Source organism: Oryctolagus cuniculus, chromosome 1 (genome assembly GCF_964237555.1).
Source record: "Oryctolagus cuniculus chromosome 1, mOryCun1.1, whole genome shotgun sequence".
Taxonomy (NCBI): domain Eukaryota; kingdom Metazoa; phylum Chordata; class Mammalia; order Lagomorpha; family Leporidae; genus Oryctolagus; species Oryctolagus cuniculus.
Window position 1 is genome coordinate 57984661 of NC_091432.1, and position 287428 is coordinate 58272088.

Consider the following 287428-nt stretch of genomic DNA (forward strand, 5'->3'; position numbering starts at 1 on the left):
GGTTAGCTCAGGCCATAACCTACATGTGAGCAATTAACTTCTAAAGCTTTCCAGATACCACAGACATTCCTTTCTTTCTTCCACATATGCTCACACATTTGACTTGAACTTCATGGGGCTCCTTGATCCCTTGCTGAGAACTTGGGTTTGGCCCTTCTCATTGAATCTTGGAACTAGAGGCCAAAGCTTCTCTCATCTAGGCTAACCTCCTGCCCTTTGGGGAGTGAATGTGTGATCCTTAGCTGTGGGTACTGCCCTGTGCAAGCCCAAACAAGAGTATGATAGCCCAGTCTTCCTTTCCCAGGTCAAATCTATTCTGGCTTCTGTTTGCTGGCCCCAGGAGAGTCTCCCAAAGACTGCTGTTTGTGGGCAAGAAGGAGAGGCAGCAATGGAACACAGCCAGTGTGCAAGGGAGACACCAGGGGACTTGGAGACAGGCTTAGGATAGAAGCAGAGAAAGACTTCAAGAGAACTGGTTGGCTTGTGTGAGAGTGAGAGAGATCCAGTCACAGGCTCACTGATCTGGGCCTCTCCTTTGGCTGTCACAGGGACTTCTTATGTCTACCATGACCATTTCCAGGATGTCAGTGGAGGCTGGCTGATCCCCTGCTGATTTTTCAGACTGAATCTCACTTCTGTCCCTGGTACCCTGTGATTCCAAAGTGAGATCATCCTTGAGCAGGGAGAGTGCTGAGCTTGCGCTCAGTTCCCTTTGCCAGTTATCCTCCGAACCCTCAGGCCAGTGTCTGCCCCAGTCTTATAGATGGGGAGACTGAGGCTGGGGGTGCAATGACTGCCCAAGTTCACACTGTGCACCTTGAGTCCGGAGCTGTGCTCCTCTCTCTCTTCCTCATCACTCTCTGCTGACTGCCCAGCCCCTTACTCCCCTCACCAAACTGTCTGCATCGTGGGGGCATCCAGCCCTACCACCAGGGGAGAGAAAGTTTCTGCTAACCTGAAAACAATCCATGGGAGCAGGCGGGCCCGAGTGCGCCTGCGGAGTTTGGAGCTCCTTCAACTTCACGACTAATTGCAGAGAGGCAGTGGGCGGGCTCTTGGCAAGCGATTAGCTGTCCCACTGCATGAATAATTTGCATAGAAAATGCTTTATTTTGGCAATCTATTAAAGGGCCCACAGTGCTGTGGCTTATCTCGGTCTCACAGCAAGGAGAAGGCTTGGCTATCTCGTTAAGTTCTGTTGATGCATAACAATTTGAAATGGGCACAAGCTAGTATGACATTTAAAGATGCCTTCACTTAATTATATTACACAAACATGGGGTTGTTTATCCTTGGGAATAAAGTCTTTTTGAAGTCAAAGTTGGCATGTGCATAAAGGAGGGCATTTTAACTGATTTTTCAAGAGGGGGCTTGCTCACTTCACACTTGGGGGGCTGCACTCCCCCCCGGGCCTTGTGACATAGAGGGTTCTACAGCTCAGACGCAGACACTGAGATTGGGTCTTTAGTTCTTCTTCTTTGGGGGTGGCCTACAGTTTGGCACTTAATACAATATTGTGGAAAGCAAAGCTTATTAGAGCAAGGAAAAGAGACTTGCTGTGTGACCTTGGGTGATCCCCTCCCTTCCTCTGGGCCTGCACTGCCTCCTGTGCAACACGTGGTGTGGGGCCATCTTGCTCTAAAGCAATGACTGGCAAACCAGTGTGTTTTTGCTTTCTCTTTGCCACTCCCTGCATCAACTCTATCATGAGAAAAACAGCTCCTTTGTTAAAAGGCAGAGAGAGACCCCATCACACTCTGAGGACTGGAAACCTGCTGGAGGGGAGAGGTGGGGAAAACTAGGTGGAGGCTGGCAGCTGCAGCAGGTGTTGGTGCATTTTTGCTCTGCCAAGCCAGAAGGCCCCTGGAGACGACCGAGCCAGCAGCTTTGCCTTCTTTCCTCAAAAACTAGGAGCTGGGTCCCGACTAGAGGAAATGCAAGGGGAGCCCCAGGCCCCCGAGGAGGCCTTGCTTACAGGTGCGTGTGGAAAGGCTGGCTCCTCGGGGCGTGGGAGTAGAGACCAGTGCTGCCAGGGAGGAGCTGCCATGGGAGGAGGCATAGGCTCAGGTGGGCTGGCTTCTGGCAGGGCACAGCTCGTGCTCCCTCCTGTGAGGGTGGTGCCCAAGGAGACCCTGCAACAGAAGCTACAGCGTGAAGGAGGGCTTTGTCCAGCTCTCTGTCTTTCAGTCTCTGTGCCTCTCCTGAGTTCAGGCTTTCTGGAAAACAGAGTTTCATCCCAATTGCCACTCCCTTCCTGTTCCTCCAGGACTGAGGACTGCACGCTCCTTTACTTGAAGGCAACACACCCCATGCCTGCCTCTTCCTGCCACCTAAACATGTATCTATATATTGGGGATTAATGGACATATTATCTCTTATTAAGAACAGACACAATTCCCGTCCCATTATGATTTCCTATAAATAAAACTCTCCATTAAAATCATTGAAAGAATATGAATTAGCATTAATAGTTAACTTTATATTTAAATGATATGAATGAGACCCCTTTGATTAAGGCCTAAAATGATGTGAACTCCTAGACACAATGAAGTAGCAGTTAGTTCCTCACAGGCGCTGTGCTAAGTATTTGACATTGATGCCTTTGTGGCTCAAACATGGCAAAGTCCAAATGGTGGCAATTTCCTATGGCTCATCCCATACCTCATTTAATCCCTACCATACCCTTACCATTCTTATTACTGTCTCCATGTTACAAACTATGGAGGAATAAAATAAATTCCCCAAATTACAGAGCAAGTAAGTGGAGCCAGGGTGCCATCCTTTGTAGACCAAGCTCTCTGATTTAATAGGCACCCAACCCTGACACTTTACCTTTTACCAAAATGCACCCTTAAGCACATCACATGTTTTGTGTATATGGTTAAATTGAACCTGCTACATATTATGTGCTCAATTAATGTCTGGTAAATAAATGGATGCATGAAAGATTGACTTCGGGTGCCTGAGGCTTTGAATGTTGTACAGAACAGGCTGACTGGATACTGCTGAGCCGGGGCCTGAGGCACCTCATATTCACTCCTTCCAGCATGACCTCCTCACACTAGCTGTGTTTCCAGAGACCAATATGGGGCCAGGAATGGCTGGAGGAGTGGAGGGAGGGAGCAAGATAGATCCAGGGGCTGCATGGCTGTCGAAGCAGAGCACTAGGAAGGATGGCCATTTGGAGGAGCAGAGGAAGGGAGAACAAGAAGAATTGTCCTGCCATGAGCCACTATGTCCCGCCCACCCCCCACCCTCCCAGCCCCGTATGGGGCCACAATGTCACTCGTGATTAAAAGGGCAGCCCATGAGCTGCGGGTGGCCCCAGCTATGTGTGAACTCATGCTCTGGTGCTGCAGCCTGACTCCTGGTGTCATGCGCAGGTGTGACGGGGGTTCAAAGGCAGCACATCTAGCCACTGTGGCCTGTTGTTAGGCTGGGAGAGGGAGCACCTTCCTGCAACCGGATTGCCCCTCCTCCATGCATTCCAGCTGCAAACAGGCTAGAAATGTCCACTAACATCAGGTAGTCCTTGTTGATGAGCACTTGGAGTCTTCTGAGCCCCACGTCTGTTCTCTGTGCTGAGATCAAATTTGCCTTCTCATAGCCACCTAAAGCTATAGATTCTTCTCTTACCCTCACAGTGCCTTGTGGTGGTACCTACGGAACTGAGATTGGGCACTCTCAAAAATATTTATTTATTTGAAGGGCCAAGTTATGGAGTAAGAGAGCCAGGGAGAGACAGAGGAAAGAGATCTTCCATTTGCTGGTTCACGCCCCCAAATGACTGCAATGGTTGGGGCTGGGCTGGCCTGAAGCCAGGAGCTAAGAACTCTGTCCAAGTCTTTCACGTGGGTGGTTGGGGTCCAAATACTTGGGCCATCATTTTCTGCTCTCCCAGACACATTAGCAGGGAGCTGGATCAGAAGCAGAATAGCTGGGACTCTAACCAGTGCTGGGATATGGGATGCCAGTGCTGCAGGTAGTGGCTTGACCTACTGTAGCACAATGCCAGCCCTGGTTGGGCATTCTTAGTGTCTGGCCGTAGAAGGAAGGAAAGGCACATAGGCATTCATGGCAATTCCAGAGGGGGGGAACCCCATGATCCCATTCATGATATGAAGTCAGTGGGTGGACTGTCATTGATAGGATTATTAATTTTTGACCAAACATATCTAAGAAATTGAAAACTATAAAATGACACACAGATGCACAATAATGGAATCATTTCTGATAATAGGAAATGAATGTCAGTAGCATAATTGTTGCCTTCAGTCTTTCAGTCTTGAGTGCTATTTCCAAAAAGGAGTGACTGATTAGCAGAGGCGGCCCTGAACCTCTGCCATACTGCACACAGCAGTGCTAACCGTCTGTGTTGATGGGGGTCCTGGGGAGGCACTTGGTGAAACTGGAAACCTGGGATTCCAGAGGCTGAGCAGATGGGTACAAAACAAGGAACTGCTGGTCCCTGGAAAACAGCAGGTAAGGGAGAGCTGTACTTCCCTTGGGCCTGAAACCTCCAGATCTGGGTCGCTTCTGAAGATCTTCTGGAGAAGGAAATGCAGTGCCAGTCAATGACTTACTCAGCATCCCTGTGACGCCTTGCTGGACCTGTTGAGAAGAATCTCCCACGTGCTTGATCCTTGAAGCGCTTGGACATGTTCTTGGTTAAAATCTTTTTTTTAAGATTTATTTATTTATTCGGAAGCCAGAGTTACAGAGAAGCAGAGCCAGAGAGAGATAGAGATAGAGATAGAGATAGAGAGAGAGAGAGAGAGAGATCTTCCATCCACTGGTTCACTCCTCAGATGGCTGCAATGACTGGAGCTAGGCCTATCTGAAGCCAGGAGCCAGGAGCCTCTTCTGGGTCTCCTATGCATCCCAGGCCATAGCAAATATCTGGATCAGAAGTGGAGTAACCAGGACTCAAACCCATGCCCATATGGGATGCTGGCACTGCAGGTGGAGGCTTTACCTGCTACGCCACAGTGCCAGCCCCTGGTTAAAATCTTTTTTTTATAAAGATTTATTTTTTATTTGAAAGGCAGAGTTACACAGAGGAAAACAGAGGGAGACACACAAACACAGCACAACACACACACACACACACAGAATCTTCCATCTTCTGGTTCACTCTCCAAATTGCCACAACAACCAGGGTGGGTCAGAAGGAAGCCAGGAGACTCTTCTGGTTTCACACATGGGTGCAGGGGCCCCAGCACTTGAGCCATCTTCTGCTGCTTTCCCAGGTGCATTAGCAGGGAGCTGGATCTGAAGTGGAGCAGCTGGGACTCAAACCAGCACCTGTATGGAGTACCAGCATAGCTGTGGTGCTTTTCCCATTATGCCTCAATGCCGGCCCCTGTTAAAATCTTATCTCTGATGTCACACTTGGTATCATCTCACAGTCCAACCCCCCATGCACCATGTGTGATGATCTCTTTCAATTCATCAGCCCATTTGATCTTGCAGTAACTTACAAGGACAGAGATAATTATCCCCAGAGGAAACTGAAGTTAAGTGACATTCTTAAGCTCACCCAACAAGTCAGTGCTGATGAAGGAACCGGCATACCAATGTTTAATTTCTACCTCAGAATTCTTCCAATAAAAGCACACCCCTGCCAGGGATGGGGTAGGAGGAAAGGAGAGCTCTGTCTGTACCATGATTGATCCAGTTTGATAGCAAGAGGTAAACTCAGCTGACCTTTGGGACCTGCTCAGAGAGCATGATTTTCTTGAAGCCTAGGTATAAAACAGACTGATCTGGATATAAGAAAGCAACAAAAGGGCAGTTCGTCTTCCAGACATGCCCAGAGTTATTTATCATTCATTCATTCAGTATTAACTGAGATCCTACTGTGCTGTCACAGTCCCCGCATTTGCCCTTTTCTTCCTCCCACCCTCAGTATAGCCCCTGCAACCCGGGAAGCAAAGGCAGGACTGGGGAACCATGCACGGCTCAGTGCAAGTGTCAAGGAGAGGGATGGGCCAAAGGAAAGGGGGAGCCCCATCTACTTCCTCCGTTCCTGGGAACATCCTCACTTCCTTTAGGAGAATGCAGGAAAGCCTGGTCTCAACTTATCCATGCAGAGAGTTGGTGGCCCCCATTAGACCCATATGGCATTCAAAGGCCTGGCGGGATCAGCTGGACATCCTAGTGCTGCTTAAAGAAGTCTCCTAGGTCTGCTCTTCCCTTTGCCGTCCTCATTCTTTCCTGCAATCTCGTTTCCTATGATCAACTCTCGCTCCATGCCTCAAACTCTGATAGTACCTTTACCCTTTTGGATGTCAAATTCTGGGTGTTCCTAGTGCATGAAATTTGACTTTTCCTCAAATGGGATCAAATTTGGGTTACCCCTGTTTTGCCTTAGATAGGAGCCCACACATGGCCCAGACCTTCATGTCAGCCATGTGGCTGTGTCTCTGTAGGCCAGACCTAGGCAGACAGTGGGTGTGGGTGTAACTTCTAAGGGGCTCACCTGGGAGGGGAAGGGAAAGCTGCAGTTTGAGGACTATTCAGTCAGTCCAACAGTGCAGGCGAGGTCGCAGTTTGTTATTGATAGAGAAGAACATCAAAGGTGGTTCCACGTGAAGGTTTCTATTCCTTGAACTTTTTCTTTAATATTTTATTTATCTGTTTGGAAGGTAGAGTTATAGAAGAGAGAAGGAGAGACAGAGAGGAAGGTCTTCCATCTGCTGGCTCACTCCCCAAATGGCCACAACAGCTAGGGATAGGCTGTGCTGAAACCAGGAGTCAGGAGCTTCATCAGGGCCTCCCACATGGGTGCAGGGGCCCAAGCACGTGGGCTGTCTTCCATTGCTTTCCCAGGCCATTAGCAGAGAGCTGGGTTGGAAGAGGGGCTGCTGAGACATGAACCACGCCCATGTGAGATGCTAGCGCTGCAGGTGGAGGCTTTACCCACTATACCACAATGCTGGACCCTCGAGTGTTTCTTATAACTTTAATAATAATAATAATAATACAAAAGTTACATTGTGCTAATTCTGATGCTGTGATGCTGGCCAAAATAGGTCTTTATGTTTCCCACATGCTTTTGTGGAGCCTTAAGCTAGCATGTGAACAGGTCCAGGCTAGCTTCCTGATGAGAGACAGGTACACTGTTGCCCCCCTGCTGTCAACTGATAACCAGCCAAGTTCCTGAAGCAGAACTGTGAACTCATGGATGACGCCATCCTGGATCATCCTGCCCCCAGCTGAGCTTCCAGGTGAAGGCAGACACATGAAGAAGCTTAGCTTAAATCAACCAAACCAGACTCAAAATAACAGAACCACCCAGCCGGTCTGTGGACTCATAAATGCCGTTCTAAGCTACTGATTTGGGGGAGGGTTTGCTTGGCAGCAAGATCTAGCAGATACAGGGTGAAATGAAGAGATGGGAGATGTGTTGTCTTAGGCAATGAGAAGATTGCATGCTAACTGTAGTGTCTGACATGTCGCAGGCCCCTTCTGTCAAAGGCACCCCATTACCCCTCCCTCTAGGTTGATGCAGCCCCACACAGAGGTGCTTGACTTTCCAGGGAGCACCGATGAGACACAGTCCCTGCCTTCCGCCTCAGTAGAGCCCCCTCGTGCAGGCATAAATTGTTCAACTGCAAGCAGCTTGCTTGCACCCAGAAAAGAGTCCTTTTAAGCCAGTAAGTGCTGTACTATGCTGCTTCCCACCACTGCTAATTGAATGAGAACTTGGTATCTGACCAGGAGAAGGCAAATCATACCCTTTTATTTGGTAATTGGTATTATAAAATGTGGCGAGTAGCACTGAATTGCAAAACAAGGTAAAAAAATAACCTAGAAAGGTCTTGCAGTAGAATATGGGGTCATGGATCTTGAGGGCTGTGGTGAGCTGGCATTGAGAGAAAGTGAGTAAAGCGCCCTGGACACAGCATGTGGAGGGTTGAGGGAAGGCAGTGGAAGCTGCGGGGGTGGCCGACACAAGGGGCGTGGCTGTTGTTTTAATGACAGATAATTGCAGAAGGAGTGTGAGCACCTGCCCGGAGGCCTTCTGGCCACCAGGGGTCTGTTAGCAGCTCCTTGGCTCTCAAGAGCCCATGTGAACGCAGTGGAGGATGGCCCAAGTTCTTGGGCCCTGCACCCATGTAGGAGACCCAAGAGAAGCTCCTTGCTCCTGGCTCCTGGCTTCAGATCAGCCCAACTCCAGTCACTGTGGCCATTTGGGGAGTGAACCAGCAGATAGAAAACGTCTGGCTCTGTCTCTCCCTCTCTCTCTGTCTGTAATTCTGCCTCTCAAATAAATAAATCTAAAAAAAAAAAAGACCCCGTATAATTTGGATCTTTTCCTTGGGTTACTGAAAAACTGGGACTTCCTGCGTCTCTGCCTCCCTTCCCTGGGTTGACCGGACACTAGCGACCCCTTGGTAAACCAGAGCTTATTGCCAAGACCCAAGGCCTCGAATCTTGTCCTCCACAGTTCCCACTCCTTACCCAGGTCTTGGTAGGATGGACACAGGAAGAATGGTTACCAGGGTCATCGTGTTGCAAGGCTACAGGGCAAAGGGAAATATGCCATCAGGAGGCAGCCGGAACACAACTCCAAACTCCACTGTCCCTACTGGTCCTGCTCACAGTGTCCCACATCCCAACCCTGGAACATACTCTTCCATCTCCCAGTGTAGACTCATCTTGGAAGCCGCTGTCAACTCCAAAGGTCTCTGTCTCATCTCAGGAAGGAGTCTCTACCTTACCAGTCCCCTGCTGACTTCATTCCGCAGGGCCCAGAGGTCCCAGGGCTGGAGGACCCTTTAGAGGCCATGTTGTCCCACTTGTAAATGAGGAAAGAGGCTCAGAAAGCAAGGTGCCCGGAGTCATGGAGGCTGACCCAAGAGGGAGACAGGAACAATGAGAACTGGAACCCTATCTCTTGTCTTCTTCCTATTTGAAAAGGTCCCTAACCGGAGGAGAGGCTCCACTGGGAGAGCCTAGTCAGTGCAGTATAGGGTGTATTTGTTAAATCATTTATTCGTTCAACTTTTTTTTTTTATCACTCATTGTATGCCAAGCCCTGTACTTAACAGATCTTCACTGTGATCCACTCGAATAATGTAATCTTCAACCTTTTCTCTGGATCAACACAGCCTAAGCCTAGGGCCTGGAGCCCAGAGACCAGCTCAGAGCCAAGCCAGATACCACAAGATGCCAGTGTCCCTAGATGATGACTTCTACAGGACGTTCTTCTTCCTGCCCTGGCTGTGCAGGTGGAAGGCTGTCCTTCATGCTCAGCTGTATGCTAAAGGCTTGGCCTCAGCAGGCCTCAGACCTGCGCTGGAATAAGGGATCTGAGCCCAGCCTCGCCTTGACCTCCATCCCCTAGTGTGCCACCTTTCCTGTCCCTTCCTCTGAGAAAATTTATCAGGCAATGTCCACCAAGAGTGGAGCAGCTTCCACCTGCTGGGGCTCATTCCATGCTGCCACTGCTTTATGAGGCAGGTGCTACTAAAATCTCATTTTAGAGCAGAGAGAACTGAGCTCACAGAAGAAATCATTTTGCTCCACTGCACACAGACGGTCACTGGCGGGCTGGAGACTAGAAGCTGTGCCTGACTGCACGGCCCAGACTCTGCACTGCTGCTAAAGGGGGAGGGGTGTATGTGTTTGGGGTAGGGCAGAGGAGCAGTGGCTGGGCACAGTGCTGAGGCAAGCAGATGTTCAGGTGTCTCTGCTTGGGCCAGGCTGGCCATGGTGTCTGGGGTCCTGCCTGGGGCTTCTCCCTGTGTTAAGTAGTATCAGAGATTCCACCCAGCTCGGCTTCCTGAGCCCCAGAGCAGGAGGGGGCTGCTGTGTGTCCGTGAGAGCTCGCAGTTCGGGCCTTGGGGCAGTGAGTGGACAGCAAGCACTGGGCTGTCTGCTGCTTTGGGCTCCGTTCTCCAGGGCACTGTGGCAGACACAGGGAGTTGTGCCTTGGGAAAGGGAACAAGTCGGTGAGGCTGAGCACTAGTGGCTCCAGCACGAGGCTCAGGGCTCACAGCACCCACCCTGGCTGCAGGCCCCAGCACATGGAAGGGATGTAGGAGAGCTACCCAGACACAGTTTGCCCTGAGATTTGGGGACAACACTGTAGGCACAGAGCTGGCCACCTAGGAGAGGGCTTCCCCAGCATGTGTGTTGAGGTTGGGGGGAGAAGTTTCTTTCATTCTCAACACACTTACCAACCCCACAGCCAGTGCTGGGTGGGCCAGGATGCAAGGGAGAGAGGACTTGCCACCCTCGGCCTTAGCACCCCTGGACAAGCCGATGCGGCGGCAGGTGATTTTTCAGCAGGATACAGAGTGGGCCACCTCTTTGACAAGGACAGTAGTTCCCTTCCTGTTTAGCCTGGGAAATCCTCTGCTGGTGATCCTGGCATCTGTCAACCTTGGTTCCCATACGCACACTGCCATCTGCTGGGAGGATGGAGGAGCCAGCCAGAGGCTGCCCTGAGTTAGGGCCAAAGGCAGAAGTCAGGCTCCTGGGAAAACCTCTCTCCTGCTAGTCCCAAACAGAAGAGGCCCCAGCCTCACTCCTTCCCTGCTTTCCTGCTTGCCCTCTCCTACTCCCATCTTCAGTGTTTGTTCGCAGACGGCAGATTCGGTCCCCAAGAAGAGGCACAGGCACACAGCAAGGCTTACCACACAGTTGCTGAGGGCTGCAGCAGGCAGGCTTAGGGTGTGTGGCCCTCGGAGCAGATGATGGTTGTACTGTCTGTTATGCGTGGGCCAGAGGAGAGGGGACCACATGCCTAACCGGGTTGGAGGCCTGGAGGGGAGGCCACATGACTGTGTTGCCCCCAGTCTGCCCAAGAGTTGCGCGTCTAGAAAACCAGGCCCCATGCAGAGCTTCACTGACGCTAGTGGGAGTGGAAGGTGAAGGAGTTGCTCCTGCTGGCACACTGGGAGTAACTCAGAGCAGAGCATCAGAAGACAGAGAGTCCCCTGAGATCTCCCAGTGGCGCTCCCACTTTATGGATGAGAAAACTGAGGCACAGAGCTGGGGTACATTACAGTGACTCTCCTGCTAAGAGGTACTGTGAAAGCACATTCCCAAGGACTAAGAGTCTAGTCCTTTCCCGTGTAGATGGAGTCTGCAACCAAGGCCTGGAGGGTGATGAGAGGTGGGGGTGGGGTGGGGGGTGATGCTGGACTCCTTGGGGCTCCAATGCTAGTATCTGTCCTGTGCTTTCCCTGTGCCCCAGACTGCCCAGCATGAAGAGGCTGGCTCCTAATGTACAACGTGCTGAAGACAGGGGCCGCAGAGGTGGTGGGTGGGCGGGAGGATACTCAGCCTCTGGTGAGGGGGAGCTGAGGCTGGCTGCCGTGCCACTTCTCCTGCTGCGCAGAGCAGGGCCAAGGTAGGAGGCTTATGTATCCTGTGCTTTTATTTTCTCGTCTTTTATTCATTCACAGCCTGTCAGTGTATATTGTTTACATTATAAATCATATGTATTCCCACACTCCCTCTTAAGGAAAAGGCCCGAGAATACAGATTGTTCTGCAGCTGGGAAAACAACGGTGGCAGCAGTAGCGCTATGTCTCCATCCTCCCTTTGGCTCCCTGGTGGGCTGCAGGAGGGCTCTCACGGTGCCAAGTTGAGGGCTGAGACCACCTAGAACCGCCCCAACCAACCAACATCCACTCAGAGCAGCATATGCAGCTGACCTGCGTGAGCAGGGAAACCCGAGGGTGATATGTTTCCTTCATTCCCTTCCTGAGCTGGCCGGGTAGGGCTGGATTGGGGCCCCAGCTGTCTGAAACCACCTGAATCCAAACTAGCCTATTGCAAATCCTCCAATCAGGAGCCAGGGAGATGGAATGCAAATGCGGCCAGAGGAGAGGCAGATTTGTGAAGGAAATTGAGCTGGTTGGGACGTGGCATTTGAGCAGAACCAAGTCAGGAACAAATACAGCAGACCTAAAAGGGGCCTCGCAGGCAGTCACAGTTTACAATTGTAGATTGATTTCAGTGGGTGGAGTGGGAGGACCTGGGGTTCTGGCCAGTTTGGGATTTCAGGAGCTAGGCTGAGCAGATGTATCCTGCAGCTATGAGAATGAACAAAGGGGAGCTAGTGTACGTACCTGCAAGGAGGGAAAGAAAGCCCAAAATACTATTTTAATTACATATCAACCTTGTCTAAAGCTATACTCCAAGGAAAAGTCATAGCCTTAAACATTGTTAGACAAGATAAGTAACTAATAGCTGGCCCCACAGGCAAACTCCAGAATCACAGTGGCTCAACACAATTAAGATTGTTTGTTGTTCATGTTTTATACCTATTTCAGTCACTAGAAAGGAAGACTGGTGGAGAATCTTCTTCCTTGTAGCTGTGCCATCTAGAACACATAGCCCGAAAGACTGTGGTTGAAGCGGAAGGAAGAGGAGGGTGAAAACTTAACTGGTTCTTGGCTGGCTCAGACCAGACAAAAAAATTCATCGCTTTTGCTCATAGCACTTTGGTGAGAACCCATCACGTGAGTGAAATCAAACCTCAAAGGATGCTATGATGTTTTGGAGAACAGCATGTAGTGAGCCTTGTCTGAGATGCACATCAAATATTAGACAAGGAGCAATTAAAATAATTGACTCGCATATCCAACTAAAGAAGCTAGAAAAAATTACCATCACTCTAAAAAAAAGCTGTAAGAATTAATAATAGAAATTAATTCATTGAGAATAATTTAATGGGGCTGGCTGTGGCACAATGAATTAAGCCACCCTCTGCAGTGCTGGTATTCCATTTGGGTGCTGGTTTGAGTCCTGGCTGCTCCACTTCTGATCCTGCTGATGCACCTGGGAAAGCAGTGAACGACGGCCCAAGTGCTTGGGCCCCTGCACCCATGCGGGAGACTCATAAGAAACTCCTGGCCACAATACCTGGGTCGGTCTGGGCCAGACTGAAGCCAGGAGGTAAGAACTGCATCTTGGTTCACTTGGGTGACAGGGGCCCAAGTATTTGGGCCATCTTCTGCCGCCTTCCCAGGAACATGAGCAGGAAGCTAGATGTGAAGTGGAGTAGCTGGGACTCCAGCCAGCTCTCTTAGATTGTATGCCAACATCACGAGCAGAAATTTTACCCACTGCACCACAAGGCCAGCGCATACACATAGTTTTACATGTAAAATTTTTCAGACTTCTGAGGAACAGTTAATTCTGCAGTTGAACTATTCCAGCATGTAAAAAGGAACAGAAAATCTCAAAAATATTTGTAATAAGCAAGTAAATCATTGGTAGGCAGACTTGACAAGGCATAAAAACTACCACAGATTAATCACAGTTTTGAAAGCAAAGTAAAAATTTTAAATAAAATATCAAATGGAAATTAGCAGCACTTTTTTTTTTTTTTTGACAGGCAGAGTGGACAGTGAGAGAGAGAGACAGAGAGAAAGGTCTTCCTTTACCGTTGGTTCACCCTCCATTGGCCACCGCGGCCGGCATGCTGCGGCTGGCCCACCACGCTGATCCGAAGGCAGGAGCCAGGTGCTTCTCCTGGTCTCCCATGGGGTGCAGGGCCCAAGCACTTGGGCCATCCTCCACTGCACTCCCGGGCCACAGCAGAGAGCTGGCCTGGAAGAGGGACAACTGGGACAGAATCCGGCGCCCCGACCGGGACTAGAACCCGGTGTGCCGGCACCACTAGGCAGAGAATTAGCCTATTGAGCTGTGGCGCCGGCTTAGCAGCACTTTTTTTAAAGATTTATTTTGTTTATTTGAAAGACAGAGTTACATAGAAAGGTAGAGACAGAGAGAGAGGTCTTCCATCCGCTGGTTCACTCCCCAGATGGGCGCAATGGCTGGAGCTGCACCAATCCAAGGCCAGGAGCCAGGAGCTTCTTCCAGGTCTCCCACATGGGTGCAGGGGCCCAAGGACTTGCACCATCTTCTACTGCTACCCCAGGCCATAGCAGAGAGCTGGATCAGAAGAGGAGCAGCTGGGACTAGAACTGGCACCCATATGGGATGCCGGCACTTCAGGCCAGGGCTTTAACCTGCTGTGCCACAAGCACCGACCCCGCACATTTCTATATAGTATGTAATTACCAAGTGAAATTCATGCCAAAAATGTGATTTACCATATCAATACATTGAGACAGATGTTATCAGTCTAAAAGTTAGTATCATGCTTAATGTGGAAGCTTTGGAATAATTTTTACCAGTATCAGAAAAAAATTCAAGATACAATTTACTATTACTTAACACTGTTATATAGTTATTGACCATTATAAAGAGCCAAGGGAAATAAATACAAGATATGAAATTGGAAATTATAATTATTTGTAAATAATATGAAGAATACAATCAGTGGAAACAACAAATGATAAATGACAGTTAGAAAACTTAGAAGTAAAATCATCTTTTTCTTGTAAGAAAAATGACAGGTTAAAAAATAATATATAGCAAAATGTTCACTCTCACAGTAGCAACAACAAAAAAGAGATAGTGAAAAATAATTTGAGAAAGAATATTCAGAACCTATAAACATCCCCCCTGAGTAACCAGAAGAGTAGAATAATTGAAGATACAATTGCTGTTTGACTATAAGCAAAATAAACTCAATTTTATACAAATGGCAATTAACAGTAAATTGATGCATATATTAATCATGATACCAATCCTATTAATTCTACCAGTCAATTTAGAAAGGGATTCTAAAGTTAATTTGGAAAATATATTAGTAAGAATAGGCAAGAACTCTCTGAATAAGATAAATGATAATGAATTAGCTATGTAAGATAAAAATAATGCTATAGTAAATAAAATAGTTCACGACTGACACAACAGACTTATCATTGGCACAGAATGGAAACTCTAGAGAGAAATTAAAATGTCCATGTGAATTTACTTTATGGGGAGCAGTTTAAATCAATAGCTAGAAGATTGGTTATTCCATAAGTGAAACCAACTCATCAGCCAGTCTTTTTCTTTGGAGGAAATAGGAGGAAGAAGACACAACATTCCTCTCCACTCACTTAGCAAAATAAATTCTGGGTGTATCCAAAATGTTATAAATGTGGAGAACAAAATCACAAAAGTACAAAAAGAAGATACTGATGGATGCTTTTCAAAATCTTAAGGTAGAGAAAAACTTCCTAAGGATAAAACAAAATCCCAAATCCTTAAAGTGAAAACTAATAAATTAGGCTACAGACAAGAAAAAAAAATCCTTCCTTGGGTAAAATCCATTATAATTGAAGGCAAAAGAGATAATCACAAAAAAATATTTGGCACACGTTTGACTGTCATGGAAGGTCCTACCCTCAGTTCGTGGAGGGAGGGTGAATTGGTTTCAATAGCATCTGATTCCCCCAACTCTTGCAGATGTTTAAACCCCAAAGTTTTATGTTAACAGCTAATGGATCAAGGTTGATGGATTAGGGTGGAGGCTGGGTCCAATTATGTGTCTGAAAGTGGGACCTGTGGGAAGCTATCTTGGTGGAGCCTCACATTTGGGTGATGATGGCATTGTCAGGAGACAAGATAAAGGTTAGATGAAGAGTGTGCTTCGTGCGTCTCTCTGCTCCCTGGTACGCCAACAATCATTCTTCCACCTTCTTCTCAGCTCACCACTTGACTACCTGGTCTTGGACAGTGAACCCCCAAATCGTGAGCCAAAAGAAATCTTTTTTTTTTTTTTTAATTTTTGACAGAGTGGACAGTGAGAAAGAGAGAGACAGAGAGAAAGGTCTTCCTTTTGGCGTTGGTTCACCCTCCAATGGCCGCCGCGGCCAGCGCACTGTGGCCGGCGCATCGTGCTGATCCGAAGCCAGGAGCCAGGTACTTCTTCTGGTCTCCCATGGGGTGCAGGGCCCAAGCACTTGGGCCATCCTCTACTGCACTCCCGGGCCATAGCAGAGAGCTGGCCTGGAAGAGGGGCAACCGGGACAGAATCCGGCGCCCCGACCAGGACTAGAACCTGGTGTGCCAGTGCCGCAAGGTGGAGGATTAGCCTATTGAGCCATGGCACCAGCCAATAAATCTTTTTTCTCTCTTAAGTTGCTCCTCTCCTGTATTTTTTGTTAAAGTGATGAAAATCTGAAACAGAGAGGAACATGAAGAAGGATGCAAGGAGAAAGAGCAACTTGGAAGAGCAAAAGGAAGGGAAGAGGATGGGAATAATCAAGAAAGAGGAAGGGAAAACCAGAAGAAAAAACCCATCTCCTTTGTTGGGCGGTTGCTCCCTTGCGGTGGAAACCCCTCTTCCCAGTCAACTCCTAGGAGCCGCTGTGGGTGACTCTTCCCTACACACTTTCTAAAACTTGGTGTTTCATCTCTTTATGGCAGCAACATAAAGACTGGTTGAACAACTCAAGAAAGCCTGCTGCCTAGTGAGGTGAGCTTAGACAGATATCCCAGGGCCAGGAAGTACACAGACTTCAAATAGCAGACATGAATGTCTTTCAGCAAATTAGTGTTACCTCACAGGTTCTGAATGGCCCTAGACTGTACCTTAGAGGTAACCTAGCTAGTGTTTTTTTGAAGTTTTTCATAGCAGAATCCTTTGGCTTTTTAAGTGAGATCTATGAAAAAGCCCAATATAGGGGCTGGTGCTGTGGCTCACCTGGTTAATCCTCCACCTGTGGCGCCGGCACCCCATATGGGCACCAGGTTCTAGTCCTGGTTGCTCCTCTTCCAGTCCAGCTCTCTGCTGTGGCCCGGGAGGGCAGTGGAGGATGGCCCAAGTGCTTGGGTTCCTGTACCCGCACGGGAGACCAAGAAGAAGCACCTGGCTCCTGGCTTCAGATCGGCACAGCGCCGGCCGTAGTGGCCATTTGGGGGGTGAACCAACGGAAGGAAGACCTTTCTCTCTGTCTCTCTCTCTCACTGTCTAACTCTATCAAAAACAATTAAAAAAAAAAAGAAAAAGCCCAAAATATAAGAAGATTGCAGTAATATAAGTAGTATACTTGTATAAGTACATTTACCTTCAAGTTTAAAACATTAGCTTCTTTTAGTTAGGGCCTGCACAGTGGCATAGCGGGTTAAGCCACTGGCTGCAACACCAGCATCCCACATGGACGCTTGTTCAAGTCTCAGCTGCTCTACTACCAATCCAGCTCCCTGCTAATGTGCCTGAGAAAGCAGTAGAGAATGGCCCAAGTCCTTGGGCCCCTGTACCCATGTGGGAGACTCAGAAAAAGTTCCTGGCTCCTGGCTTCGGCCTGGCCATTGCTGCCATTTGGGGGAGTGAACCAGTGGATGGAAGATACCTCTCTCTCTTTTTCCCTCTTTCTCTCTCTCTTTCTGTGTGTGTGTGTGTGTGTGTAAATCTGCCTTTCAAATAATAAAAATAAACCTTTTTAAAAGAATTTAGTTAAAGTTGGTAATATTAAGGCATTTTACTTCTCTTGTTCAAAGCACACCACAAATAAGAAACAATGGGAAATACAGAGGAGAAACACTATCTCATTAAAACAAACAGCCACCATCCCAATCTATCAACTATGAAGCATGCCTGCCAAACACTATGAAAAATCTGGAACAAAAAGAGAGGACTCTAAAACAAAACACACATCTAAACTTCCATGGTATCCACCATTTTCTGATATTGAAAGCTGTTATCAATCTCTTACATGTCCAGCCCAACACTCCTTTGATTGGCAATGCACTCGAATATGACCACACATTAGAATTCCTTAGGGGATATATTAATCCCAATATTCAAGTCTCATTGTACCAAGCCAGTTGATCCAGAATTCCAGGAAAGTGGGGGTACAAGTTGCAGCATTTTTTTTTTTGACAGGCAGAGTGGACAGTGAGAGAGAGACAGAGAGAAAGGTCTTCCTTTGCCGTTGGTTCACCCTCCGATGGCCGCCGCGGCCGGCGCACCGCGCTGATCCGATGGCAGGAGCCAGGAGCCAGGTGCTTTTCCTGGTCTCCCATGGGGTGCAGGGCCCAAGCACCTGGGCCATCCTCCACTGCACTCCCTGGCCACAGCAGAGAGCTGGCCTGGAAGAGGGGCAACCGGGACAGAATCCGGCGCCCCAACCGGGACTAGAACCCAGTGTGCCGGCGCCGCTAGGCGGAGGATTAGCCTAGTGAGCTGCGGCGCCGGCCCCAAGTTGCAGCATTTTTTAAAGCTCTCAGATGATTCGAGTGTCCAGCCAAGGTATGAGAGGAATAATATCTCAGGGCATAGTCAGGTTGGACATGGAAAAAGAGCAAGGTAGGTGAGTTTGCTGGAAGGACAAAGCCAACGCATCATTATTACTGTCTATTTCCAAGGCCCCTAGCCAGAGAAGTGGGGATGGAGGAGGAGCATCAGTAGGGATCACGACTTCATAATATAGAGAATCTATGATTTTAGGATTCTTGCTGTGAGCCTTATTGAGCTGTTGAAAGAAGAAAGATGTATATCTTGGGAAGATGAAATAGCAGACTTTTCTCTGTTTGCACTGGCTTGAATTGAAGCTGTGAACTATCTTGGCTTGCTCTTCTTTCTCTGCTCCCCACAGTGTTCAGCAAATGACCACTCCACTTAAAGATGAGCCTTAATCACCTGGAATTCACAGACCTTAGTAAAGGGGTGGGGTTGTAGGAAGCATCAGAAAAGGAACATGAACAAAAGAGCAGATGAAGAACACATTTTGTTACTGAAAATCCAGTCTTTGCCAATGGTACTGAATTGGAAAAACAAGAACAAAGTTTGATGATAAAGAGAAAGTTTAATCTACTGGCAGATGAGGACAATAGCAGACTAGGGGTCTGAAGAACTACCGTCCAGCTTAGTGAACACAGACTCGGGCTTTCGAATAGTGCAAGATGGAGCTTGGGCTGCTGAGGCCATGACTAATGGCCAGTCGGGAGTAGACAGTCAGGTGCTGCAGCTGGTTGTTCGTCTGATAACAGGGTATCTTAGACAGCAACATAGTTCCTTGAGAAACTTGCTTGATGTCTTGACTTAATCATGAGGAGGGAATTGCAGGACATCCTCTACAACTAAGTAGCTATAAAAGGTTATTTAGATCTGTAAGAGGAAAAGGATTGTGTTAACAGATTTCCAGCATTTCATTAATCAGAATGAGGCCCCCTCAGCCTAGAGCCTGTGCTTGTCATGCCCTTAGTTACTCAGACCCCTTCATATTCTGTTACAATAAATTTAAACTCCGGTCATGCTGACCAGGGAAGACCATATTACTTTGCAAGTTTAGCTGGCTTTCTCAAGGCCAGTTTCTGGAATTCATGAGTATTATTTATCTGTTTGGACAATTTAATTAAAAGCTCAGTAGTTAGTTTTTGTTCATCAGAATATGTAAAGGAAAAGAAAGATGTATTTGGTATGGTTATAAATTCAAAAAGGATTACCCAGGTAAATGAAGGAAGGATTCAAACAATTTTCCACAGCCTTTGTCATGTGATCTCTCTTTATGAAGAAAAATGTCAGAATAGACACAAAAGTATAGAGAAGAGCTTATAACAAAATTAAATAAATAATCTGGCAAGAGTCAAGAGACTAGGTGGAAGCAAAAAATGAATATAATAGAGATGACTTCATATTAGAAGCAGCAAATAGGAGAAAAATGAGTGAAAATACAGCCAGCATCCTCATGGTCAGAATGAAAGAAAACACCTAAGATAAACTAGCTACCTATCGCTCTCCCCATGCTAATTTGTTTTTTTCTTAGCTCTGTCTACATATGTATACAGAGATTTCTGAAATCATGTCCATTGAGAGTTAGAGATGGTTGTTGCTAAGTGATAGAGTTTACAAGTGAGGATTAGCCTTCTTCCTTGTATTGTGTATTATTTTAAAAAATATTTTATTTATTTATTTGAGAGGTAGAGTTACAAACAATGAGACGGAGAGACAGAGAGAAAGGTCTTCGATCTGCTGGTTCACTCTCCAAATTGCTGCAATGGCCTGAGCTGTAGCCAGGAGCCTCTTCCAGGTTTCCTACATGGGAACAGGGGCCCAAGTGCTTGGGCCATCTTCTGCTGTTTTCCTAGGCCTTAGCAGAGAGATGGATTGGAAGAGGAGCAGCCAGGACTAGAACCGGCGGCCGTAAGGGATGCTGGTGCTGCAGGCGGTGGATTAACCAACTGCATCACAGCACCAGCCTCCCAAAACAAATAATCTTAATAAAGTTAAAGAAACCAATAGTTTGAAAAAGTCAAGAATTAAAATCAAATGTCTACAAAAACTAAGAATGGATAATGTATTTAAGTGTAAAATGTGAAAGTATAAAATTCAGAGGAGAAACTATAGGGGAAAAAAAAATCTTCTTAACTTTGGCTTAGGAAAAAAGTTCTAGATGTTACCTGAAGCACAATCCATAAAAGAGAATATTGATAAATTTGACCTCACAAAAATTATAAACTTCTATTCTATGAAGGATACTGTTAAGAGAATAAAAGATCAGCAATAAATTGGGAGAAAATATCAGCCAATCATATACTAAATGACTTGCATCTAGAACATAAAGAACTCTCAAAATTAAACAATTAAAAAAATCAATTTTTTAAATGGCAAAAAGTTTAAAGGTTTAAAGTACACAAAGGTGTACTGATAACAATGAACCATACAAAAAAATGTTCAATATCATTCATTAGTCATTAGATAAATTAAAGCCACAATGATATGCCAGTATACATGCATTAGAATGACTAAAACTTAAAAAACAAGACAAAAGAACAACAAAGAAAAAACCTGACCATGCCAAGTACTAATGTGCTTTTGGAATACCTGAAACTCATATATTCCTGATAGAAATAAAAAATTATCCAAGTATTCTGAAAAAAATTAGCATTTTCTTTAAAAGAGAAACATGCACTTACCTATGTTCCAGCAATCTCACTTCTTTGTATGATCCTAGAGACAGAAACTTATGTTCATACAAAAGCCTGTACTCAAATGTTTATAGCAATATTAGTGGTTGCCAAACCTGAAAACAACCCAAATGTCCTTCAAAAGGTGAATAAACTGTGTTACATCCTCACAATAAAATACTACTCAGAACTAAAAAGCAATGAACTATTGATACATGTATCTTGAATGAACCTCAAATGCATCATGCTAGCTCAAAGAACCCAATATCAAAAACTTGCATACCAGCTGATTACACTTATAAGACATTCTTTTTTTTTTTTTTTTTTGACAGAGTGGACAGTGAGAGAGAGAGAGACAGAGAGAAAGGTCTTCCTTTGCCGTTGGTTCACCCTCCAGTGGCCGCCACGGCCGGCGTGCTGTGGCCTGTGCACCGCGCTGATCTGATGGCAGGAGCCAGGTACTTATCCTGGTCTCCCATGGGGTGCAGGGCCCAAGCACTTGGGCCATCCTCCACTACACTCCCTGGCCACAGCAGAGAGCTGGCCCGGAAGAGGGGCAACCGGGACAGAATCTGGCACCCCGACAGGGACTAGAACCCGGTGTGCTGGCGCTGCAAGGCGGAGGATTAGCCTAGTGAGCCGCGGCGCCGGCACTTATAAGACATTCTGAAAAAGGCAAAAATGAAAAGAAAACAGATCAGTGGTTGCCAGGGCAGGTAGGAATACAAAGACACAAAGGATTCTTTGGGCTGTTGGAATTTCTATGTATCTTGTGTGTGGCAGTGGCTGCAAAAATCTACATATGTGTAAAAACCCATGGGAAAAAATGAATTAGCTTGTAAATTTAAAAACTCCAATCCTTTCCCCACCTCCTACCACAGTGTATGTTTAGCTTTCCACATTCAAAACCTTCTTAGTGAAAATTTAAACCTATATTACTACCCAGAACATGGGGTAGGGGAAGGTTGTAGAACCATACTTGGATCTGCAGGTTATCAAAACATTATAAAGACATTAGATTGTACCCTTGTGGTGCCACTAATGCATCATTCCCATAGCTACCTTGGTTTCATAAGAAAAGGAAACAAAAATTAAGGCCACCCAAAGAATAACAAATCAAAATAATAATACTGAAAATAAAAATACTGAAAGCAAGGCTATTGAGGGGAACTTCTGATGCTTATTAGTTTGATATCCAGTTTTTCTTTGCTTTTTGTTTTGGTCCCATAGTATTGAGAAAATCCTGATATATAGAGAAATATTGAAAATATCAAAATTTTGTGTTCATCTGCAGCTCCAAGATAATCTTCAATTAGCCTTGAATCTTGAAAGAGAATAATAATATAAACTGTTTTTCTTCCAATATAAATATCACCACAATTATCTAACTGCTTACATTTCTTATCACAAATAAAGGGTTACAAATGAGGGACTCCAAAGTTACCTTTTATGTCCGCATTTATAGAAATCCAAAGTTAGTCATGGAAATGGAAGAATAGTCTTTATGCCCACACTCTATTTTAAAAAAATGAGTTAACTCAACATACTCATTAATACGTCAGTACTTTCCAGTGTACTCAAATTTAATATATATGACATTGAAGCATGTGTTCTCAAAATATCTAAAACGTATTTGAAAATAAAGTTAAGAACAAACATTGAAGGAAGCCCTGTATTACCCTAGTTTCTATAAAACACAATGTAAAAACACCAAGCTAACATTTAATGATCACCATGGGAACCAAACATGAGCGTGTGGATAGTTAGTTATTCAATGCCAACCTGTTCCCACTTCATTTATCCAGTTATGCTTTTCAGTTGCTGTATCATGTACATATGGACTTATTTCTAGTCAGTTTGGGAGCTTCTTCAAGGATTTTGTCTGTAGGATACATGGTTCACATACTGGGAAGGATTTGGAGCAGCTCAGGGGATCAAGATGAGCAGGACAAGGAGAGTATTGGGGGTAGAGCCCCGACCCAGCACCCCTAATCTCACTCTACATCCTCCTCATTTCTGCTGTATACTGACCCCAATCTAGACAGGCTTACTCTGAATGATGGGGAGAAGAGTTGCCCAGAAACCCCAACTTTGTATCTTAATTTGGGGTTACCCACTTCCCACACAGCAAAGCAGATTCCAATGCAAAAATCTGGGTGCCCTACCTTATTTGGAAGGTGATCCCAAAATGCATGATGAGGAAATAGGCAGGTGAGACAAAGGAGAAAAGGTTCTAGAGATTTATCAGTGAGTGATTTATACCTGGAGCAACTCGAATGCAACCCTACTGGGGTGCCTTAGAAAGATTTGTGGGGCACCCCTCAGAATTGACCCTCTGAAGACCAAGGAAGCAGGGATATTTGTGTACCATCTCCTCTCAACTATTTGAGCATTGCTGTGGAGGTGATAAATCTCCAACAGGTTGGCTTGCTCTCTAGGCAAAATAATGGCCTTGGGCAGAGAGACACAGAATGCCCACTTGTGTACAGGAACTAGATGCAGGGGACCTGAAGGGTGAGCCAACAGGATGTGGGTGGGGCACCTGTAACTCCTGGTGGAACTCCTTCCAGCACCACGATCTGCAAAGCAGCATGGAGTTGTTTGTCCTGCAGCTCCTGTCCCGAGCAAGCCCAGCCAGGGACCCTTCTCTAGCACACTCGAGTCAAACGCCCCGTGTGAACCCATCGCAGGTCCAGGGGAGCAGAGGGCTGCTGTCTAGGAAGAGAGGCAGCTTCATCTGTTGGAATAGAAGAGATTCCCCTCATCCTTTCTTCCACCCTTCTCACTAACTGAAACCCATATTCACCACTTAAAGGCTGAGTCATAAGAAGGAGAAAGGTTGGCCTTGCTCTGCCCAGCACCCAGAGAACTGGTAGACCCAACTTGCCTGGTTCTTCAGTTTTCACCAACTTGATCCCTCTACAGAAAGAAAACAGTCATTATCAAAAAGCCAATTGTCCTTCTTCCTCTTTACAGAACTTTCCACTAAAGATAAAGCAAATTTTAATTAGATTAAGTATCCAATTACTGTAATTACATTTTTTAAAAATTCACATCATGAAGATGACCCTTTTTAAAAGGGTTACAGGAATAATTAGTGTATTCATATTAACCAAAATGTACTGGATAATATTTATACCCAGAAGACAAAGTACATTACACACATTTACCTTTGGGGAAAGCTTGCAAATGTTTTGGCAGTGGCATGAATATTTATAGGCAAAAATGTGCTTTAGCAAGATTATGTGAGGAAGCATTTAAATGCTTACCAATTTTTACCCAGGGGTAAAGTATACAGAAAATGTAGTGCAAAGATTATGGATATGCAAAATGTGACTTAAGCAGGGAATTTCTATCAGTTTGCTTAATTAATTGGCGCCAAAGACTATTTCTCCTTATTCAAAGCAAAAAGGCCCAAGGTATCCAACTGTGACTTCTCACTACTCTGTCCTCCAGGGGCAAAGGCCATGAGGAGGGTAGGTAGGAAAAGCAATAAGGACATTCTCACCTCGGCCACGAGGAAGCCACTTCCTCATGCCCCTCACCTTTATCCACCGTGCCCCAGTGCACAGAGCTTGGGGATGAAGAAGAAAGGCTTCCTTCAAACCAAAGCTTTTCCTCCAAAACTGTCTTCCCTTTTCTGATTCCAATTTTCCTTCCTTGAAACTGCCTTTGAGCCACAGCCTCTGCTGCACACACAATTGCCTTCCAGGCTCCATCACATTTGCTAGCTCAGTGGGAAGAAGGCAGCACACTCTCCATTTCACAGATGAGAACACTGGGGCTCCAGAGCATGGAACAGGCCCCAGAACCACACCACAGAACTGGCCCCTCCACTGCCACTGAACTCAGGCCTGTGTGACCTCTGCTCTGCCTGTCAGGAAGCTACATGTGGTCACCAAATCCTACAGGAACACCTCACCTCTGCTGCCACCTACACCCATCTCAGGCTGCCCTGTCTTGGCTATGTCCTCTCATGGATAACTCCCAAACCATAGTCAACAGGGGTGTGTCTGCTTGGGGAAACATTTACGTATGTGCACGTAAGTGTAGCCAGCTCACGTATGTGAGGCCAGGAAATAGTGCTCGTTGGCCTCTACATTGAGAACGTGAGATTCCCAAAGTAAATAACATGGAATGGAGAAGGGGTGCTCAAAGGACATCCACAGCTATCTGATGCTCATCACGTTCCCCTTACTCCTGATGGAAATGCTACCCCTCTTCTTAGCCAGGTCCATCTCCTGCTTTCCTTCTGTGTCCTCTTCATTTGGGGCTTTGGTGTTACAGGCCTTGCTTCCATCCAATTGCCTTCGGGGAACTCGGGTCTCATTTCCCTGCTAACCACCCCAGTTTCCTGCCCACACTAAAGGCTATGACTCTCCATAATGCGGTTACTGTCCTTCCTATGGACACATTTGAAAGTTGTTTTCAGAGTGCAAGGTAAATCCTTGTAATCGTCTCTGAGATGGAAAAGCCTCTGGCATAGGAGAAATTAAATTTTAGTTATAGGCAAGGTCACTGTATTAGTTCGGTCTCTCCAGAAGAACAGAACCAACAGGATGTGACAGACTGCTGCAGAATTCCCTCTTGCTTAAGGGAATGCCAGTTTTTTGTTATATTTAGGCCTTCAACTGGTTTGATGGGCCCACCCACATTATGGAGAGTAATCTGCTTTACTCAAATTCCACTGATTCACATGTTCATCTCACACAAAAACATCCAGAATAACGTTTGACCACATATCTACGAAACACAGCCCAGCCAAGTCAATGCATGCATTAACCATCATAAATCACTTCTGGGGTGGAATTGGCAAATAGGGTAGAGTTGCCAATGCTGGACAGAAGTGCCGTTTTGAAATGAGACTCTCGGGGGTGACTCTTTAAGGAAACTCTGAGTGTTGACGTCCAGAGAGATGCTGGAGCAGTGGCAGAGTGTGTGTTTGTGAAACCAGCTGCCTCGTGCTTTAATAGACAGCTGCTGTGAAGCACATCTGAGCTCAGCTGAGCTAAGGGAGAAGACAGCTCTGTCCTCCCAGGGCGCCCATCCAGGCGAAAAGATCTGACAAAGCCATGAGGAACAAGCATCTAGTGAGAAGACAGTCTCCGTGGGTTGCAGTCCAGGTGAGCTTCCTGCTCGTCTGATCCCTATATTTTAGAGATCATCAGTAGAAGGGGACGAGGGAAGGAAACGAGCTCAATAAATGCTCCTCCTGAGGAGGAATCAAAGCTCATACTGGTCCAGAGAGGAGAGAATGACCTGGGGCAGGAGGGCGACTTATCCAGGTCCTAAGAAGGCAGGCTGCTGAAGTGGGACTGAATATGGCAGCCAGAAGGCAGCGGTCAGGGTCCAGCTGGATAGGACCTGGGAGCCCATGGGCAGGGAGGTTGTGAGCTGGCTACTGTCTCCTCTGCTTCCTTCCTCCGTGGCCTTCTCCCTTTCCTCTCTATTTTCTCCTCACCGCCTTCTCTTCTGTTTCATTTTTAATTTCTCATTTTGACTCAGTCTTCCAGAATGTGTCCCTTGGAGGCTTTCCAGTCCTAGGGGATGCTTTGGGAGATGTCCTGTCTGTCCCAGAATGTGCTGCTTGGACGATGCTGTTAGTCTGCAGGGAGAGAACAGGTTATCCCCAGCTGTTTTTTTTTTTTTTTTTTTAATTTTTTGACAGGCAGAGTGGACAGTGAGAGAGAGAGACAGAGAGAAAGGTCTTCCTTTGCCGTTGGTTCACCCTCCAATGGCTGCCGCAGCCGGCGCACTGCGGCCGGCGCACCGCGCTGATCCAGTGGCAGGAGCCAGGAGCCAGGTGCTTTTCCTGGTCTCCCATGGGGTGCAGGGCCCAAGCACTTGGGCCATCCTCCACTGCACTCCCTGGCCACAGCAGAGAGCTGGCCTGGAAGAGGGGCAACCGGGACAGAATCCAGCACCCCGACCGGGACTAGAACCCAGTGTGCTGGCACCGCAAGGCGGAGGATTAGCCTAGTGAGCTGCGGCGCCGGCCCCCCAGCTGTTTTTAAGATATAAAAAAGCTAGAGCGATTTCTCATGTCTCTTCACATTTCTAAACCTCCACCACATTCAGAGTCCTCTTTTACCCCATTTGTTCTCAGATGATAGCCTATGCAATATTTTTATTTTTATTTTTTACTTATTTGACAGGTAGAGTTAGTGTGAGAGAGAGAGACAGAGAGAAAGGTCTTCCTTCTGTTGGTTCACCCCCCAAATGGCCACCACGGCCGGCGCTGTGCTGATTCAAAGCCAGGGGTCAGGTGCTTCCTCCTGGTCTCCCATGCGGGCGCAGGACCCAAGCACTTGGGCATCCTCCACTGCCTTCCTGGGCCACAGCAGAGAGCTGGACTGGAAGAGGAGCAGCCGGGACTAGAACCTGACACCCATATGGGATGCCAGCGCCGCAGGCGGAGGATTAGCCAAGTGAGCCACGGCACCAGCCCCAGCCTATGCAATTCTTTAGCAAGATTGAGGCTATGAGAAATGGATCCTTTTAGTTTGTTGTTGCTACACCTTTTAGGGTGCCCCTGAACTCATGCCAGCTTATTTGCACCAAGCTCATCTCTGCTACTGAGTTCTCAAGGCTGGCCCGAGAGTCTGGGCTTTTCTCCAACACTGGTCTATCTCCCTTGTTTCTTTTTTCTTTCTTTCTTTTTTTTTTTTTTTTTTTTTTGGATAGGCAGAGTGGACAGTGAGAGAGAGAGACAGAGAGAAAGGTCTTCCTTTTGCGTTGGTTCACCCCACAATGACTGCTGCAGCCGGTGCACCACGCTGATCAGAAGCCAGGAGCCAGGTACTTCCTCCTGGTCTCCCATGTGGGTGCAGGGCCCAAGGACTTGGGCCATACTCCACTGCACTCCCGGGCCACAGCAGAGAGCTGGACTGGAAGAGGAGCACCCGGGACAGAATCCGGCACCCCGACCGGGACTGGAACCCGGTGTGCCAGCGCCGCAGGCAGAGGATTAGCCTAGTGAGCCGTGGCGCTGGCCAATTTCCCTTGCTTCTATATTTTTCCATCTGCCATAGTCTGATGTTTCTCCCCTCCATGTATAACTCCATTCCCTTAGAAAAGTATAGTCCTCTCTCAACCCTCAAGTTATCATTATCCCTTTAGTCTTTTTTTAATTTATTATTTATTTATATTTATTTATTTTAAAGGCAGAGTTACAGAGAAGCAGAGAGAGAGAGAGAATCTTCCATCTGCTGGTTCACTCCCCGGATAGCCACAACGGCCTGAGCTGTGCTGATCCAAAGGCAGGAGCTTCTTCCGGGTCTCCCATGTGGGTGCAAGGGCCCAAGGACTTGGGCCATTTTCCACTGCTTTCCCAGGCCATAGCAGAGAGCTGGGTCGGAAATGGAGCAGCCGGGACTTGAACCCATGCTCATATGGCCACAGCGTTGGCCCTCTGTTGACTCTTCTTTTCATTCTAGCTCCACACCTGGTGGGGATGGGGCTGCACTTGCCATGCTTCCTTCCTCTTGGTTTGCTCCTTCTTTAGCCTATAGCCATCAGACTTCCCATGTCAGTTCTCCACAGGAGATTTTATTGGGAAAACCAGGCCTCATTTCAAGGATGAGACTCGAGTTTTTTCAAGAAGTCTTGAATGTTAGGACACTCCGGCTCGGTCCCACCAGCCACTAGAGAGAACAGCAATCACAGATTCTACCCCAGCTCCATGAGCTGCCTTGCAGCTCTGTCCTGATGAGGAAGTTCCTGCCTCTCCCAGGCCCACACACTACCTGGCTACAGATAAATAGTTTGTACTATACCTTTGTGTTTCCACCTGTCTCTAGGCCACTCCAGGATGAAAGTAATCATCATCTGTGCCCATTCATCTTGGCCTTGGCCAAGCCCCAAGATCACCCATTTTCATAGGGCCACTCACCTCCATACTGGTTGGCATGTATCTCACTCTGACTCCATCTTCCACCTCCCTCCAACTTCTCAAACCTTCCCCTCTCTGGACTCAAGTTCTCTCGTTAGAAAAAGTCCTACATCCTCTACTTATTTGTTGTTTCTCTTAACTTTCCTGTTCTAAAGGAAACTAGGCTATTGCCTCTACTCTGGTTCCCTTGTATCTCTCCCCAAGTAAGATAATTTTATTCTCACAACACAAGAAATCTGGGGATGGAGTAATGTCCAACCTTTCCCCCCTTGCTACATCCAATTCATTTCTTCCTTTAAATTAATTAATTTATAAAGGCAGAGGCAGAGAGAGAGAGAGAGAGAGAGAGCAAGAGAGAGAGCTAGAAATATCTCCCATTTGGGACTCCAAGGAACTGGGGCAATAAATATCTGAGAAGCTACTTATGAAGGAAGGAGGTTTATTCTGGCTCACACATTGGGGAGTCACTTGGTTTACTCCCCAAATTCCTGTAACAGATGGGGCTGGGCTAGGCCAAAGCCAGCAGCCAGGAATTCAATTCAGGTCTTCACGTAGGTGGCAGGGAGCCAACTACCTCAGTTATCACCTGCTGCCTTCCTTGCAGGAAGCTGGAATTGGGACTGGAGCCAAGGCTCAGACCTAGCACTCTGATATGAGATGTGGGTATCGCAAGTGATGTCTTATCTGCTTCACAAATGCCTGCCACTCTTCCCTGTCCCCCTCCACCTTCTTCATTTAAAAATACATCTTCTTAGAAGGGCATGTCCTCTGGGTATGCATTGCATCCTGTGCTCCTATCACCTTCCAACCGTCCAGTTAACTCCTCATCCTTGCATGATTTAATACTGGAATCCCTATCTTTATTTCCACCCCATTTCTGTCTTCTGATGTGGGGATTGAACATAATGTTGTAAACTAGGTTCTTACTGTAGCCTTTTATTACTTTACATGAACGCACTTTAATGTCATCTTATCTCAGACTTCATTTACTAGTAATAGACTGGTCACTTCCACATCTGTTTCTGAGCCTCACACCTACAAAGCCAGCTGAACCCACTTGGATGTTTCATGGAACTGAAAAAATTTACCCACTCAGAATCTGAACTCATCTTTATCATAGACTGATTCTTTTCCTGTTCTCAAAATCTTGTTATACAGTACTTCATACTTTGTGTGTCTGTGTGGGTGCAAACTGTTGAAATCTTTACTTAGTATATATTAAGTTGATCTTCTATATATAAAGATAATTAAAAATGAATCTTAATGAAGAATGGGATGGGAGAGGGAGTAGTAGATGGGATGGTTTGTGGGTGGGAGGGTGGTTATGGGGGGAAAAACCGCTATGATCCAAAAGTTGTACTTTCAAAATTTATATTTATTAAATAAAAGGTTTTTTTTTTTTTTGACAGGTAGAGTTATAGACAGTGAGAGAGAGAGACAGAGAGAAAGGTCTTCTTTCTGTTGGTTCAATCCCCAAATGGCCGCTACAGCTGGCACTGCGCTGATCTGAAGCCAGGAGCCAGGTACTTCTTCCTGGTCTCCCATGCGGGTGCAGGGGCCCAAGCACTTGGGCCATCCTCCACTGCCCTCCCAGGCCAAAGCAGAGAGCTGGACTGAAAGAGGAGCAGCTGGGACTAGAATCTGATGCCCGTATGGGATGCCGGCACCACAGGCGGAGGATTAACCAAGTGAACCACGGCAGCAGCCCCTAAATAAAAGTTTTCTAAAAAAAATCTTGTTATACATCTTGTTATATAGAGTCAATGTCTATCCAGCCTCCCAGGTCAGAATTCTGGGAGTCATTCCAGATTTCTATATACTCTTGGAGGCCACATTTCATCAGTGACTTCCTCCCTAAGCTGCACCCATTGTCCATGACTCTAAAGCTTATGATTCATCCTCTCCAAAGAATAAAACAGAATTAAGAAGGCAACTTTGATAGTAAGCATGCTTGGATTCAAATCATCACTTCCAATATATACTGTGAAATTGTTAGCAAATTACTTAAGCTTTCTGTTCCTGTTTTTTTCAACTGTAAAAGGGCATACAATAAAACAGATAAATTGAGTAATGATGTGTGAAATGTCTAGAACATGGTATCTTTTAGTTATGTTATGATATTAATGATAATGATGGCTGAGTGAAACCAGGAGGGGCAACCACTTTAACTACATTAATTAAGGAAAATAATTTGAAGGATATGAGTTGTTTCTTAACCAGATTTTCAACCACCCTTTATTCAGCCCCACTCTGTACCGCTGCCTAAAGGAACCCTGCTGTGGTTTGAACAGGATTTGACTCTGGAACTCATGCAGATGTTTACATCCCAAAGTTAGGGGTTTGTGGTGCTAGGAAGTTGGAAGATAATCCAATCTCCTAATTATCTAGGAGATGGGCTGAGTGGGAAGTCCATAGGTCACTGGGGGTGTGCATGGGAGGTTGGGTGTCTGGGCCTGAGTTGGGCCCAGCTGCCCTCGTTGCTGCCTGGCTCACCATCTGATCCTTCCTCTGCACATTGCCATCCTCTGGCTGAATCAGTGGGGTCTGCCTGATTTTGGAATGTGAACCCCCAACGTGAGCCAGAATAAACCTCCTTCCTTCATAAGTAGCTCCTCTCAGGTATTTATTGCCCCAGTTCCTTGGAGCCCCAAGATTTCATAGGTTTTATTTGCTTCTTATGGGCTTTCCCTTTGGGGTTGTTCAACTCTTTATGCTCTACACCTGCACTCCCCCATACAGGAGGCAACTAGCTACACCGGGCTAACAAGCTGTTGAAATGTGGCTGGCGGTGCTACACATTTTGAAATCACGGTGTTTTGGTTCACTTACCAACTGAAATTAATTTTACACATTTATCTGTACTTTTTAATAAAATGTGGCTACTGGAAAAATTTTAATTACACATGTAGCCTGCATGTTCCTATCCAATAGTGTTGCTCTGCACCTTACAGAATCTTGACATTTCTCATCTGCTTTCAGTTTTCTACCATTCTCTTTCCTCTTTCTTCATTTTCGTTTTAGGAGCTGTCTGGGAAAGCAGATAAAGGCATGAATTACAACTGCCATGTTTACCTGGAAGTTCCATCAAAGCTTTTCGCAAGTAGCTGCTGCTTGTATTTGTAGTCTGATTCATTTGTGTCCTATCAACAACTCTAGCCCAGCCAAAATGAATCACTGACAATTTTCTGAACACACCAGGAAGCGTCCAGCTTTCTGTTCTTCTCTGGGATACCCTTCTAACCCTTCCTCCTTGTCTGCCTGGTACCTTATTGTGCTTCAAAAACGAACTCCGACCGCCTTTTCTAAGGCGCTTTTCCCGACGCCTGTATTGTCTTGTTTAGATAGCTACTTGTTGCCCTACAGGGGAACCCATCAGTCAGTCATCAGGAAGTTTTAAGAGGTGGAGATGGCATCAGCAATTTTCCAGGCAGTGGTAACAGGATGATCTCCTGAAGACAAGGTTTATGCTAGGGCAACAGCAAACCACCCAGTTTGGATGGAGTGCTGCAAAGACCAGAAGGCGCCGGGGCTCGAAGTCGCAGAATGGAGTCGATTGTTCTGAAGATAACAAAGTTATAGAACGGGAGTTAGTGAAAGGTCTTAAGTTGTGGAGAGAAAATTGGTCTCGTGATTTAGTATTATCACTTGTGGCTGCCGACAGAGACCAGATTCGAGGGGGCAGGAGCGGAAGCTGGAAGAAGGCGAGGTCATTGCGATAAAGAAGGAAATGGGTGGGGTGGGTGGTGAGCAGAGGCGGTCAGTACGGATGGAGAGAAGGGTGCAGCCACTGGAGTGAGGGGGAGCGGAATGCATGGGACTCGGTGGCGGGCGGCTGAGGGGAGTGAGAGGCAAGGCGGAGCTTCTACTTAGTGACAACGCGAGGGCGAGGGTTCCAGTTCCAAGGATTCGTCACCCCGCCGGGGGAGCGGGTCAGCTCGCTCGGCGGAGGCAGAGGCGCGGGCGCCTCGCGCACCTTGTCCCTCGCGCGACTCCGTCCGCGCAGCCCGCGGTTTGGTCGCGAGCGGCCGCCGCGCTAAGGTTCCGGTTCCGGCTCCGGCTGGAGTCTGCACCGTCGGCGACGGTGAGCAGCCATGGCGTACTCCACAGTGCAGAGAGTGGCCCTGGCCTCGGGTCTCGTCTTGGCTCTGTCGCTGTTGCTGCCCAAGGCGTTCCTGTCCCGTGGCAAGCGGCAGGAGCCGCCGCCGGCTCCCGAAGGTAAGAGCGGGCCTGCAGCTCTCGCTGTAGACGGATACCGAGAACGCTGGTTGAGGGAGGGCAGACTCTGGGCGTCCCTGATCCCCACCAAGGTACCCGGCAGACCGGCCGAGGAGGCGGCCGAGGCGGCGGGTGGGAGGACCCGAGCCCCACGGTTCTCGTGGCATCCGCGGGCGGCGGTTCAGCTCCTCCCGGGACGGGGTCGCTCCGGGGGTTCTGCGGCAGGAAGGGTCAGGAATGCACACCTGCCTGGGCACCCTTTAGGTAGTCGCGCGCCCGCCCACCCTGCAGGCTGGCAGCCCCGTTCTTCCTCCCCTCACTGGCGTCACTCATCTTGTCAACCGTCTGTTCACGTGCCTCGAGCCAGTAGACCTCCAGCGGGCTTTCCCTCGTTAGGGTTTGCCAGTGCTTTCTGTTAATTTGGAGAAATGACGTCAGTTGGAAGTGATGGTGTTAGCTCGTGTACTTTCAGCTGGGTTTGGGGCGCTCAATGCTTTAGGCTCTTTTTCATGCCTTTAGAAACATTACCTGAAGACTTTAATAAGCCAAGTTTCAGTGACTGAGCTGACAACGAACAAATTACTGCGTACCTCTTAATTAAGCAAGTATTTGTCTTGGAGGTTGACCACCTGTCAATCCTTTGTTACTGGTGTGGTGCTGTTTAAAAGCCCAGCCCCTTGTCTGCATTCCTGGGCTTTTACAGAATGAAGGTAGAGGTATGGGTGCTGAAGGCTGGGAGAAGGAGCAGAACTAGTCTCTGTAGGTCGGAAGTTTTACTGGTAACTTTCTCTTCTGAGTTGTTCCATTAACATCCTTGAGTCACGATTTTATGGGCTCTGAACGCTTCCACCATTGCTGAACCTGTTGACTGCTGGACAGCTCCCTGTGGACTGTGTAATCCATTGCCCTCTGATCTCTGCTCTGTAGTTCCATCCTCCCGAGCATCCTAGATTACATACACTATAAACGTGGAGCACCAGGCTTTAGGAGTGGAGAGCAGACTGGACACACAATTCTCGTTACAGAATTGCTTTGTAATCTTTATGCTTGTTAACACTATCCACCTGGAAGAGACTTTGAAAACATCTTTGCACATTTGTCATTTCTGTCTTATTGAAAAAATCTAAAGGCTTTCTTTTGTCTGCCTTGGAAGGAATAAATTCATGATGCTCTTGTACAGTGAAGATTCTTCTAAAACAGGTTTTTTTTTTTTTTTTTTTTTTTTTTTTTACTGAGTTGAATTCCCCTTATAGTGAATTATCTTAAACAAGCACTATTGAATGTGAGTGTGAGGTGCTCCTATCAGTGTTGAGGAGGGTATAGAGAGGAGAATAGATGTGGCTTCTCCCCTGAGAACTCAGATGCTGGTATTTAATGTTCTCAACTTTTAGGATCTTTGTCCTTTCTGATCTTTATTCCTGAAGTATTCTTACATTAGCTTCTTTCTTTCTATTCAAGTTTCAGCATAAGTGTAACCTATTCAGAGAGACTTTCCCTAATGACCCTAGCTAAAATAACTTTCCATTCTGTCACTCCCATTCCATCTTGTTTTCTTCACTGAATCCCTGTATAGTACAAAAGATCTTCAAAATCTCCATGGAAATGTGTATTGTGCAACCATCTTGTTTTATTTTCTTCATTGAATCACTGTGTAATACAGGATATCTTCAAAAATTCATGGAAAATGTGCATCATGCAAAAACTATGCACGAATTGCAATTTTTTTGCCTCAAAGTAAACTTATTTAATACCATTTTCCATGAGTTTTTGAGGTACTCTAGTGTGAAATCTTCTTTTTTTTGGTCTTCATCGTTAAGAATGCAAGCTGCATCAGGATAGGAACCTTTGTCTTTTTTTGTAACCAGTATTTTTTAGTGCCTGACATAATAATATATACTTTTACATGAATAAATTTAACTTATGAAGCTACAATATTGTGAATTCTCTTTCCATATTACAAATTACTGAAGTAGTATAATCTAGGCAAAATCTTTCTTTTTAATGTTTATTTGTTTTCATCTACTCGAAAGGCAAAGTGACACACAAACACAGAGGACTTCCATCTGCTAGTTCACTCTTCCAAAAGCTCACAAGTAGGGCTGGGCCAGGCAAAAGCCAAGAGCCTAGAAACCCATTTGGGTCTCCTGTGTGGGTGTCAGGAGCCTAAGTACTTGAGCCATCCTGTGCTGCATCTCAGAGTGTGCATTAGCAGGAAGCTGGATCTGAGGCACAGTATCTGGGACTCAAACCAGCACTCCTGTATGGAATGTGGGCATACCAGGTAGTGGCTTAAACCCCGCTGTGCTGCAATGCCTGTCCCCAAATCCCACCTGAATGATATATATCAGGAACCAAACTTTGCTAACATTTTAAAAGTAGTGAATTTTAGTAATTTTTGGGTTACATGCCCCTTTCCGAATCTGATGAAAGCTTTATATTTTTCTCTGTAGAAAAATGTACATGCTATTTGTACATACATCCAAAATTTGAATTTCAATTTGGAGAATTCACAGAACCTAGAAATTCTGCTTTAAAAAAGGGACAGCCTGATTATTTGAAAAATTCTTAAAATTTAATCACTATAGCATCCAGTTTTATCCACTGAGGTATGTGAAGTGAGCACAGTCCCCTTTCCACATGATAGCATTTAAAAATGTTTTTCAATTGTATGAGTTCATGAGGTACAGCGAGATACTTCAGTAAACACATACGTTGTGTACAGATCAAACCAGGGTAATTAACATTTCCTTCTTGTCACTTTGGAGCCTTCAAGTTCCTCTGTCTGTTCATAAAAATGATCATAGGTTATTTTTTTATTTTATTTATTTATTTTGGACGGGCAGAGTTAGAGACAGAGAGAAAGACCTTCTGTTGGTTTACTCCCCAAATAGCCGCCATGGCTGGCATGCTGCACTGATCCAAAGCCAGGAGCCAGGTGCTTCCTCCTGGTCTCCCATACAGGTGTAGGGCCCAACCACTTGGACCATCCTCCACTGCCCTCCTGGGCCACAGCAGAGAGCTGGACTGAAAGAGGAGCAACCGGGCAGAATCTGGCACCCCAACTGGGACTAGAACCCAGGGTGCCGGCGCCGCAGGTGGAGGATTAGCCTAGTGAGCCACGGCGCTGGCCTCATAGGTTATTTTGAACCATAGTTACCCCACTGTGCTGTAGAACACTAGAAATTATTCTGTCTTACTTTTTTTTTTTAAGATTTATTTATTTATTTGAAAGAGATACAGAGATGCAGAGGGAGAGAGGGAGGGAAGAAGAGAGGGAGAGAGGGAGGGAGGAAGAGAGGGAGAGAGGGGGAGAGGGGGAGAGGAGAGAGGGGGAGAGGGGGAGAGAGAGAAATATGTCAATCTACCATCTGCTGGTTCATTCCCCAGATGGCTGCAATGGCTAGAGCTGAGCCAGTCCGAAAACAGGAGCCAGGAGCTTCTTCCAGGTGTCCCATGTGGGTACAGGGGCCTAAGGACTGGGTCCATCTTCTGCTTTCCCAGGCCATAGCAGAGTGCTGTATTAAAAGCAGAGCAGCCGGGACTCAAACTGGCACCCATATGGGATGCTGGCACTGCAGGCGGAGGCTCTACCCGCTACACCACAGCACCAGCCCCTGTCTTACTCTTTTGGTACCTGTTACCCAATCTCCCTTTGCCTTTGTCCCTTCCCAACCTCTAGGAATCACTATTTTATATCCAGATTGACTTTTTTTTTTTTTAAAACTTTATCTATACTTTATTTTTAAGATTTTATTTATTTTATTTGAGAGAATTACAGACAGTGAGAGGGAGAGACAGAGAGAAAGGTCTTTGTTCTGTTGGTTCACTCTCCAAATGGCCGGAGCTGCACCGATCTGAAAACTGGAGCCAGGTGCTTCTTCCGGGTCTCCCACGAGGGTGCAGGGACCCAAGCACTTGGGTCATCTTCCACTGCTTTCCCAGGCCATAGCAGAGAGCTGGACTGGAAGTGGAGCAGCCAGGACTAGAACCGGCACCCATATGGGATGCCAGCGCTGCAAGTGGAGGATTAACCTCCTGTATCACAGTGCCAGCCCCCAGATTGACTTTGTTTTAACCTCTATGTATGAGACAGAACATGTAATAATTGTTTGTTTTCTAAGTCTGACTTGCTTCACTTAACATAATGTACTCTAGTTCCATCTATTTTGTTGTGATACCTTTCTTTTTATGGGTTAATACTCTGTTATGCATATATATATATATATATATATACACCACATTTTTGTTATCCAGTCATTCGTTGATGGGCATCTATATTGATTTTGTAGCTTATAGTGGATAGTGTATCAGTAAACATGGGAGTGCAGGTTCCTGTTTGATATGCTGATTTCATTTTCTTTGAATATATACTCAGAAGGGGGATAGCTAGATCATGTGGTAGACCTATTTTTATTTTTTTGAAAAATTTCATACTGTTTTCCATACTGGCTGTTATTAATTTGCATTCTACCAACAGTATATAAGAGTTCTCTCCTCTCCACACTTCAATTTCTTTCTTCAATGCTTTATAATTTTCTTTGTAGAGCTCTTATTATATGCTTAGTTAAATTTATTCCTAGATATTTTATTACTCTTGGTAGCTGTGTGAATAGGGCAGATTTTGATGTTTTTTTTTTTTTTTTACTGAATTTGTTATTAATGTATACAAATGCTATGGAATTTTGTGTGTTGATTTTGTGTCCTACAACTTTACTGAACTTGTTTATCAGTTCTAGTAATCTTTTGGTGGAGACTTGAGATTTGTCTGCATATTGAATCTTCTATATTATGGGATAATTTGACTTCCTATTTTTTAAAAAAATATATTTATTTGAAAGGCAGAGTTAGAGAGGGGGGGAGAGAGAGCAAGTGAGAGATCAATCCTCCATCTACTGGTTCATTCCACAATTGTCCTCAGAAGCCTGGGCTGGACCAGGCTGAAGCCAGGAGCCTGGAACTTCATCTGGATTTCCCACGTGGATGGCAGGAACCCAAATATTTTGGCCATCTTCTGCTTCTTTTCCCAGACACATTAGAAGGAAGCTGCATTGGAAATGGAGCAGCCAGAACTTATACTGGGGCCTGTATGGGATGCCAGCATTGCAAATGGACGCTTAACCTGCTGTACCAGAATTTCAGCCTTGATTTCCTCTTTTTTATTTATTTATTTATTTATTTAGTATTTATTTATTTATTTTGGACAGGCAGAATGGACAGTGAGAGAGAGAAAGAGAAAGGTCTTCCTTTTCCGTTGGTTCACCCCCCAGTGGCTGCTGGGGCTGGCGTGCTGTAGCCGGTGCACCGTGCTGATCCGAAGCCAGGAGCCAGGTGCTTCTCCTGGTCTGCCATGTGGGTGCAGGGCCTAAGCACTTGGGCCATCCTCCTCTGCACTCCCAGGCCACAGCAGAGAGCTGGACTGGAAGAGGAGCACCCGGGACAGAATCTGGCACCCCGACAGGGACTAGAACCTGGGGTGCCGGCGCCACAGGCGGAGGATTAACCTATTGAGCTGCGGCGCCGGTCGATTTCCTCTTTTTTAAAAAAAATATTTATTTATTCAAAAGGCAGAATGATAGAGAGTGGGGGAGAGAAAGATCTTCCATCTACTTGTTCTCTCCCCAAGTGATCATTACAGCTAGGCTAGGCCAGGCTAGGCTGAAGCCAAGAACTCCATCCATTCTCCCACATGAGTGGCATAGATCCAAGTACTTGGGCTGTCATCCTATTGCTTTTGGTGTAGCTGGGACTTGAACCAGTACTCTGGTATGGGATGCTGGATCACAAATGGCTAGATCACAAATGGCAGCTTAGTCCACTGTGCCACAATGCCAGCCCCTCCTCTTGCCTTTATCTGTGTGACTTTTATTTCTTTATCCTGTCTAATTGCTGTAGCTAAGACTTGCAGTATAAGGTTGAGAGGGAAGAGTAAGCGTACTAGCTCCAGCTCCTAGAGGAAATGCTTTCTGAATTTCCCCATTGAGAGTGATGTTTGCTGCAGGTTTATCATATGAAGCCTTTATTGTGTTGAAGCATTATGTTTCTTTTTTCTTTTTTTGCTTTCAAACTTTTATTTAATGAATATAAATTTCCAAAGTACAGCTTATGGATTACAATGGCTTCCCCCCCATAACGTCCCTCTCACCCGCAACCCTCCCCTTTCCCACTCCCTCTCCCTTTCTATTCACATCAAGATTCATTTTCGATTCTCTTTATATACAGAAGATCAGTTTAGCATACATTAAGTAAAGATTTCAACAGTTTGCTCCCACACAGAAACATAAAGTGAAAAATACTGTTTGAGTACTAGTTATAGCATTAAATCCCAATGTACAGCACACTAAGGACAGAGATCCTACATGAGGAGTAAGTGCACAGTGACTCCTGTTGTTGACTTAACAAATTGACACTCTTGTTTATGGCCTCAGTAATCAACCTAGGCTCTTGTCATGAGCTGCCAAGGCTATGGAAGCCCCCTGAGTTCACTGACTCTGATCATATTTAGACAAGGCCATGGTCAAAGTGAAAGTTCTCTCCTCCCTTCAGAGGAAGGTACCTCCTTCTTTGATGACCCATTCTTTCCACTGGGATCTCACTCGCAGAGATCTTGCATTTAGGTGTTTTTTTTTTTTTTCCCCAGAGTGTCTTGGCTTTCCATGCCTGAAATACTCTCATGGGCTTTTCAGCCATATCCAAATGCCTTAAGGGCTGATTCTGAGGCCAGAGTGCTGTTTAGGACATCTGCCATTCTATGGGTCTGCTGTGTATCTCACTTCCCATGTTGGATCATTCTCTCCCTTTTTGATTCTATCAGCTAGTATTTGCAGACACTATTTTTGTTTATGTGATCCCTTTGGTTCTTAGTCCTATCATTATGATCAATTGTGAACAGAAATTGATCACTGGGACTAGTGAGATGGCATTGATACATGCCACCTTGATGGGATTGAATTCGAATCCCCTGGTATGTTTCTAACTCTACCGTTTGAGGTAAGTCAGCTTGAGCATGTCCTGAATTGCACATCTCTTCCCTCTCTTATTCCCACTCATATTTAACAGTGATCACTTTTCAGTTAAGTTTCAGCACTTAAGAAGAATTGTGTATTGATTATAGTATTCAACCAAAGGTATTAAGTAGAACAAACAAAAAAAATACTAAGAGGGATAACATATTAAGTTGCTCATCAACAGTCAGGGTGAGGGCTGATCAAGTCACCGTTTCTCATAGTGTTCATTTCACTTTAACAGGTTTCCTTTTTGGTGCTCAGTTAGTTGTCACCTATCAAGGAGAACAAGTGGTATTTGTCCCTTTGGGATTGGCTTATTACACTCAGCATGATGTTTTCCAAATTCCTAACAGGGATCACTTTTCAGTTAAAATTTAAACACCTAAGAATAATTGTGTGTTAATTACAGAGTTCAACCAATGGTACTAGAACAAAAATTACTAAAATGGATAAAGTATTACATTGTACATCAACTGTCAGGACAAGAGCTGATCAAGTCACTGCATTATGTTTCTACACTTAGTTTGTTCAGAGTTTTAATCATGAGTAAATAGCGGATTTTATTGTGTGCTTTTTCTGAGTCTATTTAGATGATCATGTGATTTTTATCATTCATTTTGTTGACATGATATGTGTTTGTATTGCATATGTTGAACCATCTCTGCATTGCTGGGATAAATCCCGTAACTCACAGTGAATTAATTTTTGACATAATGTTGGGATTTGATTTATTAGTATTTTGTTGAATTTTTCCAATTGTGTTCATTATGGAGATTAGTTTGTAGGTTTCTGATGTTCTTTTTTGGTTTTGTTATCAGAGTGATAGTGATCTTCTAGAATGAGTTTGGAAGGATTCCTTCCTTTTCATTATTTCGAAATAGTTTGAGAAGAATTGGTGTGTGTTCTTTGTTAAAAGTTTAGTAGAGCTCATCTGTGAAGTCATCCAATCCTGGGGTTTTCTTTGTTGGGAAACTTTCTTACTTCTTAAGTCTCTTTCATCATTATTGGTTTATTCAGATTTTCTATGTCTTTATGGTTCAGCTTTGGTAGATCATATGTACCCATTTAATCTACATTTTCCAGTTTGTTGGCATATAGTTCATATTAGTCCAAGGATCCTTTGTATTTTGTGCTATCAGTTGTAATATCTGCATTTTCATCTCTGATTTTGAGTCTTTTCTTTCTTTTTTTTTTAATTAGGCTAGCTAAGTCTTTCAGGTTTGTTATCCTTTCAAAAAATCAACTCATTTATTTCATTTTATTTATTTCTACTTTGATCTTTGTTATTTCTTCTGCTAATTTGAGTTTTTTGTTTGTTTGTTTGTTTTTTTTTTTTGTTTTTTTTTTTTTTTTGCTTTTCTAATTCCTTGAGATGTATCAGGTCCTTTGCCTATTTCTTGACTAGGTTATTTTATGGTTGTTCAGTTTCTTGAGTTCTTTATAGATCCTGAAAGTTAATCCTTTATCAGTTGCATAATTTGCTAATATTTTCTCCCATTCTGTCAGTTGCCTCTTCACTTTGCTGAGAGTGTTTCTTTTGCAGCATAGAAGTCTGTCAGTTTGATGTAATCCCACTTGTTAATTTTGGGTTTGAATATCTGTGCTTCTGGGGTCCTTTCCAAGAAGTCTTTCCCTTTGCTAATGTGTTGTAGGATTTCCCCAATGTTCTCTGGTAATTTGATGGTATCACGTTGTAGAATTAGGTCTCTGATTCATTTTGAGTGGATTTCTATATAAGGTGTATGGTAGAGGTCATGTTTTATACTTCTGTATGTGGAGATCCGGTTTTCCCAGCAGCATTTGTTGAAGGGACTGTCTTGGCTCCAGGGGTCAATTTTTCCTCCTTTTCCAAAGATAAATTGGTGGTAGATGCCTGGATTAATTTCTGGGGTTTCTGTTCTGCTCCATTGATTTACATGTCTGTTTTTATGCCAGTACCAGTCTGTTTTGATTATAACTGCCTTGTAGTGTATCTTGAAATCTGGTATTGTGATGCCTTCAGCTTTGTTTTTATTAAGATTGCTTTAGCTATTCAGGATCTCTTGTGTTTCCATATGAATTGTAGCATCATTTTTTCTAATCTGAGAGAATGTTGTTGGAGTTTTGATTGGGATCACATTGACTATATAAATTGCTTTTGGTAGTGTGGACATTTTGATGATGTTGATTCTTCCAATCCATGAACATGGAAGATTTTTCCATTTTTTTAATGTCATCGTCTTTTTTTTTTTTTTTAATGTTTTGTAGTTCTCATTGTAGAGATCTTTGACATCCTTGGTTAAATTTATTTCAAGGTACTTGAAGTTTTTTGTAGCTATTGTGAATGGGATTGGTCTAAGAAGTTCTTTCTCAGCTATAGCATTGTCTGTGTATACAAAGGCTATTGATTTTTGTGTGTTGGTTTTATATCCTGCCACTTTACCAAATTTTTCTATGAGTTCCAATAGTCTTTTGGTGGAGTCTTTTGGATCCCCTATATATAGAATTATGTCATCTGCAAATAGGGATAGTTGTACTTTTTCCTTCCCAATTTGTATCCCTTTGATTTCCTTTTTTTTTTTTTTAAACCTAATAGCTCTGGCTAAACCTTCAAGAACTAAATTGAATAGTAGTGATGAGAGTGGGCATCCTTGTCTAGTTCTGGATCTTAGTGAGAATGCCTCCAGTTTTTTCCCCATTCAGTAGGATGCTGACTGTGGGTTTGTCATAAATTGCTTTGATTATGTTGAGGAGGGTTCCTTCTATACCCAGTTTGCATAAGGTTTTCATCATAAGAGGGTGTTGAATTGTGTCAAATGCTTTCTCTGCATTGATTGAGATAACCATATGGTTTTTGGTCTTCAGTTTGTTAATGTGGTATATTTATTGATTTTCAAATGTTGAGTAATCCTTGCATACCGGTGATAAATCCCACTTGGTCCAGGTAAATTATCTTTCTAATGTTTTGTTGGATTCGGTTGGCTAGTATTTTGAGGATTTTTGCATCTATGGTTTTCATGATGTTGGCCTATAGTTCACTTTTTCTGTTGTATGTTTTTCTGGTTTAGGAATTAAGATGATGCAGGCTTTATAGGAGTTTGGGAGGATTCCTCCCTTTCAATTGTTTTGAATGGCTTGAGGAGAATTGGAATTAGTTCTTTAAATGTCTGGTAGAATTCAGCAGTGAAGCCATCAGGACCTGGGTTTTTCTTTGTTGGAAGGGTCTTTGTTACTAATTCAGTCTCCATCTTGGTTATTGGTCTGTTTAGGTGTTCTATGTCTTTGTGACTCAATTTAGGATTATTGTATGTGTCCAGGAATCTATCCATTTCTTCTAGGTTTGCCAATTTATTTGCTTTTTTTGTTGTTGTAATTCCTGATGATTCTTTTTATGTCTGTGGTGTCTCTTGTTACATTTCCTTTTTCATCTCTGATTTTATTGATTTGGGTCTTCTCCCTGTTTTTCTTGGTTAGTTGGGACAATGGTATGTCAATTTGATTTTTTTTTCCAAAAAATCAGCTCTCATTTCATTGATTTTTTTTGTATATTTTTGGTTTCAATTTTGGTTTCTTCCTTAACTTTAATTATTTATTTCCTCCTACTAATTTGGGGTTTGGTTTGTTTTTTTTTTTTTTCCTAGGTCCTTGAGATGCATTGATAGTTCATTTATTTGGTGACTTTCTAGTTTCTTGATGTAGGCACTAATTGCTATATACTTCCCACTTTTTTTTTTAAAGACTTATTTATTTGTTTGAGAGGCAGAGTTATAGACAGAGAGAAAGAGACAGAGAGATATTCCATATACTGGTTCACTCCCCAAATGGGCACAATGGCTGGAGCAGAGCTGGTCTGAAGCCAGGAGCTTCCTCTGGGTCTCCCACATGGGTGCAGGGCCCCAAGCACTTGGGCCATCTTCCACTGCTTTCCCAAGCCATGACAGAGAGCTGCATCAAAAAAGGAGCAGCTGGGACTCAAACTAGTGCCCAAAAGGTAGAGACTTAACCTACTACGCCACAGCGCCCGCCCCTAAACTTCCCTCTTAACTTTGCTTTCACTGTATCCTATAAGTTTTTTTTTAAAGATTTATTTATTTATTTGAAAGAGTTACACAGAGAGGGGAGAGGGAAAAGGAGGGCAGAAGGTAGGGGGTTGGAGGGAGGTCTTCATCTGCTGGTTCACTCCGCAGTTGGCCACAGTGGCCGGAGCTGCACCGATCTGAAGCCAGGATCTCCCACGCAGGTGCAGGGGCCCATGGACTTGGGCCATCTTCTACTGCTTTTCTAGGCCATAGCGGAGCTGGACTGGAAGTGGAGCAGCTGGGACTTGAACTGGTGCCCACATGGTATGCTGGCACTATAGGTGGTGGCTTTACCTTCTGTGCCACAGCAGCAGCCCCCATTCCATAAGTTTTGATGTGGTGGATTGTCAACTTCATTTGATTCCAGAAAGTTTTTGTTTTCTCTTTTGATTTCTTCTACGACTCACTGTTCATTTAGGAGCATGTTGTTCAGTCTCCACGTGTTTGTGTATGTTCTTGAGATTCTTGAGTTGTTGGTTTCAAGCTTCATTCCATTGTGGTCAGAGAAGGTGCATGGTATGATCTTTATTTTTTTGAATTTGCTGAGACTTACTTTATGGCCTAGTGTATAGTCTATCTTAGAGAAGGTTCCGTGCACTGCTTAGAAGAATGTGTATTCTGCGGCCGGCGCCGCGGCTCACTAGGCTAATCCTCCGCCTAGCGGCGCTGGCACACCGGGTTCTAGTCCCGGTCAGGGCGCCGGATTCTGTCCCGGTTGCCCCTCTTCCAGGCCAGCCCTCTGCTGTGGCCAGGGAGTGCAGTGGAGGATTGGCCCAGGTGCTTGGGCCCTGCACCCCATGGGAGACCAGGAAAAGCACCTGGCTCCTGGCTCCTGCCATCGGATCAGCGCGGTGTGCCGGCTGCGGCGGCCATTGGAGGGTGAACCAACGGCAAAGGAAGACCTTTCTCTCTGTCTCTCTCTCACTGTCCACTCTGCCTGTCAAAAAAAAAAAAAATAAATAAAAAAGAAGTAGAATGTGTATTCTGCAACTGTGGGGTGAAAAGTTCTGTAAATATCAGTTAGGTACATTATGGACCATAATGTTGATTAGCTCTGTTGTTTCTTTGTTGATTTTCTGTCTGCTTGATCTATACATTGATGAATGTGGGGTGTTGAAGTCCCCCCTTACTCTTGAATTGTAATCTATGTCTCTCTTTAGATCCTTTAACATTTTTTAATAGCCAGGTACCCTGTAATTGGATGCATATGCATTTATTTTAGTCATGTTTTCCTGTTACATTGATCCCTTAATCATTACATAGTGCCCTTCTTTGTCTTTTTTATCAATTTTTGTGTTAGTCTATTTTGTCTGATATTAGGATGGCTACCACTTCCCTTTTTTCTTTCCATTAGTATGGAATAACTTTTCCCATCCTTTTACTTTCAGTCTGCATGTATCTTTGTTGGTGAAGTGTATTTCTTATAGGCAGCAAATACATGGGTCTTGTTTTTTTAATCCATTCTGCCAGTCTGTATCTTTTAACTGGAGAGTTTAAGCCATTTACATTTGAGGTAACTATTGGTAAATAACTACTTGGCCCTACCATTTTTCTATTAATATTCCTGTTGTTTATTTTGGGTTTCTTTTGTACTTTACTGGGGGATTTTCTGTCTTCACATTCTTTCATGATGATATCTGTCTTTGTGTTTCTGTGTGTATCACATCTTTCAGCATCTTTTGTAAGGCTGGATGAGTGGTGACAAATTCTTTCAATTTTTGTTATGGAAGGTCTTTATTTCACCTTCATTCATAAATGAGAGCTTTGCAGGGTACAGTATTCTTGGTTGACAGTTTTTTTTTTCTCTTAAGATTTGTATTATATCTTGCCATTGTCTTCTAGCCTGTAGGTTTCTGAAGAGAAAGTCAGCTGTGAATCTAATTGGAGGTCCTCTGAAAGTAATCTGGTATTTCTCTCATACACATTTTAGAATATTTTCTTTATGTTTTACTGTGGAGAGTTTGACTTCAGTGTGTCACGTGAAGATCTTTTCTGGTTGTGTCTATTGGGAGTTCTATGTACTTCCTGTACTTGGATGTTCCTTTCTTTCTCCAGTTTAGGGAAGTTTTCTGTAATTATTTCACTAAGTAGACCTTCTAGTCTCTTTTGTCTTGCCACAGCTTTTGACACTCCTAAGATCTGTATGTTGGGTCATTTGATAGTATCCCATAGATCTCCAACACTATTTTTAAGGTTTCTATTTTTTTTTTTTTTTTTGGTCTGACTGTAAAATTTCCAGAGATTTTTCTTTTAGCTTGGGTGTTATTTATTCTGCCTCACCAACTCTGTTGTTAAGGCTTTCCACTGCATTTTTTATTTGATCTGAATTATTCATTTCTAGTATTTTATTTTGATTTCTCTTTAAAATCTTAATTTAATGGGGAAAATCTTCATATCATATGGTTTTCTTTAATTCATGCATTTGCTTCTTATTACTTTTTAGTAATCTTATGATTAATTTTTTAAAAAGATTTATTTTATTTATTTGAAAGAGTTAGAGACAGAGAGAGGTCTTCCATCTGCTGGTTCACTTCCCAGATGGCTGCAGTGGCTAGGGCTGCGCTGATCCAAAGCCAGGAGCCAGGAGCTTCTTCCAGGTCTCCCACGTGGGTGCAGGGGCCCAAGAATTTGGGCCATCTTCTGCTGCCTTCCCATACCATAGCAGAGAGCTGGATCGGAAGAGGAGCAGCTGGGACTAGAACCGGTGCCCACATGGGATGCCGGCACTTCAGGCCAGGGCTTTAACCTGCTGTGCCACAGCGCCAGCTCCACGATTAATTTTTTGAATTCCATTTCCAGCGTTTCCTCAATCTCTTCCTCTTCACATTCTAATATTGAAATGCTGTGTTCCTTTGTTGGGGGGGGGGTGTCATAATGTCTTCCTTATTTTTGTTTCTCGAATTTCTGTATTTATTTTTAGGCATTTGTGAATTTTTTTTTCCTCTGATGGTTTTTATCTGTGAGCTTTTCCTCTGTGGCTTAGTGGAATTCACTCAGTGAATACCAAGAGGTGTGTGGGGTATGTGGCCAGAGAGCTCCGGCAGTGCTCCAGCATGGGGCAAGTATCCAGGATAATACCCAAACTGGGCATGGTAGCTCTCCTCCAGTAACTGGATGGAGAGAAATGGTCATCTCTGTTGGTGTGACCACCCCTTCTCCTCCAACCTGAGGAATGCCAAGGCATTAGTCCCCAGTATGTTCACCCTCATCCATACCACCATATGAACCAAACATATGATTTGTGCAGTCCTTCTTGTGAGCACAGTTCCTTCTGCTGTGAGCTGCTCTAGGCAACCAAGGAGCTCAGTGGTTGCTCAAAACCCAGCTATACCCTGCCTCCTTTAATGCAGTCACAGTGTTATCTCAGTCTCAACTCCCAGGGCTCTGCAGGTCAAGGAGTGCAAGTGGGGCCACTCTGCCTCGCGAGCCCATACTGTCCGAAGGGAGACTGAGGTGTGTGTTCCATCCTGCTGAATCGAGTCTGGTTCTCCCAAACAGATTCAAAGTCTGTAGGGGAACAAGAGTTTTTTTCCTCTGGTAAGATCTCTGGATCACAGGCATGTACAGTACCCACCAGCCACAGCCCCGCTTGCTTCACAATTGTGTTGGGCATGTAGGAGAGTCCCATGGGTGGCACTTCCCTTCTGCAAGGATGGCTCCCCCTCCCCACCCATTGCCAGATGGGTGCAGCTAGTGCAGTGGAGACTCTTGAACTGCTGCGGTTGCCCCTGCTGAGTGGGTGGAGGGTGGCCCCAGTAGTTGCTGGGTGCGTGCACAAGAGCTGGAGCAGCTGCTACCTGCTTCTGTCCAAAAATGGTGCCAGCCTTCCCACCACTGGCTGCAGATCACTATTGTAGGGGGAAGAAGGAGAGAGAGAGTGAGAGATACACTACTTTTTTTCCCCCACTCTGGATGAGCAGTTGCGCAGCTGCCCTGAGAGGTCTGGGCCGGATTCAGAAATGGTACAGTTCACTAAGCTCTCCCTCCAGCTCTATCAACAGCAGCATGGGCCCATGCAGTCCTAGCTCAGCTGGTTTGCCACAGTGGGTGCTTTTTCCCCCTGGTTTCAAGCTGCTGGGTTCTTTGTTTTGTTGCTCCTTTCTGCATCTTCCATGTCCGGGCTGTTTGTGCTGCTTTCGCGGGACCTCCCACTGCAGTTTCCCATGCATCTTTACCCTGAGAGTGCACTTTCTCCACTTTTTAAAAAAAATTTTATTCTTTATTTAGCTTATTCTAAATCAGACCACCCTGTCGCTATTCCGTCATCTTGGAACCCCCGACTTGGATGTTTTTAAAATTTGTTGCAGCCTACTATGTGGTATATCCCCAAGGTTGTTCCATATGCTGATGAAAAAAATATGTATTTTGCAGCTATTGGATGAAATTCTCTGTAAATGTATGTTAAATCTAGTTTACATTATAGTTTAATTCTGAGGGTTATTTTTTAAAAAAATATTTATTTATTTGAAATGCAAAGTTATAGAGAGAGGAGATACAAATGGCTGCAGTGACCAGGGCTGGGCTAGGCTGAAGCCAGGAGACTCCTTTGGGTCTCCCGTGTGGGTGCAGGGACCCAAGCACTCAGGCCATCTTTCACTGCTTTCCCAGGTACATAAGCAGGGAGCTAGACCAGAAGAGGAGCAACTGGGACACAAGTCGGCACCCATATGGGTTGCTGGCATTGAGGGGATGGCTTCACCCTCTGCACCACAGTGCTGTCCCCCTGAGGTTTCTTTGTCAATTTTTTTGTTTAGAGCATGTGTCTGCTGATGAAAATGAGGTGTTCAAGTATACCACTGTTATGGCATTGGAGTCTATTTCTCCCTTTGGGTATAATTATTTTTTTCCTACAAAATTGAATGTGTTCCAGCATATTAAGTGCAGATACATTTAAAAGCATTGTGTTGAATCAATCCGCTTGGTCATTATATAGTTACTTTTTAAACAGGTTTTGTTACTTTTTAAACAGGTTTTATCAGATTTTTTAAAAAAAATTTTAGCTTTTTTAAAGTTTTATGTATTTATTTGAGAGGTAGAGTTAAAGATAGAGAGAGGGAAAGACAGGGAGAGAGATCTTCCATCTGCTGATTGACTCACCAAATGACCACAATGACCAGGGCTAGGCCAGGCTGAAGCCCTGATTCAGGAGCTTCTTCCAGGTCTCCCTTGTGGATGCAGAGGCTCAAGTGCTTGGGCCATCTTCTACTGCTTTCTCAGGCCACAGCAGAGAGTGGGACAAGAACCGTTGCCCACATGGTATGCTGGCACCCCAGGTGGAGGCTTAACCTGTGCCACAGTGCCAGCCCCATAAAGTTTATTTTGTGTGATATAAATTTAGCTACTCTTGCTTGCTTGTGGTTTCCCGTTGTATAGAGTAACTTCTTCCATCATTTCATTTTTAATTTGTGTGATTTCACTTGTAAAGTGAATTTCTTATAGGCAGCGTTTTGGTTGGATCTTGTTTACTTTGATCCATTCAACTAGTTTATAAGATTCATTTTTTTTTCTCTGAAAAGCAGAGTTGCAGAGAGAGGTGGGAAGATAGAGAGGAGAGAGTTTTTGATCCACTGGTCCACTCCCTGAATGGCTGCAACAGCCAGGATTTGGCCAAGCTGAAGCCAGGAGTCAGGAGTTTCCTCCGAGTCTACCTTGGCTGCCATCTTCTGCCTTCCCAGGCACCCCAGCAGGGAGCCAGATCAGAAGTGGAGCATCTAGGACTTGACCTGGAGCCATAGGGGATGCCGGCATTTCAGGCAGTAGCTTAACCCATTACACCATAATGCCAGCTCCAAGTTTATATCTTTTATAAATAGGAATCTAGTCTATTTATATTTAAGGTTATTATTGATAAGCAGTGAATTAATCCTATCATTTAGAATATTTCTGTTTATTTTGAATATTCTCTGTTTATCTGTTATTGTTCATTTTTGTGGTTTGGTAATTTATTTTAAAGGTTTATTTGTTTATTTGAAAGAGTTACAGAGAAAGAAGGAGCAACAGAGAGAGAGATCTTCCATGTGCTGGTTCACTCCCCAAATGCCCACAATGACTGGGGCTAAGCGAGGCTGAAGCCAGGAGCTTCTTCCAGATCTCCCATGTGGGTACAGGGGCTCAGGATCCTGGACCATCTTCCACTGCTTTCCCAGGTGTATTAGCAGGGAACTGGATCAGAAGTGGAGAAGCCTGGACTCAAACTGGTGCCCATATAGGATACTGGTGCTGTAGGCCAAGGCTTAACCCACTGTGCCACAGCTCTGGCCCCTTGGTAATTGATTGATAAGAGTTGATTCTTTTTTGTTTGCCTTTTGTATATCTGCTGTTGTAGTGGGCTCTATACTTTCATATGTTTTCATGATGATAGTTATTTTTCTTCCACTTTTGTATGTAGGAAACCCCTAAATATCTTTTGTAAGGCTGGTCAAGTAATTTGCTTGTGTTGGAACCTCTTTATTTCTCCCTCATTTATTAAGGCTGGCTTTGCTGGGAATAGTATTTTTGGTTGATGTTTCTTTTTCTCTCAGAACTTGGAATATTTCATTCTGTTCCCTATTGGCCTGTAAAGTTTCTATTGAAAAATTTCTGCTTGTCTATTGGGGTTTTTAATACATGTGAATTGGTGCTTTTCTCTTACAGATTTTGGAATTCTCTCTTTGGATTATACTTTTGAGAGTTTTTGTTACAGTAAAGCTCTTTTCTGGTCTTTTCTGTCTGGGATCCTGTAGACTTTTTGTATTTGGATGTATCTATCTTAAGATTGGGGAGTTTTCAGCTATTAATTTCAGTTACTAATTGATTAAGGTGTTTTTTTTTTTTTTTTTTGACAGGCAGAGTGGACAGTGAGAGAGACAGAGAGAAAGGTCTTCCTTTGCCGTTGGTTCACCCTCCAATGGCCGCCGCGGCCGGCGCGCTGCGGCCAGCGCACCGCGCTGATCCGATGGCAGGAGCCAGGAGCCAGGTGCTTTTCCTGGTCTCCCATGGGGTGCAGGGCCCAAGCACCTGGGCCAATCCTCCACTGCACTCCCTGGCCACAGCAGAGAGCTGGCCTGGAAGAGGGGCAACCGGGACAGAATCCGGCGCCCCAACCGGGACTAGAACCCGGTGTGCTGGCGCCGCTAGGCGGAGGATTAGCCTAGTGAGCCGCGGCGCCAGCCCTGATTAAGTTTTTTGTACTTTTTTAGGAATTATCAGAATTCTGATATTTGATCATTTAATGGTGTGTTACAGATCTTGGAAGCTGTCCTCTAATTTTTTATTTTCTTTCTTTCCTCTGCCTTTTCTTGGTGACTTGGATAGCTGATAAACTCTGTCTTCAAGTTCAGATGTTCTTTCTTCTTCATTTAGTCTGTTGGGGCTTTTTTGATATATTGAGTTCTTCATTTCCAAGATTATTTTTGTTTTTTTTAATCTCTGCAGAATTTTTCATTCATTATGCGTTGTTTTCCTGAATTCATTAAACTATTCTCTTGTATCTTGAATATCTTTATAATCATTCTTTTGGATTCTTTAATAGGCATTTCCTGAATCTTTTTTAAAAAAGATCTTTATATTAATTGAAAGGCAGAGAGATATTGAAAGACTTTCCATCTGCTGGTTCACTCCCCAAGTGGCCACAACAGCCAGGGCTGGGCCAGGCCAAAGCCAGGAGCCAGGAGCTGTACCTGGGTCCCTCACATGGGTGCAGGAGCCCCAGCACTTGGACTGCTGCTTTCCCAGGCACATTAGCAGGGACTGTACCAGAAGTGAAGTAACCAGGACTTGGACCAGTGCCATATGGGATGCTGGCACTGCAGGTAGCAGCTTATGTGCTGCACCACAGTGCCGGCCCCCCTCAATCTCTTTAATTGGTCTGTTACTAAAACATCATTGTGTTCATTTGGAGATGTCATATAACCTTGCTTTTACATATTTATTGTGTCCCTGCATTGATATTGGTACATCTGGTGGATTAGTTGTATTATTATTATTTTTTTTTGACAGGCAGAGTGGACAGTGAGAGAGAGACAGAGAGAAAGGTCTTCCTTTGCCGTTGGTTCACCCTCCAATGGCCGCTGCGGCTGGCGCGCTGCGACCGGCGCACCGCGCTGATCCGATGGCAGGAGCCAGGAGCCAGGTGCTTTTCCTGGTCTCCCATGGGGTGCAGGGCCCAAGCACCTGGGCCAATCCTCCACTGCACTCCCTGGCCACAGCAGAGGGCTGGCCTGGAAGAGGGGCAACCGGGACAGAATCCAGCGCCCCGACCGGGACTAGAACCCGGTGTGCCAGCGCCGCTAGGTGGAGGATTAGCCTAGTGAGCCGCGGCGCCGGCCCTAGTTGTATTATTTTTAAAGGGTGGCTTTCATGGTGAAGACTTTTTCCTAAAGATGTGTCTTTGGGTGTTAGCTTGGTATCCTATTTTGGCTTTAGTTCCAGTTGGGTGCTGTAATTGATGGCAGTGATGATGGAGATCTGGGATGTTTTCAGTCTCAGAGGGGATGTGTGGATCTGGCAGTGGCTCCAAGGGCAGGGGTGCAGGAGCACTGGTCTGTAGTACTGGTACAGTACTAGGTGCAAACAGTGACCTGAAGTAGCAAGAGCAGAGTTGTGGGAGGTCCAGACCACGTACTGGCCGGTACTAGGTCCTGGAAGCAGCTTGAGGCTGCAGGGATGGATCTGTAACCCCTTCAGCAACCTAGTGACCTAGCCTAGGGTCACAAGAGTGCTGCTGGCAGGCATTTTGTGTGAAGGTTCCATGGTCTCAGTGGTGGCCCATGGCCAGAATTGCATGAGCAGTGGCACATGGTCCCAATGGGGGCGATGTGGGTCAGAGTAAAAGTCCATGGCAACAGGGGTTAGTGCTGGAGTTGTAGAAGCATGGTCAGGAGTCCTGGCAAGGTCCCACAGGGCCCACAGTGGTGGAGCCAGGGCCATAAGAGCTTTTGCCAGATGGAAAGCCACGACACTGTGGCAAAAAATATCCTACATGAAGGATCTTGGTGGGTGAGACCCCAGTGGAAAGAAGTGTTCATCAAAGAAGGAGGTATTTTTCTCTGAAGGGAAGAGAGAACTTCCACTTTGTTTATGACCTTATCTAAATACTGATGGAATTTGTGGCTTCAAAAGGTTTCCATAGCCTAGGCAGCTCATGTCAAGAGCCTTGGGTGGTCACTGACATCATACATAAGAGTGTTAATTATTAAATTAACAATAAGGGTCACTGTGCACTAACTTCCCATGCAGGACCTCTGTCCTCAAAGAGTTGTATTATAATTATGTCTAAGTGCTCCCAAAAGATGTATCATTCTTGAGTGCTTCTTTAAAGGTAATTAAGTTGCTCAAAAAAAGTGAAATTAAATTCAAGATGCAATGACTTTCAACAGCCTTTGTCTCTACTGTTGAGGAACAGTTTTGTTTTGTGCAAGTTGTTGAACTCTTTAGTTAGTATAGAACCGGTCTTCTGTGTATAAAGTTAATTGAAAATGGATCTTAGTGGAGAATGGCATTGGGAATGGGAGAGGGAGGAGGAGGAGGGGTGGGCACCAGTGCGTGGGAGGGCAGGTATGGTGGGAAGAATCACTATATTCCTAAAGAACCACTATATTCCTAAAGTTATACTTATGAAATGCATGAAGTCTGTATTCCTTCAATAAAAGGTTTCTTTGGGGAGAAGAATTAAAAAGTTTTACCAGTGGATTTGTGTGGGTCCTAGAAGTGGCAGACAGTACCCCCAATGCTTTGAGCCTCAAGTCAGAAGGGGCAAGCACCTCTGCTTCTAGGGCCAATGGGGCAGGATCCCTCTGCCCTTCTAAACGCCTGCCTTGTGCCTTGTGGAGCAGAGTGCTGCATAATCTAGGGTGCTGAAGTTACAGTTGGTCTGCTGGGTCCAGTTGTGTTTGTGAGGCTGCAGTCTTTTTCTTGTGAGTGTAATGGAATGTTTGGTGATATGCAGACAGTTCTGTTCTTAGGGTAGTTAGTAAGGATTTTGACCATGACTCCTTTCTCATCATAGTGGTACATTGCTACAGCCTGTGCTCTGTGGATTATGGCAGGGGTCTGGGTGGAAGGGAGATCGTAGAGCAAAGCTACTATGGGCACTGCAGATAACTCATCCCAGGCCTGTGATGACTGGATCCCTCCTGCGGCTAGGATTGCCATTGTAAGGTGTCTGTGGTGATGGGCTTTGCTGAGGCTCTCCCACTGACCCTTCCCCCTGCAGTGGGGTGGGGATTGCAGTTGTTCCTGTCTGAATGCTGCCAGCCTGGCTGTCCATGTCCTACATGGTCCCCACGTCTCCCTTTCTGAGTTCAGTGTTCCCCCTTGGGAACTCATCTTGCAGTGCAGCTCTTTATTTGTGGTTTTGGTTATTTTATGTGTAAGAGTCAAACACTGGGCACCTCTATATGACCATCTTGTGTGACAGCTTTGAGATAGCGTTTTTTCCCCAGATGTTACTTATTTGAAAGGCCGAATTTTGTGTGAGTGAGTGAGTGAGAAAAAGCTTCAATCTTCTGTTTTATTCTCCAAATGGCTACAAAGTCCAGGGCTGGGCCTGGCATAAGTCAGGAGCCTAAAACTCCATCCGTGTCTTCCATGTGGATGGCAGGGGTCCAAGCACTTGAAGTCTGCAGCCGCTTTCCCAGGTGCATTAGCAGGGAGCTGGATCCAATGAAGTGTATCTGGGACTTGAACTGATACTCATATGGAATGCTGGCGTTATAGGTAGCAGCTTAGCACACTGAGCCATAATGCGAGCCCAATGTCACAATTTTCTCGATCTAATTCACATCCCATAAAGTTTTCCCAATTATAGTGTATAATTCAGCAGTTTTTAATGTAGTTAGAGTTGTGCAACTGCCATCACAGTTTTAGTTATTTCATCACCCTTTAAAGAAATCCCTGTATCATTACTGCCTAAATTGCCCCCTCTAGCCCTAGGCAACAATGTACTTTGTGTTTCTTTAGATTTGCCTATTTCGGACATTTTATATAAATGGAGTCATACAGTATGTGATATTTTATGACCAACTTATTTCACTTACTATAATGTTTTTAAAGTTCATCTGAATTGTAATATGTATCAGTAGTTCATTCCTTTCTGTGGATGAATAATATTCCATTGTGTAGATATATATGCATTTTATTTATCCATTCATCAGTTGATGGGCATTTGGATAGTTTTATCTGTTAGCTACTATGAATAAGAATGCTATTAAATTTTGTATACAAATTATTGTGTGAACTTACGTTTTCATTTTTCTTGGGTGCGTATGCTTGGATAATGTGTATATTCCATTGGAACAATGTTAGAATATCTGGATTGTGTGGTCACTCTGGGTTTATCCTTGTGTGGCACTGTCAGACTGTTTTTCAAAGCAGCTGTACCATTTTACATTCTCTTGGGCGATGCATGTAAACTCTAGTTTCTCCATGTCTATCCGACACTTATTATCTGTCTTCTTTTTAAAATATTTACTCATCATAATAGCAGAGAGAGAAATAGAGAGAGTAAGAGAGAATGAGAATGAATATCTTCCATCTGCTGGTTCACTCTCCAGATGCCTGCAGCAGTCAGAGCTAAGCCAGGCCAAAGCTAGCATCCAGGAACTCCATGCGGGTCTCCCTCTTACAGGACAGGAATCTAAGTACTTAGACCATGATTCCATGCCTCCCAGGCACATTAGCAGAAAACTGGACCTGAAGCATAAAGTAGCCAGAACTCAACCTGCACTGTGATGTGGGAAGAGAACAGCTTAACCTGCTGCTCCACAATACTCACACCCTTCTGAGATTTTACTTGCATTTCCTTGATGGCTAATAACATTGAGCATCCTTTCATGAGTTTCTGTGTTTTGTATGCTTCTTGGGAGAAATGTCTAATCAGGTCCTTTACCCAATTTTAATTTTTAAAAGTCCATTATCAGATTATGATATGCAAATACTTTGTTCTGTTCAGTGGGTTGTCATCATTTTCTTGATATCCTTTGAAGAAGGAAAGTTTTAAATTTTAATGAAGTTTAATTTTTCTTTTGTTTCTCCTTTTAATGTCATATCTCAGATAAACCATTGCCAAATCCAAGATCATGAAGCTATATGCCTATATTTTCAAGTTTACAGTTTTTGTTTCTGAAATTCTTTTATCCTTTTGCATTAATTTTTGCATATAATGTGAGGTAGGAATCGGTTTCATATGGATACACAGATGCCTCAGCATCGTTTGTTGAAAAGACTATTTTCCTGATGCGTTGTTTTGGTCCTCTTGACTATAAATGTAAGACTTTAATTCTGGGCTTTCATTTCTATTTCCTTGATCTACACACTTACACCAGAACCACACTGTCTTGATTACTGTAGCTTTGTAGTGAGCTTTGAAATCATCATGTATAAGTGTTCCCACTTTATTCTTGTTTTTTCAAAATTGTTTTGGCTGTTCTGGGTGCTGTGACCCAGCATTTCAAAATGAGTTTTAGGATCATCTTGTGAGTTGTTACAAAGACAATAACAAAACAGTCAACTGGGATTTTTGATAAGTTTTATGTTGAATCAGTCTGAGAAGTATTATCCTCTTATCAGTATTGCACCTTTTGAATCTATGAATTGAAGATTTCTTTTATGTCTTTACTTGCTTTTAAAGAAGTTTGTCATTTTTGGTATGCAAGTCTTACTTTGTCAAATATATTCTCTAAGTATTATATTCTTTTGATACTGTTTTAAATTGAATTATTTTCATGTTATTCCTTGCTAGTAAAAGTACAATTGATTTTTGTATATTTATATTGTATCTTGCCACCTTTCTGAACTTGTTTATTCATTCTGACACATGATTGTGTTGCCTGCAGACAGAGATAGTCTCACTTCTCTTTCTCTCTCTTTGAATCCACATGCCTTCTATTTGTAACTGCTCTGCTGGACCCTCCAGTACAATGTTGACTAGAAGTGGTTGTTGGGGACCGGTGCCGTGGCTCACTTGGTTAATCCTCTGCCTGTGGTGCCAGCATCCCATGTGGGCGCAGGGTTTGAGTCCCAGTTGCTCCTCTTCCAGTCCAGCTCTCTGCTGTGGCCCAGGAGGGCAGTGGAGGATGGCCCAAGTGGTTGGGCCCTGCACCTGCATGGGAGACCAGGAAGAAGCACCTGGCTCCTGGCTTCGAATCAGTGCAGCGCTGGCTGTAGCAGCCATTTGGGGAGTGAACCAACGGAAGGAAGACCTTTGTCTCTCTCTCTCTCTCACTGTCTATATCTCTTACCTGTCAAATAAAAAAAAAATTTCAGTTATAGAAGTGGTTCTTGATCTTAAAAGGAAAACTTTCTTTTTTTAAGGAAATAATTGAGATGTAAAGATTTATTTATTTATTTGAAAGGCAGAATTACAGGCAGAAAATGAGACAGGCAGACACAGACAGACAGACACACCCATTTTCTACCTGCTGGTTCACTCCCCAGATGATGGTAGTGGCAGGGTTGAGGCAGGCCAAAGCCAGAGGCTGGAACTCCATCTGGGTCTTTCACATAGGAGGCAGGGGCCCAAGTACTTGGGCCATCTTCCACTTCCTTCCCAGGCACATTAGCAGGGAGCTGCTCAGAAGTGGAGCAGCTGAGATTTGCCTGGACACTCATATGGGATGCTGGCATTGCAGACAGTGGCTTAACCTTTACCACAATGCTAGCCCTGGAGGAGGACTTTCATACCATTAAGTATAATGTTATGGGAGGGTGGGGGTTATATAATTTATCAGACTGATTCCTTTCTTTTCACAGTTTGTTGAGTACTTGTTTTTTTATCATTAGGGGGTTTTGAATTTTGTCAGAAAGCTTTTCTGCATCTGTTGAGAAGTCATTGTGGTTTTTGTCTTTGATTCTATTGATATGTCATATTACATTAATTGATTTTTAGGTATTAAGCCAACTTTATATTCCTTGGCTAAATTGAAGAGGCAGGCAACTCTTAAGTGTTTTCCCCCTGAATTATCCGTATAAAGAAGGGCTTTCTAGATATGGGAAACACTGAACAACCAAAAAACAAAACAAAACAAAAAAAACAAAAAAACAAAACAAAACTCTAGAACCTTGAAATAGCCTTACAGTATTGAGAGATGAGACCAGAGAGGTTGTCAGCGGACAAATTGTAAAGACTTTCTTGGGCATAGTTATGAGTTAGATTTTATTCTCAAGGCAGAGGAGGCCATCATACTTTGCAAGTAAAAAATTCCAGTGCAATTTTAGAAAGGAAACCCTAGTGGCAGTGTAGAAAGCTGCACTGTGCTTTATTTTTTATTTTCTTAAAAATTTTTTATTGAAGTAGAGTGAACATACTTCATATCTTTTGTATATATGATTTAGGAGCATAGTGATACTTCCCACCCACCCTTCCCTCCTGCCCATGCTCCCACCCTCACTCACTCCTTCCTTTCTTATTCTTTTTACAATGACATGCTTTCAGGTTATTTAACCCTCTACTAAGGAAAGAATTCAACAAATAGACAAAAATACTGCTCCTCAACAGTAGAGACAAGAGCCGTGAATGATAATAAATTTTCCAAATGTCAATTTTGCTCATATACATGACATTTTTTGTATTCCATTAGTTACCACAGATCAGAGAAAACATATGGTATTTGTCTTTTGGGGACTGGCTTATTTCACTAAATATAATGGTTTCCAATTGCATCCTTTTTTTTTTTTTGCAGAAGACAGGGTTTCTTCTTTTTTATGGCTGAGTAGTTGAGTAGTATTCCATAGTGTTTATCTACCACTTTAGTCATCAGTTGATGGATATCTGAGTTGGTTGTATATCTTAGCTATTGTTAATTGAGCTGAAATAAACATGGGTATACAGATATGGCTTTCATTTGCTGATTTCATTTCATTGGGATAAATTGCCAGGAGTGTGATGGCTGGGTCATATGCTAGATCTATTTTCAGACTTCTGAGGAATCTCCATACTGTCTTCCACAATGGCTGTATTAGTTTGTATTTCTACCAACAGTGGATTAGTGTACCTTTTCCCCACATCCTCACTGGCATTTGTTATTCTTTAATTTTTGTGTGATAGCCATTCTGAGTGAGGTGACACGTCATTATCATTTTTATTTGCATTTCCCTGATACCTAGTGATCCTGAACATTTCTTCATGTATCTGAGGGCGTTTGGATTTCTTCTTTTGAAATGCCTGTTCAGTTTCTTTGCTTATTTCTTTTTTTTTTTATTTTTTATTTATTTATTTATTTATTTTGACAGGCAGAGTGGACAGTGAGAGAGAGAGACAGAGAGAAAGGTCTTCCTTTTGCTGTTGGTTCACCCTCCAATGGCCGCCGCGGCTGGCGCACTGCGGCCGGTGCACCACGCTGATCTGATGGCAGGAGCCAGGTACTATCCTGGTCTCCCATGGGGTGCAGGGCCCAAGCACTTGGGCCATCCTCCACTGCACTCCCTGGCCACAGCAGAGAGCTGGCCTGGAAGAGGGGCAACTGGAACAGAATCCGGCGGCCTGACCGGGACTAGAACCCGGTGTGCTGGTGCCGCAAGGTGGAGGATTAGCCTAGTGAGCCACGGCGCTGGCCTTTGCTTATTTCTTAACTGGATTGTTTGTTGTTGTTGTTGTTGTTGTTGAGTTTCTTTAGCTCATTATAGACCCAGAATATTAATCCTTTTTCAGTTGCATAGGCTGCAGATATTTCCTCCCATTTTGTCAGTTGCCTCTTCACATTGTTGAAGAGGCATTTCAGTGCAGAAGCTTCTTAGATTGATGGAATCCCATTTGTCCATTATTGCTTTTGTTGCCTGTGCTTCTGGGGTCTTTTCCAAGAAGTCTTGGCCTATGCCACTGTCTTGCAGAGTTTCTCCAATGTTCTCCTGTAGTAATTTGATGGTATCAGGTCATAGATTTAGATCCTAGATCCATTTTGTGTTGATTTTTGTTTAAGGTGTAAGGTAGAGGTCTTATTTCATACTTGTGCATGCAGAGATCTGGTTTTCCCAGCACCATTTGTTAAAGAACTGTTTTCTCTAGAGATTGATTTTTTTTTAGCTCCTTTGTCAATGATTAGTTGGTTGTAGATGCATGGAGTGATTTCTGGGGTTTCTGTTTTGCTCCGTTGACCTACATACCTACTTTTGTGCCAGTATCAGGCAGTTTGGATTTTAACTTCCCTGTATTATGTCTTGAAATCTGGTATTTCTATGCCCCTGGGTTTGTTTTTGTTGTTTAAGATCACTTTAGCTATTTGAGGTCTCTTGTATTTCTGAAAGAATTTTAGCATCATTTCTTCTAGATCTCAGAAGAATGTCATTGGTATTTTGATTGGGATCACATTGAATCTATAAATTGTTTTCAGTAGTATGGACAGTTTGATAATATTAATTCTTATAATCCATGGACATGGAAGATTTTTCCATTTTTTTTGTGTCTTCTATTTCTTTAATGTTTTGTTATTTTCATTGTAGAGATCCTTCACCTCCTTGGTTAAATTTATTCCAGGGTATTTAAGATTTTTGCAGCTATTGTGAATGGGATTGATCTTAAAAGTTCCTTCTCAGCCATGGCGTTGTTATGTATAAAAAGGCTACTGATTTTTGTTTGTTGATTTTATATCCTATGACTTTACCAAGCTCTTCTATGAGTTCCAGTAGTCTTTTAGTGGAGTCTTTTGGTTCCCCTATATATAGACTCATGTCATCTACAAACAAGGATAATTTGACTTCCTCCTTGCCAATTTGTATTCCTTTGATTTCTTTTTCTTGCCTAATGGCTCTGGCTAAAACTTCCAGGACTATATTGAATAGAAATGGTGAAAGTGGGCATCCTTGTCTGGTTCCGGATCTTAGTGGAAATGCTCCCAACTTTTCCCCATTCAATATGTTACTGGCTATGGGTTTGCCATATATTGGCTTGATTGTGTTGAGGAATGTTCCTTGTATACCCAATTTGCTTAATGTTTTTATCGTAAAAGGATGTTGTATTTTATCAGATGCTTTCTCTGCATCTATTGAGATAATCATATAGTTTTTATTCAGTTTGTTAATGTGATGTATCACATTTATTGATTTGCATATGTTGAACCGTCCCTGCAAACCAGGGATAAATCTCACTTGGTCCTGGTGAATGATCTTTCTGATGTGTTGTTGGATTCAATTAGCTAGTATTTTGTTGAGGATTTTTGTGTCTGTGTTCATCAGGGATATTGGTCTATAGTTCTTTCTGGTTTTGGAGTTAAGGTGATACTGGCCTCATAGAGCGTGGGAGTCTTCTCTCTCTCTATCAGTTGTTTTGAATAGTTTGAGAATACCCACCTGCCTATCCTCCATCTTGGTGTTTTCACTCAAGTGACATCTCCTGATACCTTCTCTGGTCATTCCACTAAAATCTTAACTCTTCCCCAACATACCCTATACTCTTTCCCTGCTTTATCCTTTCTCCTTAGTATTTATCACTATCTTGTTTATTTTTTCTTTTCCCTCTTAGAAATGAGGCCTTTTGAGGGCAGGGAATTATTTGCTTTGTTCAGAGTTGTATGTCTAGTTTTAGACCAAGCATGTAAATAGTAGACAGTAACAGTTTATTGAGGGGTTGGCTGGCTTTATGACAGAGTGGGTAAAGCCACTGTGTGTGAGTTCCAGCTGCTCCAATTCCGATCCCGTTCCCTGCTAATGCAGTGAGTAAAGGAGCAGAAGATGGCCTAAGTGCTTGGGCCCCTGCTTGCACATGGGAGACATGGAAGAAGCTCCTGGCTTGGATCTGTCCTGTCCTGGCCATTGCAGCCATTTGAGGAGGGAACCAGTGGATGGAAGATTCTTTCTTTCTCTGTCTTTCCTTCTCACTATATAACTATTCCTTTCAAATAAATAAAATAAATCTTTTTGAAAAAGTTTTTTGAACAAATGAATAAGTGAAATAATAAATACTGGATTACTGGATTCTAAGAATCATGGCTTTCTCCGTTGGCATATATATAGGCCACTACATCATCATCATCACATTCCTTGAGATTTTATAAATTATTACACATCCAAGTGGTAAACTATTTTGAGTTCAGTAAATTATATTCATGAAAAGTTTTGTGATAAATAGTGTGTGACACAGTGAAATATAAAGATATATATTCACTAGAAAGAAATGAGTCAATATTATAACAGTGATTATTTCTGGATCATGGTGGTTATTTAAATTTTTCTGTCCTTTCTCAGCTTTCCATGGGTATACTTTTTTTTTACAATAAGAAAAAAAATTCTTTTTTCTCTCCTACATTCACTCTAAAAAAAAAAAAGAATTTTTAGTATCTACCCCGAGAGCTTCAACATATTTTGTAGTATGTAGAGTCTACCATCCACTGTGTACTTGCTGCAAACTGGAACAGCAGTTGTATCTACAATATTTCACAACTTTTCTTTTTACTAATATAACTAGAAAAGTTTTTCTTTAGTTACTTTACTTGAATGTTTTCCCAATCCTCTTGGTAGAAATTATTTAGTGAACAGACTTGTTCTCCTTGGGAATTTTTTTTTTTCTTAAAATTGTGAATTCTTCATCCAACCCCAAATTCATCCCCCTTTGATGTACAGTGTAGAAACAAAGTAGAGGCTGAGAAGTTCTGTTTTCTCAGAATTGTGTTTTATCATCAGGCAAATTGCCTTTTTGCTGCAAACATCTCTTTGCTAGTCTTTTTGCAAATCTTAATTTATCTTTGACCTTGACCTCAGGTAGCTCTTTCATGTCTTGCCACTATTTTTTACTGACTGTATTTTTCATCATCATTTCTGTCCTTTTAGTAGTGCTACCTGTACTCCCCCCTACCCCTTTTCCTACCTGCTGCAGTATTTTTCAAATGCCCAAGCAGAAATATATTTTCAGAGCTTTAGGAATGGATTTTGACACTGCAGTTCCGGTTGCGTTTTGGGACACTCACATCACACTTCAGAGTGCCTTGGTGTCAGTCTGCTTTCCTCTGTTTCCCCTCTAGCTTCCTGCTAATGTGCAGACAATGACTGAAGTACTTGGATACCTGCATCCCAAGTCAGAGACCTGGATTGAGTTATGGGCTCCTGGCTTCAACCTCGCCCAATCCTGGCTGCTACAGGCTTTTGGAGAGTGAACCAGTAGATGTCTCTCAAAAAAAAAAAAGGGGGGGGGGCAAAAAACAAAAAACTTCCCTCTTAGAGTCTCATGCCATGAAATTGTATGTCTTGGTTTTTAAAACTTCACCTTCCTGGGCCCTATGCCACACAACTCCTACTTCGTTGCCGCAAACACTAAGATGGCATGGTGTCCTTCTAAAGTTTTCCTTTTATTTCACCAATTAGTTCTTTTGTTCATGTCTGGTACCTGTGGAACATAAAAATGTCAATACCTTAGGGGCCAGCACTGTGGCGTGGTAGGCCCATATGAGCACCAGTTTGTGTCCTGGCTGCTCCTATTCCAATCTGGTTCTCTGCTATGGCCTGGGAAAGCAACACAAGATGGCCCAAGTGCTGGACCCCTGCACTGCATGAGAGACATGGAAAAAGCTCCTGGCTCCTGGCTCTGGCTTTGGATTGGCCCAACTCTGGCTGTTGCAGACATTTGGGGAGTGAACCAATGGATGGAAGACTTCTCTCTCTGTCTCTCCCTCTCTCTGTCTGTAACTCTGCCTCTCAAATAAATAAGTAAAATCTTAAAAGTCGGCACTTTAGATAAAAAACTTATGATCTGTTCCAGCATTAGTTTAATAACTTAAAAAAAATTTGGAGGGTCAGCATTGTGGCATAGCAGGCTAAACCACTGCCTGTAACACTGGCATCCCATCTGAGCGTCTGCTCAAGACACAGCTGCTCTACTTCCAATCTAGCTTCCTACTAATGTGCCTGGGAAAGCAGTGGAAGATGGTTCAAGTCGTTGGGCCCCTCCATTCACGTGGGAGATTGGGAGGAAGCTCCTGAATCCTGGCTTTTTTCTGGTCTAGCCCTGGCCATTGCAGCCATTTGGGGAGTGAACCAGTGGGTGGAAGATCTCTCTCTATCTCTTCCTCTTTCTGTGTAACTCTGACTTTCAAATAAATAAATAAATATTTTAAAAACTGGTAGAGATCTTTTTCAAAAAAATAATTTTCATGTTATTTGAAAAAGAGGAGAAAGAATGAGACTCTTCCATCTGTTGGTTTACTCCCCAAATGCCCACAACAAGAAACCAAGAGCTAGAAACTAAATTTGGGTCTCCCAAAAGCTGTCAGGGACCCAAATACTTAAGCTATAATCTGCTACCTCCCAGGGTGCACATTAGCAGGAAGCCAGAATTGGAAGTGGAGCTGGGACTGGAACCTAAGCACTCAGATTTAGGATGTGTGTCCCACATGGTGTCTCAACTGCTGTACCAAATGCTTGGCCCTGAATGTGACTCTCAATAGGTTCTGGGGTCGTCGAGGTCCTCCAAGACAATAGTGTGCTGCTCTGTGCAGGAATTGGCATCAGGAGAGTCCTGTGAACCACCTCTACTTGGCTGGGAACCCTTGATGCTCCCATAGTAATAATATAATCAGACATCTCTCCTACTGACCCTACCTACCCATGTTTTTCAGTGAACATCTCACTTTTTTTTTTTTTTTTTTTAGCATGTCACTTTTGAATACTTATAAATAGGATTCCTTGCTAGCCTCTTCCTAATGGCCTCATGCCTCTGGAGTAGCTCAGATTGTTGTCACCATGGGCTCTCCAAAGGAGTCTTGTCCCAGTGCAGCTCAGTTTCTCTGAGGAATGAAGATACATGTGCATCGACATAAGACACATGCATATATAATTATCCTTTGTTATCTTAAATTAACTTCTTATATATGTTTGTATTAAGTACTCGAGTACAGTTGCATTGTTTTAGTTTCTTACCATTTCTTGTAAAAAATCAGATATTTATTCTGAAGGTTTGTTCAAATGAGAGGGAGATTAGCAGATTATTTTGATTTTAAAGATTCACTTTCCTGTTCAGATATTATGGAAATAAGCAGAAAATAATAGGGATTGACAGTTTAAGAGCCTATACATTAGGTAGTTTTTCAAGTTCAGGAACTTGTTGATGTGTGGCTCAGTCTTCCTGATTGCCATTTCCCATTTTAACCTTGCTGGTGACTGTGCTGGTCTTCAGATTCCAACGAAGGCTAACAGAATGTAATCCATCCAGACTGGATGATCAAAGAGAACAGCATGCAAGACCAGAACATGCCCTGTAGGGGATTCAAACAAATAAAGCACCAGGCCTTTATTCAAAAAGTTCTTAGTTTGTCGTCCAGCCCAAGACTACCAGACACAGCATACGTAGTTGAACAAATTGGATTTATTATTCATTGCAGCAAGAGAGTGTATACCATGGGGAACCTTGGGGCATTTTAGTAAGCCAGTGGTTTAAAAAAAATACCTTAAAGGTTTTGGGTCATTTGGTGATTTTGAGGGCGTTTTTAGGTTGTGCGGTTTTGCTCTAGATTGGATGCTGTCAAGAAGTGGAGCAAATTCTGACTGTGTCTCTCAATAGAGTTTACATAAAGTGAGGGCAGACTAGAGAAAGGCTCAGGCTGTAGTTGATGAGAAAACAGCAGTTACTTATGTTAATCCAGCACTGGGGGATATCTGGTGTTTTGTGGCTTGGACAGGGTTCATGTTTATCTGTGTTAGGACAGATTAAAAAGTGGTCTTGTTTTTGTCTTCATGCATAATGTTCATGGAATGGGTTAACCGGTGTTGGTGTTCTGGTGTTGCTTATGCTTCTGCAGGAGAACATCCAGATTGGACTGTCAATGCCAAGTCACTTCATAGCAGGATCAGTGCCTAGCTGATGGTGGTTTTCCTTGTTCTTAGATATAATTTATAAGTTTTAGCACCAAATAAAACTGAGCAGTGGAAGATGTTACCTGTTTTGTTTTCCTGTCTGTTCAAGTAGAGGCTGTAAGATCTATAAATACCACTCTAAGGCCATGTATGGTAAGTGTACCTAAAGAGAATCAAGCAGTATGTTTTAAGGACTTGGAGGTGGTATGAGAAAATACTGAGAGAGGTCAGGGCACTGTTGGCCTGGGCTTTGAAGAGGATGGGCTGATTGGATATGTGGAGTTGGAAAGAAAAGCAAAACCACTGGGATATAAGCACAGGCCTAGAGGCAAGAAGGCACAAGGCAGGTTCAGAACATGGAGAGAGGCCTACTTTGGCTGTCAGTGGTATATGGTGGAAATGTATGAGAAGAGATACTTTCAGTTTAGATTATGTCATTCACTTGTTTAGTGATTCAGTTTGAATAGAGGGAATATCAGAATTTGTTAAACATCTGCTTTATGTGCTGGGTTCTGTGTATATTTAATCTTATCTAATATGTAATTCTTGTTACAACTCTAAGAAGTAGATATCATTATACCCATTTTACAGATGATAAAAATGCACGCTAGAAGTGTTAATTTAATAGTTGGAGGCACAGCAAGAATCTTAATTACAAATGGACTGAAAACATGATTCTCTGGGGCCGGTGCTGTGCTGTAGCTGGTTAAGCTGCAGCCTGCAGTGCCAGCATCCCATATGAGTGCCAGTTTGAGTCCTGGCTGCTCTGCTTCTGATCTAGCTCCCTGCTAATGTGCGTGGGAAATCAACAGAGGATGGCCCAAGTGCTTGCACCCCTGCACCCATGTGGGAGATGGGATGAAGCTCCTGGTTTTGGCCTGGCCCAGCCCTGGCTATTGGGGCCATTTATGGAGTAAACCAACAGATGGAAGACTCATTCTTTTTCTAGCGCGTGCGCTCTCTCTCTCTCCCTCCTGCCTTTCAAATAAATAAAAAACAAATCTTAAAAAAATGATGATTTGCATTCTGTTTCACTCTGCTGCCTCCATTCTGTTATAACATAGCCTCCTGTCATCAGTGAGAAGCTTTTGACCAGAAAAATAACAACACCATTTAGAATTGTTCTTTAGGAAGATTACTCTGATAACAGTAGGCCACAAAGTGGATTTGGGAAGATGGGGCTCTTGGAGAAGGCTGGTACAGGAAAGGCAGAGCTGTTATGTGGGCTTCCACCTTCAGTAATGCTGAAGTAAATATGACCTCTTCAGAGTGCTCAGTGCATAGGGAGAAGCTTACACACTCGAATCTCAAGGAACTGGCCCTTTAAGGCCTTTCCTGAACTGCAGTAATCAGAAATACAAACACATCCAGTTCTTTATTGATTTACTTGCCCCATTAAGACCTTTCTTGAACTGAAGTAGTAAGAAATAAACACATGCAGTTCTTTGCTGATTTATTTGCCTGAAGAATGAAATGCTGGGGATAGTTTAATGTTGCTTTCAGAAAGCTCTTTTGGGGGTTGGCACTGTGCTTTATTGGATAAAGCCACTGCCTGCAGCTCCAGCATCCCATATGGGCATTGGTTCAAATTCTGGCTGCTGCACTTCTAATCCAGCTCCCTGCTGTGCCTGGGAAAGCAGCGGAGGATGGCTGCACCCACGTGGGAGATCAGATAAAGCTCCTGGGTCTGGCCTGGCTCAGCCCTGGCCGTTGTGGCCATTTGGGGAGTGACCCAGCATATGGAAGATTAGTCTGTCTGTCTGTCTCTCTCTCTTTCTGCCTTTTAAAAACACAAAAATTAAAAAAAGAAAGCTCTTGATAACAGTGCTAGAGTTTTTGTTTTAGCAGTAAGGATGATTAACCAGGGAAAGTAGCACTTAATGGTAGAATTCCTTCAGTTTTTAGTCAAGCTCAAACAGTATGCTAAGTGGAATTTTAATAGTTAACTAAACATAAATATGGTGAAAGCTTTTCTACATTGGAAAACCTACCGTGTTAATATTCTGATATCTTGATTCTGACCTTTATAGGTCCTGTTTATAATGCCGCTCTCAGGAAAAACCTTTGTGATAATGAAAAACTAACTGTAATCTAAATGTTAATCATTTGAAGAATGTGTGAGGAAATTTGATATGTCATGCAGCCAGATGTGATCTAAATGTTTGAGTAAACTAGAGCTGCACATAATAATGTGGATACATTTCTGGGCCAAAGTACTGATCCTTACCCCAAGACAAGGCAAAAAAGCGACATTGAAGAAGCATGCATACTGTATGCTACCATAATACACAGTTTTTTTTTTTTTTAAATTGTGGTAACATAACAAAATTTACTTCTTAAACCATTTTTAGGTATGCAATTCAGTGGCATTAAGTACATTTACATGGTTATGCACTTATCACCACCATTCATTCATAATAAAAAGTTCTAAAACATTCAAGATCCCTGTATGTGCTGGCACTGCGGCTCAATAGGCTAATCCTCCACCTGCGGCGCTGGCACACCAGGTTCTAGTCCCGGTCGGGGTGCCGGATTTTGTCCTGGTCGCTCCTCTTCCTGTCCAGCTCTCTGCTGTGGCCCAGGAAGGCAGTGGAGGATGGCCCAAGTCTTTGGGCCCTGCACTTGCATGGGAGACCAGGAGAAGCACCTGGCTCCTGGCTTCGGGTCAGCGCGGTGCGCCGGCCGCAGCACGCCAACCTCAGCGGCCATTAGGGGGTGAACCAATGGAAAAGGAAGACCTTTCTCTCTGTCTCTCTCTCTCTCACTGTCCACTCTGCCTGTCAAAAAAAAATCCCTGTATGTTGTTTATTTATGCATACTTATGCAGTAAAGTGTAAATGCATACATTCTAATAACAAATTAAGAGTTGTATCTATCTCAGGGTAGGAAGAGGGAAGAGTACAGAAAGAGCTTTGGTTATATCTGGGTGGTAGGTATACAAATTTTCATGTATTATCTGTATTTTTGTATACATGGCATACTTCATAACTTAAAAATTTTCTGTTAACAATCATTTTAACTAGAATTTTCCAAACACCTTATAGTCATTGACTTTTAAATTTAACTTTTAATTTATTTTAATTTTCTTTGAAAGATATAGACACACACACAGAGATTTTCCATATGTTTGTTTACTTCCCAAATGACTGCAGTGGCAAGGGCTGGGCCAAGCTGAAGCCAGGAGCCTGGTCCTCCATTCAGTTCTTCATGGGAGGAAAGCACCCAAGCACTTGAGCCATCACCTGCTGCCTCCCAGCACTTGCACATTAGCATGAAGCTGGATCTGAAGCAGAGTAGACAGAACTCAAGCCAGACATTCTGGTATGGGATGTGGGCCAGCAGAGACCCAACCAGTGTGCCAGACGCACACTCTAATCATTGACTATTTAAGCGTTCTGGGGTATTCAGTTATGAGAAGTACAGTAGTATCAAAACCTAAGAGATGAGGTTGCTCCCTGTTGAAGACAGTTAATGTTATTAAGAAAAAAATCCCTTCTGAATTTAGCATTTTGACCCCAGCCTACCATCTCAACTGTGTACTTGGTCACAGATGGCAGAAGTTGTAGATCTGAAGCATAAAGTTGTGAGAGAATGAATGTACAAGGAAAAGAAATATAGAAGAAGATCAACTTTTAAAATGTGAAAATTTCATTTTAGGTTTCAAGTAATAAACATATAAAAAGGCATATATACTAATGGGATTTGGATATAAGAGACAAAATCTCAGGTGAAAAGTCAAAGCTGGAGCTATACACTTTGAAAATGGTAATAAATTCTTTGAGAATGAATGAGTATATCAAAAGAAAAAGGATAAAGAACAAGGGGTTGTGGGAGGAGTTCCAAGATGGCGGAATAGGGAGGGAGCACACCGATGGTCTGGGAAGGGAAGGTTCAAAGAGGGGTGAGAATTTGTAGTTTCAGGGAAAGGGAAGCTCTTCCGAAATGGGGGAGACAGGGTGGACCTGCGAGGAGGACGCGGACGCCTGAGGAGCAGGACACTACCAGGAGTGTGTACGCACCAGCGCTGGAAGCTGAGGTGAGACAGGGCACTTGCCCAGCACCACTGTAGCAGCCGCCACTGCCTCTCCCCCAACCCACCCTGGATGGACACTGAGACATGCATAACTGAGTTGGGGAGGAAATAGAAAATGGAACAGAGTGAGTAGCACCTGCGGAAAGAGTGAGCGATTCAGGGGGTCTGACTGAGGGACTGAACAATCCAGGATCCCTCCCCCAAGTCGGAGCTGCAGCGGGTGGGAAGCAGCCATCTTGTTTGTTTACATTCGGGCTTAAAGGAGAACTGCCTCTGCCTCCGCACTAACCTTCAGAGGCGGAGCCCAAAGGTGGAGTGGAGAGACACGACACTCCTTGTGCAGGGGCGGGCGGCGAGGGAGGGCAGCTCAAAGCCCTGACACCAGTCTACTCAAGTTACCAGAAAAAAAAAATTGAATAGCGCCCGCAGGAAGAGGGCAGGATCCAGGGGGATGAACTGAGGGATCATTAACGCCAGGATCCTTAGGACCGCCCAACCCACAATCAGAGCTGCAGCGGGCAGAGTGCAGCCATCTTGTTTGTTTACATTCTGGCAGGAGGTGCAGTGAAAGAGAGTGGCTGACCAATGAACCTCAGGCACAGACACGTAAGGGCGAACATAGGAACAAGGAAACCAGCCCCCCAAGGGGCGGAGATTGGCACCTCAAAGCCCTGACACCAGCCCACTCAAGTTACAAAAACTAAGTAAATAAATAAATAAATAAATAAACTCTAGAAGGCAGAGCAGCCTGCTTACACTGGATATTGGTACAGACTCACAGCAGCCCATAGCAGAGGGAAATCAACCTGAAAAACCACCCAGATGGAATGCCAAAAAACAAAACAAAAACCCACAATAATATAGAAGAACATATAAACTCGCCAGTGGAGCAGGCTAAACCAACCATAACAGAGGCTGAAGAAGAAGAATTTCAAACTATGCCAGAAAAAGAATTCAGAAAATTAATAATCAGAATACTTAGAAATAATGAGAAACAGTGTTGAGAGCTGAATGAAAAACAAGTCCAAGGAGTAGAGATCCTAAAGAGAAGCCAGAATGAAATACTGGAAATGAAAAACTCAATTGACCATATAAAGACCACTGTGGAATCCCTCGGAAATCGAACAGATGAAATAGAAGACTGAATATCAGAATTCGAAGACAAACTTCCAGAAATAATAGTCAGTTCAAACGCAGGAAGAAAAAATTAAAAAATTAAAAAATATGGTCGGAGACCTACAAGATTCAATCAAACGGTGTAATGTTCGGATAATAGGAGTCCCTGAGGGGGTGGAAAGAGAGAATGGATTGGAAGGTGTTTTCAATGAAATAATATCAGAAAACTTCAAACAAAGGCAGCTGGATAACAACAGGCAAATTCAGCAGATAGCCAGGACTCCCGAACAGGGTAGACCAGAAGAGAAATTCACTGCGACACATTGTGGCAACACTCAGCTCAGTGACACACAAAGAACAAATCCTAAAATGTGCCAGAGAAAAACGACAAATCACATTCAGGGTTAAGTTAATCAGACTCACCCCAGACTTCTCATCACAAACACTACAGGCAAGGAGACAATGGCATGATATATTTCAAGTTTTAAAAGACAAACAATGACAACCTAGAAAAGCTATCATTTATGAATGAAGGGGAAATAAAGAACTTCCACGACAAACAGAAACTGAAAGAATTTGTATCCACGTGTCCAACCCTACAACACTTGCTCAAAGACGTGCTGCACACAGAAATACAAAAACAAGAACTTCACTGTAAAAAAAAAAGCAAATGTAGAGTAACCTACAAAGTTCAAAATACATAAACAGCTCATTTCAGGAAACATGAATGGGAAAAGACAGTACTTAACAGTAATCACACTGAATGTGAATGGTCTTAATTCTACTTCCAAAAGACATAGACTAGCTGATTGGATCAAGAAAGAGAATCCATCTATATGTTGCCTTCAGGAGACACACCTTATCAGCAAAGATGCACGCAGACTGAAAGTGAAATGATGGAAAAAGATACTCCAAGCTAACAGAAATCAAAAAAGAGCTGGTATCAGACAAAATAGACTGATACCAGACAAAATAGACTTTAACATAAAAACTATTAAAAGAGACAGAGAAGGGCACTATATAATGATTAAAGGATCTGTCCAACAGGAAGACATTACTATTATAAATGTATACGCACCTAATTACAGGGCGCCTGGCTACCTGAAAGAATTACTAAAGGATTTAAAGGGAGATATAGATTCAAATACAATAGTAACATGGGACTTCAACACCCCACTCTCACCAATGGACAGATCAACCAGTCAGAAATTCAACAAGGAAACAACAGTTAATTGACGCTGTAGACCAAATAGACCTAATAGATATCTTCAGAACCTTCCACCCCACAGCCAGAGAGTTCACGTATTTCTCCCCTGTACATGGAATGTTCTCTAGGATTGACCATATGCTAGGCCATAAAGGGAGCCTCAACAAATTCAAAAAAAATTGAAACTATACCATGCATCTTCTCAGACCATCGCACAGTGAGACTTGAAATCAACAACCCAAGAATCTCTACACCATATGAAAATATATGGAGAATGGACAACATGATCCTAAACGAACAGTGGGTCATCGAAGAAATTAAAAGAGAAATCAAAAGATTTCTAGAAACAAATGAAAATGATAACACAACCTATCAAAACCTGTGGGACACAGCAAAAGCAGTGCTAAGAGGAAAGTTTATAGCAATTGGTGCCTACATCAAGAAGCTGGAAAGGAACCAAACAAATGAACTCTCCATGCACCTCAAGGATTTAGAAAAACAGCAGCAAATCAAGCCCAAATCCAGAAGGAGGAAAGAAATACTAAAGATCAGAGAAGAAATGAACAGAATTGAAACCAAAAAAACAATACAAAAGATCAACAGAACCAGGAGCTGGTTCTTTGAAAAAATAAACAAAATTGACACACCATTGGCCCAACTAACCAAAAAAAGGAGAGAGAAGACCCAAATCTGTAAAATCAAAGATAGTAATGGAAATGTAATAACAGACACAACAGAAATAAAAAGAATCATCAGAAACCACTACAAAGAGATGTATGCTAACAAATTGGGGAACCTGGAAGAAATGGATAGATTCCTGGACACATACAACCTTCCTAAACTGAGCCGGGAAGATATAGAAAATCTAAACAGACCCATAACCATGGAAGAAATTGAATCAGTAATAAACGTACTACCGAAAAAGAAGAGCCCAGGACTGGATGGCTTCACCGCCGAATTTTACCAGACATTTAGAGAACAACTAACCCCCGTTCTTCTCAAGTTATTCAAAACATTTGGAAGGGAGGAATCCTCCCAATTCTTTCTATGAAGCCAATATCACCTTAATTCCTAAGCCTGGAGAAGACACAACAGAGAAAGAAAACAACAGACCTATCTCCCTGATGAACATAGATGCAAAAATACTCAACAAAATTCTGGCAAACCGAATCCAACAGCACATCAGAAAGATATTCACCCAGACGAAGTGGAATTTATCCCTGGTATGCAGGGATGGTTCAATATTCGAAAGTCAATCAGTGTAATACATCACATTAATAAATTGAGCAACAAAAATCATATGATTATCTCAATAGATGCAGAGAAAGCATGTGACAAAATACAACACCCTTTCATGATGAAAACCCTAAGCAAATTGGGGTTAGAAGGAACATTCCTCAACACAATTAAGGCAGTCTATGATAAACCAATGACCAGCATCATATTGAATGGGGAAAAGTTGGAGGCATTTCCATTGAAAACTGGCACCAGACAGGGATGCCCACTCTCACCATTGCTATTAAATATAGTCCTAGAAGTGTTAGCCAGGACCATCAGGCAAGAAAAAGAAATTAAAGGGATACAAATGGGAAAGGAGGAAGTTAAACTATCCCTATTTGCAGATGACATGATACTATATATAGGGGACCCGATAAACTCCTATAAGAGACTATTGGAACTCATAGAAGAGTTTGGTAAAGTAGCAGGATACAAAATCAATGCTCAGAAATCAACAGCCTTTGTATACACAGATAATGCCAGGGCCAAGAAAGAACTTCTAAGATCAATTCCATTCACGATAGCCACAAAAACAATAAAGTACCTTGGAATAAATTTAACCAAGGAGGTCAAAGACCTCTATGATGAAAATTACAAAACACTAAAGAAAGAAATAGAAGACGACACAAAAAAATGGAAAAACCTGCCATGCTCATGGAATGGAAGAATCAATATTATCAAAATGTCCATTCTCCCAAAAGCAATTTACAAGTTCAATGCAATACCAATCAAAATACCAAAGTCATTCTTCAAAGACCTAGAAAAAACGATGCTGAAATTCATATGGAAAAACAGGAGACCGAGAATAGCTAAAGCAATCCTTTACCATAAAAACAAGGCCGGAGGCATCACAATTCCAGACTTCAAGACATACTACAGGGCAGTTATAATCAAAACAGCCTGGTACTGGTACAAAAACAGATGGATAGACCAATGGAACAGAGTAGAAACACCGGAGATCAATCCAAACATCTATAACCAACTCATATTCGACAAAGGACCTAAAACCAACCCCTGGAACAAGGACAGCCTCTTCAACAAATGGTGCTGGGAAAACTGGATGTCCACATGTCGCAGTATGAAGCAAGACCCCTACCTTACTCCTTATACAAAAATCCACTCAACATGGATCAAAGAACTAGAGATGTGCCACGACACCATGGAACTAATTGAGAGCATAGGGGAAACCCTTCAAGATATTGGAACAGGTGAAGAATTCCTGAAGACCCCAGAGGCATGAGTAATCAAAGATAAAATAAACAAATGGGATTACCTCAAATTGAAGAGTTTCTTTACAGCAAAGGAAACAGGAAAGTGAAGAGGCAACCAACAGAATGGGAGACGTTATTCGCAAACTACACAACAGATAAAGGATTAACTAGAATCTATAAAATGATCAAAAAACACCACAAAATCAAAACAAACAACCCAATAAAAAAAATGGGCCAAGGACCTTAACAGACATTTTTCAAAAGAGGAAATCCAAATGGCCAACAGACACATGAAAAAATGCTCAGGATCCCTAGCCATCAGGGAAATGCGGATCAAAACCACAATGAGGTTTCACCTCAGTCCTGTTAGATTGGCTTACATACAGAAATCAACCAACAACAGATGCTGGCGAGGATGTGGGGAAAAAGGGACACTAATCCACTGTTGGTGGGAATGCAAACTGGTAAAGCCACTATGGAAGACAGTTTGGAGAGTCCTCAGAAACCTGAATATAGCACTACCACAGGATCCAGCCATCCCACTCCTTGGAATATACCCAAATGGAATTAAAGGGGAGAAAAAAAGAGCCATTTGCACCTCAATATTTGTTGCAGCTCAATTCACAATAGCTAAGACATGGAATCAACCTAAATGTCCATCAACGGATGACTGGATAAAGAAACTATGGGATATGTACTCTATGGAACACTATACAGCAGTAAAAATGAAATCCGGGCATTTACAACAAAATGGAGGAAGCTGGAAAACATCATGCTGAGTGAAATAAGCCAGTCCAAAAGGGACAAATATCACATGTTCTCCCTGATCAATGGCAACTAAACGAGCACCTAAAATGATACCCATTGAAGTCAAATGGACACTATGAGAGATCATGACATGAGCAGCCCTTGTCTAGACTGTTGAGGAACAACTTACTATTTTATTCCTTTTAGTATTTTTTTGTTGTTGTTGTTGTTGCTCTGTTTGTTCTACATAAGACCACTGGTTGAACTCTGTAATCAATGCACAATCATTCTTAGGCGTTTAAAATTAACAGAAAAGTGATCTCTGTTAAACATAGGAGTGGGAATAAGAGAGGGAGGAGATATATAGGTTGGAACATGCTCACTCGGACTTACCTCCAATGGTGGAACTAGAAATGTGCCAGGGGATTTCAACTCAGTCTTACCAAGGAGGCAGGTACCAATGTCAGCGCACTTGGTAAAGTGATAAGTATAAATATACAACTGATCAAAAAGATAGGGTATGTGTTGATGAGATTTCACAAATAAGACCAGTGTAAGCAACTAATGAAGGATAGAATTAAAAGGGAGAGAATGATCCTGCGGGGGAAACAGGACACACAGCAGACTCATAGAATGGCAGCACTCCTGCCTCAGAATCAACCCTTGGGACATTTGGATCTGGCTAAAAGGTCCATGAGAGTCTCACAGGCATGGAAAGCCATGACACGGTGGCAAAAAAACAATCTAAATGAAAGATCCTGGTGAACAAGACCCCAGCAGAAGGAACAGGCCATCAAGGAGAGAGGCGCCTTTCTCGGAAGGGAGGAAGGAACCTCCACTGTGATATGGCCTTGATGAAACAAGTTCAGAGTCGGTGAACTCAAGGGGCTTCCATAGCCTAGACAGCTCATAGCAAGAGTCTCGGGTGATTGCTGACATCATAAATAAGAGTGCCAATTGTTAAATCAACAACGGGAGTCACTGGGTACATGCTCCCCATGTAGGATCTCTGTCCTTAATGTGTTCTACTATGAAACTTAAAAACAACACTACTAGTCGAACAATACCCTATATCTTGTGCGGTTGTGTGAGTGCAGCCTGTTGAAATCCTTGCTTAATATATACTAAGTTGATCTTCAGTATATGAAGGTAATTGAAAATGAAACTCGATGAAGGGCGGGATGGGAGAGGGAGAGGGAGTGGGAGAGGGGAGGGCCACAGGAGGGAGGGAGGTTGTGGGGGGAAGCCACAACAATACAAAAGTTGCACTTTGTAAATTCACATTTATTAAATAAAAATAACTATATAACAAACAAACAAAAAGAACTTAATACTTTACCCTTTTAGTATTTTTTATGTTCTACTTAACACTATTGGTTGAACTCTAATTAATACACAATTACTCTTAGGTGTTTAATTAATGCTATAACTAGTACTCAAATAGTATTTTACACTTTGTGTTTCTGTGTGGGTGCAAACTGTTGAAATCTTTACTTAATATATGCTAAATTGATCTTTTGTATATAAAGATAATTGAAAATTAATCTTGATGTGAATGGAAGGGGAGAGGGAGTGGGAGACGGGAGTGTTGTGGGTGGGAGGGAAGTTATGGGGGGGAAGCTATTGTAATCCATAAGCTGTACTTTGGAAATTTATGTTCATTATATAAAATAAAATATAAATATAAAAAAAACAAGGGGTTGAGATAAAATCTTGGGGAAAGGAATTAAAGAAGAACCAAGGAAGAGACTGTTGAATGCTGAGTCAGTGGAAAAAAGAGCTCAGGAGAATGATGTGCCAGAGAGACCAGGGCTGGCAAGTCTGACAAGGATTTATTCAGATTAATCCAGTATTTATTGAAGGACCAGTATGTGTTAATCACTTTCTTGTGTTGCAAAGAAGAGTGAAGAGTGATAAGAGAAAAGGTTTTGATGGTCAAAGTGGGGTTACCATGTTGTAGTAACAGCACTCTTGTCTGTTACTCTTTTTTTTTTTTTTTTTTGACAGGCAGAGTGGACAGTGAGAGAGAGAGACAGAGAGAAAGGTCTTCCTTTTGCCGTTGGTTCACCCTCCAATGGCCGCCGCTGCAGCCGGCGCACCGCGCTGATCCTGGCAGGAGCCAGGAGCCAGGTGCTTTTCCTGGTCTCCCATGGGGTGCAGGGCCCAAGCACCTGGGCCATCCTCCACTGCACTCCCTGGCCATAGCAGAGAGCTGGCCTGGAAGAGGGGCAACCGGGACAGAATCCGGCGCCCCAACCGGGACTAGAACCCGGTGTGCCGGCGCCGCAAGGTGGAGGATTAGCCTATTGAGCCACGGCGCCGGCTTCTGTTACTCTTTAAAGAGGATTTTGTTTTATTTTTTATTGTAATCTCAGTGTCTTACATAGTACCTGGCATGTTTTTTTATTAAGCATTCATTAGTAATTAGGTAAAATATTATACTATATATAAAATGCTAAGACTCATCCTAGGATATAAAACATTTTTACCATCTATCCTATATATTCCATTTTTTTTTTACAAATCCCCCCTATCTTTGAAAATGGTATTTCCTGCCTTGTTAATACCTCTTTGATTTTATGGCACCTGTATGATTTTATAAAACATTTAACCCTTTTAGGCTTCTGGGCCTTCTTCATTAAGATAATAATCATGTCTGGTAACAAAAGATCATTAGACTTTTTAGCTTTTGGACATTCGTATCAGTCACATTTTACATTATCATAACAAAATTTAGCACTGCTTCACATCTTGACAGTATAATCCAAATAGCTTTATTAGTTGATATCTCTACAAGATGAGAGATAAATATCCTTTGATATTTTCAGGGACCCAATTGGAACTATCAAAGTCTACGAATTTGCAACTCTTTGATTTTTTTTTTTTTTTTTTTTTTTTGGACAGGGCACTCACTTGACTTGCATCCTCTTAAAGGTTTCCTCTGGTCTGTTTTAACGAAAACCAGGGGGAAGAGGAAGCTAGGTGGCAGAAGTGATGTAAAGGTAGCTGGCAGGCCAATTGATGGCTGCTTTACACAGTTATCTGCCATCAAAGAGACCCAACAGGCCAGTCCACTGCATTGGTTTTCGATGTGGAAAGCCAGGGCTTCAGCAGAATTCAGCTTATGAAGGGCCCTGGCAGCCATACCAGCCAAGAGTTGGGTCACTGAAATGGACCTGCCCTGGAGTTGAAGGGCTCCAGGTCAGAGCCACAGACCTTGTTCACTCTAAGCTGAAAAGCCCTTCACTTGGCCCAGCTTCCAAAGTGATCACTGCTGTCAAGGGGATGGCCAAGTAGGGTCAGCAGCATTGCAGGCAGAATGTATATTAACTAAAAATGTTTTCCTTTTAAAAATGCCACCTATGTTCTCTTCAAGCCAGCTCTCCTTCCCAGGCCAGCTAGGTAATGGAAGCCAACAGTGTATCTCCCTTGTGATGTACCCCATGTAAAGAGATTGATAGGTCTGAGTCTCGTAACGGGCAAGGCCTTAAAGCCCATCTGATTATTTTAAAGCCCCTTGTGTCAGTTTATGTTTGCCTCTCAATGAGAAAACTTGCTATTGGTTTAATAATGACTGTGTCCTTGGTTTTGTTACCGGAGAAGCAAAGGGTCCTTGTCTTCCCACAAGAAAGAATTCAGGTGTGAGACAGAGAGCAGTGGAAAGCAGATTAGCAAGGTTTATTAGGGTAGGGACATCCGTAAGAACGGATGGGCACCTCTTCAGACAGAATCAGAGAGAGTGCATGGTTCAAATTTAGGCTGGGGCTTTTAAGGGGATGGGTCTTGCCTTCCCGCCTTTTCTCTCCCCCTCTTGTTCTTCTCCTCCCTCTCATTATTCTCCTCCTGAACAAAGGACTTGTTGGGTATAAATACAAAAAATTCCTTTCTGAGTTTTTCCTACTGAAGTTATTAGACAACAAAAGCCTGGCTGGCCCGCCTTAGAGGAAGGATATTTATCAGGCCTGGTAGAAGGGTCAGGACTCCCTGGAAGGTCATCAGGATCTGGGTGGGACTTTGAAGTGCAGATGCTAGGCTGCACCTGGAAGGTTATCAGGATGACTTTGAGATGCAGATGCTGGACCCCTGTAGATGTCAATTCCTTAGGCCCCTGTCACACATACACAAGCTCATTTCTGACTTCCTACCTAACAGTTTTAGATTTTGTGAGTTTAAACTGCTTGTTAGATTTGTTTTTCTCCAGACTTGAAAAAGTAAAATTCTAAGTAGCCATGCATGTGACACCTCCAATGGAAGCAGTTTCTATAAGCTGGCACTGCATCCTCCTGGAGAAGCCACCTCCTGCTGGAACCTTGTCTTGACCCCCTTCCCAAAGTCGCCCCTTTTCAGCATGAAGCAGCCAGAGTGATCATCATCCAGTCCTCCACTAACAGATGCTAGGGTACATTCTTTTTAAGATGGGTTAATAGGTAGGGTGGTCCCAGTGGGATTCTGGATGTAGAATATTTGCTCCCCCCTTACCCCCAAAAGATTATCTTTGGCAAAAAAAAAAAAAAAAAAAAAGGAACAGGCTGTCCTTCTTCCTTGGAATCTCCAAATTTACTAGCAAGGGAGTGGTGGTCACAGTTTACCTATCCCACTGAGCAAGCCAGATAGGATAAAGGATTGTAAATCAGGTCTTTTGAAAGGTTTTGTCCCCACCTGGTAACTGAATGCCAATCTGATTGGCATTTATTTATCTGGGGGGGGGGGGCCCTTTGGATTTTTCCTCTCTTGGAAGCCCCCCTCCATGCCGCTCTGGCTGGAGGTCTTTGACTCTAAAGAATCTTTTCAAATCTCAAAAAAAAAAAGAAAAAGAAAAAGAAAATAGGGTTACATTGCAAGAATTCCAGCTCACCTAACCAGCTGCCTTGCTATACTGTATCAATACCAGTGGGAAGAAATCCAGGATCAAATGGTTACTCTGGGCTTAATCTTCTAAGGATCTGCAAGCTGTTTTCCCAAAGTGACTGCGCCTTTTTTTTTTTTTTTTTTTTTTACATCCTACCAGCAGTATGTGAGAATTCATGTGCTTATTGAACATCTGTAAGTCTTCCTGAGAAAAATGTCTATTCAGATTCTTTGCTCATTTTTAATTGTCTAATATCGAATGTAAAAATTATTTTGGATACTAACCTTTATCAAGAATATGATTTAAAAATATTTTCTTTGATTCAGTGGGTTGTAGTCACTTTTTAAAAAAATCCATTTATTTGAAAGTCAAAGTCAAAGATCTTCCATCAGCAGGTTCACTCCCCAGTTGGCTGCAATGGCCAGGCTGAAGCCAAGAGCTCCATTTGGGTCTCCCATGTGGGTAGCAGGGACCCAAATGCTTGAGCCATTTCTGTTACTTTTACCAGGCCATTGGCAGGAAGCAGAATCAGAAGTAGAGAAGAAGCTAAAACATGAACTAGCACCCAGAAGGGATGCCAGCATTGCAGGCAATGGCCTCAATCACTGCACCACAGTATTGGCCTCACTTTCCTTTTTTCCAAGATTTATTTTATTTGTTTGAAAAGCAGAGTTAGGTAGAGGGAGACTTGAGAGAGAGAGCTTCCATCTGTTGGTTCACTTCCCAAATGGCCACAAAGGCCAAGGCTGGACCATACCTAGCTCGGCAGTCTAGAACTCCATACAGGTCTCTTATGTGAGTGACAGGGGCCCAAGCACTCAGGCTGTCTTCTGCCTTCCCATGTGTACCATTAGGGAGTTGGATAAGAAGTGGAGCAGTTAGGACTAAAACTGGCACTCATTTGGGATGCAGGTGGCTTAACTTGCTGTGGCATAATGCCAGACCCTCTGTTTACTTTCTTGGTGGTGCCTTTTGCAGCAAAAACAATTGTTGAATTTTGATAATATAAAATTTACCTACTTTTTGTTAGTGTTTTTGGTGTTATATGTAAGAAATTACCCAATCCAAGGTTATAAAGATTTATATCTGTATTTCTCATAAGATTTTAAAGTTTAGCCCTTTACATTTAGGCCTTTACTCATTTTAAGTTGATTTTTGTATACGGTGTGAGATAGAAGTCCAGTTTCATTTTTCTTCACCTGAGTATCTAGTTGTCCCCACACCATTTGTTGAAAGACGATGACTTTTAAAGCTTCTTTTAACTCTGAAGTTACTACTTTGCAGTACAATGCCCCCTATCCATAAGGGACACATTTCAAGACCCCAATGAATACCTGAAATTGTGGATAGTACTGACCTGTAATCTATTAACTTCTCCTATACATACATAGCTATGATAACATTTATTTTTTAAAGTACCACAGCAAAAAATTAACTACTATAACTGATAACAACACAGAACAATTTTAACAACATACTGTTATAAAATTGCCAGCATCACTATTCTTGTGTTTTAGGGCCATTGCTAAGGAAATAATGCTTATTTGGACCAAGCATTGTGATTTTGCCAGAATTAATCAGTTAACTGAGAGGCTTAGGTGACTAGTGGACTGGTAGTTTTTGTTGTGTGGATACTTTGGGCCACAGTGAGGGTAGGTGAGTGGGAGATCTCATCATGATGCTTAGAATTATGTGTAATTTAAAACTTTGGTGGCTGGCGCTGTGGCTCACTAGGCTAATCCTCTGCCTGTGGCGCTGGCACCCTGGATTCTAGTCCCAGTCAGGACGCTGGATTCTGTCCCGGTTGCTCCTCTTCCAGTCCAGCTCTCTGCTGTGGCCCAGGAAGGCAGTGGAGGATGGCCCAAGTGTTTGGGCCCTGTACCCGCATGGGAGACCAGGAGGGAGCACCTGGCTCCTGGCATAGGATCAGCGCAGTGCGCCGGCCGTAGCAGCCATTTGGGGGGGTGAACCAACGGCAAAGGAAGACCTTTCTCTCTGTCTCTCTCTCTCTAACTCTGCCTGTAAAAAAAAAAAAGAAAAAAAAAACTTTTGTACTATTTCTGGAATTTTCCATTTAATATATTTGGACTGCAGTCCAAATATAGGTAATGGAAATATATTTAATATATTCGGACTGCAGTCCAAATATAGGTAATGGAAATCACAGAAAGAAATACTATAGATAAGGAAGGGCTACAGTATGTTGGTTTTTGTTGTTGTCTAAACAAGTAGACATTCAGAATTTTTCTTGACAGCCCTCTATTGAGAGTATTTGTGTCTAAACAGGGAATGCCATCACTCAGTTGCTTTAAATTCTTCCTCCTCTGACTTTTATGATACTGGCTTACTTCTGGTTGACTTTAGCCAACTCATTTTTCTTTTCTTCCTCTTTTTGCATTGAAGTACATTTATTCATCCAGCTTTTTTGGTATTGGAAATAATTCACTCAACTTTATTTTGTCTCTTAGGTAGCTTAGAGTTTGTTTTCTTCCCAACCCTAACTGCAGCATGATAAAAATTTTCTCTGTCTTCTACCCATAGAGTATTAAGAGAAATAGAATATAGTGTGCGGATACTGTGACCTCTGTCTTCTCTTACTCTAAGCTCTTCCAGTTCATTCATCATATCTGTTAGTACTTCTAATACTTCCTCTTAGAATTTCCTGACTGCTCCCCCATCAGCTCTATATTCTGTCATCTATTAAATGCTGCTGCCAATTACATGGTAACAACCCTTGAACTTACCCTTTTTTTATAGCTATAGCTATCACCCCTTGCATTTCAAAGCTCAATTACTGTTTAGTCTTTTGGCTGGTTCTCCAGGCCCAGTTTCTCTCTCTACTAGGTACTATACTCAAATGCTAGATTAATTCCCCTCAAGCATTCTTCTCTTAAAATATCCCTCTGATCCAAGCTTTACAATATCAAGTATGTATACCACACAAGTGAACATTAAACTCCTCCCCATTTCTGCTTCCCCCTCCTATGTCTTGTTACTTCCCTAAATGAAGCCAAACTAATTTTGTAGTCACCCTGTTTAATGGTTTTTTGTTCTCCATCTGTTGAGTGCATGTGTTCATCTTTTTTTCTGGTACCACTTTGCCTCTCTGCTCTTCTGGGTCTCTTATTCCCCTCAATGACTGACCCTATTTGACTCCTGTCTTGTCTCTCTCTCTCTCTTTTTTTTTTTTTCACACTTCAGTATGTAAACATTTCTTTTGTCAAGTAATCAAATCCCTGATACCCTGCTGTTATTTGTCTTTGTTTTGATGTATTTCTTTTTAAAAGCATTGTGCCATGTGGGAACTACTGTGTCTACTTCATTTATGGTTCCTTTCTCACCTATGGCACAGACTTGAACGTAATAGGTATCCAGTAAGTCTTCCAGGCTGATATGCACATAAATTATGGAGAGAGATGTACAATGTGTAACTTCATCATTTTTCGGTTTTAGAAATGAAAAATTAAGCATTTTATGTCATCTGGTTTTCTTTTTCCATTTTGTTTAATGCCAGGTTTTGAAGACAGTATTCTCAGCTTAGTATATAATTCAGCTTATTACTCCAAATATTAAATCTTATTACTCCACAATTGAATTAGTTTACTGAATGAACACTAGTCACTGAATATATCAGATCTCTCAGGAGAGAGGTTAGCTTCATAGAGGGTGGCTATACACTTGTTTTTGAAGGTGCATAATAGCCTTAAGGCCACAGTTAACATTTGGTATGCTAAGATCCTTGTTGATTTAAAAAAGACACCCAGAAAAAGCATCATGTGACTTACATCTTCCCTGTCTGACTTTCCAAAGTCTGTTTCTATTGCTGACCCACTCTTTGTTCACTTAATTTCCATGTCATCCAAAGTCAGTATTGGGAAGGAAATGAGGATTGTTGGAGTGGAGCTTGGCTGAGAAAGGATACAAGGTAGAAGGCAGCTTCCCAGCCCAGCAGCTCGCTGTTTGCCTGCCTGTCCTGTCTGCCCACCCTTCTGCCTGCCTTTTTACCCCCGGAGCAGAGTTGACGGAAAGACAGTCCTTAATTCATAACACCATTAACTTTGTCAGTGAAAGGTTTCTTTGTTTTGTTGTTTCTTTCATGTTTAGTATTTTCCCCTCAATCCACCTGCTCACTCTCTTCCCTGCTCATAGGTACCCATTCCTTTTTTTTTAAATGTCTATATGCCTACATATTTGCTTGAAAGGTATGTAATGTAGTTACATGTATGTCTTCAACTTACATAATGGTATCTGCTTATGATTTACTCAATGCTGTGTTTTTAAATGTGTATGCATGTTGCTCTAGGGACATATAAAGTGTGGGTTAATGCTATGTAAAATTCCATGTTTGTATCCCACCATTTTGATTTGCCATTCTTTCATTATAGAAATCAAAGTTACAGCAAACTGTCAGCTACAACATGATTACAATGAACATTCTTATTAGTGAATACCCCAAAAATGGTTGCAGGAGTTGCTGTAGAACCCCCAGACTAGGCCTGCTCACCCACACAGCAAGCCAATCACTGACACTGGGGTGGTAGAAAAAGTTGGTATTCATTGCTAAGCAAAGAGTAAGGAGTCAGGTAGCTAATGTTCAATTCCCAGACTCCCTGAAGGATTAAAGGTATTGAATTAAAGTTGGGGATGAGCAGTGTGTGAGCCTGTGGTTGGTTTGCAGTAAATGTGGCCTGCCTTTGGTCAGTGGTGGGGCCATCATGTTTCCTTTGGACTGGCAAATATGAGCTCCAATATGTATAGGTCTAATGGTAGCTAGGGTATTACTTTGATCAGGGCTCATGATTTCTTGCAAAGCTTTCACAGTAGAGGCCGAAACTGAAATGTTAACTACAGGGCCAATGAGAGTTTCATAATTCAGGTTTTAGGTTTTGGCTTTAATTATTGCAGAGGAACTGCAAGTTAAGGAACAAAATAAAGGTATTAGGGATGAAGGCTTGGTGTCATTATCACACAAGACTGTAAAGTGTGTGTGTGTGGCGGGGGGGGATCATCAGATCACAGGGCCTGTTCATAACGTAATGTCACTAGATACAGGCAGATCGCTTAGCAGAATGGCTGTATCATTTGCATGCTTACCTCTGGTGCATGAAAAGTCTATCTCCCCCATATCATTGCCAGCCCGTACCATTATTTTTGCCTTTCTGATGGGAATAATGTGATGTCTTGTGATTTTCATTTGTATTTTGCTCATTGGTTTTACTTGAATTTTAATAATCTCTTTATATAGTTTGCCGTTTAGATTTCTCTTTCTCCAAGTTCCCTACTCATTCACCCATTTTCTGATGGATTCTCTAGGATGCTTATACTGAATTATAGACTCCCCTTCTACGTTACAGATACTTAATCCCTTGTCACTTTCAGATATTGCAAATATTTCCCTTACCTGTCATCTCTCTTAATTCTCTTCTTGGTATTTATTGAACATAAATCCCTGATTTTACTAAAGTCTAGCAATGATGTACTTTATAGTTTATCCTTTTAGTATCTTTTTTCAAAGACTTATTCATTTATTTGAAAGAAGGAGTTAGAGAAGGAGAGGCAGAAAGAGATCTTCCATCTGCTGGTTTATCCCCCAAATCAGCCGGAGCAGGGCTGATCCATAGCCAGGAGCTAGGAGCCTTTTCTGGGTCTCCCACATGGGTGCATGGGCCCAAACACTTGGTCCATCTTCTGCTGCTCTCCCAGGCACACTAGCAGGAAGCTGGATCGGATGTGGAGCAGCTTGGACTAGACCTGGTGCCCACATGAAATGCTAGTGACTATGGTGGCAGCTTTACCCGCTATACCACAGCACCACAGTGATGGTCTACCTTTTAGTGTCTTATGACGTCTTTCTATTCTTTATACTGTTATCTCTGAGTGAGTTTTCCCCACAAGCCTATTGACATGACCTTTGAAAGAGATATTTTTCCTTTCTGTCTCACTTTGGCCCTCAGGAGGCTTGAGGTGTTAATTTTCAGTTCCTCTTAATGGAGGGAAAACAATCCAAGAAAATGAATTTTTCTCTAAGCCCTGCCCTTTTGCTTAAAAGCTTGGGTCCTTTGACCCTGTTTTCTTTATGTAGCCACTCTGCTCAGCTGTAGCTGATTGGAAAGGGATGAATACTTACCAACACTAAATACTCAGTCTTCCTCTAAGGAATTTGGAATAAAGACCTGTCTCAGCTTACAAATTAGGAGCTTTGGGAGTGACCATCTTCTGTGTGCACAAAGAAGCTAGAGAAACGATCCACAGAGGAGAATGAAGAAGATATGCACGGAGGAACAAAGAAAAAAGTCTAATGGCCCCATGGAGAGAGATTGAGCTAGGATGTGAAACTCGCAGTCCTGGGTCTTCATGGCTTTCCAGTTTCTGGTTCTATTCTCTCCTGAGACCACATTGCATTTCCTTATCTGTACTATTTAGGGGTGGCTAACAGCTTTAGCATATAGACTCTGATGTGTATAATGGCCCTACCACAATGGAAGTTTATTTCTCATTCATAGAAACAGGTCCAGATGGCTCTGAGTCAGTGGGTGGCAGCAGTGGAGGGCTCTGTGCCGCATGGTTATCCAGGAACTCAGGTTCACAGAGGCTCTGCCATTTTCCACACGTTGCCTCCAAGGTCTCCCTGGATATCAGCATTCGTCCTGCAGAAAGGTAGTAACCGTGGACTGAACACATGGGAGATTTTATAGGCCAGACCTTGAACTAGCACAGTCATTCACATTGCTTTGGCTGGAATTCAGTCATATGACCAAGTTTAACTCTGTGAGGGACTGAAAAATGTGATTTAGCTGTGGACCCAGAAGGAAGAGGAAATGGGTTTGGTGAGTAGCTAGTTACCACATTATATTTAGTAAATGTGTGATACTTCTGTACCTTTTTAATGAAATTCCCGTTTTTTCTTAAACCTGTTTGAGTTGGCTTCTGTTGTTTGTACTCCAAAGCATGAGCTGTTTTCATGATAAGATAATGGAAGGATAAAGACAGAATCATTTATTTTCTCAGGAAAGTTGGGCCGATTTCCTCCTATGATGCATCATCACCAGGCACCTTCAGATGGCCAAACCCCTGGGGCTCGTTTCCAGAGGTCTCACCTTGCGGAGGCATTTGCAAAGGCCAAAGGATCCGGAGGCACTGGAGGAGGAGGTAGTGGAAGAGGCCTCATGGGGCAGATTATTCCAATCTATGGTTTTGGAATTTTTTTATATATACTGTACATTCTGTTTAAGGTAAGTGGAATCATTTTAATCATATTATATCAGTGGAAATCTAAAATGATCACAATAAAAATCATTGTCTACATTAAAACCCTTTACAGTTCATAAAGCACTTTTAAATCTGTCACCTCTTTAAAGCTTGGCTCCTCTTTGTGAGGCATTTAGGATAGCCATTATTTTCAGTTTTACAAATGAGAAATCTGGGCTCAGAATTTAAGTGATTTGCACCAGAATTCACAACTGAAAAGGCAGAACCTGGACTTGAACCTGGATTTTCCAGTTCCTATAAGAAATGTAATTCAAAGTTAAAAAAAATTTTTTTTTAACAGAGTATCCTTGCAAGCTGAAAAGCATAAAGATGTCCTAAGAAGAAGTTTATTATTAGGATTTACACAGTGACTTCTAAGTAGCCACTCTGAGTCCATATACCAATGCCCTTACCAACACTGCTTCATCCTTTATTCCCCGTAGGAATATGAGATGCTGTCTTTAATATCTCCATTAATTCTCCTGAGACAGAACTGTCTGAAACTAAGCCTGTTGTTTCCTAGCTCTAGGGAGATGTGTTGGGGTCCTTTCAAAGCAGACTCCCAGTTAAGTTCCATCACCATGAGATCAGTTGTAGGCTGTGGGCCTATGCACTATAAAGTAGAGGCAGAAACGTCACTTTGCACTCCTGACTTGTGTAAGGTTAGGTAAGATGTTCCTTCTTGCCTGGGAATTCTGCAGCCTACAAAAATACTATACATCCTTTTGGATGAGCATGGACAAGGCAGATGATCCAAGGGAGATATTTTATTCCTTGTACCTTGATATATATATGTATATATATATGCATGTATATGTATATGTATGTATATATGTATATGTGTATATATATACTTTTTAACTTGGAAGACTTCTCATCTTTCAGTGGCTTTGTTTATTTTTTGAGACATTTCTCTGATGTTGCTATTTGCTTTGGTTTCTGACTTAATTGTCTCCCAACTTTTTCCCCCCATTTAATATGAGGGTTCCATGACTTTGAGGTTCTGAGCTGCTGTTGATGTGCTGTACCTCCTTCAATTCTCAGCTCTCTAAGGGAAAAACTACTGCAGAGGATCGTAAATGTTCTCCTGCCTCAGCTGGAAACAGCCACAGGAAAATTAGTAAGTGTCGCTTCTCACTGCTTTCACAAGTGTTACTGAGTCAGATAGTTGTAATACAGCCAGAGGTTCCATCTCTTGGTATGTCCCAAGAGCATTGCTCAAAAGTTGCTACAGACTAATCTGATGGCATTATTAACCTTAGCTCTGGGATTCTCAAAAGTTCCCAGATTATCTTGAACTTTTAAGGGAACAATAGCTACACAAAGGGTAAAATAGCTACAAAAAGTAGTTCGCTTTTGGAATGAGCCCCATTTCTAGACTCTAAAATGTAGCAAGTATCTTTGTTTGACAGAGAGGAAAACTGAGGGAGAGGTATCTGTCTATTGCCAAGTCAGTTATTAGATCTAGTACAAAAATTTAATACTTTGGGCTCGCTCTTCTTTTTCTTTTTTTTTAAACTTTTATTTTGTAAATATAATTTTCCAAAGTACAGTTTATGGATTATAATGGCTATTCCCCCCCATAACTTCCCTTCTACCCCCACCCCTCCCATCTCCCGCTCCCTCTCCCATTCCATTCACATCAAGATTCATTTTCAATTATCTTTATATACAGAAGATCTATTTAGTATTTATTAAGATTTCATCAGTTTGCACCTACACAGAACATAAAGTGTAAAATACTATTTGAGTACTAGTTATAGCATTAATTCACATTGGACAACACATTAAGGACAGAGATCCCACATGAGGAGTAAGTACACAGTGACTCCTGTTGTTGACTTAACAATTTGACACTCTTGGTTATGGCATCAGAAATCTCCCTAGGCTCTAGTCATGAGTTGCCAAGGCTATGGAAGCCTCTTGAGTTCACTGACTTTGATCTTATTTAGACAAGGTCATAGTCAAAGTGGAAGTTCTCTCCTCCCTTCAGAGAAAGATACCTCCTTCTTTGATGGCCCATTCTTTCTGCTGGGATCTCACTCATAGAGATCTTTCATTTAGGGTTTTTGTTGTTGTTGTTGTTGTTGTTGTTGTTGTTTTTTTTTTTTTTCCAGAGTGTCTTGGCTTTCCATGCCTAAAATACTCTCATGGGTTCTTCAGCCAGATCCGAATGCCTTCAGGGCTGATTCTGAGGCCAGAGCGCTGTTTAGGACATCTGCCATTCTATGAGTCTGCTGTGTATCCAGCTTCCCATGTTGGATCGTTCTCTCCCTTTTTTATTCTATTAGTATTAGCAGACACTAGTCTTGTTTGTGTGATCTCTTTGACTCTTAGATCTATCAGTGAGATCAATTGTGAACTGAAATTGATCACTTGGACTAGTGAGATGGCATTGGTACATGCAATCTTGATGGGATTGAGCTCGTCTTAAGATTTTTTATAGATTTATTTGAGAGGTAGAGTTACAGAGAGAGGCAGAGGCAGTCTTCCATCCACTGGTTCACTCCCCAGAGGGCCTCAATGGCCACAGCTGAGCTGATCCAAAGCCAGGAGCCAGGTGCTTCTTCCTGGTCTCCCATGTGGGTGCAGGGGCCCAAGGACTTGGGCCATCTTCCACTGCTTTTGCAGGCCACAGCAGAGAGCTGGAAAAGAAGTGGAGCAGCCGGGACATGAACTGGTACCACCATATGGGATTCCAGCACCACAGGTGGAGGCCTAACCCACTACACCACAGAGCTGGCCTTTTTTTTTTTTTTTTAAAGATTTATTTATTTTTATTTGAAGGAGTCATGGAGAGACTAAGAGAGAAGGATCTTCCATTCACTGGTTCACTCCCTAGATGTCTGCAACAGCCAGGGCTGGGCCCAGCCGAAACCAGGAGCCAAGAATCTCCTCTGGGTTTCCCATGTGAGTGGCAGGGACCCAAGCACATGGGACATCCTCTGCCACTTTACCCACTTTTCTTTAAACATGGTCATCAAATATTTATTGCCCAACTAGAATGTTCCGTGCTCTCTGGGGAAATGAAATACAGTATGACTTTTTTTTTCCCCTCTAAGAATATGTAGACTAGAATGGATGTCAGGAAAAAGAACTGAAAAGTCGATTGCCTAGAAAGAAGGATTATGCAAAAGAATTATGGGAAATCACATCTGTCTGCGTGGCCATGGAGGAAGGCCTAGAAGATAGGACAGCTGTGGAAAGTGGAATTCACAAATAAGTTCATTTTGGTTCAAAATTTTTGAAAGATATGCCAAGGAGTCTTCAAAAATTTCATAGAAATGCACATCATGAAAAAACTAGGCATGAATTTCAAAGGTTTATATCAAAATAAACTCATATTTTAATTCCATTTTCCATGAGGTAGCTTGAATAAGACACGGACAAGCAAGAGGTCTTGAGCTTGTGGAGGTCTTAGGGTGTTCATTTAGAGCAGCTGTGGGAAAGAAGGGACGAATAGGTTAAGGCTGGATTGCTGCTTTGTGTTGCGGATAATGAAGCCTAACCAGAGGATGTTAAAGAGAAGTGAGGCCGAGCTACCAAAGTGTCTGCCCCAGGCCATAGCTGCTTTTTTGGATTTACTCCTGGATTCTCTATGGAAATAAATATCCTAGTCATGTTCTGCGTCCTTTCTGGAAATCTTAAATATTCAAGAAATCTTCTAAGAAAGTGATGGGAAGTATATCAGTAAAATAATTTTTAAAAATTTTATTGACTCTTTAAAGAACAGCAAATTCTGTTATGTAATGTGTTTGAAACAAAAGAAGTAAATAAAATTTTGAGAGCAGCTGTTTCATAGTAATGGTAAGAACAATTTTATCAGCCTCTTCTTCAGTCTTAACGCATGTGGAAGATAAAAATAACCTAACACTTATGTAGCACAATCCCCCAGACACTTTGCAGATGTCAACTGCATGTGTGAGAGTTTGTCCTAGAAGTACTGAAAGGCATTTGAAATATTACATTTTATGGTGACCCTCTAACTGTATCATCTGAGTGGAAGAGTACTTGGGTATGAAATAGAAAAACTTCATTGTCTACATAATGGACAGCAGTTTATTTCCTACTATCCTAAAACTCATGTCATTTATTGATTTTTTTTTCTGTTCTACTTTTAGAGTTTTAGTATCACTTTAATCTGTGTCATCTCTAGTGACCCCAGTTGAGGAACCCTCTGGGAGACAGATTCTGACATGGCCTCCTCTTTAAACTCAGACAGTCAAGGTAGAAAACTTTTGGCAGGGAGCTCCAAGCCCCAGTGCAAGACTTCCTCTATTGAAGAAGTTTTTTAAAAAGATTTTTATTTATTTGAGAGGTAGAGTTACAGACAGAGAGAGGGAGAGACAGAGAGAAAGGTCTTCAATTGCTGGCTCACTCTCCAAGTGGCCACAATGACCAGAGCTGAGCCAGTCTGAATCCAGGGACAAGGGAGCTTCTTCTGGGTCTCTTATGTGGGTACAGGGGCCCAAGAAGTTGGGCCACCTTCCACTGCTTTCCCAGGCCATAAACAGGAAGCTAGATTGGAAGAGGAGCAGTTGGGACATGAACTGGAGCCCATTTGGGATGCTGGCATCACTGGTGAAGGCTTAGCCATTACGCCACAGTGCCAGCCTCACAGTATAACTTTTTTTTTTTTTTAAAGATTTATATTTATTTGAAAGGCAGAGTAATAGAGAGGAGAGGCAGAGAGAGAGAGAGAGAGAGAGAGAGAGAGAGAGAAGGAGAAGTCAGTCTTCCATCCACTGGTTCAATCCCCAATTGACCGCAGAGAGAGAGAGAGAGAGAGAGAAGGAGAAGTCAGTCTTCCATCCACTGGTTCAATCCCCAATTGACCGCAATGGCTAGAGCTGCACCGATCTGAAGCCAGGGGCCAGAAGCTTCTTCCGGGTCTCCCATGCAGGTGTAGGGGCCCAAGGACTTGGGCCATCTTCTACTGCTTTCCCAGGCCATAGCAGAGAGCTGGATTGGAAGTGGAGCAGTCGGGACTCGAACCAGTGCCCATATAGGACGCCAGCACTGCAGGCAGCGGCTTTACCCGCTACGCCACAGCACCGGCCACAGTATAACTTTTAAGCTTTTAACTTGCAGATGCGTTTGCAAACCTTAGGTGCAGATAAAATATTGCTTATTTCAGGGTCTTAACTTCTGTTATAAACAGTACCTTATAGATTTGATGTTTTACTCTGAAGTGTAATTTTGGTTTACCCTCTGCTTGTCTTCTTGGGTGGCTGTGCAGGGGTATGTTTTCACTCCTGTTTTCTTTAGTTTGTCCTGCTGTATTTCTGTATGTAAAAGGGGCTGATTTATGCATCAGTCATTATCCTGTAGATACTGGTGCCCAGATTCTGTACTCTTTTTGTCCCAACTGGGTAAACTGGAGAGATTCATTCTTTTCCCTTGAGTCTCAGGCCCAGTCTGGATTATTTTAGAGTCGTAGCCAGATCTGTTTCATTAAAGGGACTAGGAGTTGTGTATAATGGTTTCTTACAGTGATGCTTTGTATTTTTTTTTTCAGCCAATTTTGAGCTTGTTCAACTGCAAGAAAAATTGAAGGAGACAGAGGAAGCCATGGAAAAATTAATCAACAGGGTGGGACCTAATGGTGAGAGGTAGGTTTCTTCTAACCAAAATCAAGACTGTTTCTCATTTAGAGAATTAATTCAAAATGTTATTTTTATTTGATGCATACACTACTTGTTTTAATTTTATGTAATTGTCTACTTGTCATTTACATGTTTTTTTTCTCATTTAACATTTTTTAAAAAAGATTTATTTCTTTGAAAGACAGAGTTAGAGAGGGAGAGACAGAGAAATCTTCCATCTGCTGGTTCATTCCCCAAATGGCTGCAACGGCCAGAGCTGGGCTGTTCTGAAGCCAGGACCAGGAGCTTCTTCTAGGTCTCTCACATGTGTTCAGGGATCCATCTTCTGCTGCTTTCCCAGGCACAGTAGGAGTTAGCTGGATCGAAAGTGGAGCAGCTGGGACTCCAAAGAGTGCCCAGATGGAATGTGGCACTACAGGTAATGGCTTTACCCACTATGCCACAGTGCTGGCCCCTCACATATTTTCAATCTATCCAACAACCTGAATATTCAAGAATTTAGTGTGGTACAAATTATTGTGAGGGAGTAAATCAATGAGTAAACCATCAGAGTGAAGTAACTGATGGTTTTAAACCATCAGAGTGAAGTAATTGGATTTTAAGGAAGATAATTTCCTAGCTATCTAAAAGGCCTGTTTTAAATTGTTTTGCCTTTAATTAACACATATTAATTGTATATATTTAGGGGATATAATATGGTATTCAGTACATGTATACTCATGTAATATTCAGGTCAGGAAAATTGTCATGTCTAGTACCTCAAATATTTATTATTTCTTTGTGTTGGGAGCATCCAAAATTTTTCTCTGCCAGCTCTTTTGAACTAATCAATAAATTGTTATTAACCATAGTTACCCTACTGTGCTACATGAGTCATGAGAGGTTATTCCTCCTGTCCAGCTGTGCCCTTGTACCTGTTTATTCTCTCTCCCTCCTCCCTTCATCTCTTCCCAGCCTCTGGTAACCATGATTCTCCCTACTTTTGAGAGAGAAACTTTTTTAGCTTCTACATTATAAGTGAGAACATGCAATCTTTGTCTTTCTGTGCCTGCCTTCACTTATCCTCCAGGTTTATCCATGTTGCTACAAATGACAAGATTTTCTTCTTGGTTTTTGGGGTGTGTGTGTGTGTGTGTGTGTGTATCACATTTCTCTTTATCCATTCATGTTTGAACATTTAGGTTAATTTCATATCTTGGTTATTCTGAATAGTGCTGAGTAAAACATGGGAATACAAAATATCTTTGTCATCCTGATTTGCTTTGGATATATACCCAGTAATGTGGTTGCCGGATCATATGGCTACTCTTTTTAAAGATTTACTTAATTTATTTGGAAGTCTGAGTGACACAGACAGGGACAGAGACAGACACATTGAGATCTTCCCACCCACTAGTTCACTCTCCAAATAGCCGTGATGACCAGAGCTGGTCCAGGCTGAAGTCAGGAGCCAGGAACTCCTTCCAGATCTCATCCATGTGGGTGGCAGGGCTCCAAGTACTTGGTTCATCGTCTCTCCCAGGCATATTAGCAGGAAGCTGAATTGGAAGTGGGCAGCCAGGAGTCAAATTGGCACTCTAACATTACAGGCATTAACCTACTGTGCCACAATGCCGGAAACCTCCATATTGTTTTTCATAATAGCTGTGCTAATTTGTATTCCCAGCAATGGTGTAAAATATGTGGAATTTTTCCTGGGTTCTCTGTTATGTCTTATTGGTCTGTGTGTCAGTTCTTATGCTGGTACCATGCTGTTTTGATTACTTTAACTTTGTAGTACGTTTTGAAGTCAGATATTGTAAGTTCCAGCTTTTTTATTTTTGCTCAGGATAACTTTGGCTGTCCTAGTTATTTCATGGTTCTGTATGGACTTTAGGAATATTTTTATATTTCTGTGATGAATGTCACTGTTTTTTGGATAGGAGTTATTTTGAATCTGTGGATCACTTTGGATAGTAGGAGTATTTTAATAGTATTAATTCTTCTAATCTGTGAACACAGAATTTCTTTGCATTTTTCTGTGTGTGTTCCCTTCAGTTTCTTTCATCAGTATTTTATAATTTTCATTATAGGCTTCTCTTACCTCGTTGGTTAAATTTACTCCTTGATTTTTTTGTAGCTGTTATAAATGGGATGGCTTTCTTGATTTCTTTTTCAGTTTGTTGCTATTGCAGAGAAATGCTACTGCTTTTTCTATGTTGATCTGTGTCCTATAATTTTATTGTAGCTATTGATCAGTTTAACAATTTTCTTTGTGGAATCTTCAGATTTTTCTATATATTAGACCATGCCATGTGCAGACATGAATGGTTTGGCTTCCATTTGCTTGCCCTTTATTTCCCTCTCTTGTCTGATTCTCTGGCTAGGATTTCCACAACTTTTTGAATAAGAGTGGTAAAAGTGGGCACCTTCATTTTGTTCCAGATCTTAGAGGAAATGCTTTCAGCTTTATTCCATTCAGTATATTAACCATGGTTTTATCATTTATGGCTTTAATTTCCCTGCTTAATTTATTATTAAAAAAATATATATATATATTTGAAAAGAGACAGATATCAGTTGATCTTTCATCTGCTGGTTCACTCCTCAAATGGCCACAACAGCTAGGGCTGGACCATGCTGAAGTCAGAAGCCAGAAACTCCATTCTGGTCTCCCACATGGGTGGCCCAGGCTCAAGTACTTGAGCTGCCTGTGTCTTCCCACGTACATTAGCAGAAAGCTTTAACCCACTGCGCCACAACACCGGCCCCTCAGATGCCATCTTAAGGTTGGGAAATGAAATACTTTTTTTCTTTCTCCCTGTTAGTGATTAAGGATAACATTTGTTAAGCTGAGTACAAAAAGTAATGCAGGTGCAGAACTGGCCAATTACAAAAATAGAAGGCACTTCCATGAGGGTGGTTTTCCTTCAGGAATGTTAAGCTTATATCAACCAGAACACTCTGGGTATTGCAAAGAAACTAAGTAGCTCCTAGATAAAAACTTGTTTCAAAGCAGATAGTTCAGTCGTCTAAGTAGGGTCTTGTCTGTTTATCATGTGGTGCATTGCTTCCCTCTCACAGAAACTTTACATACTACTTGAGCCTCATGTTATTATTTTTTTTTTGCAGGCATTCTCCCAGAGCAGCATAGTTAAGTTGGGACTCATAGCAGGTTTTGTAAACTGTGAAACTTGAGCTCTGTGCTTCAAGAGTAGCACAGAATGCTATCAGAAGTCAGGGACCTTAGCTTTGGTAATAGTGCTGCCAGTAATGATAACATGAATGCATTTGTAATTTCTCTTCTGTGAACTTCAGTTTTCCCAGTTTCCCTGGTATAGGTGATGGAACTTGAATAATTATCTAGCCCTGAAATTTTAGAACATATCCCCATTCCTGAGTGGTAGATTCACCATGGTGATTCTAGTAACTTATCTTTCTGTGGTTGAGGATAATGGCCCAGAACATTTTCCTTTGAGGATCTGGTTTCAGAGAAAAGTGGTTTGTAGTAAAATGGAATGACTAGAGTAATGAGAGTGAAATTGCTCAGAGATAAGAGAATCATGGCAGAGAAGGATACTAAAAGACACTGAACTGAAAGCTGAGAAATGTAGGATCTGATCCCAGTATTGATAGGAAGTCATTGTGGGACATTGGGCAATCACTTGATCTATTCTGGGTCTCAGTTTTCTCATATGTAAAATCAAAACATCAAACTAGCATGTCCAGTTCCAAGTGTGTAGAGCCAGGATTGATTTCTAGAATAAGTATCTGCTGGTTTTGGACTGCTATTCTAGGATCCAGACAGATCATAGGGATGTTTCTGCCTATAGCCTAGGAGTAGTTACTGCTAAATAGCTGGACTGTCTGATATTTCTAAGCAGAGCACAGACTGTGACTTCTGACCAAGAGAAACGATTGCTACATCAGCTCCGAGAAATCACCAGGGTCATGAAAGAAGGAAAATTCATTGACAGACCCACTCCAGAAAAAGAAGCAGAGGAGGCCCCATACATGGAGGACTGGGAAGGTAAAGAATGTCTTTTCATTTCTGTAGTAGCTGTAGTTCCAGAAAAGAAAAGTCAGCTTTATTACTGAGGCAAAATGTGTAATATTCACCAATTTTAAAGGTATAGTTGGATGACTGTTGACAAATCTGTGTGGTTGTGTAATCACACTACCATCTTGATAAAGAATATTTCTACTGCTCCAGAAGGTTTTTCTTCTCTGTAGTTAATCGCACCTCCCACCCCAGACAGCAGCTAAATTGCTGTATTGTCCCTGTGGTATTTCTGTGTACTGTATATGCTGTGTAGTTTCTGGCTTCTTTTATTTGGCATAATGCTTTTGAGAATTGTGTGTGTTGTTGAATGTATCACTATTCTTTTTTTATTATTATTATTGATGAGTAAGTACTATATGGACATACCGTGATTTGTTTATTCATTCACCAGTTGAGGAATACTTGGATTATTTCTAGTTTTGAGCCATTATGAATCAAGCTGCTATGAACTTTGGCATACAGGTCTTTGTTTGGATAATGTTTCTTTTAGGGATATACCCGTAAGAGAGATTTCTGGGTTTTATAGTAAGTGTATATTAACCTCTAATAAGAAAATGATGTATATCTCTACACTTATACCAGTACTACATAGTCTTTATTACTGTGTCTTTCTAATATATCTGGATGTCAGGTAGTGCATATTCTTTTAAAACTTTTTTATTTTTATTTATTTAAGAGATCTCCCATCTGCAGACACTTGGGGAATGAATGAGCAATAGCCAGGCTGGAGCTGGCCAAAGCCAGGAGCCCAGAACTCAATCTGGGTTTCTCACTTGGGTGGCAGGCACCTAAATCCTTGAACCATTGCCTCCTGCCTCTCAGGGTGTGCATTAGCATGAAGCTGAAATGGAGGCCAGAGCTAGGACTTGAACTTAAGCACTCTGATATGGGACATGACCATCCTAAGGGACAGCTTAACCACTGTGCCAAATGCCTACCCCTCATATATGTTTCTTTTTCTTTTTTCAAAGATTTTATTTATTTATTTGACAGAGTTACAGACTGTAAGAGAGAGAGAGAGAGACAGAGAGAAAGGTCTTCCTTCCGTTGGTTCACTCCCCAAATGGCCACAACGGCTGGAGCTATGCTGATCCAAACCCAGGAGCCAGGTGCTTCTTCCTGGTCTCCCATACAGGTGCAGGGGCCCAAGCACTTGGGCCATCCTTCACTGCCTTCCCAGGCCACAGCAGAGAGCTGGACTGGAAGAGGAGCAACCGGGACTAGAACCGGCACCCATATGGGATGCCGGCACTGCAAGTGGAGGATTAACCTAGTGCGCTGTGGCGCCAGCCCCTCATATGTGTTTTTAATGAATGTGTCAGTTTTTATACTGTAAACCTTTATGGAAGTTTGATTACTATTTATTACATTGATTCTTTAGATCAATACAGAAGAACTAAATTGTAACAGTATTGGAACTTCTAATCCATGGACATGTTAACTCTATTTAGATCTGTTACAATTTCTCAGCAGTGTTTTGTAGTTTTTGGTTTGTGGGTCTTGCTCATGTTTTCATTTTATTTATTTATTTATTTATTTTTTAATTATTATTTTTTTTTTACTTTTTTTGACAGGCAGAGTGGACAGTGAGAGAGAGAGACAGAGAGAAAGGTCTTCCTTTGCCGTTGGTTCACCCTCCAATGGCGGCTGTGGCCGGCGCGCTGCGGCTGGCATACCGCGCTGATCCGATGGCAGGAGCCAGGTACTTATCCTGGTCTCCCATGGGGTGCAGGGCCCAAGCACTTGGGCCATCCTCCACTGCACTCCCTGGCCACAGCAGAGAGCTGGCCTGGAAGAGGGGCAACCAGGACAGAATCCGGCGCCCCGATCAGGACTAGAACCCTGTGTGCCGGCACCACAAGGTGGAGGATTAGCCTAGTGAGCCGCGGCGCTGGCCCGCTCATGTTTTCTAAATTTATTTCTGAGTTCATATTTTTATGATATCAAGAGTTATTTAAAAATTTTTAATTGTTGCTACTATGTAGAAATATTTATTTTTTGTACTGTGACCTTGTATCCCAAGATGTGAAAAACACTTAGTTCTAGGCATTTTTTTTTTCAAGATTTAGTTTTTATTTGAAAGGCATAGTTAGAGAGCTAGACAGAAAGAGATCTTCCACCCACTTGTTCACTCCCCAATGGCCGCAACTGCTAGAGATGGGCTGATCCGAAGCCACGAGTTTCTTCCAGGTTTCCCACGCAGGTGCAGGGGCCCAAGAACTTGGGCCGTCTTCTGTTTTCCCAGGCTATAGCAAAGAGCTGGATCGGAAGTGGAGCAGGTAGAAGAACTAGTGCCCATATGTAATGCTGGCACTGCAGGCAGTGGCTTTACCCACTATGCCACAGTTGCTTCCCCTGTATCCTATTTTTCTATGTACCTTTAGGTTTTGTTGAAATTGTATGCAATTTTAATTATAGGTGATACTATTTCAATATACTAGCCTTTTCTGTTTTAAGTATCGTTTAACAAAAGCATTAAGTTTCTAGTCACATTATCAACAACAGTCTTATGATCAGTCTTATGGATTTAATTGTTCACCCGTTTCTTGTGTACACCTTCATCTTTCTTGAATTAAATTTTTTTTTTTTTTGACAGGCAGAGTGGACAGTGAGAGAGAGAGACAGAGAGAAAGGTCTTCCTTTGCCGTTGGTTCACCCTCCAATGGCCGCCGCGGCTGGTGCGCTGCGGCCGGCGCACCGCGCTGATCCGATGGCAGGAGCCAGGAGCCAGGTGCTTTTCCTGGTCTCCCATGGGGTGCAGGGCCCAAGCACCTGGGCCATCCTCCACTGCACTCCCTGGCCACAGCAGAGGGCTGGCCTGGAAGAGGGGCAACCGGGACAGAATCCGGCGCCCCGACCAGGACTAGAACCCGGTGTGCCGGCGCCGCTAGGCGGAGGATTAGCCTAGTGAGCCACTGTGCCGGCCGAATTAAATTTTTTAAAAAAATTTATTTGACAAGTAGAGTTATAGACAGTGAAAGAGACAGAGAGAAAGGTCTTCCTTCCGTTGGTTCACTCCCCTAATGGCCGTTAGGGCTGGCGCTGCACTGATCTGAAGCCAGGAGCCAGGTGCTTCTTCCTGGTCTCCCATGCAGGTACAGGGGTCCAAGCACTTGGGCCATCTTTCACTGCCCTCCTGGGCCACAGCAGAGAGCTGGACTGGAAGAGGAGCAGCCGGGACTAGAACCCAGCACCCATATGGGATGCTGGTGCTGCAGGTGGAGGATTAAATCCAAATGAGCTATGGCGCCGGCCCTGAATTTAAATTTTTAAAAATTTTGGTATTTGTTGAGATTATTTTCTTAATTACATTTCCCACCTTTATACAGTGGTATACTTTCTGAATACATATATATCTACAAGTTTTTTACCTTTAATACAAGTAATGCCTGGATATAAAATTAGTCATGCCATTTTCTCTGTAGGAGTCTGAAAATACTTCTTTTCTCTTTCATTTACTGTTGAAAACAAGAAAGCTTACTTCTCTGATACCAGTTTTTAATTAGTTAACTCTGTATTGTATATGGAATAGTTTTTTACCTAAAAATCTGAATTAAGATCATCAGCATATGTGTCTGAGTGAATATCATTGTGTGCATTTTTTTGTATTTTTGCTTAAAAATTAGGGAGGCCTTTCCATCTCAGTACTCCAGGCTTTCTTCAGCTAAAGGATCCCTATCATTTCCTTGCTCATTGCTTGACTTACCATATGTTGTTCTCTCATCCAAAAATTCAGTAATTCTGAGTTTGGGTATCCTAGATAAGTCATCCATGCAGCTCATCTTTTTTTTTCCTTATAGTTTCTTCTGTCCAAGCTCTTTGAATAATGCCATGGTGAACATGGAAGTACAGACACATTTTTGACATAGTAACCTTGTATCCTCTGGATACATACTTAGTAATAGGAATACTGGATGGTATAGTAGTTCTATTTTTGATCTGTTGAGGAGCCTCTATACTCTTTTCAGTAATGGCTGTATTAATTTACATTCTCACCAACAGTGCATAAGGGTTCCCTTTCTTTCCATGTTTTTGCCAGCACTCATTAACCTTTCATCATTTTTATTTAAATTTTTTTTTTAAATTTTCTTTATGGCTCAAGTACTTTATTTTTCCATCCAAAAAAATCTTTTATTTAAGGAATACAAACTTTATAAATTTCATAATTTCAACTTTAGGAACATGGTGATTCTTCCCACTGTTCCTACCCTCCCACCCACTCTTCCATCACTCTTCCTCCTCCGTCTCCTATTCCCATTCTTATTTTTTTTTTTACTAAGATCTATTTTCAATTAACTTGGTTCACATAAGATTAACTGTGAAGTAAAGTGTTCAACAAATAGCATGAAAAAAAACTGTTCCTCAACAGTCGAGACAAGGGTTGTTCAAAGTCATTGCTTCTCAAAGTATCAATTACACTTCTATAGATTGCCTTTTTTTAATATAGTTTTTAAGAAAGCTTTTATTTAATAAATATAAATTTCATAGGTACATCTTCTAGAATATAGTGGTTCTTCCCCCCCATACCTGCCCTTCCACGCCCACTCCCATCCCACCTCCTACTCCCTTTCCCATCACATTCTTCATTAAGATTCATTTTAAATATCTTTATATATAGATCAACTCTATACTAAGTAAATATTCAACAGTTTGCACCCACACAACACACAAAGCATAAAGTACTGTTTGAAGACAAGTTTTACCATTAATTCTAATAGTACAACTCATTGAGGACAGAGGTCCTACATGGGGAGCAAGTGCACAGTGACTCCTGTTGTTGATTTAACAATTGACACTCTTATTCATGATGTCAGTGATCACCCAAGGCTCTTGTCATGAGCTGCCATGGCTGTGGAAGCCTTTTGAGTCCACAAACTCTGACAGTATTTAGACAGGGCCACAATCAAAGTGGAAGTTCTCTCCTCCCTTCAGAGAAAGGTACCTCCTTCTTTGATGGCCCGTTCTTTCCACGGGGATTTCATCTTTCATGTAGGCCAATTTTTGCCACAGTATATAGATTGCCTTTTATGTGCTCTATTAGTTAACACAGGTCAGGGAGAACATGGTATTTCTCTTTTTGGGACTGGCTTATTTCACTAAATATGATGTTTTCCAGTTTCATCCATTTTGTTGCAAATGATTGGATTTCATTTTTTTTTACTGCTATGTAGTATTCTGTCATTTACATATCCCATAATTTCTGTTTTTCCCATAAATAGAATAGCTGTTTAATATGTTCATATAGGTATTCAGATTTCTGAGGTATCTCCACACTGTGTTCCACAGTGGAGAATGGAACTGGGGATGGGAGACAGAGGAAGAAAAGGGGTGGGAGGGTGTGTGGGATGTGGGTATGGTGGAAGAATAGCTACATTCCTAACACTGTACTTATGAAAGCATGAAGTTTGTACTCCTTAAATAAAAGGTTTCTTTCGGGGAAAAATAAATAAAAATATAAAAAGAAAAAGAAACACATTGAGGAGAAGCAGCATGCTTTTGGGTGGAAGGGAAATGAATTTATATGCAGATACATTGCATGTGGATACAGAGTGTTCTGGAATACCTATGTGAACATATTAAACTTCCAAGACTATACTGAAAAGCAATGGTGAGAGTGGGCATCCTTGTCTGATTCTGTATCTCAGTGAGAATGCTTGAACTTTTCCCCATTCTTTAGGATGCTGGCTGTGGGTTTGTCATAAATGTCTTGATTGTGTTGACAGATTTTCCTTCTATACCCAATCTGCTTAGAGTTTTGAACATGAAAGGGTGTTGTATTTTATCACATGCCTTCTCTACATCTATTTAGATAATCATATGGTTTTGTTCTTCAATTTGTTAATGTGATGTATCACACTGATTGATTTGCGGATGTTGAACCATCACTGCATACCAGGAATAAATCCCACTTGGTCCAGGCAAATGATCTTTAAAAAAAAAAAAAATTATTTTATTTATTTGAAAGAGTTACAGAGAGAGGTAGAGCCAGAGAAAGGTCTTCCATTCCGCTGGTTCACTCCCCAAATGACTGCAATGATCAGAGCTGAGCTGATCTGAAGCCAGGAGCCAGGAGCTTCTTCCAGGTCTCCCACATGGGTTCAGAGGTCCAAGGACTTGGGCCATCTTCTGCTGCTTTCTCAGGCCATAGCAGAGAGCTATATCAGAAGTGGAGCAGCCAGGACACGAACCAGCGCCCATATGAGATGCTGGCATACAGGCTGGGGCTTTAACCCACTGTGCCACAGCCGCCGCCCCCCCCCCCCCCCCCCGGCAAATGATCTTTTTGATTTGTTGTTAGATTCAATTATCTAGTATTTTGTTAAGGATTTTTGCATCTGTGTTTATTAGGGAAATTGTTCTGTGGTTTTCAGGTGCATCTTTTCCAGGTTTAGGAATTAAAGTGATGCTGGCTTCATAGAAAGCATTTTGGAGGATTCCCTCGCTTTCAGTTGTTTTGAATAGCTTGAGAAGAATTGGAGTAGTTTTTTTTTTTTTTTTTTTTTTTTTTTTTTTTTTTTTTTTTTTTTGACAGGCAGAGTGGACAGTGAGAGAGAGAGACAGAGAGAAAGGTCTTCCTTTGCCGTTGGTTCACCCTCCAATGGCCGCCGCGGCCGGCGCGCTGCAGCCGGCGCACCGCGCTGATCCGATGGCAGGAGCCAGGAGCCAGGTGCTTATCCTGGTCTCCCATGGGGTGCAGGGCCCAAGCACCTGGGCCATCCTCCACTGCACTCCCTGGCCACAGCAGAGGGCTGGCCTGGAAGAGGGGCAACCGGGACAGAATCCGGCGCCCCGACCGGGACTAGAACCCGGTGTGCCGGCGCCGCTAGGCGGAGGATTAGCCTAGTGAGCCGCGGCGCCGGCCTGGAGTAGTTCTTTAAATGTCTGGTAGAATTCCGCAGTGAAGCCATCAGGTCTTGGGCTTTTCTTTGTTGGGAGGGTCTTTATTACTGTCTTGGTTATTGGTCTTGGTTTAGGTTTTCTGTATCTTCATGGCTCAATTTATGTGTGTTGTATGTGTCCAGGAATCCATCCATTTCTTTTAGGTTTTCTAGTTTCTTGGCATACAGCATTTTGTAGTAATTTCTGATGATTATTTTTATTTCTGTGGTTTCTATTGTTACATTTCCTCTTTCATCTCTAATTTTATTGATATGTGTCTTCTCCCTCCTTTTGTTGGTTAGTTGGGCCAATGGTGTGTCAGTTTTGTTTTTTCAAAAAACCAGCTCTTCATTTTGTTGATCTTTTGTATTTTTTGATTCAATTTTGTTTATTCTCTAATTTTAATTATTTCTTTACTTTTGGATTTGGTTTGCTGTTTTTCTAGGTCCTCAAGATGCATTGATAGCTCTTTCATTTGGTGGTTTTCCAATTTCTTGGTGTAGGCACCAATTGCTATGAACTTTCCTCTTAACATTGCTTTTGTTGTGTCCCATAAGTTTTGATATGTTGTATTGTCATGTTCATTTATTTCCAGAAATCTTTTTATTTCTTCACTGACCCACTGATCATTCAGGAGCATGTTGTTCAGTCTCCATGTATTTGCATATGTTTTAGAGTTTCCTGAGTTGTTGATTTCCAGCTTCATTCCATTGTGGTCAGAGAAGATGCATAGTATGCTTTCAGTTTTTTTTTTTTTTTTAATTTGCTGAGACTTGCTTTATGACTTAGCATGTGGTCAATCCTAGTGAAAGTTCCATGTACTGGTGAGAATAATGTGTATTCTGTGACTGTAGGATAGAAAGTTCTGTAGATATGTTAGGTCCATTTGGTGTATAGTATCAATTAACTCTGCTGATTCCTTGCTGATTTTCTGTGTGGTTTATCTGTCCATTGCTGAAAGTGGGCTATTGAAGTCCCCCATTACTACTGTATTGGCGTCTTTGGTCTTTGTCTCCCTTTAGATCCCTTAACATTTCTTTTAAATAGCCAGGTGCCCTGTAATTAGGTGCATATACATTTATAATAGTCACATCTTCCTGTTGATCTGATCCCTTAATCATTACATAGTGCCCTTCTTTGTTTCTTTTAACAGTTTCTGTGTTAAAGTCTATTTTATCTGATATTAGGATAGCTACTCCAGCTCTTTTTTGGTTTCTGTTAACATGGAATATCTTTTTCCATCCTTTCACTTTCAGTCTGCATGTATCTTTGTTGGTGAGATGTGTTTCTTGTAGGCAGCAAATAGACAGGTTTTGTTTTTCAATACACTCTGCCAGTCTGTATCTTTAAACTGAAGAGTTGAGGCCATTTACATTCAAGGTGACTATTGATACATTATGACTTGGTCTTGCCATTTTTCCTATTGTATACTTTGGATTTCCTTTGTAGTGTTACTGGGAGATTTTCTGCTTTCATCTTTTGTAGTGATGACCATGTTTCTGTGTGTAGGACATCCTTAAGCATCTTTTGTAAGGCTGGATGGGTGGTGATAAATTCAATTTCTGTTTGTTATGGAAGTTCTTTATATTTCACCTTTATTCATAAATGTGATCTTTGCAGGGTACAGTATTCTGGGTTGACAGTTTTTTTTTCTCTTAAATCTTAGACTATGTCTCACCATTCTCTCCTAGCCTGTAGGGTTTCTGATGAGAAATCAGCTGTGAGTCTAATCAGATTTTCTGAAAGTAATCTGGTGATTCTGTTGTGCTCGTTTTGGAATCTTTTCTTTATGTTTTACTGTGAGAGTTTGACTACAATGTGTCGTGGTGAAGATCTTTTCTGGTCATGTCTTTTAGGATTTCTTTGTGCTTCCTGTACTTGGATATCCCTTTCTTTCTCCAAATTAGGGAGATTTTCTGTAATCACGTGATTAAAAAGGACTTCTAATCCATTCTCTCTTTTCATGCCTTCAGGAACTCCTAGGACCTGTATGTTGGGTCATTTGATAGTATCCCATAGATTTCTGTCACTCTTTTTGTTTTTTAGCTTTCTAATTTCTTCTTCCTCTTTTTTTTTTTTTTTTTTGTTTTTTGTTTTTTGGTCTGACTAAAGTTTCTAGCTATTTGTCTTTTTTTTTTTTTTAAAGATTAATTTATTCACTTGAAAGTCAGGGTTACACAGAGAGAGGAGAGGCAGAGAGAGAGAAAAGAGAGAGAGAGAGAAAGAGATCACTCCCCAATTAGCAGCAATGGCTGGAGCTGCACCAATCCAAAGCCAGGAGCTTCTTTTGGGTCTCCCATGTGGGTGCAGGGGCCCAAGGACTTGGTCCATCTTCTGTTTTCCCAGGCCACAGCAGAGAGCTGGATTGGAAGTGGAACAGCTGGGTCTCGAACTGGTGCCCATATGGGATGCCGGCACTTCAGGCCAGGGCATTAACCTGCTGCGACACAGTGCCGGCCCCACTATTTGTCTTTTAAGTTAGATATTCTTTCTTCTGCTTCACTGAGTATGTTGTTAAGGCTTTCCACTGCATTTTTTATTTATTCTATTAAATTCTTCATTTCCAGAATTTCATCTTGATTTCTAAGATCTCAATTTCATGGGAGAAATTTTCTTTCATGTCATGTACAGATTTCATTAGTTTGTGGATTTGCTTCTGATTACTTCTAAGTAACCCTACAATCAATTTTGAATTCCATTTCTGGCATTTCTTCAGTCTCTTCATCTTCACATTCTAGTATTGAAGTGTTGTGTTCTTTTGGAGGCATCATGTTGGCTTCCTTATTCTTGTTTCTTGAATTGCTGCCTTTATTATTTGGCATTTGGGGAGATACTTGTTGGTTTTTTGTTTTGTTTTGTTTTGTTTTGTTTTGCCATCCCCCAACCCCATGATGGTTTTTATCTTTGAACTGTTCCTCTGTGGCTTAGTGGAGTATCTGCTTTTCCAGTTTATACACAGTGGTGTGCAGTGGGTGTGGCCAGGGAGCTCTGTTCAGTGCTCCAGGTTGAAGGGAATGTCCAAGGTGACCCAGGTTGGGCACCAACCTGGTGGTAAATCTTTTTTTTTTTTTCATTCAGAGGGGTGGTTTTTTCTGTTGGTGTAGTCTCATACTCACCTCCTCTCCTCAAAGGAGACAAGTGCCTGGGCACTAGCCCCAGTGAGTACAACATTTGTGTGCTGCCACAAGAACCATACAAAGGATCTGTGCAGTCCTTGGTGTAAGCATGGATCCCACAGCACTGACCCTCACCAGGGAATCAAGGAGCTCCAAGCCCACAGAGACTGCCCAAAGTCCTAGCCACACCCTGCACCCTCCTATGCAGCTACAGTCCCAGTACACAAGCCTGCCACAGTCATGAGTACCCAACTCTGTGTCAGTTCTTCCAGCCAGACTCAGGTGTCTCCGCTTGGCTGATTGCTGGGCACGTGGATGTGAGCTGGCACAGCTGTTAAGTATGTCCAAAATGGCACCTGCCCTCTCTCGGCTAGTTATAGGATGCTGGTGCACGGTGGTTGGGGAGAGAAATGTGCTCTTTTTCTCTACTCTAGTTTGGCAGGTACACTGTCCCCCACAGGGCTTCAAGCCAAACTTGCACCGGACTCTTCCTGCAACTCCAGTGGCTTGGGCTGCTGCAGCCTGGTTTCACCTCACTCTCCAGAGCTGGTGCTGTGGCTCTCAGCTGCTGGGGTCCTCAGCTGTGTGTGTCTACACCCTCCACATAGGCCCACAGTATCCCTCTAATTTGCATGGAGTTTCCTCTGCTGTTTTCTCCCTAACTCCTTCCTGAGACTGCACTCTCTCGACTTTTTTTAAACTATCTTCCCCTAGACTAGAGTAGTAAGCTCTCTCCTTATTCTGCCACCTTAGGTGCTGGTCCTTCATCTTTTTAAAAGAAAAACATTCTGGGGCTCGTGCTGTGGTGCAGCGGGTTAATGCCCTGGCCTGAAGCACCAGCATCCCATATGGGTGCCAGTTCAAGACCTGGCTGCTCCACTTTCAATCTTAGCTCTCTACTATGGACTGGGAAAGCAGTGGAAGATGGCCCAAGTTCTTGGGCCCGTGCACCTGCGTGGGAGACCCGAAGAAGCTCCTGGCTCCTGATCAGCGCAGCTCCAGCCATTGCGGCCATCTGAGGAGTGGACCAGTGGATGGAAAACATCCTCTCCTCCTCTCTCTGTGTAACTCTGACTTTAAAATAAAGAAATAAATCTTTTAAAAAAATAAAAATAGACATTATAACAGGTATGAAGTAATAGCTCACTGTGGTTTTAATTGTAGTTCTGTTGAGAAATATCCAGATCATTTGCCTATTTTTAATTTCTTTTTTAAGATTTATTTTACTTATTTGAAAGGCAGAGTTACACAGAGAGAGGGAGAGAGAGAATTTCTATCTGCTGGTTTACTTTCCAAGTGTCCATAAAGGCCTGGAGCCGGACCAGGCCAAAGTCAGGAGCCAGGAACTCCATCCAGGTTTCCCAAGTGAGTGCAGAGTCCTAAGTATGTGGGCCTTCCTTTGCTGTTTTCCCAGGTTTGTTAGCAGGCAGCTGGATCAGAAGTGGAGCAGCTGGGACTTGAACTAGGGCCCATATGGATGCTGGCACTGCAGGTGGTAGCTTAGCCTGCTATGCCACAGCTCTGGCCCCTAATTTTTTTTAAAAAGTTTTTAATTTATTTATTATTTATTTATTTAAAAGTCAGGTGGCCAGCTACATAACAGTGCCAGTCACTTTAATTTTTAAAAAAGTAATTTATGTATTTGAAAGATGGAGTTAGAGAGGGAGATAACAGAGAGAAACCTTCCATCCTCTGATTCACTTCCCAAATGGTCGTAATTGGCAATGGGCCCATAATGGGCAAGGCCAAAGCCAGGAGCCTGGAATCCCATCCATCTGGGTCTCTCACATGGGTAGCAGTGGCTCAGGTACTTGGGCCACCTTCTGGTGCTTTCCCCAGGCACATTAACGGGGAGCTGAATCAGAAGCAGAGCAGCCAGGACAGGAATCAGTGTTTGAGTATGGGATACTGGTTCACATGTGGCTTAAGCCCCATTACTGCCTCCCTGGGTACACTTTAGCAGGAATCTGTAATCAGGAACTAGAGTCAGGAATCAAACCCAGGTATTCCAATAAGGCATGCTGGCATCCTGATTGGCATCTTAACCACTGCCCATCCAGGCCCATGCCCATGCCCATGTTATAATTAGATTGTTTGTTTTCTTGCTGTTGAGTTGTATGTTCTGATATATTTTGGATATTAATCCTTTATCACATGTATGGTTTGTACATATTTTTTATCTTTACCCCCTTGGTGGTTTCCTTCGCTCTGCAGAAGTTTTTCAGTAAGAGGTAATCACATTTGTCTGTTTTTTGTTTCCTGGGCTTTTGTGGTCATATCCAAAAAAAATCATTGCCTTGACCAGTGTCATGGAGCTGTTTCCCTGTCTTTTCAAGTTGTTCTATAGTTTCAGGCCTTATATTTAAGTCTTTGATTATTTTTTGAGTTTTTTTCTTTTTAAAGATTTATTTATTTGAAAGGCAGAGTGAATGAGAGAGGAGGGATCTTCCATTTGCAGGTTTACTCCCCAGATGCCTGCAACTGGGACTAGGCCAAAGCGAGGAACCAGAAACTCCCATCTAGGTGTCCCACATGGGTGGCAGGGACCAAGCACTTAAGCCATCCTTTGCTGTCTTTCCAGGAACATTAGCAGGGAACTAAGTCAGAAGCAGAGTAACCAGGACTTGAACTGGCACTCCAGCACAGGATGCCAGCACCAAAAGTGGTGGCTTAACCTACTGTGCCAAATGCTGGCCCAAGCTGATTTTTGTATATGGTATGAGATGAGGGCCTAATTTCATTCTTTTGCATGTAGATATCCACTTTCCCCTGCATCTTGTTTTTTTTTTTTTTTTTTTTAGAGGAAAGGATTATTGTCAGGTGGGGGAAGCCTGACAGGTGGGTGTTGTGGGGGTGGGTAGAGGGTGAGAGAGTAAGAGAGCACATGTTCAGCAATAGGTCCTGTTAAACTTTTCCTGGGGGGTGGGCAGGGAAGTAGGAGCAGCGAATCCCATTAGGGTAGAGGTGAAGCTGACCAGTGATTGGGCCATGGGGCTTAAAACTGAAGCCTACTATGCATGGTGGCACAGGGGCCAGGGCCAAAGATGGTGTCTGGGGCATAGATGACGCCACAGATTAGACTGTGCCATTTTACTAACATTCCCCATTTTTGTTTTTTATAAAGCAAGGGTTGTATGGAATTACATCAGCCCCAAAGTCCGGGAGGGGTGGAGGGACAATGATCTGTCTTTAGAGCTACTTCCTGCTTCCCTCACATCATTAATTAAAGAGTCCCCACTGTGTGTTCTTAGCATGTTTCTTAAAAATCAATTGACCAGGCCGGCGCTGCGGCTCACTAGGCTAATCCTCCACCTTGCGGCGCTGGCACACCAGGTTCTAGTCCCGGCTGGGGCGCCGGATTCTGTCCCGGTTGCCCCTCTTCCAGGCCAGCTCTCTGCTGTGGCCAGGGAGTGCAGTGGAGGATGGCCCAAGTCCTTGGGCCCTGCACCCCATGGGAGACCAGGATAAGTACCTGGCTCCTGGCTTCGGATCAGTGCGATACGCCGGCCGCAGCACGCTGGCCGCGGCGGCCATTGGAGTGTGAACCAATGGCAAAAGGAAGACCTTTCTCTCTGTCTCTCTCTCTCACTGTCCACTCTGCCTGTCAAAAAAAAAAAAAAAAAAAAAATCAATTGACCATACACGTATACAGACTTTATTTCTGGACTTTGTATTCAGTTCATTGGTGCATGTATCTGTTTTTATGCCAGTACCTTTCTATTTTGCTTGCTATAGCTTTGTAGATTTTGAAATGCACTATGAACTTTATGTCTGACATTGGTGTCAGGTCTGGCCTTATAAATGAATTTGAAATGAAAGTTTTCCCTCCACTTGAGTTTTCTAGAAGAGTTTGAAAATGATCCATATTAATTCTTCTTTAAATGTATGGTAGAATTTAGCCATTAATCCATACTGTTGTGGGCTCTTCTTTGTTGGGAGACTTTATTACTGGTTCAATTTCCATATTCATTGTTGATGTATTTGGATCGTCTCTCTCTTCATGGCTCAGTCTTGGTTTTTGTCTATTTCTGGGAATTTCTCTGTTAATAACTACTGTCCTCTTGATGAACTGATCTCTTTACCATAATATAATTATCTTCTTCGTCTAGTTTTTTATTTAACATCTATTTTATTTAAATACAGCTGCCTTGATCTCTTGTTCCATTTGCATGGATTATCTTTTTCTGTCCTTTCATTTCAATCCCTTTGTGTTCTTAATGTGATGTGAATGTCTTACAGGTAGCATATAGTCTTGTTTTTAAAGAAACTCTTCTGCTGCTGTGTCTTCCAAATGGGGAATTTAATGTATTTACATTTCAGTGTAAGTGTTGAAGGTAAAGACTGCTGCCATTTTGTTATTTTGTAGATCTTCTGTTCTTTTCTCTTCCTGCCTTCCTTTGTGACTAGATGATTTTCTCTAATGTTCTGCTTTGATGCCTCACTTTTTTACTGTTTGTGTACGTGCATGTGTGTACATACTGTGGGACTTACATAGTTAGAACAGATTTTATAAGCTGATAACAACTTAATCTGGATTGCAGAAGATAACTTTTATTCCATCTCTTCCCAACATTTTGTGTTTCTGATGTTGTGATTTGCATCTTCTCTTGTTGTATATCCTTTAATAAATTATTACAGTTACTGTTTTTAATAATTCTTTTAACCTTCACACTAAAGATAGAAATGATTTACTGAAGTATTCTGATTTGATTATGTATTGACTTTAATCATACACTTCTGCTTTTTTTTTTTTTTTAAGATTTATTTATGTATTTGAAAGGCAGAGCCAGAGGAGAGACAGCAACAATGCTGTGCTGGGCCAGGCCAAAGATGGATGGATCTCTCCCTGTCTCTCCTTTTCTCTAGCTATGCCTTTCAAAGAAATCTTAAAATAAATAAATATTTGGATCTTTTCCCATCTCTAGGTTTTCTGTTATTTCTTTAAGCTTTCTACTCCTTTACTGCTCTTCTTGAAATTCTATAATTCAAATATGTGCTCTTTTGATGTCCTATACATTCTGTAAGAATTTCTTTATTCCTTTTCATCTGACTGTATATATGTGATATATTACATATATTATATATATAAAGAATTATTTATTTAGAAGACAGAGTTACAAAGAGAGAGGAGAGAGAGAGATCTTCCATCTGGTGGTTCTCTCTCTAAATGGCATCAACAGTGGAGGCTAAGCCAGGCCAAAACCAGGAGCCAGGAGCTTCATCCAGGTCTCTCATGTGGGTGCAGGGGCCTGAGGACTTGGGCCATCTTCCACTGCTTTCCCAGGTAAATCAGCAGGGAGCTGGATTGGAAGTGGAGCACTCAGAGGTGCTCCAACATAGGATGCCAGCATTGCAGGCAGTGGCTTAACCTGCAGCATCACAACACTGACCCCACCATCCAGGTTTTTATAAGTATGATGTTTGCACAGCAGAATTGCCAAATGAAACATTTCAGACCATGCATCCATTTTTAAGCAATGAATTACTTTATTTTGCATTCTTTTCCAGGCACCTTTTGTGTCTCCCTTTCTTTAGGGTCTGTTCCTGGTGCTTACTTTGTTCTTTAGTAATCCATGTTCTCCGGATTATTCTTGATCCTCATGGCTGTGCACATTTGAAGAAGCCGGGACTTCATCTAGTGTTTGTAGACTGGCTTTGTCTCAGCCATTCACCAGTAAGCCCATCTGTACATTCTAAGCAGGTCATTTGGCATGGCCCCCAAGTGGACTTGGCTGCTATAACCCTCAGGCAGATTGTCCTGGGGCCATGTATCTGTTGGGGCTGAATCCACAAGGGCTGTTTTGGGACTGGGGCAGGCCTGGAGTACGATTCTGCAGAGATGGACCTGGGGACTGGATCCTGGCACTAAGGGGCTAGCTGGGTGCTGGAGTCTCCTGGGGTGGGCCTGGAACCTGCCTCTGCTGGAGCAGATCTGAGCCCTGAGTCTTTTGGGTTGTAGCAATGCAGGGGTATCCTCAAGGTTGGGGCAACAGGCACCATCCCGGCAGTGGACAGGCCTGGAGGTTCTGTCTGTAGGTACTGTGCTCCTGTTGCATACCTGAAGCTTAGGGCTGGGTGAGCCAACATGGCTCTGGGCTGGTCTGGAAACGAGCTGGGCCTGGCACCATAGGGCCTGCTGGCCTGTGGCCACAAAACAAGGCATGAGCCAGAGTCTGACCCTCCCCCTTAAACCAAAGCAAACATAGAACTCCACGGGTAAGCTTTGCTGTTGGTGTGGGGAGAAGGCCGAGACAGGCCGCCATTCAGTGGCTGGGACCTAACTACAAGCAGGCTTCCATATCCAAGGAAGCTGTGAAGGCTGTGGGTAGCTGTGTCAGACCATTTTCTGTTGGATCTCTTGTCAAGAAAAGGTTTATTTAGCTCAGGGTTTTAGAGATTCCAAGAACATGGTGTCAGTGACATGGCAGGGACATCAAATGATGAGACAGAAAAAGCTTGCTTGCTTGGGTTTTTCTTCCTCTTATTTGAGACATAGTTCTCTCCTATCCACTGGTTCACTCCCCAGATGCCTGCAATAGGACTGAGCTGGGCTGAAGCCAGATGCCAGGAGCTCATTCCAGATCTCCCAACATGGTTGCCAGGAACCTAAGCACTTGAGTCATCACTACTGAGCCCCGTGGAATCAGGAACTGGTGCTAGGGATTGAACTGAAGCACTCTCATATGGGACATGGGTATTCGAAGCAGTGTCTTGACCACTAGACCAAACACTAGCCCCTGTCCTCTTTTTTTCATAAAACTATGAATGCAGTCATGGGGGTACCAACGGCATGACCTCATCAAATCCTAATTACCTCCCAAAGGCCCCACCTCCATCTGCCTTCAGGGATCCTGCTTCCATTTTAGAGGGGCAAACAACCAGGCCATAGCAATAGCTAAACTCTATTTTCCCTAGTGTTCGCTGCATGGTAAGTGATGCCTGGGAATAGAGTTCACGGGCAAGATTCTTTATCCACCTTCCCCAGCACTGACAGTAGTGTGTTCAGTGCTGGGGAAGGTGTGATAATGTGGAGAGTTCTATACTGGTAAGGCTGATATTTGGTACTCTTTTCAAAGGTCAGCTGGCACAATATAATAAGGGCTTTTAAAATGTCCATTCCCCTTGGTCTAGTTTTTATAGTTATAGAAATCTCTTCTATTCAGCTATATTAACTGCCATATTACTTATGAATGAGCCTGTCTTTACAGAAGAGGAAGGCAAAGCAGGTCCATTAAATAGCTGTGTGCTGGGATATTTTGTAGCCTATTTTCAAATGCCTAATGACATGGAAAAATGCTCATGATATAATGGTGAATGATACAAGCCATGATAAAACATTTTATATACAACAGGAATTCTTTAGAAAGAGGGAAAAAGGAAGCGTGGAGAAAAAAGCCAGAAGTAAATACAACGAATTATCATCAGTGTTAGCATTCTGAGTAATGTGTTTTCTGCTTTAAACTTGTCTGTTTGACTTTATACTTCAAAAGAAACAGTAAATATAAAAATCTCTACACCCTATACTGCAGCAGAAACGACCGCTATTTTTCATAATTTATAGGCGAAAAGTGGTTTACGGCAGGATTGAACCGGCCAGTTACCATCATGTATGAATGGATTTGAATTCTCCAGCTTTCACACTGTTCCGTGCATGGCTGCCACAGCCAGCACTGGCATATGAGCTCCAGCCCAGCCCATCTGTTGCTTAGGCCTGCTGGGCTGACACAGATTCATTTCATTTCATTCCTTAATTTGGCAACATTTTCCCTTTTCTCATTATCATTGCTGGAATTCAGTGCCAGCGTTACTCACTTTGTTTACCAGTTTGTTATTTTCTTTTGTTCCATTTTGTGAAGACCAAGAAGCCAACAATGGGAATTCTGTCTTCTGAAGATGGAGTGCTTGTCCTTTGGGACCTTGGGCACCTCTTGCTACAGTGCCGTCTGTTTCTGACGCTTAGAAACGATTGCAGTTGTTTTGATAAGTAGAAGGCTTCTTGGTATAATCTGGTGTGATTGTAAAAGAGCTTTGTTGGTTTCCTGCTCCCCCCCACCACCAGCAGCCCCTCCTCCTCCCATGAAGACCTGGAAAGGGTTTCAAATAGAAATTACAAACATTAGCCTTGAGCTGAGCTCTCTCCAGCTGGTATTTGGTGGATTTTTTTTTTTTTTTTTTTTTTTTGTGTAAACTGAGGACTCCTGTTTAATCTTCATCAGTATTGCAGAAGCACGTGGTGTGAGACTTAACTCTGCTCCAAGCACTCTATACTTAAGGAGGGATTTTCATCTGAATTGGTTTGTATTTCACAGAGCACTGGGATAGTCAGCCAGATTGCTAAGAATTTGCTCAAGTGAAACTTTACAACTATTAGAATCATCCAAGAGGTTTCTGGAATGGATTTGTTAGCAGAGGATGACTGCTGTCTGAAAATATTTTTTGAGCCAATACTTTTTTTTGAAGAGACATTTTCTGTGTCAGACTCTGTGCTGCTTTCCTCTCTAGGTTACCCTGAAGAGACCTACCCGGTTTATGACCTCTCACATTCTATCAAGCGTAGGCAAGAAACTATCCTGGTGGATTACCCTGACCCACAAGAGCCCTCTGCTGAAGAAATAGCCGAAGGAATGGGAGGATCAGATCACTCGGGCTGGGAAAGCGTGCCTGCCAACCTCCGAGCCCAGGAAGGTAATTCTGCTGCCTCGTGTGACCCACAGCCAGAACCCTGCTCCTGCCATTTTCATGAAGAGGATCCTGCTGTCTTGGCAGAGAATGCTGGATTCAACACAGATGGCTACAGTGAGCAAGAGGAAGCCCCCAAGGAAGAGTGGCCCCCGAACTTCAGAGCCGAGTGGTTGGCTGTCGGTGCTGACAGAGCGTATGCAAGTGGCATGTTGAGGAAGCGTAGCCCCCAGGGTTTTGAGTGACACTTGTCTGTGAGGTAGCTATTCCCCTAGTCCCACAGTGACCTTTCTTCTCTGGTCGCATCCTTGGCCCGTCCCCTTCTTTCTGTGCACTCAACTGTCATAGCTATCAGATCTTCCATGGATATCATGTGTCCTTCCTGGTGCTCACACATGTCGCCTTGTGCAGACATTAGTGTGGACACAGGGACAGCTTTTTCACTCCTCTTCCTGCTTTTCCCAGTCAGAGAAGTTGAACCACTGAGTGACTCTATTTGGTCTGTCGTGATTACAGATGGGACCTGTCGGGGCAAAGGCCTGACTCTTCCTCTAGGGGTAGCAGATGGTTTACCCATGAACAAACATCAGCTTAGATGATGGTGACTTAAGTCTGCAAGAGTGAAGATGTCAGACTCCAAGCTGCCTTGAGCAGGTTAGTGGTCCCCTGGGGAGATGAGAATATTTTGTTGGTGGGAATGCTTACCCAGAGCAGGGTAAGCCCCTGCTGTCTGAGCTGAAGTCCCTCCCTGCAGCCCTAATCCCTCATCTGACCACCCCCCCGACTTGTTTCCAGAGTGGCAGGAGCCACCCACTGACTTGACCGACAGTGAGCCTAAAGCCTGTTTGGCTAGGCTGTTGCCTGGATCTCTAGCTCCCTTTACCCTTGGTCTGCTTAACAGAACTGCTAATCCCTAAAGCACCTTTACACCTCGTTACACCAAGGGAAGCTTTAGATTATGTCAGTCCCTGCCCTGTGGAGCTGAGATTTGATGCTGCACGGAGGACCCATGCTTGGCAATGCCAAGGAGCCAGCCACAGGGGTGAGAACTCGAGTACCTGTGGACAGTCCTTGCCTAGAAACTGCTTCTGGTGTTGTGTTCTTTGGGAGACCGAATTTAAAGAGAAGTGAGGCCTGAGCTCGTCCTCAAGCGCCACCTACCAGGAAAGCTGTGCCGTGCGCTGCAGAGCGCCTGTGGAGCAGCGCCCCAGGAGGCGGCTTTTGTGAAGCTGGGCAGAGTGGAAGTAGATTGAGAGCTGAGATGAGACGATCCTGGCCAAGCTGAAGGCATGTTCCCAAGGACGTCTCAGTTGGGGGATGTGCAGGACTCGAATAGTAGCAAATTTTGCAAAGGTAGATAAGCTTTTAGAGCTCCACTGTGCCTGGCAGAAGATGCCAGGAAAACAGATCACACACACAAGCACACAGAGTGCTGTCCGAGGTACTCTGTCCGCTCGCTTGGCAGTCCTGACCCACAGAGAAAAACCCCTGAAGCCCACTGCACCGCGTTCCTGGGTAGAACGCTGGACTTGTGTTGAAGAGTGCTGTTTAACACGCACCGAGGATGTATCCGAGGGAACACCCAAGGTAACAAATCATCTAGGTGCTCTTCACTGTCTGAGTTACGCAGGCAGACAAAAATGGCTCATGATCTATTTGCCCTTCTACTTACAGAATCTTGGGTCAGCTCCTGCAGCTTGCTGAGCTTTGGCTTCCTCAGCTATCAAGGAGAGTAAGTCTAGGTCTTAGAGAGTAAATGAAGTCATCAGTAGACATAAACCAGCACCGGTTCCAGCTGCAGCTCCTACATGATAAGCACTCATTATGTGCGAGCATAAACCATTGTACTATGAATATAGCTGTCCCTGTGATACAGACCCAAAGCCAAGAAATAATTTTTGCCAAAGTACTTCCAAGACACCTGACAGAGGTGGTGGGCAAGGAAGAGAAAGGACATTTTGGGTAGAAACGGTGTTGGAGGAAACATGTGTGGATAGTTGTGACTTGTGATGTGGCTGGAAAGTGAAATGCTGCATAACCAACCCTATTTTGAATGTCAGTCTTTGGGGAAAATTAATTGGCCTATGGAAAAGGTTTGTGCTGAAGTACTGCGCCCTGCATGGGAGCACTCTTTCCGGCCGGTTATGTTATTTTGATTTACCCTTCAGAAAGTCTTTTTCAGAATCACTTTGTCCTTTAGGGATGACAGTGACGTGGATGTTCATTCTACACTGAGCAAAACCACGTGATGGGTTTCTGTTGCAGGGAGTGTGAGCGTGTTCAGTCTCAGAGGGGTGATGCAGCCAGGAGAGCTAGGTTCCTGGTCAGAGCAGGAACACAAGGTTAGCCTCGTGAGCGCCTGCAGCTGAGGTGTGTTTGGTCATTGAAGCCACAGCAGGTGCACAGATGCCAAATAACTTACAGTGCAAAATGGATAAAGAATACTTCGCCAAGACAATAGGGGTAAACCAGGACTACCCTGGATGTGAGGTCACTCTGTCTATGACCGTTTTTCTTCAACCTGATTCCTAAATAAACAAAAAAACTTCTTTCCTTTTTAGACCATCCTGGATATGCTATTTCTCTGCAGAGTCCACAGGAGGTAGGCCCTGGTTCAGATAGGAAATGTTCTTGGTCACATCAAAGCTACTTATTCACCATCCTCTTGAATTCCTGTATACCAGAGCAAAATGTGGCCCTACCGCTGAAGAAGAGTAAGAAATACTATGAATGGCATGATCTTGCCTTGACCATTAACCTTTCTAAAGTATCACTGGCTTGGGCCCTGTATATAGGCACTGCACAAAGTTCACCAAACAATGAAATTAAAGGTAAATTTTAGAGCCCGAAGTTTTATTTCATGAATAGTTTTTCCATAAAAAGTACATGTAAAATGTATATCCTGAAAAAAGCTGATTTCAAACTTTCTTTGGTACCAAAACAAACTTACCATTTATCTCGTATCTTCAGGCCCCTTCTAGCTCTATGGGCTCCCAGGGGAGATGTAGGAAGCACCAGCCCTTCCTAGCCTGGGTGTGATCCTTAAACTTGAAAGACACAGCCAGAGTGGGGACAGGGTTTACTCACATGCCATTGGTTCTAAATGGGCTTTTCTCCTTTTATGAGAAGAGAAACCAGCAGAGTTGAAACAATTCAAGTTTAATTTGTTGATATGTCTGTACTTAGACAAACACTAACTTCAACAACATACATAATGTCAACGTGGGAAAATACCAAGTTTGTCATTGCACATACCAATAAGTACATTTGTTCCAGATTACCAAAGAGTTTATTCAAAAAGTCACTTAATAAAAGCACAGTTTTGCAAGTTTGTCTAAAACTCCAGATAATTTTGAACAAAAATAAAATGTCTGACCACTCCAAAATAGGAAAAGACGATCTTGTGCAAATAGACATACATGTTCTAGGCATTATGAAAACTGGCTAAATGTGTTCCCAGCAAGAGCTATGTCACCTATCCTGACCACGTCCCCTCTGTCACCAAATGCAGGACTAAAAGAGACCAGAGTTGGGCTTCCCTTTCTAGGTCCTCTGACACAGCCCTCCAGGAAGCTGGGTCTCAGCCTCATCTCCAGCTCCACCTGGACCTTGACTGGGGGGAGAAGGAAGGAAGGGTCGTGTGATGTCCATTCTTAGGAAAGAAAAAGGCACAGTGATGAGCTAGAAAAGGTAGCAACAAAAGCGAGAATTAACTTTGATCCAGCCTGAATCCCCAGTCCAGCAGCTTCCATTATGCAGTTAAAGAATTAAGACCTAGAGTGAGAGAACTCTGTAGTGGTGCCTCCCTCTCCCCTTGGAGATTTTAAAACCTGCATACTGGACGTCCTGAAGGAACTCCATCAGGATGCAGCCATGGAAGCACACCTGCCACACACAGGAGCTAGAGGGAAGGCCAGTGTTAGTGCCCTCAGGGAAAACCACATCCCGCAAGGGGCTGGTTTGTGCTTGCCTAACAGCGCCCAGAGGCGGAGGGACCTTTTCCTGTGAAAAGCACCCCTGCTGCTTGTTAGAACTACCTCTAAAGAGATGCAAAGTGTAGTTAAATGAAAACAACTTCTGCTTTTAGCTTGTTGCCCTACTTGTCAGGGAAGGGAGCAGGCTCCAAGGTTCTCTTCCAGTGTCTGACTCCCATGACCTGGCCTCCCACACCTGTACACCTGTCCTTACCTGTTTCCGCTGCACTAGTGTTGTGACTGTTAAGGCACACTCACTAGCGTTCTGTTTAAATTCACCCAAGAGCTTGCATGTGACACTCAGACTGGAAAGCTGACCACTCCCCAGGAGAAGAGCTGCTTATTTCCACGGTATACTCGCTGCTGGAGCATGAAATGAATGGGGAAAGCCCGCCGGTGACCATGACTACTCCTTCCTGTCCTGCTCGTCCTTAGGAACATGCTCCTAGTAAGAACTTCAGTTGATGGTTACAGATTGCCCTTTTCCCTAGACAGACACACGCAGACGGACACACACACGGACACAGAGCACCTTGGAGCCAAAAGGAAAGAAAAGCTAGACTTAGAGAACAGGTGAGGAAGAGAACGTCACCGCTCTGCAGGGGAACTTTTTGGGGCAGAGGGTGTAAAGTTTTGGGGTGTGGTCCTAGGGACTCGCATCCCTTCCTCCACTCCAGGACTCTGTGAAGGGGAAGGAACTCTCACCACGGTCTGAGAGGCTGAAGCCAGGTGGGCTCTAGGGCCAGTGATCAAGGAAAGGCAGCATCACCAGGGGTGGAGGCTGATGAGCAGGGCAGGGGCTCAACTGCGCTTGCTTGGCCCTCAGCGCCCAAGGCTCTTCTACTCTTCCATGTGCTAACGGAGAAAAGAAAGGCCAAGAACTTTCCATTGTGCTTCGGATTTTTCTATCTGCCGTCAGGACCTCCTCTCACTACAGTCAGCCTGTTCTACCTTACAACTGTAGCTGCAGAAAACAGTGGGAGAAGACACTGCGATCAGCTCACATGTAGGCAAGTCCCTGGTACCACAGTGCTGCGTTAGAAAATGACCAGCCCCAGCCCAGAAAAGCGTTAGTTCCAACAGAGGCTAGCTCCTTCGAGGGACCTGGCAGAGAAACACGCGTGGCTGAGGTGTAAACAGGCATGCCTTGCTTGAAGCCTTCAACATAGGAAAATCTAGATTACAAAGACTAATCACCTGTAGAGCCTGAATATTTTCAGTGTCACCAAAAATATGAATTTCTCCTTATCCTTTTTACACATATCTACTCCAAAGTATAACCCCTGCTTGCTTCCTGTCTCTGCCAGGGAAGATGTCAGGTGAGCAAGCGTTTAGAGGGTAGTGCCATCCAAGGAGAAGGGAGCAGCCCAGGACGCTCGTTTATCTGTCACACTTAGGGCCATCTGACTGACAGGGCCCTGCTGTGCGGCGTTCCTCTACTCTGACATTGCTAAGACTCTGGAATCAGGGTTAAGGGCATGCAGAAAGGACCCCAGGAGGCCAGAGAGCTGGAGATCAGCAGTTTCTTAGGGCATGGTGGGAACACAGAAGGGAACTCTACCAGAGTACCCAGCTCGGCGACCCAGGGCCCGGCTGTGTTCTCAGTGATTCAGCTAGAGGCAACGTGAGTGTACCAGTTGATCCCCGCGGGCCTGCCACTTCTGATCTCTTGTAGTTCCAGTAATTCCCTACTCCCCCCACCTCCCGAGAGGAACCACACCCTGAAGCCCTCTCCTAGCATGACTTAGCTGGGTGTCTGAAGACAGAGATGCTGCCCGGAGCACACCAGGGCTTGGCAGTGGTGCTCTGCCCTCAGGAGCCCTAGGCAGGCCCACAGTGGGACTGGGCCTCCAGGGGCTGTACCGCAGAGCCTGTTCATTCACCTCCTGCATCTGGGCCTTGAGAGCCGACTTCTCACTGCCTCTGAGCACAGAGCCAACCTGGAGAAATCACAACAGCTCTACCAACTGCAGCCTACCAACTGCAGGTAGCCAGGTAGCCAGGTCCCTGTAATCTTGGCAAGAGACTGCCAACTCCCTATCCCCACCACCCCTCAGGCCTGCCTGGGGCCTTATGAGGTGGGACGGCTTTCTGCAGACCAGGCCTCTTTGCCAAGTAAGGCTGCTATGCCCTCCATCTACACATACGCACTCAGGTGTGCCCTACCTTGCTGTAGGCTGTCTCCAGGCTGAGCAGATGGCTGGGCCCTGCATTGTGCTTCCTCTCCCTCTACACCTCCTCGGGCCTTCCCAGATGAAGAGGTTGCCCAGCTTGGCAAACATGACTGCAGCAGGATACTAACCCGAGAATAAGGGTGTGTGTTGATCCTGGGGCGCAGAATTACCCTCGTCTCAACACTCCCTACTGCTCCACTGCCTTGGTCACAGAGGCAGAGGGGCTGGCTCCCGGCTGGCCAGGTCAGGACGCCCACTGTGGGCCACAGCTTCATCTGGCAGAAGGCCTATGTACAGAAGATAGGCAGGCTGCACTCCAGGCTGGGCAACCCCAAGGAGCTTGAGGCAGCCTCTACTCGCAGGCCAGCTTGCTGTCAAAGCTGGACAGGGCAATGGCAAAGGCCTGCAGTGCACACAGCGGGTAGTTGTAATCCATGGTGAACACATCCTCTGCTACCCGGCCAAACTGCATCACGATGTAGTCCGCTGAGGCCAGGCACAAGCATGGACAGAGAGAGAGAAAGGAGAGACGGGTGTGATGGAGGGACAGGGAAGGCCAGACACCCAACCCCAAGCAGGAAGGAAAAGGTAGAAGCCAGGATGCCCAGAGGAGAAAGAGGCACACAAACACCAGGACACAGGAGAGGAGAAATAGCCCATTTAAAAAGTGTTCCCCGTCCCCACCCCAAGACTGCTGATTACACAGAACCTAGGACCAGGGCTCCACAGGTTCTCCCAGGGCCTCCCAGTTCATTATACAAAGTTCTTTACATCTCATCTCAGCTGTGTAGCCCACACCGTTACAATGTGGGCTGTATGACCAGGACTGGGTGAGCCGAGATCTGGATATCTTAGGGCCAGCAGGAGTACTCACGGTCATTGCCATGGATGATCTGGAAGTTCTTCACGGAGGCCTGGGTGACACGCCCGTGGAAGTTGAGTACGTAGGACTGGGTGTCGTCGTTCCAGACAGGGGTCTTGTTTTGCAGCTCGATGATACTCTCCGTGTTCTTATTCTGCCAGCGTGCTAGCAGGGTCTCGTGCTCCTAGGACAGTAGCCTCACCTGAGCCAGTCCAGGCCTTGAGACTGTGACCACCCCCCAAGCGGGATCCATCCCAAGAACGGGGGCTCTTAGATTTTCCTGCCCCCCCCCCCCCACGCACACACACCAGCTGCATCCTGCCCCACTGGCCAGTAGGCTGGGGAAGAGGGAGGGTGGGACAGAAACTCACATTCCGGGGGCGAATAGAGACTCGTTCGTGAACCATATTCATGCCAGGGACAATCACGCTCATCTTCCGAGGTCCCTTAAAGCCCAAGACGTTTGTCTCCTGGGAGACAGGGAGAGAGAACTCAGCAGCGGCCACCTGACGCAGGGACTTACCTACCGGAGTGCAGGGTGGGAAGACAGGAGCAGCTGTTTCAACGCCTGCACACGGCAGTCTCAGACCAGTCTGCCAGAACGAGCTCCTCGAAAGCACCCCTGCTTCTCGGTGTCGACACCCCACTTCTCACCCAATAGCGAGTTCTTCCAGTAATACGTGAACTCCCCTGCTTTTCACACCATCATCTCACCCCAGCTGTTAACTGGACTCTCTGGTTCTGCCCCTCCTCCTCCGTTCTCAGCAGCAATGAAGACACCCCGCGTTCCCGAGCTCGCTCCGGGCAGAGGCTGGCTTCCCTGGCAAGGCACTACAGCCCAGCATTCAGGACTGTACCGTCACTGTCCCCCAGACACACACATGGCTGCCTCCCACCTCCTTGTGAGCCCTCAGTGAGGCCCTGCAGCCACCCTTGACACCTCATACCCTGTTTTTCCTTCTTAAGCAGGGGTCAGGAACTTATTCCACTTGAACTCTTGTTTTACACCTTGCTTCCCCACCACTTGGTTTTCAGTTCTGTAAGATATAAATTTATCTACCTTCTCTGTTGCATTCTCAGTGCCTCAAATAATAGGAACATAGTTGGGGGCTCAGTACTTCTTGAAGATTCAGGCTGCCTTCCCACAAGTGGCCAGCAGGTGGCACCACGGCACCGTACAAGAATTGTATCCTACTACCTGTGCTCCAGGAATGGGTGTCCCTTCAGCCTTCTAAAACTGAAGCAAAGGGGGTTCAGAGAAGTAGAAATCCCTGGTATTTATATCCCAGTTTGTTCATTTATGAGCTTGGTGACGTCAACAATAAACCTCTAAGCTTAAGTTTCCTCATTTAAAAAAGACAAAACAAAAACTACCCCTCATGGCAAGCATGCAGGGCACGGACAAGCACCCAGGCCTCCTGCTGCTGCTTGGCCATACAAAGCCCAGGCAGTCAACTGTGACGGGAGCCCTGAGCAGGACAAGGAAAGAGCCCCTTCCCCAGGCAAGAATTGGCCCCTGGGTCAGGTAACAAGTGCTGGACTTCATGGCTAACTTGCAGACTAGGAGCTAGGACTCACGTAGCACACAGCTGCCAGCTCCTGCCGCAAGGCTCCGCTTTCCAAAGTAGAGGATGATGCCTTCTGAGGGTTGACCCCATTGTCATAAACGGTGAACTTGGTGCCCATCAGGTTGGACCTGAAGGAAAGGAACAGTAAAGGGGCATGTGCCTCTGCCCAAGACAGGAACAGCTCATTCAGTGTCCTAGGAGAAGCCTGCAAAGCATTTTGGGCTGGGCCAGGGCCAACCCAGGAGCCCCAGTACTCACTGAACCCACACCACTGAAGGCACTGGAGCACAGAAGGCCCGAAAGTGCTCTGAACAGACCCAGAGGGCACTCAGCAAGGAGGTACATCGTGCAGTTTCCTTGGAGGAACGGGTGTTGCCCTCAGGGGAGAGGTAGCCCAGATGGCCTCTGGTGAGACTGCAGAGGGGACTTGGCACCCTGTGGACTGAACAATAGGCCTGCGCAGGTCCTGGTCCAGCTCCAGCCACCTACCTCCCATCTCTGCATTCCCCAGATCTGGTACTCTGTGCCCAGTAAACCCTATGTCCCCTTGAGAACCAGTTCAGAGCCTTCCTGCCTCCTCCCAAGGGTTCTCTTAGTCCTGGGCCTTGGCATGGCCCCTGAGGGCCTGTGTCAGGGACACCCTGGGTTTGAGCCCTCTCTCTTGGGCCTGCACCCACCTGCCTGGAAGCAGCTTAGTCCAAATACGGCTCCAGGCTGTGCAGGGAGCTGGGCCTGGAGTGGACCCAACCCTGGCGGAGACAGGAGGGCTGGTGGATGCCCCGCCCCGCCCCGCCCCACCCTCCCTCCCTGGCCTGCTTCCTGGGGGAGCGCTGGTACCGCAGTTTCCCGATGTAGCTGTCCCCTCCTCGAGACAAGTCTGTTGGGTCCACAGAGATGAGGTAATTGGAAGTTTTACTCTTCTTCCTCTTCCTTCCCGCCAGGAGGAACACCTTGGGGAGGAGCAATGCCATGTTCCAGGCCCAGCCTGTGGTCTGTACACAGTCACGGGCACCAGACACATACACGCATGCAAGGGACTCCCTTGCTTCAGCACTGGCACTCAGAGAGCTCTGCACTGGCCAGGCACGGAGGCTTTTGTTTCTCTGGGGAACTGAGAGTCAGTGTTGGATTTGAAGCTTTCCATCACATTGCAGTCCCGAGGCCCACGGTCCCTCCTGTTGACCATGCCGGCCAGGGCAGCCTCACCTTCTTCCCATCCTCGCGGTCCAGGTGCAGGAAGTAGGTGGGGTACATGCCCCGATCCATCCCCTTCTTATCCCGTGTGATGCGGCATTTGATGGTGATGCCCTGTGGGGCTGGTCTCAGAGCAAACTCCTCTAGATCCTGGACCTCAACATCCACAGGTGGCTCTGGGGCTGTTGGGCTGGGGGCTGAGGCTGCCTCCTAGGGAGAGAGGGAGTAGGAGCCTGGGCCCCAGGGGCCCTAAGGAGCCACAGCTGGTGGTCTTGGGCCCAAGCCTGCCTCTTGATGCGGTAGTAGTGGGAGATGGGACAGGATACCTGAGGTCACGAGCCAGTTTCTCAGGCCTACCCTCCTCCAGCCCCTGGCAGTGGAGAAGTCGGGGGCAGGTGCTGAGGCCATCCTGTCCTGCTCACTGCACCCTGCAGCCCAGGCCTCGCTGAAGACATCAGGAGGCAAGGTGGAAGGACACAAGAGCCCCGCCGGATCCCACCCAGACGAGCCATCCTCAGAGCTGCCACCTGGCCTCTGCAGTGGCCAGCACACCTCACTCACCCTGACAGACTTCCTGCTCGTCGCAGAGCTGGGGCGGGTGTTGCTGTTGAGCTGGGAGGAACTGGAGCTGTTCTCATCCTCATCTTCCTCTTCCTCATCAAAGCTCATGCTGCTGGAGATGCCTGGGCCCAGCAGAGGAACCAAAAGGGATGAGCGAGGAGTTGTGCACCCCTGGCACGTCTGTGGTCACATGGACTCGGGACACACATGTGCCCACAGACACAGGGACACTCAATTCTGGTGCACACATGAGCTGGGCTGGTCTCGATTCTCAGGTCACGCCCTTGCCACCAGCTCAGTCCCTGCATCGGGCATGCTCTCTCAACAGTCACAATGCCCTGTGTCTCAGGTTTCAAGGCCCGCACTGAGCTGACCCTGCACCAGGCACCTTTATTGCTGACCTTGGACTTACTAGAGGCCTCGGGCAGAGAAGCAGCTGCCAGGGCCTGCTGACTCCCCCCTCCCCTCAGCAGGGAGCACCAGCCCCACACTCAGCAGTGTCGGTGGCCCTTTCTGCAGGAGGCTACCCTTCATCGTCGTCCTCCACACATCCTCCCACAGGCAACACTGCCAGGCTGCACTCCTGTGTACTGACTCCAAGGACTCCCTAGGGCAGGGCTACGTTAGGGCAACAGGTTTGCAGGGAGATTCAGCCCTGCTCTCCTCCCCCAGCTCAGCAGAGGGGTCACCTACACAGAAGCAGCTTTCTCTAAGGAACACAAGAAAAGAAACTGACCCCCAACCTGGGCCTTCCCTGGGGCAGGCGTTGGGAATGGGAGAGACGGGCACGGGCTGGGGCCGGTTAGCCTGGGCCAGGGTTCCTTCCCTTAACCTGGCCTATCTTCGGGAGGGAGTTCCTGCCCTGAAGTTTCTTGTTCGTCTCCAAGGATGTCCAGGGAGGGGCTGGACAAGGGGCACCTGAGAACCCCAGGCTGAGCTTTGGGCCCGCAGTGGGCTCACCCTTCCTCTGCATCGTGGCGCGGAGGTCCTGCCCGCTGGGCCGAGTGCCCCCACCAGCTGCCGTCTCCCCTGTGTCCTGGGCGTGGTCTGACTGGCCCACAGTCAGGATCTGCACAGGGCCTTGGGCCTCCGACTTGTCTTCTGCCAGTGCTGCTGGCCCGCTGGTGCCTGCAGGCCACGGACACTCCTGAGTCACATCTGAGAGGGAGAGGGGCTCCTGGACTCTCCAGCGTCGGTGACAGGGGTGAGGGATGAGTGAGGACACTCTGCAAAACTGACGCGTGAAAAACTAGCAACTGGCAAGCAAGCTCGGAAGGGATGTGGACTTCCTTTCTTCCAGATCTCCACCCCCGCCCATTACTTGTTGAGGGCTGGTTTGAAACTCCCCACGTCCTTAAGGCAGACAGCAGCCACCTACAGCACCAACCACACGGTGGGAGAAGAGATGGGGAACAAGGATCGATGCGGACCACTCCCGGGCACGGCCAGCTCTAGGCTGTCAGTGCTGGTATTCTCTCTCTCACCCACACAGAGGAACTCACACATCATTACAAACACCCCTTGAGAGAGACGGTGCCTGACATTCTCTGGCCGTCCCAAGGGGGCCTCTGGTCCCACCCGTGCCCTTCTGGCTGAGCTGCCACAGCTTCAGGAGGGGGCGCGCGGCCCAGCCTGCCCAGGTGGCAGGCGCTGCATGGCCGAGTTATGCCCGGAGGACTGCAGCTGGCTCCTGAAGCCCACCGGCCTGGACACTCCACCGCCGGACCGCCACGTGGCAGACTGCAAGGCACGGCCCATGAACCATGGTTGAGGAAATGCTCACGGCATCAGCATGTGCAGGCCTAGGCTGGGTGAGATGCTTGAGGGACAGGGCTGGAGGGAGCTCACGCCGAGATGGGGACAGTGGTCCTGGGCCACTGCTCTACAGACTCCACTTCCTGGCTGCGGGGAGCGCCTGCCCCACCCACAGGCCGCTCGGGTACCTCCTGAGGTACAAGAGGTCTGGGAGCCAGCTGAGGGCCAGTGTGTGCTCATTTCCTCCCCCCGCCCCGTGGCGGCTAGACGAGCAGCCGGCTGGGGTTGGGCGAGCTAACCTTTGTGCTTTCCCTTCTTCTCCTTCTTGGCGGCCCCACCCTGTGTCCCGGCCATGGCGGCTGCCTTGGTTCTCTTGGCTGAGGCTGGTGCTGGTGGGCGGGTGGCTCCCAGCTGCACACTGGCAAGGGAGTCGGCCTCTTGCACTGCTCAGGAGAGAACCAGAGAGACAGAAAGGGGTGCTGAGTGAGAGCAGGGCTCCCACTCAGACACTCCCCACTCTCCCACCAGGCCCCAGGCAGGCCCTGCCAGAAGGAGACAGCACCAAGCCCAGTGTGGTCAAGAACAGCAGGGCCAGAAGCCCCATGAGCCACGAAGCAGAGGCTGGGCAGGCAGTGCCTGTGCGAGCGTAGGTCAGGAAGATGGTGGCAGGAGACAGCACAGGCTCCATCATCAGGGAGACAACCAGGGCCAGCACCCCAGGGGGCTCTCACAGGGAGAACCATTCAGGAGGGGGGAGCCCCACCAGCAGCGAGTGCTCAGGGTTCCCCCACAGCACACAGCCTGACTCACCACCCTGAGGGAGTTTGATTGTTCAGGAGACGGAGGCCAACGTCCAGCACACTGGGCTCCTCCGCCCTCCTTGCCCTGTCCCCACGGGAGCACCTGCACTTCCGGCCACACTAGGCTCTCCAGAGCCTGGCACTACTCCTGCAGCCCCTCCTGCCACAGGGCCCTTGCTGTGGCTGTTCCCATGGGCTGAGGAATGCTCGTCTCCTCAGGGACGCCTCCCAGCCTGGTCAGGGCAGGTGCCGTCTCCCACTCCTGGAACACTGTGGGGACCACCTGTCTCCCCCTCCCCATCTTGACCGTGAGGTCCATAAAGGCAGAGGCAGAGCCTGACACACAGCAGGCCCTGATCAACACTTGGGGGAGGAGCCAACACGCACAGGCACAGCCCACAGGTCCAAAGCCTCAGCCAGGCAGGACCGACCACCAGTTCTGCATGTCTTGCCTTTGCATCATTGTGGACTGTGTTCCCTGTACCTAACACCAAGAGCCACCAGAGGGCAGAGCAGGAGACAGCGAACGCTGATGAGGAAGCCATCTTGGAAACCCCAGTCCCCAGGCTGCCAACCAGGTGTGCAGCAGCCTCCTCTGGGGCTGGACAAAGTGTGGCCCCAGGCAGCAGGACTCTCAGACCCCAAATGTCACCTGTAGGGACCTGGTCTGGAATGTCATCAGGGAACCACAATCAATCGGTTGATTACGGACTCTGGCATATACCCAGACTGAGGCTCCTTCCACTTGCAAAGCCCTGAGACAGAGGTTTGCTCCATTCATAGTGGCAGGTGTTTGCCAGAGAGGGTGACCGAGTTGCCTACAGTCCCAGGTGAGCAGGAACCTGGACGGGCGGGACCAGGAACGCTGTCCTTGGCCTCCAGTTGTGCACTCCACCCAGAAGTCCTGCCACTCTCACTGTGCACGCTCCGCAGGCCTGGTTTCTCCAAGCACTCAGCTGGTGCTCATGAAACACCTGCCCAAATGGCTGCCCGTCAGTGATGTCTCAAGATGTTGGCCTCTGGTGCAAGGCGGCAGGGCCCCGAGTCCTGGGGGCACAGACTTATTGCACAGGCAGCCTTGACTGCTCAGGTCCCAGAGCTGGCACGGCCGGGGCTCGCACCCACACGGCAGCAGAATGGTGGCTGCCTTCCTTGCAGGGCACTGCTGTTACCCCAGGAACTGGGTGGACGAGGCAGCCACCAGGAAAGGGCGGGACCAGTACAAACTCTGAGAGGCCCAGCTGGGGCTGCTGCTCCAAGACGGTGGGGCAGAGGCCTTTGGCCGGGCTCCTGCAGGCCTCTCATGGGGACGTTCTAGTATGGCCCAGGGTACAGGTCACCCCAAGGGAACTTCTCAGCAGGGACGCAGCCTAATTGGGTAGGGGAAGGAGAGCGTTCAGTGTGACAGGCCTGGGTTTGAAGCCCAGCCCCATGCCCACCAACAGCATGACCACGAGCAAGTGGTCCAACTCCCCTGAGGCCAGGTCCTCCCCAGTCGTGTGGGGATAATGAATTCCATAGGATCAGTGAGATGACGCGGGCGAAGCCCCTCAGCAGTGTGCCGGCCCCGGCACCGCCCACAGGCACATGTGAGTGCTGCACAGGGAGTGGGCTTCCTCGAAGGTTCTGGGTGCACACTGGCACCAGGCAGGAAAGACAGCTGCTGCCCTCTGAGGCACGGGCAAGGGGGCCCCACAAGCTGAAGGCTGGGCCAGCAGAACACAGAGAAAACCTGGCACCCTTGGGGCACAGGGTGGGGCCAGTGGTCAGCTGCAAAAGGTTGGCCCTGGGGTGAGGCCACAACCAGCCATGATGTAGTCAAGGCTCCAGGTGGTCATGAAGCCACAGGAGGGGAACAGGACGATGCCTGGGGGTCTTCCTAACTGCCTAGATCACTGCCTCCAGCAGGGGGCAGTGGTGACGGAGGCCAAGTCTCTGACGCTCCAAGACTAACCCTGGGTCTAGGTGACCTGGGTTACTCAAAGCAGGAGGGAAGACACTCAGCTCAGGGATGCGACAAAGCTATGGATGAGCTGAGAAGAATCGTCCTCACTCCCCCTTCCCTGAGTAGGGCTGTGCTGAGATCTGGCTGTACAAGGATGGCAGCTGCCCATCGCCACAGCTCAGAGGGGGTTAAGCCTTCACCTGCAATGCTAGCATCCCTTAAGGACACTGGTTCAAGTCCCAGCTGCTCCACTTGCAATCCAGCTCCCTGCTAATGGCCTGGGAAAGTGGCAGAAGATGTCCTAAGTGCTTGGGCCCTTGCACCCATGGGGGAGATCCAGAAGAAGCTCCTGGCTCCTGGCTTTGGTCTGCCCCAAGTCCAGCCATTTGGGGAGAGAACCAGTGGATGGTTGATCTTACTCTAACTCTTTCAAATAACCAAATAAATCTTAAAAAAAAAAAAAAAAAAAGGCAACGGAAGGGGCCCTCATGGCAGAAGCGGGGCAGACCACAGGTAGAAGGGGAAGTCTGTCCCAGGCAACACTACTAGTGTGGGGCAGGGGCTGAGAGGCGGCTTCCCCTCCTGCGCTCGGGGAAGTGCTCCCAAGGAGAAAGCAGCCCTCTCAACTCCTGTACCCAGGGGTTTTGGCTTCTTGGACCCAGGACCTGACCCAGGAGGCGACAGCCAGAGCACACAGTCCTGCTGACCCTGGACGCCCCTGGCAGGATAAGCCCCTCCCCACCTGGGCCAGCAGCAAGTCCCTGGGGGGCTGCAGGAGTACCTTGGTAGCTGGTGCTGCCGCTGCTGCTGAGGTAGGACTCCACCAGGGGGGCTTGCTCCTCCGACTGCCGGGCCCGCCGGCTCCGGGGCCTCCCATCCGCGTTGGCCTGCACCATCAGGGGCTCCTGGCGCTTCTTCTTCTGTTTCTGCTCCAGCAGGGCCCTCTACAGAGGCAGGGACAGGCACGGGGTGGGCTTGCCCACCACCTCTGCCAGGAGGGATGGGTGCCCAGAGCAGGGCCTGGGAGCCTTACAGGCTGGGCGCTCGAGATCATGCCAGGACCCACAGCCCACCCTAAGCCAAGGCCCCACCGTCCTAGGTGCTCTGAGACTAAGGGTCCAAGAAGGGCAAAAAAACAAAAAAAACACAGCCCAGGCCGCTGCCTTGGTGGGCTCACAGCACAGACGTCCAGCCTCCCAGCAGTAGTCACCCCGGGCACCTGCCCGGCAGAAGCCCCTGTACTAGGGCAGGGTTAATGCCGAGCAAAGGAGATGGTGCGCCCTCTTCTTCTGGTGTGACAACATTCCCGTCAGGCAGGACTCTTAGGGGACAGGGACAGCACCCCAGCACAGACCCCGTGCTGCACCCGGCCGCAGCCTCACTCACCTGCCGCTCGAGCTTCTGCTGCCGCAGGTTGCTGCCCTCATCATCTAAGACACTGTGGAGGGAGAGCGGGGCGCTCAGGGCTGGCCTGTGTGGTGCCAGGATGGGGCCCAGGGCCCGCCCCCAGCACTTGGGGGTCCTGTAAACCCCACCCCCGCATGGCTCCTGGGACTCTGTGGGCCCACAAGGTAGAGGGAGGAAGGGTGGAGGCTGCCAGCTGAGACCCAGCTTCAGCAGAAGGGTGTGATCCCCGTTTCTGCCACTTGGGGATCCCGTTAGGATCCCTGGAGCCCAATAGCCTCCCAGCCGTCCTGGCCCCCGTAAGAACAAAACGAGACCCTCCCTCAGGTACCTGAGCAGGTCCAGGCTTTTCAGAGATCCAAGAGAAACCATCCAGCTGCACCAGCCAGAAGCCAGGCCAAGGATGGCTTCCTCCAGCTCCCACAGGGATGGCACCAGCTTTGCCCGCCTTCCCACTAGAGACAGGCAGACCATCTCCTGTCCCTTCAGAGCAAACTCGCGGCACTGCAAGTGGGCAGCACGTGTGAGTTCTACCAGATGCTCACCCTTACACTGGGCAGGGGTGGGAAAGTGAGGCGAAGAAAGCAACCAATCCCCTGGGCAGGGCCAAGGCAGAGTGGATAACACACTGATGCACAGCTCAGCAACAGCCACTAGGCTCTTCCCTGCCCACAGACATGGCACAGGCAGCAGTGGGAACATCAAACCCTTGAGCCCCGCAAGTCTCAGGACAGGTGGCCTCATCTCACCCAGACCAGCCCCACCTCCCAGGAAGGCAGAGCACGAGTAGGGAGCTGGCAATTCAAACCACTCAGCTTTCCTGCTAAAGACAGGTGCTGTGGCATAGCTGGTAAAGTAGCTGTCTGCAATGCCTGCATATCATAAGGGTGCTGGTTCGAGGCCCAGCTGCTCCAATCCAGCTCCCTGCTAATATGCCTGGGAAAGCAGCAGAGAATGGCCCAAGTTCTTGGACCCCTGTACCCATCTGCAAGACCCAGAAGAAGCTCCTGGCTTTGCTTTGGCCCAGCTTAGGCCATTGTGGTCATTTGGGAAGTGAACCAGTGGATGAAGATCTCTCTACCTCTGCCTTTCAAATAAAATAAAATCTGGAGGAAAAAAAAAAAAAAAAAAAAAAAAAAAAAACACCAGAAAGCTATGTTCATGAGACTTGCCCCCAGTTCTAGAAAAGCCAAGGTCAGGACAGCTGCGTGGGGTGAAGACAGAGCTGAGCATCTAAGCGTGGACAGCCCCAGTAGCCCAGCACCATTTCACTGAGCCTGCCATGGACCAGACCTGTGTGGGCACCCACAGGCTTGCCCAAGTGCAGGAGGGCAGGGAGGGGCTGTGAGGAAGCCAGTGTGCCTGAGCATGGGGGCAAACATGGAGACGTGTGTGAAAGGCGGCTGTGCCTTGGGAAGGCGAGAACGCCCAGTGTGAAGGTGGGAAAGATGACAGCCCTCCAGGGACAGGGGTGGGTCGGCAGCTCCCAGCTGGAAGGATCACTGACTCATGTGTCCCGTCAACCATGTGCACATCCGAGGGAGCCGGCCGAGGTGTGGGAGGAAGTATACATCTGCGGACTGCCCACCCCCGGCTCGGCGTCACCTACCCCCCTCCCTGGCCACACCTATTTTTAGCTGACAGCTGTCTAACCTACTTGACCTCTGAGAAGGCCTCTCCTAGAGCCGGGGGGTGCTCTGCGATCTGGAGCGGCTGTGTGCAGGACAGTGGTGCTTACCAAACCTCAGCTGCCAGGAAACGGGAAAACACTGCTCAATAGATGCGTGCCCCGGCCCAGTTTCGCCACAGCTGCCCACCACCTGGGAGAGCATCCTAAGAGCACTGCCAGGCCCAGTTCTCTGAAAATTCGAGCTGGCCGAGATGGAAGCAGGCAGCTTATCCTCACAGGGGCACACTGGGGTGGGACTTCTGGGAAGACTGTGCCAGTATCCGGGTCAGCAAGATGCCGGGAGCCTGGCAGGATCTGCGAGACTGTGGTCTGCGCCGCCTCTATGGCCTCCAGGGACCAGGCAGACACTGCATGCAGTCATCTGTGTGAGCAGGGCACGCGCCTTCGCCAAACCCAGTCAGCTCTCTACAACGGCTCTGGACCCGGGTGCCCAGAAACCCCAGTCGGGTGCTAGCGGCCTGGCCCCAGGATTCCCAGTGTGATCACGACACAGTGCTGGCTTCCCCTGCGCCAGTGGGAAAGGCCATTGCACAGCCTCCCAGGATGTCACAAGCCACTTACGTTTTCAAGATGGCAACGCCAGGAGCCAGGGCAGACCTCCATTGTCCCTGGCAATGGGCTTTGGCTGAGCAGAATGATGGTGGCTATGGGGCTGATGCTAACACATAGAGGCATCTGGAAAGGGGGACCCGTGGCTGAGAGGTGAGGCTTTCTTCAGAAAAGCACCTCCCTGAGCGCAAGGTCACAGGGCCTCACCGCCCAGTGCCCCGGGGTCTATGCTGGGGGGAGGAACGGGGGTCAGCTTTCCATGAAAACACAGCTTCCTCTCTCTGGGCTCTGCCTGTATTCCTTGGTGTGAGGGAGAAGGAGCAGCACTGACAACCAGGTGAGACTACAGGCGACAAGGACTTAACCACCAGTCTCCAGAGCAAGATGATGACAGCAAAGTAATTCCAGAGACCTCTCGTGCCAGACAGGCCTAGAGAGCTGCCCACTCCTCATTCACCAGCACGTCTGAGAGCCCCAAAGAAGCGTGCATGGGAGGGGCGGCAGCAGGGCAGGAGCCACGTGTGCCCGTTGATTAACAGCGTGCCTGGCCCGGTTAGGCCCACCGAGCGGGCCTCCAGTCCACTCCCTGGGACAAGGAGGCTCCGTGCTCACTCTGGCAGCACATATACTGAAATAAGGAGGCTCCGAGGAGGGGCACGCCTGCGGGGTGAGCCACAGTCCTGGGACAGTGTGGTCTTCCCGGGAACAGAGCAGAGCACAGCCCCCAGCAGCACCCAGGCTGTACAGGGACGGTGCACGCAAGCACAGTCCCTGGTGAGTACCGAAGCAGCCCCAGCAGACGGAAGCTCACATGGAGAACGACGACAGCAACGGCATCTCCAGGGAGAGCAGAACCTGAGCTCCTCTCACTCCCTGGGCAGCCACTGCCTCTCCACCCCTCCCAGATGGCCCCGCCTCCTGACCTGCAGGCAGCCCCTCCTCTCTCACCAACACTGCCCAGCCTGCCTCTTTCTGACGGGCACTGGTCTAGGATGCACTAAACGACAACCATGCAAGGAGACAGTAATGGCTTTTTAATGACTTCGGACCCAATTATGGAATCAGTGCCAAGTCTGGTCTGCCAGCTGCAGTCCCGCCAGGAGACGCGGATGGGAGACAGGTCACTGATGGATGGGTCTCCCAGCTGACCCCGGCGGCTCCTCATTACAGTTGCCTTCTGCTGGGGACCGGACCAGGAAGGCCCAGGATGCTACCAGCCACTGGCTCCTAAGGATCAGTCACCCATCCACCCACTCTACCCAGGGCCACCAGCGTGGCAGCACCACCCCTCGGAAGCCAGTCTAAGCATCCGCTTGCTTTCTCCAAGGCACCTGACAGGTACCTGGGGGAGTGAATCATGATGGTCAAATGATGCTTCTCTCGGGGCTGGAAAGGCCAGGCACAGCCAGCATATCCAGAGAGGCCGTTCCCTCCCTCTCTCCTTCCACTCCACCTTAGCTCCGACTAATCCACCACAGCCACCCTGAGGCCCGGGGACTAGGAGGGGCAGACACAATCACTGGATGTTCTTCCTGCCCTGTTCTTTCTCCTCAGTCACACAGGAGGCTTCCCCTGTGCAACCCAGGGAATCAGAGGAGGGTGCTCTCAGGAGAGGCAAGGCCACCCAGGCTGTCTGACTGCAACCCTGTGCCCAAAGCCAGGCCCACAGCGAGTCCAGAGCTATAGCTTCCCTTACCCAGCACTGCTTACAACACAGGGTTGGGGTGGGGGAGGCAGCAAGAGCATGCTGCCCACAGGGGTTCCAGCCTCCCAGGATGGGACATCCCTGATCCAGTGGTCCCCCTAACCTAGCAGCTGTGTTGAAGCTGCCAGGGGCAGCAAGCCCTTACGTGGGTGATTCAGAACTGCTGGAAGCCTGGCCCAGAATCACACCTGCCTCTTTTTTCATCTAGGTTTCCATGGTGCAGGGGCCCAACTCAGGCCACCCTCTGCTGCTTTCCCAGGTGCATTAGCAGGGAGCTGGATCAGAAGTGAAGTAGCTGGGACTTGAACCAGCGCCCACATGGGATGCTGGTTCTGCAGCCAGTGGCTTTACCCGCCAAAGAGCCAGCCCCCTGGCTCTTTCTTTTTTAAACCAAGTGCCATCAATGGTTCTAATGCTCAGTCACAGAGACTAGACCATAGGCCACAAAGAGTAAGGAAGCTGGGGTGCTGCTAGAGGTGCAGGGGGCACCCAGGTACCTCTCCGGCTAGACCCAGCAACAGACTTGAATGGGAAGGGACCCTTGTTCCATTGGTGGTCAATGGTACCCAAAACATCAAGTGCAGAAGTGGTGGGAGGAGCCAAACAAGGGCCAAGAGGAGGGGGAACCCAGAGACATGCTTAGACTCAACCCACGGAAGAACTTTCTGATAATCACAGCCATCTAACAGAAGGTGCTGGCCTGGGCTGCTACCAGCAGTGCTCACACAGGGAACTGGATGGCCTATGAGGGTGTGGTCAGCCTGAAATCCTCTCTGTTCTCGATTAAGCCATGCCTCACTGTGAGAGAGGCCCCCACAGTGGACTAGGAACACCCAGATGAGGCCAGGAAAGCGGAGGAAGCCCTAAAGGCTACTCAGGGATACCACTCCGATTCAAACAAGTGGACGTCTGCCCATGCCAGGTCATGTTGAGAACACAGCCTGGAACCAGAACAGGACCCTGTTCTCAAGGAGTTCGTGACAGGTCAAGGGCATGCAGATGAGGGGACTGAGGAGGCCAGCGCCATGGTGTGGCGGGTTAAGCGGGCATCCCACACAGGAGCGCCCATTCAAGTCCTGGCCACTCTCCTTCTGATCTGGCTGCTTGCTGATGTTCCTGGGAGGCAGCAGATCATGGCCCAAAACTTGGGCCACTGGCTCCTGGCTTCAGCCTAGTCCCACCCAGGGCTGCTGCAGGAATTTGAGTAGTGAAGAAGCAGATGGGAAACCTCTCTTTGTCTCTGTTACTCTGCTTTTCAAGTATGTAAACATTAAAACAGAAAAGACCACCGAAGACAGGGCTGGCCAGCACGGTCCTCCCACCCTGCCTGTGAGTTGGGATCCTCTGACTCTCCCTGGTCCACATACACCTCCAACTACAGCTATAAGGTTGTAATACCATGCAGTAAGAGCACATGAGGCTCTTCAAGAATCTAGAAGAACTAGCAGAAATGGAAATTAATAGTAGTAATAGGAAAAAAATTAGCAAAAAAGACTTGAATTGTTAAGCTCTATAAACTAAATGGTTCTTTTTTAAGTCAGAATGTGATGTTAATCCCTGATTATTATAAATGGAACCAAAATTACCCATAAAAAGATTATCACCAACTATCACTTCTTTGAAGAAAATTATCCCAGGGGCCGGTGCTGTGGCATAGTGGGTTAAGTTGCCACCTGCAGTGCTGGCATCCCATATGGGCACTGGTTTAAGTCCCGACTGCTCCTCTTCTGACCCAGTTCTCTGCTATGGCCTGGGAAAGCAGTAGAAAATGACAACAGTCCTTGGGCCCCTGCACCTGCGTGGGAGACCCAGAAGGAGCTCCTGCCTCCTGGCACAGCTCCGGACATTGTGGTCAACTGATGAGTGAACCATCGGATGGAAGACCTCTCTCTCTCTCTGCTTCTACCTCTCTGTAACTCTGCCTCTCAAATAAATCTTTAAAAAAAAATTATCCAGGCCCAGGGAATGCAAGCTGCAACCATCACATATGGAGTGAAATTCCACCGGCATGGCTCCCAGTAAGTCAGCTGAGCCCTTAGCCCCCAAACCAAACACCATCCTCTCTGGTTCCAACATACTGCGACATTAGGGAAGCCTCATCCCAGTCAGAGCACGTGCACACGTGCTGCCACTGCCCCCCCCCCCAACAACACCTGCTAGTAAAATGCATCTTCTGTCTTCTGCCCCAGTTTTCTCTGTGATCAGACAGGAATGTGGCTTTGCCTGCAATCAGCAGCCCAATTAACACAAGAGGCAGTTTGACTATCCTTGTCTCAGTCCATGCCCCTTATTTTAGAAGCCTACACCCCAAGTCCAGAGTCCAAGATCAGTGTGTTCCCAGAAAGGCACCAGTGTCAGGGCAGGGGGGATCCTGGCAACTGCTCTCTACAGCCCGCCCTCTGCCAGACACCTACCCTCCCAACCACAGCGAGGAAGACAGGGAGGCCGAAGGAATGAGGGGAGCAGGCAGGGCCAGTCCACAGGGGCCACACTGTTTCTCAGGTAGCTGGATTCCGTACTCCAGGCTGTGTGTGGGCAGGGTGAGTAGCTTGGGCCTGGGCTGTAGCAAATGCCAAATAATTCTCTGCCGGATCTGAGTGCCCCGAGCCCTTGAACGACAGAGTCATTACCCAGAAACAAACCCACCTTCCTGAAGCAAGAGGCTTATCCTCCCCAGTCTGAGGCCTGTTTTCTCTCAAGACCCATACACTCACTCCTCAAGTTGCCTTGGTCCTTGGTTCCCTGGGAGAGGCTTTCCTGAACCATAAGCTGGCCTGGCCAAGCCTCCAGTTTGCCATCATCTCCACAGCCATTAGTGTTACCCATTCCACAGTCTGAGCTACCACCTTGACACTGGGACCCTACACAGGCGCTTCCACGGCACCAGAGTCTACCAGTCCATGGGCACAGTCAAGTAACTCTGCTGGGCCACTAGGCAAGGCTGATGATCCTGCAGTCTTCCGGAAGACCCTCAGCCCACAAAGGCCAGGATGTTCCAGAAACTACCTGTGCCCCCACCCTGGGTGTCTGTCTTCTGAGTCGGCACAGCCCTGTTCCCTGTTGGGGATGTCGTTCTGATCCATGTGACTGCACTGGCCTACAGGAGGACCTATGGAGACCTGTGTGGGCACATGTGTGCACTGAGGGCAAGGAACACAAAACAACCTGGGAAGACTGGAAGCCTCATTAGGAGCCACAATGAGAGGGAACAACAACGCTCAAGAGAAATCCTGAATTCTCAGGTCAGGGACAGGTGCCTGTTCGCAGAAGGATCTGTCTTTAACAAGCCTCGGGTGGTTTCAGCTGGCTTCTATTTGGGATGCTGTTTGGACACTCCTGGAAAAGCTCTGTCAGTGACTGGGATCAGACAGCTCCCTAAGAGAGGGCTGCATTATAAGGTGGTTCCAAGGGCCTGGCCCTGCCACTCATGAGCATGTAACTTGGTGGGCCTTAGTAGTCCAGCACCCTTCTCAGTCTCTCAGAGAGGTCTAAAGGCAGCCTGTAGCCCATGGCAACCAAGGAGCCAATGAATGGCCCAGAATCTGGTGCTGCCATGGCAATGAGCTCCTTCCCCTGGTAATAGAATGGAGTAGAGGGGACGGGAACAGGCCTGCATTTGTGTGAGCACCCCCTCCAAGGGCGTGGGGGACCCCAGCCACACTTGGGACAGATCACAGCATCTGAGAACAGAGCTGGTGGGCTTCCCTGAGTGTGCCAGGGTTCTTTGGGGCTTTGTGAGGGCAGCTTTATGTACTGTGAGCTGGTGTGTATTCACTACTACTCTAACAAGTAGATCAGCAAGTCCCTTACACTAGAGAGCATTTGTGAGCGGGCAGATGTCAGGTCTCCTCCAGGAATAGGATTTTGTGTGCACACACAGGCAGTATGCCTACAGGAAACCAAGAATTCCTGTGTGGCAAAGGCTGGGAGGGCACCTGTGTCTCTGAACAGCTTTGGGCTCTTGGTTCAGACTTACTGTTTCCAAGGATTTAAGCTTCGAGGACATGAACTGACCAGCAAGGGCCGTCCTGATGCGCAGACGCCTGTGGGTGCATGCGTGCGAGTGCACAGGTTTGGGTGTGTGCGGCTTGCCAGGCCTAGGAGGGGGCTCGAGGCATGGCGTGCTCCCTCCCCAGGCAGCCCCGAGCTGCTTCCAGACCCAACAAGGCCCACATAGGCCCCTCTAGCAACCCTAGCAAAGCAGGTAGGGCATGTGGAGCAGGGTAAGTGGGTTTGGGAGCCCCGGAAGTTGGGGTAAGAAGACCAGTGCTTCCAACCTGCGTCCCCAACATTAAGACAGATGCGGAGGGCATAGGCGGCCCTCGCTGGCCCTATGTCCGGAGTCCGGCGCCCTGGACTCTGCCTCACGCCCGAAGTAACAGAAGGTGGCAGGCTGGACGCATGCCCACCCCCCATGAGGTAGGGGGAAGGTGGGGCCCACGCCCGCGTACCTGTAGGGAATCCAGTCGGAATGCGGCTTGGAAGTCATGTCTCCCGGGGGCGGGGCGACAGCAGCTGCGGCTCTGGAGGCCCGAGCCCCTGGGGGCCGGCGCGGGGGCCCTGCTCAGCTCCTGGGCCACCCCGGGCCGCATCCTCCTGGGCTGGGGCGTTGGGCCCCGCTGAGGCCCGTGCTGCACGCCAGGGCCCCGGCCACGGGCTCGGCGAACGGCTGCTTGCGCGGCTCGGCACGATGGACGTAGCGGCGGGAATGCGCGGGGCCGCCACCGGCGGGTGAGCAGACGGGCGCGCGCGTGGGGGCGGGAGAAGCCTGCCCGCACTGCCTGGCGTCCCCCTCTGCGCCGGGAGCAAGAGCTCTGAGCTGCCCGCGCTCCTCCCTCGCCCCGCCCCGGCCGGCCGAGACCCCGCCCCCAAGCTCTCCAGAGCCTCCTCCGCACCCCCACCCCTTCCCCAAAATCACTGGAGCTACACGCAGCACTTGCGAGGGAGCCGGCGCCCACCTTCGCCTAATTGCGGCGTGGCAGGAGCTGATGGTGGCTTGCCAGACCTCCACACCTCAGTTTCTTTTTCTGTGAAACGGGGACAATTCTAACACCTGCCGACCTACCTGGCTGCCCTCGCTCCGCTGAGGGCTGGGAACCACTGCACAGCCAGGCGGTGGCAGGGAGCCTAAGTCCACCCGAGTGTCTGTGGTTTCAGTAAAGGAAGCCTTGTGGCTGATTCCTGCCTGCGCAGATAGCAGTCCAGGGGCACCTCTGCTGCCTATGGCACACCCAGACTTTAAAGAATTTATGATATTGGGACCAGCGCTGTGGCACAGGTTAATCCTCCGCCTGTGGCTCCCGCATCCCAAAGAGGCTCCAGTTCTAGTCCCAGCTGCTCCTCTTCCGTTCCAGAAGAGAGATCGGCCTGAGCGGGCAATGGAAGATGGCCCAAGCGTTTGGGCCCCTGCACCTGTGTGGGAGACAGGAGGAGGCTCAAGGCTCCTGGCTTCGGATCAGCTCAGCTCTGGCCATTGCGGCCATTTGGGGGAGTGAACCAGCGGATGGAAGACCTTTCTCTCCCTCTCACTGTAATTCAACCTCTTACATAAATAAAATCTTTACAAAAAGAAAAAAGTTATGTATTTATCCCCCAGAATAGTACTGAGAGGTCAATATTCCTGTTTCCCAGAGAATAAAGTCTCTGAACACTCAGATGGCTACGGCCTTAAAGCTAGGAAGCAATGCAGCCGAAACTGGGCCAGTGCCTCTTTGTCCTCCAAGTCTCTTTGTAGAAGCTGCAGTTAATGGGAGGCAAAACCCTCTGCATGCCCAGCCGGTGGGCTGTGGGGAGGCCCACCTACAGCAGGTTGAGGGGAGGGTGGAGGGTGGAGACAGGAAGGGGAGGCCAGGCTGCCAGCTGTGCAGCAGGCAGAGGGGTCAGCCAGCGACCGATGAGGATGCAGCAGGGTGTCAGGGCGGGCCCTGCTCATCTGCTCCCTGGATTCAGCAGCGCAGACCAGGCCCCAAGTTGGGATCCTCTGGTGCTAAACAGGCTGTTAAGATGGGGAGTCTGGGCAGAGTGTGTGTGGGAACAGCCAGATGGGCTGAGAGGGCTGCAACCTGCTGCCCTGGGGGCCAGCCAGGACCCCATCCCAGAATCTTAGCTTTTCAGCCTCTTCTTTCCCCTCCACTATGAAGCACTCACTGAGGGCCAGGAGCTGTGTCAGGAGCTACCTGAATGTCATCACACCTTTAACCCACGTAACTACCCTAGGAGGTAGGTGCTCTTACCACGCCTGTTTTATAGCAGAGGAAACAGCAGCACGGAGAGGGCAAGGATCTTGCCCAGTCGCACAGTGGGTCAGCAGGAAAGCTGCCATTCCCATGCCAGCAGCTGGGTCTGCAACACTCAGGCTCAGTCTGCTTCCTGCCGACTAGAGGCATGGGCCCGTGTACGTGTACACATACACACACACACCCAGCCTCACTTTCCGGACTCGTGGAGCGCAGGACAGGTCACATCCATCTCTATCTGTGATCTCTGATTATTTATCAGCCTCCAAGACTATCACTGCCCCTGGGGTCAGAAACAGACAAAACCAATCCCCTGCAAGTAGTGGGCAGGGTATAGGCTGTCTCCTGCCTGCTGGGATGCTCAGCCTGGGCCTGTTTCTCCCATCAGCCTCCCAGGAAGGACAACAGAAAAGGGGCTGCCCCTGCCTGGGAGGCCATGACAGTGCATCAAATCACCTCCCCAGAGGCCTCGGCCCTGCAGGGCAGATTCCCACCTGGAAGTCAAAGACCAGGCATTCTGGCCTGGGAAGCCTGCCTTCCAGACCACCCCTCTCTATACTGCAATTAGTAGCTGCTGCTTCAGAGACAACCACAGCCTGGAAGACTTTCCCTTCAAGAATCTGAGGCTGTTTTCCTCCTTTATTCCCAAATTATCTGACACCTTATAGCAATCAGAATTAAGCTGGAAGGTCTCGGGAGCCTGCAGTAATTGAATCTATTAAACAGACACTTTAGACTCCGTCCTTAGGGAACAAAATCTGAAGGTACAGTGAGGTGCAGAAACAAAGAAGCTCTGCTCGCCTCTTCCTGCAGGGGCTGTGTATGTGCACATGGGCTGTGGGAAGCCAGGCGAGCTGTATGCCAGTGGACACGAGTGTGTGTGTGTGTGTGCATGTGATTATGTTGGGGAGCCAGGGAGGCTGTGTGCCTCTGTATACATGAGGGCGTGGACATGGACAAGTACATGAGTTCATGCACAGACAGGATGTGAAGGACCCAGTGGGGTTGTGTGTTATGTGTGTTTACGCATGTGTGCAATGGGATGGAAGGGAGCTGGTGGGACTGTATTATGCATGAATGTATGAGTGTGCGCACATGGGATACAGGACTGTGTGTACCTGTGGGAGGAGGCCCTGAGGTCTGAACAGGTCTGCCTAAGAACTGTGTTGATGTGGCTGCAAGGGGAGGAAGCATGTACTTCTGAGGGGTGCATGAGTGTTCACATCCAACTCAAAAACTTGCGATAGGTTTTCCCACTTGAGTGCTATCTTTGATATTTTAAATTTATGCCCTAGGCTCCCATCACAAAGGCACTCTTGAAAGTCCTATGAAGAGTATCACAGTAGGCCACAGTTAAAAGTTGCACATTCACAACTGTGCTACATAGTGACCCTTAAGGAAGGGCCTAAGCCTTCCCAAGTTAGCCCCAAGAGCAAGGCTCTCTCCAGCAAAGCACTGACAACATGGCAGTCCCAACGCACTTTCCTCACCTGCCCAAATCCTGCAAGGCTAAGATACCAGCTGTGAATTTAAATTCTCCTCAAAGTGTTTCAGGCATTTTTCAACAAGGTGATGATTTGTGAGGGGCAGTAAAGGAATGCATGTGGATGGAAACATACCCCCCAGACCCTCATATCTGTCACTGAAATATGAGGACCCCAGTATCAGCCCCCTTAGCAAGAGCAGTTTAGTGGGGAAAGGGGGTTTGCATTTTGGCACCTTGCCATTTCCATGCACAATCTCATGTTTTCTATACTTCATGTAGTAATTCTACTGAGTGTGGGCCACCTCTAGCCAATTTTGGCACCAAAGGGATACGAGTGATAAACGATTGTCTTTTCAGATTGGACCCAGCCTAGTGGATTAGCATTGTGACCCTGTAGTCTGAGGATGGTAATTCAAAACTAACAGTGACCTGACCCTACTGGGCCCCAAGGCAGGACCGCAGTGACTCCAGCAGGTGTCAGATCCAGGGCTGCTCTCAGGGAGCATTCAGTAATACAGTAATGACCATACCTGGCACTGAGGTGTGGGTGTTACGATACAGGTGCAAAAATGCTAGGGTCAGGGGATGCAGAGGAGGGACAGTCAGTGGTAATGGAATGAAGGAGGTCAGGCTGGGACAAGCACTTCCTGACCAATAGAAAAGGAGGACAGTGGGGGCTTGGCCTTGAAGAATAAGCAGGATCTTGGTAGACTGATAGAAAAAGAAGGGGGGACCTTAGTAGCTACTGACACTCTGTGATTCGCCAGCCACTGAGCTCACTGCAGAAAGGATGACAGGAGCAAAGTCATGGAGACATGACAGCATGCGGCCAATGCATCTAAAAACCAAGGCAAACCAGCCTGGTGGTAAGCACTGAGCAGTTCAGTGTGCCAGGAAATGAGCCCAGAAAGTTTAAGTATGGACATAACAAGGGCACTTCGCAAAACAGAAATGCATGTTATGAAAAAAAATGCAGATTTTGAAAATTTTTGTACCAAAAGTAAACTGTCATTCTGAACACCAGTAATACAGCAAATGGGGAATGACCAAAGGGCTCAGAGCCTAGAATAACCTGCCCAGATGTAACCATTAAAAGATATAATTGGTAGCAAAATGCAGACTGGAGAAAGACAAGGCCATCAGTAGTCAGAGCTGCTGGGTCACTGAGGAAGTCCAGGACAGAGGAGCAGGTCATGCCCTGCCAAAGCTGTCAGACAAACACCACAGCAAGATGGTAACCGAAGCGTGAGGTGCTGAATGGCACCTTCTGTAGCTCCCTTTCAAACAGCTGTAGAATACACAGGCCACTGTGCCATCATCCACAATTAAAGTGGGATGAATATGTTTATACACATCTTAGAAGAAATACTTGGTAACCACTAGCAGAATTACAAATAATATGTCCATTTTTTAAATCACTGCTAAATAGCAAATAATCTACACACACACACACACAAGCATGGTCCACAGGAAACACAAAACTCCTAAGACATACAACAAAGTCACAAGAATAAATCCGGCTATAATGATCACAAAGTGAATGCACGTATCATCTGTGGGGGGCATACTCAGACCTGAGCAAGCCGGTGACGGGATGGAAATCATCCTGTCTAGGTTCCCAGCTGAGGCTCCCAGTGAGGAGACTTCACATACGGGACACTCAAAGTGCAGTGGAAGCCACTTCTTGGCAAAGCCCGGTGAGGCCCGAGGCTGTGCCCGGAGCCAGCACACAGTCGGAGTGCACAGGAATCATGAGAGGCTGAGGAGGGTTACTGGAAGTTTTAGAGAAGGCTCTCAGAGTCCACTTGGCTCAAATAAGTGGGCAGGGTGGCAAGGGTGCTACTGCCCACACCTCCAGTCTTTAGAGTGGAACCTACAGAGGCCTCCCGGAGAACTTAATACAGGGCCCGAATGGCCAGTGGATGGGTGGGGTGGCAGATGGCATCCCAACGGCAGGGAGGGTGCCAAGGATGCACCTGCACTTCCCGTGGACTCCAGTGGGTCTGCGCATGAGCCAGATGTGACCACTAAGAGAGGGCAACAGAGAAGGTCAGGTTCCCTGGGGCCTGAGAACGGAACCACAGGATGAGCTTCGGGGAGAGAGCAAGCTCCCACATCAAGGGACCCCAGCGATGGGGTGGTGGCCCCAAACCCACAAAAGCATCCCCCCTGGGAGAAGGGGCCAGCAGAATGCACGGCAGCTCACTGGAGTCCGTCGCTGAAGAGCTTGGCCCCGCCCGCCACACCAGGACCCTGGCACGTCCAAGCTGGGCCTTCTCCCACAGGTGCCGGCCTGCAGCACTGTACTGGGCAAGAGCGGCTGGGGAACTCTGAAGTTTAGTACACAGGACCTACTAACTGCTGCCAGAACCACCTCTGGTTCCTTGAAAACGGCCAGAGAGGTCACGGGACTTACTCTGAGCTTCATCTTATCGTCAGAGGGAAATCTAGCCCCTCAAAAGAAACTTTAAAAGACCATGGAAGACGGAAATAACATCTGCTTCCTGATTACATCTCTGGCGCTGCACCTGTTCAACTGCATGACACGTGCGTTCCCTCCCTTCATCCTCACCACAACACTGTGAAGTATGCATTATTATCACCCCATTTTACAGAGGGAGAAACTAAGGTTCCAAGTCACATGGATAATAAGCAAGAGGGTTCATCTTCAAACTTGGGCAGCCAGGAGCTCGAGTCCACGGGCTTAACCATCATCCTCCAGATAAAACCAGACAATAACAGCCTTAGCACTACAACTTAACTCCTGTTTCAAAAACCCAAATGTGCAATGACATCGAACGTCTGTGCCCAAAGATATTCACTGAAGTTTCATTTCTTTTTCAAAGATTTTATTTATTTGAGACAAAGAGTCAGAGCAAGCTCCCATTCACTGGTTCACTCCCCAAGTGCTTGCAATGCCTGAAAAAGGTAAAGCCGGGAGCCAGGAATGCAGTCCAGCCTGGGTCTCCCACATAGGCGGCAGGGATCCAAGTACCTGAGGCACCACCTGCCTCCAAGCATCTGTGTTAGCAGGAAGCTGAAATCAGAGCAGGAGCTAAGGTACGAAACCCAGACACTCCCTTGAAGAGCACAGGCATCCAAAGGGGTGCCTTAATCGCTAGGCCAAATACCCATCCCCAAGTTTTATTTCTAACAGGAAACTAGCTGAGGTGGGGACAAAATGTCTATCATTTGGGACTTGGTGAAGTAAATAATTTTATGGTCAAAGGACGGATCCCTCTGGGGAATTTTTAATGAGCAACAGACAGGTTTCTGAGATGGGACAGGATATTCTAAGGGAGCCTCGTGTCCTATGACAAAGCCCCAGTAGCCAGCGCCTGCAAACATTCTCCTAAGTTTCTCAGGGTTGAGGCTGGAGTAGCATCTTCAGCTATGCTCGGGTCAAGGACACATCCTCCATTCCGGGCAGTTCTTCCTCCCAGGCGCTCCAGTCTCCTCTTAACTCCAGCTTTTGACACCCAAGACCACCTAGGTGACCCCTGAACACCACAGATGAACCTGCCCCCCATCCTATGGTTAGACAGACCATAAACACAGTTGGTGCACAGTGAATGTGGTAAATCAATCAGATTGAAAGTCACATAGATGGAAATATCTTTAGTCAGCTGGTACACAGGACTTGTTGCTTCATGACACCCAGGTGGCCATGTGCTCACGCAACAGGCACAAAGAACGTTTACAAGTCTTAGGCTTGTATCTTGTATGTTCTGTATCTTGGAGAGGCGCTGGGTGGGGGGTTCAGAATGCTAATCCCTGCTCTTTGCCCCGTTTATCCTGCTCTATTTTGAGACATTTTCTGGGAGTCTCCTGGAGATGGTGATGCTGGGACCCTGACCTGGGGAGGCTCTGTTCCTCTCTAGGTTTCTGCCCACACCCTCCCTCCCCTAAATGGCATGGAGGCCCAGCTCTCCCAGGAACAGAAGCCCAGGGTATAAATAGAAGAGGACTCTGGAGCTCAGCTTCCAGGAGGGGGTTGTTATGCGGGCGTTATTGGATTTGCAGATAAGCAACACGAAGTTTAGCATGGGGAAGACAGGGAGAGCTCTCATTTGTTGCTAATGCAAGATTTATCTAGCAGAGCCCTCACTGTTGTCAAACAGACAGCCATTTCCTGTATATCCTCCAGCAAAGGACATTTCATTTTGTGACCTTTCAGAAAAGCCTGGGAGTTTGCTTTTGACCTGTTTTACCCTCTAGCTAAGAAAACCACTGTTATTTCAAACGTGAAATGCATTAGAGGAATCAGTCCCTGGATGCGATTTAAACTATCTGCAAAGTTTATCACTGCAGCAGGCCATCTCTGTGCTCCAAGGCCCCTTCCTATGCTGTTGCTGATTCATAAACACCAGGCTGAAAGCCCCCAGGGAGCCTCCAGGGCACTCACTGAAGATGCACGGTCCCTAAAGAAGTCCGAGGGGACTCAGATCAAGCCAAGTCACTTCTCTGAAGTGGGGGATGAAAGTTCTAAGACCAACAGAGGCTGTGGATAGGGAAGAAAGACCACCGCCATATTCTAGTCCTGTCTCCGCCCCTAATGTGCCATGTGACCTTGAGTGTGGTGCCCCCTCTACGTCTCATGAAAACCAGTGAGTGGGCCATTTCGAAGGCTCCTTCCTTTCCACACTTTCTCTGGTAATTTAATTCATTACAGCAGGGCTCAGCTCTGAAATAAAGGCAGAATTATCATTTAGTGCAGACGCAGCACACAGTGATGCACACAGGCAAGCCTCAGCCAACAGGGCCATGTCCACGTCCTCTCTGTACTGCTGACCTGCTGGGTGACCAGGGACCACCTCTCGGGGCTCGCCTCAGCTTCCTCATCTGTTAAGTGGAGACAATATGTGCGGGCTGAGGAGGAGACGCAGAGAAGGCACGTGAGTCTGAGACACGTGTTGACATGCCGAGAGCCAGGCAGAGGCGATGGCACTTGATCCGCTCGGCGGCCCTCACGCTGGGCCCACATGGTGCTAAGTGCTCACTTGCATTATCTCACTGATTGCTCCCAGCAGCCCTGAGGGGCTGTTACACACAAGGAAGCATGAGCCATGGTGGTCACAGCACAAGGATTCATTCAGCCTCTGCTCATCATAGATGTACAGGAAAACAGGTGCCTTTAGCAGAGCAAGGGAGGGGGCTGCTTCTCCCAGAGCATCGCCAAGCTGGGGTACCAGGAGGCAGCGATGTGCACCCACCTCTGGACCACCTCAGGTGAGATTACTCCCTGGGCCGAGGGAGCACAGCCCACCTCTGCCCTGCCCATCTCCATGCTACCTCTAGGTCTGCCTCCCTCCCTCCCGGTCCTCACCTTGCCCAGCTGCTCTGTGTCTACTCTGCAGTCACCCCCTCTGTGCTGCTGCAGACCTTGCCACCCTGAAGGGACAGGATTCAGCTCAGCAGACTGAGGCTTTGGAGTCTCACCTGACCGCCTGACCTGATCATGTGGTGGGCCCTTTCTCAGCCCTCACACTCGTGACTTCTGGGGCCTGCCCTCAGAATATATGTTAGAGCTTTCTGTCCCCCAGCAGGAGCTAGGCACCCAAGCATTGCCCAGTGTTCCTCTGGACTGGGTCACCCCCATTCTACTCCAGTCACTTCCCAGGTGTTGAGCTGTGTCCCAGCTCCCCATAGTTGCATCTCAGCCTGAGCTCTGTAAGTACCACAATCCACGCTCCTGGCTCTGACGGACTAAACTCCAAGTCTTTCTTTGGCAAGTGACCTTGCAAGTGACCATACATTCACTGATGTACTTGGCCAATATCATCACATGATCTACATATGCTGATAGGGTCATGGACACTGGGAAGCCCAAGTTCTAGATCTAAGCCTTTGGCCTACTACAGGACCACAGACACATCCATTCTCTGTTTGCCTGGCTTCAGCGTATCAATCTATATGATGAGTGCATTGGCTCAGACCATGTCTCACTGGTAGTCTATTATCAAGGGCCCTATCTGATAAGTTACATCAAAAGGACATGCATTTCTCACCTCCCACTCCAACTGCCTTGGCAGAGTGAGCAAAGACTAGATTCTCAGACAAGGCTGAGAGCCCTAAAAGAAAAAAGCAGGATGGACCGGCGCCGTGGCTCACTAGGCTAATCCTCCGCCTGTGGCTCCGGCACCCCAGGTTCTAGTCCCGGTTGGGGTGCTGGATTCTGTCACGGTTACTCCTCTTCCAGTCCAGCTCTCTGCTGTGGTCCGGCAGTGCAGTGGAGGATGGCCCAAGTGCTTGGGCCCTGCACCCGCATGGGAGACCAGGAAGAAGCACCTGGCTCCTGGCTTTGGATCGGCGCAGCACCAGCCGTCGCGGCCATTTTGGGGGTGAACCAACAGAAGGAAGACCTTTTCTCTGTCTCTAACTTTGCCTGTAAAAAAAAAAAAAAAAAAAGAAAGAAAGAAAAGAAAAGAAAGAAAGAAAGAGCAGGATGAGCAGAGACCCATCCCTCACCCAGAAGACAATTGGGAGGTACAGGATGCACCCAGCAACTATGTCTCCAGTCCTTATTCATGAAAAAGAGTAGAGGTGCTAAGTGCTGAAGTATGCAGGGGCTGGCGCTGTGGCGTAGCGAGTAAAGCCGACGCCTGCAGTACCGGCATCCCATATGGGTGCTGGTTCTAGTCCCGGCTGCTCCACTTCCAATCCAGCTCTCTGCTATGGCCTGGGGAAGCAGCAGAGGATGGCCTAGTCCTTGGGCCCCTGCACCTACATGGGAGACCCGGAGGAAGCTCCTGGCTCCTGGCTTTGAATCAGCACAGCTCTGGTCGTTGTGGCTAACTGGGGAGTGAATCAGCGGATGCAAGACCTCTCTCTCTCTGCCTTTCCTTCTCTGTGTAACTGTGATTTTCAAGTAAAATAAATAAATCTTTAAAAAAAAAAAAAGAAGTATGCAATGGAAAACTGAAGAGAAGTACTAGAAGAACTCCAAATGGCCAAGAGATATGTGGAAAATTACTGTCTCTCCTCCCCTACCAGTCAATCCATCATGGGGGCCTGTTAAATTTAAATGTTAAATTTTCCTCAGTTGGTCCCCTGCTCACCAATGCCAGCATCCTTGCCATACTCCCTTCATCCATGATAACCTGTGCTGCTTCAGGGTGGGCTCTGAAACCACATCTGCCCAGTGCTCCCTGTGTGCCTGGATGTGTCCTGGGGACTCCACGGTTAATCCGTGTAAACCACTTGGCACAGGCTGTATGAGCTGGCTGTTGTTACATAATGATCTGCACCCTTTCACTTGGCCCCTTGCAGTCTCACGTGGCAGTGAGAATGATCTTTCCAGAATGCAAATCTACCCTGGCTCCTGCTGCTTAAAATCCTTCACCAACTTCCCTTGCTCACACGCCGAAATTTTAAAAAGTGCCTACAAAGGCTATCAGGTCTGTTCTCCAGAAACAGTGGTCTCCTTTCAGAGAAGCCAAATGCCGGCTCTCTCCGCCCTTGCCAATGCCCCCACCCTGAGTCCGAAGTCCAACTCCCATCAATACCCAAGGCCCAGGTTCTAAAGCTGAACCTGAAGTTACGCTCAGCATGGGTGGAAGAGACCCAACTACTTGTTTTTCTTTAACATTCCCAAAGAGGGCACTGATGAACAGCCACTGGTCTGCTGTATCAGGAAGGGGACCCAAGGCTTGTACTACTGTAGGTGATATGTAGATCTGACTCCATTCGTGACAGGTCACATCTCAACAAACCCTCATAAGTTGAAAGCGTAAACAAGTGGAAAATGTATTTAACCACCCACCTAGCCAAGCAGCCTGGCTAAGCAACACAGCACACAGCAGAGTATGTGTTGTTGACCCTTTGGAGGAGGGGCTGCTTGGGGGCTGCTGATGTCCAGCCCTGCGAGAGGTCCTACCACTCGTCACTCACCTGGACAAAGACCTCAACTCAAATTTCTAAGTCTGGTTCCTACTGAGTGTGTATGGCTTTCACATCGACATCTGTACTGCACTGGGACCCAAGAAAACTCAAGGGCATCAACAAAACCACGAGAATCAGAAAATTCAGTAAAGTCACCAGATGGAAGCTAAAAGAGAAAAATCAGCAATGATATTTCTCTGCAAAATAACCACCTACACGATGAAAAGGTGCCTCATGTGTAAGATCACATGTGATCTTATTCAAGCGAATACGAATAAGACTTATTTGTGGTCCATGTGAAGAAAATTCTAAAATCTAACAGATTTATAGCAAGAACTCAAACCGATTCCTAACATGTTCCTTCACAAGGAGACAAATTTAAAGATAGCAATTCCTTCTCAGTAAGACTTTTTTTTTTTTTTTAAAGATTTATTTACTTATTTGAAAGCCAGAGTTACAGAGAAAGATATTGAGATCTTCCATCCTTGGTTCACTCCCCCAGATCACCACAATAGCTGGGGCTGGGCCAGGCTGAAGCCAGGAGCCTGGAACTCCAGCAGGGTCTCTCAGGAGACAGAGGATTTGGGTCATCTCCCACTGCTTTCCCAGGCACATTAGCAGGGAGCTGGATCAGAAGTGGAGCAGTCGGGATTCCAACTCCAACTCCAAACATGGGCAGTGGCTTAACCCCCTGCACCACAACAATGGCCCAAATAAGACTGAATGTTTCATTAACTTGACATAGAAAAATTTCTTAAACTCCCTTTGGTGATGCTGGAATGGAAAGAAGAGAGGCACCAAGATGGTTTGTGAACATAAGCACCAAAACAAAAAGCTGGGGTTGGCACTGTGGCATAGTAGGTTAAGCTGCCCCCTGTGATGCCAGCTTCCCATATGGCTGCCGGTTCGAGTTCCAGCTCCACTTCCAATCCAGCTCCCTGCTAATATGCCTGTGAAAGCAACAGAGGACAGCCTGAGTCCTTGGGCCCCTGCACCCATGTGGAAAACCCTGAAGAAGTTCATGGCTCCTGGCTTTGGATCAGCTCAGCTCAGGCCATTGAGGCCGTTTGGGGAGTGAACCAGTGATGGAAGACCTCTCTCTCCCTCCCCCCTTCTCCCCTTCACCCCCCCCCCCCTTTGTGTCTCTGTAACTCTTTCAAATAAATAAATCTTTTTTAAAAAGAAAAAAAAGCCGTAGCAGCCATGTCCACCTACTGGCTAATGTTGGTCACTACCAGCAGCTGTGTCCATTTTGTTGGAGCATGCAGATGCTGTTTGGTGCCTAAATTTTGTCTCACAAAGCAGCTGGGTCAGTGCTACAATTAGGTGTCTACTCTGCACCTCAAGTGAATGCTTTTAGAGTAAATAAGGTACTAAGAGGTAAGGTGTTGCTTTCGGAGAGTGGCAGACCCCTGCAGCAAAGCAGAAGAGCCAAGGGCAGAAACAGACTCTACAGCAAACCTGGCCCCTTGCCCAGGAGATGGTTGTGCCACAGGGAAGGCAGTGTTTGCTTGGAATACATATGTGCCCAGACTTGCTTCCCTGATTTCCCTTCCTAAATGGGAACCTGATGAGTGCTCCAGTCTCAGGCAAAGTCACAGTCTCCAAGTGATTGCCATCATGGGATCTATATACTGCAGGACCATGCCTACATGGTCTAAGCATCCCAGGAAGGCAGAGAGGCAAGCAGCAGCCAGGGAGGGGGCAGCCAGGCAGCTGGTGACACTACTTCCTTTTTGGCCCATTTCATTCAGACCCAATTGGTGGGCCTCTTTTCCAAATTCTGAACCACAAGTTAAGAGTGCCAAGACCAGAGTATATATTGTGGTGTAGTGAATTAAGCCACTGCTTGGGACAGCCCCATCCCATACTGCAGTGTGGGTTCAAGTCCTGGCTATTTTGCTTCCAATCCAGCTCCCTGCCAACATGCCTGGGAAGCAGCAGAGGATGGCTCAAGTACTTGAGTCCCTGGCACCTATGTGGGAGACCCAGATGGAGTTCCTGGCTCCTGGCTAAAGCCTGTCCCAGCCCCAGCTGTTGCCAACATATGGAGAAAAAAAACAGTGAATGGAAGCTATCTCTCTGTGTCACTCTGCCTTTCAACTAATAAATGCAAAAAAAAAAAAAAAAAAAAAAAAAAAAAGTACCAAAATTAGCTGACATGTGTGGATGCCCAGGATTCAAAACCTCACTGGAAGAAAATCAGCATCCTGGCAACACTCTCCTCCTCCTCAGCACTCGCTTTCTCTATAATTTAAATGTAATTTACCTTCCGCTCCCCTCCAGAGAACACGCAGTAAGAAAACGAGAGTGAAAAATTATGACAAAGGTAGAAGACAAGGTGACACGTGGTTATCTGAAAGGGGACCAGAAAAGGTTCCGGAGCTCGGAGGCTGCAGGCTGACTTCCGAGGTAAGTAACTGCCATTACTGTAGTCGGCTGTTTATGCAGAGGAAGAGCAAGGAAAAGACAGACCAGCTCAGCAAAGCAGAAAACACTGCAGGCTCGAAGCCAGGGATCTGAGTTCTAGCTGTACTTTTCTCCTGCTGCGGGATCTTAGGCCTTCCCCCTTTCTGGGCCTTAGTCCAACTCGTCAAAGATAAAAGACTGACATGGATGACCTCTGGGGCTCTTTAGCTCAGTCCTGTGAGACCTGGCTACTCAGGAATCCTTCCCAGTTCTAGCTGGGAGCACAGAAAGAGGCTTTGACCCTTCCTGCCCATATTGTGATGTCGCAGGCCACCTGTCACTTCAGTATGGAGGCTTGCACTGCAACCAGCCCTGATATCGCCAGAACCCAGAGATGAGTGAGACATGGTGCTGGCCTGGGAGCAGCACAGGTTAGCAGAGGACACGGATGGACGCAGACACAACAAACAATAACCCCAGGCGGCATGAGGTCAGCCCAGCCAGAGGTAAATGGACAGAATCGTGGTAGTGCAAGGGAAGAACAAAGAAGTCTGTCTGGTCAAGGGGACCAGGGCTTTGCAGCAGAGGTGGCATTCGAAGCTGGGGACCCAAGGACACAGCATTCAGTAAAGGTAGGTAGGCAAGGGAGCCACAGGAGGCTGGAACCTACTGAGAAAGGGGGAAGAAGAGTCTGGCAAAGTTGGTTTGGGGCCAGGCTGAGTAGCTGAGTCTTGGATTGCTTAACAGTGGGAAATTGCAGGGGCTTGATGACACTGGGGAAACGGCATGGTCCTACCTCAGGGGGGAATGGTCATGATGAAGGAGGTGGGTTCTTCCAGCCCAGGACAGAGGGGCCTGGAAGTGACAGAGAAGGGCCTGGGCTGAAGGGAACGGCTGAGGGAGCCCACAGGAGCTGAGGCTGGAGAGTGGCTTCTGAGGCCAGGGGCCTCCACCCCGATCCTGCCACAGGCCAGCTGTGGGACCTCAGCCATTTCCATCTCCGCTTTCTCACCTGCAAAGAACTGAACTGCTAGAGGGGCATCACCGTGGTGCAGGATTTAATACACGGAAGTCTTCCGGACAGTGCCTGGAACGGAAGCACTGTAATGAGGGGCTGACAGTGCTGCTGGCAGAGGAGCTGCAAGTCTGACTTGTGGAGGAGTGGGCTGCACGTTGTGAGTTCCAGCTGGGACGTACCAGGTGCTGGGGACTAAATGTTCACATACCCCCAAAATTTGTGGGCTGAAATGCTAATTCCTACGGTGATGGGAGGGGAAATGGGGCCTCAGGAGGTGATCAGGTCATGATAGTGGAGCCCTTCGAGACCCCAGAGAGTTCTCCTGCCCTCCTTCCACCATGTGAAGACTCAGTGAGAAGCAGGCCCTCACCAGAACCCTTCAGTGCTGGTGCGCTGAGCTCAGACCTGCAGCCTCCAGAAGTAGACGTGAGTGTGTGTGGTTTCTTAACGACCCAGCCATTGGTACTTTGACATAGCAGCCTCAGTGGGCCCAGATATGGGATACCACATGCCAGCTGAGTGGCAAAGTACATCTGAATCCCAATGCAAGGAGACAGGAAGCCAGGGCTCACCCAGCTGGAAGGAGTAGCGTATATGGCAGCTGGTGGGAGACGAGGGCTGGTGGCTGTGCAGCCCAGGAGACTAACTTCCCTGAGGTCAGAGGGAATCACTGTTTTGCTCCCTGTTATATTCCCAGTGTCTAGCACAGTGCCTGGGACAAAGTAGAAGCTTAGTGCTGGGTAAATACCTAAGGATTATTCTTCCTGTTGTTTACTCCAAATATTTTCTTAGACACAAAATAACAGCAGCAGCAAATATCTATTCAGTGTTCCCTAGGAGCCAGCATGATGCCAATAGCTGCACACACGTGGCCTCATTTCACCTTCATGGCAGCTCTGCAGAGAAGGTACCACTATCATTCCCATTTTACAGATCAGGAAATAGGTACAACAACTTGCCAAGTTCATACGGCTAGTAAGAGGCAGGGCCAGGGTCCAAACACAGGGCCATGGGCCTCCCTGCAGGTGCAGTCTTTGACACTGGTGCACAGAAACACACCCTGGATAACAGCTGGGCCACCATTCTCAACTTAACAAGGAGTGACTGTGGTTACCCGAAGTGTGAGCTGCAGATGCTGGACCTAGTTGGTGTCAAGACTTGTGAGGCAAGGCCAGGTGCTGGAAGAAGTAGGGAGTGGAGCCCGCTGCAGAGAGAGCGAGAGGATGGAGACTCATGTGCACATGCTGAGGGCTATACAAGCACACATATGTAGGGGTAGGTAGGGGGCTGCACAGGTTGCAAGATCCAGGCAGGTTCAGACAGATCCAAGGGTCACTCCAGGGGGATATGAACTAGAAGCCATTTCCGAAATCTACGAGTCGCACAGCTAGCAGGGGCTGAGCATGTGCCAGGGGCTTCACATCCTTCATAGTGCATTTACAGCCCCCAAATGGATACTAGCAGCTACTAATGCCTCTCCCAGTTCTGCCCTCTGCATGCTGCATCCCCAGCACCAGCACAGTATCCAACACAAGAGAGCATTTTGCAGGAAAGGCACAAAAAGTCAGATATGCTGGGCTCACCCCAGGTCTCCAGCTTGCAGGGCAAACTGGGATTCAGAGCCCTGGACTCCTCTGGCTGCAGAGCAGTGGCACACCAAGCAGGGTGGCACCAGGGAAGGCCTGAAGCAGCTTCAGCTTGTGTCTCCCCAGGCTGGCTGGAGCCACTGCAGGGCCCTCTTGCCCCCAGAGAAAAACAAGGTCCAACACCTGGTCCCTGCACAGAAACTTACCTGGGATCAGGGCCAAGGCACAGGCAGCTGACCTGTCCAGGGACTGAACTCAAGGCCAGCTCCCTCTGGACCACATGGAGTTGTTCAAATCCCCTTCCCCAGTCCTGACTCATCCTGACTCCCTTCATCTCCATGGGGCCTGCCTCTGGTCACGCTGCAGCAGAAGGGCTGTCCTGCTGCGTGCCCAGTGCCTCAGCAGATTCTCTCAGAGCACTCTGGGCTCAAAAAGAGGACTACTGAGTGCCCACACTATCCTGGGTAGGACCCCTGGAGGTCCCACAGTCCCAGCGTCCCTCAGGGCAGCATCCCCCCGGGCTCCCTTCTCCCCAGTCAACCATAGGATGGTGTGATTAGCCACACTCTAGCCAGCTTGAGCACTGACCACCATGCACAAGCCCTGCGGCCTTGTCTGTCAAACCCAAGGCTGCACCCTGAGGTCCCAGAGAGAAGCCCTTTATGGTGATGGGATTCTAGGGCAACCACAGAAACTACCCTGTCACAAATGGCTGGACCTCCTACTATGTGCATGAGCAGTGCTGGGGCTTTCCCTGCATCACTAGTCCACACACAACTTTACAAGAGAGGTGTTAATATACCCACTTTTCAGAGAAGGAACTCGATGCTTAGGCTCTTTCCAGGCTTTACCCCATCCACTTGCTGCTTCCCATGCTATACCTCCACATGGCTACATTCACCATCATCCCCAAGGTCAGATTTCTCATAAGCTGAGGTTCTACTGCAGCTCTGCTCCAGGCTTACCAGAGAACAGGTTGCCCTCGACCACACACTTCCCCATGCCCTGGTGCAAGGCCATTTTGGGCTCCTGTAACGTAGAGGAGGTACATTCAACCCTGCTCTAGGCACAAGCAGCAGCAAAAGGATGCACATCTGCTGAGCAACGACTACCTGTGCTGGGCACCTTTATGAATTCTTCCCCAACCCCCAAGCTCAGACCTCAACAAACACAGCTGGCCCCTCTGGCCACTCTCAGAACCCTGGTTTGACAGGCACTAACCCAACTCACGGTGCCATTCCCTGGTAGTTCTGAGGATCAACAGACAAGTATGATATGAGCCTCATGCTGGTTTATCCCCATTACCACAGCCACAAGCCACAGCACAGAAAGATATGCACCCAGGAAACCATGGCTAGGGCAGGGGGCTGTGCATTCTGCCAGTGAAGCCCCAGCCTAGTCCATCAAGCTGGGGACAAGACTGGGACCATGGGATTTCCCTTGCCCCTTCATCTTGGTCCTTTACCAGGGACAAGTGATGCTGTTTTAACACCAACCTCATGCCGGCGCTGCGGCTCAATAGGTTAATCCTCTGCCTGCCGTGCCGGCACACCGGGTTCTAGTCCCGGTTGCCCCTCTTCCAGGCCAGTTCTCTGCTGTGGTCCGGGAAGGCAGTGGAGGATGGCCCAAATGCTTGTGCCCTGCACCCGCATGGGAGACCAGGAGGAAGCACCTGGCTCCTGGCTTCAGATCAGCACAGCGCGCCAGCTGCAGCACGCCGGCCATAGCGGCCATTGGAGGGTGAACCAACGGTAAACGAAGACCTTTCTCTCAGTCTCTCTCTCTCTCACTGTCCACTCTGCCTGTAAAAAAAAAAAAAAAACAAACAACCAACCTCATGACTCAGCCCCCAAGGGTTTGCAACTAGGGCATATGGATGCATGTCTGTCTGTGGGCTTGGAGCCTGAGAATTGAGCCAGTCTGGAATCACAGAGCTGTTGCTTTCCCAGTCCTGCTCAGCAACTTGATTCGGGACCAATCCCACCATCATTTCTAAGGAACAAATGATGCCCACCAGCTTCTCCAGATCCCTCAGGAAGTGTCCAACTTCACCCATTATTACAGCAACAACACTGCAGACAACCAGACAGCACTGCTGCTGACCAGTGCAACACAATGGGGAAACAGCAGCTACCAACTAATAAAAACCATGAACCTTAATATTGGAGGGCTGTGGGGACAGCCACACGTAATTGGTGTCACAGTAAATGGGTTCAGTATTTCCAGAGAACTATCTAGTAATATGTGAGAAGAGCTATAAAATTGTCCATGCCCTTTAACCTGGTAATTCCACTTGGGGAAGGCTTCCCAGTAACATACTAGGAAAGCAATTTGTACGGATATTCATAGCCGCGATATTTATAATACCAAGAAATTGGAAAGCATCCAAAAGTTTGGCACGTGGGGACTGGCTGAGCAAAGTGGGTCGAGTGAGCACTTCGGGTGCTCTTGGGGCAGGAGGGTAGAAATGTGCATGCTGAGGTGAAACGAGGGTACATGCCAAGAGTGCACATGCCCAGGACTGTGAGACAGCCATAAACCCACTCCTGCAACAGCCCCAGGGGTATGTAGCCAGGGGCTCCATGCTGCTTCCACCTAACTCAGGTAACCTCAGTAACCTTCGTGTCAGTTAGGAGCATGCTAAAGATCATCCATCTCATTTATCTTTTTCTAAAGGTTATTTTGAATTAGCTGATTTTTTTTTTTTGAGAGACATTTAAAAAACCAAGAAGAGCAACTCTCTCCAGAAGATGTCATCTCATCTTGCAAAGGCTTTAGTTCTAGTATCTGATTTTGTGACTGTGAGAACAGCGCGGCTCACCCACATGGCCAGGCAGTGGCAGAGCGGGAGAGCGGGGCTGGTGTGGACTGGGGCCCCCAACCTCATGTCACAGCAGTCCCTTGCACACAGTGCTCTGTCTCTCCTCTCTGTCTTCCTCCCTCAGCGTCCCACCCCAGGTACCATTCTTTCTTCCCTGAGCCTCAGGAAGAAGTTCCCCAATAGCTGGTTGGGTCTCCTCCACCAGAATACTTCCCAGGACCACAGTACAGCACTGCAGGCAGAGTCTGGGCTTGCACAGGCCCACAGCAAGACCGGCCTGGGGCCTGTAGCCCACTACAGTCACCTGGGGAGCCCCAGGTAGGGTAGGGTTGGGGAATCTGTGGATTTGAAAGTAGTTCTCAGGATGCAAACTCCTGTCACAGAGCCCTGATGCTTAAGAGGTCCCATGAGCCCACCCTTCTGACTCCAGAGTCCAGTGGGGCTTACTTTGGGCCCAAAGCTAGCTTGCAGCCAACAGCACACACCCCACACCCTTCCACTGAGACAGGGCCCCGGCCTCTGGCCGGAAACACAGTGGAGCACGGGAGCCTGCCTGTGCCTCAGCCTGGCTCTCTGGGATGCCCCCCTGCCCACCGTAGGGTCTCCTGCTGCAGGTACTACATGGTCCACCACAGGGTCTCCTGCTGAAGGTGCTTCATGGTCCACACCCGCCATCCCACGTCGGGCAGTGGGGGCCTATGGCCCCACTCACCCAGGCCATACTTACGGAGTCATCTTATAAAGCTGCGTCCTCCGCTCAAACAGCGACCCTCCCCAGGCCCAGGGCCACACCCCAGCCATGGGCATGGCCTGGGTAGACTCCGTCTCACTGCCCCCTGTCTCCAGGACTCTTGTCAGCTTCACATTGGCGCTTGAGTCCCCCGGCCTGTTGTCAGGAAACACCGACAGTCGTCACCTGGCACCCATCCAACCACCCCGCCAAGGAAGAACTGGTGGAAGCCTCTGGTCCTGGGGAGGGGAGAGGGCAGAGGGAGGAGGAACAGGGAGGAACCCTGGGAATGGGATCTCTTCCCAGGGGCACTGAAGCTCCCTCCTGGGCCTCATCTGGGATGGCGAGGAGACCAGAGCAAGGAGGCCACTTCCGCCAAGATCTCCTTCCAACTTCCTCAGATGGCAGGAGAACTAGGGGACCCTGAGACTCCCCGAAACACTCTTCAAGCTTGGGATCCTGGGCCTGGTGTGGCCTGATTTGTGGGAGCTGGACCCCGTAGGGGGTAGGTGCCGGGGCAGGACAACCTTCCTGGTGACAGGACTGTCCAGTCCATGCCGGGGCACAGGGTAAACCAGCCAGACTGCCTTGAGCCAGCTGCCTTCATCCTTTATTCATCCACCGCGGGATCCCAGAGCAAGGGGTGTGGCCAGCTGCCCGGCCCAAGGTAGGGGAGCCAGGCAGGAATGGGCTGCTCCTACCCTGGGGCTTCCTCTCATCCTCCCTGCCATCCTCCATATACTGACAGCACCTAGCTGCTGGGAGGGGGTGTTTAGGGAAGCTCTGAGATACAGCTGGGTGTCGCTGGGGCTCCACGTGTCATCCAAAAATCACTGGTGTGGTCCAACCTTGTTTTTAGATGAATCTGAGGCTCAGGGGTAGTGGGCAGTCATTTGCCCAAGGTCACACAGCAAGTTGAAAGCAGAGCCAGGACTGGAGCTAGAACTGAGGCCCATGACTCCCAACCACCGTAGCCTGTAGCTTCCAGCCCATGGCAGCGTGCAACCCTGCCCATTGTGCTGAGCATGTCCCACCTTCTCCCACCCTCTCCCTGGCTCTCCTGTGTGGAAGGACCTGACGTCAGGGCTGCCCCCTGCACACAGGAGGCCAAGACAGGCACCTGAGTTGGATGCTCGTTCTGTTTCTTCTGGGGTGACCTCCTTCCTGTGGCTCTCCCATCTGCCCACGGGGGCTCCCAGATTTACTTCCAAGGCTCCCCTGTGCTCCACAGGTCTATAGGGCCCTCCTGGGGCATCCCTAGCTCTCCAGGTCCATAACTGGACCTCCCTCACCCCACACCTGCTCTTCCTGTTTTCAGGCAACATGAACAGCTGCACCCCCTACTCCACCATCACCCAATAAACCTAAATGCCACCCAACCCCCTTCTTAATGCACCTCTGTGTTTTAACCCTTGAAGTCCTTATCAATCCCCTCCCCTCCAGCCCCAGTGCTACTCCCTGGGTTGAGGCCTCACCTGTCTCCAGCCTCCTTCTAGTCTGTACCCTACCTGCAGTTCTGCCTGCTCCAGGAACATCTCTGACCTTGACCATTCAACCTGAGCGCATCACTTATCTGCTTTTACTATATACTTCTTCCACAGGATGTCATTTACATCCCTCTACCAAGACGGCAGGGTTGCAGATCTGCCCCATCTCCTGCCTCCCACCTTCCTCCCCCTGCACAAGAGACTTGCCTGCCTTCGCTGTGCTGCAGCTGCCCCTCAACTCTCCTTGGAGATCTTCACACATAACCTGATCTTTGTCACATCCCCAGATCGGTGATTCCCCAAGGGCACCCTGATTGCCTTGCTTCACCTCCACAGAGCACAGACTCCTAGACACTGCCTACCCGGAAGCTTGGAAGGAGACTGACGGCCTTTCCAACGCATCCCAGCACTGCTCCATCAGGCCAGCATTTCTCATCCCTGTCTGCCTACTGCCTCAGAGGCACCAGTGCCTCCTTCTGCCCCCACATTCTCCAGGGCATAACATCACTGCTGTCTCCTCTGCTAGACTGTGTACTCCACACAGGGCATGTCTATGCCTTCCCCTACCTGTAAACCCCGGGTGCCTGGCACAGAGAAGGAGGTGAATGAATGGGACACCCAGCTGAGTCCCAGTGCTCACTCCAGGAGGTGGTCACAGCTGACCCAACCCAGTGCGGAGCCACAGCTTGTTTGGAAATGAAAGAAGCTGCCCCTAGTGCTCCTGTGGAGGCAGCAGGAGTTCCCTTCAATTCACCCCTGTTCAATAAGCAGACTCAACACGGCTGTGGGCAACGCAGGCTTATGGTAACGTGTCATAACCAGCTCTCCAAAAACGTACATAAGTTATAAATTTTATCAACACAAAGGAAATAAAGCAATCTGATAAAACATTCCACAGTCTTCACCACAAACTCCATATAGCCAAATGACTCAGAAATCATTGTGTTCATCAATTTCTGCCTAATTATTTATCTGTAGCCAACTTATTGTTGCAATGACAAACGTAGTTCCAACTCAAACGTCGAACTGCTAACAAGCAACACGAAAGTGAAAAGAAGCACAGGTGGGGACTTCAGAATGGGTTCAGTTTTTGAATATGGGGAGGAAATTTCTTCTGTGTTTAGCCTTAGTCACAGTGTAGCAATAAACTGTTAACTTTAATCTGTGTTAGTAACAAGGTTTCCCATGACTCTTTGAAGTCGAGATAATCAACCAGACCATAAAAACAGCCTTACTTTGTAGCACTTGCTGACTTCCAGCCATAAACATTCTTTCCATGGTCAACTTTGGGACAGCCTGAGCACAAAGCTGGCAAGGGAGGCTTAGCAAAGCATCACAATGCAGATACAACAGACATAATCTCAGGAACACAGATGCTGCAAAATGGAATGGAATCATTGGGAATTGCTGAGTTTTGAGTATTTATTACCTTTGCTTTAAACATAATTTACTGACTGTTTATGCAGCTTAATTCTAGTAATGACTATGCTTAACTGCCTTATAGCAGTAGTCCTGTACCGTGCAATGGATGCCCCCAATCCCAGGCACACCAGCTCTGGCAGACACCGGAACTGAGCGCGGCCCGCCATGACCCATCTAGTCAGAGTCTAGAGAAGGCTGTGAGCTGCCAGAGATGGATCCTGGGAGTCAAACAGACCCTTCTGATGGTCCAAGTAACTTGTTTCACTCAAGGGAGCTCTGAGATCCTCAACTTTGAGAGGAAAATACTGCCACCAACTCATGAGGTGTTGAAAGAATGACACCTACATATCCCTTCTGCTCATACACCCTGCCATGTTCATGCTCCAGTTCACTGTTGTCACTGCCTCACCACCCAACACGTACGTGTGCATGCGTGCACACACACACACCCCATGAATATATTTTTGGCACAGGCACACTCCTCACCCTCTCAAGCCACAGCACACACAGTAATGTGTCACCCTCATATACCACACATAGACAAGGTGACCTAGACAGCTGCCTCCCACTGTCACTGCCGACCTCCACCTCTACCTCACACATGTACCTGAAGCCCCTTCCCATATTTCATACTCCGTACCCCCCAACAATCTAGACACACCAAACACACTTCCTTCCTACAAGCACACACACCCCTCACACACACATGTAGACTTCAAAAATTCAGGGGAAACTGAATTCAAGTATTAGCTTACTGTCCTAAAACATTTTGAAATCCATGCATAATTTTTCATAATATACATTTTCCATGGATGTTTTGAGAACCTCTCCTCATGTGCCATCGTCTTCCAACATTTCTGTCCACACTCACCACATTATGGGCACTCTCTATGCCACTCATATCCAGAGCTTACACACTCGAAGCATCCCCCCCTCCTTCCAAGACAGAAGCCCCCAGCCTGGATCAAGGGGCAGCGAGGGGGATTCTGGAGTACCCTCTGGGGTGACAGCTTGTTTCCTGCAGGCAGGTGTGTAGAGGGCCAGAAAGGGACGCTTCAGACTTGCTCCAACAGCCCCCTCCATCCTCTTCTCCCTAGCACCCCGCCACCACCAAACCAGCATGGCCCCCTTTCTGGCAGCTCCTCCCAAGCCTGATGGAGCAGGGGTAGCCTCTGTTGGGGCACAAGGGCTTTCCTCAAGCTGCAGTGAGTGCAGGGCTCAGCTCCTTGAGGCTCAAAGGACCAGCGCTCAGAGGGCAAGAGGCAAAGAACCCTGCAGGAAGGTGGGCAGGAGGTCAGAGCCCCTGTTACTAACCCCACAGATGTACTCAGGACTCCAGGGCAGAGTCCCTTCCTATGTCTTGCCAGGCTGAGGCCCAGCCTGTGCTGGACTGTCCCAATCCTCAGTTCTGGCCCTGTTGCTCACCATGACCATCGTCCTGTGTTCTTACTCTGTCCTTCATCCCCTCTCCATCCCTGCCATCCCCTGGTGCATCAACAGCAGAGACGAGTCCAGGGTCAGGGTTCTGCCCCTCTCCCATCACCCCAGTGACTGTAAGACATCATGAGGCTTCCCTCCTGGGCCACCTCATCAATGGGACAAGGAAGAGCCTTGTGCGGCAGATGTGAGCTAGGCTCTGGGACCATGATGGCAAACACAGCAGGCCTGCCTAGCTGTTCCCAGCCCACTCTAAGAGCAGCCTCGGGCTGGGTCCTCAAGGACACAGGGAAACCGTCTTAAGGGCACATCTCCCTCTCCTAAGTCCCACCAGCAATAATTCAAGGCCTTACAGCAGGGATGGGGAAACTTTCTCCTGCTAAGGGCCATCTGGATATTTAGAATATCATTCACAGGCCATACAAAATTACCAACTGAAAAATTTGGCTGCTATAGATTTATTAAATTTCAAGTCCTGTCTGTAGTTGCCTTGGCAGGACCAGAACAAATGATTCCATGGATTATATGGCTCATAGGCCAGACGTTCCCCACCCTGCTAAAGTGTGCATCTCCCTCTTCAGAAAAATCAGTGTGTGTGTGTGTGTGCGCGCGCGTGCTCACACGCACACTCTTTCTTTCACACACACAGCAAAGGACAGGCCACTCCAGACTGCCCCCACCCAGTGCAGCCTGTTCACTCAGGGACTCCCCATTCTGCTCCTCCCAAAAGATGCTGTCTTCTGGTTTCCATGGCAACAGTGGCCTGCTTCCCTGAATGACGAGTTACCAGGAGCCCTGCTCCTCTCAGGCTAGCATGGGGCTTTCCAGAGAATTCAGGCTGGGTGTCTCAGGTCTGAGGTCCAGACTTGGGCTGGTCATGATTCATTCTTTAGCCCAGAGCAAGTCTCATGCCTCTGGCCTCAGTTTCCCTGTGAGCCGTGCAAAAATGAGGCAACACCCGTACCCTGCAGTTCTGACACACTGACTCTAGGCCAGGCCAGCCTCTCCCCAGAGTATTCCCAAAACAGAACAAGGATCAGCAGGAGAACTGGCCCCCCACACTCCACCTGCCCCCTCTTCACCAGGCCCTTGGACAGCTTGCTTAAAATGACAGAATGAACCACGTAAGTACTAAGGCTCTACTGAATAACTCACTACCCCCTTAGTTAGATGTGTGCAAGGCATGTTTCCCAGTGGCATTTACAAAGGCACATGAGCATGGGTACACACAGAATGGGACCATGCACAGAACACACACACATATGCCATGACACATATACACAAGTTATACACAAGACATGCCACAGCACACAAGCTGGCACACATGAACATGGCATGCAGGTGAGGATGTATCTATAGGTTCACACACATGCATCACAATTTATGGGGCTGGATGTGGAGACTACTCCCACCACTACTCCCTATCCACCCCCATACACTCAAGCCCACACACACACACACACACACACACACGAGCCCTTGCCTCCACTCAGGCCAAGAATGGCAAGTGGAAAGGCAGATAGTGATGATTTCATAAGGAAGGGGCTGGAACCAGACACAGGAGAAACTATGCAACTGATTACTATATTTATATACTAATACAAAAAAATCAACAAAATCGACTTTATGAAAATATAAATCTTTCAAACATTTTCAAAAGCAGAAAAGTTGATAAGATAATAACCATAGGAGAAACTGACAATGTTGTCAAACAGCTCTGGATAGGAAAAGTGCCAGACAGAGATAAATTTTGGGGTCAGTTCTAACTTTTTTTTACTGTCACGTATTTTTTTTTTAACTTTTATTTAATGAATACAAATTTCCAAAGTACAGCTTATGGATTACAATGGCTCCCCCCCCATATCTTCCCTCCCACCCACAACCCTCCCCTTTCCCACTCCCTCTCCCCTTCCATTCACATCAAGATTCATTTTCAATTCTCTTTATATACAGAAGATCAGTTTGGCATACATTAAGTAAAGATTTCAACAGTTCACACCCACACAGAAACACAAAGTGAAAAATACTGTTTGAGTACTAGTTATAGCATTAAATCACAATGTACAGCACACTAAGGACAGAGATCCTACATGAGGAGTAAGTGCACAGTGACTCCTGTTGTTGACTTAACAACTTGACACTCTTGTTTATGGCGTCAGTAATCACCCTAGGCTCTTGTCATGAGTTGCCAAGGCTATGGAAGCCTTTTGAGTTCACTGACTGATCATATTTAGACAAGGTCATAGTCAAAGTGGAAGTTCTCTCCTCCCTTCAGAGAAAGGTACCTCCTTCTTTGATGACCTGTTCTTTCCACTGGGATATCACTCGCGGAGATCTTTCATTTAGGTTCCTACCCCCTCCCCCCCAGAGTGTCTTGGCTTTCCATGCCTGAAATACTCTCATGGGCTTTTCAGCTGGATCCGCATGACTTAAGGGCTGATTCTGAGGAGAGTGCTGTTTAGGACATCTGCCATTCTATGGGTCTGCTGTGTATCTCACTTCCCATGTTGGATCATTCTCTCCCTTTTTGATTCTATCAGCTAGTTTTTGCAGACACTAGTCTTATTTATGTGATCCCGTTGGCTCCTAGTCCTATCATTATGATCAATTGTGAACAGAAATTGATCACCGGGACTAGTGAGATGGCATTGGTACATGCCACCTTGATGGTACTGAATTGGAATCTCCTGGTATGTTTCTAACTCTGCCATTTGAGGTATGTCAGCTTGAGCATGTCCCGAATTGCACATCTCTTCCCTCTCTTATTCCCACTCTTATATTTAACAGCAATCACTTTTCAGTTAAGTTTCAACACTTAAGAATAACCGTGTATTGATTACAGTATTCAACCAAAAGTCTTAAGTAGAACAAACAAAAAATACTAAGAGGGATAACGTATTAAGTTGTTCATCAACAGTCAGGGCAAAGGCTGATCAAGTCACCATTTCTCATAGTGTTCATTTCACTTTAACAAGTTTCCCTTTTGGTGCTCAGTTGTCACCGATCAGGGAGAACATATGATATTTGTCCCTTCGGGACTGGCTTATTTCACTCAGCATAATGTTTTCCAAATTCCTAACAGGGATCACTTTTCAGTTAAAATTTAAACACCTAAGAATAATTGTGTGTTAATTACAGAGTTCAACCAATAGTACTAGAACAAAAAAAATACTAAAATGGATAAAGTATTACATTGTACATCAACAGGACAAGAGCTGATCAAGTCACTGTTTCTCATAGTGTCCATTTCACTTCAACAAGTTTCCCCTTTGGTGCTCAGTTGTCGCCAATCAGGGAGAACATATGATATTTGTCCCTTTGAGACTGGCTTAATTCACTCAGCATGATGTTTTCCAAATTCCTCCATCTTGTTGCAAATGACCAGGTTTCACTGTTTTTGACCGCTGTATAGTATTCTATAGAGTACATGTCCCATAATTTCTTTATCCAGTCTACTGTTGATGGGTAATTGTTGAGTTAGAGGAAACACTAACACACAGAGATGACAGGATGCAGCCAACAGATTCTACAAGGGTTAACAAAACCCTGATACAAAAAACTGACTCCCTCAAAGCCTAGCACTCCTCAGCAGCCTCACTTATTAATATTTTATTGAAGATTTAAAATATATTTTTAACAAATCAAATCTGGAATTGAAGAAAAATGACATGAATCATACAGGGCTTATTACAAAAATGGAACAATGGTTTGATATCAGTAACTATGCATATAACATACTGATGTTTAATGATAACTGCCATACGTTTAACAAACGTCAAAAGTTAGCACCCACCTCTGATTTTTAAAATTTCTTAGTAAACTAGGAACAAAATGTATTGACTTGATAAAGGCCAGCTCATATATAAACAAGTCTATAAGCCCTAGCCAATGTTATAAATCACTTTCATCTAATTAGAAAGGAGAAGACAAACTGGCCATTATTTGCATGTCATGACTTTCCACCTGGGAAATTTAAGAAAATTAAGGCCAGCGCCGCGGCTCACTTTGCTAGTCCTCCACCTGCGGTGCTGGCACCCCGGGTTCTAGTCCCAGTTGGGGCGCCGGATTCTGTCCTGGTTGCTCCTCTTCCAGTCCAGCTCTCTGCTGTGGCCCGGGAAGGCAGTGGAGAATGGCCCAAGTGCTTGGGCCCTGCACCCGCATGGGAGACCAGGAGAAAGCACCTGGCTCCTGGCTTTGGATCAGCGCAGCGCGCCGGCTGCAGCAGCCATTTGGGGGGTGAACCAATGGAAGGAAGACCTTTCTAACTCTGCCTGTCAAAAAAAAAAAAAAATTAAGTGAAAACCTACTAGAACTAATAAAAAGGCCAATGTAGTTGATAAGTACAGAATGACCATAAATAAGTGATTTTCCTATATATCAGAAACACTGAGTTAAAAAGAAAATATGACACTAAAACCAACAGGCAAAATACTGTCCAATGTCCTGAACTTATGAAAATGAACGAAAATGCTAATAAACTACATATATAAACATCCTTTGTAAGACACTGTGGCAAAAAATGACCTACATGAAAGATCTCTGTGAGTGAGATCCCAGAAGAAAGAAGGGGCCATCAAATAAGGAGGTACCTTTCTGAAGGGAGGACAGAACTTCCACTTTGATTATGGCCCTGACTAAATAATGTCAGAGTTTGTGCACTAAAGAGGCTTCCATAGCCTTGGTAGCTCATGACAAGAGCCTCAGGTGATCACTGACATAAATAAGTGTGTCAATTGTTAAATCAACAACAGGAGTCACTGTGCACTTGCTTCCCATGTAGGACCTCTGTCCTCAATGAGTTGTACTGTGAAAATTACAGTAAAACTTATATTTAAACAGTACTTTATACTTTGTGTGGGTGCAGTCTGTTGAAATCTTTACTTAGTATAAGTTGATCTTCTGTATAAAAAGATAATTAAAAATCAATTTTAAGAATGGGATGAGAGAGGGAGTAAGAAGTGGGACTGCAGTGAGGTTTAGAGAGCAGATATGGGAGGAATAATCACTATATTCCAAAAGCTATACCTATTAAAATTTATTAAATAAAAGCTTTCTTAAAAAATCCTCTATTTCTGTATGGATGGTACTGTAATTCTGTCAAATAAATTTGTAGATTTTGCGCTATTCTAATCATAAGTGCAGGTATTTTTTTCAACTAAACGAATTTATTCCAAAATTCATCTGGAAAAAAAGTCAATTTTCTAAAACAGCCAAGAAAATCTCTTTAAAGAAAAAGAACAGAATGGTATCTGCCACACCAGCTTTCAAACTGTACTATGGACCAAAGAAAATTAAAAAAAAAAAAAATTGTACTATGGACCCACAGTCATTCTCAATGTATACCAAGAGTCTTATCAAAAACATTGGATCGACATGAGAATGACTAAAGGGGCTTATCCAAACAACAGAACCCCCCATATTCAAAGCAAATTAGTTTATGATAAGGAGAAAGTTACACCCCTATTTTGTATCATATGCAAAAACTAGTAACAGATGGTTACAGATTTATTGTCAAAAACAAGAAAACTATTCTTCTAACCATGTGTAGGGACAGGGGAGCTCTCCTAAGCACGTTCCTAAATCTAGAAGCCATGAAGATTCCATAGTCTTCTACATGGCAAAATAAATTGTAATTAGAGGGATAGCAACGCTGGCAAATACACAGGGAAGGAGGCTTATCACCTTCAAGGCTACTTCAAAAAGTGTGTGTAAAGTCAATTAAATGGGTTTTCTTTTACTAAAAAATTCAAATCCATAGTTCTCATAAAATGCACATTCCAAGAACTTTCAAAAGACCTCTTGTATGTACATATTAAGATTTCTTCACCAAAATAAACTTAGCTTTTATTTCCATTTTCTGAGGAGAAAGTCCACTGGTAATCTTTCCAGAAGGAAATGTGACAATACAAACATATCAAAGAACTTTAAAGAGCTTCATTTTCTGAGCCATTAATTTTACTTCTCTGAAGCTTTTCTAAGAACATAATCATAAGAGCATGAAGACTTATGTGTAACGATGTTCCTCAATGAGAATTTAGAAATTATGAAGATAACGAAATAAGCAGTTACATAAATTTCAATAAATCCATAGATAACTATATAGAGCCATTAAAGGCAATATTTGTCCCAAGTATTTAATATGGGAAAATATGTCACATGAAAAATTAAATGACCAAACAGCTTATACAACTTAGGATATATCCACAAACATGCAACAATGACCACTTGTAAACTACTCATACTGCATTTTTTTCAGATAACAGCCAAGTAGATTTTTAATAATACCACCTATGGAGAATTTAAATCCATTTTTTTCCCCAATGAACTACTTTCTACAGTAACAAAGACCACCACAAAACAAACAAAAAACAACCCTTATTTTTGAAATCCACTTTCCAATGCTCTCCCACTGGGCTCTCGGGCAGCCCTCCCAACAGCTCCTAGGGGAGCCACACAGCTGGTCCTAGGCATTAGCTCCCCAAGGCTTCCTTCCACACCTTGAGTTTGAGCTTTGCCTTTGTCACACAGCCTTTCTTTGGAGAATATCTGTGCAGTGTGTCATAAAATTGCATCCCCAGAAAGATACGGATGCTGTTGGTGAACAAGTTAGAACTCAGAGGTTGGGAAAGCACAGGAAGGAGGTGCTGAGACCACCACAGCAGAACAAGCTTTCTTCAGGGTCTCCCAGCGGGACACTCATTTTCAAAACAGCCTTCACTGGGAGAAATCAAATAGTAGTTCAATCAGGATGTTTTGCTTTATGGTAAAAGCTTTCTGGCCCATTTTCCCTTCAATGAACTAAGGTTTACCCAGAGTGGGCAAAAAGGAAAAGATTTAAAGGAAGTGAATAGGGGTGGGCATTTGGTGCAGCAGTTATGACATGGTGCATCTCAAATTGGAATGCCCAATTCAAGTCCTGGCTCCTCCACTGCTGACCCGGCTTCCTGACAATGCTCACCCTGGAAGGCAGCAAGTGATGACTCAAGTACTCGAATCTCTGCCACCCATACGGCGAACGGGGATTGAGTTCCAGGCTTCAGCCTGAACCAGTTCCAAGCCACTTTAGGTCTTTAGGGAGTTAATCAGTGGATGGGAGATCTCTGTCTCTCTGCCACTCAAAAAGAAAACAAATTTTTAAAAAGAAATGCATAAATGAAAAGATACTTAATTATTTGTCAGGGAAATGCAAAGTAAAACCACAATACCACACATCACAGACCACCAGAATGGATAAGATAAAAAGACAAGACCAAGTTTTGATGGGGATGTGGAGCAACCAGGATCCACGCACTGCTGGCAAACCTGTGAAGCCATTCTGGAAAGCTGTCTGGCAGTATCCACTAGAGATGAGCCTAAGACTCAGCAACTACATGTCAAGGTACCCCTCCCCCCCGAATTGCACACATGCATGCACCAGAAGACACATTATACAATGTTCACAGCAGCACTGTTCACAGTTGCTAAAGATTTTAAACTTTCCAAATGCCCACCAACAGGAGATTGGAGACAGCAATTATGCAAGTCCAATAACTGAATACTACACAATAACAATAAATGAACTACTGTATAATCACATGCCTAGGATAAGGCTCACCAATACCAAATGAAATAAGTCAGATCCAAAGAGCAATGAATTATTCTGCTTAGATAAATATCAAACACGGGCAGATTAACCTGTGGTGTTAGGAGTCAGAATTACTGCTTTGGGAGGTCACAGTTATCAGAAGGGGGCTTCTGGGGTGTAGATGATGCTCTGTTTCCTGGTTTCAGTGGTGTTAACATGACCACTCAGCTGCAAAGTTCATTATAAGTTGTGCAATTATAATTTGTACATTTTTGTGTATATATTTTGGTAGGAAGTTAAAGATGGAAATTCATCAAACTATAAACAAGAATTATCTCTGGGTATTGGGATTATAATAAGCACTCTTATTTTTCTTGTTTATATTGTTTTATTTATTCCAAAATTACAACAAACAAACTTTTAAAAAATTTTAGTGTTAGACACACACACACACTCTTACACAAACACCACAGTTCTAAGGTGTTGAGAGCTTGGCCTGGGCCAGTGGCAAATTTTTCTGGACATCAGAATAAACTGGAGAGCTATTTAGAAATGCAGAGTCTACCAGTATTAGATCTGGAAATGACCCACAGGTACAGTGAACTCCCTAACATGTGATAAGAGTTTAGCACTGCATGTGACTGAGGACATCCATCTAGGAAGGCTTTCAAATACTAAGGAATGACCAGCAGTTCACCTGGTGAACACAAAGTACTCTCTATGGCAGCAGCCATGGGTGAAGCCCAGAACTGGAATTTGGGGGTGTGGTGCACGCAGTAGTAGAAACAGGAAAAAGAGAAGGGATACAAAGCACAGGAGCAAGAAAGTGAACAGCCTCGCGTCTCCACTAGGAATGTTGGGGGTCCATGCTAGGGCTTTGAGAGCAGCTACAGATGAATATTAAGAAGTAACTAGGGGGCCAGCACTGTGGAGTAGCTGGTAAAGCCACTGCCTACAGTGCCAGCATCCCATATGGGCACTGGTTCGAGTCCCAGCTGCTCCACTTCGAATCCAGCTCTCTGCTATGGCCTGGGAAAGCAGTAGAAGATGGCCCAAGTCCTTGGGCCCCCACAACCGCATGGGAGACCAGGAAGAAGCTCTTGGTTTCGGATCAGTGTAGCTCTGGCCGTTGTGGCCATCTGGGGAGTGAACCAGTGGATGGAAGGCCTCTCTCTCTCTGCCTCTTCTCTGTATAACTCTTTCAAATAAATAAATAAACCTTAAAAAAAATTAAAGAAGTAACTATTATGGTCCCATCTGTGCTTTGGAAAAATGGTTTCAGCATGGCTAATAGATTGGAATAAGACAAGAATGGAGGCAAAGAGGCAGCCTAAATAACTTTGATGGAAAATGGTGAGGGCCTAAATTGATTTGATGTCCGAAGAGATACAAAGAGATGCACAGAAGAGGGAGGGGGAGGGAAGGGGGAGGGTGTACAGATTTGAGAATAACCAAGAAAATGAAACTGAATGGATTTAAGGGACAGGCAGAGAAGAGGTGGGGGTGGCCTCAGTGTGACCCTAGGAAATAGGAAATTACGAGGAGGTTGGGCTGGCAAGTGGAGATGATGCTGGTTTGCACTCGCCGTGTTTTTCAGCTTCTGTGTAGCATGCAAGTGGGGATGCAAGGTAGGCAGTTAAATTTGTGAGCCTAGCATGAAACAGAGTTCTGCTTGCAGCTACAGTGGAGTCACTGTAAGACCACACTTTCCTGCATTAAAATTTAAATACCAGGAGACACACAGTAAACGACAGTTTTCAGACATTGGACAAGAGGCAGCGCACAACAACGATCCACAAGGGAAAGGAGCAAATAAGGTGAGCCGCATGACTCCACTACTGCCTGCAGAGTTTCCAGGTCACAGCCCACAGAGCCAGACCAAGCAGAGCCTGGTGGTCTCACTAAGTGGAAGAAGTAGAGCTTGGGTTCAAACTGCTAGACTCTGATGGTGAAAATACTGGGGGAAGGAAGCTAGCTGCATAGTGAGAACAAGAGCACACAAGCGGGCTGCTGAGACTCATGGACGGCTCCCTGTCTTCGGCTGGGTTTTGATGTGCACATGTGTGTGACAAAATCACCTAGAGAAGAGCAGGCACACTAACCTGGAAACTCACAGAAGGTTAGTACCACTGCAGGTCAGAGTGGAAGCCCTCCTACCACACAGGACATCAGGGAGAGGCCTTGGAAGGGCACTGATTCAACAGTGAGGCCAAGTCAGCCCTGGGCTAATGGCAGCTCCGGTCCTGCCCTAATAAATCTTAAAACAAAGCCTCAGGGGCCGGCACCGTGGCGCACTAAGTTAATCCTTTGCCTGCGGTGCCAGCATCTCATGTGGGTGCCGGTTCTAGTCCTGGTTGTTCCTCTTCCAGTCCAGCTCTCTGCTGTGGCCTGGGTTAGCAGAAGATGGTCCAAGTGCTTGGGCCCCTGCACCTGCATGGGAGACCAGGAAGAAGCACCTGGCTCCGGATTGGTGCAACTCTGGCCATTGTGGCCATTTGGGGAATATACCAACGGAAGGAAGACCTTTCTCTGTCTTTCCCTCTCACTGTCTGTAACTCTGCCAAATAAATAAATACAAATCTTAAAAAAAAGAAAAAAGAAAAAAGAAAACCTCAGAAAGATCCAAGTAATTCCAAGCAACTGAATTATATCAGAATAAAGCCCATCACTAAAGCAAGAAAACTAAGTGCAGAGTCCAGCACTGAAACATTCACACTATCATCTAGCTGAAAACGGTCGAGCGGTTAGGAGTTCCACAGTGCAGCAGGGCAAACATAGTTGACAGCAGTACGCTGTGTAAAACAGTTGGACGGGAGGATTTTGACTATGCTCACCATAAAAAAAAAAAAAGAAGGATAAAAGTTTAAGGTAGCATTATGCTGACTTGATTGTTACACAATGTGCACACGAATCAAAAACATGTTATACCTCCTAATAGTACAAATGTGTCAACCAAAAAAATAACTTAAAACTTACCCAGCATGCAAAAAAGGAGAGGACCTACAACCAGAAGAAAAACCAATCACCTGTGTGACACAAGTAGTAGTATGTGTTAGTTTTTATCCAGGTTCCTGACACAAAGCTTCTGAAACCTTTGGAATTTGCTGAGAGACAGGAACATCACCAGCCACTTTCAAGCATGGCTGGATTGGTGCTAGAGAAGTGACTCTGGGTGGGCCCTCGACAGCTCAGGATGGGGGCTGGTTACCAGAGGAACCAATCATGTGATTAGAAACACCTTTCAGCCTCACCCCAGACCACGACGCAGAGGACAGGGGCTCAAGACTGAGCTTGATCACAAATAGCTATGATCCCACCCATCACACCTATGTAACAGGGCCTCCGTAAAGCCCCACTGGACAGGGTTAGGAGAGCTTCCAGGCTGGTGAACATCGAGGCAGTGGGAGGGCGACACAGCTCGAGGAGGCATGAAAGCCCAATCCCCCTCTGTACCGGGCTCCACACATCTCTTTAGCAAGTAAACCTCTTCCTTAAGTTCTAAGAGCCTTTCTAGCAATTTTCTACACCCGAGGAAGGGATTGAAGTCAATGTCCACTTTCTAACTGGTCAGTTAAAAGTGCAGGAGGCAATGTGGGCCACGCAACTGGTGTTTGCAACAAGGACACTGTGTAGTCTGCCCTAATTCCAGGTAGTTAGTGTCAGAAATGAACTGAACGTAGGCCAATAAACTGGCTTCCAGAAAATTCCTGAATTGGGTGTTCATATTGGAAAAAAAATTAGTATTTGAAATACTGTGAATAAAAATAGTTTTAGTAGGAACATATCTAGAAAGGACTCAAATGACAGGATTAGCAAAGGATGTTAAATGAGCTGTTATAAAAGTATTCCAGGTAAAGAAGGTAGAGGGAAATGTACCCATGATCAAGATAGAAATAGAGGATATAACTCAGGCCCAAATCAAATTTTCAGAGTTGAAAAACACAACACCTGGCCGGCGCCGTGGCTCACTAGGCTGGTCCTCCACTTTGCGGCGCCAGCACACCGGGTTCTAGTCCCGGTCGGGGCACCGGATTCTGTCCCGGTTGCCCCTCTTCCAGGCCAGCTCTCTGCTGTAGCCAGGGAGTGCAGTGGAGGATGGCCCAGGTCCTTGGGCCCTACACCCCATGGGAGACCAGGGTAAGTACCTGGCTCCTGCCATCAATCAGCGCGGTGTGCCGGCCGCAGTGCGCCGGCTGCGGCGGCCATTGGAGGGTGAACCAACGGCAAAGGAGGACCTTTCTCTCTGTCTCTCTCTCTCTCACTGTCCACTCTGCCTGTCAAATAAAAAAAAAAAAAAAAAGAAAAGAAAAACAACACCTAACACACACACAAAAAAATATACTCCAAGGAATTAGGCACCACAATGAAAAAAAATCCCTGAACTCAAAGACAGAGACGGAAATGTTCCAAAATAAAAGAGGCATGGGAAAACATACCAGGAAAAGCACAACCTGAAACATCAGTGAGCCATGAAACAAAACCAGGCCATCCACATATACAGAGCTCCAGAAAGAACGTCTGAATAATGCCCCCAAGTTTTTCAAATGTGATGAAAACTATAAACTCACAGACCCAAGAATCTCAAAAGACCCAAGCAAAGAAAATTGTACATGATATGCTATAGCCAAATTGCTGAAAACCAGTAATGAACAGAAAATCTTGAAGGAAGTCAAAAAGGGGTTGGGAGAGGCATGGCAGACATAGCAAAGAGGAACACTTCTGACCAGAAACAGGGCCAACCACATCTAAGCGCAACCCATAAAAATGTACAATTAATTAAAAATTTAAAAAAGCAAACCAGAAGACAGGAGAAACATCTTTAACACAGTGAAACAAACAAGAATCATGTCAGTTTAAATTGTTTCTGGCAAGTGCATCTTTCAAAAGTGAAGGTAAAATAAAAGCCTCTTCAGACAAACAAAACCTAGAAGACTTAATCATCAGTAGGTCAGAACTATAAAAGGTGCTTCCTCTTCTGCTGGCATCTTTGGTGTGTGAAAGTGGTTCGCTATTCACTTGACCCAGAAAACCCACACCCTCATGCAAATCAAAAAGTTCAAATCTTTGTGCTCATTTCAAGACACCTTAGAAACTGCTCAGGCCATTAAGGGTAAGCAAATTGGAAAAGTCACCAAGTAACTGAAAGATGTCACTTTCTAGAAGCAATGTGTACCACTCTGTCATCTGAGGGTGGCGCCATGGAGTAGCAGGTAAAGCAGCCACCTGCAGCGCTGGCATCCCATATGGGCATGGGTTCATGTTGCAGATGTTCCACTTCTGATCCAGCTCCCTGCTAACAGCCTGGGAGCAGCAGCACAAGATGACCTAAGCATTTGGGCCCATGCTACCCATGTACAAAACCCAGATGAAGCTCTTGACTCCTGGCTTTGGCCTGGCCCAGCACTGCCATTGCAGACATCTGGTGAGTGAATCAGCAGATGGAAGATCTCTAAATATTTCAGAATAAACAAATAAATCTTTTTTAAAAAGAAAAAAAGAGGTGTGCCCAGGCCAGTATGTGGTCCAAAAAGAGTGCTGAATTTGTGTTACACCAGCTTAGCAACACAGAGAGTGATGCTGAATGGAAGGGTTTGAGTGTAGTCTCTGGTCACTGAATACATACAGGTGAACAGAGCACCCAAGATGTGCCCACAGTACCTACAGAGCTCATGGTCAGATTAACCCCTTAGGAGTTCTCTGTGCCACGTCGAGATGATTCTCTCTCAAAGGAATAAACTGTTCCTAAACTAGAGGAGCAGGTGACACAGAAGGAAAAGAATCTAGAAGTCGAAGAAACAAAAACTTATGATATGGGAGTGAACTCAGATAAAATAAATGCAAATAAAAGTTAAAAAAAAAAAAAGGAAAACAAGAACTGTAAGAAATGTGCCAGGTCCGAACTCAAAAGGCCTCCATAGCCTTGGCAACTCATGACAAGAGCCTAGGGTGATTACTGACGCCATAAACAAGAGTGTCAATTTGTTAAGTCAACAACAGGAGTCACTGTGCACTTACTCCTCATGTAGGATCTCTGTCCTTAATGTGCTGTACATCGTGATTTAATGCTATAACTAGTACTCAGACAGTACTTTACACTTTGTGTTTCTGTGTGGGTGTGACTGTTGAAAGCTTTACTTAATGTATGCTAAATTGATCTTCTGTATATAAAGAGAATTGAAAATGAATCTTGATGTGAATGGAAGGGGAGAGGGAGCGGGAGAGGGGAGGGTTGTGGGTGGGAGGGAAGTTATGGAGGGGAAAAAGCCATTGTAATCCATAAGCTGTACTTTGGAAATTCATATTCATTAAATAAAAGTTAAAAAAAAGCAATGTGCCAGGTCAAAAGAAAATGATATATGACAACTTGAATATATATCTGAAGAACATTAGAAATGGTAAATATGGGCTGGCGCCGCGGCTCACTTTGCTAGTCCTCCACCTGCAGCGCCGGCATCCCGGGTTCTAGTCCCAGTTGGGATACCAGATTCTGTCCCTGTTGCTCCTCTTCTAGTCCAGCTCTCTGCTATGGCCTGGGAAGGCAGTGGAGGATGGCCCAAGTGCTTGGGCCCTGCACCTGCATGGGAGACCAGGAGGAAGCACCTGGCTTCGGATTGGTACAGTGTGCCAGCCGTGGCAACCATTTGGGGTGTGAACCAATGGAAAGGAAGACCTTTGTCTGTTTCTAATTCTGCCTGTGAAGGAAAGGAAAGGAAAGGAAAGGAAAGGAAGGGAAAGGGAAAGGGAAAGGGGAAGGGGAAGGGGAAGGGGAAGGGGAAGGGGAAGGGGAAGGGGAAGGGGAAGGGGAAGGGGAAGGGGAAGGGGAAGGGGAAGGGGAAGGGGAAGGGGAAGGGGAAGGGGAAGGGGAAGGGGAAGGGGAAGGGGAAGGGGAAGGGGAAGGGGAAGGGGAAGGGGAAGGGGAAGGGGAAGGGGAAGGGGAAGGGGAAGGGGAAGGGGAAGGGGAAGGGGAAGGGGAAGGGGAAGGGGAAGGGGAAGGGGAAGGGGAAGGGGAAGGGGAAGGGGAAGGGGAAGGGGAAGGGGAAGGGGAAGGGGAAGGGGAAGGGGAAGGGGAAGGGGAAGGGGAAGGGGAAGGGGAAGGGGAAGGGGAGGGAAGGGAAGGAAAGGAAAGGAAAGGAAAGGAAGGAAGAAATGAAGAAATGGTAAATATGTATGTAAGTGCACACTAATTTTTCTTCATAAAAAAAAAAAACTAAGGGGGCTGGCACTATGGCATAGTAGGCTAAGCTTCTGCCTGCAGCTTCAGCATCCCATATACATGCTGGTTCGAGTCCCAGCAGTTCCTTTTTCAATCCAGCTTTCTGCTATTGCCTGGGAAAGCAGTAGATGATGACCTAAATACTCAGGCTCCTGCACCTGTGTAGGAGACCTGGAAGAAGCTTCTGGTTTCAGATCAGCCCAGCTCTGGTCATCGTGGCCGTTTGGGGAGTGAACCAGCAGATGGAAGACCTTTCTCTCTCTCTCTGTAACTCTACCCCTCAAATAAATAAATAAAATATTAAACAGAAACAAAACCTAAGGGCTGGTGTTTTAGCACAGCAGGTTAAGCCACCACTTGAGATGCTGGCATCCTATATCTGTGCAGGTTCAAGTTCCAGCTGCTTTACTTCTGATCCAGCTCCTGGGAAAGAAGTGGAGGTGGCCCAAGTATTTGGGCACCTGCACCCATGTGGGAGACCCAGATGAGGCTCCTGGCTGCTGCCTATCCCAGCCCTGGCTGTTGTGGCCATTTGGGGAGTGAATGAGTAGACAGAAGATCTGTCTCTCCCTAATTCTTTCAAATAAATAAATAAATCCTTTAAAAAATCTAGTAGATTGAACCCAGCAATATTAAGATTGTACACTTTGTCCAAGTGGGACTTACACAGGAATATAGAGATAGCTTATCATCCAAAAGCACAAAAACCACATAATCAATAAATGTAGAAAAAGAATTTAACAAAATTCAACACCTTTTCACTATAAGAACACTCAATGAAGTAGGAATAAAAGAGCATTTCCTCAAACTGATATGGAGAATCTATGAAAAAAAAATCATAACGAAAGGTGAAAGAATGCATTTCCATCTCAGAGCAAGACAAATCTATTCAACATTGTACTGGAGGCTCCAGCCAAGAAAATTAGGCAAGAAAATGAAATAAAAGGTATACAGATTGGGAACAAAAATAGATTATCTCTATTCATTGATGACATGATATTGTATGGGGAAAATCTAAGGAATCCACGCACACACACACAAAACTATTAGAACTGATAAATGAGCTTGGCAAGTTTGTAGGATTCAAAATCACTATACAAAATCAGCTATGTTTCTAGACACTGGCAATGAACAAGCTAATAACGAAGTTAAGAGAACAATTCAGTTTACAAAAGCATCAAAAGAAGAATAAAGTTCTGGGGCTAACCCTGTAGAGCATTGTCAACCTGCCAATTGCAAGGCTGGCATCCCATACTGCAGTTTGAGTTTGAATCCTGGCTACTCCACTTCTGATCCAGCTTCCTGCTAATGTGCCTGGAAAGGCAGTGGAAGATGACTCAAGTACTTGAGCCCTCGCTACCCATGTGGGAGACCAGCTGGAGTTCCTTCCTCCCGATGTTGGCCTGGCCCAGATATGACTGTTGTGGCCATTTGGAGGAATGAACCAGCAGATGCAAGATCTCTGTCCCCTCTCACTCAGTCTTTCAAATAAGTAAATCTTTAAAAAAAGAATTGTAAAAAAATAATAAATTTGTAAAGGAAGTACCAGACTATACTGACAAGTATACACTTCTTTAAAAGAAATCAAAGTCTTAGAGACATCCTGAATACAGATGACTAAATTGTTAAAATGGCAATACTCCCCAATTGATCTGCAGATCCGAGACAACCTCTATTAGAATACCAGATGGCTTCTTTGCAGAAATTGACAAGCTGATCCTAAAATTTATAAAGAAAAATCAAGAGACAGAAAGGCCATAGCAATCTTTACAAATAGCAAAGTTGGAGAACTCACATTTCTTCATTTTAAAACTTACAAAAATTATAAAGCTACAGTGATTAAGACAATGTGGTGTTATAGAAAGTGCAGAAGAAATGAGTCCAGAAATACACACACTTATAGTCAACTAATTTTCAACAAGGTGCCCCATTATTTAATGGGGAAATTAAAGTAGTGCTGGGGCAATGGAATATCCTTTATACACACACACACTACCAATACAATTAACTCAAAATTATTCAAAGGCCTAAACATAACAGTTAAAACTACAAAACTCTTAGAAGAAAAGCATAAATGATTTCCTTCCTATGATGCTAAAAGTATAAGCAACAAAAGAAAAACCAGCTAACTTAAAGTTCATAAAATTTAAAACTCTTGTGTTGCAAAGGACTCAGAGGGAGTCCCCAAGATGGCTGAACAGCACTGGCCTCCTCCACAGAGAGGAAAGAAAATAGCAAATCATGGCCGGCACCGCGGCTCACTAGGCTAATCCTCCGCCTTGCGGCGCCGGCACACTGGGTTCTAGTCCTGGTCAGGGCACCGGATTCTGTCCCGGTTGCTCCTCTTCCAGGCCAGCTCTCTGCTGTGGCCAGGGAGTGCAGTGGAGGATGGCCCAAGTGCTTGGGCCCTGCACCCCATGGGAGACCAGGAGAAGTACCTGGCTCCTGCCATCGGATCAGCGCGGTGTGCCGGCCACAGCGCGCCAGCCATTGGAGGGTGAACCAACGGCAAAGGAAGGCCTTTCTGTCTCTCTCACTGTCCACTCTGCCTGTCAAAAAAAAAAAAAAAAAAAAAAAAAGCAAATGATAACTGCATTCTGAGGTGAGGGTCTGAGGTTGGACACTGGAAGGCCACAGGGCACCGTGGGCGTCCCATCACAGATCTGAGCGGCAGCAGAAATACAGGCACAAGCGTGTGCTGGCAACTGTGACCTCAGCCCCACCGAAGGGGAAAGGGTCAACAGGAAAGCCCCAGCCTGCAGGCATGCGGGACCTCAGCCGTCTCAGCTACAGGAGGGATCTACAGCATCACATGCCGGGAGCCCAGCTAGGGGAGCTGTCTAGAACACACAAGGTGGCTTTGCTTCTGAGAAGGAACTCACACTGCCCTGGAACCCCCAGAGCACGGGCTGTAGCAGTCTAATGCCGTCTTAGGAAAAGACTCAGACTCACTGTGCGTATCTCCACCTCTAGAGCCCCACCCCCACAGATATCCCCACCACTCTAGCAAAGAGGACTGCATCCGCACAAACCCAATCCAGGCCCAGCAGCAACAGCGACCCCGGCACCTCAGCACAAGCAGTGTCCTGTACTACAAGGGACCAGTGCTTCAACACAGCCAGGCAGGTTTCAGCTCCCTTGGAAGCAGGCTGCTTGTCTCTGCAGACTTGTGATCTATCCCCCACATCCCCTCTCTCCCTTCTGTGCAGCCCTGCCCCATCCCATGTTTTTATTGATGTGGGCAGAATGCACACACCTGGGAGTCCATCCCAAAGAGGCTCCATTGCCACCCCCACCACCATTGTGGTGGGCAAGGAAAGACACACATGCCCACCTGACCTGACCGAAAACTGCCAGGTGGCTGGAGCCCAACCACCATCACCAAGGCTCACAAAACCTTGCTGGGACCACATGGAGCCCCTATTACCTGTGTCCCGTTGCTGCTGACTCAAGTGGGAAGCGATAAACCAAGACTATACTTCAGTGTCCAAGTGGACCTAAAGTCAAAATAGTTGACCAATATCTGAAGACACAGCTTCAGGAAAAAGCCTTTGACTAATGAAGAGCACCCTTCAAAAGCAATACAGGGGCTGGTGCTGCGGCACAGCAGGTTAACGCCCTGGCCTGATGCACCAGCATCCCATATGGGTGCCGGTTAGAGACCCGGCTGCTCCAAGTCCGATCCAGCTCTCTGCTGTGGCCTGGGAAAGCAGTAGAAGATGGTTCAAGTCCTTGGGCCCCTGCACCCATGTGGGAGACCCAAAGAAGCTCCTGGCTCCTGGCTTTGGAGCAGTACAGCTCTGGCCGTTGCAGCCAATTGGGGCGTGAACCATCAGATGGAAGACCTCCCCACCCCCGCCTTTCTCTCCCTGTGCAACTCTTTCAAATAAATAAATCTTTTTTTTTTTTTAAAGCAACACAAACTGGTCCATCAGATGCAAAAATCTCAATATAGAGACACAAGCAATATCAAAAATTAAGGCGGGGCCAGCACTGTGGGGTACTAGGTTCAACCTCCGCCTGTGGTGCCTGCATCCTTTGTGGGAGGCTACGTCCCAGCTGCTCCTCTTCTGATCCAGCTCTCTGCTTATGGCCTGGGAGAGCAGTGGAAGACAGCCCAAGTACTTGGGCCCCTGAATCCATGTGGGAGACCAGGAAGAAGCTCCTGGTTTCAGATCAGCTCTGGCCTTTGCAGCCATTTGGGGAGTGAACCAGCAGATGGAAAACCTCTCTCTCTCGCTTCTGTAACTCTGCCTCACAAATAGTTTTCAAAAAATAAATCATTAAAAAAAAAAAAACACCCAAAAGTTCAACAACTGATGAATGGATAAACAAAATGTGGTATATTCATATTATTGGGGAATATTCAGAAACAGACAAACCTTGAAAACCTTTTTAAAAGATTTGTTCACTTGAAAGGCAGAGTGATGGGGGGGGGGCGGAGAGAAAGAGAAAGAGAAAAAGAGAGAGATCTTCCAATTGCTGGTTCATTTCCTCAAAAGCCTACAACATCCAGGGTTGTGTCAGGATAAACCCAGGAGCCAGGAACTCCATCCTGGTCTCCTACATAGATCATAGGAGCCCAGGTCCATGGGCCATCTTCTGCTGCTTTCCTAGGTGCACTGGCAGGAAGCTGGATTGGAAGTGGTACAGCTGGGACTCAACCAGCACTCTGATGCGGGATGCTGGCATGGCAGGCAGAGGCTTAACCCACTACTCCACAAGGCTGGCTTGGAACCTTCAAGACCTGCTAAGGAAAGAAACCAGTCACCAAAGACCACATGATGTGATTCTGTTTATATGAAACACCCAGAATAGGCTAACGTATATTAGTGGTTCTCCAGAGTTGAGGGTTCGGTGCGGGGAGACTATCAATGGGCATAGGTTTTGGGCGGGGGCAGAAGGTAATGAAAATGTTTGAAAATGACTGGAGTTCATAGAACTTAAAACTATTATACATGTTAAAGATTTACTTACTTATTTGTAAGTCAGAGTTACAGAGAGGCAGCGGCAGAGGGAGAAGTTTTCCAACTGCTGGTTCACTCCCCAGAGGCAGCAATGGTCGGAGCTGCGCTGATCTGAAGCCAGGAGCCAGGAGCTTCCTCCAGGTGTCCCATGCCGGTGCAGGGGCCCAACAATTTGGGCCATCCTCAACTGCTTTCCCAGGCGGTAGTAGAGAACTGGATCGGAAGTGGAGCAGCCAGTTCTCAAACTGGCACCCATATGGGATGCTGGCACTGCAGGTGGCAGCTTTGCCCATTACACCACAGCGCCAGCCCACTATTATACACTTTAAATAAGTAACCTCTATGGTATATGAATTATATATCCCAACAAAACTGTTATTTCTTTCAAGCAGTATAACCTTGGGGCTGGCACTGTGGCGTAGCAGGTTAAGCAGTCTGCAGTGCCAGCATTCTATATGGATGTTGGACTGAGTTCCCACTGCTTCACTTCTGCTTCAGCTCCCTGCTAATGGCCTAGGAAAGCAGCAGAGGATGACTCAAGGCCTTAGGTCCCTGAACCCATGTAGGAGACCCAGAAGAAGCCACTGGCTTTGGCCTGGCCCAGCCCTGGTCATTGCGGCCATTTGGGGAGTGAACCAGCAAACGAATGATCTTTCTCTCCTCCCCTTCTCACTTTCTCTTACAAATGCCTTTCAAATAAAATAAAAAATCTTTAAGAAAAAAGCATAACTGTTTAATAGAAAAACAGTAATGTATTATTGAATTTATACTATAAATAGAAGTAAAATTCATAGAGAATAGAATTACACTGTTGTGAGATTCTTATGATAGTATCTGAAGGAAGATTGTGGGGAGCTGATGATATTGCTGTGAATTGTAGAAGAACCACTAAAAACAAACCGAAACCTAAACAAAAACAAAAACAAAATATAATCATTACAAAATACCCAGACCCAAAGAAATCAAGAGGGGAGAGAAGGAATGACAAACAGATGTAGCAAATAAAATGCTAACAGCTTTGGGCCGGCACCATGGCTCACTTGGTTAATCCTCCACCTGCGGCGCCAGCATCCCATATGGGCGCCAGGTTCTAGTCTTGGTTGCTCCTCTTCCAGTCCAACTCTCTGCTGGGAAGGCAGTGGAGGAAGGCCCAAGTGCTTGGGCCCCGCATCCACATGGGAGACCAGGAGGAAGCACCTGGCTCCTGACTTCGGATCAGCGTAGCTCCGGCCATGGTGGCCATTTGTGGGGGGTGAACCAACGGAAGGAAGACCTTTCTCTGTCTCTCTCTCACTGTGTAACTCTGTCAAAAAATAAATTAAAAAAAATGCTAACAGCAATTACACAGATTTAAACCTAACCGTACAGATAACAGCGTCAACTCTAAGGGGTCTTAGTCTGGGGCCAGCATTGTGGTGTAGTGAGTTAGGTTGCAGCTTGTGACACTGGATTTCCACATAGGAGTGACAGTTCCAGTTCTGGCTGCTCTACTTCTGATCCAGCTCCCTGCTAATGTGCCCAAGAAAGCAGAAAATGGCCTAAGTACTTGGGCCTCTGCCACAGGTGTTGAAGATTAGGATCAATTTCCAGGCTCCTGCTCTGCCCCTGGCCACTGCAGCCATTTGGGGAGTGAACTTGTGGATAGAGGACCTCTGTCTCTCTGCTTTTCAAACAAATATTTTAAAATGATAATTGTTTAAGCAAAAATAAAAGATGAGTGTACGTTAAAAGCAGCTAAGTTTGTCAGATCAGATGAAAATGACACAATTAAATGCTGCCTAAAAGAAAACCACCTCATGAACCAGCAGATGGGAGATCTTTCAAGTCAATACATATGTTTATTTAAAAAAAAAAACAAAACTTCATACTGGTGTGGTGGCATAGTGGGTTAAGCCACCACCTGTGGTGCTGGCATCCCATATGGGTGCCAGTTTGAGTCCTGGCTGCCCTACTTTTAATCCAGCTCCCTGCTAATGTGCCAGGGACAGCAGCAGAAGATGGCCCAAATCCCTGGGCCCCTGCACCCACTGGGAGCCCCAGATAAAGCTCCTGGCTCCTGGTTTCAGACTGCCCCAGCTCCAGCCATTGCAGCCATTTGGGTAGCACTTGCACTCTTACTCTCTTTGTAACTCTGCCTTTCAAATAAATAAATAAATCTTTAAAAAAAAAAAAAGAAAACTACTTCAATGGGTTTAAGATTGAGGTTAAAAGTGTAAGATTAGAAAAAGACACATCATGTCAACACTAATCAACAGAAAGCTAGAGATACCATAGTGATATCAGCCAAACTTCAAACCAAGAAAGTCAGCAAGGGCTTAAGAACATTTCCTACAGAAGGAGTCAACTCCTTGAGGGGACACAGCAATCCTGAATATGCATGCCTCTAAGAACAAGACAGCATACAAAGCAAGAGTTGACAGAACTGAAAAATAAAGCAACTAAGGAGACAGGTACTGGGAGAAGCCCCAGTCCACATCGTCATTGGAACTGGAAGCCATGGTAACCAAAGATACCAGAAAAGGAAGGAAGAGAGAAAAGAGGACAGAAGAAATCCTCACAAAGATGATGCAGAAGCCATCATCAGAGAGAGGGAAGGCAAACAAGGAGGCTGTGGGTCCATGGGATGTGAGGCCAAAGTGTTCCAACAGGCAGAGCCTACTCAGGTCATGCTGAATGCTGGAGAGGGAGAGTGGGAACCAAGAGCTTTCAGCTGGATCTACAGTAAGAACAAATGGCACGAGAAGGCGGGTGGTGAAATGGGGGCAGAAGCCAGGTTAAGGTGGATTGATGACTCAACAGGAGATGATACACAGCAACTCTGACTTCAATAGGCTGGAGAGGGGGAGAGCAGAGACGGGGGGCTGTCAAGTCTAGGCATCTCCTTTGGGTAGCTAGGTTACAGTGGAAGAAGCCAGGAGAGCTGGAGCATGAAGATACAAAGGACAGAGGGACTAAGCACCAGAGTGAGGTACCTGGAAGGTGGGGGAGAGGAGAAGGGTTCCATCAGATCTGATGGAAGGGTGAACTGGATTGGTCTGAACACGATGGGGGCCAGAGGCATAGATGGGTAAGCACGTGGGAAGCCCACGGCAGAGGTGAAAGAAATTTCCTCCCGAGCAGCTTTCATTTCTCTTGGCAAAGACAGAGTGTAGGGCAACTGCTGGGAATAACTGGAGAGCTATGATGTAGCGAAGTAGAGGGTTATGCAAGAGCTTTGAAATAGCTGTAGGGCAACAGGAGTAGGCCTAGGCAGAAGGACTGCTGGGCACTATAGGGTGCAGTTGAGGCTGTGGAACATGAAACTGGACTAGTGTCAATGCATGAAAGGATTCCCAACCACCCCACCCTACCCCACTCCCCTTTAAGCTGGGACTACAGAAGGTCGGCAGTTTCCATGTTTTCCAGTGTAGGTGAGAACCTATAGGGCCAGGTTGGGGTCAGCACCGTGGCTCACTTGGTTAATCCTCCGCCTGCAGCACCAGCATCCCATATGGGCACAGGTTGCTCTTCTTCCAGTCCAGCTCTCTGCTGTGGCCCGGGAAAGCAGTGGAGGATGGCCCAAGTGCTTGGGCCCTGCACCCACACAGGAGACCAGGAAGAAGCACCTGGCTCCTGGCTTCGGATTGGCGTAGCTCCGGCCATAGCAGCCATTTGGGGAGGTGAACCAACAGAAGGAAGACCTTTCTGTCTCTAACTCTATCTGTAAAAAGAAAAAAAAAAAGAAAAGAAAAAGAAAAAAGAAACATTTTAAAGGGCCAGGTTGTAAATGCTGAGTAACAAACTAAAAGACAGGATGAGAAATGATTCAGTGACGAGAAAAACCAGGAGTCAGGAGCCTGCAGGTCGCTGTGAGCAGACATAGTGGTGGTGAGGGAGACAGACACATAGGAGATACAAAGAGATGAGTATTTCAGAGCTGGGGGGCCAGTGCTATGGTACAGCAGGTGAAGCTGCTGCCTTCGGTGCCGGCATCCCATATGGGCACCAGTTCAAGCCCTGGCTGCTCCACTTCCAATCCAGCTCTCTGCTATGGCCTGGGAAAGCAGAAGATAGCCCAAGTGCTTGGGACCCTGCAGCCACGTGGGAGACCTGGAAGAAGCTCCTGGCTCCTTGCTTTGGATCGGCCCAGTTTTAACTGTTGCAGTCATTTGAGGAGTGAACCAGTGGATGGAAGACCTCTCTCTCTCTCTGCCTCTCTGTAACTCTGATTTCAAATAAATAAATCAATCTTTGGAAAAAAGAAAAGATGTCAGAGCTAGAATAGATGCTAGTAATGGCTGGATGAAACAGAGGTGATGTTCAACACACTGAAGGTAAGAAGCAACTCAAAGATTAGAGTAAAAGACACTACCCTCAAGGGCACAGAAGCTCCCAGGATGCTGGTAAAACCTAAGAGGAAAACTCTGAGCAGGACAAGTGCCAAGATTCTCTTGCCTTCCTGTATCCCTAAGTGGCAGGATCATCTAACCCTGCCACTAACATGACTACTTCCAACCTGCCAAGTTATGTCCCTCCGACTCAGCTCTTGACTCTCGGGCTGCCTGGTTCATCACCTCCCATTGTCCATCTGTTCTCAGCCTTGTGTGCCTATACAGGACGGGTCACCATGGCTGAAATGTCACACTTGCTGGTAGCATCATGAATTGTACAGTTTTGCTGACATGAAGGGAAGCTTCAGAGCCTTTCAACATGGAAGAGCCAGAGTTGTGTTGGGAGCCTTAAATGAGATACAAATTCCCAAAATGAACCAGTGCAGAAGCCCAGGATAGTCAGGAGTCCCTGCCAGCCAGCCGTCAGCTGTACATACATGGTGCACACTCTGCTCAGGGCCTCCATTCAGATAAGGTGAAGTCATAGCCAAAGGACCACTGACTCTCAGTAAGCCCCTTGACTTCTACACACAAAGGCTGCACCCCCTTCCTGCAGGGCAGAGAGCCCTGAGCAGGGGGCCTGGGTTTTAGTGCCGACTCTACCATGAACTTGCGGTGTGACCTTACCCTGAGGCCTCGGCTTTTCCTGTTAAACAAGGGGTTGGATGTGAGAACTCAGAGACTCCTGAGGCTTTGACAGTCCATGGACAGTGGGTGCAGGAAGGAGACTCAACAGCTCACATCACTCAAATGCACCAGCTGCAGGAGACAAATGAGCTGAAGTCTTCAAGTCTCATCACAGGCACCCCAGCAGAGAGGCTCCCCCCTCCACAAGAGCCTCTCAAGTAGGTTTGGATGACACACCCCACTCTGTATGTCATCCACTTCAGGAGGTTTTCTTTTGGATAAAAAGTTAACCTGGTTTGAGGCTGAGTAGAAAAAGGAGAGGGACAGGAGGCCCGTGGACCTCCACACAGGTTTCCTCTCAGGGAGCCATTGCCACAGACCCAGTCTGTGTCCCAGGACCAACATCCACGATGGGGCAACCTGGTACCTTATTCTGCTGGCCTGGTCCCACTGAGGAGCAGGTGGACTTCCCAGTGCTTGGTGTCCTCTGCAGCTGGGAGGGGATGCCACCACCTTGCCTCATCTACACGCAGGGCCAAGCCCCCTCCTTTACAAGACAGCTATTTCTGACAATTTCTTTGGGCCAAGATATGCATCCTGGGGACCCCAACATCTACAAACTATAAATGAGGTGTCCTGATCAAGAGACTTGGGCAAGACCCAGATCCTGCATCAGACAACAGGTCTGGGGATGCCAGCCTGGGGCCAGCAGTATCTAGAGCTGGGTTATTTAGACAGGGGTTAGGCAGAAGGGCTCAAGGCTCTAACACGGTGATTCCCTCAGTGGCCCTGGGCCCTGACTTGACCACCTGTAGAGGGAGGCCTCCTCTCTTGGAACTCCTGGCTGTGAGTCAGGGCAAACAGATGATAGGAGAATCCAAGAGGAGCAACTGAGGCCATAAGAGCTGCAGAAAGTGCAGGCTTTGCCTAATGGCCATATCCTCCCTAGAATACCATCTTACACACACAACCCCTACAGCTTAGGAGATTCATGGCCAATGAGCCGCCCATGATGCACCCCACCTCCCTGCACAGTCTCCTGTGCGTGGCCCTTTCCCAGTTTCAACACTCCCTCCTCCCCTACCAGCTCACCGAGCGATCTCCCTTCCTTCCTTCCAGTACTTCCTCCTGGTTGTTCTCCTGAGGAGGAAAAGAAGTGGTGACTCTCTACACCCTTTCTGCCTCACCACAACCTCCCTGCCCATGTCTGGCCAGACCGTGGTCACTGGAGGCCTCTTTCAGTGCCCCAGTAGGTAAGTTAAATGACAGCAGGAGGCAGTCCCTAGTGAGGGTGTAATGATCTGAGCCATGGGAATGAACCTGGGATGGGTGGGCTAGGGTGGACAGAAGTTGGAAGGAGGAGCCCTCCCTCAAGATGAAGTGGAGGGCAGGGGTGCAGAGCACCCAGAGATCAGGGGAGAAGTCTCAAGCCTAGTTCCCTCAGAGGTCCCAGATCCCTCAGACGTCCCAGATAGATCTGGGGGTAAGGAGGCTTCCCTGCACACGTCTGGAGCCCAACAGGTTGTGGGGATAGGCCTGGACTCCATGTGGAGGAGACTGGAGCAGCATCTGGGGAAGGCCATTGCCTTGCAACTACAAAGGGGTAAGGCCAATGGAGATGGGTGGAGTTGATGCAGGGGCAGGGCCCATGGGCTAAAGAAGCGGGTGTTGGGTGCTTACCGATTTCTTCGGGAGCCCCATTTCAGGACCCCAGGTTTCCTGTGCTGCTTTGAATGCTGAGATCCCATGGGCCGGGGGTTGCCTCCTGGGAACAAAATCCCTGTCTTGGCAAAAGGGTACAAATCCAGGAAGAAGGCAAGGGTGTTCCTGCCCCATGGCAGCCAGAGGATGGAGTGAGTTGGGAGATGGTCCTGCTGCATGCTGCATCTAAGACCTGGAGCCTATTGAATTTCCTGTATCCAGCCCAGGACTGAACCCAGCACAAGCCCACTGTGTGATTGTGTGTGTGTAGGGGGGTGGCTCCCTTCATCACCAGGCAACAGTCAGACTAACCACCACCATCACTGATTAATTAGGATATGGAAACCCTTATGCTGGCCACAGTCTCCCTCCTAAATCCTTTGGGACCAGATGGAATCCTCAAGGTCTCATTAACCATGTCACTCAGGGACATCCAATTGCTGGTTTTCACGGCAACACAGAGACCATGTATCCTTGCATCTGCAGGGTTACTATAGCAACCTGGCAGAGCCAAGCACACTGAGGACAAAGGCCCTTTCTGGAGGAGCCACAGCCACAGGATGCATTCGCAGCTGCCCTCTCTGTGGCCAGCCCTGTGCTAGGGCCAAGCTCTCGCTGGGGAGTACACATGCTATGTACTGTAGGTGCCAACTGAAGACTGAGAATTTGCTGGCCTCTCTCCCTTGGCTCTACTTCAAGTGCACCTGGGTGATCTTGCCCCTCACCTGCAACCTCCAAGCCTGCATCATGGGACCAACTCTCTTCCAAATTCTGAACTTTCTAACTTCCTGCTCTCTGGACACAGTAATGCCCTCATGTCCATGGCACCTCACACAGAGGTATGCAGTTTGGACTTTCAGAGTCTGACCATTCATTCTACACTCAGCACGAGGCACCACTGTGGCATCCTGCTTTGCCCTGTCCTCCTCCCTCAGCCAAGTCAGACTATCACCACGCACTTCTGATGCCATCCGCTAGGTGTCTTCCACCTCCACCACCTCCTTCCCTAGATCCACTCCCAGTTAGGGCCTCCCTGTCTGCCAGGATGTTGAAATCAGGATGCCTCCAACTGGCACCAGTGGGAACTTTCCAAATGCAAATCTGATCACGCCCCTACCTGGCATAAACCTTCCGAAGCTCTGCTCTGCCTTAGGACACACTGAGACGCTCTAGTCTCCCTGAGGTTCCCGCCTAACTCTTCAGCCCCATCTGCTGCTGCACCCTCACTCTAAATCCCCTGATGTCACTTTCTGTCTCTCCCTCCCCTACTTCCTACTTCCCCTTTCTGGGTAACACTCAGCCATGCTCTTGTGGAAACTACACCCAATCAGTGAGTTCGGAGCAGTAGTTAGGATCTTCAGGATCCAATTTCTAATTTCTGTGGGGAAAATGCTACCCACATACAAAGCTGGACATTCCTCAGCCCTCCCTGATGGGACTCAGCAGACCAAGGGCCTGGATCTCCAAAGCAGACACTAAGTCTGTGGAAAGACTGTTGAAGTGGCCAGGGGACGAGGGCACAGAAGTGAGCCCTTGCCATCAACTCTCATGGCCTCCAGAGCACAGAATCACAGACCATCTGCTCAGAAGAGAATCTTACCCCCTCCTTCCTTAACATTACAGATGAGAGACCCTGGCTCAAAGGGAGCAAGAGTCCAAGAAGACCCCATCCCTCTGTCTCTCATCAACTCTTTCTGGAAATCTGTGTTCTGCCGCAAGCAGCATGGAGCCTGCCAGTCAAGGCAATGGGTTCCTTAGGGCCGATGCTCAGTCCGGCACTTTTCCAATCACTATCTTCTCATTGGCCCCTCTCGCCCAAGTGCTCAGGTTTATACACTGATCTCCAGGGTTAAACCCGGACAAGGTGGGGCTGACACTGTGATGCAGCAGGTAAAGCTGCTGCCTGCAATGCCAGCCATCCCATATGGGTGGTGGTTCATGGCCTAGAAATTGCACTTCCCATCCAGTTCCCTGCTAATGCACCTGGGAAAGCAGTGGAAGTGCCACCTACAATAGGTGACCTGCAGAGGACCCAAGTGTTTGGGCCCCTGCCACCCATGTGGGAGACCCAGACTGAATTCTAGGCTCCTGGCTTTGGCCCAGCCCAGCCCCAGCCATTTTGGCCATTTAGGGAATGAACCAACAGTTGGAAGAGCTGCCTGTCCTTCCATAACTCTTTCAAATAGTTGAATCTTTTTTTTTTTTTTTTTAAATAAAATAGGGCAAGAGGACCGTGTAAACCAATGAGTTTATCAACCCTAGGTGAAGCTACTTTCTTCCTCCGAGGAGCCCATGATGTCCTGGGAGAGGATGGGGCAGGGATGGGGGGCACATGGAGGGAGGGAGAAGACAAGCCAAAAGAACAGTAAGCTGCATCCCTCCAGGGTCACACGCCTTGGGGCGGGCAGCCCTTCTGAAGCTAAGCTGATTGACAGGTAAGCATGAAACCTCTTTCAGCATCAGTGCGCTCCTCTTCCCAGAGTGGTCTCTCCAGCTCTGCAGTTGGTAATTTCTTCTTCGCTTCAAGCCCAAACCTTTCGTTCTAGTTCTTTCCTCCAGGGCCCTACAGAACACGACTCTTCAGACTATCACAGAATTTTGCACAGGCTCCTTTAATGGGGGAACAGGGGCATAACCCTCTAAGGAAAGCGCTACCACTGATGTTTCACGAAGAGGAAACAGCTCGGAGAGGGGATGTCACCTGCCCAGCAAGCGGCAAGGTGGGCGGGAGGAATAGGCAATGAGCTGGTCCTGTCCATGGGGAATAAGATGACCTACCCACACCTGGTGGGATGCCTGGGGGCCCCGTGGAGCAAGTCACCCGACACCCTCCGGTCCCCCACTGCGACAGGCACCTGGTCACTGATGGCCCAGTGACCCAGGATGGACTGCCACATGACATTGCCTCAAGTACTGCACAGAATTTGGCATGGCAGGTGCACCTTCCACAATCTTTCTGGAATGTGTAAGCCCAACACAAGCTGAGGGAGGGGGCGTTCCCTGGTGACATGTGTGACCCACTGGCTGCCCTGCTCAGCACCACAGAAGCCCTTCGGTGCGGGAGACCTACCCTCTGCCGGAGGCGGGTCAGCAAGGATCCATGTCTGCTGCAACGTGTCACCTCCCTTTCACACACGGGTTACCACGGGCTTCCTTCAGCCATGCTGTCTGCACCCTGGGAGGAATTCAGGGAATGTCATTTTCCTCACCTCCATATACACCCAGGACCACTAAGCTTCCTTTAGTGTGTAAGTGATTCTGAAGGCACAAAAACCAAGTCAGCCCTGGCTGGACGTGGTTCCAGGAGTGGAGCGAGGCCACATGTTTTCTGTCCTTTCAGCACCACAGCATTTACCATGGCAACTGCAGGCCCCCTTTGAGGTGTCTGAAGGCTGAGCTAGGGTCCAGAGGGACAGAATGCAGGATGAGCATGGAGGGGACTCCTGGGTCCCCACACGGAGAGACGCTGAGCCTCAGGCAGCAGAGAGTGTGAGCTGAAGGGGGCAGGGGATTGGGGCCCCACAGCAGAGCGAGGGCAGTAGGGCCAGGACTGGGGTGAGCAGGAGGCGGCACACACCTGGATGCAGATTTTGAGGATATGCCAAAAAACATCAGTGGGCAAGAGATAAAATGAATGCCCAGACATCCATGATAAACACAGTCTCAAAGTTTTAATGAGACAGGGCTGGGATCAGGGTGAGGCCAAGTATTGCATGCCCATGTTGCTCCAGTCCTTATTGAAACCGTGCTTCTATCCTTTAGGGATGTTTTTGCATTCATTTTGAATTGTAGAAAACCCTGAATCAAAACCCAGCTCCCTTCTAATGTACCTGGGAAAGCAGTGGAAGATAGTTCAAGTGTTTGGGCCCCTGCCACCTACATAGTTGACCTTGATGAAGCTCCTGGCTCCTGGCTTTAGCCTGGCCCAGCACTGACCATTATAGCCATCTGGGGAGTGAAACAGTGGATAGAAGTGCTCTCTGTCTCCCCTCTGACTTTCAAATATTTTTAAAAAGCATATTATTGGGCAGCACTGTGGCATAGGTTAAGCCTCCTCCTGCAGTGCTGGCATCCCATATGGGCGCCGATTCGAGTCCTGGCTGCTCCACTTCCAATCCAGCTCCTTGCTAATGTGCCTGGGAAAGCAGTGGAAGATGGCCCAAGTGCTTGGGCCCCTGCACTTGTGTAGGAAACTCAGAAGAAGCTCTTGGCTCTTGGCTTTGGATCGGCCAAGCTACAGCCATTACAGACATCTGGGGAGTGAACCAGCAGACAGAAGATATTTCTCTCTCTGCCCTCAAATAAATAAATCTTTACCCCCAAAAGCACATTATTTACCTTCACTGCTGAACTTTTTAGAGGTCTCTTAAATTTTGCTCTTGAGGTAAATGCCTCTCTTGTCTCACCCTAGTCTCAGCCCTGGAGGCAAGGGACAGGCTGCTTCAGGGCAGCCATGCTGCTGCAGGGGAACAAACATGTGACAGGAAGCCAGCAGAAGTGGATTCATGTCTGGTACCCGAGCTATGGCGTAGTGGGTATAGCTGCCGTCTGTAGTGCCAGCATCCCATATGGGCACTGGTTCGAGTCCCAGCTGCTCCATTTCCAATCCACCTCTCTGCTATGGCCTGAGAAAGCAGTAGAAGATGGCCCAAGTCCTTGGGCCCTTGCACCCATATGGGAGACCAGAGGAAGCTCCTGGCTTCAGAGCAGTGCAGCTCTGACCATTGTGGCCAACTGGGGAGTGAACCAGTGGATCGAAGACCTCTCTCTTTCTCTGCCTCTCCTTCTCTCTGTAACTCTTTCAAATAAATAAATAAATCTTAAAAAATAAAGAAGTGAGTTCATGTCTGCTGACTGTTGGGATGGCTCTCAGTTCTCAGAATCAGACTGCACAGGACTGTGCACCACGGGAATTGCTGTTGGGGAACACAGGTGCCTACTGTGTATGGCAGCCCTGCACATCCCAGGGCAACCACGATTCAGAAGGTGGCTCCCATCTCTGCCCTACCTCAGCTGGCTGCGGAGGGGAGAAGAGGAGAGAGGGGCATGGTGGAGGCGGCCAGGGAAGAGGCTGGCAGTTTTGCACGACTAGGAGCAGGAATGGCAGATTAGCTGTAATTGCCTGAGCTGAGAGAGGCTGTTGATAAATGTTACTAATAATCAACCCTCAGATCTGACACCCTGCTCAGTCTGGGATTACTATTTTGAATGGAAATCGAACCCAAACCAGTAATTACCCTGGTGAGCAATGCCAGTCTTCCTCAGGAGCCTGCTCTAGGCAGGGGAATGGCACCTGCATGTCAGTACCCATCCCTCGGGGAGGATTCTGCAGAGGACTCCTTCTTGAGGTCATGAACTGGCCTGACCTTTGCCAATGCAACAAGATACAGTAGATAGGAACAGCTACACTTTTTCATAGAAGCTGCTGTGGAAAAGGAAACCCCACCCAGGCCAGCACTGTGGCACAGCAGATTAAGCAGTTGCCTGTGCTGTTGGATCCACTATCAGGGTGCTGGTTCAAGTCCTGCTGCTCTGCTCCCCATCCAGCTCCTTGCTAGTGCTCCTGGGAGGACAGTAGAAAATGGCCCAAGTACATGGGAGACCCCGATGAAGATCCTGGCTCCTGGCTTTGACCAGGTCCAGCCCCAACCATCATGGCTACCTAGGCAGTGCCCTAGTGAGTGTAGGATCTAATTCTGCTTTTCAAGTAAGTTTAAAAATTTTATTAAAAAAAAAAAAAAAAAGGAACTCCAACCCAACCTCAGCAGTCTCCAAGCAGAGTCCAAGCCCCAGACTTCACTGTCTTCCCCTGCCTCATGGGTTGGCTGGGGGTGACATAATTCCTAGTTCTCAGAAGCAGCTGCTTTGGCAGACGGATTGCAGTCCCTCCCCCACCAACACAGGCAGAGTTTTCTGAGCCTAAACACGGGGTTCCTGAATAGCCCCAAGGTTCCATTAGCCTGTAGCCTCCTGGAACCTGCTGGGGCCAGGAAAGATGGACAAGGTCACAGCAGGCCCTACAGCCTGTCCCAGCTTGTCTCTGGTTCCTGCTTGTGCTGGTGCCAGACAAGGGCCAAGTGGTCCTGAAAACTCTAGCTGGAAACAAGAGCATTCTTCAGCCCTCTGTCTCCTTGGTGCCTCCCATTCTATCTGGAGGACCCCTAGGACCAGGACAGAGGAGGCAAGGCTGCTCCTTACTCTGAACCAACCCCTCCCCAGGGTACACTCATGCTGGGGTCCTTCTGCCTTGCTTCCTGCCAAGGTAGCTGGACACTGAAAACATATTCACTGGACAAAGGACAGGGCAGTGGTAAGAACAGTGATGACCACAGTCTCTCCTGTTTACACATCCACCACCACCAAACAATTTTGCCCTGAATGCGATGCCAGACCCTGTGCTGGGCAAGCAGTCCAGGGGACACAGCTCTTGCCCTCAGGAGCACCTGCAGGGAAGAAGTGGAAGCAGGCAGGTAATTACCAACTCAGGAGTCCCTTCTGGTCCCTTCCAGTTGGATTAAAATGTGCTCAACCACAGTCCTGAGGTGTCCAGGAGTTGCCTTGGGGGCACACAGACCTCGTCAGGCTTAGTGGGGAACACATTAGGAAACTACAGCTTTCCAGGCTTCAATCAGACCTGTGAAAAGTGTCAGCGACACCAGCATTGACACCTCAAGACTGCCACCTAGTGACAGCACAGGAGGAACGCAGCTCTGTTTTCAGGCCCAAGAGTTTCTTTATGCTCCTGTTTCTTTATGTTCCCCAGGAGTTTCTTTATGCTCTGAATGGATGCCTGAACTCAGGAAATGCAAAGGGGAACCAAGGAAAAGAGATTGTTTACAAATGCTTGGAGCTCAGAGGAAAGGGGGGCGCAGTGGCCACAGGGTTTGGAAGCTGCTGGGCAGTGGGCAGGGGAGGGGCCATACCTCTGCAGCTCAGACTGCAGACTGGGCACACTGGGGCCTCCAATCACTCCCTCACCCTGCAGAGTCTCCTCTGGGACTTGGGCCATGTCACCCGCTCCTGGCCTAGCCCACTGGGGCCGTGACAGGAAGCCCATCCCATAACGAGCCTGCTTAACCTCTCTGCGGTCAAGATAGTTTCGGGGGTCCCAGGAAAACTGTGTTCACCATCAGCAAACTCATTTTGCTTCAAAACTCATGGGCAGGCAGGAGTCCTCCCTCAGCCCTCTTACTGGATTCTGGAAGTCTTGTTGCCCTAATCATTTTTCCTCTTGCCAGAGAGAGTGCTCACCAGGTGGGAGGTGAGCAGCCCCTAACATAACATTCCCCGAGCTGCAGGGAGCACTCAGCCTGGGGTGAACCCAACACAGAGGATGCACAGGGAGGAGGAGGAGCAGGTGTGCGGGAGAAGTAGAGAATGAAGTTGTGCGGGGCAAAGGGGAGCACACACTGTGGAGTATCTTAGAGGCGGCCATCTGTTTCTTAAAGAGCTGGAAAGGCTAGTGAGCCACACTTGATGCTCAGTGTACTAGGCCTTCCTAGGCAGCCACCGACAATGCTTAACAGGGGTGCCTGTGGCTTACAAGCTACTGAAAAAAAACAGGTACCACTCCCTGGCACTAGCTCACCCAGCTGATCCAAATGCACTGCCCAGCAGACCAGCGGGGCTATCCACCGCCCACCACTGCCCAGGAATGACCTCATCATCAAGACCAAGTGCTCAGACTACCAGCCCCCTACACTGCTGCCTCTTTGGTGTCACCAGGAATGGGGATTGGGAGTAGGGTAAGAAGGACAGAGTGGCCAGAAGCGTGGGTAGTCTGGACCCCTGGCCTCAGCCCTGTACTGTCACCTTCCTCTGCAAGCACTCAGGTCACAGCACACTCACCTGCACACCTGCAGCGGGAGGCTCCAGGAAGTCACTGCTGTTCCCCTTCCTTCCCCAGGGGGTCACCGTTGGTCCAGCTGCTGCCCCTCCAGCCCCTTCCAGATCAGGAAACCCCCAGAGTTGGGTAGAGGGATGGGGCTGCACTACCCCCAAGGTTGAGCCACCAGACAGATGACACCCAGGGAATGTGAAGTGGCCAAAGGGGGAGGAGGTGTAACCCGGCACCTGGAACCCAGGGCCTGAGGAGAAACCAGACCAAAACCAACCCCTGCTTCATGCGAGGCTGGCCTAGCCGGCCCCTGCCCGTCCCGGGACACACTAGGGCCTGCACAGCCTGTCCTGTGCCCCTGTGGGTGGCCCTGCTGTGAGATCCTGAGTGGCCGGCTCGCCCGGTGCCTGGGCTCTCCGGTTACACTAAAAGTGAGACGGAAGGAGATTGTATCGAGGTTGCATGGGGCAGCACAGGCTCATCCAACATTGATGCGGCCTGGGCTGCCCCAGAGCCCCTCACAGCAGACAAGGGGTCTCTGCTCTCAGATGCCCTGGGACGGTCCCCACAACCTATGGAGACCATGCAGCCCAACCACCTAAGCAGATCCCTCCGGCACTGGGACCCTGCTTAGTGCCACGGAGAAACTACCAGGCAAAGGCAGCTGTCCAAGCAGGCCGAGGGTCCTCATCACTCCTGGTCTGGGGACCCGAACTCCCACTTCAGTCCTACTCCCCCTCACCACCAAATGCAGGGACTAAACATGAGCAGCAGGCCAGTTCTGTTGCTCTCTCAGTTCTCCCTTGCATGTACCTCCCCAGAGGAACTGCACACCTTACTCCTCCCAAGGTGCACAAATCCATCCATACACAGTGCACACACACCCCAATACACTCTTACTGATGAACACACTCACAAAAGCCCTCTCCTGCAAAAGCCTGATCCATCATGGCTCCCACTCTCCGGCATCTGGTGTTAGAGAGGAAGGGATGCTACAGACAATGACCACCTATGGAGGGAGGTGCTGGGCCAGGCAGCAGTTACTTCCTGGTTCACTGTGCCAGTCCTAGTGTGTGCTCAGTTGGCCTGCAGGGGCAGAGGGGGCCTTGAGGCAGAGCCAGGTTGGGAGTCTCTGCTGAAGATTAGGATCTTGTAAACAGACGGTCCTGGGTGACCATTACCCTTGTGTTGGCCCCCCTGATTCCATGGGCTCCCCAGATGTGGGGATTTGGCCCTCTGGGGCTGAACCCTGTGCCTGTCATTCTGATATGAGGTTCCTGGCTGCTGACACAGTTCTCTAGCATTGTAGAAACCTGCCTCCATGGTGCAAGCGCAGGCTCTTATCCAAAGCCTGCTGCCTTCTGCACAAAGCTCAACTCACTCACTCTCACACACACACTCTCTCTCTCTCTCACACACACACACCACCCACCCTAGGGTTTTCTCTGTTCATCTTTAGATTAGAAGACCAGAACACCTGCAGAAGGAGGGAGGCTGAATGGGAGCACACACCTGAGCCCAGAGATCTGACCCTGCACCCACAGGCCACCCACGCTGCTCCGGATGAAGAGAAGTGTGCTCTCTCCCAACCCCATGCTGGGCTGAGTCCCTCAGCTGGGACCCAGAATCGACTGGTGTTCACCTGCCACAAAGGCCTAGGGTCTTCCAGAGCGAAGGTATCAGCTATCAGTGCTGCTATGAGCCCTGCTTGGCAACTGTCCTCAGACTGTGGGCAGGCCTGGCCCTTCTGTCCAGCTCTGGTCACAGGTGTGTGTCATGCCTCAGCATCTCTGTGCTTTTGCTTCAGTGTGCCCAGCAACTTCACCGAGAAACCACAATGCCTGCCGACTTCAAACCCGGGTGTGGGCAAGTCCCAAAGGATCCGAGAAATCCCTGCCTCACCTCCCTAACTGACTCCTCTCCCCACCCTAGTCACCCTGAACTCCAGTCACACCAGCCACCTGGGAGCCAGACCACCCCAGACTCACAGATGTAGAGCCACTCCTCACTGACCTCCACACCTGCACTCCAGTCACCTCACCCAGCCCAGTTGGGCCTGTTCTGCTAAAAAGAAAAAAAAATCCCTCAAAAAAGGCAGCTGACCTCTAAAAACCCTGCGGCAAAGCAGGGCCTCCACCCACCTGCCCCTGGTGGCCACCTGTCTCCCTGCCCAGCTGGTGCCACCCTGGCCAAGACATGCAATCCCAGTCTGCCCTGTTCTCATCCTCCTACCCCAAACCTGGCCTTCCTGATCTCAGAACACACGCAAAAGGCCGTGCTCACACAACCCCAGAACTAGAATCTGTCAACCAGTCCAGCCCCTTCAACTTCAGGGGAGATAGGCCCAGACAGCCAACTACTTCCCCAGAGCCAAGATCAAACCTGGACTCCCGACTCTTCCCAGTGCTCTGTCCAAGACACATTTTGCTTCTGAAGTGCACGGACAGCAACAGTGGGTTCTTTATCTCAGGAAAAGCTGCCTGTGCGCCTAAGTGCCACCAGCGTCCAGCCTGGCTGCCCCAGACCCTTCCAGCTGCTCAGTGATCTGGACCCACTGGCAGTGAGTCTGGCATAAGCTGGGCTTGTAAGGGTCCCTCTGTGGTGGTCTCTCAACAGCTATGGCACAGGTCCAAGTCCTAAGGATGGGGTCGTGTCAGGGTCCTGACGTACTTGTAAATCCTCCCAGCCCCTCAGGAGGGAGCTGGACCTTGTCACCCATGCCTCATCTGACCTTGCATCTCATGCCTGGCCTGGAACTGTGCCCTGCTCAGCCAAATGGTCCCAAGTGGTGCCCACTGGGCCTCCATCAGCCACATATCTTGAAGCCCCAGAGTGCCCAGATGTGGCCCTGACACCCTGGCTTCCTCCTCTTCCTGCTCACTGGCCTCACACAGCTCCTGAGAATCTCGGGGCAGGCCCACCTGGCTCACCACACTCACCCTCATATATAGGCGCAACTGCACTTTCAGACTCAATTGCAGAAGTCCTGCTCGGGGACTCACTTTGCTATGGGTGGGCCGTGTAACGACAACACTTACTGAACGGCGCTGCCCCAGGCACGATGCAGGTAAGCCCAACATACACTGTGTCACCCAATCCTCCCGACAACCCTGGGAGATGGGTCCTCTTATTCCCATTTTTTGAAGATTTTTATAAATGCAGAGTTCCAGAGAAAGACGGGGGTGGGGGGGCAGAGAGATCGTCCATCCGCTGGTTCACTCCCCAAATGGCTGCAACGGCCAGGGCAGGACCAGGCCAAAGCCAGGAGCTTCCTCCGGGTCACCCATGTGGGCGCAGGGCCCAGGGGTTTTGGCTATCTTCCACTGCTTTCCCAGGAGCTGGATCATAAATGCAGCAGCCAGGACTCGAACCAGCACCCACGTGAGATGCATTGCAGGCAGTGGCTTAAACTGCTATGCCACAATGCCATCCTCCAAGAAGGCTACTTTTATGGAAAGAATTTGGCTACTTCCTCAACTTGAAAGAAACCCGTGTATGCTGGGAGTATCTCCTGCACCTACTTGCCCTGTTTGGGAACCAAGGAGCCAGGAGAAAGCCACAACAAGATACGCTGCAGGGAGGCCAGTGTGGCTGCCCTGTTGGCAATGAGCTCCAGGCCACTTCAATCACAAACATCACCTAATCCCACTGGATGAATCAGTGGTAGGACCTGCTCTCTGTATCCAAATTCACAGATTACCTGAAAAATTACCCACAGTCTCTCCATGGCCCTTCACTATAAGTAGAATCTTCATCTCCATTTTATGGATAATCTTCTTCAGCCTCAGTTTTTGTGTGTGCTTGACACACTTTTTTTTTTTTTTTTTTTTTTTTTTTTTTTTTTTTTTTTTTTAAGATTTACTTCTTAGCCACAACAGCTGGGCTGGGCTAGCCTGAGTCCAGGAGTCTGAACTCCATCCAGGTCTCCCACAGGGATGCAGGGGCCCAAGCACTTGGGCCATCTTCCACTGCCTTCCCAGGCATAATAGCAAGGAGCTGGATCAAAAGCATAGTAGCTGTCATTCTGATATAGGATGTCACCATTGCAAGTAGCAGCTTGATCTGCTGTCACAATGCTGTCCCCTACTTGATATATTTCTGAACTGTTTGATCTTTTCCTTTGTATGAGTGGAAAATATGATTAATTTCTTTTCAAAAATTAATTCAAGAGACACAGAGCTCCCATAAACTGGCTCACTCCCCAGATATCTACAATGGCCAATGGCCAGAGACAAGAGCAGGGACTCAGCCACCTGAGCTGCCTCCCAGAGTCTGCATTGGCAGGAAGCTGGAATCAAGATCCAGAGCTGGGAATCAAACCCAGGCACTTTGATATGGGATGCAGATATCTTGACCTGCATCTTAGTCACTAAGCCAAATATGATTTTTACAATAAAGCAGTAAGACTTTCCTCTTACTGTGCCCTTTCACCAAGTTAGTAAGAGGCAGAGCCAAGATCTGAATCCAGATCTGTCTTGAGTAGCAAGCTTTGTGCCTCAATCTCTTGGGAGTTCCAGCCTTCGCTAGACATGTGCTTAGTCCAAGCAATATCATGCTCCCTTGCTCTTCTTATTCAAAAATTACTACACAGCCACAGCCATTAAAACAGTGAAGCATCGGCATGAGGACAGACACACAGACCAATGTAACAGAAATCAAAGTCCAAAAATAAACTCATCTACCCACGGACAACTGATTTCTGATAGGATCCCATGTACATTAAGTGTGAGAAGGAACAGTCTCTAACAAACGGTGTTGTGATTTTCACATGCAAAAGAAATGAAGCTAGACCCCTGCCTCATACTATATATAAAAGTTAATTCAAAATGCATCAGTGACCTACATATAAGCTCCAAAACCCAAAAATGCCTAGAAGAAAACAGGTAAACCTTTATGACCTTGGATTTGGCAGTGGATTCTTAGATATGACACCCATAAGCATAAGCAACAACAAAAAATAAATTGGATTTTGTCTCAGAAACTGTTGTATTTCAAAAAAATCTTATCAAGAAAGAAGACAACCTATAGAAATGGAAAACAATATTTGCAAATCATACATCTGATAAGAGTTTAATGTGTAGACTATATAAAGTATTCCTACAGCATAAAAACAAAAAGACAACTTGATTTATAAACAAGCAAAGGACTTGGGTAGATACTTCTTCAAGACATACAAATGACCAATAAATATATCAAGAGATACTCAACATCATTTGTCAATAGGGATATGTAAATCAAAACCACATCATGGGGCCAACCCTGTGGCATAGTGGGTAAAAGATTCCACCTGTGATACTGACATCTCACACAGGTGCCAGTTTGCGTCCCAGCTGCTGCACTTTCTATCCAGCTCCCTAATGTGACTGGGAAAGTAGAGGAAAATGGCTCAAGTACTTGGCCCCCTGCCACCCGTGTGGGAGACCCAGATGAAGCTCCTGGCTCCTGGTTTTGGCCAGGCTCAGCCCCAGTCATTATGGTCACTTGGGGAGTGAACCATCAGATAGATCTGTGTCCTCCTCCCTGTAACTTTTTCAAATAAATAAATTTAAAAAGATACCACATCACACATACTAGGATACAATATTCTTATTGTAGGATACAATAAGAAAAATTAAACCCTGGAAATTAGTACTGGTGAACATGTAGAGAAATGGGAACTCTTGTACACTGCTGACAGCATACAAAATGGTGGCAGCTGGTGCAGGAAAGTTTTATAGTTTATTACAAAACCAAACCTAGCATCATGTGACCCAGCAATTCCACTTCTAGATATATACCCAGAAAAAGTGAGGACAAGAACCCCAACAGGGATTTGCAAACCAGTTTTCACAACAGCATTCTCAACAGCTTAAACAACTCACATGTCCACCATTCAGTGAATGGAGAAGCATAACGTGGTCTATGCACACAAGGGAATGGCATTCAGTGAAAAAAGAATGAAGTTCTTATCTCATATATACACCATGGATGAACCTTGAAAATATTATGCTAAGTGAAATAAACCAGACACAGAAGAAAAATACTGTATGATTCCACTTATGTGAGATGTGTAGAACAGGTAAATTCACACAGAAAGTAGATTAGAATTTACCAGGACACAGAAAGACAAGTGAAATCATTATTAAAAGGTACAGTGTTTCTATGCAGAGTGACAAAAAGGTTTTGGAAATAGGAATGGCTGCATAACACAGAATGTAACTAATGCTACTGAATTCTAAGTAGAAATCACTGAAATGGCCGATTTCATGTTATATCCATTTTCTCACAATTAAACTCAACTGTATATATTATATGCTAGTAATGAACACCAGAATAAGTTTTTTTTTTTTTTTCATAATACAAGGGAACTTTAAAAAGTTCATGGAGGGTCCAGCGCTGTGGCACAGAGGGTTAACGCCCTGGCCTGAAGCACCAGGATCCCATATGGGCTCCGGTTCGAGACCTGGCTGCTCCACTTCAGATCCAGCTCTCTGCTATGGCCTGGAAAAGCAGAAGATGGCCCAAGTCCTTGGGCCCCTGCCTGCAGCACCGGCATCCCATATGGGCACCGGGTTCTAGACCCAGTTGCTCCTCTTCCAGTCCAGCTCTCTGCTGTGGCCCAGGAGGGCAGTAGAGGATGGCCCAAGTGCTTGGGCCCCTACACCCACATGGGAGACCAGGAAGAAGCATCTGGCTCCTGGCTCCGGATCGGTGTAGCGCCAGCCATGGCGGCCATTTGGGGAGTGAACTATCGGAAGGAAGACCTTTCTCTCTGTCTCTTACAGTCTATAACTCTACCTGTCAAAAAAAAAAAAAAAAAAAAAAAAAAAAAAAAAAGAGGTGGGGCCTAGTGCAAGGTAGTTAGGTCAGGGGCTCCCCTTGGAAGGGATTAACGCTGGTCTTTCACAGTGAGCTGGTTGTCCAGACAGAGCTGTTAGAAAGCAAGGCCGTCCCACACACTTGGCCACTTCATGTGGCTGGTTTCCTTTCCGCTTCTGCTAGTGCTGTAATGCATCGAGGAGCCCTTGTTGGCATGCAGTGCCATCCAGCCACCAGGCTGACCAGCAAAACAAACCTTTTTATTTTAAAAAGTATCAGCCTCAGGTATTTTGTTACAGCAAGAGAAAACCAACTAATACAATAATCTAAACAGAGATACACCATGTTCATGGGGTGGAAGGTGCAGTATTAAGATGTTAACTCACCCCAAATCAATATACAGATTCATATAATCTCAATCAAAATCCAAGCAGGTTTTTTTTAAAAATCTATTGGTAGAACTTGAAAAACTCATTAATTTAATGTGAAACTGAACAGGACCTAGAACAGTGAAAACAACTTACAGAGAAGAACAAAGTTGATTCTAAATTACCCAATTTCACAACATATTATATAGCTACGGTAACTCAGACAGTGTGCTACTAGTATCAAGAAAGACTGGAGCCGGCGCTGTGGCATGGCTGGTAAAGCCGCCGCCTGCAGTGCCGGCATCCCATATAGGCACCAATTCGAGTCCTGGATGCTCCACTTCCAATCCAGCTCTCTGCTATGGTCTGGAAAAGCAGTGGAAGATGGCCCAAGTCCTTGGGCTCCTGCACCCACATGGGAGATTCTGACTTCAGATTAGCACAGCTCCAGCCATTGCGGCCAACTGGGGAGTGAACCAGTGGATGGAAGACTTTCTCTCTCTCTTTTTTAAATTTATTTGACAGGTAGAGTTATAGACAGAGAGAGAGAGAGACAGAGACAAAGGTCTTCCTTCCATTGGTTTACTCCCCAAATGGCCGCTAAGGTCGGCACTGCGCCAATCCAAAGCCAGGAGCCAGGTGCTTCTTCCTGGTCTCCTCATGGAAGAGGAGCAACCGGAACTAGACCGGTACCCATATGGGATGCTGGCACCACAGGCAGAGGATTAACCAAGTGAGCCACGGTGCCGGCCTTCTCTGCCTTTTTTTCTGTGTAACTAACTTTTGAGTAAATAAATCTTAAAAAGATAAACAGACTAATGGAACTGAATAGAGACCAGAGACAAACTTACAGACAGCATACTTTTTTTTATGAAAATGCAAAAGCAATTCATTGGGAAAAGGAATGTTTTCAATGAATGCTTCTAGAACAATTGGAGATCCATTTTAAAAAATGAACTTACTAAATATAAAAAGTTAATTCAAATGTAGAACAAACCTAAATTTAAAATGTAAAATTAGAAAACTCTTTAGGAGAAAACCTTTATCACCTTGAGTTAGGCAATGATTTCTTAGATATGACACCAATTTGTAAGAGAATAAATTGATAAATTGGATTTCATCAAAAGTAAAAACTCCCTGAAAATACCTCCTTGGGGGGAAAAAAGATAACAGGAAAAAATACTCCAAGTTATATACCTGATAAAGGACATGTATCCAGATTACACATATACAAAAAACTCTCAAAACCTCAGTAATAAGGAAACAACCCAATTTAAAAAATGAGATTTTAACAGATACTTCCCCAAAGATATATGAATGGTAAATAAACATAAAAAGATGTTCAATATCACTAGTCACTAGGGAAATGTAAAATAAAAACCACAATGATGTACTATTACATACCTATTAGAATAACTAACGTTGAAAAGATTGTACCAACTTGTCACAGAATGTGAAGGAACTGTCCTAATGCTCAAAGTAACATAAAATAGTTAACTACTTCAGAAAACCTAGGCAGTTTCTCAAAGAGTTAAATAGACACCTAACATATCCAGTCACCGCACTAAGTATTTGCCCAACAGAAACATGTCCATATAATGACATGTATATGAATATTTCTAATACCCCAAACCTGGAAACAGCCCAAACTTTTAACAATAGGCAAACGAATCAGTAAGTTATGGTCCATTCATATAAAGAAACGAAAGTCAGCAATCAAAAGATAGGATCTACTGATTCACGTGACAACATGGAAGATTATCAACATAATGATGTCGTGTGGATAAAGCCAGGCCAAAAGACAGGTGCATACTCAAGTACTGCGTTTATATAAAGTCTAGAAAACACACAAGTCAGATCAGGGGTGATCTGAGGCTGGGTGAAGGGATTAGGGGAAAAGCAGGATGGAAGTATTACAAAGAGATCTAAGGACACTGGCCTCCTCACTGTTCTCCAACACACAAGACACACTCCCACCTAGGGACTTTTGCTCTCACTGCTTCCCTCCCGTGGAACATTTTTCCCTATGAGCCACAATTTCTTCGTCTCTCCCCATTGTCATGACTCTTCGGAAATTTCACCTATCAGAGTTTCCCAGCCCACACTAAATGACCCAAATATTCACACTCCTACTACCCCCATGCAGTCAGACTCTATCCTCTGAAGTCTTTTTCTTTTTTGTATTTATCATTTAAGTCACTTAGCATTGACATTATACATATACACATACACATAACGTATACACACACAGCTGTACCTGTCTGTGTCTATCTCCCTCCACTGGACAGTAAGAACTATGCAACCAAGAACTGTCTTATTCACTGCTCTGTCCCCAGCACCCAAAATATGCCCGATATTTAGGAAGCGCTAAAAAAACTACATAACTGTTAAGAGGCAGGTACCACTGTTCTTTTTGTGATGGGGCTAAGCCCTTTGTCTGAAATACCATAACCAATAACTTAAAGAGCTAGGCTTCAAAGCCAAGTGACTTATCCCAAGTGCTGAGCAGTTACGCCACATTGTCTCAGTCTGAGAATCTGAACTTGCAACAGTTATCAAACAATGTAATTCTAGCCTCTGTTTAGGGAAACAGAAATCAATTCACTTCTCTCCAAGACAACCTGACAATAGCCAAAAACTGAACTAACAACCTTATTCAGGAGTTTGTTGTAATCAGACATTAAGAAAAATGTTACATACCCAAGGATGTTAACCACAGAATTGCTTCTAAGAGCAAAGAACTGGAAACTACAAGAAAGTGCCTGGGAGGGAGTGACTGAAGCAGATTGGAAGTGATGTGGATCAGGAAGAGACAGAAGACCTAACCCCACCCAGTCTGTTTTTCTCAAAGGGGTGGGAGGCGAGGTCATTTGTTAGAGTGTAGAGTGTGGACAAGGGTCTAGGAGAGTGAGGGAGATATGGGGTGGGGGCGGGGGCGGAGGTTTCAGGGAATGGGAGTGGAGCTAACCGAGACTGACAGATGGTGTAGGTGGCCCAGATGAAGATGAAGATTGTGGAAGTACCAACACTCTGGATGCTGTGTCAATTGTGTATGTGTTCTGGTGACATAAGGGGATGGAGATTCTGACACCACTCCATGCAGGAGCATGGCCTCATCCAGGCAGGGACGGAGTTGGGCTGAGCATGTGTGAGGGCACAGAACGTGCTGGAGTGGAGGCCGGCGCTGTGGCCATCCCAAGGGCATCAGTTCCATCCTGAGTCCTTGCTGCTCCACTTCTGATCCAGCTCCCTGCTCCTGTGCCTGGGAAAGCAGCACAAGTATTTGGTTCCCTGCACCCACACAGGAGACCTGGATGAAGATCCCGGCTTCTGCCTGGCCCTGCCCTGGCTGTTGCAGGCATTTGGGGAGTGAACCAGTATATAGAATATATAGATCTCTCTCTCTCTCCAACTCTGTTTTCAAACAAATTAAAATTAAAAAGAAGTGCTGGAGTGAAATCATCTAGCATGCGCTCAGGCTGGAAAGGGAAAGGAAGGAGCGAGCCCAGGAAAAGGCAGGCAGAAAGGTGCAGAGGTGAAGGCCAGCTGCATGGTGTGGCAGGAGCGTTGCCTAAGGACAACAGTGTGTATAAAATCAAACGTGAAGCAATTCCAAGTGTCAACGCCTAGGAATTTATCCTGTGAATAACTGAAGAGAACTCTCTAGAATGAGAAGGCCTACACACGATGAGTGCAGAGTGTTAAGGTGGTCATTGACACAGTGCACCAAAGTCTTTCAGGAACATGCCTGGAGACTGTGTTGTTGAAAACCCTCAGACTGGATGATACCTATTTGGTGCCTGTCATTTTACATACATCACCTCATTTTACTGCTGCAACGATTGGTAGTGCAGATAACAGGCAGACAAAATGACTAGACATGCAAAGTTCAAGCTCAATGTCGGGGCCAGCACTGTGGTAGTGGCTTAAGCTGTCATCTGCAATGCAGGCATCTCATTTGGGTGCTGAATCGTGTCCTGGCTGCTCCACTTCCAATCCAGCTCCCTGCTACTGTGCCTGGGAAAGCAGTGGAAGAAGGCCTAAGTATTTGGGTCTGCACCCATGTGGGAGATCCAGATGAAGCTCCTGGCTCCTGGCACAGCCCTGGCTGTTGCGACCATTTGGGGAGTGAACTAGTGGGTGGAAGACTTCTCTGCCTCTTCCTCTCCCTCTTTGTAACTCCATCTTTCAAATCAATAAATAAATCTTAAAAGAAAATCTGTCAATATGCTGCGGTTTCACTTGAATGGAAGGATAAATAGCCAAATCAAATCACCAGAGAAAGGTCTGATTTTTTCTTTTTTTAAAGATTTGAGAAGCTGCATCACAGATGGGGGGGGGGGGACCTTCATCTGCTGGCTCACTTTCCAGATGGCCTCAACGGCTGAAGCTGGGCATATTTGAAGCCAGGAGCTTCTTCCTGGTCTCCCATGTGGGTGCAGGGGCCCAAGCACCTGGGCCAATCACCGCTGCTTTCCCAGGCCATCAGCAGGGAGCTGGATCAGAAGTGGAGCAGCCGAGACTCAAACTGGTGCCCATGTGAGATGCTGGCACTGCAGGCAGAGGCTTAACCTGCTATGCCACAGCACCTGCCCCAGAGGTCCGATTTTGAACAGGTCAGTTAGGAGTGTTGGTGATTATATCTGCATGGAGAAGTCCACAGGCATCTAGAGCTGGCGGGCTAAGGCTCGGCACAAGGGCCTGGGTTACAGACTGGGATTTTGGTATTACAAGCACTGAGTCGATAACTGAGGTCACAGCATAGCCTGAGAACAGAATGGAGTGGGAGAGAGCAGGGCTTGGGCACGTGCTGCTCACATTTTGACAGTGGGGACCACGAAGCACAGGACTCCCACAAAATGAAGGCCGTGTGCAGTGGCAGACTGCAGAAGGGGCCACACACTTTGCAGCTGAAGTAAGGCTTGCTTCCTCACCTCTTGAATGCAGGCTGGCATTCTGACTTCCTCTGGGCAATAAACTTGGCCAAACTGAGTTCCAAACCAAGGCCTCCAGAGGCTTCTCAGCTTGTGATCTCACACCAGAAACCTTTCCACCACATGAACAAAACCAGGTGATGCTGCTACAGATGACGGCAGGCAGAGAGAGGCCTGGGCGGAGGCACTATGGAGAACAGACCACACCCACAGCCCCAGAAGCAAAGCTGCAATGAATATACCGCATACAGGTCAACTTGGGGAAAGGGGTCTCCCAAGTTCAGGGATGTGGTGGGGCAGAAGCCAAACAGGGTTGGAAAGTGAAGGTTAACTATGAATAGTGGTTACCTGGGTGAGGAAGAGGGATGGGAGCACAAAAATAAATAAGTCACATTTTATCACCTGTGTACCCTACACATGTGCTGCTTGGTCATATTTTAAACAGCTTTATTGAGAACTGGGTACTGTTCAAACAGCATTTATATTTTAAAACACAAATACAGATTGGAAAATGGAGGTGGGTGGTGTGCACCACTGAGTGGTCTCAGGGACAGCCAAACCAGCTATACTACAACCACTTGGGAAGTCACACACAACCACTGAGTGCAGGGTTCTGCTCCTGATACTTTTATTACATTAGCTGGAGCAAGGCGTTTTCTTCCCTAGGTGTTGAGTGTGTCAGGGTGAGAAGAGTTCTGAAGACAGAACTCCAGGAAATGCTTTTTTATTAAAAATAAAAAAAAATTTATTTGAAAGGCGAAGTTACACAGGCAGAGGCAGAGAGACAGAGGTCTTCCATCCGCTGGTTCACTCCCCAATTGGCCACAACAGCCAGAGCTGGGCTGATCCAAAGCCAGGAGCTTCTTCTGGGTCTCCCACATGGGTGCAGGGGCCCAAGGACTTGGGCCATCTTCCACTGCTTTCCCAGACCATAGCAGGGAGCTGGATCAGAAGTGGAGTATCCAGGACTCAAACTGGTGCCCAGGGCCAGCGCTGTGATGCAGCGGGTTAAAGCCTTGGCCTAAAGTGCCAGCATCCTATGGGATGCCAGTTCTAGTCCTGGCTGCTCCTCTTCAGATCCAGCTCCCTGCTATGGTCTGGAAAAGCAATGGAAGATGGCCCAAGTCCTTGGGCCCCTGCACTCACGTGGGAGACCCAGAAGATGCTCCTGGCTCCTGGCTTCGGAATGGCGTAGCTCCGGCTGTTGCGGCCATTTAGGGAGTGAACCAGTGCATGGAAGACCTCTCTGTCTCTACTTCTCTTTGTAACTGTCTTTCAAATAAAATAAATCTTAAAAAACAACAACAAAAAACAAACAAACAACAAACTGGTGCCCATATGGGATGCTGGCTCTGCAGGCGGCAGCCTCACCTGCTACACCACAGCACCAGCCCCAGGAAAGGCTTTCATTTGGTGATCTAAACAGAACAATTTTTCAAATCAAGCTTTTGTAGAGAACTAGAAACGTTCATGATATTTACATTTATAAAATTAACCCAATAGTGATAGGAACGACTTCTGACTATGTCCCAGGCAGTACACTAAGCCTTTATTAACTTCATTTGACATTCATATCAGTTCCTCAAGTTAGAGATGAAGAAACTGAGACCTAGAGAGGGGAATTCGTCCTGTTAGCTAGGTGGAGTCAATATCAGGTTGTCTAACTCCAGAGTCTGTTTTTGATTCTCCCACAAAAAAAAAAAAATAGTATGTAGAATTAGCTCCATGCTCAGTCTGTCTCCCATATATGTCCTAAACCTTTTACACAGGTCATGCTTATTTCTTCTAGAATCTAGGCTGTGAGCTCATCAGGGGGAAGAGATTATGCCTTATCTTCTTATCTCATGGCCCAACACAGTTTGCACTCAATACACATTTATTGAATAGGTATATGGACGCATGATTTATGACCTGGACACACACAACCTTATACCTTTTGTCATATTAATATTTCGGTAATTTTAGAGCTCTCCTGCACAGACAGCACTTTGCTTTTTAAAAGGGCACGTCCACTGGAACTGGGAGGCAAACAGCAGATTGCCGGGGCTGCTGAGGACAGAGGATGCTACAATTCATACCGGATTGGTATTTCTCCCCCACAAAGGCAATGGAAGCAAACAGGTGGGCCAGCTGCACCTATCTTGAGGAGAGAAGACAGGCCGAACTTGGGATAGGTTTACAGGCTGAGCTCAGCCGTAGTAGGGAGGGGAAGAGGAGGATGGAGGCGACAGGTGGGATCGATGAGGGCGAGGTCCCAGGGGAACTAGGCTCCGGCAAGAGGCACACCTGTTCCTCTGAATCTAGAAAAAACCATGGGCGCCTAAACGCCGCGTGAAGAGGAGAGCAGCAGGACTTGGCGCAGGTGAAGGCGGCCCAGCCCACGAAGTTTTTCTGTCAGCCCTCACCAATTAGAAACGAATCAGAAAAATTAACTCCAGGATTCTGGAGATTGATACGGGGTTGCGAACTTTAAGAACAATTACTCTCTACTAGCCATCATGGTTTCATCTGGAACAAGAGTGGCGCCTAACACACCCAGAAAGGCAGAGCGAACATAATCTCAGGATAAATCCACGCGGTTTACGGTCACCTCACTCCGCTGTCCGTACGCGCCCATCTCGCCCGGGAGGGTGATGCCCTCCTCCTCCTCCTCCAGTCCAAGAAGCGCCAGGAGCGCGGCTCCCAACCGCCCACGCCGGGGCCGCTCCCCGTCTTCGCCCGGCTTCTCGCCCCGACGCCGGCCGCGGCCCTCCGGCTCCGCGGGCTGCTCCACGCGCGCCAGCCAGGCGCGGCCTGGAGCCGAGGGGCGCCCCCCCGCACCTCAGCCCCTCCACGCCCTTCGCGCCACTCCAGGGAGGACCGACCCTAGCCCGGGCTGGGGGCGGGGTGGCAGCTCGCGGGTCGCCAGGTCGTAGTGGCCGCGTGCCCTCCGCCGGAGGTGCGAGGATGCTCTGGCTCGGGCTCCGCCGAGGCTCTGGGACCCATTCCCGAATGCCCGCGTCCACCGCAGGGGTCTAGGCGCTCGCACTCGCACTCGCCCTCATCCCGAGGCCCGCTCCTCCGGCGGAGTGCGGGCGCCCACGCAGCCCCCCTAGAGGGGCCACCAAGCCCCCTGGCCGGGCGCGTGCCCTACCTGTCGTAGCTCCAGCGGCTGTAGGACAGACTCCGGTGGCTGCTGACACCCTCCATCGCCGCCTCGGACTCGGCTCCGGGCTCGGCGGGCGGCGGCGGCGGCTGCGCGGGGCTCGGCGCGCGCTCGCGGGCTTGGAGCCGACCGGGGCGCGGGCGGAGGACTGTACCATTCGCCCCCGGGGGGGTGACCCCCCGGCTCCGCCAGTGCCAGGACGCGCGGGCTGCAGGGACCCGGACCCGCGGGACTGCCTCCCCGGCGCGGGCGTCCCGCGGGGGCGCGGCTACTGCAGCCCTGGCGGCTTATTTATTTATTTCCGTAGTGCGCGGCGCGTCGCCATGGCAACCGCTTCATCTCCTCCAGCGTCACCCGGGCCCGGCTGCTTTCAAACCTTCCCGGGAGAGGGAGCGCGAAGAGGCTGTAGCTGGTGCTAGCGTGGGCGTCCCGGACACGCTCCCACGCTTCAGAAGCCTCGGGTAGAACGGCCCTCGTGGGAGCCCACATCCCTTCGCCCCCTTCCCGGGAATGGGAATGTCCACGCCCACGCCCCCCATTTCCTGGATTCGCGCTTCTTCCCGCCCCTTTCCCCCAGCGCGGAAGTCCCTCTTGAGCCTTCTCCCCTCCTCTCTTCAAATTGCCTCCCCCTACCCTGGAGGCAACTCCAATCTTCCTTCAGAGCCCCCCACCCCCGGTTCTCTGGGCTCCTCGGTCTAGCATGGCCCTTTAAAGACGCATTTCTAGGCCATCTCGTTCTGTGTCCCTTTGTGCTTTCTCCTCATTACTACGAAAAACCCACTGGAAAAAATCTAGCAGTCTTGGCCCAGCAGGGGCAGAATGTCTTTTTCTGTACCTGGCTGACCCCAAGGGAAGGCTACGAGAGAGGGGAGAGAGGGGACAACTTGGCGCCTTTCCATCTCCTGGCCGCTTTCCCTTCCCTTCCCCCAGTCTGTCCCTGGGGGATTTAGGGCTCTAATCCTCCTGCAGAGGTCACAGGAGCCTAAGAAGGGCCTTTCCCTGCAGCTGCTGAGGGGAGGCTGCGCTAATTTCCCGCTCAGGTCAGGTCTAGGTCGGGTGGCAGAGCCAAGTTCCTTGGAGGCAGAGTGCAGGGAGGCAGGTTGGAGCTGCACGAATCCCCGGCTCCCGCCGGCTCCCGTGAAAGTGGAGTTATTTAGCCCTCTGGATTACAGAGGTTGCAACTGACAGTGCACCTGTTGCAGCCAGCCCACCAGTGGGTTGTTTGGCCGGCACAGGGCTTTTTCATTGAGTAAACTGAACACTGAACAAGGAGAGATTTACCACATCTAGCTCTCTATCTTATCTGGAAAACTCAGCACAGCAGACATGTAAGGGTATTTCCAAAAGTTTATGGGAAATGGCATATTATGAAAAAAAAAAAAAAAAAACGGGCCCACGCTGTGTTGTAAAGATTAAGTAGCAGCCTGCAGCCCCGGCATCCCTATGGGCCCATGATGTGGCTGCTCCACTTCCGATCCAGTTCCCTGCTAATGCGCCTGGGAAAGCAGCAGCAGATGGCCCGAGTGCTTGGGCCCCTGAACCCATGTGGGAGATCTGGAGGAAGTTCCTGGCTCCTGGCTTCCATGTGGCCCAGCCCTGGCTGTTGCAGCCATCCGAGTGAACCAGCTGGATCTCTCTCTCTCTCTCTCTCTCCCTCTCAAATAAACAAATCTTTAAAACAAACCAAAACAAAACAGGCCGGCGCCGCAGCTCACTAGGCTAATCCTCCGCCTTGCGGCGCCGGCACACCGGGTTCTAGTCCCGGTAGGGGCACCGGATTCTGTCCCAGTTGCCCCTCTTCCAGGCCAGCTCTTTGCTGTGGCCAGGGAGTGCAGTGGAGGATGGCCCAAGTGCTTGGGCCCTGCACCCCATGGGAGACCAGGATAAGTACCTGGCTCCTGCCATCGGATCAGCGCGGTGCGCCGGCCGCGGCGGCCACTGGAGGGTGAACCAATGGCAAAAGGAAAACCTTTCTCTCTGTCTCTCTCACTGTCCACTCTGCCTGTCAAAAAATAAAAATAAATATACTTATAAAACAAAGCAAAAACTGCACATAGACTTAAACTCTTTGCATCAAAATAAGCATCTTTTAATTCCACTTCCATGAATTTCTTGACGTCCCTAGTGGAGCAGAGAAGTGGGTGTTCTCACTACGGGAAGCAGGAACTGTGCTGTTCTCCTGTAGGCCCTGGACCCCAGCCAGCCATATATTTCACTTCCATAACTTGCCTGGTCCCTTCAGCTTTTGAATTAGCCCTCTGCCCAGTGCAACCCAGTCATCTCTGTAACCACTGAGGTTTGCCTTCTGGCCCTCAGAGCTGCCCAAATGTATTCACCGAGGGCCAGGTACTTAGTAAAATGCTGTATAGATCAAGCACACACACTCTTAATGCCCCTGGGGAGCTTGCAGACAGATATGCGAGAGCTGACTCCCAAACACAACTACTGCTTCTCAGCCACAGCTTGTTGGTGAGCACCGTGGCCTCAGGAGTAGAGGACTGGGACCCTAGATTCAGCTTGTTGTGGCTGTGTGAAGCCTTATTTCATTGTCTGGGGAGGGGTGAGTTTTCCCAAACAAACTGCAGAACAGGAAGCCACTGATCCTGACCCATTATGATACAAGCTCCAAGCATGTTCTTTCTGTAAGGGACCAATGGAAAGATAATAAGGCATGAGATGGACTCCTGCAAGAAGAGAGGTCCTGCTCCATCCAGCAACATCACTCCAACCCAGGTTACCTCAAAGGCCTCCAAAGACTGACATAGGACACTGCTGTCATGTGCCTGCTTTACTGCCAACGGAGAGGGCAGTGATAAACAGATTCTGGGGCTGGTGCTGTGGCATAGCAGGTAAAGCTGCCACCTGTAACACTGCCATCCTACATGGGTGCTGGTTTGAATCCCAGCTGCTCCACTTCTGATCCAGCTCCCTGCTAATGGCCTGGGACAAGCAGCAGGTGCTTGGGCCCATGCACTCATGTGGAAGACCTGGATAAAGCTCCTGGCTTCAGGCTGGCCCAGCTCTAGCCATTGCAGCCATCTGGGGAGTGAACCAGTGAATGGAAGCACTCTCTTGTACTCTCTTGCTCTCTCTTTCTCTTTCTCTCTATCTCTCCCTTTCTCTGTAGCTCTTTCAAATAAGTAAATCTTTAAAAACAACAATGGGGCCAGCATTATTGTGTATAGGGTAAAGCTGCCACCTGCTGTGCCAGCATTCCATATGTGAGCCTGTTCGAGTCCTGGCCGCTCCACTTCTGATCCAGCTCTCTGCTAATGCACCTGGGAAAGCAGCAAAGGATGACCCAAGTGCTTGGGCTGTGCACCTATGTGGGAGACCCAGAAGATCTTGGTTCTTGGCTTTGGCCTGGCCCAGCCCTGGCCATTGCAGCCATTTGGGGAGTGAACCAACTGATGGAAGACCTCCCTCTCTGTCTGTCTCTCTAACTCTGCCTTTCAACAACAACAACAACAACAAAAAACAAAAACAAAAAAACAAAAAACAAACAAACAACAACAAAACCTAGATTCTACCTCCTCAGGAAGAAAACTCTTGCAGGCAAGAGTTATGCAGCCATCATACCCCTGCCTCCTAAACCTGATCCCCACAGAAGTGCAAACAAGAAGCCCAAGGCCAGGTGTCCTGAACCAAGGCTGAACACTGTAGGGAAGCTCTACCCTAGCCATTGCTAGAGCAAATCTAGGCTAGGCAGATGGAAGAGCCTAACAAAACCCCAGAGAGGGGACTCTCGAACCAAAGCTAGGAGCTGTGTGTCAGCATTTTGGGCAAGGGCTGATGTGTGGAAGTTCTGAAGCATGGTTGCAAAATTCTGGACATTCCTCGAGACGTATGTTTCTGGGAAAGCCAACATGCAATGAGGAAAACCCAACATCAAGTCCTGGGACCAAGGATTCATCATGGAAATGAGAGACAGAGATCTGGGGGTCTACGTCCAGAGAACAAAACCTGGGAGGGGAAAAAAAATTTCGGTGCAGCAGAGATGAAGAGCTATAAATCACTCCCTATGCTAAAACTAGGTCCATATTCTCCAGAGGAAAACTGGAAAAAAAGCACTGTTGCCTAGAACCAACTGCAGTGTGCACGGTGCCCCCATGGTCCACATCCTCCCTTTAGTTTCTGTTCCCACTGCCACCCCTATTTTAACTCTATAGGAGGCAACATATCCCCCTTTAACACCCTAGTCCTGGTAGACACAATCCCATGTTTCCCCAGTACAACTAGGCAGGGCTGGATCTTAAACACTTCATTCATGTTAGAGGAAAGACAATACGAAATAGGAAACAGGAAAATAAACAGAGCCATCAAGGAAAAAGCATCAGTGCCCAGCTCACAACCCTGCACCTTCCCTCTGGCCATCTGCAGATGGCTGTACTGATTTCAAAAGATGAAGTCTCCTACAGGATTTCCTCCCTAGAAATCCTGACACCAGCACACCCAAGCTCAAGAGGTGAAGATGGTTATTACTGTTCTGAGATGTTTCATGTCCAGATGACTGGCACTTTGACCTTACCAGTCGGTGAGCCAATCCTATGCCCAGCCACCAGGCCCAGTTGAGTACCTGCCTTAAGGTGTCATCCATGAAATCTTGCTGTGGACTGAATGTTTGTGTCTCCCCAAATTTCCTATGTTGAAACCCAGTTCCCAAGGCAATGGTATTGGGGAGCTATTGGATCATGAATGGGATCAGTACCCTTATAAAAAAGGCCTGAGAAAGTTTCCTAACCCTTCCCCCTAGTGAGGGAGAAGACAGACTTCTGTTAACTAGGAAGCATGTCCTGGCCAACACCAAGTCTGCTGGTGCCCTAAACCTGACCTTGGCCACCCCACCCTCCAGACTATAGGCAGTGCAATGCTGTTGTTTACAAACTACCCAACTGTCGTTCCCCGTCTTCGTGGAGGAACGACACTAAACCCTGCCTAGGCTTCATATCCGAGTCACGGCACCATTATGTCGCTCCCCGTCTTCGTGGAGGAGCAACACAGGACCCTGCGCTGTTCTTTCGTCTGCTCGGCCCTCCCCGGGTTTGCTGCTGGTTCTTCCCGGGTTGGCTACTGTCCCTTCCACCTCCGTGGAAGGGCAGTTCCCCCTGGCCACATTCCCCACTTCCGCAGGGGAGCGGCACACCGCCAGCTGGCTCTCTCGGGGGCTGCACAGGTGTTCCCCTTAGGTGTTCCCCTTAGATGTTCCTGGTGCATGCCGTCTCTCTCCTCCTTTATAGTCCTCCTCTGCCAATCCTAACTCGGCTGCCCACACACCAAGCACGCTGCTCTCCTCCAATCAGGAGCAGGTCCTGCTGTTTATTGGCTGAACTGGAGGCAGCTGTGTAGAAGCTGTTTTCTTCTCTCCCAACGCCATATTGTGGGAGAGCAGATGCATAGAATAAGTCTTAATTCCAGTAACTTAGTCTAGTCCGAATTGCTCCCCACAGATCCCCCTTTCTTTTTATTTTTTGGCATTGATACGCGCCTGTCTTCGGTGTCCCACGGCACACACTCTGCTCTACTTGCTAGAGTTGCCACAGGTTCTTACAAGTCCTATCAATCAGGCAAACCGAATCCGGGTCCTCTCTTCGCCATGTTGTGAGGAGGTTTTTAGGCGCTGATGCGTGCCTGTCTTTGGTGACCTGCGGCTCATACTCTGGTCGAGCCGCCTGCTGGTGCTTACCGCCTTAATCAGGCAGACCGAATCCAAGCTCTCTCATTGCCATGTTGTGGGGTGACTTATTGGTGTTGATTCGTGCCTATCTTCGGTGACCTGCAGCTCATACTCTGGTCGAGCTGCCCGCTGGTGCTTACCACCTTACTAATCAGGCAGACCGAATCCAAGCTCTCTCATTGGTGTGTTGTGGGGAGGCCTTATTGATGTTAATTCGTGCCTGTCTTCGGTGACCTGCGGCGCATAAGCTGCTAGCCGCCCGCAGGTGCTCATCGCTTCATTAATCAGGCAGACCAAATCCAAGCCTTCTCATTGCAGTATTGTGGGGAGGCCTTTCTATTTCTCTACTTCTCTATCTCCGGGCATTCCTATTTCTCCCATTTTACTTCTGTCTGCCAACATTCCTATTTCTCTCATTTTACTTCTAAACTTCTGTTTCTCTTATCCCCGCGGCTTCCCGGCGCCCGCCCCGAGGCTGCTTCTCGGCGGCTTTCCGGCTCTGAGCTGCTTCAGCCCGCGCCTCTCTCATCTGCGTGGCTTCGCTTTAGCCCAGCGTTCCCTATCTACTTGAGCCCCGCACGCTCTGTCTGCGCGCGGCAGCCTCCGCGAGTCACACAGCGTAGCTTACGTCTCCGCCATTAGCATTCAATCTAAGTTCCCCGGGCTAACCTGGCGAATTCAACCCAGCTGACGTCTCCGCCCCACGATTTGGCTTCCCGTCCTTTGCTCCCCGGGCTAATCAGACGGATCCCAATCTGGCTTATGTTTCCGCTTCTGGTTTCAACTTTTCGCCCCCCATTCCCGGGCTAACTTGAGAATCCCAAAGTGGCTTTCGTCTCCGCCTTGGCCTGCCCCCGCAGCTTCAATTTCCCTAACATTTTTCTCTACCCGGTATGTTTCCCCAAGCTTTCCTCCAACAATACTCCTCCCTCATTTCTCCTGGCTTCTCCCCACAGTCCGTATCCGAGTCTGTTTGTTCTAGCTTTCACTTTCGCTTTCGACCTTAGAGATTTCTCCCAGCTTCCCCCCGTAGTCCGTATCCGAGTCTATGCCTAGGCTTTCAATAGCTTCTTCCGGCACCTTTTTCGTCCGGCTTTTCCCTAGGCTGTTTGCTAGTCTCTCTCTCCGATATTTTCCTGCTTCTTCCCGTTTCTTCCCTCCTAAGTTTCCTATCCGAGTCACGGCACCATTATGTCGTTCCCCGTCTTCATGGAGGAACAACACTAAACCCTGCCTAGGCTTCATATCCGAGTCACGGCACCATTATGTCGCTCCCCGTCTTCGTGGAGGAGCAACACAGGACCCTGCGCTGTTCTTTCGTCTGCTCGGCCCTCCCCGGGTTTGCTGCTGGTTCTTCCCGGGTTGGCTACTGTCCCTTCCACCTCCGTGGAAGGGCAGTTCCCCCTGGCCACATTCCCCACTTCCGCAGGGGAGCGGCACACCGCCGGCCGGCTCTCTCGGGGGCTGCACAGGTGTTCCCCTTAGGTGTTCCCCTTAGATGTTCCTGGTGCATGCCGTCTCTCTCCTCCTTTATAGTCCTCCTCTGCCAATCCTAACTCGGCTGCCCACACACCGAGCACGCTGCTCTCCTCCAATCAGGAGCAGGTCCTGCTGTTTATTGGCTGAACTGGAGGCAGCTGTGTAGAAGCTGTTTTCTTCTCTCCCAACGCCATATTGTGGGAGAGCAGATGCATAGAATAAGTCTTAATTCCAGTAACTTAGTCTAGTCCGAATTGCTCCCCACACCCAACTTCTGGTATTTTTGTTAAAGCAGCCCAAACAGACCAAGCCCACCCTCATTCCACTCACTCTCGCCCTACTATGTGTCTCTTCCCACAGAGCACCCTCTCAGTCCTCCCCGGAGTCCTCAGGTCTTCCTGCAAGTGAAAGAGACAGGGACTTGACGTGTCCACAGAAATGGACAGGTCATTTTTCTTAGCATCCCTAACTGCTGCTGAGGTGGGAGTGAGCTTTCCATTTCCCCCCAGGTAAACAGTGCATTCTCGACAGCTCTTGTTCTCAGTGAGTGGAGAGCAGCCTGCTGTGGGCTGTTTGGAAGCCCAAGTAAGGGGCCAGGCAGAGTTGGCAGCTGAATTGGCAAAGATAGGAGTCAAAGTCAAAGCTCAACCATCAGTTCCCAGGGTGTGTGTGTTGGGGGAGGAGGGAGAGGAAAAACTCTTAAAACTCACAATACAGACAGCAAATTTGAAAGCCATGGATGTTAAGAGCCATTGCAAGAGCAAGGGCTGTGTGTGTAGTGAAAAGTTTACTGAGTACCGGGAACTAAGGTTTGGGCATTGAAAAAAAAAAAAAAAAGATTTGGGGAAAATGTTTGCCTGTATGCTTTTTCTGATGTTAGTATTATATTTTCAGGGCCGGCACTGTGGCACAGTGGGTAAAGCCATCGCCTGCAGTGCCAGCATTCCATATATTGCATTTTCTTTCACTAAGAGAGCAGAGATGGATACTATCTACAAACCATAGTTTGGCTTCAGCTTTGTTGGAAGTCCTGGTCACTAAATGCCATTTCCAGTATGCCTGAACTCGTGAATGGCCAATGATCATGTGGTCATGTACATAGCCATCATCTCTAAGCTGCAGGTAACAGCCAAAGCATGAGTAAGGCATGCTGTTTGGATTTAGTAATATTTGATTTTTCACCTTCAAATACAGGCATGCACCTGGTAGAACTTGGAGGGAAAAATCACCTCATGTGCTTTCTAGGTTGCAATTCCACCACATGTTTTTATAACTGCAGGGTTATATGTTGCAATATTTACAATGATGGTGAGAGCTCTTAATTTGATGTACCAAAAAATAAGAATTTTTAAGTTCAATCTGAAAAGAGATGGGCAATTAATTCAAGTATTTAAACAGAGAGCTACCTAGAGAACTTTAGAAAGACTATTATGTTCATTCTGAGCCACAAATATTGCTAATGGTGTAAATAACAAAACATAGAGTTAACAGGAAGAGCTGAGACAGAAGCAACCCCAAGGAAGCCAGCATGGTGTAGGAGGTAGAAGTAACAAAAGCTAGCAGTCCCGAAGGCAGGATACTCACAGAGTTTCATGTCCTTAGATGGGTGTTGGTAAATGCCATGGAAAGTTCTGCGCTCCTCACAAGGGAGATGAAAGGGCCCAGAAGACTGGTAGATCCAGGTGGGCTTCAGTGTTTGGTGAGGAGGGTGCAAAGGACGTGGGCCAGGTGAGCAGAGGTCAGGATGGGAGGGCAACAGGGCAGAGGTGAGAGAGCATGAGGACAAGGACCAGTTGAGGTAGGTCAGTTCTCACGGAGTGGCATCATGGCTCAGATGTGTCCCTTTCCCTTGGTTACAGGAAGATATGGAAATCCAAGCTGACAGATATGGGAAGTGTAGGGGGCCCCCAGGCCACCCCTGCAGGGTAGGATGACTCAGAGAGCTCAGCATTTGATTTATTACAGGGAAAGGGTTCCAAGACCAACTTCAAGCTCCATGATTCACTAGGATTTGTAGGACTCAGAAAACACCGTTTTACTCAGTTATGGCTTGTAACAGTGAAGAAACAAAAATAGCAGTTTGTGAAGGCAAAGGCTGTAGAGTGAAGCCAGCAAAAACCCCACGGAGCTCCCAGGGGCCCCTCCCAGGGGTGTTGCATGAGCACTCAATTCTCCCAGCAACAACGTGTGACAAACACACGGGCAGGGTTGCCATCAGGGAACGCTCCCTCAAGCTGTGCTGTCCTGGTCTTATTTATTTTTAAACTTTACTTATTTTGTTATTTGAAATGCAGAGAGACAGAGACAGACATAGAGAGAAGCTAGACATACAGAGAGTCCTCCACTGGTTCACTTCCAAATGCCCGTAACAGCCAGGGTTGGGCCAGGCTAAACTCAATCCAGGTCTCCTTCTTAGGTGGCAGGGACCAAGTACTTGAGCCATCATCTGCTGCCTCCCAGAGTACACAGTAGCACAAAGCTGGAACAGACAGCAGAGCTGGGACTTGACCCAGGCCATCCAATATGGGAGATGGTCAGCTCAAGTGGCAGCTGAACTGCTGCACACAACGCCCATCCTGGTGTCCAGTTTCCAGTGAGGGTCAGTCTTGTGGACATGCAGTTCCTCTAGGACGACCTCAGCTTTCTATCTCCCCACTGTGATCCAGAGCAAAAACAAGAGTTTGGGGTAAGTCATTTTGCTAGGATAAGCTTATCTAGTCAAACTGGTAAAGCAAACACACAACAACTAGCACTTGTACCTCTTCTCCAAAGGACTGACTGCTGGAGCCACTTTGCTCACCTCCACAAAGAGCCACGGGTACCCAGGAAATTACTTTCACTCTGGGATGGCCCTTGCCTAATCCTGGACAGGTGTGGGAGCAATACAGTGTGGCATCTTTATTCTCTGTGTGGACACAGAGATCTAGCTTGCACTCGAGAAGTTTCCAGCAGGATCATGCTGACTCTAACCTCTATGGGACTTTGCCTGAGTTCATTCTCATGTTTGACTTCTGCCTCTTTCTGCTCTCTCCAGCCACATTTCAGCAGTATGCTGGAGCTGGCCAGTACCAGGGGCCTATTGTAGCAGCTCTTCCCAATTCCATGTCCAGAGATGCCATGCTGATAGCTTTAAACTGGTCATGGTGGGAGTATTCACTATGGAATGTTCATAGAAACTGGCAATCGCTGTAATTCCAGGCTTATTTATTTTCATCTCAGAAAGCCTGGTGTTAATCATTTCCACCACACCACTGGAGCACTTCTTAAAAAATCACTTGTGTCTGCTTCCACAGTACTCAACCTAAGATGGGAACCAGCCTGGTCAGGGGGCTCAGGAGCCTCAGGGAGGTAGGCTGGAACACATTTCTCATATGAGATCAGAGAACACACTTCCTAATTTGTAAATGTGAACCAAAGCATTAAAGGCATTGTCAGCAGGCTCAAGCTGAGCGCCAGCTGTCCAACCCGTGGGCTCTATGACCCGGCAGTCCGAGAGCAACAGAGGTCTCCACGGTAGTAAGAACACTGCGTGGTCTCTGGAAGGCTGTGTGGAGCTGTCATCTCTGGAGTTTGGCCCCACTTTCTACACCAGAGAAGTACTCATAATTGGAAAAGGGGTTCATGGTGTGCTCCTGGGGCCCAACAGAGCTTGAAGACCTGACAGTGGGACATCACACTCTATACTGGAGCTGCCCTCTGTGGTCTGGGACAGCAGCTCTGACCTAGCAGTGCACTGTATGGTAACAGGGACACACCTAGGATTGGATCTCAGTGCGGAGGGCACAGGAAACTACAGGAAGAGGCGATTCAGACTCCCTGCCATGAGGCCCTGCGGCACCTGCTGCTCCCTCTGCTCACGGGTTCATGGATGTGAGGGTATTCCTCACTATCAGCGCTATAGAAGGGAAGAGATCGGAGTCTGGAGTATGGACAGGTAGGCTGGCTTCAGTGGCAAGAATGGAAAATGAAAGGCTGCAGTACTTGAGAGGTCGAGTGAGTGGGAAAGGCCTTGGGCAGGACACTTGGCCAGCAACTTTGCATGCAGGGACATACAGCACGAGCTATAGATGCTCACAGGCTTTGGGGTGGTGGAGAGGAAGGTGAGAGGTTGGTCAGAGGCCTGGGAGAAAGAGGACTGGAACACGGGAGAAGGAAGTGTGGAGAAAAGGCCTAGTGGGGTGGAGCCATATTGTGTAGCTGTGTGTGTCTCAGGTCAGTGCCCTACAGGAAGCATCTGTGTGGACCAGGTATACAGAGTGACCTGCCTGTGGGCCATCTGTTTCTTTTATATTTTCTTTTTTTTTTTTTAAGATTTTATTTATTTATTTGAGAGAGAGAGTTATAGAGAGAGGGAGAGAGAGGTCTTCCATCCACGGGTTCACTCTCCAAATAGCTGCAATGGCCAGAGCTGCGCTGATCCAGAGCCAGGAGCTTCTTCAGGTCTCCCACGCAAATACAGGGGCCCAAGGACTTGGGCCATCTTCTACTGCTCTCCCAGGCCATAGCAGAGAGCTGGATTGGAAGAGGAGAAGCTGGGACTAGAACTGGCGCCCATACAGGATGCTGGTGCTTCAGGCCAGGGCTTTAACCCTCTTCACCACAATGCTGGCCTCTAGGCCATCTGTTTTATCCTTGACTAAGCACTGGGACTCTTGGGTGGGGTGGGAATGTGGCAGAGAGGAAGGCACTGCACAAGCCCAGCAACACAGACACCCTCTCCCTGAGGCTGACTTAGACACTGCTGCAACTGAACACTCAACCTGCACTGGCACAGATTGGCTCCTCACCAAGTGTCACCCCTGGAGACGATAGGGCCAGCCCTTGGTCACATCAGGCTCCTTCCACCCCAAAGAGGGCAGCGGTTTGTCCTTTGTGGCATAAACACCTTTTCCGATTATGGGCTACCTCTCATGCCACAGTGCTTTGTGTGGCCTAGAGAGTGCCTAACGCACCAACCTGGGATCCTGCTTGGTGAGGCCTCAGCTCAAGGGTCCATGTTATGGGAAAGGATGTGACAAGTCTTCTAGCCCAAGGGATCTTCCCATCTGCAGCAAACCTGGAAGCAGAGGGTAGGAAGTGGAAACGGCCCGAGGAGCCAGCTTTGGGATGACACTGTGTGGACATGGCCACTGTCCCCCAGCCTGCAGCATGTGATTAAGCTATTAGATGATACATGGGGTGCTTTAAAAGGTGTGGGAAAATGGAAGTAAAAAGATAAATTGACTTTGGTGTAAAACATTCTGAAATCCATGCAGCTTTTCAGAACAGGCATTTCCCAAGAACTTTTGGAAGACCTCATATATACTGTGTCCCTAGTAGTAAGAATACTCAGGGCTGGGGCCAGTACCGTGGTATAGTAGGCTAAGCTTCCACCTGCCATGCTGGTATTCCACATGGGCGCTGGTTCGAGTCTGGCTGCTCTACTTCTGGTCCAGCTCCCTGCTAATGGTCTGGGAAAGCAGTGGAGGATGGCCCATGTGCTTGGACCCCTGTACTCACATGGTAGACCCAGAAGCTCCTGGCTCCTGGCTTTGGGTCAGCCTAGCTCCAGTCGTTGCAGCCATTTGGGTAGTGAACCAGTGGATGGAAGACCTCTCTCTGTCTTTTCCTTTCTCTGTAACTCTGCTCTCTTCCTCTGTCTGTAGCTCTGCTTCTTAAATAAACAAAATAAATCTTTTAAAAAAAGGGCCGAAGTAACCAAGGGGTGGAAGTAGGATTGGTCCTTCACGCACCAGCCGGCTCTGTGCAAACTGTACTCCCATTCCTGCAATTGGCTCTGTTGGACTCAATGTCCTAAGACTCAGGGGGAGTCTTCCACTGGTTCACATGGGAAGCTTGCCACTAAATCTACTGTTGGGGCCCTGTGGGCTCCTCCTGTCTGTGGACCATCAGGCAAAGAGGAGTCAGCATAGTGGAGTGGGCAATAAACCCCTGTTGTCCGTAGCAGCTCCGGTCACTGATGCGGAATGTGGTCAGGCAGGATTCATCTGGAACTTGGGTGTGGGAATGTCTCTTGGTGCTTTTAGGCTTGGTGATAACAGCGAGCAGGCAATCACGGCCAACAAAGCACGAGGATGGTGAACTATCCAGGGCTCAGACCTGCAGGATGAGCAACCCTGTGGCAGCGACAATGTTGACTAGGGGTGAGACATATCTACAGTGGGTGGTGAGGGAGGGAGGGAGATGAAGAATATGGTATTAACTGGTTGAGGACCAGCTGCGGCAGGGGAATTCATTCATCCCACTAACCCCTCTGTGAAAGCCCTTGCAGCTGACTGCCTCCTTAAAGAGTCAGAGTCAGGGCGGACTCCCTGGGGGGGGGGGGGGGGGCACGAGCAGATCCGAGCAGGCCAAGGCCTGCACCTCTGCACACACTTGCCACTGTGCCCGGTCTGACTTCAGCCCAGCAGTGGCAATGATTTTTATGCCCGCTGCATGCATCCCCCCTTCACGCCCTCCTAATCAGCCAAGGGCCCAGTCCACTTGCCCATGCAGGCACTAAGTGTGAGGAAGTTAACCCCCTGAGGGTTCTTCAGCCGGTGGGGAAATCGGCTAGGTGCCTGGCTCTCCAGTGTCTCAGTGAGAGATTCACAGTTCCTCGGAGGGAGGCTCCTCGGTGGGACTGAGTCCCCACTGTCACAGACATAACCAGTGTAATACTTCAGGTTGTATTAGGTTCGCTCTGCGCTTGTCCCCACTGACTTTTGTCTTTGGCGCGTGTTGTGGGCTGGTTGTGCTCCCTCAAAGGACATGTGGAAGTCCTAAGCCTTGAAGGTGACCTTATTTGAAAATTCAGGTCTTTGCACATGTGCTCAAATTAATATGGGCTCGCTAGGGTGGGCCCTAACCCAAAGTGACTGGTGACCCTCTAAGAAGAGGGAAGTCTGCACACAGACACACGAGAATGCCATGTGACAACCGAGTTGGGAACTGAAGTGCTGTCACCTGCAAGCCAAGGGATGCCTGGGGCTACTGCAAGCTAGAAGGGCAGAGGATCCTCTCCTCCAGGCTCTGGGGGGAGCAGGGCTCCACAAATACTGATTTTGTTCTGGTAGCTTCCAGAACTGTGCGAACTTTTGTTGTTTTCAATCACCAAGTTTGTGGTATCTAAGACCACCCTAAGGCCCTGAAACAGACCATCTTGCACATAAACCACAACTCCCCAGTCCTGGTGACTTGCAGGGGAACTAAACCCTCTGCAAGAGGGTTTCCTCTGCAGCTGAAGTTTCATATCTAGATTTGAGGCTTCTATTCTCAGCTAACGGTTACTTCAATCTATTCTTCCAGTCCCAGTCAGCTAGGCAACCTTACTTGGGCTGCTGGATGTTATCCTACCTCGAACCTCTCACTTCTCCAATCTCCCGAATTTGGCAAGAGCACCCACTTAGCTGCTAGCACCCGTAGTACTAATGGAAAGGCCAGGTTGCCTTATAAGGGTACTTCAAAAAGGTTAAGTTCAATTTGGTGCAAAAATGGAAACCCATGCACAGGTTTTTCACATGCACGTCCATGAACTTTTTGAAACCATCGTATAAGGGTGTCATCACTCTGTGGCTCCAAAGATGGCCAAGAAAAGCATCTCCAGAAGCCGTGGTCTCCTGTTTTGCGGCCATTCCAAAGCTTAAGCAGCTTTCTCTGGGCAGGCTCAGTCAACAGCTCCAGACTATGGGCAACCAGTGGTCTTTTAAGTGGTGCAAAGGTGCCCTCTAGTGGCTATAACTCAGAAAGCTCAGGCACAGAACAACTGCTTTAATGACTGAAGTTGGTTATGAACAGGACTGACTGACGCTGTGGGACAAGGGACCACCACAAAATTGACAACATGGGACAGAAGCATAAGCACAGGGTTAGAAGTCCCCAGTCAGACAAAGTATCATCACCAGACTGACTAATCAAGGTGGACAATCCAACATGGGACCAACAGGATCTGAGTCACAGCCTAGATTATCACCACAGGGAAAAGGGATTGGCTGGATATGTTAACACTGATGATCTTCGAGGGGTAAATCAGAATTGTTTTCTAATCCTTGAAAATATGCATGTCACTCTTACAATTAAAAATGTCACTGTCCATGAAAGGAGACCAAGATTTTCAGATGGTTTGCTCTCTTTCTCCAGCTGTTAGCCCTAACAGCTGGAGAGGGCTAACAGCTGGAGAAAGTCGCTGTAAGGTCACAAGGATCCTTTGTCTTTTGCAGAGGTAACAAGAGTATCAGCCTCTCGAGTTCCCTAAAAGATCCCCGATGAAGCCCTCCTCATGCAGTGGCACAACTGTGCACTCCCACCAGCAGGCAGGGGAGCCTCCTGCCCTACTACCTGTGGACAGCAAAGGTAACAGTCCCACTGCATGTACATCAGCTGACCCAGACAGATGCAGACCCCAGGACCTTCCTGAGCTGCTGAGAACAAAGGGGCCTTGGCCCCCCACCTGCACACACCCTACCACCAGCATGTTAACTATGCCCAGGCCACAGCCTGCCTCTGCCTCGTCTCACTTCCAGGCAGACCTCCCGGCCATCGTTCAAGTTCTACGCCAGGGGGGGTCTACTTTCACTTCCTCAGAGGCCATCTTCCCCAGTGGATCCCGTAGCGTTTTACAGTCTCAAGTCCAGAGAAGTGGTCCTGCTTCAGCTGCTCTTGGCTTGAACCAGTGAGGCTTCCTCTGCCCTACACTTTGCAGAAGCGGGTCCCAGCCTTCCAGGCTGAGCAGCCTCTAGGCACAGGGAGTTGGACTTTGTCCTCTAGAAGAGAAGAGGCTGGATAGAGACGTGGCATGGCCGGGGCAAGGCTCAGGTGAGCCCCAGGAGGGAGCATGGAGCACTTTGGAAACAGATGTGGTGGGTGTTGCTTAGTTCATTCCAAGCCACTTCATGTACAAAAAGAAACCATGTTTCTAATTTTCTGGGCACCTGATAAACCAGTACCTAGATCTTTCTAAGATGAAGGTCAACACTCTAACTTTTTAATGAAATAGTATATGCTTACAGAAAATTGTGGAAAATAACCAAGTACCTAGATTCCCAGTACTTGGCTTTGTAAACTCAACACTGTGTCAGCCATATCTCCTATGTTCTCAGCTGAAATCATTCTTCCATCCTTTGCCAACACCATCCCCTCCTTGTCCTCCTTCTCTCCCTGAATTTGTACCATTCTTTTGCCGTTTCTTATTTTCCATTGTAGACATAAACAACGTAAGGTATTGTTTCGTCACATTTTATTTTTTTGAAAAGGTGTCACATAAAGATCCTAAAGTTAGAATTCACAGCGAAAGGACAATCCTGCCTTCCTTGTGGCTCACGGGGCACCTTCCCCCACGACGAGCACTGACAGCAGCTACTCGCATGCAGTCACATTTACTCCCATGCTGTCTGCCACACAGTGACAGTACACTTAAGACATCATATTCTACTGCCTTCTGCTTGGGGACCATATTAACATGTAGAGGATGAGTTCATCCTTCTTAATAGTATTCGGTTCTAGGGACACATCCTTTGTTGAGATCTGTCTTCTGATAATTTGTGTTGATTCAAATACTTATGTGATTATCTCTGAAAATGGCAGCAACTATCTAGGAATTCCATTATGTCATAATCAAGCCAGTTATCTGCAGGGTGTCTAAGGAGTAGAATTTCTAGGTGAAGCATATGTACATTTTAATTTTGGTAAATCCAAATCAGAAACTATAAACCTAATAGCAATGTACGCCTGTCATGTTTTCCATGGCTTGTAGTGCTATCAATATTTTCAATTTGTTAATCTGATAAATAGCAATGGCACTGGATTTCAGTTTTAATTTATATTTGTATCAGTGAGACGAAGCATCTTTTCGTTTAAGTGTGTTTGTGTATGTAGACTATCTGTTCATATCATCACCATACACATCCTTTCAAAAACCAGGAATTCTCTGATAGAGTATTAGCCATTTGTTTGGTATGAACTACAAATATTTTCCCAGCTTTGTATTTGCACTAACTATTGTGTTTTTATCTTACTATTCATATTTTTTAAAAAAAAATGTAGCTGGGGCAGGCATTTAGTACAATGGTTAAGATGCCAGTTGAGGTACCCACATTCCCTATCAGAATGTCGGATTCAAGCCCCTGCTCTGCCCCCAATTCCAGCTTCCTAATGATGTGCATTCCAGGAGGCAGCAGATGATAGCTTAAGTAGTTGATCCCTGCCACTCAGGGAGACCTGAATTGAGTCTGATTTCCAGCTTTGGTTCGGCCCAGTCTTAGCTGCTGAAGGCACTTGTAGGATTGAACCAATGAATGGGAGCTCTCTCTGCCTTTACAATGAATAAATCAACAGACAGATATTCACCGATAGCTTCTTTAGATTAAAAAAAAAAAAAAAAAAAAGAACTCCTGGATTCTAGTTCTTAGAAAGCTATTATGAATAATGTTGCAATGAACATGGGAGGGCAGATATCTCTTCAACACACTGATTTCATTCCTTTGTCTCTGCAACCAATGGTGGAATTGCTGGATAACATGGTGATCCTATTTGCAATTTTTGAGGAACCTCTACTCTCTTTTCCATAATGACTATACTAACCTGTATTCTCAGTAACAGTATTCAGGCATTCCATTTTCTCTATATTTTCACTAACAGATGTCATTTATATGCACTTTCAATCTACCTGAGTTACTATTCAGTTTTTTTTTTTTTTTTTTTTTTTTTTGACAGGCAGAGTTAGAGAGAGAGAGACAGAGAGAAAGGTCTTCCTTTCGTTGGTTCACTCCCCAAATGGCTGCTATGGCCAGTGCTGCACCAATCTGAAGCCAGGAGCCAGGTGCTTCCTCCTGGTCTCCCATGCGGGTACAGGGCCCAAGCACTTGGGCCATCCTCCACTGCCTTCCTGGGCCACAGCAGAGAGCTGGACTGGAAGAGGAGCAACCAGGACAGAACCGGCACCCCAAACAGGACTAGAACCTGGAGTACCGGTGCCACAGGCGGAGGATTAGCCTAGTGAGCTGCGGTGCCGGCCACTATTCAGTTTTACTAGCTTTTTATAAATCAATACCATATTGCTTTAACTAGGATCAGTTTCTTTCTCCTGGAGATATTGTCTCATTAGAATTTTAAAGTTTCTATTGGGTAACACCAATAAAAGATATTATCTTCCTTTCTATCTCATTTTCACCATCTCTATTTTTTCCATTTACATACAATGGCTTCTAAGTCTAGAACAAAACTAAGTAAATGGTAAATAACGCCACAGGTCATCTTCCATTCATGTGTGGCTCTTTATTTATAACATTATACATGAACCCACTAGCGTACCTAAACTAGATCATTGCCAGTAACTTAAATGCACTTATTTTAAGTCACTTGCCTTCTCCCACCTCCAAGGTAAACACTACTATGAATTTATAGTCTACTGTTCTTTTCTCATTATTCACAAATTCCACATTTGTGAATTCACCTCTTGCCAAAACTGATTTCTAACTCCAGCATCAACACACGCTGTGCTGCTTTTGCAGCTGTTCGTAGATATGCACAGCACGGTAAACAGTTTCAAACCCCTGCCACGCATGTTCCTGACGGAAGTGGAACAAGGCCTTCTTGTTTTCAGCTCTAGTTTCCTGTGCACAGTGTTTTTAGCACCTGAGTGTTACTGCCTGAAATGGCCTGCCAGCATGGTGCTAAAGTAGTGACTGGCATTCCTGAGTCCAAGGCTGTGATGGACCTCATGGAGAAGGCACGTGTGTGAGACGTGCCCGTGTTAGAGCACAGTTGGCAGTCAGTTCATGTTAATGAACCAACTAGGTACACAAGGTGCCTTTAAAGAGAAACACGCATGAAACAAGGATACGTACTCATTGCTGTCACGAGCCCCAGCCAATAACTGCAACCCAACCCATACTTCCCCCTAGGAATGAAGGCTCAGTATGCACTAAGTCAGTGGCGGTGGTGACTGTGCCACATGCTGCAGATGACGAGAATATACATACATACAAGTCTATCTGTCAAAACCACAGTCCTGTTCACTCGTTTTTGAGTTTATGGGTATCATCAGTGGTTCTGTCTTTGAAGGCCAGCTTTGTTCACTCAGTATCCTTAGCAAGACCACTCGCACTGCTACAACTGCACGACCTTCTGCACTGTTTTAGATGTGTCACCTGCAAACCGCACATGCCTAGGCTTTCATTCTGCTTTTTAAAAAAAAAATTTTTTTTTTTTTTTGGGACAGGCAGAGTAGATAGTGAGAGAGACAGAGAGAAGAGAGAAGGTCTTCCTTTTGCCATTGGTTCACCCTCCAATGGCTGCCACAGCTGGCATGCTGCGGCCGATGCACTGCACTGATCCGATGGCAGGAGCCAGGTACTCATCCTGGTCTCCCATGGGGTGCAGGGCCCAAGTACTTGGGCCATCCTCCACTGCACTCCCTGGACACAGCAGAGAGCTGGCCTGGAAGAGGGGCAACCGGGACAGAATCCGGTGCCCCAATTGCGACTAGAACCCGGTGTGCCGGCGCCGCAAGGCGGAGGATTAGCCTAGTGAGCCGCGGCGCCGGCCCTCATTCTGCTTTAATATCATGTTTTCTCTTCTCCAAGGAAAGGTCGGTGAAACCCTTTACAGTTTTTACATTTATTGTGATTTCTGGATGTATTTGAACTCATTTTTGGCACTTTGTTTTACCAACCCTATGTTCATTTCCCAAATTTGAAAATACTTGTTTTAAAAGATTTATTTATTTCTTTGAAAGGAAAAGATAGAGAATCGACTGATTGATCAATGGTGGCCTCCTCTTAGCTTTCTCTTATTCCAGTATCTTTCATCACTATTTATTTAGAGACTATTTATCCAGTAGTTAACCTTGGAGTTATCTTTAGTCTTTTTAAGACTAAAGCTGACATTAACTCCCATCCTAAAAAATATAACACTGAAACATTTGAGCTGGCTGATCAATCCTCCTTCCACTGAGCATTCTATTTCTAACCTCACAATTCGGCATAATCAGTATCATTCTGCAGATAGCAGGTGTTCATTTTCCTACAAAAGAAGTATCCCTACCCACATTGTATGACCCCCCCCCCCCCCCCAGCAAGGGCCCTTCCTAAGATTATATATCTCAGAACCAGATCTGAGATCCACGCTGGTGCTCACCGTGTTGGTTATAAGAACTCCTGTTATTTATGCTATGGGTCAGGCAGGATTCTCTGCCAAGTTGGCCTGGCATTTATAATTCACTGTATCTGTACAACACCCTTCATGGGCTATGTATTATTATGATCCACATCATAACACTGCTAGAATTTGTCCTTCCTAAGTTACACATCTCAAGACCAGGATTAGGAACAGGCCTCTTTGATTCCATCGGCTTCATTAACCTTTTCATTGCAGTATGTAGCAAACCCTCGAGTCCCTGAATCACTGTTTCCTTCTCAATCCAAGCTATCTCACAGTGCCCAGGCACAACTCCAGGATATCAGAGGAGGGATGTCTGAGCTGACCTAGGCAAACACTTCATCTCTGAGAAATGGCATCCAGTGGCTTTGATTCAGCCATTGGCAGCGCCAAGAAAATCCAAGGCGGCTCTCAAGCTACAGACAACTCCTGAGAATTTCCTGTAGTTTTTGGGAAATCTTTTAAAACTTGAACCTCTGAATCCTCATTCTGCTTCCCTGAACCATGGCGCACAGGTCCATCCTATCCTGAGTCAATGACCACTCTACTTTTAGCCCAGAGCAGGCACTCAATTCTCTCAACTATTTCTTCTCCATGGATTCTCATTTTTCATTTCCCATGGAAACCACACAACTCACCAAGAACGACTCAGGGTATGTCAGCGGACACCTTTTAAGACTGAAAACCGAAAGAACAATTTGGTAAAGCAGTTAATCCTCACCACGGAGAGGGCGTCTTTCTACCAGCATGGGCCCAGCCCGAGATCTGTGTCCATCCTCTCTTCCTCTCCTCCCACTCTCTGGCACATCTGCAGGTACTTCCAGCACTGGCAGAAGGCAACCCTTTGTGCTGCCATCCACGCAAGATGCTACGGAGCAGAAGTGACAAAAGTTAACTTTCTCAGAGGCTCTGATCATAGGCAAGAGAGGGACGAAGTACCCTTAGAAAATAGCGTGAAGGTGGCCATCTGGTGGGCTTAGAAGCAGCAAACGTGGCTGGGGCTGTGGATGCCAACTACCGCCGCTGAGTCACACTGAACACTGTCACCACGCTCTGCCTCCTGGTACCTGTGTGAGCTCTAGAACCGTTTTCTTCCTTGCAGCGGGCAATAAACTCACAGAAGATGGACTTCATTTACAAAAGGTAGGCTATGTTTATTTAGTCACAAGCAGTGGACTGACTCAGGTGACTCAATACCACAAGACACTGCTTCTCCTCCACCTCATTCTGAGTCCCAGGGCTGACACCAGACTGGCAGGAGTGCTGCTTGAGGCCTGTTCACAGGTTTACAAGTTTCTCATTGAGGGCGATCTGTGACTGTGTGAGATTGGCCAGGTACGTCACCATCAGCAAGTCCTGGAAGGAAAGAATACACAGTGGGTTGGTTGAGTTCTTGGCCCATCCCATGGTGGACATCAGTGTGAGGAAAGTCCTGGGTAAATGACAACAAGGAGGGATTCAGTCAGGGTTGAAGGTAGAAGACAGGGAGGAAACGCTGGAGAAGTTTCTTCTCTGTTAGACTTACATGTGAGACCCATGTTAGCGGAGGTCCACAGGAGGACTACAGGGGGTGTGTAAACACAGGTGGAGCAAATAAGAAATTACACTTTCGTTAACCTGTGAATTTTAGTTTCTTATGGATTCAGGTAACAAGAGGCAATGGAATGAAGAGAAGACAAGAAGGGGCTCTCCAATCACGTGAGCCACTGCCTCCTTCTTTCCTCTCTGGTCTGCGAGGGGCCAGGGGTGAAGCCCCTTCCAGGCATCCCACCCAGCTCCCTCTACATCTGTGTGCACAGGCTGGGGGTGGGGACCAGACCAGGCACCCAGAGGGCTGGGCACGGCACTCACATTGATGTTGCTGTTGAGCATGGTCTCGAAGTCGTCGGGAACTATTTTGGGCACTTGGTTAACCAGGCTCATCAAGAAGCGGCCCACAGTGTTGTCAGCTGACACCTTTCCAGACTGCGCACCGAAACAAAGAGTCAACGAGGCACAGTTAGTTCCCACCACCGGGCACTGCCCATCACCAGCAGACCCCTCCGTGATGTGCAGTGGATCGCTTTTCCCCTTTCCCCGTCTCACCAGCACATCCTCTGCGTACTGCAACACCGTGCTCAGGGCATCTTGGATGCGAGCGGAGGCCCCTCCTACTTGCTGCAAGTCACTCGAGAGTCCAATCACCCGGTTGGGGCTAAAACAGGTCTTCATGATCAGGTCAACTGTGGGAGTGGGTGGCAGAGGGGCGGTGGCAATGGTGATGTGTGTTAGACACAGAGAATTCAGTCATGCCACCTGGAAAGAGGTGGTCCCTAACCTCCCTGCTCACTCTGCCTTCACCTTCCTCTGGCCTCGGTCAGCTTCCCCAGACTCCCTGCTCTGCCCTATGAACTTTCCCCCCTGCTGAGAGAGGGCACCCCTTCACCCAGCACACTAATGGCTGCTTTGCGTCTCATGAGGCTATAACTTCCCACCTCCAACAATCTCTCACATAACTCCTGAATGCTGTTAACACAGGAGGATGACTGTGACTTCCAGTCATCCTAATCCTTAGGTCAGTGGTTTTTCTTTAAACCACCGAGGCCTTCATCCTGTTAGAGCAGTAACCCCTCCCCTTAAAATGCCCCAGATCTCTAAGCAGCGTTTGGGAAACCACTCACCTCCAATGCGTTCAGTGTCATAATAGGCATATTTCACCGTCAGAGGTGTGAACATCACTCCCATGGTCCGCCCTGGGACACCCATTGAAGTGCTGGGGAAGAGACGTGAAAGTAAACAGATGGCCCGGGAGAGGGTTTCCAGGTCTCAGCAGGAGTGCAGCTCCAAAGGCTCTAAGACCACATGAACCCCAGAGGTCTCACGTGCGCAAAAGTCACTCTCTACCCTTAGCTCATTCCACACACCAATTCCATGGTGTTCAAGAGGGAACTCAGACTGTGGAAGGGCCTGGTCCCCTTAGAGGATCTCTCCACACACTGCATGTCAGTGCTGAGGACAGGACGTGGGACTTCCTGTAAAGCTGGCTACCCAGGCACCGATGCACTCAAAGAAGAGACAGACGGAGATGGAGCTTTCTTGGGACTGAGCTCTTCACTAACACTGAAGAAATAAACCGACTTCTGCCGGCCAAGACTAGACTGGGTGCTGTATGTACTCTCCAAAGGGGTCGCCTTTACCATGTGAACTCCACGCTTTCCACTGGACCTTGAGGAGACTGGAATATCTGGAAAGCTAATCAGGCAATGGCTAGAGCCGAATGGAATGCCCACTCAGCTCAGCTGTCTGTCAATTGGCATGTAAGGACTTGGCAACCACCATCTTTGTCCTACTGCATAATGGTATACTGGCTGCATCAGTGTAACACACAGAAACAGCAAAAAGTTAAATAGTGGAGAGGCTTGCGCTGTGGTGCAGTAGGTTAATTCTTTGCCTGCGGCACCGGCATCTCATATGGGCACTGGTTCTAGTCCCAGCTGCTCCTCTTCCAGTACAGCTCCCTGTTTATTGCCTGGGAAAGCAGAAGATAGCCCAAGCACCTGGGTCCCTGCACTCGAGAGGGAGACTCAGAAGAAGCTCCTGGCTCCTGGCTTTGGATCAGCCCAGTTCGGGCTATTGTGGCCATTTGGGGAGTGAACCAGTGGATGGAAGACCTTTCTCTGTCTCTCCGTCTGTCTGTAAATCTACTTCTCAAATAAACAAGTAAAATTAAAAAAAAGTTAAACAGTGTAAGAGGCGCCTTTCCTCTAACGAGGGGACTTAATTCTTCCACCTCCCGCAGCAGCTTCTTCAGCATGGCCCTAGGGCCTTTCAATAGCTGGCATTTTAAGTGCCTGTGAGCCCAACATGCTAAGACTGTATTATTACTGTCACCAAAATTGCATTCAATCCTGAGTTTACAGGTGTGTTAAAAATAAAGATAGCCATCTTCTACTCTGTGCCACCTTGAATGCTGTGCTGAGTTCTAGGGATAAAGAAGAACTAAAAAGCATCTCAGAAGAGTAGTGGACGTGGGGAAGGATCGTGAGAAGGAAACCACGTGAGGCCATGGGAAGTGTGGACAGTGAGGCTCTGGAGAAGACGACAGGAAACATGACAGCTTGCTCAAATACCGAACCGCTTCCATCTGAAACCGGCCAAGAGCAAACCTGGAGTAGGCAGGGTCAGTGAATGGAGGTTATGGTGGCAGATCTAGTTTCAGAGCAAAACCTTTCCAATGCTAAGTGCTGAGAGTGCAATAAGCCAGATACTGAAGGAATTAAACCTGCTTGGTGCTGGTGGTGGTGGGGCGGTCACCTAGGCACAGCAGGAACCAGAGAGCATTTTACGCCCTGAGATTCTGCGCTCACCTGACGTAGGCCTTGATGCTCATGCGGCCATTCTGAAGACTCGTATCCACAGTGAGGTGAATGGGGTTAGGGGCCTCCCGGCTGTAGTACTCGTGGATCAGCACGGAGTGCTCCGTGATGTCATGGCCTGTAGCGTACCTGCAGAAAGGAACAGACGTATGGACTCATGTCTGCATGTGACACCAATACCAAATCTAAGGGTGGCATGGGTGTCTCTAAGGAGATACCCCCATCATAGTGACACCTAGTGATACCAAATGCCAAAGACAATATATACACGACTGTCAAATCCAACCCAAGGCTGACTTAGTGCTTTTGAAAAACTGCAAGTTACCTGCAAGGCAAAACAACAACATCAAAATAAAACTTGCACAGTAAAAGCTACAATCCAAGATAGATATTCTTGGCCTCACAAGATCAGAACTGCCAGCAAAACAAACTTAATTCATAGCTCCTTGAAAAAACACACTTTCAATACTCTGACTCCAAAAAGGGAGGGCAGGATCTAGTCTGGTGGTAAAGACCGTGGCAGTCACTGAGAGACTCCCCACCTACCCCCATCCCCAACTTACCAGCCCAGGATGAGTTCATTTGGAGAGACTTTTTTGTGCAATTCATACATGTTCTTAGCAAATTCCATGTCAACAGCCACCTAAGAGAGAAGGCAGAAAAGCAAGCTAAGAAGCCAGAACTCCAAAGAAAAAACAAAACAAAACAAAACTTGGGTAAAAGTATGTGAATGGCAGAGACCCCTTGGCTGTAGGAGCTCCAGTTATGAGCACAACAGGCTGTATGGGAGGGGCATCGAGGGAGGCCTCGCCAGTGAACAGCCACGCACTGCAGGACAGATCAAACCCCACTCACTTCATCTTCTGACTCGTTGTGCGGCACTGAGAAACAATTGGTGACCTCCACTGAGTGCTTGTCAACAGTTCCTGTGAGAGAGAGAACGAGACAGGGGTTATAATCCTGGACTCCCAACAGCCTCCGACTCCTCAGATGCTTTTGGAAGTATCCTCTAAGTCACCGAACACCAAACTGAACTCAGCAGCTCCAAGTTCAGCGTCATTGGGCCCAGGATTCTCCAGAGAACTGAGATTCTGCAATGACCTCCAATTCTTCAGGCTGACCATCACCAAATAAGGCTCATCCTTCCTTCCCAAGGTTTCTTCTTGCCTCTTACTTTCCGCTACCAGCCCTATGCAGACCTCTATGCACTCTAGACCATCTCCATGAAATGGAATCTGCAGAAGTACCAACAAGGTCTCTAAAGCCTGTATGGATTTACTTTCATTCCATTTCAAAGTCAGGAGCTTGGAACTCAATCTGGGTTTTTCACATAGGTGATAGGGACCCAAGTACTTGAGCCATTATCTGTTGCTTCCTGGGGTGTGCATTAGCAGGAAGCTGGATCCAGACATGGGAGGGGCGAGTACCAGGCACTCTGATAACAGGATGTACATCTTAACCACTACAACAAATGCCTACCCCCAGGAAAACTTTAGTCAATGCAGTCTACTGAGACAGTGCCTAGTCTGAGCAGTTTTAGGGAGCTTGATTTGTACATTCCTTTTTTTAAGACCTTATTTATTTGAGAGGTAGAGTTACAGACAGTGAGAGGGAGAGACAGAGAGAACGGTATTCTATCTGCCGGTTCACTCCCCAAATGGCTGCAACGGCCAGAGCTAAGCCGATCTGAAGCCAGGAACCAGGAGCTTCCTCCAGGTCTCCCACGCCGGTGCAGGGGCCCAAGGATTTGGACCGTCTTCCACTGCTTTCTCAGGCCATCACAGAGAGCTGTTTTGGAAGAGGAGGAGCCAGGACTTGAACCAGCACCCATATAGGATGCCAGCGCTGCAGGTGGAAGATTAACCTACTACACCACACTGATTTGTACATTCTTTTAGCCATGTGGTCCGTGGTCATAGCCTCAAGCCTACCATCTCCAGAAATTCTCTACTTGTCAGTCTCTCACCACAAACTTCTGTTCTTTTAGTTCTGAAGTTCTGACACTTTTACTCCCATTATATCCCTTCCTCCCTCTCTCCCTTCTTTCTTTTTAAAGATTTATTTATTTGAGAGACCCTCGCTTCTCAAATGGCCTGAACTGCCAGGGCTGGGCCAGGCCACAGCCAGGAGCCAGGAACTCCATCCTGCTCTTGCACATAGGTGGCAAGGACCTAGTACTTGGCTCATGTTCAGTGGTCTTCCCAGGTGAATTGGCTGGGAGCTGGTCTGGAAGCAGAGTAGCTGGGCCTTGAACCAGCACTACAATATGGGATGCTGGTGTCATAAGTGGTGGCTTAACCTGCTGCACAATGCTGGCCCTGCCATCTCTTAATCTACCAGCATCACCCAGCTCTGGCTTCAAGTGCTTTCGGCTCTACCACAGATCATAATGTTGCCTGTATCCACTAAAGTCTGTCCAATTCCAATTATTTAGTTTTTTTTTTCCCTTAGCTTAAACTTTGTCCCTAAACTCACTGGATTTAAATCTTTTATCTATTTGACTTCTCATCAGCATTCAAAAGACTTGACTACTTCCTCTATTTTAAAACTTTCTTTTCTATGGGTTTCCACATCACCAGTCTTCTCTGACCTAGATATGTTTTTATGAATAAAAGATTACATGTATGGGGCTGGTGCTGTGGTGTAGTGGGTAAAGCCGCTGCCTGCAGTGTCAGCATCCCACATGGGCGCCGGTTCAAGTCCTGGCTGCTCCACTTCCAATCCAGCTCCCTGCTATGGCCTGGGAAAGCAGTAGAAGATGGCCCAACATGGGAGACCAGGAAGAAGTTCCTGGTTTTGGATTGGCGCAGCTCCAGCCATTGTGGCCATTTGGGGAATGAACCTTTCTCTCTCTCTGCCTCTGTCTCTCTGTAACTCTGCCTTTCAAATAAAATAAATAAATCTTTACAAAAAAAATTTCACAAGTGTGGTTACTTAAGTATCATGCACAACTGTTTTCTCGCTATAAAGGCAAAGTTGAGTAGCTGTGACAACTACACACAAAGCCAAAAATATTTACTGGCTGGCCCATTACACAGTCTGCCAGTTCCTGCTTTAGCTGATCTCACTGGTTTTCATGGTGCCCATGACAACTCTGTAACCCAATGACATTAATTCCTTAGCTGACATCCTGTCCACACATCCTGCACTCCAGACCATAATACTAAAATTACCTACCTCACACTCCACTGGAATGCTCAGGGGGTATCGCAAAAGAAATACATGCCAAACTGAAAGCAATCTCTACATTGTTTCTTCTTCCACATCTAATCAAAGATCGAGGAGTCATCTTTGACGCTTCCTCTAATTCTTCACTTCTGGTTACACCAAGTCCTAATTCCTGTCTCTCAACTATCCCACACCTTTCTGCCTGCTCTACCCGTGTTTCCCTAATACCAGCACAACCTCTATCACCTGGTGTCCATGCACAGCAAAGCCTGTCTCTTACGCACGCTCTACCCAGCAGCCAGAATAATCTTTAATTCTCAGTCTTACCTGAAATGCCTAGTGCTCAAGACATTCCCCCAAGAAGCCCCCACCTTCTCACAGCTCCCTGCGACCCTTCACAGCAGTTAGACCCCTGCAGTTATTTAATACCTCTGATGGCTCCTCAATGTGCTAGTTTCATTTCTCGTCACAAATCCTCTCTCTCCTTCATTTTCCTCACACTGAATCCTTCAGACAGGGGTCTTACCAGGCTCTCACCCATCACAGATGCTTTAATGCCCAGCTCAAGTGTCCTATTTTCTGTGACGGTTTCCCCAACTTTCTGAAACACTTATGTCTTCAGCATTTCCACACTATAACAAGTTTCTATTAGAGCACTTACACACTGTATTCATGTGTGTTTCTATCTTCAGCTTAAGGTTACAGTAGATTACATTTCATGTTCCAATGTCTGAGAAAACTGTTAAGTTCCCACTGAAAAAAATCTATGCTTCATGACAGGCAGAGTTAGACAGTGAGAGAGAGACAGAAAGGTCTTCCTTCCGTTGGTTCACCCCCCAAATGGCTGCTAAGACCGGCGTGCTGCGCTGATCCGAAGCCAGGAGCCAGGTGCTTCTCCTGGTCTCCCATGGGGTGCAGGGCCCAAGCACTTGGGCCATCCACCACTGCACTCCCGGGCCACAGCAGAGAGCTGGACTGGAAGAGGAGCAACCAGGACAGAATCCGGAGCCCCAGCAGGGACTAGAACCCAGGGTGCTGGCGCTGCAGGTGAAGGATTAGCCAAGTGAGCCGTGGCACTGGCTGCTTCATTCTTCTAAGCTCTGCCTCTATCACATGGGGAGCCCTGGACCCTGAGCCCAGTCTGCTGAGGATCTGAGGATCGAGATTACAGCCAGTCTGAAGGTGGTTACTCTAACATGTGGGCCACTAAGCATAAGCCTTGGGTAGAGAATCATTTCCTTAAATAACTTAAGAAATGGCCATGTTTAGAAGATAATGAATGAATCAATTTAGGTTTCTGTAAAACGCTATACCATCAAAGATACATTCAGAATGTGTGTTTTAGGGGCGGTGTGGAACCGACATAGTGGATGCAAACGGCTGTGTGTAATGGTGTGCCAGCAAAGTTAGATAATTTAGAATAATTTGGTTCTTCAAAAAGGAATTAAATTAGGTAATTTTCTCCAAGGCACATGGGTAATATTTGGTAGAGTTTGCCTACAAATCTTATCCTCTTTGTAATACACCAACTGTATTGTACAGTGTGAGGAGCATTACATGGTGAAGGGTAAGAATAAGAAATGATGCATGTGAAGTAAATTCACAGCAGTGCAGCAAACCCATTACAGAGTGGAAATGAACTGGATGGGACCAGTGGCCCCTGGGGAAAAGACATTTATTATCAACAATCCCTTGTTAAGGCTTTTCCGTCTTACAAACTCACTTTAACAAAAAATACCTACTCCTCCAATTGGGAATACAGGCAGGGAATGACTACTTAAATGCAAAATTAGAGACAGCACTGAGGAATAAGATTTCTCAAACTAGGAACCAGTCTTCCGGGAGACTGAGGGCTAGAGGATCAGGCTCAGAAAAGCAAAATCTTATTCCTAAGTGGGCTCCAGCAAAAGTAGTTTACTTGTTGGAAGAGAAATATTTTCACAGAACTCCTATTCCTTTAACAAACGGTTAGAAAACTCGTTGCAAACTCCTGAAAAACAAAGACATCTGGCCCGTGGTTAGGAGACAAATACGGGGCCATCCGGTTAGGGAGTCAAGCGTTCTCGATCTCATACCCGGCACCGAGCTCATTTTTAGGCGGAGTGGGGAGAATGACACCTGATGCGTTAAGGTTAAAAATGATGTCTATGCAATACACGGCAACTACTGTATTTCACATGTCGTTCCAAGCGGGTACCACCGGCAAGAGGGGGAGGAGGCGGTCAAGCCCCCTGGGGGCGGAGAAGCAGTGAGGGGTCGACGGTGACGGGAGCAGAGGGAAGAGGGACGCCAGACTGAAGGGAGGCGATCCGCGAGCGACAGACACAAGAGGTGACGGGGACAGGAACGATTTCCTCTGAGCACTCACCCAGCAGGGTCCCGATCACTCGGGCAGCGCCTTCGTTGCGTCTCTCGTAACTGTCTACGATGGAGGCCAAAATGACCGGGTGCAGCCTGACCACGCGGCCGCCGGGGAAGGGCCCTGGCAGCGCGGGACCAGGCAGCGAGGGCGCCGAGGTCTGCGCGGGGGCTTGTGCGGAGGCCGGGGTCTGGCCCGTACCCGCAGCCGCCGCCGCCGCCGCAGGGTCTGCGGCTGCGGCCGGAGCCGCTCCCGCGGCAGGAGCTGCAGCCGGCGCTGGAGCCGGCGTTGGCGCTGGCGCCGCGGCCGGGGCGGAGGCTGGAGCGGCAGCTGCAGCCGGGGTTGCGGCTGGAGTGGCAGGAGGCGCACTCGCGGAGACTGCTGGGGTGGCCATCTTGTCGAGAAAGAAGGAGCATGAGCGCTAGGGAAAGAGTTGTTGAGTACTAGCCGTTCCATAGGCTGAATATACATCACGTGAACTACTCCTTGGTGCCTATTGGTTATTGATGACACTTTTCGGGACGCTAATAGGTGCTGGTGCTTGTAATTTCTTCCGGAGTTTGTGCTCTTTGCTTCCGGTTCGGCGCGCACTGAGTGAGACCCGGGGTAAAAAGTTCCGAATCATTCTGAGTCGGCGTTCGGAGAGAAATTAAATGCAACCTTCGGCGTTGCCGCCAGGTGGAGCTAGTGAGCAGCGCAAAGGCCGCAATTTGTGTTTAGACTTACATGGGATGGTGGTTGCCCAAAGTACATTTTAAGAGGTTTTTGGAGCAGGCGTTTGGTCAGACAGACAAGACGTCGCTTCTCATTGCTTACAGCCCACAGCCCACATAGGAGAACGGGTCCGAGTCTCGCTCCCTTCTTGCTTCCTCTGAAGGTGGCAGATGTAGTAGTTCTAGGTCCTTGCTACCCACGTGGGAGATCAGGATGAAGTTTTGTGCTCCTGGCTTCTGCCGAGCTGAGGCCTGACTGTTGTGAGAATTTTGGAGTGAACCAGAGGGTGGAAGTTCTGTCTTCGTATGCCTTTCAAATACAATAAAAATAAATGAAAAATTTAAAAGGACTTTGGTTTTGACAGTGTCTTAAAGTGCCAGTAAGTTAATTAATTCAATAAGCCGATTGCCTGATTGCAGTACATTGAGCTCCATAGAGAACAGCACGATGGCAAGTGAGAGCAGGACTGGCACTGAGGGACTCTGTGACTCGCTGAGGAAAAATAAATAAATAGGGGCAGAGGAGATGCTAAGAAGCCTCGAGGTAAAATGTCATCACATGTTGTAAGTGCTCAGGGAAATGGAAGACCATGTCTCCTTAAGAGAAGGGAAACTAAAAAAAAAGGGGTGGGGGGGAGGGCTGCGCTGTAGCACAGTGGGTTAACGCCCTGGCCTGAAGCACCTGGCTGCTCCACTTGCAAACCAGCTCTCTGCTGTGGCCTGGGAAAGCAGTGGGGGATGGCCCAAGTCCTTGGGCCCCTGCACCCACGTGGGAGGCCTGGAGGAAGCTCCTGGTTCCTGGCTTCAGATTGGTGCAGCTCCGGCTGTTGCGGCCAACTGGGGAGTGAACCAGTGGATGGAAGACCTCTCTCTCTCTCTCTGCCTCTTCTCTCTCTGTGTAACTCTGACTTTCAAATAAATAAATAAATCTTAAAAAAAAAAAGAGAGAGAGAAGGGAAACTGTGAAGACATGGCAAAGGTGGACAAGGCTTGGGGCCCGTGCTGTGGCAAAGTGAGTAAAATCCGCTGCCTGAGGTGCCAACATCCCGTATGGCTACCACCTCCAGTCCTGGCTGCTCCACTTTGGATCCAGCTCTCTGCTAACGAGCTTGGGAAAGCGGCAGAGGATGGCCCAAGCCGTTGGGCCCCTGCACCCATGAAGGAAACCCAGAAGAAGCTCCTGTCTGGCTTTGGACTGGCCCAGCTCCAGCAGTTGCAGCTGTGAGGAGTCAGATGGGCCAATAGGCAGTCAATGGAAATTGGGGTGCAGAGTGCTAGCTTTCCCCTAAGGGGTGTCTTTTTGTAAGGTCAAAAGTGCCTGCCTGCCCATTCCTTGGGAGCTTTCAATCTTCTGAGAATAGCAAGGGAGTCGTAATTCCACCCTTCTGAGTTCCCAGTTTACTGTAAAACAGATTAGGTATCCCACCCTTGTGATGGCTCTTTTGTTTTACCATGAGTAAGACAGACTAGGTAAAAATATTGCAAATCAGTTCTTTTGATGAGTTTTGTCCCGCCTTGTAACTGAATGTCAATCTGATTGTCTAGTTTTTTTTTTTTTTCTTTCTTCAAAGTTGTGCTTAAAAACCCCACTACCACCAGCCCCTTTGGGATTTTTCCTTTGTTGGAAGTCCCCCTACATGTCACTCTGGCTGGAGGTCTCCGACTCTAATAAATCTTGCTTTTAAATCTGCTTGCCCACTTGCAAATTCTCCTTCCATGTGAGACAAAGAACTGAGGTAATAATATTTTTGCTGCTGTTTCACCCATAATACAAGCCATTTGGAGAGTGAACCAGTAGATAGAAGATCTTTCACTCCCTCTTTCTCTCTTTCTAATTCTGCCCTTCAAATAAATAAATCTTAAAAAATAGAGTGGACAAAACTTGTTATGATAAGAGAAATGAAAATTGAATCCCTCTTAAGGGGAAATAAAGTAGTTCAGGATCTCCATGTCTTAGTAAGTCTCTCCCACCTGACAATAAACATTTCCTTTAACTCTAGTGTTTGGTGTGTTTTGTGGTGGCTTTATACCATGCACCCAAGAGACCTCTTTTGACCTGTTTCTTGTTCTGTTCTGAGTATCATCCAAAATCAAAGGAGAACCTCCTGCCCTATCCATTGGCGACATTGCAAAGAAACTGGGAGAGATGTGGAATAAAACTGCTGCCGATAAGCAGCCTGGTGAAAGGAATGCTGCAAAGCTGAAGGAAAATATGAAAAGGACACTTCTGAATACTGAGCCAAAGGAAAACCTGATGCAGCAAAAAAGGGGGTTGTCAAGGCTGAGAAGAGCAAGAAAAAATGAAGAGGAAGATGAAGAGAAGGAGGAGGAAGGTGAAGATAAACATGCCTAAGTTGGTTCTAGTGCAGTTTATTTTTATTTATTTATTTAAATGGTTTATTTATTTGAGGGGCCGGCGCTGTGTCTCACTTGGTTAATCCACTGCCTTCGGTGCCGGCATCCCATATGGGTGCCGGGTTCTAGTCCCAGTTGCTCCTCTTCCAGTCCAGCTTTCTGCTGTGGCCCGGGAAGGCAGTGGAGGATGGCCCAAGTGCTTGGGCGCTGCACCCGCATGGGAGACCAGGTGGAGGCACCTGGCTCCTGGCTTCAGATCGGCGTAGCGCCAGCCGTAGTGGCCATTTGAGGGGTGAACCAATGGAAGGAAGACCTTTCTCTCTGTCTCTCTCTCTCTCTCTCACTATCTAACTCTACCAGTCAAATAAAAAAAAAAGATTTATTTATTTGAGAAGCTGAGTTACAAACACACACACACAGAAAAAGAGAGAGAGAGAGAGAGAGAGCGCTTCATCTCCAAGTTCACTCCCCAAATGGCTGCAATGGCTGGAGCTTTCCCCAGGTCTCCCATGCAGGTGCAGGGGCCCAAGAATTTGGGTCATCTTCCGTTGCTTTCCCAGGCCATTAGCAGGGAGCTGGATCAGAAGTGGACAGCTGGAACTTGAACTGGTGCCCAAATGGGATGCCAGCACTGCAGGTGGAGGCTTAACCTACTATGCCAGTGTCAGCCCCATGAATATAAATTTTTAAATGAAACAACAACAGCAATCTCTTTGCCTAATTTGTGCCTGAACCTCTGTTAGGTGCTTGAGATATATACATGAATAAGATGGACAAAAGTCCTTTTCCTTAAAAAGTTTACATTCCAGCTAAGAGAGAAAAATACGTAAGTTATACAATACGTAGAAGATGCTTTGATATACAGTGATTTATTATTGGGTTGTGCTACAAAAAGGGGAAATTTAGTGGTGGCTAAGGGAGAATCAGGAGTTGTGAAGGGTCAAGGTCGGTAGCAGTGAGAATGTGAAGTCTGAACAAAGACTTGAGTGGGGTGAGAGAGGTAGCCATTGTTTGGCAGTTTGGAGGGTGGAGGGATGGACTTTCAGGTAGTGGGAACAGCGAGGGTAAAGGCCTTAGAGCAGAAGCACAGCTGGTGTGCTGAGGGGGCCATCTGGAGGCTGGGAGAGAGTGGCAGGAGATGGCCCCTATGCAGGGATTGGGAAGCAGATCAAGTACCTCCTGGTCACGGTGAGGACTCTGGCTGTGGGGAGATGGGGGGCCACAGTAGGGTTCTGAGTAAGGGCAGGTCATGGGCTGTCTCAGTTTTAAAAGGATCACTTTGGTTTTGTTGAGAACAACAGACTGGGAGTTGGGTTTGGTGGGGAGAGGAAGGTAAGAGAGGAAGGGCAGGGAGGCTCCCAAGTAATCCAGGTGACAGCTGATGGAGGCCAAGACTAGGCTGGACGCAGAAGTGGGGATGCCGGCCGAATTTTGAGCACAGAGAAGGTAGTAGTTACTGAGAAACTCTACGTGAGGCATGAGATGGAGTCCAGGATGACTCCAAAGCTCTGTGCTGAGTGACTAGCAGGGAGGAGGCAGCATCAACTGAGATAGTGAAAGGCAGAGGTGGGTAGGTGCCATGGCTCACTAGGCTAATTCTCCGCCTGTGGTGCTGGCACACCTAGTTCTAGTCCCGGTCGGGGCACCAGATTCTGTCCTGGTTGCCCCTCTTCCAGTCCAGCTCTCTGCTGTGGCCCGGGAGTGCAGTGGAGGATGGCCCAAGTCCTTGGGCCCTGCACCCTCATGGGAGACCAGGAGGAAGCACCTGGATCCTGGCTTCGGATCAGCGCGGTGCGCCGGCCACAGCGGCCGTTGTGGGGTGAACCAATGGAAAAGGAAGACCTTTTTCTCTGTCTCTCTCACTGTCCACTCTGCATATCAAAAAAAAAAAAAAAAAAAAAAAGGCAGAGGTGAGGCAGGCTTTTGAGAAAAGATCTTTATTTTATTTCTTGCTGTGTTACCTTTGAGATGCCCACTAGACAGCAAGTGAATTGCAGTCAGTCATATGTGCTATCTGTGCTTTGGGAGAGCATTAAATGAGGCAGTGCTTTGTCAAGCTCTTAGCACATGCCCGATACACACTAGTTAGTAGCAGGTATTATGGAAAAAGCTCTGATCCTGACTCAGTGTGTTCCTTGGGGGCAATAAACAATTTTTTTCTAAGCCTTAATTTCTTTTTTGGTAAAATGGGGATAACATGGTGCTTACAAGGAAACCTTCTGATTCTCCTAATTATATTATATCCCAGCATCCAGCTTGCAAGGTGGGTGTGGCTGAATTTAACCTTGACTCTTTTTTTTTTTTTTTAAGATTTATTTGAAAGGCAGAGTTACAGAGAGAGAGCGAGGGAGAGACAGAGAGAGTGAGGTCTTCTATCCGCAGATTCACTCCCCAGGTGGCTGCAACGACCAGGGCTGGGCCAGGCCAAAGCCAGGAGCCAGGAGCTTCTTCCAGGCCTCCCACATGAGTGCAGGGGCCCAGGAACTTGGGCTATCTTCTACTGCTTTCCCAGATGCATTAGCAGAGAGCTGGGTCAGAAGTGGTGCAGCCAGGACTTGAACTGGTGCCTATATGGGATGCTAGTGCTGCAGGCAGCAGCTTAACCTGCTTTGCCATAATGCTGGGCCCATTAACCCTGACTCTTATGACCAAGAATTAATTTATTCATATAGCTACTTCCAATATCCTCAATGTCTTGTTCCCGATGAGTGCTCTGGTTAGACACACATTCTTTCTTTTAATTCTCCCAAACAGGTGAATAACCCTTCAGAGGAGGATGGAAAGTGACTTTTGGATGGATGTCCCAAAGCCTTTAGCAAGCATAGGTGAGCAGTGTCAGTGGAATTTAGGGTGGGGTAGGCATAAAAACTAGAAATTGTGAGAAAATGGTCAGTTTGAGCTGAAGGCAGTGAATGCTGGCTTCTCTCTCATGGAGTTGTCTCGGAAGGAAGGGAGACATTTAAGGCGGTAGCCAGGACAGCAGCAGAATTGAGAGGCAGACAATTTAGGACAGAAGAGTTTCAATATATTTTAAACTGAGGACAAGGATATAGAGGAGAAAGAAAGACTGAATGGAATGTGCAAGTGATAGTACAAGGAAATACCTAATGAAACAGGGCAGGAAGGAGGATGTGTATTGAGAAGTCTGGGCGAAGCCACGGTCTTACACAGGATGAGGGAGGTGGCATCCTTTATGGGTGCTTAGTGGGGTTATTTCTGAGGCAGAGCCAGTCCCCTGAGATCATCCCGTAGGAGGAAGGCCAGAAAAGAGAACCCAAATGAAGAGGTGCTGCTGCCCAAAGCGACCACGCATGCCCTTGGGCCCACTTAGCCATGTGTTGACCTGAGTGGGTGTGGAGACTTCATTTTGAAGAACTTTGCCTTTATGTCAGTGCTAAAGACCTTTCTCTCTGGGCAGAAAGGAGAAGGGGATGGATAAAGACTCAGAGACATTTTTACTGGGGAGAGAAGGGAAGCTGTAGGTTCTATTAACTGCTTCCCCACATAAATTTGAGGTGAAGCGATCTGAGAATGGCAATACCAGGGTTGAGTCCAGCCTTGGAGGAGTGGACAGTGTTTGGAAGAGTGGGTGAGAGTGAGCCTCAAAGGTTCTGATCAATTAAGAGGGGGCTCTAATGGACCTGGGAGCTCAACGACCTGGCTAGCTTTGTTTTCTTTCTCTAGTCACATAGCCCAGGGGCAAGAGGAAAAGAGATCACTGTCATGGTCAGAGGATGAAGTACGTGGATACCCAGGATTCTGAATTTATATTATATATAATTATAAATATAATCTATATTATAAATGAGTATACATTATATATTATAAATAAATAAATATGTAAGTAAATAAATAAATCCTGATTTATTCATTTATTCGAAAGAGTTAGAGAGAGAGAGACATCTTTCATCTTCTGGTTCACTCCTCAAATGGTTCCAACAGTTAAGGCTGGTCCAGGCCCAAGTCAGGAGCCAGCAGCTTCATCTGGGTCTCCTACCTGGATTGTGGGGACATAAACACTTGGGCCATCTTCTACTATTTTTCCCAGGCCAATAGTAGGAAGTTGGACTGTAAGTAGAGCAGCTGGGACATGAACTGGCACCCATATGGGATGCCAGTGTTCCAGGTTATGGCTTTACCCACTATACCACAATGCCAGCCCCAGGATCCTGAATTTTTAGTAGCTGTCTGAGGGATCTCTGGGGACCCAGAATCATCAAGGAAAAGGTAGAAGCTATGGGGAAGAGAGAAAATAGGTTCCCTTGGCATGTGGGGATGTACTGTGCACAAGGTGCGTTAGTCAGGATTCCCCACAGAAACAGAACAGGATATATATGTATGTGTATATATGCATATTCATATTGTAAAGAATTAGCTTTTGTGATTATAGAGGCTGGAAAGTCTCCAGATTTGCAAGTGACAAGCTGGAGATCCAGGAGAGCTGATGATTTCAATTCCAGTCTGAAAAACCAGCTGTCCTCAGACCCAGAAGAGGCATTATTTCAGCTTGATACCAAAATCCAGAGGACACAGGCTGAAGGAGGGCCCTCTCCTTCCCAGGAGACTCAGCCCTTCTGTTTGATTCAGGGCTTAAATTGACTGGGTTAGGGTTACCCACATTAGGCAAGGCAACCTGCTTTATTCAGTTTACAGATTCAAATGTCAGTCTCATCCCAAACACCCTCACAGTCACTCTTTTTTTTTTTCTTTAAAAGGGGGGAGGCCGGCACTGTGGTGCAGAAGGTTAATCTTCCACCTGTGGCGCTGGTATCCCATGTGGGCACCAGTCCTAGTCCCGGCTGCTCCACTTCCTTTTTTTTTTTTTTTTTTTTTTTGACAGGCAGAGTGGACAGTGAGAGAGAGAGAGACAGAGAGAAAGGTCTTCCTTTTTGCCGTTGGTTCACCCTCCAATGGCCGCCACGGCCAGCGTGCTGCTGCCGGTGCATCGCACTGATCTGAAGCCAGGAGCCAGGTGCTTCTCCTGGTATCCCATGTGTGGGGAGCAGCTCGGACTAGACTAAGTTACTGGAATTAAGACTTATTCTATGCATCTGCTCTCCCACAATATGGCGCTGGGAGAGGAGAAAACAGCTTCTACGCAGCTGCCTCCAGTTCAGCCAATAAACTGTAGGACCTGCTCCTGATTGGAGGAGAGCAGCATACTCGGCGTGTGGGCAGCCGAGTTAGGATTGGCAGAGGAGGACTATAAAGGAGGAGAGAGACGGCATGCACCAGGAACATCTAAGGGGAACATCTAAGGGGAACACCTGTGCAGCCCCCGAGAGAGCCGGCCGGCGGTGTGCCGCTCCCCTGCGGAAGTGGGGAATGTGGCCAGGGGGAACTGCCCTTCCACGGAGGTGGAAGGGATAGTAGCCAACCCGGGAAGAACCAGCAGCAAACCCGGGGAGGGCCAAGCAGACGAAAAGAACAGCGCAGGGTCCTGTGTCGTTCCTCCACGAAGAGGGGGAGCGACATAATGGTGCCGTGACCCGGATATGAAGCCTAGGCAGGGTTTAGTGTCGTTCCCCCATGAAGACGGGGAGCGACACCATGCAGGTGCAGGGCCCAAGGACTTGGGCCATCCTCCTCTGCACTCCCGGGCCATAGCAGAGAATTGGCCTGGAAGAGGGGCAAATGGGACAGAATCCGGCGCCCCGACGGGGACTAGAACCCGGTGTGCCGGCGCCGCAAGGCGGAGGATTAGCCTAGTGAGCCACGGCGCCAGCCCCACAGTCACTCTTAGAATAGTGTTTGATCAAATGTCTGGACATGGTGTGGCCTAGTCAAGTGGACACACAAAATTAACCATCTCCCAGGGTTTTCTGGTTGTCCAAAAGAACACACTGGAGAGGTTCTGCTTTTAAAACCAGGGTCACACCTGCCAGGGTCAAATTAAATGTCAGCTATGTTGGCTGCTGCGTCCATTTGACCTCCTTAGTAACTGGCTGAAGTGGCAGCCTCACCCACAGACCATGCTACAGGAGGTCCACAAGAGGAAGCTCAGACTATCTCAACTCTTCAGCGAGCGGAGCCTGGCTTCCAGGCCAACCCCCTTAACGTCCTTCATTGGGCAGAGCTGAGTATGAACTACACCTTAGTGGTCAACCACCCCATCCATTTACTGAGCTGATTTGCCTTGGCCACTGCCAGCAGTTCCCAGGAAACTGGGCACCTGCACAGATCCCTCCAGTCTCGCTGTCTCCTACACTGAAATCCAGCACAATTAAGGTCCTTCTACCTGGAGGCTCTTTAAGACCAGGGAGGTGAGAAGCGACTGCCACACAGCTTAAAAACAACAGCATCAGAGCTGGTGTTGCGGAGGAATGGGTCAAGCCACCACCTGGCTGCTCCACTTCTGATCTAATTCCATGCTAATGTGCGTGGGAAAGCAACAGAAAACGGCCCAAGTGCTTGGGCCCCGGTACCCATATGGGAGACTGGGAGGAAGCTCCTGGCTTGTGGCTTTGGCCCGGCCCAGCCCCAGCTATTGTGGTCATCTCTCTCTTAAATAAAAAAAATATATAAAAAAAACATTAAACCAATTAAGAAAGTACCATCACAGAGCTCTAGCCTCAGTCCTGCTTTCTGCATGGGGAATGTTTTAAAGAGAACCTCGCCCCGCCAACCAGTAACCATCCTCCCAAAGCCCCTTCTGAAGGAGCCAGCCTGCCCAGGAGGCCTGTCACATGTCACACGTCTCTTTCTCCAGGGCTCTCCAAGACCTCCTTGGCCTGGGACTCCCTTTTTTCGGTTCTCTGGTTTTCTGATCTCCACATCTCAGTTGTGCCCCTGCCCCAGGCCTTCCCTTGCTCCCCCTTGTTTGGGGGTCTCTGGCTTGCTAACTTTAGTCAGTGCCTAACTAAAGCCTCTTCAAGTTCCTTAGATTCTAGCAGCAGGACCACAAATAAATGTTTGAGGAGACAGGTGTGTTTTCTGTGATCGGACATTATCACATCATCCCCTGGTACCCAATAAATATGTACAATGTTAAAGAAAAAGATTCTAGCAGCAGGATGCCTGGCCAACGCCCTCAAATTCAGGCTGTGATGGGGCACACAACAACACAGAGTTGCCTCTGCTGCCCCTCTCACTGAGTTATCTTTAGGGCTGGATCCAGCATGGCCCAAGAACAATGACCACATGGTTGGTGCTCATAGCAGCAGGAAAAGGGACTTCTAGGGTGGCCCCAGGTCTTTCTGTGAAAGTTACAGGAACCATAGCATCCACTTTACCTGGGCCTACAGCCTGACCTTTGAGACGTTTTCTCAGTGAGGGGATCCAGAAGAATCACTGTTGAGGGGTTGGGTGGGCCCATCCTCTCATTCCTGGAATTGGTGTGTCACTCTCAGAGAGTGGGATGGTGCTGGAGCTCTTAGTCTGGACAGTCGATTGTCTTCTGCACCAACACTCTGCCATGTTTATTGCCATACCCCTAGTTTTAGGATAAGTCTTGAAGTCTGGTAGAGCAGATATGGTATTACATTGTCTTACTACCTTAGAAAATATCTCAGAGGCTAGGAGGGCAGGTTCTCCTCCTGTCTGTCATCCTTTGCTTTGAGTGCCTTGGCTCTTCTTGGTCCTTTGCTCATTTTAGAAGTGTTTAAAATCAGATAGATTTCACAGACTCTAACAATCTATTTGGGTAAACTGACAACTCTGATATTTGGTTTTCCTATTTGCAGATGGGGTATGTTACATTTTTCCTAATATTTTCATTTTTAACATTTATTAATCTGAGAGGCAGAGAAACAGACATAGGGAAGGATGGAGAGAGAGTTCACTTCCCCTGGTTCACCCCCAAATGCCTGCCACAACCATGGGCCAGGCTACGGCTGGGAGCTGGGAGTTCAGGGCTTCCCCATAGGTGGCAGGAGCCCAGCTCCTTGCGCCATCATCTGTTGCTTCCCAGAGTGTACATTAGCGGGCAGCTGAAATTGGGAGTGGGGCTCGGAGCACTCCAGTATGGGATGCAGGCATTTAAACCACTAGATCAAATGCCTGTCCCTTGATCTTCTTGTTGATAACTCCCAATTTAATTTTTATTTTTGTTAGAGAATATGTCTCTATAATATCTATTCTTTGAAATGTATCAAATCTTATTTTTATAGTCATTTATTATAGAATTTATAAATGTTCTAGGTATGCTTTAGCAGAACATTTATCATTCAAATGTGAGACACAGAAGTCAATATATGTTCATAATGTAAAGCTTTATAATTCTGCTTTTTAAATCTATACAAAAATGATTTTCATTTGTGTGACTTCAGAATAATTGAGAGAAGAAAGTTAATGTCTTCCCAGTGTGATGATGTCAGCTTCTCTTGTAGCTCTGTCAATTTTTTTTGAAAATTTTTTTAAATTTATTTTTATTTTTATTTTTTTTTGACAGGCAAAGTGGACAGTGAGAGAGAGAGACAGAGAGAAAGGTCTTCCTTTGCCGTTGGTTCACCCTCCAATGGCCGCCGCGGCCGGCGCGCTGCGGCCGGCGCACCGCGCTGATCCGATGGCAGGAGCCAGGAGCCAGGTGCTTTTCCTGGTCTCCCATGGGCTGCAGGGCCCAAGCACTTGGGCCATCCTCCACTGCACTCCCTGGCCACAGCAGAGGGCTGGCCTGGAAGAGGGGCAACCAGGACAGAATCCGGTGCCCCAACCGGGACTAGAACCCGGTGTGCCAGCGCCGCTAGGCGGAGGATTAGCCTAGTGAGCAGCGGCGCCGGCCAGCTCTGTCAATTTTTAAAAATAGATGTATGTAGATATTTGAAAGGCAGAGTGACACAGACACACACAGAGGGGGAAAATGGGAGGGGTAGTGAAGGGGGAGGGAGGGAGGGAGAGAGGGAGAGAGAGATCTTTCATCCACTGTTTCATTCCCCACATGGCCACAATGGCCAGGGTTAGACCAGGCTGAAGCCAGAACCCAGAACTCCAGTTGTGTCTTCCAGGCGGGTGGCAGGGTCCCAAGACTTGGGCCATCTTCCGCTGCATTCCCAGGGATATTAGAAGGGAGCTGGAATGGAAGCAGAGCAGCCAGGACTTGATCGGGCACTCCATCATGGGATGCTGATGTCGCCAGCAGCCGCTTAAAGTGCTGCTCTGCAATGCTGGCCCGTCTGTCAATTTTTACTGCATATACTGTGGATTTGTTTAATCAGATACTCATATGCTTAGAATTGTTAAAATTTTCTGGTGAATCAGACCTTTACTACCATGTGTTGCCCATCTCTAACAATACTTTTTCTTTCAAGTCTATTTTGTTGACATTAATGTGGCTACATCACATTTCTGTTGATAAGCGTTTTCTCACTTATCATTCCTCAATTCTTTGGATTTAACCATACTACATATTCTTCTTCTTCATCTTTTTTTTTTTTAAAGATTTTATTTAGAGTTACAGTGAGAGGGAAAGACAGAGAGAGGGGCCGGTGCTGTGGCGTAGTGGGTAAAGCTGCTCCCTGCAGCGCCGGCATCCCATATGAGTGCCGGTTGGAGTCTCAGCTGCTTCACTTCCCATCCAGCTCTCTGCTGTGGCCTGGGAAAGCAGCAGCAGATGTCCCAAGTGCTTGGGCCCCTGCACCCGCATGGGAGCTCCTTGCTCCTGGCTTTGGATCCGTGCAACTCCGGCCATTGTGGCCATCTGGGGAGTGAACCAGCAGATGAAGACTTCTCTCTCCTCTCTCTCTCTCTCTCTCTCTCTCTCTCTCTCTCTGCCTCTGCTTCTCTGTAACTGCCTTTCAAATAAATAAGTAAATCTTTAAAATTGCTTTAGCTTTGGTATCTCCCATTCTTTCTTATGTATTATTGTTTATCATTCCCTGATGGAGAAAAGACTCCCATGATTTAAACATTATTATTAAAAATAAGGATAACATATGGTTTGGTTTGCTTGCCATTTTCTCTGTATGATATTTCTTCTTGTCTCTAAGACTTTCTTCTGAAATCTTTTCCCTTCTTTGAAGCATACATCCCTTAATATTCCCTTGGTAGTTTACATCTTCAATTAAAAACAAAACACTATAACCAAGCTATAGTTATAGTTTTGCTTTCATTCTTGAAAGACAGTTTTCCTGGATAGAAAATTCTAACTTGTAAGCCAGGAACTTCTTCCAGGTCTCTCATGCAGGTGCAGGGGCCTAAGTGCTTTGGCTATCTTTTACTGCTTTCCCAGTCCATAGCAGCTGAATCAGAAGAGGAATTGGAAGAGGAGCAGCTGGGACAGAAACCAGCACCCACTGCAGGCTGAGGCTTAACTTACCAAGTCACAGTGCTGGCCCCTGATGGCTTTTTTTTTTTTTTTTTTTTGGACAGGCAGAGAGGACAGTGAGAGAGAGAGAGAGACAGAGAAAAAGGTCTTCCTTCCATTGGTTCACCCCCCAAATGGCTGCTATGGCCGGCGCACTGTGCTGATCCGTGATCCGAAACCAGGAGCCAGGTGCTTCTCCTGGTCTCCCATGGGGTGCAGGGCCCAAGGACCTGGACCATCCTTCACTGCCCTCCCGGGCCACAGCAGAGAGCTGGCCTGGAAGAGGGGCAACCGGGAAAGAATCCGGCACCCTGACCGGGACTAGAACCCGGTGTGTCGGCGCCACAGGCAGAGGATTAGCCTATTGAGCCGTGGGCCGGCCGCTGATGGCTTCTTATAAATACTCACTATGTCCTAACCATTCCATTACTAGGTATCTGTCCAAGAAAAATGAAACATGTCTACACAGAGATATGCATTAATTGTTCATAGAAGCTTTATTCATAGTTGCCAAAAAGTGTTAATCAATCAAGATTCCATCAACAGATGAATGGCTAAACACATAATGACACATCCATACAATGTAATATTACTCAGTAATAAAAAAGAATGAGAGGGGCCAGTGCCATGGCATAGAAGGTTAAGCATTTGTCTGTAGCCCTGGCATCCAGTATGGGCACTGATTGGAGTCCCAGCTGCTCCACTTCTGATCCAGCTCCCTGCTGATGGCCTTGGAAATCAGTAAAAGATGGCCCAAGTGCTTTTTTGGCTCCTGCACCTTTGTGGGAGACTTAGAAGCTCCTGGCTCCTGGCTTTGGATCAGCGCAGCTCCGGCTGTTGTGGCTATCTGGGGAGTGAACCAGCAGATGGAAGACCTTTCTCTTTGTCTCTCTCTCTGTAATTCGACCTCTCAAAAGAACAAATAAAATCTTAAAAAAAAAAAGAAACTTTCAAACTGGTTTGTAACACTTTACATTCTCAATAATAGTAAATGAGAGAGTTCCATTCAAACTCATTCTTGAGGTTGAAAGGAATCAGAACATGACGCTGCACAACACACTGCGTTGGTACACTCATGATTTTGAGCTGACGACAACTGAAAACCAGCAGATGAACTCTCTGCTCTCACCCTTTCTGTAGGGCATAAATTCCGTGGGAGATGAACTGTACTAGTTCCTGGAAAAACAGAACATTCTCATCGCTGGGGATGGGGGCTTGACACTGAGATGAATCTACACAAACCCTACTAAAATAGCCTTTCTCTTCCATTGGTTTCTGTGTAAATTCAACTCAGGCCCCTATGATTTACCACCCTAGACGTCCACACAAATTTGTAACTCTCTGTAAAAATGGTAACCAGCTCCCAAGCTTAACCCCTTGTTTTGAGTTTTCTCTTCTTATTTATGCCATGTAAAAATGCAAACATCAGATGAGATTTATACGTGTTTCTTTCATTAATCCGTTTTTGTTTTTAGACTCTAACAAGGCACAGGGAAGATTTTTTGTCCCCTGCAGGGTAAGGTAAACAATTAGGGGACAATGGCATTTGTTATGACTGTCACAGTTGGAATTCTGGGCCACAGAGGTGACTGTCTAGAAACACACTGCTCTGCTGTATGGTGCTCCTTTCTCTCTCTCCCCCACTGGGCCTACCTCCATGACTGAATTAATATGAGGTTTCTCACTCAGGTGTACTGCCCACTTATAGCCTTCCATCACAATGTGGCTGTGTCAAATCCTGACCAACTCTTCCTGATCTTTGCTTTCTATGTTCCATGGAAACCAACTTCTCTCCTTCCCACTTTACATCTGTTCTGGTTTATAGATGTTGTCCTGCATGTTAGAAGCTGGCTCTGACTGCCAGCTACTCTCTCTTGTAAAGATTTATTTATTTATTTGAAAAGCAGAGATAAGGAGAGAGAGAGAGAGAGACAGACAGACAGACAGACACACCAATCTTCCATTTGCTGGTTCCCCAAATGGCCAAAACAGCCAAAAATGAACCAGACTGAAGCCAGGAGCCAGAAGCTTCTTTTGGGTCTCCCACGTGGTGCAGGGCCCCAGGTACTTGTGCTATCTTTTGCTGCTTTGCCAGGCACAATAGCAGGGAGCTGGATGGGAAGTGAAGCAGCCGGGACTCGAGCCGATGCCCACATGGGATACTGGCCCGGCTGGCTGAGGCTTAACCTTCTAGGCCACAGCGCTGGCCGCCTGCTACTCTCCTTGACTCTATGAAGGTTTCATACTCTTCCTACTGGTGATTCTGTATTGGCTTCCTTGAGTAACTCCTCCCAGGTTTTCTCTCTCCACAGATCTTTTGCCTCAGTGCAGGTTGCACTGTCAAGTTGACCTCAGTCTTGTGAGCAAACTCCAGAAAAGCAACCCTGAGAGGGCCACAGCACCACCCACTGCCAGAACAGAGATGTATTTGAGGGATCAGATTTATCCTTCACACAGGACCCAGCAACATGGTGTAGATGGATTACTGCTGCTATCTTATCATGGGAAGCCTCTGTTCTGATGGTCATCTTGGTATAGGCAGGCAGATAGGATTAAATCAATTAGATTTGTGAGCTGGAAGACCACATCTTCACCCCGCCCCTTTCACGATCTCAAGCCCCTACCTGACCTCACCTGTACACCCACCTGCCAATCCCCTTTGAGAGTGAATAAAAGGCTTGGAGCCTACATTAGGGCTGACCAAGGAATAAAGAATATGGTGACCATATTTGGGGCCTAGGGAAATCATTCCAAAGGGCCTGTTGCATAGGAGAGGATAGACTGGGGTTGGGGACCCTGTCTGTGTTAGGCAGAAGGAGTCCTGGAAACATGAGTGTAACGATGTATACTCTCTTGGGGCTGGCGCTGTGGCACACTAGGTTAATCCTCTGCCTGTAGCGCTGGCATCCCATATGGGCACTGGTTCTAGTCCCGGCTGCTCCTCTTCCAATCCAGCTCTCTGCTGTGGCCTGGGACAGCAGAAAATGGCCCAAATGCTTGGGCCCCTGCACCTGCATGGGAGACCAGGAAGAAGCACCTGGCTCCTGGCTTTGGATTGGCACAGTTCCAGCTGTTGTGGTCATTTGGGGAGTGAACCAACGGAAGGAAGACCTTTCTCTCTGCCTCTCCCTCTCACTGTCTGTAACTCTCTCTCTCAAATAAATAAATAAAACCTAAAAAAAAAAAGATGCATACTCTCTGCATGGGTAGGAACAGATAATAATAAAGGCAGGGAACTCCAGCAGTTTGGCTTAGAAACTTCAGTTCATTCACATATACTCTGGTGTTCATTGGTTTTTGAGTTAGATGTCAAGAAATACCCCGTGTGTGTGTGTGTGAGAGAGAGAGCGAGCGAGGGAGCGCCATAGCTACCAGCTAGCATCATCTCTGTTTTAACTGCTCATTTCTCTCTTTTATGTCTCTCTGTGTCTGTTCTGTGGCTTTTGGAAAATCTCTGTTTTTGGCCTTGGTCCTTATTTGTCTCTATTTCCTCTCTTTATGGGCAGTTGTTCCTGTTGTCAGCTCTGCCTCCAACCAGGCCCTCCCCCAAGAAGGGAGGCCTTATCTCATCTTTCGCTTCCACCCTCCAATTACAATTGGTTCCTCTGCATGTTATTTCTACTTCTTCCTTAGGTGTGACAAGCAGCATCACTGCCCCAGTGATCTCCAGGCGGGAACCTTCACAGTAAGTGGCTTCTGTGCTGTTACCCCTTTTATGTGAGTATATCTCACTATTTTTCCCATTTTGGTCTCTTGGGCTCGCTTCTTGGCTGTCTTTTTGTCTTTGTCTTTAGGTCTCTAGCTTCAACTTGGTGAAGGTTCTGGAAGAGAGCAGTTTCTATTCCTACCTGTCCCCTGAGCTCTGGAGTAGCTGCCAAGAAATGGGCACCAGGCCATGGAGGAGGAAAGAAGGCACACAGGAGGGAAGGCTCTTGGCCGCCACCCCTCACTCTGCCCTCTCCGGGGATGCTGTTATTCATGCTTAACAGAGAATACAGGGCACAGCAGACATGCACAGGCTCGTATTCTGACCACAGAACCCACATACCTGCCTTTCCCTGCCAAACAGCCACTTCACTTTTCTTAGGGAAGGGAGGGAGATATTGCCTTCATCCTGCTGCCAAAGGCCAATCTTTTGCCTTTGCTTTGGAACCTATCCCAACCTCCACTCTCAATTACTTCCTCTGGTACTCCCTCACTTCCAATTTTAACCTATTGCCTCTACCGGATACTTTACATTGGCATTCAAATAGATTTCACCTTCTCCCATGGGGGAAAAAAAAAACCAACCTTTGATGCCATATTTTCCACATTTCCCCAGGATCTTTTAAATTTCTTTTGTTGCTAAGCTTGTTTGAAATGTCTGCGTAGGTGAACTCCACGTCTTTACTTCCTATGCTTTCTTCCCTAAATTAGTTCTTATTTTATCAAAGTAGTATATGGCCATGATTTAAAAAGCCAGTTAGGCTGAAAAAGCATGTGCCTCAAAACAGTCGTTCATTCCTCCCATTACCCCCAATTCTTTTTTTTAAATTTTTTAAAATTTTTATTATTATTTTTTTTTGACAGGCAGAGTGGACAGTGAGAGAGAGAGAGACAGAGAGAAAGGTCTTCCTTTACTGTTGGTTCACCATCCAATGGCCGCTGTGGCTGGTGCACTGTGGCCGGCGCACCGCGCTGATCCGAAGCCAGGAGCCAGGTGTTTCTCCTGGTCTCCCATGGGGTGCAGGGTCCAAGGACTTGGGCCATCCTCCACTGCACTCCCGGGCCATAGCAGAGAGCTGGACTGGAAGAGGGGCAACCGGGACAGAATCCGGCGCCCCGACCGGGACTAGAACCTGGTGTGCCAGTGCCGCAAGGCGGAGGATTAGCCTATTGAGCCATGGCGCCGGCCATCCCCAATTCTTCCCCAAGGCAGCAACTTTACATTTTACCTGTTTCTTTTTTCCTTGCATCTCAGCACTCCTAAATAGTTTGTGTAAAGTATTACCTTCTGATTGCTCAATTTTATTTTATTTATTTTTATTTATTTATTTTTATTTATTTATTTATTTATTTTTTTCATTTTTTGACAGGCAGAGTGGACAGTGAGAGAGAGAGACAGAGAGAAAGGTCTTCCTTTGCCGTTGGTTCACCCTCCAATGGCCGCCGCGGCCGGCGCACCGCGCTGATCCGATGGCAGGAGCCAGGAGCCAGGTGCTTTTCCTGGTCTCCCATGGGGTGCAGGGCCCAAGCACCTGGGCCATCCTCCACTGCACTCCCTGGCCACAGCAGAGGGCTGGCCTGGAAGAGGGGCAACCGGGACAGAATCCGGCGCCCCGACCGGGACTAGAACCCGGTGTGCCGGCGCCGCTAGGCGGAGGATTAGCCTAGTGAGCCGCGGCGCCGGCCCTGATTGCTCAATTTTAGGCATTATCTATTGGCTTCTGTTCAAGTAACATTCCATCACCATTCTTTCAATATGGTTACATTATAAATTTCAGTCAGCTCAATATTCAGTAGTTACATTATTATCTCTGGGCAAGCATTATTCATCCCTGACTATATGTAGTTTAATACTGAGCTTCCTGTCTTCTGTTTTACTTTCCCTTCAGCTACTAATTTTCTTGTTTGGCTTTCATTTATCTGGCTTTCTTAGAACTGACTGCTGGTTTCCCCCATGTGCTGGTAGCTTCCCAGGCTCCTTCAGAAGGCCGATAGCCATCAGTTTTCCCCTCCAATCTTCTCTTCTTGGAGATGTTCTTTTTGGAGAAACCCGTTCTGCTTCTGTGAGGGTTTTGGGGATTCACGTCCCTTCTTGGCCAGCTGACCGGCTGCCTTGTAGGAATGTTTTTGTCTTTGCATTCTTATTTCATGGAGCTCCTGTCTTCTTCCCTTTATACCTTGGAGGAGCACAAACTCCGGTGGTGGTGACCATCTTTGTTCGGTTCCTAATTCTTTATTCAAACTGCTCCAGCTTGATGAGGTCAAGGCAGAGAAGAGGGTTAAGGGTTTTGGTCTGCTGGGCTCTTTTCCCCTTGCTGATAGAATCGCAAGAATGCCTTCAGTCTCTCCCCTCTCTCCACACCAAAGAATGAAGGATTGAGGTGAAATCCCTCCCTGGGGAACAGCTGTTCTTTCTACCCACAGATCCAACGTGTGGGCGTCTCTGCTTCCAGACGCATAGGTGGGGTTCTTGATTGGTTTCAGCCTGATATGTAGGCATCTGGTTGATCGTATCTACAGTTTTCATAGCAGCGCCACCAAACAGGAGTGAACTAGTAGGTTTGGGCTGAGAGGAATCAGGCTTGGCCTGCAGGGCTGTGTGAACAGAAACTGAGATCTGTTTCACCTCAGCCCCCAGCACCTGGCTTGTTTGTGTTCCCACATCAGAGAGCTAAGCTATCCTTGCCTCATCCTCAGCTCCCTAAATCTGAACAGGAGGAAACAACCCAGACTGGAATCTTCTTGGCAGGTCCTGGGGTTGTTCTCTCTTCTTCCTCGAATTAGCTTTTCCAATATCAGAGATTTATAGAAGAGCCCTGAGTCTTCTCATGCAACCTGAAGCTTTGGGGCAAATTGATCCTTTTTTTTTTTTTAAGATTTATTTATTTATTTGAAAGTCAGAGTTACACAGAGAGAGGAGAGGCAGAGAGAGAGAGAGAGAGAGAGAGAGAGGTCTTCCATTTGCTGGTTCACTAAGTAATTGACCGCAATGGACAGAGATGCACCGTTCTGAAGCCAGGAGCCAGGAGCTTCTTCCAGGTCTCCCACGTGGGTGCAGGGGCCCAAGGACTTGGGCCATCTTCTACTGCTTTCCCAGGCCATAGCAGAGAGCTGGATCAGAAGTGGAGCAGCCGGGTCTTGAACTGGCGCCCATATGGGATGCCAGTGCTTCAGGTCAGGGCATTAACACACCACCACAGTGCTGGCCCACCCTCCCCCCCTTTTAAAAAGATTTATTTATTTATTTGAAAGTCAGACTTACATGCACACAGCAGATGGAAGACCTCTCTCTGCCTCTCCTTCTCTGTGTAACTCTGACTTTCAAATAAGTAAATAAATAAATAAATAAAAAAACCAAAGTGTAGAATATGCAAATCACATGGTACAAAGTAAGCCCTGCAAAGCAACTTTTTCTCTTGTTGCGGGTATTTGAACTTGTTTCCTTCTCTGAAATAGAAGACTTACAGCTCGGAAATCCCATGAGTGGCTGTCTGTGAGGCAGATGAGTGCAGATGTTTTAATTTCTTACCTTCTCCCAGAAGTCCCTGTAATCATGCTCTGTGTAGGTTCACACAGTCTGGGTCAGGCTCACTTCAACTGAAAAAACATTTTTTCTTTAAAGAGTTTATTTATTTATTTGACAAGTAGAATTACAGACAGTGAAAGAGAGAGACAGAGAAAAAGGTCTTCCTTCTGTTGGTTCACTCCCCAAATGGCCACAACGGCCGGCACTGCACCGATCCGAAGCCAGGAGCCAGGAGCTTCTTCCCTGTCTCCCATGTGGGTGCAGGGGCCTAAGCACTGGGCCATCCTCCACTGCCTTCCTGGGCCACAGCAGAGAGCTGGACTAGAAGAGGAGCAACTGGGACTACAACCCGGGGCCCATATGGGATGCCGGCACCACAGGCAGAGGATTAATTTAGTGAGCCACAGCGCCGGCCCCTCAACTGAACATTTTAACTTAAAAATAATTTTTTTCCTAGCTCATCTGTTTATGGAGGCATACAGCGTGAACAAGAATATGTATGGGAGTGAAGGAAAAATAGAGGGAAGTGGGAAAATGAGACAAATATGGGGCTGGGGGAAAGACAGAGACAGGGACAGAGACAGGGTGGGGAGAAAATCTGTACACCCACACACCTTCCTATCCATTTGCTGCTGCAGTCACACCTGCCACCTGACAAAGAGGCAGCAGGGAATGACCAGGCAATTTCCTCTGCTTTCTTTTCTACCCATCTTTCTGGACTTTTGTAGTTATCTGTATCTTGTCTCCCATTTCTCCCTGGCCTCCACACTACAAGTTGCCAAGTGCCAACTCACATCAGGCTACTCTTTTTTTTTTTTTTTTAAAGATTTATTTATTTATTTGAAAGTCAGAGTTACAGAGAGGCAGAGTGGAGGGAGGGAGGGAAGGAGGGAGAGAGAGAGAGAGCGAGAGAGAGAGAGAGAGAGAGAGAGAGGTCTTCCATTGACTGGTTCACTCCTCAAATGGCTACAAAGGCCAAAGCTGTACCTATCTAAAGCCAGGAGCCAGGAGCTTCTTTCAGGTCTCCCACATGGGTGCAGGGGCCCAAGGACTTGGACAATCTTCTGCTGCTTTCCCAAGCACATTAGCAGAGAGCTGGATCAGAAGTGGAGTAGCTGGGACTCAAACCAGTGCCCATTTGGGATACTTGCACTGCAGGTGGCAGCTTTACCAGCTATGCTACAGCACCAGCCCCAGGTTACTCTTCCTTCACCAGTGGTCTTCTCCTCTTGTCTTCTTTTTCAGGTCACTGGTCTGAATTCAACCTTTACCCCTTGATTGTCATGGCCATGGCGAGAGCCTGCAATCCCCAGAAAGCATTGCTCGGAGCCTTGAGTGATCTTGAAGAGAATAGTTTCAAGATATTGAAGTTCCACTTACGGGATATGACCATGATTGAGGGCCATCGCCAGTTGACCCGAGGGCAGCTGGAGGGCCTGAGTCGGGTAGACCTGGCATCTCAACTGATTTTAATGTATGGAGCACAGGAGGCTGTAAAAGTGGTGCTCAGTGCTTTGAAGGTCATGAACTTGATGGAACTTGTGGACCAGCTCAGCCTCGTTTGTTTGGATGGTGAGTATGGTGGAGAAAGGGGAGGTCAGGATGGCACTAGAACCCACCCCATGATAGCTCCACAGATTCCAATAGCCTGTAATATATGCCTTTTCTCACCTTGCCCTCTGCCCTTTGTTGGGAGTTCTCAGTGCCCCATAGTCCTAGGTGGTCTCCAACTGAGGGTTCCAGCAGAAGTTGGTTGGAAAGGCCTGAGCAGAGGGTAGAGATTTGTTCATAGAAAGAATATACTGGGGCCAGTATATTCTTTGACCCACTTTGGCTCAGCAGGTTAAAGCCCTGACCTGCAACATCAGCATCCCATATGGGTGCTGGTTTGAGTCCTGGATGCTTCACTTTTGATCCAGTTTCCTGCTAATGTTCCTGGGAAAGCAGTGGGGGATGGCCCAAGTCCTTGGGCCCATGCACTCATGTGAGAGACCCAGAAAGAGCTCCTGGCTCCTGGCTTTGGATCATCTAGCTGTGGCCATTGTGGCCATTTGTGGTGTAACCAGTAAATGGAAGCCCTCTCTCTGTCTCCAACTCTCTCTGTAACTCTTTCAAATAAATAAAATAAATCTTTCTTATTTTTAAAAAAGAAAGACTATACTGTTTTATGGGCATCACATTCCTCTGCCTACCTCTAGTTGCAGTGCCGTAGAACAGGAAAGTGTGAAAAAAGGGCTTGGAGATCAGGGATGATATTGGTGAAGGGCTTTCCACTAACTGGAAGAACTGGTATCAGGTGTGATGTTTAGGATTGTTCCTGGCTGCTTCCTGGCATATGGCTCAGGCCACTTCCCACAGAGAGCCTTCCATGTCTCTCCTCCCTCAAGGAGCCAGCCTAGAGAGTGGGGTGGGCATAGAGCCCCAATAGCCTCATATTCCTTCTTGTGGGATGCTGGAAAAGAGCGAGGGATCTGCTGGTGCCTGTGCTCCCTGCTGTAGGCTTCTTTGCTAGACAGAAATGGGAAGGGTCTGTGGACTCAAAGCCATGGCTCCTATTCAGAAGCTGGTTGATCTTTAGAAGTGGACCAGTCCTTTCCCGAGAACAGGCTGAACAGGCTCCTGTCACTAACTGCCTCCAGCTTCCCTCTTCTTTCTCCTTTTTCTATCCTCACCTCTTCACATGGGGGCATTTCACACGAACACTCACAGACTTGTGCACAAACACTACTTGCTGATGCACACTCACACCCCTTCCCTGCACAACAAAGCCCAAGTTTCCTTAAGCACATTCCCTGTGCATACATTCACTCACAACCCCCCCCCCCCCACAACCAAATACCCTCACTTACTGATAGATGTGCACATGCACACACTCTTACGCACATACAGGGTCCTTCTTCATGATACCAGAACTATAATCTTCAGGGAGATACAAGTTAGACAGCCCAGAAGAAGAGACTAGAGAGCAGAGTCAGCGTTTGGGTCCATGTCGGCTTTTATTTGTTTATTTATTTACTTCCATTTTACCACCTAATGCCTCATCTGTCTGGCTCAGATTACCGAGAAATATACCGGGAGCATGTGCGCTGCCTGGAAGAGAGGCAAGAAACGGGAGTCAACAGCAGCTACAGGCAGCTGCTCCTTGTGGCCAAGCCCAGCCCCGAGAGCCCAGGATCACCTGGCTGTCCCATCTCAGAGCAGGAGCTGGACTCTGTCATGGTGGAGGCTCTATTTGCTCCAGGGGAAAAGCCCTATGCAGCCCCATCCGTAGTGGTGCTCCAAGGGTCGGCTGGCACTGGAAAGACAACTCTGGCCAGAAAAATGCTGCTGGACTGGGCCACTGGTACCCTGTACCCAGGCCGGTTTGATTATGTCTTTTATGTGAGCTGCAGGGAAGTGGTTCTACTGCCAGGAAGAAAACTGGCCCAGCTCCTCTTCTGGTGCTGTGGAGACAATGAGGCCCCGGCCGCCGAGATTCTGAAGCAGCCAGAGCGGCTCCTGTTCATCCTGGATGGCTTTGATGAGCTGCAGAGGCCCCTGGGAGATCAGCTGAAGAGCAGAAGGTCAAGTCCTGCGGAGAACATGCTGCACCTTCTCATTAGGAGAAAGGTCCTTCCCACGTGCTCCCTCCTCATCACCACTCGGCCCTCGGCTTTGCGGAATCTGGAACCCTTGCTGGATCAACCGTGCCATGTCCATGTCCTAGGCTTCTCTGAGGGGGAGAGGATAAAGTATTTCAGCTCCTATTTCATGGATGAGAAGCAAGCCAGAAAGGCCTTTGACTTTGTGCAAGGAAATGACATTCTCTACAAAGCGTGTCAGGTTCCAGGCATTTGCTGGATGATCTGCTCCTGGCTGAAGAAGAAGATGGAGAGAGGCCAGGCAGTCTCAGAGACACCCAGTAACAGTACCGACATCTTCACTGCCTATGTCTCCACCTTCCTGCCAGCCGATGACAAGGGGGGCTGCTCTGAGCTTACTCGGCACAGGGTCCTAACGGGTCTTTGCTCCTTGGCATCGGAGGGGATCCGCTGTCAGAAGCTCCTATTTGAAGAAGCTGACCTCCAGAGGCATAATTTAGATGGAGCCAGGCTTGCTGATTTCCTGAGCAGCAATGACTACCAAGAAGGCCGTGACAGCAAGAAGTTCTATAGCTTCCTGCACATTAGCTTCCAAGAATATTTTCATGCCATGTCTTATCTGATGAAAGAGGACCACAGCCAGCTGGGCAAGGAGTCCTGCAGAGAAGTGGAGAAGCTGCTGGAGGCAGAGGACCAGGAAATGACCCTTAGTATGCAGTTTTTATTGGACATATCAAAAAACCAGAGCTTCTCAAACTTGGAGCTAAAGTTGTGCTTCAAAATTTCTCCCTTTGTAACACAGGAGCTGAAGTACTTTAGAGAACAAATGGAGTCTATAAAGTGTAATAGGAGCTGGGACTTGGAATTTGCCCTTTATGGGTCTAGAATAAAGAAGCTGGCAAAAAGTGTTCATATGAGTGATATATCATTCAAGCTGAAACATTCCAATAAAACAAAACCCCATGGTGATACGTCATTTTCTGTCAAAACCAGCTTGAATCATGGAGACATAGAGAAGCAGAAATGTCCTGCTGTAAGACAAGATAATATGGCAGAGACACAAAAGGAGATTTCCAATGGAAAAGGCAGAGACACAGAGGAACTAGATAAGGAAGTTGGGGGCAGTAGGATGGGCAGCAGAAAAAAGATGGCAAAAGAATTGAAGGGTCAGAAGGTTGTTAGATTGGAGAGACAGGAGGAAGAGGAAGACAGAGTAAAAAGGATGGAGAGATGAGAGACCAGACTAAAGGGTACTAGAAAAATGAAATACAGAGGAAGAAATGGAAAAGAGAATTAATAACAAAGGATTAAAAGACTTGGACCACTGTATCTGGGGGAAGACCACGTGGAGTGAGTCCTTGGGAACAATCATATTTACCATCAGTGCCTCAAATTCAGTAGTTAGCATCCTTCTCCCAGGGGCTTTTATAACTTCCTATAGTGTGGAGCCCAATTTCAGTAGCTCCTCTTATGTGTTGCTGTCCATGACCAAGCCTTTGATCCCTGACTCTTTTCTGTACAATAAACTTGTTGATATAATAAAGTGTGGATTGTGAGTATTCTGTGAGATATGGGTAAATGTGGAGCACATAAATGTCAGCATTTAAAGGAAATATTAGGGGCCAGTGTTGTGGTGCAATAGGTTTAGCCACTACTTGCTATGCAGGCATCCCGTACTGGAACACTGATTCAAGTCCTGGCTACTCTTCTTCCAGTCCAGCTCCCTGCTAATGTGCCCCTGTCCCCACTCCCATGTGGAAAACCTGGATGGAGTTCCTGGTTCCTGGCTGCCACCTGGCCCAGCCCCAGCTGTGCAGACCATTAGGGGAGTGAACCAGCAGACGGATGATTTCTCTCTCTCTCTCTTTGTCTTTCTGTTTTTCTCTGACACTCTGCCTTTCAAATAAATAAATAGGAAATATACTGCTGCATAACGGAATGTTTTCTTGAGTCTGTAGTAGTGATCAATTGCTGCTTAAATAAACAGTAATTTCTCATTCTTTCCAGAAACTCCTAAAATGTTCATTACAAACAAAAATTTCAGTCTTGAAAGCTCTACTATGACTTAGCTCTATAGTAATAACACATCATTGTCACTCCCAACTGTGCCATTTATTCACTTAAAAAAAAGTCTGGTCAATTCAGAGCACTAACTCATAATCTCTTTTTCTGCTTTGGGCCCTTCTGTATAGAAAAGAAGAGTAAGAATTAGAATAAAAAAAGAATTCTAGTTGCAGGTTCAGTCAGTTCCCAATCCTCATTTCATAGACGAGGAAACTGAGGTTCCCTAAGGAGTGCCATTGAATTCTGGGACTCCTGAGAGAGACCTCTTGGCTCCCACACCTCAGCTCATAGAGTAAGGGTCCACAGAGACCCTGTGCAGATCTCAAACCTATCCCAACCCAGGGGTTGTCACTGGCTACAATGCAGCTGAGAGTGGGACACCCAGCACCCTACAGAAAGGCTACACACGGCCAGCGCCGTGGCTCACCAGGCTAATCCTCCGCCTTGCGGTGCCAGCACACCGGGTTCTAGTTCTGGTCGGGGCGCCGGATTCTGTCCTGGTTGCCTCTCTTCCAGGCCAGCTCTCTGCTATGGCCGGGGAGTGCAGTGGAGGATGGCCCAAGTGCTTGGGCCCTGCACCCCATGGGAGACCAGGAGAAGCACCTGGCTCCTGGCTTCGGATCAGCGCGATGCACTGGCCACAGCGCACTGGCTGCAGCGGCCATTGGAGGGTGAACCAACAGCAAAAGGAAGACCTTTCTCTGTCTCTCTCTCTCTTTCACTGTCCACTCTGCCTGTCAAAAAAAAAAAAAAAAAAGGCTACACACTCCTCTTTTAGCTTTTCACACACTTTTATTGCTGTCATGACTCCCCACAAGTTGATTCTATGTGTGCCACTCCAGCAATCTGTCACATATGCCCAGACATCTGGATCCAGGGGAACTCAGCCTTGAGTAGTCAACTTGGAACCTCATGCCACTAATTATTATTAACTATTCTTCACACAGGAAAGTTGGTGGCTTGACATTTGATAATTATATACATAACATATTTGATACCTAGTCTGTGTACATAAGAAGAATTTGTGTAAGAAGATGTATGCGTGTGCATATACTTATTTTCAGAGCAATTTGTACTGGATTACTGAAGAGGCTGGTTGGCACCCAGTGAGCTAGGAGCTTGTGTTGTCTCCTAATGGGCTTGGATGTTCTCAGCAGACCAACTCCTGAATTTTTGAATAACAAAGCAGGTATCTAGCCACATCATGCACTTTCATAGAAAACATGAATCTAATATTCAATTGAGGTTTAGATGTGTTATTTCTTTTTTTTTAAGATTTATTTATTTATTTGAAAGTCAGAGTTACACAGAGAGAGGAAAGGCAGAGAGAGAGAGAGAGAAAGAGAGAGAGAGAGGTCTTCCATCCAATGGTTCGCTCAACATCCAAACAGCCGCAACAGCCAAAGCTCTGTCGATTTGAAGCCAGGAGCCAGGAGCTTCTTCAGGGTCTCCTACGTGGGTGCAGGGGCCCAAGGACTTGGGCCATCTTCTACTGCTTTCCCAGGCGACATCAGAGATCTGGACCGGAAGTGGAGTAGCCAGGTCTTGAACCGGCACCCATATGGGATGCTGGCACTTCAGGCCAGGGTGTTAACCTGCTGTACCACAGTGCCGACCCCAGATGTGTTATTTCAATTAGGAGTCACACTGAATTCAACACAGCTTAAGCAAAAAAGTAAATGACCCAATGTACTCACTAAAACAAAGCCAAAAACCTGATTGTTAGTTTTATGTACCGCTGGCCCCTTCTAACAACGTCACAGGGTTTCACTCTCTCTCCTTTGCTCCTTTCATAGTTGCCTTTTGCTCTTATTACAGAGAGCCACCTTTTTGTGTCAGAATATGGCCATAAGCATAGCTTAAGTCGTACTTACGGTCAGCAATCCCAAAGAAAGTAATAGCTTTAGCAGGGAATTTGGGGGAGGATTCTGACCTGCCGCTGGGTATGTGCCAAGCATTAAACGATCAGTGGGGTCTGGAGATGAACTTCTCTGATGGGCTAGGCCTGGATCATGTGGCCTAGGTCATATTACCATACACACCAGAGCATATGGGCATACTCCCAGGGCTGGCTGGGTGAGACAGCATGGCTTCCCAAAGGAAGGGGTTTGGTAATATGGCACACAGGTACAAGTGTCTGATGGATGGGGGTTCCCTGAAGTGGTTCAGTGACAGAGAGAATGAGACAGAGAGCAAGAGAGTGAGAGAGCTGGGCATTCAAGTCTGGAAAATAGGCCAAACCAGGCTACTGAGCCTGACGGCTTAGAGGAAGCAGTTATTCCAAGTACAGAGAGTGTTTGTTCCCACCTGTTCCTTAGGGGCATATTCTAGGGGGTGAGGAGCATGCCCCACGGGAAACAACAGGCTGTCGCCAAAAGGAAGGCACTCTGTTCCTCGCAAAGAGCTGTGGGAACCCTTCCTAAAGAATGGGGTCTGCAGGGCCGGCACTGTGGCATAGCGGATAAAACTGCCCGCCTGCAGCACCAGCATCCTGTATGGGAACAGGTTTGAGTCCCAGCTGCTCCACTTCCGATCCAGCTCTCTTCTATGGCCTGGGAAAGCAGTAGAAGATGGCCTAAGTACTTGGGCCCCTGCACCCGCGTGGGACACTCAGAAGCTCCTGGCTCCTGGCCTTGAATTGGAACAGCTCCAGCCATTGCAGCCAATTAGGAAGTGAAGCAGCGGATGGAAGACTTCTCTCTCTTCTCTCTCTCTCTCTGCCTCTGCTTCTCTCTTTGTGTAACTCTTTCAAATAAATAAATAAATCTTAAAAAAAAGAATGGGTTCTGCAAGTGGCAGGAAGAGGAAGGCCATCAGACAAAACACAAATGCCAGGTAAATCTGAATTTCAGAGAAACAAAGAAAACATTTTTTTGCATGAAACATACTAAAAATCATGCATTATTATCCAAAATTCACATGTAACTGGTGTCCTTATTTTTATGTGCTCAGTATGGCAACCTTGAGTGGAGGAGGCTTGTGGTAGAGGAGGCAGCAGTCACAAGCCACAGGGAACAAGACATCAGCTGTGTGGCTCTAATTATTTCTGGAATCTTTCCCCCCTTTCCTACTATCTGGTATTTTAAAAATGAAAATGGAGACAGGCATGTAGCCTCGTGATTAAGATGCCTGTATCCTACACTGGAGAGCTTGGGTTTGATGCTCACCGCAGCTCCTGACTCCAGCTTCCTCCTAATGAAGATCCTGGCAGGCAGCAGCAATGGCTTATGTGATGGGACTCCTGTCACATATGTGGAGGCCTGGATTGAGTTCTGGGCTTCTGGCTTTAGCGTGACTCAGCCCTGGATGTTTCAAGAATTTGGGGGAGTAATCAGAAGGTTGGGTTCTCTCAAATAAATAATAACAACAACTACTGTTACTGATATATTTTGAAGGGAAAATGGCCTCTTGTAGAACTCACAAACTGGCAGAATCCTGTAGCATTCAGTTTAAAAATATGAACATTTCTGAGTATTCTTGGGAATATGCAGGGGAGAGTTGCCAGAAAAAGACTCAACTTCAGATAGTAGAGTTGAGAGGGCTTCAAAAAGTTCTTGGAAAATGGAATTGAAAGATAAGTTTACTCTGGTGCAAAATCCTTGCAATTCATACTTTTTTTTCCCACATAATATACATTTTCTATTAAGTTGTGAAGACCCCTTTTTATGTGTCAATAAAGTTGGCCCTGTGTCCTAGCAGGTAAAGCTGCTGCCTTCAGTGCTAGCATCCCTTATGGGCGCTGGTTTGAGCACTGGCTGCCTCACTTCCAATCCAATTCCCTGCTGATGCACCCGAGAAAGAAGTAGAGGATGGTCCAAATGCTTGGGCTCCTGTACCCACATGGGAGACCTGGAAGAAGCTCCTGGGTCCTGGTTTCAGCCTGGTCCAGTCCTGGCCATTGCAGCCATTTGGGAGTGAACCGGCAGGTGGAAGACCACCCCTCACCCCTCTTTCTCTTTACCTCTGCCTCTCCCTCTCTGTAACTCTTTCAAATAAAATAAATACATCCTATTAAAAATACCACAGTAGGGTAAAGATAGAAAGTCATGACATAGAGAAGTGTTCAGGAAAGCTTTGAGTACATGAATGTCTATCTGAAATACAGACATAGGGAGTCCCCTGTTACCAATAAAGGACACATCCTGAGACCCACATTGTGTGACTAGCCATAGTAATGCCATCTTGTGTCTCATCCCTCCATTTTGTTATTTCTCTGTGACGCTGACCACCTGTTAGTCTAGTTGGTACTGCTCCAAGTCATAAAGGTTAAATGCTATCTCTAGCAGGACATCTGAGGGGCTAGCTCCCAAAGCATATCTAAAGGAATAAGTTTCTATTGCATATCCCTATTGATACTAATGAGTAAAATCTTTTCCCTTTTACTGTCTCGCACAGAAAAAAAACCTTGCAACAGCTTAGGACACAATTGCCTTCCCATCCCAGTCTGAAATACCATATGTAAGTTGCCCTAATAAACTCTCTTATTCTTTTTTTTTAACTTTTATTTAATGAATATAAATTTCCAAAGTACGGCTTATGGATTACAATGGCTTCTCCCCCATATCGTCTCTCCCACCCGCATCCCTCCCCTTTCCCATTCCCTCTCCCCTTCCATTCACATGAGGATTCATTTTCCATTCTCTTTATATACAGAAGATCAGTTTAGCATACATTAAGTAAAGATTTCAACAGTTTGCTCCCACACAAACATAAAGTGAAAAATAATAGATGATTTTTTAACTGATGATGAAATCAGATCAGACCTATTGTCATGTTTAATCCCAGTGAGAGTCAAGTTGGGAATTGATAATTTCTTCTTTTTTTTTTTAACAGAAGATCAGTTTAGTATACATTAAGTAAAGATTTCAACAGTTTGCACCCCCATAGAAACACAAAGCGAAATATACTGTTTGAGTACTCGTTATAGCATTAAGCCTCAATGTACAGCACATTAAGGACAGAGATCCTACATGAGGAGTAAGTGCACAGTGACTCCTGTTGTTGACTTTACAAATTGACACTCCTGTTTATGGCATCAGTAATCTCCCTATGCACCAGTCATGAGTTTCCAAGGCTATGGAAGCCTTTTGAGTTCACCGACTCTTATCTTGTTTAGACAAGGTCATATTCAATGTGGAGGTTCTCTCCTCCCTTCAGAGAAAGGTACCTCCTTCGTTGAAGACCTGTTCTTTCCACTGGGATCTCACTCACAGAGATCTTTCATTTAGGTGTTTTTTTTTTTTTTTTTTTTTTTTTTTGCCAGAGTGTCTTGGCTTTCCATGCCTGAAATACTCTCATGGGCTTTTCAGCCAGATCTGCATGCCTTTAGGGCTGATTCTGAGGCCAGAGTGCTGTTTAGGACATCCACCATTCTATGAGTCTGCTGAGTATCTCACTTCCCATGTTGGATCACTCTCCCCTTTATTTATTCTATCAGTTAGTATTAGCAGGTACTAGACTTGTTTATGTGCTTCCTTTGACTCTTAGTCCTTTCATTATGATCAATTGTGAACTGAAATTGATCACTTGGACTGGTGAGATGGCATTGGTATATGCCACCTTGATGGGATTAAATTGGAGTCCCCTGGTATGTTTCTAACTCTACCATTTGGGGCAAGTCAGCTTGAGCATGTCCCAAATTGTACATCTCTTCTCTCTCTTATTCCTACTCTTATGTTTAACAGGGATCACATTTCAGTTAAATTTCAACACTTAAGAATAACTGTGTATTAATTACAGAATTAAACCAGTCATATTAAGTAGAACAGACAAAAAAACTACTAAGAGGGATAATGTATTAAGTTGTTCATTAACAGTCAGGGCTATGCTGATCAAGTCACCGTTTCTCATAGTGTCCATTTCACTTCAACAGGTTTCCTTTTTGGTGTTCAGTCAGTTGTCACCGATTAGGGAGAACATATGGTATTTGTCCCTTTGGGACTGGCTTATTTCACTCAGCATGATGTGTTCCAGATTCCTCCATTTTGTTGCAAATGACTGGATTTCATTGTTTCTTACAGTATTCTAAAGAGTACATATCCCATAATTTCTTTATCCAGTCTACCGTTGATGGGCATTTAGGTTGGTTCCAGGTCTTAGCTATTGTGAATTGAGCTGCAATAAACATTGAAGTGCAGACCGCTTTTTTGTTTGCCAATTTAAATTCCTTTGGGTAAATTCCAAGGAGTGGGATGGCTGGGTCGAACGGTAGGGTTATCTTCAGGTTTCTGAGGAATCTCCAGACTGACTTCCATAGTGGCTTGACCAGTTTGCATTCCCACCAACAGTGGGTTAGTGTCCCTTTTTCCCCACATCCTCTCCAGCATCTGTTGTTGGTAGATTTCTGAATGTGAGCCATTCTAACCGGGGTGAGGTGAAACCTCATTGTGGTTTTGATTTGCATTTCCCTGATTGCTAATGACCTTGAACATTTTTTCATGTGCCTGTTGGCCATTTGGATTTCCTCTTTTGAAAAATGTCTATTGAGGTCCTTGGCCCATCTCTTAAGCGGGTTGTTTGTTTTGTTTTTGTGGAGTTTCTTGATCTCTTTGTAGATTCTGGTTATTAACCCTTTATCTGTTGCATAGTTTGCAAATATTTTTTCCCATTTTGTCGGTTGTCTCTTCACTCTCCTGACTGCTTCTTTTGCAGTACAGAAACTTCTCAATTTGATGCATTCCCAATAGTTGATTTTGGCTTTGACTGCCTGTGCCTCCCGGGTCTTTTCCAGAAATTCTTTGCCTGTGCCAATATCTTGAAGGGTTTCTCCAATGTTCTCTAATAACTTGATGGTGTCAGGTCGTAGATTTAGGTCTTTAATCCATGTTGAGTAGATTTCTGTGTAAGGTGTAAGGTAGGGGTCTTGCTTCATGCTTCTGCATGTGGAAATCCAATTTTCCCAGCACCATTTATTGAATAGACTGTCCTTGCTCCAGGAATTAGTTTTAGATCCTTGATCAAATATAAGTTGTCTGTAGATGTTTGGGTTGATTTCTGGTGTTTCAATTCTGTTCCATTGGTCTACCCATCTGTTTCTGTACCATTACCATGCTGTTTTGATTACAACTGCCCTGTAGTATGTCCTGAAATCTGGTATTGTGATGCCTCCGGCTTTGTTTTTGTTGTACAAGATTGCTTTAGCTATTCGAGGTCTCTTGTGCCTCCATATAAATTTCAGCACCATTTTTTCCAGATCTGAGAAGAATGTCTTTGGTATCTTGATTGGTATTGCATTGAATCTATAAATTGCTTTTGGGAGAATGGACATTTTGATGATATTGATTCTTCCAATCCATGAGCATGGAAGATTTTTCCATTTCTTGGTATCCTCTTCTATTTCTTTCTTTAAGGTTTTGTAATTTTCATCATAGAGATCTTTAACGTCCTTGGTTAAGTTTATTCCAAGGTATTTGATTGTTTTTGTAGCTATTGTGAATCGGATTGATCTTAGAAGTTCTTCCTCAGCCATGGCATTGTCTGTGTATACAAAGGCTGTTGATTTTTGTGCATTGATTTTATATCCTGCTACTTTGCCAAAATCTTCTATGAGTTCCAATAGTCTCTTAGTAGAGTTCTTTGGGTCCCCTAAATAAAGAATCATGTCATCTGCAAAGAGGGATAGTTTGAGTTCTTCCTTCCCAATTTGTATCCCTTTAATTTCTTTTTCTTGACTAATAGCTCTGGCTAGAACCTCCAGAACTATATTGAATAGCAGTGGTGAGAGTGGGCATCCCTGCCTGGTACCAGATCTCAGTGGAAATGCTTCCAACTTTTCCCCATTCAATAGGATGTTGGCTGTGGGTTTTTCATAGATTGCTTTGATTGTATTGAGGAATGTTCCTTCCAAACCCAGTTTGCTTAGAGTTTTCATCATGAACGGGTGTTGTATTTTATCAAATGCTTTCTCGGCATCTATTGAGATAATCGTATGGTTTTTCTTCTGCAGTCTGTTAATGTGGTGTATCACATTGATTGTCTTGCGCACATTGAACCATCCCTGCATACCAGGGATAAATCCCACTTGGTCTGGGTGGATGATCTTTCTGATGTGTTGTTGATTCTATTGGCCAGAATTTTATTGAGGATTTTTGCATCTATGTTCATCAGGGATATTGGTCTGTAATTCTCTTTCAGTGCTGCATCTTTTTCTGGCTTAGTAATTAAGGTGATGCTGGCTTCATAGAAAGAATTTGGGAGGATTCCCTCTTCTTCGATTGTTCTGAATAGTTTGAGAAGAATTGGAGTTAGTTCTTCTTTAAATGTCTGGTAGAATTCAGCAGTGAATCCATCTGGTCCTGGGCGTTTCTTTGTTGGGAGGACCTTTATTACTGTTTCAATTTCTGTCTCAGTTATGGGTCTGTTTAGGTTTTCGATGTCTTCCTGGTTCAATTTAGGTAGGTTGCATGTGTCCAGGAATCTATCCATTTCTGATAGGTTTCCCTGTTTGCTGGCATACAAGTCCTTGTAGTAATTTCTGATGATTCTTTTTATTTCTGTGGTATCTGTTGTTATGTTTCCTTTTTCATCTCTGATTTTATTGATTTGGGTCTTTTCTCTTCTTTTTTTAGTCAGTTGGGCCAATGGGGTGTCAATTTTGTTTATTTTTTCAAAAAACCAGCTCCTCGTTTGGCTGATTTTTTGTAATGTTTTTCTTGATTCAATCCTGTTGATTTCTTCTCTGATTTTAATGATTTCTCTTCTCCTACTAGATTTGGGTCTGGTTTGCTGTAGGTTTTCTAGATCCTTGAGGTGAATTAAAAGCTCATCTATTTGGTGCCTTTCCAATTTCTTGATGTAGGCACCTATTGATATAAACTTTCCTCTTAACACTGCTTTTGCTGCATCCCATAAGTTTTGGTATGTTGTGCTGTTATCCTCATTTACTTCCAGAAAGTTTTTGATTTCTCTTTTGATTTCTTCTATGACCCATTGTTCATTCAGGAGCATGTTGTTCAATCTCCATGTGTTTGCGTATGCTCTAGGGATTCCTGAGTTGCTAATTTTCAACTTCATTCCTTTATGGTCTGAGAAGCTGCATGGTATGATTCTAATTCTTTTGAATTTGCTGAGACTTGCTTTATGGCCTAGTATGTGGTCAATCCTAGAGAAGGTTCCATGTACTGCTGAGAAGAATGTAAAATCTTTAGCTGTAGGATTGACAGTTCTGTATATATCTGTTAGATCCATTTGGGCTATAGTGTCGTTTAAATCCACTGTATCCTTGTTGATCTTCTGTCCTATTGATCTGTCTATTTCTGAGAGTGGAGTATTGAAGTCCCCCAGTACTATTGTATTGGGGTCTAAGTCTCCCTTTAAGTCCGTTAACAAATCTTTTAGATAAACCAGTGCCCTGTAGTTAGGTGCATATACATTGATAATTGTTATATCTTCTTGTTGTATTGATCCCTTAATCATGATATAGTGTCCTTCTTTGTCTCTCTTAACAGTTTTTGTGGTAAAGTTTATGTTGTCCGATATTAAGATGGCTACGCCCGCTCTTTTTTCATTTCTGTTGGCATGGTATATCTTTTTCCAGCCTTTCACTTTCAGTCTGTATGGATCTTTGTTGGAAAGATGTGTTTCTTGTAAGCAGCAAATAGATGGGTTTTGTTCCTTAACCCAATCAGCCAATCGGTGTCTTTTAACTGGACAGTTCAGGCCATTAACGTTCAATGTGATTAATGAAAGTGGTAACTTTGCCCTGCCATTTGCCAAAGATAAGTTCTAATATATGCTTTGAATTCCCTGTGATCTTTTGCTGTGAGGTTTCCTTCCTTTATCTTCTTTCATATTGATGACCGTGTTTCTGTGTTTCTGTGTGTAACACATCTTTAAGCATCTGTTGCAGGGCTGGACGAGTGGCAACAAATTCTTTCAATTTCTGTTTGTTATGAAAAGTCTTTATTTCACCTTCATTCACAAATGATAGCTTTGCAGGATATAATATTCTGGGCTGGCAGTTTTTCTCTCTTAGTACCTGGGCTATATCTTGCCATTCCCTCCTAGCTTGTAGAGTTTCTGACGAGAAGTCAGCTGTGAGGCTGATTGGAGATCCTCTGAGAGTAATCTGACGTGTCTCTCTTGCACATTTTAGGATCTTTTCTTTATGTTTCACTGTGGAGAGCTTAATTACAACGTGTCGTGGTGAGGATCTCTTTTGGTCGTGTTTATTAGGGGTTCTGTGAGCTTCCTGTATTAGGATTTCTTTGTCCTTCTCCAAACCTGGGAAATTTTCTGCTAATATCTCACTAAAAAGGCCTTCTAATCCTTTCTCCCTCTCCATGCCTTCAGGAACTCCTAGAACCCGAATGTTGGGTTTTTTAATAGTATCCTGCAGATTCCTGACAATATGTTTTAGATTTCTAATTTCCTCTTCTTTTCTTTGGTCTGACTGTATCCTTTCCTGTTCTCTGTCTTCTAAGTCCGATATTCTCTCTTCTGCTTCACCCATTCTGTTTGTAAGGCTCTCTGTTGTGTTTTTCATTTGATCTATTGAATTCTTCACTTCAGTCACTATCACAGTTTCCTGTTGTACTAGTTGTTTCGTTTCATTTTGATTCCTCCTTAATATTTCATTTTCACGAGAGAGATTTTCTATCTTGTCCATTAAGGATTTCTGTAGTTCAAGAATTTGTTTTTGAGAACTTCTTAATGTTCTTATCAATTTTTTGAGATCTGCTTCTTGCATTTCTTCTATGTCATCATCTTCATAATCTTGAATTGGGGTGTCTTTTTCATTTGGGGGCGTCATGGTGACTTCCTTGTTTTTATTACCTCGGTTTTTGCGTTTGTTATTTGGCATATTGGAGATATTTGGTTTCTTCACTGTGGTGCTTTTTCTTGTTATACTATGACTCTAGATTAAGTGGACTATCTGTTTTTGATGGAGCCTTAGGGGTTGAGATGGGTGTGGCCTGAGAGCTCTGTTTGGTGTGCCAAAGGTGACACTCCCAGGTTAGGCATGGTAAATCTCTCTCTCTCTCTCTCTTTTTTTGATTCAAAAGGGAAGTAATTCCACACAGCTGAACGAAGTTGGAGGTAGTTAGCAGGCAAATGATATACCCACAGGAGCCAGAGATCGGAAGCTCTTTCCCAAGGACCACACAGGGAATCTGTTCGGCCCTCAGAGTGAGCTCAAATTCTCCTTCAGTCTCCCACTGGGTTGCCAAAGTTACGGAATTGTAGCGTCTCTGGAGAGTACTCACGTGAATTCTGTGAGTCTCAGTTCAGTTCAGTAGCACCACAAATTTACTAGGTCCTAATCTCCTGTTAATTCGCCCCGCCCAGAATCAGGTTTTTCTGCTGGGCTCAGGGCCGGTGCAGACCTGAGGTCGCTCTGCTTATGACATATGTCCAAGATGGCGCCTGCTCTTTGTCTTGCTCGCCCTTGAGGGGTGAGCGGAGAGAGAGAAACCCATGTCCGTACCAGTCACTTTTTTTTTTTTCTCTCTCTCTCTTCCAGTTAGCCTGGTGAACCTTTCCCCCCTGGGGGTCGTTCCCTCTAGTCTCCTCTCTCCGCTTGCCTGCCGGTGTCTCAGGTTATTGAGGTTTGGCTCACCTCACGTTCCATCGCTGGTGTGTTGAGTCTGCCGCTGGTGTCCCGAACTGTGGGCTCCCATGCTCTCCATGCAGGTCCGCTGTGAATCACGCATTCTGGAAGAGTTTCTTCTGCTGTTTCCTCCCCTACTCTTCCTTGAACCTGCAGTATCTCCACTTTTATTAAACTATCTCTCCCCGGACTATCAGTGTGCTCCCTTCCTATTCCGCCATCTTGCCTCCTCCCAACTCTCTTATTCTTATATTGAGTTTTCTTCTTCACTCTTTGGTCTTAGGGCTCTTTCTTAGAGGACACTGCACATTTCAACTCTCGGACACCCAGTGCATGCCTGAAACCACAGATGGTACTAAGCTCATGTATATTTTTCCTATGTCTACACTTATCACTTTTAATTTATAAATTAAGCATAGAAAGCAATTAACAACAATAACTAAAAGATAATAATTAAAATGATATGCCATAATGAAAGTTATGTAATGTCTCTCAAAATATCTTACTGTACTCACCCTCCTTGTGATGATCTGAGATGATAAAATGGCTACATGATGAGATAAGGTGAGGAGAATGATGTAAGCACTGTACATAGTGTTAGGTCACCACCTGAGGATTACTTGAACACCAGCATTCTGATACTTTGATAGCTGATCTGATAGTTGAGTTGGCTACTAAGTGACTACTGCATAGATTTGTGCAGACAGCATGGATGCCATAGACAAAGGGATAATTTGTGCTCCATGTGGAACACAGCAGAAAGACGTAAGATTTCATGATATAACTTCCAACAGTGCACTACTTAAAACTTACGAGTTGTTTACTTCTGGAATTTTGTATTTAATATTTTTGGACTATAGTTGACCACAGGTAACTGAAACTGCAGAAAACAAAGCTATAAATAAGGGAGAACTACTGCAAACTTCTATATTTAAAGATTTTTGGTACACAGATACTGGGAATTATGAGAGGGACAGTGTAAATTTGGAATTACATACACAGTCTCCACCAGACGGAAATTATATGTAGGTATGAATTTCACCTGCAACAAAAGCAAATAGAAAATAAGTTATATTATTGTTATAAGTATCTCAAATTCATATGAGAAATAATAGAACATTTTTTGATGGGCCAGAAATGGTAATACAAATCACACTCATTATTGGTAGTTGAAATATGCACAAAACATCATCTGTGTGAGGATTGGTGTGATTTATTAGAAAGATCAGTGACATTTGGTGAGAGTTGAAATACCTGGTTCTGGGGCTGGCACTGTGGCATAGCGGGTAAAGCTGCCGCCTGCAGTGCCAGCATCTGATATGGGTGCCAGTTTGAGTCCCAGCTGCTCCACTTCCAATCCAGCTCTCTGCTATGGCCTAGGAAACCAGAAGATGGCCCAAGTTCTTGGGCACCTGCACCCATGTGTGAGACCCAGAAGAAGCTCCTGGCTCCTGGCTTCAGATTGGCTCAGCTCCAGCCATTGCAGCCATTTGGGGTGTAAACCAGTGGATGAAAGATTCTCTCTCTCTCTCTCTCTCTCTCTCTTTCTCTCCGCCTCTGCCTCTCTGTAACTCTATCTTTCAAATAAATGAATCTTAAAAAAAAAATACCTGGTTCCAAATACTAGAGCTGTCACTTTCTAGCTTTATTCCTCAATCAAATTAGTTACCATTTCCAACCAATTTGGAAATTTTTACCATTTCCAAAAAATTTATAAAATGAGAATAGCAACATTTATAATGTAGGGAAATAATGAAACTAAGAATTATTGCTGCTGCTGCTGCTACTGCTACTATTAGTATTATTACTAGAGTTGCCAAACTACTGCTACTACTTGTAACCAAAGCAATGACAATAAAAACTAACACATTTTAGAGTTCATTTTGTGTGTTAGGCTTGTGAAAGCATTTAGATACATATATAATTTAGCTTCATCCATTTTTAAAATAGACATAAATGTTTTGCTATGTCTTAACTTCTTTCTCTTAGCATCCAGTTTTTATATATCACAAATAATGGAATGATAATTTTTAATTTTTTATGCATATAAACACTCATCTGTGTTGGATACATCTAGAACTGGCATTTCTGGGTCACACAGTAGGCACAGCTTCAACTTTATATGATAAAGATGAATAATTTTCAAAGTGGTTATAAAAATCTACTCTTTTTAACACTGTACAGTGTTCATATTATTCCAAATCCTTTCCAACACTTGGGATTGTCAATCTTTTTCACTTTAGCTGTTCTGGTTTGTGTATAGTGTGTTATCTAATTATGACTTTAATTTACATTTTTTCCATGAGTAATGATGAACATTTAACATAACCTTTCTTGTGAATTAACTATTCATGTTTTTTATCGTTTTAAACAATGTTGGGTAAATTGAGTCCAACAATGTTTAAAAAGAAGTATACATCACAAACAAGTGAGATTTATTTCAGGTATACAAAGCTAGCTCAATATTTGAAAATAAAGTAATGTAATACACCACATCAACTAGTTAAAGAAAAAAATCATACAGTTATATTAATAGATGCAGAAAAAAGCACTTGATAAAATCTAACATCCACTCATGATAAAAACTCAGCAACATAGGAAAAAAGGGAAATTTGCTCACTTTTATAAAGAACATCTATAAACGTCCTAAAATCATACATTATTGTGAGAAACTAGCTGCTTACTCCATAAGGTCAAGAACAAGGCAAGAATCACCATGTTGGAAATCCTAGCAATGCAATATTCCAAGAAAAGGAAATAAAAAGTATACCATTTCAGAGAGAATAAAACTACCTTTGTTCATGGATGACATGATTGTCTTTGTAGAAAATCCCGAAGAAACAATAAAAAAAAAAATCTATGTTGTTCACATTGCCTTTGTTCACAACCATTTCTCTTCCTTCTTCAATGCGCTCATTACTAACATTCACTCAGTCTCTGCTCTCATTATCTTAGTGGGAGAAGCCACGGTGGAATTGAGCCTCTGATGTGAAGAGGGGCCTATTCCCTGTAGAAACCTGGAGTGCTGCTCCACTTTGCGCAGTTGAGCTTTCTTATCTCCACAGAGGAAAGTCGGTGTAAATGGAACGTAAGTTCTCCAGAGGAGATTACTCCCAGGGCATGCAATTCAGTGCCATGTAATGTTATAAGATCAATGTATCAGATCACTGGATTGCATGTATAGGACTGCTGTTTAACTGAAGAGGTGAACAACCGATTAAATGAGATGAAAATCATGGGTAGCGAATAGTATGGAACTAAAGATTCTGCCTGAGTACCAGTTAGGGTATTTATCATTTATAGATTTTTCTCACTGATAACTGGAGGTAATTTTAAAGTTGTAACTCAAAAATCAGGTAAGAAAGTCAATTGCTCTGCCTTTTATATTCACATAAACATTTGAGAAATGATTAGAGATATAGGTGGTTTGCTTGCAGGAATAATTAGTTCATAAAGGTACACAGATAAGATGGGGTTAGGGTGGTCAGAAATGAGGCCAATCATATAGGAAAGTGAAACTAAAGGAGGGAGGTGTTTGCCTAAGGTCAGAGAGAAAGTTACTACCATAGCCAGTAGAACATGTCAGTAGATTAGTAAAATTTAGCTTATTTCATATTAAAAGGAAAGGATGTAGTATTCAGGTTCAGTTTAATCACTCATGAAGGCAGTAATTTATGTTTTTCCCATAACTTTCTTTTATCAGTTCTATATTTTTCATAAAAATATTTTTCATAAAAATTTTTGAAATTTTATGAAAAAATTTTTCATAAAAAATAAAATTTTATTTTACAGATTTAGTTTTATACATGTGAAGCTGAATATATAGTTTTGTTTATTAGACATGATACTTTAATTTTTTTCCCTACAGGATCTATTGTATTTGTTTTAGGAGATTCTTTGACATACATATATACATAAAGATTTATTTTATTTATTCGAAAGGCAGAGTGACAGAGGGAGAGATGGACAGAAAAAGAAAGCTCTTCCATCCATTGGTTCACTACTCAGATGGTCAAAATGGCCAGGGCTGGGTCAGGCAAAAACCAAGAGCCAGGAAGTGCATCCTGGTTTCCTTGAATGAGTGGCAGGGGTCCAAGTTCTTGGGTGATCTTCTGCTACCTTCCTAGGCACAGCAGTAGGGAACTGGATTGGAATCAGAGCAGCTGGGACTCAAACCAACACTCTGATATAGGATGCTGGGGTTGTGATGCTATGCCACAATGCCAGTTTGTAAAATATTTTATAATTAAAATAGATATTTGGTTTTAATATATCACTGTGGTCATATGCAGTACATCAACTTCCTTTTACTCTTTGCTAATGGCCTAATGATCTAAACTCAAATATTACATGTCTTCAGGTTGCTATTTTCTTATGTCCTTTGGCTTCTATGCGCCACACTGAAATTCTGCTTGTTTACAAAACATCACACAAAGGCCAGTAGGCCTCCATTCCAGTACTAAGGTGTCAGTGAACACCTTTGATCTGGGCAAGTTAGTCTTCCACTTGAGACTTTTCTCCTTTGCCTTATGGCTCTTCCAACCCATCCCATTCTGAGGCTGTGGCTATTCACCCTCTCTTTCCATTCATAAGTAACTTCCCCCATTTAAACTTCTAATGTAGTTACTACTCTGGTTTCCCTTAAATGCCAGCTTGAAAAAGGGGACTTTTATTCTACTGGTAAGTGGAGACCCCTAAGATTCTGGGAGGGAAGATAAGATTATTTTGACAAAAGTAAGAGGTACAAATTGGAGCAGGTACAAAATATGGGAAGCCAAGTCAGGATTCCACTTAATGGTGGGGGGAAGTGGAGAAGGAAGAAATGAGGCAGTGGACTGGTGCGATATCAGTGGGGATGAAGTTGCTGAGAGGGTTCCTGATTGTAGAGACCTGTGGGCTCTGGCAGTGAACAGAATGCTGGGGACAGGGAGAGTTGATTTGGGTGATGGTATGGAGAGCAGAGTGCTTTGTCCCAAGAGGTGCTCTGAAGAACAGCTGATGGGGAGGAAAACTCTCAGCTCTGCTTAGGACTGCCTGGCACAAAGAGACTTGGGCAGCATGTGTGCCCCTAAGTGTTCACTACCACCATGCCACCTTCCCTTCAGCCCACTTTCCAACTGCATGGAGCACAGGCCTGACAGCCTGAAGTTTTCTTTCAACAAATCAGAACCAAAATGGACTTCCAGGGTTATTTTGCTGCTTCTAACCATACAGATGGGAATATGAGTACACAGAGAGGCAGAGACTCATCTTGGAGAGGGTGGCAGTCAGGACTGGCTCCCAATCCAGTGGTAGTTCCAACCCCATGGAGCCTCAAATGTCTACAAAAGCCAGGGATTAAGCATGACCCCTCTCTATTCTCTTGTCTTTGATTTATTTTTCCTTCAGACACAATATTCCTTAATAGTAGAGTCCAGGATTTCCTAATTCTAGTATTTATTCCCCCATCAATCCTATAAATATAAATATTGGTTTGTAATCTTTGATATCTATTATCTGTTCTAGTCACTGAGTGCAGCAAAGAATAGAACAAAGTCCTTGTCTTCTTCAAGTTTACATTCTAGAAGGGAAGGCTAGATAATAAGCATACACCTCAAATCAATACATG

General features: G+C 46.7%; 4 protein-coding genes and 1 non-coding gene across 20 annotated transcripts; 2 read left to right on the top strand and 3 right to left on the bottom strand.

Annotated features, from left to right (window-relative positions):
* Positions 1-3277: 3277 nt before the first annotated feature.
* On the bottom strand, positions 3278-3409 carry LOC127485286 (small nucleolar RNA SNORA76). Its single transcript, XR_007912404.1, has one exon. It is a non-coding gene; the product is annotated as a small nucleolar RNA SNORA76 (small nucleolar RNA).
* A 29035-nt stretch (positions 3410-32444) lies between these two features.
* On the top strand, positions 32445-119032 carry RIC3 (RIC3 acetylcholine receptor chaperone). 4 transcript variants are annotated; one of them, XM_051824364.2, is made up of 6 exons: positions 32445-32878; positions 87140-87363; positions 88424-88499; positions 92898-92991; positions 96846-96994; positions 115525-119032. In XM_051824364.2, the coding sequence occupies exons 1-6, from the start codon at positions 32755-32757 to the stop codon at positions 115944-115946; spliced, it is 1089 nt and encodes a 362-aa protein (XP_051680324.1). In that variant the 5' UTR covers positions 32445-32754; the 3' UTR covers positions 115947-119032. The 4 variants fall into 4 exon arrangements, with proteins under 4 accessions (XP_051680324.1, XP_008263872.1, XP_051680333.1 ...); XM_008265650.4 differs by having other exon boundaries at positions 32451-32878; positions 96849-96994; XM_051824373.2 differs by lacking the exon at positions 32445-32878 and adding an exon at positions 74791-76431.
* TUB (TUB bipartite transcription factor) lies at positions 118845-214345 on the bottom strand. Of its 11 annotated transcripts, XM_070073899.1 has the most exons (17): positions 213908-214045; positions 193908-194012; positions 193286-193400; positions 190817-190901; positions 190229-190276; positions 160047-160205; positions 131921-131972; positions 131316-131478; positions 128089-128232; positions 126995-127192; positions 126035-126156; positions 125486-125683; positions 125117-125229; positions 124290-124407; positions 123083-123181; positions 122724-122895; positions 118845-122335 (listed from the first exon to the last, which is right to left on the bottom strand). In XM_070073899.1, the coding sequence occupies exons 4-17, from the start codon at positions 190882-190884 to the stop codon at positions 122202-122204; spliced, it is 1788 nt and encodes a 595-aa protein (XP_069930000.1). In that variant the 5' UTR covers positions 190885-190901; positions 193286-193400; positions 193908-194012; positions 213908-214045; the 3' UTR covers positions 118845-122201. The 11 variants fall into 11 exon arrangements, with proteins under 11 accessions (XP_069930000.1, XP_069929996.1, XP_069930006.1 ...); XM_070073895.1 differs by lacking the exon at positions 193286-193400; XM_070073905.1 differs by lacking the exons at positions 193286-193400; positions 213908-214045 and adding an exon at positions 213365-213551.
* A 10246-nt stretch (positions 214346-224591) lies between these two features.
* NLRP10 (NLR family pyrin domain containing 10) lies at positions 224592-269751 on the top strand. Of its 3 annotated transcripts, XM_051824166.2 has the most exons (4): positions 224592-225006; positions 261030-261081; positions 265873-266199; positions 267683-269751. In XM_051824166.2, exons 3-4 carry the CDS (start codon positions 265911-265913, stop codon positions 269440-269442), a joined length of 2049 nt encoding a protein of 682 aa, XP_051680126.2. In that variant the 5' UTR covers positions 224592-225006; positions 261030-261081; positions 265873-265910; the 3' UTR covers positions 269443-269751. The 3 variants fall into 3 exon arrangements, with proteins under 3 accessions (XP_051680126.2, XP_008263866.4, XP_051680135.2); XM_008265644.4 differs by lacking the exon at positions 261030-261081; XM_051824175.2 differs by lacking the exons at positions 224592-225006; positions 261030-261081 and adding an exon at positions 264470-264663.
* Positions 235336-244501, bottom strand: EIF3F (eukaryotic translation initiation factor 3 subunit F). The gene is made up of 8 exons (XM_008265642.4): positions 244098-244501; positions 239417-239487; positions 239125-239204; positions 238553-238690; positions 236867-236958; positions 236292-236428; positions 236058-236171; positions 235336-235562 (listed from the first exon to the last, which is right to left on the bottom strand). The coding sequence occupies exons 1-8, from the start codon at positions 244480-244482 to the stop codon at positions 235485-235487; spliced, it is 1095 nt and encodes a 364-aa protein (XP_008263864.1). The 5' UTR covers positions 244483-244501; the 3' UTR covers positions 235336-235484.
* Positions 269752-287428: the final 17677 nt, after the last annotated feature.

Coding starts and splice junctions, on each gene's coding strand:
- TUB (XM_070073889.1), bottom strand. CDS start 214,076: ATGGTACAGTCCTCCGCCCGCGCCCCGGTCGGCTCCAAGCCCGCGAGC. Junction 125,230..125,485: donor ACCGCGAGGATGGGAAGAAG/GTGAGGCTGCCC, acceptor CTCCTCCCCAAG/GTGTTCCTCCTGGCGGGAAG. Junction 122,896..123,082: donor TCTCTATTCGCCCCCGGAAT/GTGAGTTTCTGT, acceptor CTACTGTCCTAG/GAGCACGAGACCCTGCTAGC.
- EIF3F (XM_008265642.4), bottom strand. CDS start 244,482: ATGGCCACCCCAGCAGTCTCCGCGAGTGCGCCTCCTGCCACTCCAGCC. Junction 238,691..239,124: donor AATGAACTCATCCTGGGCTG/GTAAGTTGGGGA, acceptor TCCTTTCTGCAG/GTACGCTACAGGCCATGACA. Junction 235,563..236,057: donor TGCTCAACAGCAACATCAAT/GTGAGTGCCGTG, acceptor CTTTCCTTCCAG/GACTTGCTGATGGTGACGTA.
- RIC3 (XM_051824364.2), top strand. CDS start 32,755: ATGGCGTACTCCACAGTGCAGAGAGTGGCCCTGGCCTCGGGTCTCGTC. Junction 32,879..87,139: donor GCCGCCGCCGGCTCCCGAAG/GTAAGAGCGGGC, acceptor TTATTTTCTCAG/GAAAGTTGGGCCGATTTCCT. Junction 87,364..88,423: donor TACTGTACATTCTGTTTAAG/GTAAGTGGAATC, acceptor TTCAATTCTCAG/CTCTCTAAGGGAAAAACTAC.
- NLRP10 (XM_008265644.4), top strand. CDS start 224,937: ATGGATGTGAGGGTATTCCTCACTATCAGCGCTATAGAAGGGAAGAGA. Junction 225,007..265,872: donor GGAGTCTGGAGTATGGACAG/GTAGGCTGGCTT, acceptor CTTCTTTTTCAG/GTCACTGGTCTGAATTCAAC. Junction 266,200..267,682: donor CAGCCTCGTTTGTTTGGATG/GTGAGTATGGTG, acceptor TGTCTGGCTCAG/ATTACCGAGAAATATACCGG.